This window comes from Ranitomeya variabilis, chromosome 4 (assembly GCF_051348905.1).
Source record: "Ranitomeya variabilis isolate aRanVar5 chromosome 4, aRanVar5.hap1, whole genome shotgun sequence".
In the NCBI taxonomy this organism is placed as follows: Eukaryota; Metazoa; Chordata; class Amphibia; order Anura; family Dendrobatidae; genus Ranitomeya; species Ranitomeya variabilis.
The window spans coordinates 443292763-443509992 of record NC_135235.1 but is presented as its reverse complement, the minus strand read 5'-3'; the positions used below and the strand labels follow the sequence as shown (position 1 = coordinate 443509992).

The window sequence follows — 217230 nt, the reverse complement described above, 5'->3', positions numbered from 1 at the left end:
AACATTATTTACAACATAAGACATGTAGAACCGGGATGTGTTTGGGGCACAGGTCAGTCTCTGTAACCCCTTACAGTAGCTCAGTATGTTCTGCTTCTGCCTGGGATATGTAGGGATCTGGGTTTCAGACCTTGGGAAGGCGGTTATAAAAAAGAAATTACACTTTTGTAATTGCTTATAATAAAAAATATTGTTTTATAGGAACACAAATCTGACTTTTTTTCATCTCAGAATACAGGTACAAAGGAATACACTGATGTATCCAATGTACTTGTATTTTCTGCTTATGGGTTCACTGCCTGCTATAGAGGTCAAGATTACTAAAATCTTCTATGTGTATTATTGTAAGCTGTGGCTCATTGGTAATGCTGCATACAAAGAAAAGAGAGTTTTCCACGTGGGGGACCCAATGCAAGTGAATAAATTAAATATAATTTATGCGCTGGGCTACGAGAAGCAGCCCCACCCTGCAGGAGGAGCTTCTGGAGCAATGAAGACCTCGGAGAGTAGTGATGGGCAGTCCGGCTCTTTTTGGTGATCTGGCTCTCTTTGCTCTGCTCACCAAGAAGAGCCGGCTCTTTTGGATCCTAATTGGATTCCTATTAAATATGTGTTCGCAGTATATGAACACATATTTAAAATGACGTGAATGTGGCCAAAACTCTGCCCACCCATGGCCGAAATCACGCCTACTTGCAGTCAGCGAATTAAATTGATAAGTGGGTGGAGTTTGGGTCAGGTGGGCGGAGATGCGTCAAACACCGGAATTTTACACCCAGTGAGAGCCATTTAGAGAATTCTAAACCGGACAGTTCCGGACAGTTCTCAAATGACCCATCATTATCGGAGACAAAGTGGGTCCCTGGTCAAAAGTTTAAAGTGGGGCCCCAAATGCTAATAAAGAGCACCAGCAGACAGAAACTTTTCTGTTGTATTTACAAACGCTAAGTTCAGGCCGCTAAACGAGCGTGATCGACAATATTAAAGTCATTTAATACTTGTTTCTCTGCCTCTTTAGGGTACCTGCACACATTCAGTAATTGGCAGCGCTTTGAATGCAGCACATGTCCGCTGCATTCAAAATGCTGCAGGCTATTGAAAACAGGTAAATCAGCATGTGTTCATTGAACCATGCGGATTCACTGCGTCCAATACATTGCATGGGTGAAATTTATCTTGCGGAGACAAATAAAGATAAATTGACATGCTGCTTCTGGAAAGAAACGCCGCATGTCCAATTCCGCGGTGAGCTGCAGGCGTCTGTGCATGCATAGTGGGCATGGGATTTCTTGAAATCCCACCACTATGCTGTAACATCTGGATGCTGCACAAGTATGCAGCTTCCAACCCTGCATCGTTTACTGACCGTCTGCACCTACCCTTACTCCGGCTGAGGAAGAATGATTGGTACAGATAGTCCTTGATACAGTATAAAGCAGGTCCCATATAGTACATATAGTAAAATGCACTCCCCATGGTCCTTCATAGAGTATAATGCAGCCCCTCAGAGTATACTGCAGCCCTCCTCAGAGTATACTGCAGCCCCCCTCAGAGTATACTGAAGCCCCCCTCATAGAGTATACTGCAACCCCCTCAGAGTATACTGCAGCCCCCCTTAGAGTGTATTGCAGCCCCCCTCAGAGTATACTGCAGCCCCCCTCATAGAGTAGACTGCAGCACCTCTCAGAGTATAATGCAGCCCCACACACAGTATAATGCAAGCCCCACCCCCACAAGGAATAATTCAGCCCCCCCACAAACACACTATAGTGCAGCCTCCACACAAAGCATAATGCAGCCCCCTTCACACACAGTATAATGCAGCCCCCACACACACAGTATAATGCAGCCCTCCCACACACAATATAACGCAGCCCCCTCAGAGTATAATGCAGCCCCACACACAGAATAATGCATGCCACACCCCCACACAGTATAATTCAGCCCCCCCACAAGCACACAAACAGTATAGTGCAGCCCCCGCACAAAGTCACAAAGTATAATGCAACCTACTTCACACACAGTATAATGCAGCCCCCCACACACAGTATAGTGAAGCTCCCTAAGAGTATAATGCAGCCTCACACACACAGTATAATGCAGCCCCCCAGAGTACAAAGCAGCCCCCTCAGGGTATAATGCAGCCCTACGCACAGTATAATGCAGCCCCCTACAAACAACACAGTATAATGCAGCCCCCACACATACAGTATAATGTAGCCCCAAAATAGTATAATGCAGCCCCCCACACACATACAGTATAGTGCAGTCCCCCCACACACACACAGTATAGCACAGCCCTGACACAGTACAGTGCAGACCCCACACACAATACAGTACAATGCAGCCCCCCACATACACAGTATAGTGCAGTCCCTCCACACACACTATCCTGCAGCAGACACAAACACTAAAATTCAGAAACGCACATTCACTATAATGCAGACACACACACACTATAATGCAGACACACACAATACTTACCTCTCTTCTCATTCCACTGCAGCTCTGACTTCTGTAGAGCATCTCAGAGTCTCATCAGCTCCACTGCTGAAACACGCTGAGCCACAGGCATTAGGGCAGTGATGGGAGAGGGAGCGTCACATGACGCTCTCTCCTCCATCACTGCTTTCAACTTTATCGGCATCTATGATGCTGATAAGTTGAATGTTTGGTGCAGGGAGGGGTGGAGCCAATACCTCTTACTCAGGGGCCCGATAGTGGCCACTGGCTGGGGGCCCCTGGAGGAGCGGTGGCCATAGGCGGCTGCCTGGTCTGCCTGCCCCTAACGCCGGCCCTGTCAGAGTGGTGAGTATAGAAGCCAGAGAACAGCTGAGACATGACGGGATAGTCCCACTGAATCTGGGATGGTTGGAAGCTATGATACAGGTTATAGACTGCTGAGGAGAGTGATACCGGTGCGCCTCATATCTGGTCTTGTTGTTCATAAATCATCTTTTATCACTTTATATAAGTCACCTCTTCAAGAGAGAGAGGACGCTGCCTGGAAGATAGCTCTGCCTCCAAAGCCTATTTTAAATAAAAGGGGGAGTTACCGGAGTGAGACATGTAACTAACACGGAGCAGGAGAAATGAAATTTATCTTCTTGCAAACCCATTTTTGCAGCTCTTGAGCACTGCTGTATTGTAACAATTTTGCAGCCCTGTCTGCCTGTGAGTTGGAAGCTGAAGCAGAGAGGAACCTGCAGATGTGTCAGTTATAGTCACACACAGCTCTGCAGGGAGATCAGGAGAGCAGAGAGCAACCATTACACATCACACTGACAACACTGGTAACCATTACATATCACACTGGTAACTCCCCTTCACGTAAAATAAGCTCTGGAGGCAGAGTTGTCTTCCAGGCACCATCCTCCCCAGATCCTGGAAGAGCTCATTTACAGAAAGTGCTAAAAGATGATTTCTCAACAACAAGGCATTGGATATGAGACATACAGGCATCACTCGCCTCAACATTCTATAACCTGTATGCTCAAATTAATAGTTTAGATAGGTGAAATATTGTGACAGATTCTCTTTAAAGGGGAATCTGTCACCCGCTTGGATGTATGTAACCTTTTAAAATGGGCATTCAGGTTATAGAATGGTTAAAATACTCATACCGGTATGTGGAGAATTCCTCTTTTATTTGTTTATGGTAATGAGTTCTTCCAGCCTCTGAGGCGTTCAGTGTCTGGAAGAAAAGTCTGACTCTGGTCTTCATTAATGTACCAGTCCCCTCTCATCGGCATCACAATGCACTGTGACATGTAGTGGTGGCCCCGAAATCTCACGCTGCGCCCTGCAATCATTTAAACATGACGTTTCCACCCTTCTATGAGCATTGGATTCTTATTTCTTCTACGCAGGTGCCGGCAGAAGAAAGGGGATGGTGATAGAAGCAGTGTGAGTGAAATCAGCGCTGACACCAGATGACAATTGGTTTGAGGGTGGTAATATAAGCTGTGGGGCGGCACTGCTGTCACTTACTCTGCTTCTATCACTGCCCTCAAACAAATAAGCTAAGTAGAGAATAATGATAGATATTTATAAAGGGCTTTAAAGATACCAGACCTCCTTTTTAAAGGGCCACTGTCACCCCCTCCAGCCGTTATAAACTAAAAGAGCCACCTTGTGCAGCAGTAATGCTGCAGTCTAACAAGGTGGCTCTTTTAGTTTTTCATTCCGTTATTCCCTCAATAAAGCGTTTTAAAATTTGCCCTAACTACCTGTCTGTAGACCTGGAGGCGGTCCGAAGCCTCCTCTGTGAATCTCCCAACGGCCGTCACTCTTCTCTTCTGGGGATGTGGTCGCCGCCCCCTGAGCGCTGTTTCTTCTTAAATCCGGCGCCTGCGCTGTGCGTGCCTGCCTGTGACAGGCGCAGTCTTCATTGTCCGTCATAGGTCAGATGCAGGGTGCCTGACTGCGCCTGTGCCGGCAGTGCGGCCACCCTGTTGCTGAATCCCCGCCCCGCACTGTGTTATTCATTATGCACAGTGCGGGGCTGGGGTTCCTGGGCATGCGCACTGCGCTGTTCAGACGCTCCCCCGGTCCCCCGCCTTCCAGCATTGCCGTAATATACAGGTTTCCTTGCCAGCGTTTGGAATGAAGCAGCCGCAAATAACAACGCTGGAAGGCGGGGGAGCTGGGGGAGCGTCTGAGCTGGGGGAGCGTCTGAACAGCGCAGTGCGCATGCACAGGAACCACCGCCCCGCACTGTGCATAATGAATAACACAGTGCGGGGCAGGGATTCAGCAACATGGTGGCCGCACTGCCCGCACAGGCGCAGTCAGGCACCCTGCATCTGACCTATGACGGACAATGACGACTGCGCCTGCCCCAGGCAGGCACGCACAGCGCAGGCGCCGGATTTAAGAAAAAACAGTGCTCAGCTGGCGGCGACCACATCCCCAGAAGAGAAGAGTGACGGCCGTTGGGAGATTCACAGAGGAGGCTTCGGACCGCCTCCAGGTCTGCAGACAGGTAGTTAGGGCAAATTATAAAACGCTTTATTGAGGGAATAAAAGAAGCAAAAACTAAAAGAGCCACCTTGTTAGACTGCAGCATTACTGCTGCACAAGGTGGCTCTTTTAGTTTATAACGGCTGGAGGGGGTGACAGTGGCCCTTTAAGTGCATAAAAAATAGAGGTGCATACCATTAAATACATGTTCCTGAGTTCTGCTAAACTTCCGAAAAGTAGAAGGAAAATTCCTACAATTTTGATAGCTCTTTCTAAGTATCAGTTGTTTAAACTGGCACTATTACAAATCAACACAATTTCCTCCTTCCGTTTTATAAAGTTCCCTAAAGTGAGCTCATGCAACCATGTGATCTTCAAAGTCAATTGTTTTATTTTAAAGCTTTGTATTTTAACAACTTTTAAAAGCTAATTTAACTAAAGTATTTGACTCCAGGTGACTGTTTCACAAGATATCAAGTGTCTGACTGGAAGGAAGGCTTTTGTGAATATATTACTAAATTTGTGCCAGGGTGTGATAATCTTGGACTTTACAACACATGTTCCCTTCTGACACAAGTATTGACACTAAGAAATCACCTCTGCGGAATATGGTACTTCTGTCACAATTTACATTTAAAACCAGTGATTCATCCAAGCAGCCAACAGAAAATGTTCAAGGGTTGTAGTTACTGGCTATGAAAATCACATTATCTAGCAAGTGATAACTTACCATAATGACCCACTAATAGGATACTATTTTCTAAATATAGAAAAAGGGCATACATAATTATTATGGGGCCCTATAGCAAGCATCTGTATACAATATAATGCCCACCGGGGTCAGACTGGGGTGTCTGAGGCCCAAAGCGGGAATGGACTCTAGGGGCCCACACCACAGCTATTTGCAAATACCTCTTAACCGTTATCCCCGATATAGCGGAGCGTCGACTGTAAAACACAGGTAGCTCCTGCACATCTACTGTGCGCCACCATAACTAGGATGTGCAATTACGGTAGTTTGCATTAAAGGGTTCTTTAACCTCTTTACCCCCAAAGGTGGATTGCACCTTCATGGCAAGGCCAATTTTTACAATTCTGACCACTGTCACTTTATGAGGTAATAACTCTAGAATGGTTCAATGGATTCTGGTGATTCTCAGACTGTTTTCTGTGACATATTGTACTTCATGATAGTCATAAAAACGTATTCAATATGACTTGCATTTGTGAAAAAAATGGAAATTTGGTGAAAATTTTCAAAATTTAGCAATTTTCAAACTTTGCATTTTCATGTCTTTAAATCACAGAGATATGTCACACAAAATAGTTAATAAATAACACTGCCTACAAGTCTACTTTATATCAGCACAATTTTGGAACCACATTTTTTTTAATAGGAAGTTATAAGGGTTAAAAGTTGAACAGCGATTTTTAATTTTTCCACAAAAATTTACAAAACCATTTTTTTTAGGAACCACATCACATTTGAAGTACTTTGAGTGGTCTATATGGCAGAAAATATTCAAAACACCATTATAAAAACTGCACCCCTAAAGTTGCTTAAAACCACATTCAAGAAGTTTATTAACCCTTCAGGTACTTCACAGGATATTTTGGAATGTGGGGAAAAAAATTAACATTTAACATTTTTTTTCACAAAAATGTACTTCAGATCCACATTTTTTTATTTTGACAAGGGTAACAGGCAAAAAAATAGACCCCAAAATTTGTTGTCTAATTTCTCCTGAGCATGCTGATACCCCATATGAGGGATGTCATGTCCTGTTTGGAGAGCCTTTGTTGTGCCTTAGCAGTGGAAACCCCCCAATACTTACCCCCTTTCGGAAACTAGACCCCTCAAGGAATGTATTTAAATGTGTGGTGAGCACCTTGAACCCCCAGGTGCTTCACAGAAGTTTATAACATTGAGCCGTGAAAATAATAAAATCACATTTCTCCCCAAAAAATGTTATTTTACCCCCAAATTTTAAAAGGGTAACAGGAGTAAATACACCATAGAATTTGTTGTGCAATTTCTACTGAGTACGCTGATACCCCATATGTGGGGGAATGCTACTTTTGGGGCAAAGTGCAAGGCTCAGAAGGGAAGAGATCAGATTTTGCTGGACTGGTTTGAGGGTGCCACGTCACATTGGCAGAGCCCCTGAGGTGCCAGAACAACAGAAACCCCCTATATGTGAATTCATTTTACAAACTACACTCCCCAATGAATTCACCTAGGTGTACAGTGATCATATTGACACCACCTGTGCCTCACAGAATTTTATAGCTTTGATCGATGAAGAAAGAATAAATTACATTTTTACCATTAAAATGTTGTTTTAGCCCCAAATTTTTAATTTCTTTAAGGGCTAATAGGATTTTTTTTTTACAACAAATTGAGGTCCATTTTTCCTGAGGGCACCAATACCTTACAAATAATAATATTCGGTATATACTCACCCTCGGACGCGCCCTGCTTCTTTCCGGCAGCCTTCCTTCCTAAGAATGAGCGCGTGAAGGACCTTAGATGACGTCGCGGCTTGTCCATGTGACCGCTCGCGACCAATCACAAGCCGCGACGTCACCGCAGGTCATTCACGCGCTCATTCTTAGGAAGGAAGCCTGCCGGTTAGTACCAGGGCGCATCCGAGGGTGAGTATATCAATATTTTTTATTTTGATTCTTTATTTAACACTTAAATATGGATTCCGATACCGATTCCCGATATCGCAAACATATCGGAACTCGGTATCGGAATTCCGATACCAGATTCAGAAGATCGCCGACCTCATGGCCGACCCCACACATGGGTCGGGTCGGGTTTCATGAAACCCGACTTTGCCAAAAGTCGGCGACTTCTGAAAATGGCCGACCTGTTTCGCTCAACCCTAATTATTACATCACATGTCAGAAAGGGGTCAATGCAAATAAGTTATCACCAATCCACAGGTTAGGTAGCTGATAACTTATGGATCGGTGGACTCTGAGCATTGAAAACTGCAACAATCGGAAGAATGGGAAACTTTTATCCGTGACAGGGCACTTTTATCCCCATTTTATTCCCATTCTAAAATCCTCTTTGGGGGTTTGCAGAAAAAGGCAAGTGCAGCCCTTTAGGAAATGAATAGATCAATGGTTGAGTTGTATATGCCACCTCACCTTGACCAGACTACATATTATCACCACATAGATCAAATATTATTACCACATAGTGGTAACTGAATAATACCACATACAGGGGATAATTACCGTCACGCCATTATCAGATCACATATTACCACCACATAGTGACCTAATAATACCTCATACAAGGAGTAAATACCAACATGCCATGACCAGACCACATATTACCACCACATAGCCACAGAATAATACCACATACAGGGGACAAAAACCGCCACATCATGGCCAGACCACATATTACCACCACATAGTGACCGAATAATACCACTTACAGGCAGGGCCGCCATCAGGGCCCGCACGGCAATAGTTAAAAGCCGACAGCCAATTTTTACGAATCTGCAACACAGGACTAAGAAACCACGGAAAAAAACAGTGTACTCGTCCAAACTAATGAAAGATGTAAACTTTATTAAATAAATATAACAGGTCTCAAACAACAGCAGAGGCTAAAATTGGCTTTTCACATATTTTTTCACATATTCACATATTATATCAGGAAACATACCTAATGAATGATGAGCGATGAGCCGTGCTATCTCCCACCCTCCCCGACACGCGTTTCGGATAAACCTTCCTCAAGGGGGCGTCCACACGACTCATCGCTCATCAGCCAATAGGTATATTACCTGATATAATATGCGAATGCACTGTTGATTTGTATTTGTCCACATCTGTGCACTGTTCCCTATACGTGTATAACATTTCTTTACATCTAATACATGGCGTTCTGTATTAGCCATGATGACATGCCTGATTGATTGGGTGTTTGTGCAGCTCCGCTCCCTGATTATGCAGTCTGCAGGTGTTTGCCAATTTTAGCCTCTGCTGTTGTTTGAGACCTGTTATACAGTATTTATTTAATAAAGTTTACATCTTTCATTAGTTTGAATGAGTACACAGTTTTTTTCCGTGGTTTCCTAGTCTAGTTAGTGTGTCCTGCACATCCAACAATTTGGGCTTCTACACTTATAGTATTGCTATTATGATGACCCATATTTTTAGAAGCTTTCTATGTTTTCTGTGTATCTACTCAACACAGGACTAAGGTAGAAGGGGGAAAACTGATCCTGCACTATGACTAGGCTGAAACCCTATGATGGAGTGGATGACCCATTCCTTGCGAATAGACCCATCGACGATCCTACGTTAATCTCAAACGAAGACCTATAAATAAGTGGAAGGGGTTCCCTAAAGAACTAAGGACTGGGTACAAAAACGGGTCACCTCCTAATAGAAAACAAAGAGAAGGCTGCAGAAACCAATAGAAAACAGAAACTAAGGCTAGCAGAACCAGAGATACCAGTACTGCACAAATAGCACACAAAGCAAAGCACCAAGCTAAAGCTCAAGCAGATAAACACTGTTGTCCAGCAAGGACTTGGAGGCAGGTGCTGGTTAATAAAGAGTGAAACAAACACCTGACCCAAGACAAACCCAGCTCCAGAGGAAAAAGACCAGCAGTCAGAACTCCACAAGAAAATGGCGGATAGTAACAAACTAAACAGATTCTAACACCAATCAGAGGCTGGCAGCTGACATCAGCGTGCACGTCGCTGGCGTATGATGTCATTGTCATTCACCGGGGAGTGTGCACTTGAACTGCGTGGAGGGAACTTCGCCGCAGGAGCGCAAGCAAGGTAATGAGAAAGTTTTTTTATTTTTATTGAATGCGGCAGGGATGCAGGATGGGAGACACAGGGGGAAGAATGGAGACACAGGTGGCAAGAATGGAGACACAGGGGGCAAGGATGGAGACACAAGGGGAAGAATGGAATCACGGGGCGAGATTGGAGACAAAGGGGGAAGAATGGAGGCACGGGGGGAAGAATGGAGACATGGGGGAAGAATGGAGACAGGGGCAAGAATGGAGACACAGGGGGCAAGAATGGAGACACGGGGCAAAAATGGAGACACAGGGGGCAAAAATGGAGACACAGGGGGCAAGAATGGAGACACAGGGGGCAGAATAGAGACACGGGGCAAGAATGGAGACACGGGGCAAGAATGGAGACACAGGGTGCAAGAATGGAGACACAGGAGGCAAGAATGGAGACATGGGGCAAGAATGGAGACAAAGGGGGCAAGAATGGAGACACAGGGGACAGAATAGAGACACAGGGGGCAAGAATGGAGACACGGGGGGAAGAATGGAGACACAGGGGGCAAGAATGGAGACACAGGGGGCAAGAATGGAGACAGAGGCAAGAATGGAGACACAGGGGGAAGAATGGAGAAACAGCGGGCAAGAATGGAGACACGGGGCAAGAATGGAGACACAGGGGGCAGAATAGAGACACAGGAGGCAGAATGGAGACACAGGGGGCAAGAATGGAGACACAGGGGGAATAATGGAGACACAGGGGGAATAATGGAGACACAGGGGGCAAGAATGGAGACAGGGGGCAAGAATGGAGACAGGGCAAGAATGGAGACACAGGGGGCAGAATAGAGACACAGGGGGCAGAATAGAGACACAGGGGGCAATAATGGAGACACAGGGGGGAGAATGGAGACACGGGGCAAGAATGGAGACACAGGGGACAACAATGGAGACACGGGGCAAGAATGGATACACAAGAGGCAAGAATGGAGACATGGGGCAAGAATGAAGATATGGGGCAAGAATGTGGGCACAGGGGGCAAGAATGGAGACACAGGGGGCAAGAATGGAGACACAGGATGCAAGAATCGAGACACGGGGGTAAGAATGGAAACACAGGGGGAAGGATGGAGACACAGTGGGCAGGATGGAGACACAAGGGGCAGGATCATGGGGCAGGATGGAGACAGATGGGGCAGGATCATGGGGCAGGATCATGATGCAGGATGGAGACAGATAGGGCAAGATCATGGGGCAGGATGGAGATAGATGGGGCAGGATGAAGACAGATAGGGCAGGATCATTGGGCAGGATGGAGACATATAGGGCAGGATCATGGGGCAGTATGGAAACACATGGTGCAGGATCATGGGGCAGCATGGAGACATGGGGCAGGATGGAGACACATGGTGCAGGATGGATACAATGGAGACAGATGGGGCAGGATCATGGGACAAATGGAGCAGGATCACAGGGCAGATGGGACAGGATCACGGGACACTACATGGGGGCAGAATACATACTGATGAGGACAGGATAGTAGAACATATGGCTGTAGACAGTAATGAGACAGACGGGGCCAGAATGGGGGACATTGTAACCATAGGGGATAATTAAGGGATATTATTACTGCAGTCATGTATTTATTTTATTTTTTGAGGATACTGTTTTAAATGGGGGGCGGTCCTGTTACTGTGCAGAGCGACACTATGTCGCTTTTTTTTCTTCATCTGGTGTAGTGTAGAAGTTGGGAAAAAATTAAGTAATGTGTTCTGCAAGTGGTGCTCTAGAAAACTGTGTTAATTCCTGTAGAGACGAGCCCTGGCTGGAAGCAGTGATGGCGGTCTGTGCTGAATGAAGATGATAAACAATGATGAAGGACTTCACCTAGAGACGTCACTGGTGAGTCAGTGTGTTACCTGTACACTGACACTATACACTGTATACTATATACAGTGGTGCTGTGTATAATGTCACCAGTGATCACTGTATTACCTTTACGCTGACACTATATACAGAGCTCCTGTGTATAATGTCATTGATCACTGTATAACCTGTACAATACATACAGCACTCGTGTGTTTAATGTCACTGGTGATCGCTGTATTACCTGTACACTGATACTGTATACAGAGCTCCTGTGTATAATGTCACCGGTAATCACTGTATTACCTGTACACCGACACTGCATACTAAGTACAGATCTCCTGTGTATAATGGCACTTATGGTGATATTAGTATTGTTTTTTTATTAATTGTCACGGCCACTCCTTCCGCTCATTCTTACCCGCTGCGGCGTGCTCCTCCTGCAGGCGTGCGTCCTCTCCTTCATTCTTCTCCGCTCCCTGGTTCTCGTCAGGTGCGCGTGCGCACCGCCCACTCCAGCACTTCCTCTTTCTGATTTACAGACGCTCTTTATCTCCTCTCTGTGATCCTGGAGGACAGTGACCCGGAAGTCCTCCAGCACTCCATGTATATAAGGCGTTTCCTTCCCCTGCTCCTTGCTTGTCTGTCATTTGTGCTTCTGTGACTCAGGTCCATCTTTGTCTTTGTACTGCCTGTTTTGAGTCTCCACTCTGTCCAGCCAGTTCAGCTTCTCTGTCTCTCCCAGGCTTCCTTGTCTCCTTGTCCAGTCCTCCCAGTGTCCTCTCCGTACTCTGTTAGTCTGGTGTCTCTGTCCTGTCCTGCTTCCTTTGTGTCTTCGCCTTCTGAGTGCTCCTTTGGTCTCACCTGTACCCAGCTCTTACCTCCTACTACCTGTCTCCGGGTTCCAGCTTCTGCGGCAATAGTCTCCCTTGGGTCTGCCCCTAACGCTCCCTGTATAGGGGGTGGTCTACCTGGTCAGCTCACCCTTGGGAGGTTCGTTGTCGTGGATCTACGGGTCCACCCCAGGTATTCCAAAAGATCTCACAATAGGACTGCACTCGGATGACACCTGAGTGCAGTCTGATTCTCATATTAATGATCAGCATTGTAGTATTCAGTCACTATGTGGTGGTGATATGTTGTCTGGCCATAGTGTGATGGTATTTGTTCCTTGTATGTGCTATTACTTGGTCACAATGTGGTGGTAATAAGTGCTCTGGACATGATTGTGGTTGTATTTGTTCCTTGTATGTGATATTATTCGGTCACTGTGGTGGTAATATGTGGTCTGAACATGGTATGGCGTTATTTGTTCCTTGTATGTGGTATTATAGGTCACTATATGGTGGTAATATGTTGTCTGGTGGTCATGGTGCAGTGGTATTTGTCCCTTGTATGTGATATTATTGGTAATTTTAGACATTGAAAAATAAATAAAAATATACCAAAATTGTATTGGATATTTTAACAAATGATTAATAGGATAGAGTAGAGTAGTGCTGGGCCAAAAGAATCTACCTTGTCATGGTGGCGGCTTAAAAATTCTTTTCGCCTCTGGGAATGTCCAAAACTTTCGATACTTAGGAAAGATGTGTCTTTACTATTGAATAAAATAAATGAGCCTCCCGTCAAAATTTCTCCCCAATTGGCTGTCCTTTTTCTGGAAGCTGATGACCTTCCTCAAAACTAGACAAGTTTTTTTACATATTTTTTCTGTTCTAAAAGCTTGTATTGCATCAAAGTGGAAATCGATGGATACTCCCTCTATTTCTGACATAATATTATGTTCTATCCTAACTCCTTTGAAATGTCCTTAGCTTTAAGGAATAACTCTCTACCGAAATATAATTCCAAAATGTCCTCTTGGAACGTAATTTTTTTCTCCAAGCAAGAAAAGCCTCTTTATTTGATGTCTTATTACTTTGCCAGAATACTTTTAATCTATACTTTATTTTATGTTGTTTTTGCACTTGGTATGTTAATTGTTGTTGTGCAACTATGTTAAGATGATCTTTATTTCCCTTCATTTTCCTTCTCACCTCTTCCTCCCTAACCCCTTTCCTCTTTTCCTTTGTTTGGATTCCTTCCTTTCCTTTCATTACTTTCCTGACACATTATCCCCTATACTGTAAAGATCCCCTAATAAAAAATAATTTTGAAAAAAAAAAAAAGAAAAATCTTTTCGCCAAAACAAAAGCTGCTGGCTATATGTGTGATCTGGTGATGGCAACTGTTAGGCCATGTTCACACAGTGCGTTTTTTACTGCAGAACCGCAGCGGTTTTGCCGCTGCGGTTCCGCAGCTGTTTTCCATGCAGGGTACAGTACATTGTACCCTATGGAAAACAGGAACCGCTGTGCACATGATCCTGAATTAAAAAAAAAAAGCCGCGCTGAATAGCTGCGGGAAAAAAGAAGGAGCATGTCACTTCTTTGCCCGAAACAGCAGCGGTTCTGCACCCATAGACCTCCATTGTGAGGTCAAACCCGCAGTAAAACCCGCAGATCAAAAATATATCTGCGGGTTTTATTGCGGTTTGTGGTGCAGAACCGCTGCAGCCGGAAGTGCGGGGAAGCCGGCGGAAGTGCGTGGGCGGAAGTGCTTGGGCGGAGAGACATGGAGGCGTACCGTCGCATGGGGATCGTGATTGATTTGGTATGTGTGTGTGTGTGTGTGTGTGTGTGTGCGTGTCCCCATGCGACGCTAGTGCCACCACTGTGCTAAGTCGCCGTATGGGACTACTACTCCCATCCGGTATTAGGATGGGAGAGTTGTCCCTGTGTCCGGCGACTTAGCACAGTTGTAAAGTTACACAAAACACCTACACACAGTACACATACATGACACACAGTACAGTACATACAACACATAACATAGAGTATATACTCACCAACAGCACACTTGTAGGCGAAGCCCTCGATCCTCCAGGAAAAAATCACAAAATAAAAAATCAAATTCATACTCCCTGTCCGCAGAATCCATAAAACGAGTGTCCCACGCCGATCCCCTGCTCTCCGGCGATACACTGCCAGGAGCGAAGCTCCTAGCAGTGTATCGCGTACTGTTCCGGAGTTCAATGACTCCGGCGTCTCGGTTAACAGAAGTACAGCTGCGTTGAACTTTCCCACGCAGCACTGCCGTTAAGCGAGAGTGCCGGGGTCAATGACCGCCGGTAAACTCGCTCGCGCATGCGCAGTGACACACCGACAGGAACTATGGCTCCTGTCAGTGTGTTGCTGCAGCCGTGGAGAGCAGACATATCTCTGGATGTGTCTGTTCTCCATGGAAAATCTTCGTGGGATACGTGGCACTTAAATACGTGGCAATTAAATACGTGACACGTGGCACTTATACGTGATACGTGTCACTTAAATACGTGGCACTGAAATACGTGATACGTGTCACTTAAATACGTGGCACTGAAATACGTGATACGTGGCACTTTGATACGTGGCACGTGTCACTTAAATACGTGGCACGTGGCACTGAAATACGTGATACGTGGCACTTTGATACGTGGCACGTGTCACTTAAATACGTGGCACTGAAATACGTGGCACTGAAATATGTGGCACTGAAATACGTGGCACTGAAATACGTGATACGTGGCACTTTGATACGTGGCACGTGTCACTTAACTACGTGGCACTGAAATACGTGATACGTGGCACTTTGATACGTGGCACGTGTCACTTAAATACATGGCACTGAAATACGTGGCACTGAAATATGTGGCACTGAAATACGTGGCACTGAAATACGTGATACGTGGCACTTTGATACGTGGCACGTGGCACTTAAATACGTGGCACGTGGCACTGAAATGCGTGATACGTGGCACTTTGATATGTGGCACTTAAATACGTGGCACGTGGCACTGAAATACGTGGTACGTGGCACTGAAATATGTGGCACGTGGCACGTGAAATACGTGGCACGTGAAATACGTGGCACGTGGCACTGAAATACGTGATACGTGGCACTGAAATACGTGATACGTGGCACTTTGATACGTGGCACTGAAATACGTGGCACTGAAATATGTGGCACTGAAATACGTGATACGTGGCAAAGAAATACGTGGCACTTAAATACGTGGCACTTAAATACGTGGCACTTAAATATGTGGCACTGAAATACGTGGCACTTAAATACGTGATACGTGGCACTTAAATACGTGGCACTTAGGCTATGTTCACATTTGCGTTGTGCGCCGCATGCGTCCTTTTTTTGATTGATTTTGGATGCAGCAAAAATGCAACTTGCTGCGTCCTCTGCGCCCGGATGCGTGCGCTGCAGTGACGCATGCGGCGCAAAACGCAAGTGCGACGCATGTCCATGCGCCCCCATGTTAAATATAGGGGCGCATGACGCATGCGGCGAACGACGCTGCGGCGCAGACCGCAAATGTGAACGTAGACTTAAATAGCTGGATAGAGCTGGATCCGCGGGCTGTGATCTGGCCTACGCTTAGCACTCTGCGGAGCGCTGTCATTCAAAACACGTCCACTCATTTTGGTGTTTAGTCCCTGCCTCTGTACAAATCCCTAGTTAGACCGCACATGGAGTACTGTGTCCAGTTTTGGGCACCGGTGCTCAGGAAGGATATAATGGAACTAGAGAGAGTACAAAGGAGGGCAACAAAGTTAATAAAGGGGATGGGAGAACTACAATACCCAGATAGATTAGCGAAATTAGGATTATTTAGTCTAGAAAAAAGACGACTGAGGGGCGATCTAATAACCATGTATAAGTATATAAGGGGACAATACAAATATCTCGCTGAGGATCTGTTTATACCAAGGAAGGTGACGGGCACAAGGGGGCATTCTTTGCGTCTGGAGGAGAGAAGGTTTTTCCACCAACATAGAAGAGGATTCTTTACTGTTAGGGCAGTGAGAATCTGGAATTGCTTGCCTGAGGAGGTGGTGATGGCGAACTCAGTCGAGGGGTTCAAGAGAGGCCTGGATGTCTTCCTGGAGCAGAACAATATTGTATCATACAATTATTAGGTTCTGTAGAAGGATGTAGATCAGGGGATTTATTATGATGGAATATAGGAATATAGGCTGAACTGGATGGACAAATGTCTTTTTTCGGCCTTACTTACTAACTATGTTAAAATGGAGGATGGAAGAAGAAAAGGGTTGGACAAGGAAATGACATCATTTCTTTTTTTTTTTCCCCCACTGCAGTTAAAGCTTTATTTGTGTCAAACACAGACAATCTGCAGAGAAAACTGCATAAAAAAACGCACTAAAAACCGCATCAAAAACCGCACCAAAAACGCACCTGCGTTTTCTGCCAAGAGCTGCGGTTTTTGTCCTGAAAAAAAGGATTGAAATCAGGATCGTGTGAACATACCCTTAGGGTAAGTCTCCACGTTCAGGATTGCATCAGGATTTGGTCAGGATTTTCCATCAGTTTTTGTAAGCCAAAACCAGGAGTGGGTGATAAATGCAGAAGTGGTGCATATGTTTCTATTATACTTTTCCTCTAATTGTTCCACTCCTGGTTTTGGCTTACAAATACTGATGTAAAATCCTGACCAAATCCTGATGCAATCCTGAACGTGGAAACATACCCTATGTGTGATTGGTGAGAAGTGGAGTTTTTCCAAGAGAGAGCGGTGGGGCTGTGGACAGTTTGAGGGGTGGAACCTGGATGGAGTCTCAAGGGGGCCCCCAAAAATGTTTCCAGTATGGGGCCCCGAAATTCCTAGTGGCAACCCTGTCCATGGCTCCTAAGGGTATGTCTCCACTTTCAGGATTGCATCAGTCTTTGGTCAGGATTTTATGCAAGTAAAATCCTGACCAAAACTGCACCTGAGGTCACTGGCAGGTCACCTGTGGTGTACCTGCGTGTTTTGCTCATAGTAGCAACATGCAGCGTTTTGAAAAAACGCACAACGCATGCGTTTTCGCGGCAAAAACGCATGCGTTTTTAAACGCATAGTGGAGTCTGGATTTCATAAAATCCCCTCCACTATGCTGTAACATCTGGACGCTGCGTTTTTGACGCAGCAGAAAAACGCAGCGTCAAAAACGCAGCGTTTCCTGAACATGGAAACATACCCTTACCAGCCTGAAAATACCAGTCCCCAGCTGTCTGTTTTAATCCCTTAGTGACAGAGCCAATTTGCTGCAGCTTAACCCTTTTACCCCCGAGGGTGGTTTGCATGTTAATGACCAACAATCAACGTATGTCTCCTTATAGTTCCAGGGCACTTCACTATAATGTCACAACTAATCTCACATACATCTATGTGGGAAGAAGAAGAAATCCCAAATAACATATAAAACCAATATTTATTGATAAATATCAACTGGGGACACCACCAGTACTAGGTAATATACTCGCCCGCATTGTTATGTCTTTCCACTTGTCCTTTAGAGGTGGTTGCTTTGGGTCACCGTTTATTTGATCAGCACTTTTTCTGACAGATTGGATAGGGGCCATTGTGCCATAAACTATTGTATTGTTATGGTTGGTAAATGTCGGCCATGCTTTATGACCATCTGATGTATAACTGCCTTGTTATGGACGCCATTTTTATGGTATATTTGTACATTTGATTGTATATATCTTTGTGGATATTTTTTGCAATATAGTAGAATTTGAATACTCCAGTACCTACTATTGAATAGTCAGGCACTGATTTACCTTATCGAGTATATATTTATATATATCCTAGTATTCTGGTGTCCCCTACGGTATTCTTTGCTTTTTATTATGTATTTTAATATTTATCAATAAGTATTGGTTTTATATGTTATTTGGGATCTCTTCTTCTTCCCACATAGATGTATGTGAGATTAGTTGTGACATGTTAATGACCGATGAGCCAATTTTTACAATTCTGAACACTGTCCCTTTGTGAGGTAATAACTCTGGAACTCTTCAATGTATCCCGGTGATTCTGACATTATTTTTTCGTGATATATTGTATTTCATGTTAGTGGTAAAATTTATTTGATATGACGATTATTTGTGAAATTTTACAAATTTAATTTTCATGCCCTTAAATCACAGAGATATGACACATAAAACACTTAATTAGTAACTTTTCCCACATGTCTCTTTTACATCAGCACAAGTTTCCTAGCTCTGGTGACCTGGATGTCGTCATGACGACATTGGGTCACCACGGCAATGGTTGGGAGCCCGCAGCACGCCGTGTGGTCTCCGATCCAAAGGCAGAGGGGCTGTCAGCCCCTGTGCCAGCTTTCGGAATGCTGCGATCATGTTTGGGAGTGCCGGGAGTGGTCTGTGACTGCTCCTGGCATGTAGTGCAGGTGCCAGCTGTCTGAATCAGCTGACACCCAGCGGTGATCGGCCACGCACCCCCGTGATCGCAGCTGGGTCAAATTGGCCCAGGTCTCATGGACGGAATATTACGTCTGATGTCAGAAAGGGATTAATGACCAAGCCAATTTTTATAATTCTGACCACTGTCACTTTATGTGGTTATACCTCTGGAACGCTTCAGTGGATCCCAGGGATTCTGATTCGTGACATATTGCACTTCATGATAGAGGTAACATTTCCTCGATATGACGTTTATTTATGAAAAAACAAATATGGCGAAAATTTTGCAATTTTCAAACTTTGAATTTTTATGCCCTTAAATCAGAGGGCGTGGTCACGCAAAATACTTAATAAATAACATTTCCTACATGTCTACTTTCCATCAGCACATTTTGGAAAAACATTTTTTTTGTTAGGAAGCTAAAAGGGTTAAAAGTTGTCCAGCAATTTCTCATTTTTCCAACAAAACTTTCACATTTGAAGTGACTTTGGGGGATCAATATAACAGAAAATACCTAAAAGTGACACCATTCTAAAAACTGTACCCCTCAAGGTGCGCAAAACCATATTCAAGAAATCTATTAACCCTTCAGATGCTTCATGAAAGCAAAAGCAATGTGGAAGGAAACAATTAACATTTCACTCTTTTTACAAAAAATTAACTTTGGAACTGTTTTTTTATTTTCACAAGGGATCAGGAGAAAATGGACCACAAAAATGTGTTGTGCAATTTCTCCTGAGTACACCGATACCCCAAATGTGGGGGAAAGCCACTGTTTGGATGCATGGAAGAGCTCCGAAGGGAGGGAGCACGGTTGTGAATTTGGTTTCTGGGCTCCCCCGGTGGTTTCTGGTGGTACTGCACTTATGTGCTTCATCTCCTCTGTTCACCTGTTTCCATCAGGATGTGGGAGTTGTCTATTTAGCCTTGCTCCTCAGTCATTTCTATGCCGGCCAACAATGTTACCAGAAGCCTTTCTGTTGCATGTTCCTGCTCCTAGACTACTATCAGCTAAGTTGGACTTGTAGTCCTAAGTTTGTTTTGCATTTTTGTTCCAGTTCTCTGTGATTGAATATTTCTGAGGCTGGAAGCTCTTGTGAGCTGAAATTGCCACTCTGGTGTCATGAGTTGATATTAGAGTCTTAAAGTAATTTCAGGATGGTGTTTTGAAAGGGTTTTCAGCTGACTGTGAAGTTCCCTTTTCTGTCTTCCTACTATCTAGTAAGCGGACCTCATTTTGCTAAACCTATCTTCATACTTCGTATGTCAATTTCCTCTGAAATCACCGACAATATATGTGGGGGCTACTGTCTGCCTTTTGGGGAAAATTTCTCTAGAGGTAAGCCAGGTCTGTATTTTCCTCTGCTAGGGTCAGTCAGTCCTCCGGCTGGCGCTGGGCGTCTAGGGATAAAACGTAGGCACGCTACCCGGCCACTGTTAGTTGTGCGGTAGGTTTAGCTCACAGTCAGCTCGAGTTCCCATCTTCCAAGAGCTAGTCCTTTTGTATGCTTTACTACGTTCTCTTGCCATTGAGAACCATGACAGTTTGGCCGGCCAAGGGTTAAAATAATTGGCAGAAGAAAGGAGAGAAAAGAAGTCTGCAGAGAATTTTTTTTTTTTTTTTTTTTCCTGAGTTTGCTCATTAGTTGATTCTCTAGCATCTCTGCTTACTGCAGCCTTCGTCTCTCTCTCCTTCTAATCCTTGAATGGTTCTGATTTCACCTGATTAATATGGATCCTCAGAGTTTAGCTACAGGTTTGGATAATCTCGCTGTGAAGGTTCAAAGTTTACAGGATTTTGTTATTCATGCTCCTATATCTGAACCTAGAATTCCTTTACCTGAATTTTTCTCCGGGGATAGATCTCGCTTCCAGAATTTCAAACATAATTGTAAATTATTTTTGTCTCTGAGATCTCGCTCCGCTGGAGATCCTGCACAGCAGGTCAGGATTGTAATTTCCTTGCTCCGGGGCGACCCTCAGGACTGGGCATTTGCTTTGGCACCAGGGGATCCTGCGTTGCTCAATGTGGATGCGTTTTTCCTGGCTTTGGGGTTGCTTTATGAGGAACCTCATTTAGAGATTCAGGCTGAAAAAGCCTTAATGGCCCTGTCTCAAGGGCAAGATGAGGCTGAAATATACTGCCAAAAATTTCGCAAGTGGTCTGTGCTTACTCAGTGGAATGAGTGCGCCCTGGCGGCGAATTTCAGAGAGGGTCTCTCTGATGCCATTAAGGATGTTATGGTGGGGTTCCCTGTGCCTACAGGTCTGAATGAGTCCATGACAATGGCTATTCAGATTGATCGGCGTTTGCGGGAGCGCAAACCTGTGCACCATTTGGCGGTGTCTACTGAGAAGGCGCCAGAGATTATGCAATGTGATAGAATTCTGTCCAGAAGCGAACGACAGAATTTTAGGCGAAAAAATGGGTTGTGCTTCTATTGTGGTGATTCAACTCATGTTATATCAGCATGCTCTAAACGTACTAAGAAGGTTGATAAGTCTGTTTCAATTGGCACTTTACAGTCTAAGTTTATTCTATCTGTGACCCTGATTTGCTCTTTATCGTCTATTACCGCGGACGCCTATGTCGATTCTGGCGCCGCTTTGAGTCTTATGGATTGGTCCTTTGCCAAACGCTGTGGGTTTAATTTAGAGCCTCTGGAAGTTCCTATACCTCTGAAGGGTATTGACTCCACGCCATTGGCTAGTAATAAACCACAATACTGGACACAAGTAACTATGCGTATCAATCCGGATCACCAGGAGATTATTCGCTTCCTTGTGTTGTATAATCTACATGATGTGTTGGTGCTTGGATTGCCATGGCTGCAATCTCATAACCCAGTCCTCGACTGGAAAGCAATGTCTGTGTTACGCTGGGGATGTCAGGGGACTCATGGGGACGTACCTTTGGTTTCCATTTCGTCATCTATTCCCTCTGAGATTCCGGAATTTTTATCTGATTATCGTGACGTTTTTGAGGAGCCTAAAATTGGTTCACTACCTCCGCACAGAGAGTGCGATTGTACTATAGATCTGATTCCGGGCAGTAAGTTTCCAAAGGGTCGTTTATTTAATCTATCTGTGCCTGAACATGCTGCTATGCGGGAATATATTAAGGAGTCCTTGGAAAAGGGACATATTCGTCCTTCGTCATCTCCCTTAGGAGCCGGTTTTTTCTTTGTATCTAAAAAAGATGGCTCTTTGAGGCCGTGTATTGATTATCGGCTTTTGAATAAAATCACGGTTAAATATCAGTATCCTTTGCCACTGCTTACTGATTTGTTTGCTCGAATAAAGGGGGCCAAGTGGTTCTCTAAGATTGATCTTCGTGGGGCGTATAATTTAGTGCGAATTAAGCAGGGGGATGAGTGGAAAACCGCATTTAATACGCCTGAGGGCCATTTTGAGTATTTAGTAATGCCTTTTGGTCTTTCAAATGCCCCTTCAGTCTTTCAGTCCTTTATGCATGACATTTTCCGTGAATATTTAGATAAATTTTTGATTGTGTATCTGGATGATATTTTGATTTTTTCGGATGACTGGGACTCTCATGTCCAACAGGTCAGGAGGGTTTTTCAGGTTTTGCGCTCTAATTCCTTGTGTGTAAAGGGTTCTAAGTGCGTTTTTGGGGTTCAAAAGATTTTGTTTTTGGGGTACATTTTTTCCCCCTCTTCCATTGAGATGGACCCTGTCAAGGTTCAGGCTATTTGTGATTGGACGCAACCCTCTTCTCTTAAGAGCCTTCAGAAGTTTTTGGGCTTTGCTAATTTTTATCGTCGATTTATAACTGGTTTTTCTGATGTCGCTAAACCGTTGACTGATTTGACTAAGAAGGGTGCTGATGTTGCTGAGTGGTCCCCTGCTGCTGTGGAGGCCTTTCGGGAGCTTAAGCGCCGCTTTTCTTCCGCCCCTGTATTGCGTCAGCCTGATGTTACTCTTCCTTTTCAGGTTGAGGTCGACGCTTCAGAAATCGGAGCTGGGGCGGTTTTGTCGCAGAAAAGTTCCGACTGCTCCGTGATGAGACCTTGTGCGTTCTTTTCTCGTAAGTTTTCGCCCGCTGAGCGAAATTATGATATTGGTAATCGGGAGCTCTTGGCTATGAAGTGGGCTTTTGAGGAGTGGCGTCATTGGCTTGAGGGGGCTAGACATCAGGTGGTGGTATTGACCGACCACAAGAATTTGATTTATCTTGAGTCCGCCAGGCGCCTGAATCCTAGACAGGCGCGCTGGTCGTTATTTTTCTCTCGGTTTAATTTTGTGGTTTCTTACCTACCGGGTTCTAAAAATGTGAAGGCGGATGCCCTTTCTAGGAGTTTTGAGCCTGATTCCCCTGGTAATTCTGAACCTACAGGTATCCTTAAGGATGGAGTGATATTATCTGCTGTTTCCCCAGATTTGCGACGGGTCTTGCAGGAGTTTCAGGCGGATAGACCTGATCGTTGCCCGCCTGGTAGATTGTTTGTTCCTGATGATTGGACCAGTAGAGTCATCTCGGAGGTCCATTCTTCTGCGTTAGCAGGTCATCCTGGAATCTTTGGTACCAGGGATTTGGTGGCTAGGTCCTTCTGGTGGCCTTCCCTGTCGCGAGATGTGCGAGGTTTTGTGCAGTCTTGTGATGTTTGTGCTCGGGCCAAGCCTTGTTGTTCTCGGGCTAGTGGATTGTTGTTATCCTTGCCTATTCCGAAGAGGCCTTGGACTCACATCTCCATGGATTTTATTTCTGATCTCCCTGTTTCTCAGAAGATGTCTGTCATCTGGGTGGTGTGTGACCGTTTCTCTAAGATGGTCCATTTGGTTCCCTTGCCTAAATTGCCTTCCTCATCCGAGCTGGTTCCTCTGTTTTTTCAAAATGTGGTGCGCTTGCATGGTATTCCGGAGAATATCGTTTCTGACAGGGGAACCCAATTCGTGTCTAGATTTTGGCGAGCGTTCTGTGCTAGGATGGGCATTGATTTGTCTTTTTCGTCTGCTTTCCACCCTCAGACTAATGGCCAGACCGAGCGAACTAATCAGACCTTGGAGACTTATTTGAGGTGTTTTGTGTCTGCGGATCAGGATGATTGGGTTGCCTTTTTGCCCTTGGCGGAGTTTGCCCTCAATAATCGGGCTAGTTCTGCCACCTTGGTTTCTCCTTTCTTCTGTAATTCGGGGTTTCATCCTCGTTTCTCTTCCGGTCAGGTGGAGTCTTCGGATTGTCCTGGAGTGGATGCTGTGGTGGAGAGGTTGCATCAGATTTGGGGGCATGTGGTGGACAATTTGAAGTTGTCCCAGGAGAAGACTCAGCATTTTGCCAACCGCCGTCGTCGTGTTGGTCCTCGTCTTTGTGTTGGGGACTTGGTGTGGTTATCTTCTCGTTTTGTCCCTATGAAGGTTTCTTCTCCTAAGTTTAAGCCTCGGTTCATCGGCCCGTACAGGATATTGGAGATTCTTAACCCTGTGTCCTTTCGTTTGGACCTCCCTGCATCTTTTTCTATTCATAATGTCTTCCATCAGTCATTGTTGCGCAGGTATGAGGTACCGGTTGTGCCTTCCGTTGAGCCTCCTGCTCCGGTGTTGGTTGAGGGTGAGTTGGAGTACATTGTCGAGAAGATCTTGGACTCCCGTGTTTCCAGACGGAGACTTCAGTATCTGGTCAAGTGGAAGGGCTACGGTCAGGAGGATAACTCTTGGGTGACAGCCTCTGATGTTCATGCCTCCGATTTGGTCCGTGCCTTTCATAGGGCTCATCCTGATCGCCCTGGTGGTTCTGGTGAGGGTTCGGTGCCCCCTCCTTGAGGGGGGGGTACTGTTGTGAATTTGGTTTCTGGGCTCCCCCGGTGGTTTCTGGTGGTACTGCACTTATGTGCTTCATCTCCTCTGTTCACCTGTTTCCATCAGGATGTGGGAGTTGTCTATTTAGCCTTGCTCCTCAGTCATTTCTATGCCGGCCAACAATGTTACCAGAAGCCTTTGTGTTGCATGTTCCTGCTCCTAGACTACTATCAGCTAAGTTGGACTTGTAGTCCTAAGTTTGTTTTGCATTTTTGTTCCAGTTCTCTGTGATTGAATATTTCTGAGGCTGGAAGCTCTTGTGAGCTGAAATTGCCACTCTGGTGTCATGAGTTGATATTAGAGTCTTAAAGTAATTTCAGGATGGTGTTTTGAAAGGGTTTTCAGCTCACTGTGAAGTTCCCTTTTCTGTCTTCCTACTATCTAGTAAGCGGACCTCATTTTGCTAAACCTATCTTCATACTTCGTATGTCAATTTCCTCTGAAATCACCGACAATATATGTGGGGGCTACTGTCTGCCTTTTGGGGAAAATTTCTCTAGAGGTAAGCCAGGTCTGTATTTTCCTCTGCTAGGGTCAGTCAGTCCTCCGGCTGGCGCTGGGCGTCTAGGGATAAAACGTAGGCACGCTACCCGGCCACTGTTAGTTGTGCGGTAGGTTTAGCTCACAGTCAGCTCGAGTTCCCATCTTCCAAGAGCTAGTCCTTTTGTATGCTTTACTACGTTCTCTTGCCATTGAGAACCATGACAGAGCACCTTTTGACTGTTTGAACGCAAAATTGGCTGAAATCAATGGTGGCGCCATTTCGTGTTTGGAAACCCCCTGATGTACCTAAACAGTGGAAACCTTCCAATTCTAACTACAACCCTAACCCCAACACACCAGTTACCCTAATCCCAACCTTAACCACAACCCTAACCACAATACACCCCTAACCCTAATCCCAACCCTAACCATAACCCTAACCCTAACACACCCCTAACACTAATCCCAATTTCTAACCCTAGCCCTAACCCTAGCCCTAACCCAAACCCTAGCCCTAATATTAACCCTAACCCTAACCCTACTCACTTTAGTCTATCTCATTTTAGCTCAACTCTAATCCTAATGGAGAAATGGAAATAAATTTATTTTTTTTATTTCATTATTTTTCCCTAACTAAGGGGGTGATAAAAGGGTGTTTTATTTACTATTTTTTTTTATTTTGATCACTGTGATAGTGTCTATCACAGTGATCAAAATGAACCAATAGGAAAATTTTCCTATTGTTGCCGGGTGCCAGACGGCAGATCTCGGCAGGCACACTGCGCATGTGCCTGCCATTTTCTCCCAGAAGAAGATGCCGGTGGCCTGGAGGACTTCATGGGGGATGCTGAAGGATCTAGAGACAACAGAGGTACCGGGCGTGATCGGGGGACCTTATTTCTCTCTCCTCTGATGTGCGATCACATCAGAGGAGAGAGAAATTAAATGGAAAATCAGACTTTATTTTTTTTTTGCGGTCGCCGTTATACCATCAATAACAGCGATCTGAATCATGTTCTGTGGGGTCTCGGCAACCCCCGGCAGCCGAGATCCCAGTGAAAATTCAACTCTGGAGGGCACTATACACGAAAACCTCAGCGGTATTAAAAAGTAGCACTGTGGTTTAAGTACCCTTAACTGCTGCCATTAGAAAGCATATCAGCTGTCGTTAAGGGGTTAACAATGCTGGTTGTCAAAAATGGGGGACTCCACTCAGTTTTTAAAATTATTTTTTAAAATAATTAAAAAATACAGCATGGGGACCCCACTATTCTTGATAATCAGCCTTGCAACGCTGATAGCTGAGGTTTGCAGCACGCAGCTGTCAGTTTTGCCTGGCTGGTTATCAAAAATACAGGGGAATGCACTCTGTTTTTTAATTTATTTATGGTGCTGGTAGTGGCTGATGAATACTCCCATCAGCCACCGCCTGCTCTCACTGTTATTAGTGGCAGCAGGTGTAGGCTGATGGGAGTAGTAGTCCCATCAGTCGCCGCCTGCTCTCATTGTTATCACTTGAATATAACTCTCATATCATTTTCCCCTGCTCGTACTGATTGCCAGCAGAGCAGGGGAGAATGATGAGAGCCATCTTCAGCACCCAGCGCCAGGGAATAGCACTAACTGTACTGCTGCTTCTCAGGCGCTGGTATGTGTCACACTGATGACATCCCTGTGTGTCATACGTATGCACGTATATGGGACGTTTTGTGTCCCATGCTGCTGTTAAAAAATGGACATATCAGAGTATTTTGCCCACAGACACACGGTCTGTGGAAATACACTGACATGCACATACCCATTGACATGAATGGATCTACGTGTGTAAGTGTCTCTGGTGCATGTGAAAACTGTCAGCACATGTACCGGGGACACGGACATGAGAAAGAGGCCTTAATCACATTCCAAAGAAATTCAAGCTGTCCTGCAGGCTCAGTGTGCATCAGTGTCAGCGTAAAATATCCATTGATATTTGAATGAAATGAAAAGCTATGGCAGGAGACCCAGTAGGGCTAGACTGCAGCTTGGTATAGTGTAGATGAGTAAGCCAAAATCCTTCTGAGAAAGCATCTTTTAGACATATCAGACCAAGGTAGAGATTTTGGTAAAGGACATAATTCTACTGTTAACCGAATATGGAATAAGGCCTACAAAGAAAAGAACACAGTATCTACACTCAAAATTGGTGTAGGTTCAAAGGCAAGGCATCATGAAATATGAAGATTACCAAAGGATTTTGGTTCGCAATGTAGTGCCCAGTGTCAGAAAGCTGGGTTTGTGTTCTAGGTCATGGGTCATCCACCAGAAAAATGACCGCACACATACTTCTGAAGTGACCAGCAATGAGTCCGGATCCCATTGAACACTGTGGAGAGATCTTAAAATTGCTGTTAGTAGAAGGCACCCTTCAAATATGAGAGACCTAAAGCAGTTTTCAAAAGAAGAGTAGTCTAAAATTCAAGTTGAGAGGTGTAAGAAGCTTGTTGATGGTGTGACAGGGCCACTGGCACGGTATATGAGGGGAGATGTGTGTCAAGAAGATTGCTTTCTTTCATGATCTAGAAACCCATAAGTTTCTCTTCAGCATGTTTGTTGCTGAAGGAGATAGTTAACCATGTTATGGGGCAGGTTTGTAGGTGAGTAGTTAAGAGATGGGTGGGACACCTACTCACCATATCTCCACCTCAAGGGTTTGTCAGGGATGTTAAATCTACAGCCACTGCTTTTTTTTCTCTATGTTGTGATTTGGAGAGGAGAGACTACAGATGTGGCTCCAGGTGGAGCTGCAGACACATGGTGGCAAACCCCTCATACATATTGACTTTGCTAAACATCATATTATTGTTTTGCCGTTATGCCAGAAAGGCCACGTTTACTTTGCTGAACCCTGCTATGGTTTATGCAGTTCCATAATAAACCAGCAGGTGTTTTACCACAAGAAGCATTCCTGTGACTACCTTTGGAAGCAGCTGAGGGAGTCAACCCCTCACACGTGGTGTTTTGAATGTGGGCAGCGCTCCAAGAACATGCATAGAGGCTGTGGACAACTGCATGGGCTGGGTAAAAATCTGCCATCCAGCACGAGACATCCGGCAGCATGGAGGAGCTTGTAAAGCATCTGGTCCAGGTTCAACATTAAAATATTCACTGAAAGAGGAAAAAGAAAATTAACAATATCACTGAGAGAGAAAAAACAGCCATACTTCAATATCAAGGAGGGGCATTAGTAATAGGCTGCTATACGGATAGAGGTGTATCTCATGTAATGGTGTGAACAACACCCTATGCAGACATGTGTTCAATTGGAATACTAGGCAGCTGCCCCACGGATGTTTGGTGGATTAGTAAGTGGCCTGTTTTCATTATTTTGCACCTGTGCTGCCCTTGCTTTTATCTTGGGGGACCCACTGCATCCTGTTTGTGCATTTGTGTCTGGACATGATATTGCAAGAATGGCTGTTTTTTCTCTTTCAGTGATATTATTTTCCAGGTTCAACAGCAGAAGAAGCTGGCCTGTCAACAGCAGGAAATGGTGCAACAGGAGACGAATAAACTATAGTCACAACAGCTCCAACAACAGCAGCAGCAGGTGGTGCTAACGCGGCAAATGGAACTCCTCACAGAGGCGGTTTGTGGGAGGCTGGCAGTCTCCTCCCCAACTCAAGGTAATGACTCATACGTCCGGAAAATGGTAAGACAAGCCATGCAAAAAAATACCCCGGGGATGATGTGGAAGCTTTTTTAAGAGGGTTGCTGATCCAGAGAAACTTCCGCCAGAGCAGTGGGTGGAGATGCTGGCGCCATATTTGTTGGGAGAACCTCAAAAGGCGTATTATGACTTAACCCTCCAAGATGTCACAGAATATGCCAAATTGAAAACTGAAATCTTGGTACATCTGGGAGTAATGATGTCCGATAGAGCTCAGCGAGTCCACTCACAATCCTGGACACATAGCCACCTGAACCAATGGACTGCAGCCTAGGCAGGCATTGCTCCTATTGTGCCTATGCAGCCTGCAGTGTGGACTGTCAACTCGGCAAGTGGCTGCAGGCATGTACCCTGTCTGTCAATGAGGTACTGGTTCATGTAGTTTTGCACTGTGTCTAGTGACCCTAATCAGTGCTATACTGCCCCACCAGTTAATCCCTAATAAGTTTGTGGGCATCTGCTGCATACACGGAGAAGCCAAGGACTACCCTGTAGACAGAGTGACCATGAGAACCTACTGTGGTACTAAGTCCCTTGGGGTTGGGGTAGGAAAAGACTTAATACAGCTGGGATTTTTTACTATTTTGGAACTTGTGGCAAAGTGGGCTTCACAGAGTGTCCCAGACACAAGCCAAGTCCCTCTCGAAGTGGCTCCATCAAAAGTAAAGATGGAAGAGTTTCCCCTATGTGTCCTTGCTGGACAGGAGGCTGAGACTGTGACAGAGGAGCCCATCATCCCTGAGTTAGAAGTGCCCAAAGACAACTTTGGGACTGCTCAACTTAGAGATCTTACATTAAGGGGGGTATTTGATAATATTATTGTATGTAGTGGGGTTGCTCAAGAGCCAGGGGCTGACACCAGGTTTCTACACTTTGCCGTCAATGGGGATTCATTGTATTGGTGACCAAACTGAGAGGAGGTGAGATAGTAGAGCAGCTGTTGGTTTCCGGATCCTACCAGCGAAGAGTTTTAGACATGGCCCATTTACATGTTTTGGGAGGACATCTGGGGGTAGAGAAAACTCAGGAGAAAGTAGTGCGGAGATTCTATTGGCCAGGATGTTACTGAGAGATCCTAAATTATTGTAAGTCCTGCTTCACCTGTCAGATAATCGCTCCTACTTCTCACTTCTGAAATCCCTAAGTCCCGTTTCCTGTGATAGAGGTCCCGTTTGAGAGGATTTCCATGAACTTAGTAGGTCCCCTAGTTAAGTTTGCATGGTGCCATCAGTACATCCTAGTGGTCATGGACTATGCAACCCAGTACCCTGAAGCGGTGTCACTAGGGAACTCTTTGGCGATGATTATCGCCCGAGAACTTGTCCATATCTTTGCTAGGACGAGCTTGCCAAACAAGGTTTTGATGGGCCAGAGAACCCTCTTCATGAGCAAAGTGATGAGGGTGCTGTGTAAAAAGCTCCAGATTGATCAGCTGCGAAACTCGGTTTATCATCTGCAGACCTATGGCCTGGGTGAAGTGCTTCAATAAGACCTTGAAGGCCATGCCCAAGAAGGTAGTTGAGAAGAACAGTCGAGACTGGGACAATCTGCTTCCATTTCTGCTCTTTTCAATCAGAGAAGTCCCTCATGCCTCCATTGGCTTCTCGCTGTTTGAGCTCCTGAAGCCACACCAAGTGTACCATGTGAACTTGCTTAAACCATGGCGAGATCGGGAATTGCTTAAAGCTCCTTATCTGGGGACCTATCCCGAAGCCAAAGTGGAGAAGGTCACCATTGCAGAGATGCTAACACCGGCCCAGAAGCAACAATATCGGGAACTACTCCAGCAGAACAGTGATCTGTTCTCAGAGTTGCCAGGGCATACACAGGTGGTAGAGCATGACGTGTTAACAGAGCCGCATGTAAAGGTGAACCTCAAGCTCTAAAGGATTCCTGAAGCACGCCGGGTGATAATAACAAAGGAGGTTAAGAGAATGCTAGAACTCAGTGTGATAGAGGAGTCAAAAAGTGGATGGTCGAGTTCCATCGTCTTCGAGCCGAAGTCCAACGGCAAGTGGCAATTTCATAATGACTACCGCAGGATGAATGAGGTGTCCAGTTTGGATGCATACCCGATGCCCCACGTAGACGAACCCATTGAGTGACTCGGGCCCGCTAGGTACATTACAACACTCGACCTGAAGAAGGGGTACTGGCAGATCCCCATGTCCCAGAGTGTCAAGGAGAAGATGGCCTTCTCAATGCCTGATGGGTGTTTCCAGTAAGTCAGAATGCCCTTTGGACTTCAGGGGGCCCCAGCTACCTTCCAGATGGCGATGGATCTTGGCTTCACATAAGAAGTATGCCGCAGCCTAAATGATTACATTGTCATCTTCAGCCCTGACTGGAGTTGTTATCTACCAAAGGTACGGGTGATCCTGGATGCGTTAACAAAATTTGGGTTCACCATAAATCTGAAAAAGTGTGCCATAGGGAAGGAAGAGGCTAACTACTTAGGCTACATCATTGGGAGAGGCTAAATCAAGCCACAGTTAAACAAGATCGAGGCACTTCAGAAGTGACTGCAACGGCTCTCTAAAAAGCAAGAGAGGGCGATTCTTAGAATTGTGGGGCATTACCTGCAGTTTCTCCCAAATGTCGCCATAATTGCCACATCATTATCGGATCTTCTTAAGGGCATCAAATTGACGATGGTGAAATGGACTGCTGACACAGAGGTCGTATTTCAGGAGCTTAAGCGGGCTCTGTGCAATCATCCGGTTCTGGTAGCACCAAACTTTAGCAAAGAATTCATGGTCCAGATGGATGCTTCAGAAATCGGGTTGGGAGCTGTACTGTCTCAGGAAATAAATGGAGAAGAGCATCCCATCCGGTACCTGAACCGAAAACTCTCTTCCTGCGAGAAAAACTATGCGATTGTTGAGAAGGAGTGCTTAGCCATAAAGTGGTCCATGGATACACTAAAATATTACCTACTAGGCCGAAAGTTCAAACTAGTGTCAGAGCATGCTCCCTCTGAGATGGTTAACCCCTTAATCCCATATGACGTACTATCCTGTCAAGGTGACCTGGGACTTAATTCCCAGTGACGGGATAGTACGTCATAGCCGATCGGCCGCGCTCACGGGGGGAGCGCGGCCGATCGCGGCCGGGTGTCAGCTACCTATCGCAGCTGACATCCGGCACTATGTGCCAGGAGTGGTCACGGACCGCCCCCGGCACATTAACCCCCGGAACACCGCGATCAAACATGATCGTGGTGTACCGGAGGTACAGGGAAGCATCGCGCAGGGAGGGGGCTCCCTGCGTGCTTCCCTGAGACGATCGGTACAAGGGAATGTACTCACCTTGTATCGAGCGTCTCCTCCCTGCAGGCCCCGGATCCAAAATGGCCGCGGGGCTGCATACGGGTCCTGCAGGGAGTACTTCCGGGTCCGGAGCAGGCTGCAGATGAAAGCTGCAGCCTGCAGCGATGTGAGTGAGAGCGCCGAACTGATAGAGTGCTATGCAAACTATCAGATCGGCGATCTGTGATGTCCCCCCCTGGGACAAAGTAAAAAAGTTAAATAAAAAAATTTCCACGAGTGTAAAAAAAAAAAAAAAAAAAAAAAAATTCCTAAATAAAGAAGAAAAAAAAAATATTATTCCCATAAATATATTTCTTTATCTAAAAAAAAAAATAAAAAAACAATAAAAGTACACATATTTAGTATCGCCGCATCCGTAACGACCCAACCTATAAAACTGTCCCACTAGTTAACCTCTTCAGTGAACACCGTAAGAAAAAAAAAAAAAACGAGCCAAAAAACAACGCTTTATTATCATACCGCCGAACAAAAAGTGAAATAACACGTGATCAAAAAGACGGATATAAATAACCATGGTACCGCTGAAAACGTCATCTTGTCCCGCAAAAAATGAGCCACCAAATAGCATCATAACCAAAAAAATAAAAAAGTTATAGTCCTCAGAATAAAGCGATGCCAAAATAATTATTTTTTCTATAAAATAGCTTTTATCGTATAAAAGCGCCAAAACATAAAAAAATGATATAAATGAGATATCACTGTAATCGTACTGACCCGACGAATAAAACTGCTTTATCAATTTTACCAAACGTGGAACGGTATAAACGCCTCCCCCAAAAGAAATTCATGAATAGCTGGTTTTTGGTCATTCTGCCTCACAAAAATCGGAATAAAAAGTGATCAAAAACTGTCACATGTCCGAAAATGTTACCAATAAAAACATCAACTCGTCCCGCAAAAAACAAGACCTCACATGACTCTGTGGACCAAAATACGGAAAAATTATAGGTCTCAAAATGTGGAGACGCAAAACTTTTTTGCTATAAAAAGCGTCTTTTAGTGTGTGACAGCTGCCAATCATAAAAATCCGATATAAAAAACGCTATAAAAGTAAATCAAACCCCCCTTCATCACCCCCTTAGTTAGGGAAAAATAATAAAATTAAAAAAATGTATTTATTTCCATTTTCCCATTAGGGCTAGGGTTAGGGCTAGGGTTAGGGTTAGGGCTAGGGTTAGGGCTAGGGCTAGGGTTAGGGCTAGGGTTAGGGTTAGGGCTAGGGTTAGGGTTAGGGCTAGGGCTAGGGTTAGGGCTAGCGTTAGGGCTAGGGTTAGGGTTAGGGTTAGGGCTAGGGTTGGGGCTAGGGTTGGAGCTAAAGTTAGGGTGGGGCTAAAGTTAGGGATAGGGTTGGGGCTAAAGTTAGGGTTGGGGCTAAAGTTAGGGTTGGGGATAAAGTTAGGGTTAGGGTTTGGATTACATTTACAGTTGGGATTAGAATTAGGGGTGTGTCAGGGTTAGGGGTGTGGTTAGGGTTACAGTTGGGATTAGGGTTAGGGGTGTGTTTGGATTAGTTTCAGGTAGAATTGGGGAGTTTCCACTGTTCAGGCACATCAGGGGCTCTCCAAACGCGACATGGCGTCCGATCTCAATTCCAGACAATTCTGCGTGGAAAAAGTAAAACAGTGCTCCTTCCCTTCCGAGCTCTCCCGTGCGCCCAAACAGGGGTTTACCCCAACATATGGGGCATCAGCGTACTCGGGACAAATTGGACAACAACTTTTGGGGTCCAAGTTGTCTTGTTATCTCTGAGAAAATAAAAATTTGGGGGGCTAAAAATCATTTTTGTGGGAAAAAAAAGGATTTTTTATTTTCACGGCACTGCGTTGTAAACTGTAGTGAAACACTTGGGGGTTCAAAGTTCTCACAACACATCTAGATAAGTTCCTTGGGAGGTCTAGTTTCCAATATGGGGTCACTTATGGGGGGTTTATACTGTTTGGGTACATCAGGGGCTCTGCAAATGCAACATGAAGCCTGCAGACCAATCCATCTAAGTCTGCATTCCAAATGGCGCTCCTTCCCTTCCAAGCTCTGCCATGCGCCCAAACAGTGGTTCCCTCCCACATATGGGGTATCAGCGTACTCAGAACAAATTGGACAACAACTTTTGGGGTCCAATTTATCCTGTTACCCTTGTGAAAATATAAAACTGGGGGCTAAAAAATCATTTTTCTGAAAAAAAAAAGAATTTTTAGTTTCACGGCTCTGCGTTATAAACTGTAGTGAAACACTTTTGGGGTTCAAAGCTCTCAAAACACATCTAGATAAGTTCCTCAGGAGGTCTAGTTTCCAATATGGGGTCACTTGTGGGGGGGTTGTACTGTTTGGGTACATCAGGGGCTCTGCAAATGCAACATGATGCCTGCAGACCAATCCATCTAAGTCTGCATTCCAAATGGCGCTCCTTCCCTTCCGAGCTCTGCCATGCGCCCAATCAGTGGTTCCCCCCACATATGGGGAATCAGCATACTCAGGACAAATTGGACAACAGCTTTTGGAGTCTAATTTATCCTGTTACCCTTGTGAAAATACAAAACTGGGGGCTAAAATATCATTTTTCTGAAAAAAAAAATTTTTATTTTCACGGCTCTGCGTTATAAACTGTAGTGAAACACTTGGGGGTTCAAAGCTCTCAAAACACATCAAGATAAGTTCCTTAAGGGGTCTACTTTCCAAAATTGTGTCATTTGTGGGGGTTTTAATGTTTAGGCACATCAGGGGCTCTCCAAACGCGACATGGTGTCCCATCTCAATTCCAGTCAATTTTGCATTGAAAAGTCAAATGGCGCTCCTTCCCTTCCGAGCTCTGCTATGCGCCCAAACAGTGGTTTACCCCCACATATTGGGTATCATTGTACTCAGGACAAATTGAACAACTTTTGTGGTCTAATTTCTTCTCTTACCCTTGGGAAAATAAAAAATTGGGGGCGAAAAGATCATTTTTGTGAAAAAATATGATTTTTTATTTTTACGGCTCTGCATTATAAACTTCTGTGAAGCACTTGTTGGGTCAAAGTTCTCACCACACATCTAGATAAGTTCCTTAAGGGGTCTACTTTCCAAAATGGTGTCACTTGTGGGGGGTTTCAATGTTTAGGCACATCAGGGGCTCTTCAAACGCAACATGGCATCCTATCTCAATTCCAGTCAATTTTGCATTGAAAAGTCAAATGGCGCTCCTTCCCTTCCGAGCTCTGCCATGCACCCAAACAATGGTTTACACCCACATATGGGGTATCAGCGTACTCAGGACAAATTGCACAACAATTTTTGGGGTCCAATTTCTTCTCTTACCCTTGGGAAAATAAAAAATTGGGGGCGAAAAGATCATTTTTGTGAAAAAATATGATTTTTTATTTTTACGGCTCTGCATTATAAACTTCTGTGAAGCACTTGTTGGGTCAAAGTGCTCACCACACATCTAGATAAGTTCCTTAAGGGGTCTACTTTCCAAAATGGTGTCACTTGTGGGGGATTTCAATGTTTAGGCACATCAGGGGCTCTCCAAACGCAACATGGCGTCCCATCTCAATTCCAGTCAATTTTGCATTGAAAAGTCAAATGGCGCTCCTTTGCTTCCGAGCTCTGTCATGTGCCCAAAAAGTGGTTTACCCCCACATATGGGGTATCGGCGTACTCAGGACAAATTGTACAACATCTTTTGGGGTCCATTTTCTCCTGTTACCCTTGGTAAAATAAAACAAATTGGAGCTGAAGTAAATTTTGTGTGAAAAAAAGTTAAATGTTCATTTTTATTTAAACATTCCAAAAATTCCTGTGAAACACCTGAAGGGTTAATAAACTTCTTGAATGTGGTTTTGAGCACCTTGAGGGGTGCAGTTTTTAGAATGGTGTCACACTTGGTTATTTTCTATCATATAGACCCCTCAAAATGACTTCAAATGAGATGTGGTCCCTAAAAAAAAAATGGTGTTGTAAAAATGAGAAATTGCTGGTCAACTTTTAACCCTTATAACTCCCTAACAAAAAAAAATGTTGGTTCCAAAATTGTGCTGATGTAAAGTAGACATGTGGAAAATGTTACTTATTAAGTATTTTGCGTGCCGTATCTCTGTGATTTAAGGGCATAAAAATTAAAAGTTGGAAAATTGTGAAATTTTCAAAATTTTTGCCAAATTTCCATTTTTTTCACAAATAAACACAAGTTATATCGAATAAATTTTACCACTAACATGAAGTACAATATCTCACGAGAAAACAGCGTCAGAATCGCCAAGATCCGTTGAAGCGTTCCAGAGTTATAACCTCATAAAGGGACAGTGGTCAGAATTGTAAAAATTGGCCCGGTCATTAACGTGCCAACCACCCTCGGGGCTTAAGGGTTTTAGAACAAAGAGGGGTAAGAATGCCTGGGTGACTAGGTGACTAGACCTTCAAGATTTCAATTTCCGCATAGAGCATAAACCAGTAAAGATATATGCAACGGGGATGCTCTCCCTCGAATCCTCTGTTTGGTGTTTAAAGGTGGCAAAACCCCTGGCTTCGGGCAGACGGGGGGAATGCGTGACATGGTCACTGGCACGGTATATGAGGAAGGGGAAATATGTGTCACGAAGATTGCTTTCTTCCATGATCTAGAAACCCATACATTTCTCTTCAGCATGCTTGGTGCTGAAGGAGTTAATCAGCCATGTTATGGGATGGGTTTGTAGGTGAGAAGGTAAGAGATGGGCGAGACGCCTACTCACCAAATCTCCACCTCAAGGGTATGGCTGGGATCAGGGCCGGACTGGCCATCGGGCACTTCTGGCAAATGCCAGAAGGTCTGGTTGCAGTAGTGGGCCGCTCGCCAGCGCCGACTTGCCCCCAGTGCCGACTCACCCCCCGCCAGCGCCGCCGCATTCAACTATACAGGCGTCTATGACGCCGGTACAGTTGAATGCAATGATGGAGGAGACAGCATCTGCTGTTGCTCCCTCTCCCATCATTCACCGCTCTGCCTCTGACACTGCGGGTGCGCGATGACGTCATATCATCGTGTACCTGCTGTGTGGCAGGCAGGCAGACTGCAGCTGCTGAGACCAGAGCCGGGAGCAGCGCGGGGAACGAGGAGAGGTGAGGAGAGTGTTTTTTTTTTTTTAAATATATCAATGAGTGATAACTGGATTTTGGGGCTATTGGGCGGGCTGTATTACATTCTATGGGGGCTGTGCTGTATTACATTCTAAGGGGGGGATTTATTACATTCTATTGGGGCTGGCTGCAGTACATTCTATGGGGGCTTGCTGCATTACATTCTATGGGAGGCTGGCTGCATTACATTCTATGGGGGGCTGGCTACGTTACATTCTATGAGGCTGCACAGAAGTATTGAAGCAAGCATATTATAGGTGTATATATATCTCTCTCTCAATGGCGTATCTCCTATATAGAACTGAATCAAATATGCAGAAAAGGACTAATAAGGATCAGCTGGAAAGATACACAACAACAAAACACAAGAACAGCCATAATGATCCTATATATATATAATTTTATTAGAACAACATTAAAATACCAACCATGAACAGGTAAAAAAGCATAGGAGAGATGACACCCAGGCCACGGCCGGGCCACAATCACAGGACCAGCTGTCCACACACGAACCAGGTCAACAGCAAAGGTACAGCAAAATACCTAATCATGTGTAGCGCACGCCAATTTGGATAACATGACCATGATTACTAATAGATATTGGTATCATACATGGTGCACTACTACAAACAATTGTCATATTAAAAATGTACATAGTATAGCTGCATAACCGGTATAATCACCGGACAGATCATGCAAAACATTAGCCCACAAAAGATGAAGGACTATGCTTACAATTAGATATTTATATTAAGGGCAATGCAATGCTGCAATTAGTTACCATGTACAAATGAGCATACCTAAGCTGCACGACCGGTGCGCGCACAGGGGGTCCTGAGGAAGGAGCGTTGCGGTAGCTCCGAAACGCGCGTTGGGGTTCGGCCCGGCTGTCCTGTGCGCGCACCGGTCGTGCAGCTTAGGTATGCTCATTTGTACATGGTAACTAATTGCAGCATTGCATTGCCCTTAATATAAATATCTAATTGTAAGCATAGTCCTTCATCTTTTGTGGGCTAATGTTTTGCATGATCTGTCCGGTGATTATACCGGTTATGCAGCTATACTATGTACATTTTTAATATGACAATTGTTTGTAGTAGTGCACCATGTATGATACCAATATCTATTAGTAATCATGGTCATGTTATCCAAATTGGCGTGCGCTACACATGATTAGGTATTTTGCTGTACCTTTGCTGTTGACCTGGTTCGTGTGTGGACAGCTGGTCCTGTGATTGTGGCCCGGCCGTGGCCTGGGTGTCATCTCTCCTATGCTTTTTTACCTGTTCATGGTTGGTATTTTAATGTTGTTCTAATAAAATTATATATATATAGGATCATTATGGCTGTTGTTCTTGTGTTTTGTTATTCTATGAGGCTGGCTGCATTACATTCTAGGGGGCTGTGCTGTATTACATTCTATGGGGGGATTTATTACATTCTATTGGGGCTGGCTGCATTACATTCTATGGGGACTGGCTGCATTACATTCTATGGGTGGCTGGCTGCTTTACATTCTATGGGGGCTGGCTGCATTACATTCTGTGGGGGGGTGGCTGCATTACATTCTATGGGGGCTGGCTGCATTACATTCTTTGGGGGCTGGCTGCATTACATTCTATGGGGGCTGGCTACATTACATTCTTTGGGGCTGGCTACATTACATTCTATGGGGGATAGCTGCATTACATTCTATGAAGGCTGTGCTGCATTAAATTCTATGGGGGCTGTGCTGTATTACATTCTATGGGGGTTGTGCTGTATTACATTCTATGGGGGCTGGATGCATTACATTCTATGGGGGCTGGCTGCATTACATTCTATGAGGCTGGCTGCATTACATTCTGTGGGGGCTGGCTGCATTACATTCTATGGGGGGCTGGCTGCATTACATTCTATGGGGGGCTGGCTGCATTACATTCTATGGGGGCTGGCTGCATTACATTCTATGGAGGCTGGCTGCATTACATTCTATGGGGTCTGGCTGCATTACATTCTATGGGGGCTGGCTGCATTACACTCTATGGGGGCTGTACTGTATTACATTCTATGTGGGCTGTGCTGTATTGCAGTCTTTGGGGGCTGGCTGCATTACATTCTATGGGGGGGCTGGCTACATTACATTCTTTGGGGGCTGGCTGCATTACATTCTATGGGGGATAACTGCATTACATTCTATGAAGGCTGTGCTGCATTAAATTCTATGGGGGCGGTGCTGTATTACATTCTATGGGGGTTGTGCTGTATTACATTCTGTGGGGGCTGGATGCATTACATTCTATGGGGGCTGGCTGCATTACATTCTATGGGGGCTGGCTGCATTACATTCTGTGGGGGCTGGCTGCATTACATTCTATGGGGGGCTGGCTGCATTACATTCTATGGAGGCTGGCTGCATTACATTCTATGGGGGCTGGCTGCATTACATTCTATGGGGGGCTGTATTACATTCTATATGGGAGGCCTGTATTACATTCTATGGGGGGCTGTATTACATTCTATGGGGGGTTATATTATATTCTCTGTGTGCTACATTATATTCTATGGGGGGCTGTATTATATTCTATGGGGAGTTGAGCTGTGTTACATTCTATGGGGGGCTGTATTACATTCTATTGGGTGCTGTATTATATTCTATGGAAGGGCTACATTATATTCTATGGGGGCTGCATTATGCTCTATGAGGGGGCTACCATATATTATATATGCAGGGGCTGCATTATGCTATATCGGGGCTGCATTATATTCTCTGGGGGGTTACATTATACTCAGGGGCTACAATATATTCTGTGGGGAGGCTGCATTATAGTCTGGGGTGGCATCATTATACTATATGTGGGCTGTGCATTATACTGTATCGAGGACTATGGGGAATCCATTATACTATATGAAGAACTATGGGGTGCATTATACTATGGGAAGTGAATTGTACTACATGGATGACAATGGCGGGGCATTATACTACACTCACCGGCCACTTTATTAGGTACACCATGCTAGTAACGGGTTGGACCCCCTTTTGCCTTCAGAACTGCCTCAATTCTTCGTGGCATAGATTCAACAAGGTGCTGGAAGCATTCCTCAGAGATTTTGGTCCATATTGACATGATGGCATCACACAGTTGCCGCAGATTTGTCGGCTGCACATCCCAAAGATGCTCCATACAAGGCAGGATGGATCCATGCTTTCATGTTGTTTACGCCAAATTCTGACCCTACCATCCGAATGTCGCAGCAGAAATCGAGACTCATCAGACCAAGCAACGTTTTTCCAATCTTCTACTGTCCAATTTCGATGAGCTTGTACAAATTGTAGCCTCAGTTTCCTGTTCTTAGCTGAAAGGAGTGGTACCCGATGTGGTCTTCTGCTGCTGTAGCCCATCTGCCTCAAAGTTCGACGCACTGTGCGTTCAGAGATGCTCTTAGGCCTACCTTGGTTGTAACGGGTGGCGATTTGAGTCACTGTTGCCTTTCTATCAGCTCGAACCAGTCTGCCCATTCTTCTCTGCCCTCTGGCATCAACAAGGCATTTCCGCCCACAGAACTGCCGCTCACTGGATTTTTTTTCTTTTTCGGACCATTCTCTGTAAACCCTAGAGATGGTTGTGCGTGAAAATCCCAGTAGATCAGCAGTTTCTGAAATACTCAGACCAGCCCTTCTGGCACCAACAACCATGCCATGTTCAAAGGCACTCAAATCACCTTTCTTCCCCATACTGATGCTCGGTTTGAACTGCAGAAGATTGTCTTGACCATGTCTACATGCCTAAATGCACTGAGTTGCCGCCATGTGATTGGCTGATTAGAAATTAAGTGTTAACAAGAAGTTGAACAGGTGTACCTAATAAAGTGGCCGGTGAGTGTATATAGAGCACTATGAGGAATGTATTACACTATTTGGAGGACTGAGGAGTGTATTATCCTATATGAAAGGACTGTGGTAGTAGATTATACTATATGGAGGACTGAGGAGTGTATTATACTATATGGAGGGATTGCAGCGTATTATAATATATGGAGGACTATGAGGAGTGTATTATACTATATGGAGGACTGAGGAGTGTATTATACTATATGGAGGACTGAGGAGTGTATTATACTATATGGAGGACTGAGGAGTATATTATACTACATGAAGGACTATGAGGAGTGTATTATACTATATGGAGGACTGAGGAGTGTATTATACTATATGGAGGACTATGTGGAGTGTATTATACTATATGGAGGACTAAGGAGTGTATTATACTATATGGAGGACTGAGGAGTGTATTATACTACATGAAGGACTATGAGGAGTGTATTATACTATATGGAGGAGTGTATTCTACTATAAGCAGGACTGAGGAGTGTATTATACTATATAGAGGACTGAGGTGCAGATTATAATATTTGGAGGACTATGGGGTGTATTATACTAAACAAGCAAAATGCTGCCTATTCATCGGGTAATTGGATTGTTTATGTGGGAACAGAAATCTTTGTTCTCAGCAGCACATCGCCGGTGTAAACTGTAGATGTGCTGCTGATAACTTGATACTATATGGGGACAGATTGATCTAATTGTGATTGTTTTGTTCCCTTCATTCTTTCTCAGTTGGTGTAAAGAGGCCGGGAAACAAGCGAAAGACTTCAGTATTGTCGATCACACTTGTTTAGTGGCCTGAGATCAGCACATGTAAATACAGCAGAAATGATTTGCAGGGAGACCAGGCAAGGATGATAACAGTTGTAGTTAGCACCTGGCGCCTGGGAATAGCGCTAACTCTACTGCTTTTCCCAGCCGCCAGAGCATTTAATTCTGGTATGTGTAATGATTTTTTGGGTTGATGTCAGCTGCGTAATGTAAGCTGCTATCAATCTCTTTTGTTAGTAATGGAGAGGTGTCTATCAGACATCCCCACTACTAGCCCAGACCTGGTGAGATCCAGCGACTCTGAAGAGCGGTGACGGTAGTAACAATACTGCTCTTTACAGTCACCGAGCTCAGCGCAAGACCCGGAATATCTGAAGAACGGTGACGTTATGGATGTCACCGCTCTTCAGAGTCACCGGGTCTCGTGCTGCGCAGCGGAACCAAAAGTGGCTGTAGGCAAAGTTTATGGAGCATCAGAATGAGGTTCCATAGCCTTTGGTCGTCTCAATCCCTTCATTATCTACGAGATCCAGTTATGTAGGTAAAGTAGCGGCTTTTCTTGGTACTGCAACTAAAAGCAATAAATAGGACTGAGCTTTAATGCTGGATACAGCTGTAATTATATGTTATATAGTCGTGTTACACTCCCCTCACTTCTTGCAACCTACAAGTGTACAAAGATATTATACAGTCACCATGTGACAAGTGGGCCTGTGTAACTTCAAATGCCAGGGCTGAATTTTAGTCCCAGTCCGGCCCTGGCTGGGATGTTAAATGTACAGCCACTGTGCTTTATCTCTGTGTTGTCATTTGGAGAGGAGAGACTCCAGATATGGCTCCAGGTGAAGCTGAAGACACATGGTGGTCAGAGCGGGCGAACCCCTCAGACATATGGACTTTGCTATACATTATTATACATTATCTTTTTGTTTTGCCTGCCAGAAAGGCCACGTTTGCTGAACCCTGCTATGGTTTATTCTGTTCCAAAATAAACCAGCAGGTGTTTTACCACAAGAAGTGTTCCTGTGTCTACATTTGGAAGCAGCTGAGTGAGTTAACCCCTCACAATGGTTATAGAAAGCAATTGATTGCAGTTGTTTATTCCAAAGGGTGCACAACCAAATATTAAGTTGAAGGTGCCAACAATTATGTCCAGCCCATTTTGGGGGTTTTGTGTGAAATTATGTCCAATTTGCCATTGTTTCTCTGTTTTTTTGCGTTGTTTCAATACACACAAAGGAAATAAACTTGTGTATAACAAAATGTGGAATTGCAATAATTTTCTGGAAGAAATATTTCCTTTTCTGGAACAATTTCAAGTGTGCCAACACTTTCGACCATGACTGTACTTCTGCAGCGCCCCAGAGTCCTGGTCGTTGCAGTACTGTGGCTCCACCACTATGGGGAGCTATGGTGCGTCTGATGGCACTGAAGGAGTTCATCTGACCAGGTATCACAGACACCAATACATTTCACAGCTGGGCCTCCGGGGGGAGCTAAGGGTTCTATTCATTAGGCCACTCCCCACCATAGTGGGTAAACTGGGGGTCAGGCAGGAAGTTAGACCAGAAAGCTGACTGGGTTGGAACCAGGCAACACCTTGTGGCAGAGGGTGTTGTGGGGGAAGATACAGTAGGGTCTCTGTCAGGGGTGGGATCCTGACAGAGGCTTGGCAACAAGAAAGAACGTAACGGGACCGTGCCTGCTCCGGGTAGCGGCAGTCCCCAAGAAAGGATTAGAAGCGAGATAGATTGTGCTGAATGAGAAACGAGATCACGCAAAGGAGAAATACCAGTAGGAGTCGTGCTGTAAGACCGAAGCAACATCCTACTGAGGCGCACTACCGGTGGCCGGAACGCCGAGGGAGTAGAATAATATTCAGCTTCAAGCAATACTCCAAACCGCGGCAGGACAGTCAGTCTAAGGCGGGCTGTCTAACACATATCACCTATGCAGTCTTGGGGGGCAACTTGTGGAGAGGGGCGACTCTAGGGTCCCGGAAGAGCTCCGAGCCTACCCGTCAAACGGGTGCCATCCCAACCAGAACATCAGGGAGGGACGGAGGATTAGCAGAACATCATCTAATCGAGTTGTGAGGGAACATCAGAAACAGACACAACAGTTGTGGGGTACTTTCCGTAAGCACAGCAGGGAAGGACCACAACACATAGCGCTAGTAGGAAGGCACCGATTTCCACCTGTGAAGAGAACTCTGGAGGTGCCATTGGACCGTCCGGACTTGCGCAGCCTGGTGAACCGTGTTCCGGACTGAGGACCCAGAGATCTTCAGTAAAGAGGTAAAGAGACTGCAACCTGGTGTCCTCGTTATTTACTGCACCGCACCACCACAGCATTCCCACCATCATCCACTCCTAGTAATCCCCTGTGCGCCCCACGGCAGGGTCACGAACCGGGGCCTAGCCGCCGTGACAACCCCAGAGCAGAGACTCAGAGGCCCGGTACCGGGTACCCCTCGGCCCTGCGGCAGTGGGGGCACTACAACTTGGCGTCACGAACAGGATCTACTTAAGCCTGAAGAATCAGGTCATGTGTGCCTTGGAACTGTGATTTATGGTGCTTGGACTGTACTTTATTGCAAGGACTGTGCTGCGCCATTTGCCGCCAAAATCCGCCGCCATTGCAGCGCTGAGGAGAGCGCAGGAAGAGAAGAGGGGCGTGAAGTGGGCGTAGGCCAGCTGGAGAGCACGAACAGCAATGGCCGCCCAGTCCAAATATTTCTGTGTCCTGAGGACGTGCCCGTCAACAGCTGAGGTCCGCCTCCTGATCCTGTTTGGAGGGTGGAGACCATGGAGACGGGGCCGCCCACGAAAGAGACCGCGGGAAGAAGACATTGGAGAGGAGACAAAGATGGCGACGCCGGAGGCACCGCGCGGGAATGGTCGAACCCGGAGAGAGGCTGGACAGCCCGAGGTGGCTCAGGATACGCCGTCACTGCGGGAGCTGACCCTGACGGAGCCAGCGATGGGCCGACCCCCCCGGCCGCCGTCGGAAGAGTGTATGGCCGCAGCCGAGGCCCGGCGGATCGCTGCCCGCCTGGAGGCCGATGCCCGTGTGACTGCTCGGCTGGGCCAGCCCACGGAGGTCTGCTTGTCTCCAATGTCCCCTGCTCCTCTCAACCCGGTCGCGGCTGAAGGTGCGCCGCAGACACCGGGCCTGAAGCTCATGCCTGAGGCCGAGCACCTGCGGCGCTTGATGGCTGCATGGCGAACCCGACCACAACCGGTAACCCAGGTTGACTTAACCACTGTCGAGGAGCCCCCCTTGTCCCACTGGGGTGTAGTGGTCTCCTTCAACCCCCGACATGGGCGCGGGGTTATCCAGGAGATCGGGGAGCCGCTACAAGTTCACGTGGACCGAGAGGAGGTGGAACCTTGCAGTGGAAGGTTTGATCGCGACCTGGAGCCGGGTGATGCCGTCACTTACACCAGGTGGAGGAGAGCAACCGGCGAAGCAGGCTGGATGGCGCGGGGCGTCCAGCAGTGCGTTGCGCTCCAGGCCGCCGCTGTAGCTCCCGAAGATAAACTTCCCGCCAAAAAGACAACGGAACCTGATCCTGTGGAGCAGCGAGGGACCCGGACCTACTGTGCACCGTGGGGGCGTGCTGGATCCTCGGTAAAAAGAATCTCCCGGCGAGGGATCCTGTCGTTGTTGGGGCGGGACCCGATCCTTGAACCAGCAGGACGACCCGTTGGTCTGGTGATGCCCGGGAGGAAACCATCTTCCTCCCCGAAAAACGAGTAAGCATAATGCTTTAAAGATGTACATAGTTTTTAATTGTTTGTCTCCCGATTTTTGCTGTTGAACCCGTCCAGGGTTAACTCTTAAGGGGATCCTTCTGTGGACCTGGGATCCCTATTGTTTTGTTTTCTTGTTTGTTTTCCAAGTTTTTGCACAAAGTTTACAGAACTGCTGAAATCATGAACAGTGCATGATCCGAACTTCTTGTATATAGTTTGCACCTTATTAAAGGCGCTCCCTACTGGTTTTACTTAAAGAAGGACTATTTGTGAAGATACCACACTGGAACCTTTGCTGAGTATGGACTGGTAGCTTGAGAAGGCGCGCTACCTCATAGAGACTTGGTCCCCTCTTAAAGGGGATGTTCATTTGTTGCGCTTAAACCGTGATATTGCTTTAAGATTGGAAGCAGTAATGTCTTGACCAAAGAAAGTGATGATAATGTTTACATGAGAAAGTTATATGTATTTAATTAGTTAATTGTGAAGAAAAGCTGATGATGTTCTCTGAGAAGGAAAGAGTGAAAGATAGAAGAAGGATGCAGTGAGCCCGTAGGGGTAGACGTGGTGTCCAGCATGCATGATAGAAAGAAAGATAATGAGAAGGCTTAATGTTCAATAGAAAATGCTTTGATAATGTTGAAAGATAGTTAGGATAGAAGGTAAACCCTGAGTCCTCATAGGAGTCATGTAGAGATGGCTCAGTGCTCTTAAACTGAAAGTAATGTTATGTTCTATACTGTGTATAGTAGTTGAAAAGGCAGTAGGCCCTGGCTGAACGGGGCGGTCCTGTAACAGAAAGGAGAGGCAGTAGGTCCTGCAGATCTAAAGAAGGGGAATGAAAAAGTTAAACTACCTTATAATGTGATTATAGGAAGGTCTTTAGTGGGTTCAGAGTGTATATCCTTAAAGGCAATGTTAAATTATTGTTCAACAATTTTGCACTTAGTAGAATACCCGGTTGGGTAACAGGAGTTATTTATAGCCTGTAATTTATAACGTTAACCATGTTTGTAACGTTCAAGTGTCCTTACCACCCATAAAGGGAAGCCTGTTCAAGTATACTTATTGTTATTGCACTCAACAAAACTGTATGTCTTTTTGCTAACTTGTATTGTTGTTTTCTTCCCAGTCCCGGAGTACTGTGTTTAACCAGGGGGGAGTGCAGCGCCCCAGAGTCCTGTTCGTTGCAGTACTGTGGCTCCGCCACTATGGGGAGCTATGGTGCGTCTGATGGCACTGAAGGAGTTCATCTGACCAGGTATCACAGACACCAATACATTTCACAGCTGGGCCTCCGGGGGGAGCTAAGGGTTCTATTCATTAGGCCACTCCCCACCATAGTGGGTAAACTGGGGGTCAGGCAGGAAGTTAGACCAGAAAGCTGACTGGGTTGGAACCAGGCAACACCTTGTGGCAGAGGGTGTTGTGGGGGAAGATACAGTAGGGTCTCTCTCAGGGGTGGGATCCTGACAGAGGCTTGGCAACAAGAAAGAAAGTAACGGGACCGTGCCTGCTCCGGGTAGCGGCAGTCCCCAAGAAAGGATTAGAAGCGAGATAGATTGTGCTGAGTGAGAAACGAGATCACGCAAAGGAGAAATACCAGTAGGAGTCGTGCTGTAAGACCGAAGCAACATCCTACTGAGGCGCACTACCGGTGGCCGGAACGCCGAGGGAGTAGAATAATATTCAGCTTCAAGCAATACTCCAAACCGCGGCAGGACAGTCAGTCGAAGGCGGGCTGTCTAACACATATCACCTATGCAGTCTTGGGGGGCAACTTGTGGAGAGGGGCGACTCTAGGGTCCCGGAAGAGCTCTGAGCCTACCCGTCAAACGGGTGCCGTCCCAACCAGAACATCAGGGAGGGACGGAGGATTAGCAGAACATCATCTAATCGAGTTGTGAGGGAACATCAGAAACAGACACAACAGTTGTGGGGTACTTTCCTTAAGCACAGCAGGGAAGGACCACAACACATAGCGCTAGTAGGAAGGCACCGATTTCCACCTGTGAAGAGAACTCTGGAGGTGCCATTGGACCGTCCGGACTTGCGCAGCCTGGTGAACCGTGTTCCGGACTGAGGACCCAGAGATCTTCAGTAAAGAGGTAAAGAGACTGCAACCTGGTGTCCTCGTTATTTACTGCACCGCACCACCACAGCATCCCCACCATCATCCACTCCTAGTAATCCCGTGCGCCCCACGGCAGGGTCACGGACCGGGGCCTAGCCGCCGTGACAACCCCAGAGCAGAGACTCAGAGGCCCGGTACCGGGTACCCCTCGGCCCTGCGGCAGTGGGGGTGCTACACTTCTTTTACTGTTTCTGCACAATACCTGTTCCATAGCTGTGCTCACCTTGCCAATTCTATAATACGTACCAGCCTGACATCATTTAAGACCTCTAAATGCCTTGCATCAGTTGTCTCCCTTATGATATTATGTCACTACTACGGATTAAATCCACACTGGTGTCGAATGGACAACTGTGAGAAAACAAAGTTTCTAAGTTTTTTAACATGGCTCCATAGAAATTAATTGATATAAATTGGTATTATACAGTATTTGTTCTTACAGTTTTTAGTGTTATATTTCATTTGTCATTTCTGAGCCCAACCCTCTAGTTTCTCTGGATCATTTTGCAGTATATTATACAGTTCTGATTCAATCACTACATAGAACAATAATATCAGAATTATCTTAAGGCAAGTCATAGATTTTTAAATTAACACCCAAAAGGTTATCAGAAAATAGCCTATTGTTTAAATCAGGTTTTTGTGTTACACATGTTTTTTTAAATGTTGGTTCTATTTTTTTCAGTATTATGTTCTTTAGTAAAATAAAAGAAAATTAGTAATCTTGCAATTTTCATACTGTCCATTGGGACTTTTTCAGACATACGTCCTGTTCTTTTAGGAAGAGTTCTCAGAAAAGCTTGTTATCAACACAGGCAGGATTACTGTCACAGGGATACCGGGACAGAGTGGGGTGAGACGATCGCAGCATCTGGTGTCACATACACCTGCGGTTAGAGTTGAGCGACTTTTACTTTTACTTTTTTTACTTTTACTTTTTTAGGATCGAGTCGGGTTGGGTGAAATCGGCCGATTATTGCGAAAAGTCAGGGATCCGACTGAAACACGAAACCCAATGCAAGTCAATGGGGAAGCAAAGTCGGCAGTGAGTAGAGGACAGGAAAACACCTACAGTGCCCATTTTAATGCCAAAAACATCAATTCTTGTTAGTTAAGCTTGTCAATCTTCATTTGCCTTATAATAATAGTTAGGCATTGAAAATTGGGGGTCATTTGGCTAAAGTTGTGGGGGGGGGGGGGTAGGGCTGGCTCAAGTTTTCCTTGGGCCCAGGAAACGCGGACTAAGTCACGGCGGTGGAGCAGGGAGAGGTAAGTATTTCAACTTTGCAAGTCCTGTGATCCTGAGCAAGCAGGGGGGGCACACTCGTTCGCATTGGCACTGACACAGGGCCCCTCAAAGTACGGCGGTGTGTTTGACAGCGGGGGCGCCTCCCACCGGCAGAGACACTTTTGCGTACTATGAGGGGGCCTGTGCCAGTGACATCACCAACGAGTATGCCCCCCCCCCCACCTGATGAAGGAACCTGCACTGTCATCTGCACCTTCCTCTTTGTCCCCGTGTAAGGTGGTATAGTATGCGGGAAGGGGAACCAGACTTTCAGCAGGGTCAGATACTGGCTGTGTAGAGTGCAAAGGGAATGTAGTGGTCTGGGTCAATGTACCAGCAGACTCATCTAGCAGTGGCTGGGCAATGGGCAGGATGAGGAGGAAACACAGATATAGGCCCAAAGAATAAAGTAGGCTAAATGCAGTTCAAAATTGGTAACAGGACTAAACAGGTGGCATTGCTTTGTTCAGTGGAGGAAAACTGTAATGAGTGGCAGACACAGTTAGTAGGCCCAAGTAATAAAGTGGGCCAAATGAAGTTCAAAATTGGTAACAGGAGTAAACAGGCGGCACTGCTTTGTTCAGTGGAGGAGAACAACAAGCAGCGGCAGACACGGTTAGTAGGCCCAACCAAACAAGTAGGCCAAATGCAGTTTAATATCTGATATAGCCTGAAAATTGAAGCTCAGCTGTGTTCAGTGGAGGAGAACACCAAGCAGCGGCATACACCGTTAGTAGGCCCAACCAAACAAGTTGGCCAAATGCAGTTTAAAGTTGGTTACAGGGGTACACAGGCAGCATTGGATAGTTCAGTGGAGGTCAACTGTAAGGAGTGGCGCAGACAGACTTAGTAGGCCTAAAATAAAAAAGTAGGCTCAATGCAGTTTAAAATTGCTTACAGGGGTACACAGGCGGCATTGGTTAGTTCAGTGGAGGTCAACTGTAAGGAGTGTCTGACACAGTTAGTAGGCCAAAATAATAAAGTGAGGTAAATGTCTGTCAAAACAATTTAAAAAAATAAACAGGTGGCATAGCTACGTACAGGGGTGGGCTCCTCTGCTGAGTAGCAGACAGTGGTAGTTGGCACAAAGTATTAAATGGTCTAAATGGAGGCCAGGGTCCCTGTATATTTAAACTATCATCTATCATGTCAACAAATTTGTATTGGCAGTGCCATTGAAGGATTTATCAGCACAGACTACACTGTGGTGGAGCAGGGAGAGGTAAGTATTGCAAGTGATAGAGCACTGTTCGACCTGGGGGTAACACTCTCTCATGGGCGGTGGTACTGGCACAGGGCCCCTCATATTACGACGGTGTGTCTGACGTTGGTTGCGCACCACCACCATCAGAGACACTCCATTGTACTATGAGGGACCCTGTGCCAGTGTCGTCACCCAAGAGTGGGAACACCCACCTGTCCAGGCAAACGGCACTCGCACAGGTGCTTGCACTAGGTGGTGACCACGGCCCTGTGGGGGGCGTCAGCCCATTTAGGGAGGTAAAAAAATTGCCTATGGTGGACATTCAGCAGCTGCAAATGGAGGAATTGGAGCAGTCAGTAAGAGGAGGCCAAAAGCAAGACATTTTTCAGGCAAGCTACGTGTCAGCAGGGGAAGGTGGGGCAAAATATTTAGAAATCCATGATTGGTTCATTTTAATGAAGGTTAGATCATCAACATTTTGGGTAGCCAGACGAGTCCTTTTTTCGGTCAGTATTGAACCAGCAGCACTGAACACTCTTTCTGATAGCACACTAGCAGCTGGGCAAGCAAGCTCCTGTAATGCATATTCTGCCAATTCAGGCCAGGTGTCTATTTTAGATGCCCAGTAATCAAAGGGGAATGATGTGTGAGGGAGGACATCGATAAGGGAGGAAAAATAGTTCGTAACCATACTGGACAAATGTTGTCTCCTGTCACTTTGAATTGATGCTGCAGTACCTGTCGTCTCTGCGGTCATTGTGAAATCACTCCACAACCTGGTCATAAAACCCCTCTGTCCAATGCCACTTCTGATTTGTGCACCTCTAACACCTCTGCCATGTTGCCCCCTGCAGCTCGTGTGAGAACCATCACCGCCGCTGTGTGCTGGGAATGCCTGAACAAAACGGTCTACAAGAGTTGCTTGTTTGGTAGCCAATATTTGCTCAAGGTTCTCATGTGGCATGATATTTTGTAATTTCCCTTTGTAGCGTGGATCCAGGAGGCAGACCAACCAGTAATCATCATCGGTCATCATTTTTATAATGCGGGGGTCCCTTTTTAGGATACGCAAGGCATAATCAGCCATGTGGGCCAATGTTCCAGGTGTCAATTCACTGCTTGTGCTGGGCTGAGGAGCACTTTCTTGCAAATTAACATCACTTGTCTCCCACAAAAACCCTGTACCTGACCTTGCAACGCCACCAGTTTCTATTGCCCCCTGAGAAGCATCCTCCTCCCATAAATATTCATCCCCATCATCGTCCTCCTCCTCCTCTTCGTCCGCCACCTCGTCCAGGAGAGTTCCCTGAGCAGACAATGGCTGACTGTCATTAAGGCTTTTCTCATCCTCGGCTGCAGACGCCTGATCCTTAATGTGCGTCAAACTTTGCATCAGCAGACGCATTAGTGGGATGCTCATGCTTATGATGGTGTCGTCTGCACTTACCAGCCATGTGCATTACTCAAAATACTGAAGGACTTGACAGAGGTCTTGTAGCTTCGACCACTGCACACCTGACAACTCCATGTCTGCCATCCAACTGCCTGCCCGTGTATGTGTATCCTCCCACAAATACATTACAGCACGCTTCTGTTCGCACAGCCTCTGAAGCATATGCAGTGTGGAGTTCCACCTTGTTGCAACGTCGATTATTAGGCGGTGCTGGGGAAGCTTCAGCGATCGCTGATGGTTCAGCATACGGCTGGAGTGTACGGGCGACCGGCGGATGTGCGAGCAAAGTCTTCGCACCTTGAGGAGCAGGGCTGGTAACCCCGGATAACTTTTCAGGAAGCACTGCACCACCAGGTTCAAGGTGTGAGCCAGGCAAGGTATGTGTTTCAGTTCTGAAAGGGCTATGGCAGCCATAAAATTCCTTCCGTTATCACTGACTACCTTGCCTGCCTCAAGATGTACACTGCCCAGCCATGACTGAGTTTCTTGCTGCAAGTACTCTGCCAGTACTTCCGCGGTGTGTCTGTTGTCGCCCAAACACTTCATTTCCAACACAGCCTGCTGACGCTTACCACTAGCTATTCCATAATGGGACATCTCGTGTGCAACACTGGCAGCTGTGGATGGAGTGGTAGGGCGACTGCGCTCTGTGGACGACCTTTCGCTTCTGGAGGAGGAGGAGGAGGGGTGTCGAATGCCTACTGCCAACTGTTTCCTAGACCGTAGGCTAGGCAGAACTGTCCCACTATGGCTGTCCCCTGTGGACCCTGCATCCACCACATTAACTCAGTGCGCAGTGATGGACACGTAACGTCCCTGGCCATGCCTACTGGTCCATGCATCTGTTGTGAGGTGCACCTTTCTACTGACTGATTGCCTGAGTGCATGGACAATGCGGTCTTTGACATGCTGGTGTAGGGCTGGGATGGCTTTTCTCACAAAAAAGTGTCGACTGGGTAGGTCATAGCGTGGTACTGCGTAGGCCATCAGGGCTTTGAAGCTTCACTTTCAACCAACCGGTAGGGCATCATCTCTAACGAGATTAGTCTAGCAATGTGGGCGTTCAAACCCTGTGTACGCGGATGAGAGGATGAGTACTTCCTTTTCCTAACGAGAGTCTCTTGTAGGGTGAGCTGGACTGGAGAGCTGCATATGGTGGAACTAGAAAACAATCAGTGTCATACCATGCTGCAAGCAGCAATGAAACTGACAAAAGCACACCATGAAAAGAGTATAACAATCAATTTTTATCCCATATACAAACACAAACAAAAAAAACTAAAAAACTGGACTATCTCAGATTGTGAGGGACTCACTAGGTTACTAATCACTTCCATCCACATGTACAAATTATATATTAGTAGCACAATAAAGTACATATATGTCTCAATAAATAACCCGCTCAATGTCTATCGCTCCTAAGAAGCCTAATGTGGGTGTAATGAGACAATACCTGCCATAGTATTAAGGCAAGGGGCTGAGGCTGCATGCATGCCACCTTACAGCAATTGCACCACACACAGCTAAAAAGCTTGCTGTACAACCTCAAACACCAATCATGCTTGCTATGAGCTGCTATTCAATGACAATAAATAACAATAAGTGGCAATAATATTGCTTACATAGGATGAGTGAAGAGTCCCGGTCCCTCCAACCCCGACGCGCGTTTCGTGAACACTTCTTCAGGGGGCGTGTCGGGGTAGAGGGAAGTCCGGTCTCTTAAGCTGCTAAAGAACCAATCAACAGGCCGCCTTAGATCACGCTGAACTCAGTGATCGTCATGGTTACCCGGCGCGCCAACCCATTCCCCGGCCACAGTAAATTAACTCTTCGTCCTCGGTCTGAGCGCTGTAACCATACACCGCGGCTTTCGCCGCTGACGCGCATGACAGTCAGCTCCAGCGACTGAAGATTTCAGAGTTTGCGGCCGGAACGAAATGAGACCGCGCGCACAACCTACACTTCAGTGAGTGCTGCAAACTGAAAATTTACAAAAACATAACTAAAGATTTAATTATAGCCACAGAGAAAATTTTTTATAAATGTGTAATCAATGTATACTTCTAAAAAGGCTAAAAATACATAATATTTCATAAGAAAATTGAACTGTCATAGAAATCATACCCAACATTTATTGACATATTATTTATCAGTGCCTGTTAATAAAGTGCTAATGTGCTTACAGTGTAACAATAATTAATATAGCAAACAATCATGTAACCTTTATAATACATACATATATATCATATATTATACTATAGAACAATAAACGTCAGTGCCTAAACTAAAGTGCATGCCTGTGTAACAAAATATATTATATATTTCCACTCACAAAATATCATATAACCTTTAAAATACATACATATATTAATATACAATCCCTAATTATCCCCCCTTGTAATAAACATTCCTATGAGACAATAATAAATCTCAGACGATTTGTAATATGTTCTGTTGATAGAAGCTTGTGGTCAGCAGCCTTATTTTCAGAGCAATAATAATAATTCTAAAGAGACTGAACAGAGAAAAAATTAGCATTAGTGGAAATATATAATATATTTTGTTACACAGGCATGCACTTTAGTTTAGGCACTGACGTTTATTGTTCTATAGTATAATATATGATATATATGTATGTATTATAAAGGTTACATGATTGTTTGCTATATTAATTATTGTTACACTGTAAGCACATTAGCACTTTATTAACAGGCACTGATAAATAATATGTCAATAAATGTTGGGTATGATTTCTATGACAGTTCAATTTTCTTATGAAATATTATGTATTTTTAGCCTTTTTAGAAGTATACATTGATTACACATTTATAAAAAATTTTCTCTGTGGCTATAATTAAATCTTTAGTTATGTTTTTGTAAATTTTCAGTTTGCAGCACTCACTGAAGTCTAGGTTGTGCGCGCGGTCTCATTTCGTTCCGGCCGCAAACTCTGAAATCTTCGGTCGCTGGAGCTGACTGTCATGCGCGTCAGCGGCGAAAGCCGCGGTGTATGGTTACAGCGCTCAGACCGAGGACGAAGAGTTAATTTACTGTGGCCGGGGAATGGGTTGGCGCGCCGGGTAACCATGACGATCACTGAGTTCAGCGTGATCTAAGGCGGCCTGTTGATTGGTTCTTTAGCAGCTTAAGAGACCGGACTTCCCTCTACCCCGACACGCCCCCTGAAGAAGTGTTCACGAAACGCGCGTCGGGGTTGGAGGGACCGGGACTCTTCACTCATCCTATGTAAGCAATATTATTGCCACTTATTGTTATTTATTGTCATTGAATAGCAGCTCATAGCAAGCATGATTGGTGTTTGAGGTTGTACAGCAAGCTTTTTAGCTGTGTGTGGTGCAATTGCTGTAAGGTGGCATGCATGCAGCCTCAGCCCCTTGCCTTAATACTATGGCAGGTATTGTCTCATTACACCCACATTAGGCTTCTTAGGAGCGATAGACATTGAGCGGGTTATTTATTGAGACATATATGTACTTTATTGTGCTACTAATATATAATTTGTACATGTGGATGGAAGTGATTAGTAACCTAGTGAGTCCCTCACAATCTGAGATAGTCCAGTTTTTTAGTTTTTTTGTTTGTGTTTGTATATGGGATAAAAATAAAAATTGATTGTTATACTCTTTTCATGGTGTGCTTTTGTCAGTTTCATTGCTGCTTGCAGCATGGTATGATACTGATTGTTTTCTAGTGTTTAGTTAGCACATATTTATTGTGGATCACATATTTGACTTCAACAATATGGTGGAACTAGCGGGGGTGGTGGTGGACATGGCAGATTGAGAGAGGGTTGGTGATGGTATTCTTGATGTTGGCCTACATGCAGTGTTTCCTCCCAAGAACCTGGTGATTCCCTCACTACCTTGGCCTTGCGACGATACCTCCATATTTGCTGCAGGTGGTGTCCTAAACGGTGGGCTTACAGTGAGGGAAGCAATGTAGCATTGCTGACTACCTTCATTCTGAGCGGGTGCACCAACGTTACGGGACGTTTGATAGTTAGTCCAGGCTTGCAAGTGCATGCTGGTTAAATGTCTACTCATGCACGTTGTATTTAAATTTAGGGCATTCTTCCCTCTGCTAAATGTCTTTGAGCATTTCTTACAGATAACTTTGCACTGATCATTCGGATCTTGGTTAAAAAATTGCCACACTGCACTCTTCCTACTATCGCATACCTTTTCAGGCATTGCACGCTGTGCTACTTTCAGCAGATGGCCACGCTGTCCTAAAACTGTTTTTGTTTTAGACACACGTTTTGGGCCTGATACGGGCCTGCCAGATGAAAGCTGTTGCGATGTTGATGCCTGCTGCGGATCATCCTCCTCCAGAGCTACTGCCAGCGGCACCCTGTTCCCCCAATGGCTGCCAATCTGGGTCAACAACTGGGTCATCTATCACCTCCTCTTCAATGTCCTGTGCACCATCCTCTGTGACACCGTGTAAGGTGCTATAGTGTTCGGGACGGGCACCATAGTCTCATCAGGGTCAGATTCTGGCTCAGTACACTGCGAGGGCAATGTAGTGATCTGAGTCAATGGAACAGCATAATAATCTAGCTGTGGCTGTGCATCTGTGCACTCCATGTCCGATTCATCTTGTAATGGGCTGTTAACTATTTCCCTTTCTAACCCTGGCACGGTATGTGTAAAGAGCTCCATGGAGTAAACTGTAGTGTCGCCTGCCGCATCCTTCAGTTTTGCTTTGGGTGAAGGACACAAGGAAGCGACTTGTTCCTGACCGGGAGCATCCACTGACGACTCGCTGCTTTTATATTTCGAACTTTCAGAAGAGGAGGCAAAAGAGCTAGAGGCTGAGTCAGCAATGAAAGCCAAAACTTGTTCCTGCTGCTCCGGCTTTAAAAGCGGTTTTCCTACTCCCAGATAAGGGAGCCTTCGAGGCCTTGTGTAGCCAGACGATGATGCTGTCTGAACAACTCGAGCCTTAGGTGCTATTTTGCTTTTCCCACTACCACCAGATGCTCCACCACCACCACCATCATTACCAGCTGGCAATGACCGCCCATGGCCTCTTCCACCAGACTTCCTCATTTTTGGGAAAATGTAACCAAACTAACAACCGTTATATGGTACTATAAAACAAGGTAGAAGGTGTATATAAACTTGTTGAGAATTTAAATCTCCCTTTTTTGTGTGGGAGACTGCTGCAAAAACCAGGCCCGCTGTATTATACTACACAATGTAAGTGGCAGAACGTGGCAGGCAGATATACGACAAACAGAACTGACGCAGATCCACTTAGGGGCAATTTAAATCTCCCTTTTTTGGGTGGGAGACTGCTGCAAAAAACCAGGCCCACTGTATTACACTACACAATGTAAGTGGCAGAACGTGGCAGGCAGATATACGACAAACAGAACTGACGCAGATCCACTTAGGGGCAATTTAAATCTTCCTTTATTATGTGGGAGACTGCTGCAAAAAACCAGGCCCACTGTATTACACTACACACTGTAAGTGGCAGAACGTGGCAGGCAGATATACGACACACAGAACTGACGCAGATCCACTTAGGGGTAATTTAAATCTCCTTTTTTTGGGTGGGAGACTGCTGCCAAAAACCAGGCCCACTGTATTACACTACACAATGTAAGTGGCAGAACGTGGCAGGCAGATATATACGACAAACAGAACTGACGCAGATCCACTTAGGGGCAATTTAAATCTCCCTTTATTATGTGGGAGACTGCTGCAAAAAACCAGGCCCACTGTATTACACTACACACTGTAAGTGGCAGAACGTGGCAGGCAGATATACGACAAACAGAACTGACGCAGATCCCCTTAGGGGCAATTTAAGTCTCCCTTTTTTGGGTGGGAGACTGCTGCGAAAACCAGGCCCACTGTATTACACTACACAATGTAAGTGGCAGAACGTGGCAGGCAGATATACGACAAACAGAACTGACGCAGATCCACTTAGGGGCAATTTAAATCTCCCTTTTTTGGGTGGGAGACTGCTGCAAAAAACCAGGCCCACTGTATTACACTACACACTGTAAGTGGCAGAACGTGGCAGGCAGATATATGACAAACAGAACTGACGCAGATCCACTTAGGGGCAATTTAAATCTCCTTTTTTGGGTGGGAGACTGCTGCAAAAAACCAGGCACACTGTATTACACTACACACTGTAAGTGGCAGAACGTGGCAGGCAGATATACCACAAACAGAACTGACGCAGATCCACTTAGGGGCAATTTAAATCTCCCTTTATTATGTGGGAGACTGCTGCAAAAAACCAGGCCCACTGTATTACACTACACACTGTAAGTGGCAGAATGTGGCAGGCAGATATACGACAAACAGAACTGACGCAGATCCACTTAGGGGCAATCTCCATTTTTTGGGTGGGAGACTGCTGCAAAAAAACAGGCCCACTGTATTACACTACACACTGTAAGTGGCAGAACGTGGCAGGCAGATATATATATATATATATATATATATATATATATATATATATATATATATATATATATATATATATAAAAAGGAACTGTACTACAATAACAATCTCCCTACAATGATCTCAGGACAAGTATAGCAGCAATAAAAAGGACTGCTGCACACAAAAGTGTTGACAAATAAACAATAGAACTGTGCAGAAAGGAGCAACAGGACTTTTGCTTTTAAAAAAGCAGTTGGTTTGCACAGCGGCGTACAAACAGCAATGCAGCTATTAGGGAGCCTTATAAGCTACAGAGCTGAAGCACAAAAATCTAGCCTCCACTGTCCCTGCAAAGAAAAGGTGGTGTTGGACAATAGAAATCACTACAGCACAAGCGGTTTGAGGGTTAATCTTTCCTCCCTAACAATATCCCTGCTTGTGACGAAGCTGCAGCAACCTCTCCCTATGCTCAGATCGGCAGAAGTAAGATGGCGGTCGGCATGCATGCCCCTTTATAGCCCCTGTGACGCCGCAGAAAGCAAGCCAATCACTGTCATGCCCTTCTCTAAGATGGTGGGGACCGAGACCTATGTCATCACGCTGCCCACACTCTGCGTCCTCCTTCTTTGGCTGAGAAATGGAGCTGAAAGTGTCATACGAAATGCGACTTTGGCGCGAAGATCGCCGACCTCATGGCCGATCACACAGTGGGATCGGGTCAGGTTTCACGAAATCCGACTTTCCCGAAAGTCGGCGATTTTTCAATTTGTCAGATCCGTTTCGCTCAACCCTACCTGCGGTAGTTAAGACAGCTTCACCGTTCTATTAGCAGTTCTGGCTTTCTTTGCTCTGATGCTGCAAGGGTTCAACTGCTTTAGTTGGAATCCTGGAGTTCTGTCTTGGGTTATATCAGCTGTTCAGAGTTTGTTACTCCAGGCAGGTTATAAGAACCCTCCTCTTTGTTTCTGACCATGCCAGTGATAGCTCTTTCTGTCTGGTTTGGTGTTGGATGAGTAGTTCGTGCTTCGAGTAGGCATTTGAAGAGTTGTTCTGGAGATTGCTGCGTAGAGTTGGTTTGCTTATCCTTATCCTCACCTATTTCGTTTCTCCTATCTATCCCTCCCCTGTGTTCCACTCTGTTGTTTTGTGAGTGTATTTGTATGATTGTAGTTTTCTTTTACCCTGTCTGTCTTCCCTTGTCTGTCTTGTAGTCCCAAAAACGTCTGCCTCACATCTCTCTCTTTGTGGGGGAGGGAACAGATAAGAGCTGAGATAGGAGCATAGCAAGATACCTGACCCAAGTGTCTCCATCTTCCAGGGTAATCTGGGAAACAGGGATAGACTAGGGTGTCCCTAGTTCGAGGGATTAGGGCTCACAGTCCACAATACACAACTGATAGCACAGGATCCACCAATTACAATAGGTGATAACATAGCTGAACCCGCTCCATCTCCCTTCACAATGACCTTTGCATAGTCTCATTAGGCATCTCAATACAAAAAGATCAAATCTGACCATTGTGGCTTTATACATGTGTTGTTTCCTAAAACTAGATTAAGTTAAGGTCTACAAAATCCTCAGCAGCAAGCATAAAAACTGAAAGAGTTCTATTTTTTTTATTTTTAATACAGAGTGGGAAATGTAAAAAAAAAAAATTGCCAACATCTATTAAAAAATAAATGTAACATGAAAACCTGATTTAAACAATAGATCACTTTCTGATGATAGCCTCCCTTTAAATTCTATTGTACAGTTATTTTGGTGGATTTCTTTCAACGTTTTTGTCCTGGTCGCTAAACCCTAGGGATCCCACTTGTATTGAGCTGTGAGGTAGCCGCAACTTATAGTAATTGTTGGTCGCACGCCCTGTATTGCTGACAAAGTTGATGCATAGTTCCAGCATTGGCCTTACTGGGTGAATCAGGGCTGAGAGTTGCTGAATAAATGGATGTCCATCCAGTATTTACAACTCAGGGAATTTGGGCATCTAGAGAGCTGGTTGCTCCCATGGTCCCATATAGGAATATCACTGCAACTCCACATATTTTGTAAAGCTGCATATTTACCTAATAATGTGGTTTTATTGAATCTGTTTCTTTTTACAGGTGATGTGTAGTTATAAACAAATCTAATAAAGTTGTATAATTAGCAAAACCTACTGCTGATCCTTAATAGACATCAATGGTCTGAAAACAGACTGCAATGTTCTAGACGATTCATAGTAATGCTGAGATGTCAGAGTAGCATACATAAAGATAGTAATCATAAAGATCCACACGGAAGTGAAATCAGAACACCGGTGTCACCATCTCACTTACACAATCAACTTGGCAACTCTCCCTTTCACATTCCTGTTTCATTCACCTTGCCAGTAGTTTATCTCCTGTCTATTACTGTCTGCAATTAAACAGATTAAGCTATGCATCAGTAATATTCTTATAAATTAAGAACGATTACACGTTAGCCAATTATGAGGCAGAATCGTGTGGCAATTGCAACCACAGGTGTGTGGTTTTGCAAACGCGTGTGACTGTCCTCGCACCCTTAGTCCTGATTTATCAAATAAATGGGGAAGATACGCTGGACAAAGGGAGTCTCCTCTAGACTTAGTTAATACCTTGAGAAGTTTGATATTTGAAACTGCATAAGGGTAATCCGTATGTAGGCGTAGGTGTGACCAGTAGCAGCGCCACTGCAGTGCGAAACGGCTGTCGTCCATTCCACTCCTGCTCCCATCCTCCCGACGCCGATATTTTAAAGTATTGTAATAAAGAAGTTTTTTAACTGGTGAGTGCCATCCGTTCTTTTCAATGTTTGTATCCATTGTGGCTATTTTCGTTGGAGTGGCACCCCGGCTCACGGAGCACTTACTGCTGTATACATGCTTGCAGCATCAGTTCATGCAATTACCTGTGCACTGAGTGGGGTTCCCCGCTGTGCGGATTAACACTTTGTTGGAGTAATTCGTATGTAGGACTTCACTTCACCGAATGGGATCGCTGTTTGTGAAAGTGTATTGAGTACCTTTTAATATTACCTCAAATCTTTGCAGGCTGGAAATCCGTAGTGATTTTTAAAGAGTGGTAAAGTTTTTCTTGTATGCACTATAATTTCAGGATTTAGAGAAATATTTTAGTCTTGGGATAACAATATAAACTTCAAAACTTGAAATTTCACTTAAATCAGGTGTAGAGTGTGTAGAGTCTGTAGAGCTGTGCAGAGCACTTGACTGGGAGTGAGTAAAAGCCCCCATACGCAATAGAAAAAAGTTCGCTGAACCCATTACTTTCAGTGGGATTGGCCCACCATTTGATTTAATTGCCTAATCAAATAATTGTCAGGGGAGATAAGCTGTTTCCAGAGTAACGAGGCAGCAACTTTCTTCACCTTTCTCATAAGTTGAGGGTGTTGAGATAGCTGTTGGCTGAATAGGCATTCGGCTGACAGCTAAATCATGCTTATGGCCAGCCATTCTGTCTGTGTTCCTTATGAGTGTTATTTGAGGGTAGATAAGAACATATCAATAGTGAGAAAAAAATAATTAGTTCTTATATTGGATTATTTGCAATGAATAGTTTGCTGCCATAAACTGAGATCTGAGACAATGTCAAGTAATGTTGAATGCTGATCACTTTGAATCAATTGCTCTGCGGCTAGGAGGTAATTGATGTTGGCAAAAGAGAAGTATGTGAAATTTTGGCCTTCCACCAATGTCTACCAGGCATTGTTACAGTGATATTCTGATTTAATATTTTTTTAAACTACCTGCCTTTGTACCAAAATATGAAAAGAAATGCTATTCTCTCCCCCAGTGTACCGCTTTGATGGTCTTTGGCAAGGAAGGGGGACCTCAAACTGTCCCTGGAACTGGGACCCTAACTATCCCTGTCACAGGGGTACGCTTGAAGGTAGAGAGGCCCGAGTCTCTGACCTTACTATGCTCCTGTTAAACCCTGATCTGTCCCCTCCCCCACACCATGATGCCTGGGACAGAAATATAAGGTAGACAAAACACAAAGACATAACAGGAATAACAGAAAGCAACAAACATACAATCACCAAATGTAAAGAGGTATATAGGAAGGATAAGAATGTACCAACCAAATAGGAATAGGACAAAGAGGAAACCATACACACAAAAACAGCTTTCAACAATCTCCAGTAGCAACAACAATCTCCTATTCAGCATAGCATCTCCAAGGAGCTAGGAAGCAAAGCTTTCACTGGCAAGGCAAAGGGGTTATTACCAGGTTTTATAGGGAGACATAATGGCCAGATCAGAAGCAGGTGAAATGGAGCTGCAAATTTCTGACCAGCAGCTCTTCAGCACCAAGGGAAACCATATCCATTTAATATGGGATACAAACACACAGGTTAAATGGAAGATCTGCAATTCATCATACATAGTGGTCTTCTAACCCTAGATCTCCCAGGAGGACGTGACACACAGCAATCCATTGCTGACCTTTCTGCAGGGCTTTCGGTATTTGTTCAAATGTTGATGGCACATAAGGCTACGTTCACATTAGCGGCGGGCGCCGCAGCGGCGGGCGCCGCAGCGGCGCCGCATGCGTCATGCGCCCCTATATTTAACATGGGGGCGCATGGACATGCGTCGCACTTGCGTTTTGCGCCGCATGCGTCGCTGCGGCGCCCACGTCCGGGCGCAGAGGACGCAGCGAGTTGCATTTTTGCTGCGTCCAAAATCAATTAAAAAAAGGACGCATGCGGCGCAAAACGCAGCGTTGTGCATGCGTTTTGCTGCGTTTTTGTTTGCGTTGTGTGCTGCGGCGCCGACGCTGCGGCGCACAACGCAAATGTGAACGTAGCCTAACCGCTGAGACCAAACAGTGCCCATGACAGTCACAAGCCATAATATTAATCGTGCTGCGCCGATTCTTTGGAATGCACTACCCAGGTTAATACGATTAATCCCCAATCCCCACAGTTTTAAGCGTGCCCTAAAAACTCATTTGTTCAGATTGGCCTACCGCCTCAATGCATTAACCTAACTATCCCTGTGTGGTCCATTAAAAAAAAAACAAAAAAACTTAAATCGTAATCAGGTTCCTCGCATCACGTTCTCATACACTTTATGCAGTTAATAGCCCTCTGTCTGTACTGCTACATACTTAGGCAGTTAACTGGTTCATGCAGCTTTACATGAACACCCGAGCCTTACACTATGGCTGGTCCGAATAACTAAAGCAATTGTTACCATCCACCTCTCATGTCTCCCCTTTTCCTCATAGGTTGTAAGCTTGCGAGCAGGGCCCTCATTCCTCCTGGTATCTGTTTTGAACTGTGATTTCTGTTACGCTGTAATGTCTATTGTCTGTACAAGTCCCCTCAATAATTTGTAAAGCGCTGCGGAATATGTTGGCGCTATATAAATAAAATTATTATTATTATTAATCAAATTATTGAGCACTAATGGAAGTCATAATCACAGTAATATAGCAAATGGCTTCTGAGTCTACTGACTTACTGTAACAGTCATGTACCATAGGCATGTAAGCAAAGACAGGTGGCGCTGAAACACTGGTCGAGAGAAGAGTTGAGTATTGTTACTTTCATTTTATTTTAGAACAATGGCAGCTAGTTTAAAAAAAACAAAACGATAAGCTGGATTCCTTTAATATCATTGGATTCCTTCTATCATATAATATTTTTGTAATATAAAAATTGTATCTTCATTTCCACCAGAGCATCACAGATAAACACATGAACAACCCAAAGCATTCTATGTAAATCAGAAATTATTAGGTGGGTCTCTTGTAGATTATCTGTGAGGCGGCTCTTCAATGGCAAACAATTTCAATCTTTTTGTTGGAAGAACACATTTCTGAGAATTATATTCGTAATAGTCCTAAACAATTGTAAGGCCAGGTGCAAACAACTCCCATATAGATGAGGGTGGAAAGAATGTGAAAGGTTCTGATTTGATGTTCAGATTCTAATATTGTGGGTAAGGGTTATCGTGTCGAAAGATCTAGTCATCATGTCCACAAAATCTGGTAACAATGATTATAAAATCTGGATATCAGGTCTATAGAATATGATTTACGGTAGTTTCTGTTTTATCAATTCTTTATTCTCAAACATGATGCATGTACTTTTACCGTTTTGGTTCTCGTATGCATGACACAAACGACTATGTACAGTGCCTTGCGAAAGTATTTGGCCCCCTGGAACTTTTTAATCTTTTCGCACATATCATGCTTCAAACATAAAGATACCAAATGTAAATTTTTGGTGAAGAATCAACAACAAGTGGAACACAATTGTGAAGTTGAACGAATGTATTGGTTATTTTACATTTTTGTGGAAATTCAAAAACTGAAAAGTGGGGCATGCAATATTATTCGGCCATTTTAACTTAATACTTTGTTGCGCCACCTTTTGCTGCGATTGTCTCTATAAGTTTGGTACATCGAGAGACTGAAATTTTTGCCACACCAAACATGTGGAAGAAGGTGATCTGGTCAGATGAAACTAAAATCGAACTTTTTGGCAACAATGCCAAACGACATCTTTGGCGTAAAGGCAACACAGCTCATCACCCAGAACATACCATCCCCACTGTCAAACATGGTGGTGGCAGCATGATGGTTTGGGCCTGCTTTTCTTCAGCAGGGACAGGGAAGATGGTTAAAATTGTTGGGAAGATGGATGGAGCCAAATAACCATTCTTGAAGAAAACCTGTTGGAGTCTTCAAAATACCTGACACTGGGACGGAGATTTGTCTTTCAACAAGACAATGATCCCAAACATAAAGCAAAATCTACAATGGAATGGTTCACAAATAAATGTATCCAGGTGTTAGAATGGCCAAATCAAAGTCCAGACCTCAATCCAATCGAGAATCTGTGGAAAGAGCTGAAAACTGCTGTTCACAAACGATCTCCATCAAACCTCACTGAGCTCGAGCTGTTTGCCAAGGAAGAATGGGCAAGAATTTCAGTCTCTCGATGTACAAAACTGATAGAGACATACCTCAAGCGACTTGCAGCTGTAATCGCAGCAAAAGGTGGCACAACAAAGTATTAAGTTAAAGGGGCCAAATAATATTGCACGCCCCACTTTTCAGTTTTTGAATTTCCACAAAAATGTAAAATAACCAATAAATTTCGTTCAACTTCACAATTGTGTTCCACTTGTTGATTCTTCACCAAAAATTTACATTTGGTATCTTTATGTTTGAAGCATGATATGTGGGAAAAGGTTGAAAAGTTATAGGGGGCCGAATACTTTCACAAGGCTCTGTACCGGTGTGACCATACAGGTAACCACTTATTACAGCAATTATTAAACATAAAAATGAGTCACCCGCCAGGGCTGTGGGGTACTCGGTACCAGGTCCTGCAGTTCACAGGGGGATGTCACGGTGGCTGCGACCTGGTCCATGGCCCTGGGCGCACATGTAAAAGGGAAAGGTCTTTAAAGGGATAAAGCTTATGTTTGTGGCACCACCTGTGGTATTCGGTCAGGGTAACCGACGCTGCTTTAAGGGCTCCGCTGGGATGATGTTATGGCAGCTAGATGGTATACCTTTCCACAGGTGAAGTATATCCCCAGGGCTTCCCGGTGTGTAGGTGGTGAATGGTGAATGGCGCAGTGAAGAACGAGGACACAAGGTTGCAGTCTCTTTACCTTTACTGAAGACTTCAGCATCCACAGTCCAGAGCACCAGATCACAGGGCAGGCAGAGTCCAGTTGGTTTGGAGGCAAGTCCAGGGTCCCCTTGTCCAGGTAGAATCAGTAGCCTTCCCTTGCACTGCAGTGGTGTAGTCCCTTACTGCCTATGGCTTCACATAAGAGTTTCACAGATGCGATGTTTCGCTCTCTCTGTCCCCCGTATATGATAGGACAAAACCCGTATGACTGGTGACTTGAGCCTGTTTATAGGGTCTCTTAGGTAACCCCACTCTGTGGGTATCACCGTGCCTCCTGGGTGTAGGTGCGGACAGGTAACTTGCAATTAGCTGTCTTGCCGGTCTCTGGAATAAGGCGTAGAGGTCCTTACTCCCTCGGTGTTCCAGCTACTGGGATTCTGCGCCTCAGAAGGAGGCAGCCTGTTCGGGGCTGGTCCCCTTCTGGTATCCTCTCCTTTGCTTCAACTTCCTTCACGTTCGCTGCAATACAATTCTGCCTTCCAATGTCTCTTTCTGGGAGCTCCAGCTCTTAGGGCATGCACAGCTCTGTGGACCCTCTGTCCTTCTCAGATGGCTGTCTGGAACTTTCTGACTGACTAACTTTCCCTACAAATAAATATAACTTCACTGCACACTCATGGTGATATTATGCTAATTAATTTCAAGTATTTATTACATGGAATAAATTGGGAGCAAAACAAGAATACAAAGTAGAAGTGATATAAACAAAGATGTTTCAGCTCTACCAGAGCCTTAATCACTTAATCGCTTTTCCAGAATAGTAACGTGCAGGGTAAAAAAAGGAAGGATTTTCCTGCTGTGCCCTGAAGTGGCTAGCAGTGTAACACTGCTCATGTGTTATGAATGGGTGATCCCCAGAGATTATATTAGTGTCTGGTGTTGTCTTGTTGTACAGCGATGCTCCTAGATAGGCGTGGGAGTCGGTTTGGAGGCAAGTCCAGAGTCCCCTTGTCCAGGTGGAAATCAGTAGCCGTCCCTTGCGCTGCAGTGGTGTAGTCCCTTACTGCCTATGGCTTCACATAAGGGTCTCACAGATGCGATGGTTCGCTCTCTCTGTCCCCCATATAGGATAGGACAAAACCCGTATGACTGGTGACTTGAGCCTGTTTATAGGGTCTCTTTGATAACCCGGCTCTGTGGGTGTCACCGTGCCTCCTGGGTGCAGGTGCGGACAGGTAACTTGCAAATAGCTGTCCTGGCTGGAATAGCTGGAATAAGGTGTAGAGGTCCTTACTCCCTCAGTGTTCCGGCTACCGAGATTCTGCACCTAAGAAGGAGGCAGCCTGTTCAGGGCTGGGCCCCTTCTGGTATCCTCTCCTTTGCTTTGACTTCCTTCACACTCGCTGCAATACAATTCTGCCTTCCAATGTCTCTTTCTGGGAGCTGCAGCTCTTAGGGCATGCACAGCTCCATGGACCCTCTGTCCTCCTCAGATGGCTGTCGGGAACTTTCTGACTGACTAACTTTCCCTACAGACTACCAGTTATATATATATGGGGAGTGACCAAATAAATAGGAGCAGAAGCTCCCCCTGGTGGCCTGGAGTGTGAATGTGTTGCATTTTTGTGATACCTGGATGCAGTTATCCTTTCTTGCCTCCAAACGTAGCGTCTCTCTCCCCGAGAGGAAAGCAATACCACTGCGACGACCAGGACCCCGGGGCGCCGCATAATCATTTATGGCTGCATCCGTTATCCTGCACTTTTACTGCTTCTGCACTATGTTCAGGCTCACATGTTATAGAAAAACACTGTATGCACTACGAGACGTGGTGCCTAAGTAGGGTCTCACACCATACATATAGAAGGAAATAAACTTAGGCACTCAACTTATACAGAGTTTTTTGTGATTTAATGTAGACATTAAATCACAAAAAAACTCTGCTTAAGTTGAGTGCCTAAGTTTATTTTCTTCTATATGTATGGTACAGGCTCACATGTTGACACTACATACACATGTATTAGTACTTTCTCACTGTAGATAGACTACCCACTGTGGTTGTACAGTCTATCACATCAATTGCATATTCACTTTATCTCTATCTCTTATTTAGTTTAACTTTACTCATGCAGTTTTTTACCTTTTTTTCTGTTTCACAATGGCTAGTCTAAGGGCATATGATATGCTGACATTCGCATTCATTCTTCTCTAAAAGGGGACACACATGCACTTTATTTCTTATGCTTATATCATCTTCATATATGTATCTTTGACGTCAGCTTGATAGATTTTACAAATTGTGTATACATTGTTTACAATTTTATGTACTTTAGTCTCTATTTATTCATGCATATAAGCATAATTTGTATAGTACATTTCCCACATATAATTTTTCATATATATATTTTTTTCTACCATATGTATATATATAGTTTTTTCTTTTCTTTTTTTCTTTCTATGGCATCTTTTGCCTCTATCATTTTCATCATTTTTCACTGCCGTGTCATTTATGCTTTTTGTCAGCTGTTATGTCCCATGAATGAGACATTTTACAGACTGTCCAGTACAGTTTACATGCTGTATTGCAGTCTCTCATATTGTTTATTGTTGCTATGTGTTCCTGTGTTTTGCATAGTTGATATCCTCCCTTTCCATGAAGTTTGTCCCTTTTGTCTCCCTGTCTCCTTCTGCTGGGTGTCATGTCACTTCCTTCTTCTTCTCCCTGTGTCTCTGTCTCCATCTTGGCTTCATTAGAGGCACATGTGCTTTCAGCTTGTCTGAAGAAAGTCTGTTTTACCTGCTGCTGTTTGTATGCATTCAACAAGAATTCTTAAAGAAATCAAAGTCTCTTCTGGATTCTTCATAACATGTGTGCCGGCAGCTGAGTTAAGCTATCTGCGACCGTTGCCAATTGTAAGTAAGGTGAAGAGATTCAGCATCTCATAGAGCCATATTTGCAGCCACATGCCCCGGGGACAGAATGGTAAAAAAGACTTACCAGATTAATCTGTAAAGCCACCCACAGCTTCTATAAAGCTACTGTCAGGACTCTGAACATTTTTTACCTTTTGTGCATTACTGCCCTTTTTCAAGATGGCGTCTTTGGTCTCATGTGCACTGTGTCTTCTGCTATAAAACTCCACCCCAGCCTTCAGTCTGTGCTAGAGTATTCTGCCTTGCATCCAGCTCCTGACCTCTGATTACTCCCTGGCTATACACCTGCTCCTGTGAACCTGTGTGGTGATCCTGCTACTCTGCTCTGAGTTCCTGCTGCATACACAAGTTTCCAGTAATCCTCCTTCATCTGCTGTTCATGTTTACTTCCATCTACATTTGCTGGTCATGTAAGCTGTTGCTGCTTTGCAATAACCTGAGACTATTAACCAGGCCTCCCTGGTTGAGCTAAGATATGATTTGAACTGCCTAATAAGCATATGTATCTGTGTTTGGACTAAGACAAGGATTTATTCGTGTCAAGTATCCTCAAGAATAACTGTGCTTCATAGACTTTCTGCTTGATTGCATTTTCCTCTGAAGTTTCCTATAGACTGCTAAGCTGCGTTTATTATTTGCACCAAGTGTTGTGGACTTGAGTTTCTCTCTGCACCTGTTTGAATCACCGTGTGATAATATAGACTTTACCACTTATAAAACTGTGTCCTGTAGTTGTCTTGTTCCACGCAGAGTCTCCTGAGTTATCCCCTATAATTATTACAGCTACAGAACTTCCTGCAGAGCATCCGCTCTCAGCATATAAGAGACTATACAGCTCCCCTTCTCCCTGTGAATCAGGATAGCTGAAGGAATGACTACACGGTCTCTGCCAGACCCATTGTTAGATGAAGAGTGCATAGAACTTGATCCACCATCTAGTAATAAGAAGGCTAGACATCCCACAAAGCCCACATGGAAAGTAAGGGAGAATCTAGAATCCAATAAACGTGATCTTCTCCGTGCTACAGCTGAGCTATGGCAAAAACTGCTGAGTCACAGAGACAGCCTGTCTCAGCCTGCTTCTCTCAAACAACCACCAGAGGGAACCCTTGCACAACTGTGTTCAGATTATCAACTGTATGCAGAAACAGCAGATCAGTAGATCTCCGCGATACAGAGACTTAACCTGTCAGTTCCCTGCAAAGAGCTGCAAGCTTTCCAACAACTTAACTCTGAGAGAGAAAGCATGGTTTGTGATATAAAAGCCAAGACAGAGGCAAGAATCGCACTAATAGCCGAAAAATTCATCTTGTATTTCCGGCTCAGCCAGAAAGTCAAAGCGATCATCTAAGTCACACTCTTCAAAATCCTCAGTCCTCAGCGAACAGCATGTAAGAGTATGTGCAGAAACTGAGGCCACTAAAATACAAGCTGCCCTCTCTCAAAATAAAACTGAGATGGAAATTGAGGCCCTAGAGAAGGAAAGAAAGGCAGAAATAGAGGCCCTAGAGAAGAAAGAAAAGGCAGAAATAGAGGCCCTAGAGAAGAAAAAAAAAAGGCAGAAATAGAGGCCCTAGAGAAGGAATGCGAACACGCCACAGCCATGGCAAAGTTAAAGGTCCTGGTACAAGCCATCAGTGGTAGCCAAAGAGACAGTGTCAGTTTAAGTGATTTTGATACTGAAGACCCACTTAAGCGTACTAGAGACTATGTACAAAGCCAATACAGCATTCTCCCTGCTCCTGCAACCCTTCCTAACCACACAGATGCTCCCCTGAGACAACAGGACACAGAGTGTTTACCCATATCCTGCACCCAAGGTTAGTACAATATGCTGCCAACCCTGCATCCTAATCCTCCTCTGTGCACCGGAATGCACCGGAAACCTGCACCTCACCAAACCTTATACACAGAAACATACGTGCAGGACAATATGCAGGCAAGTCACCGCACTTCGGTTAGTCACACAATTCCAGTCCCATGTGTGGCAGAAACTAAGCTCATTAAGCCAGTTAATGGACAGAACACCCACACTGCCCCATATGTTCCTGCATTCCCAGGTCAAAGCACAGACTGTATGAACAATGCTACCCAGCCAGCAACGGTCCTTCCAAAATCGGAGAATGCCGATAAGATGACTGGCTTTGCAAGGTACATGATTCTAACTAAGACCGATATTACAAAGTTTGACGATAAACCTGAGAACTACAGGGGTTGGAAGTTCACCTTTAAAACCACAATCAGTGACCTCAGCATCACCGTCGCTGAAGAGCTAGAACTGCTAGTCAGGTGGCTTGGACCACAATCCACAGATCGGGTGAGGAAACTTAAATTCGTCCACATCAGTAATCCTATTGCGGGTCTCACCGCTGCATGGAAGCGGCTAGAAAGAAGCTATGGCAGTCCTGAGGCCATAAAAAAAGCCCCGTTCAAGCGACTAGAGGATTTTCACAAGGTATCTAGTAAGGACAGTACAAGGTTCCAAGAGTTCCCTGACATTCTGTTAGAGCTTCCTCTGGCCAAAGCAGACCCGTACCTGCCTGGCCTCAGCTACCTGGACACTGGTCATGGGGTAACCCCAATAGTTTCCAAGCTGCTGTCCAATATCCAAAATAAGTGGGCCACGCTTGGATCAAAATACAAAAGGGAAAACCAAGTCTCCTTCCCTCCATTTTTCTACTTCTGCGAGTTCATCAAAAATATTGCAGAGTGTAAGACTGATCCAAGTTTTTTCTATAAAGAACACAGCAACCCTGTTTCATCTCCTAAACACGAGAGTCCACGTCTTAACTACAGGAACCGCTGAGCTCCAATGTCCATCAAGAAGACTGATGTTCTTCCCACACCTACAGTATCTCAAGATATAAGAGCAACAAAGGTGAGAAGGTTGAGAATCCTAATCGTATGTGTCCCATTCACAAGAAATCTCACCCCTTAAAGAAGAGCATCAGCTTCAGAAAGAAGCCCCTCCAGGAATGCAAAGAGCTGAAGAACTTTGGGATATATTACAGGTGCTGCACTTCTACTGAACACTTTGCTAAGGACTGTAAAATATCTATTAAGTGTTTGGAGTGTGACAGTGAGAAGCATGTGCAAGCGCTCCATCCATCCCAATCTAACACTGCACAGCTTACACCTTCCCCCACCACAAGGCAAGGCGGGAAGGATGCTGTTCAAACAGTGAGTTCTATCACAATATCTTCTTCATGCACAGAAGTATGCGGAGAAGGCCTCTGGGACCAGTTATGTGCGAAGATATACCTGGTGAATGTGTATCCCAAAAGTCGACCAGAGAAAACCGCAAGGGTGTATGTTATCCTGGACGATCAGAGCAACCGGTCACTTGCAAGGTCAGAACTCTTTGGTATGTTTGACTTAAAGGGAAACTCTCACCCCTACACCCTGGGCACCTGCAGCGGTGTTACGGAGGTCTCTGGGAGAAGAGCGAATGGACTCATGGTGTCTTCTCTTGAGAACAATGTGGAGATACCCTTACCCACGCTGGTCGAATGCAACCAGATACCATCCAACAGAGAGGAAATTCCAACTCCAAAGGCTGCACTCCATCACACTCATCTAAGGACTTTGGCAGGCAAGATACAGGCTCTCGACAACAGCGCAAACATTCTGATCTTGCTTGGCAGAGACATTCTGCGACTACACAAGGTACGTCAGCAAATCAACGGGCCACATGACGCTCCATTTGCTCAACACTTTGACCTAGGCTGGGTTATCATAGGCAATGTCTGTATAGGAAAGATGAAGAGATCCACGAGGATTTCCTCATTTAAGACTCACGTCCTACCAAATGGTCGCAGCGCTTACTTTCAACTATTCCCACATCATTACTGGGTGAAAGAGAAGATAAGTGATAACAAGTGGAAGAAAGAAACCTTTGACGACACAAACATATTCCTGTTCCACAATGATGACCTCAGGTCAACAGTGTTCAACTCTACAAAAGAAGACAACCAGCCAGCACCTGCAAGGGAAGACAAAGAGTTCATAAAAATTATGGAAAAGGAATCCACCTAAGACGATTCAAACAGCTGGGTAGCACCTTAACCTTTTCGTTCTCCAAGAACAAGGCTACCTGATAATCTGCAACAAGCAACGGCAAGGTTTTCATTCCTAAAACGCACCTTAAAGAGAAGGCCAGAGATGGAGAAAAATTTTGTCGACTTCATGCAGAATATCTTCGACAGAGGTCACGCAGAACCCGCACCCCCTCTAAAAGAAGGTGAAGAATGCTGGTATCTCCCATTCTTTGGTGTCTACTATCCTCGCAAACCCAACCAAATTAGAGTGGTGTTTGACTCCACTGCTAAGTATGAAGGCATCTCCCTATATAGCCTGCTCCTCACTGGGCCTAATCTAAACAACAGCCTTATAGGAGTACTGATTCGTTTCAGACAAGAACCTGTCGCAGTAATGGCCGACATTCAACAAATGTTTCATTGTTTTATCGTGAGAGAAGACAGCAGAAACTACCTCAGATTCCTATGGCACAAAGACAACAATGTCCACAACAAGGTCATAGACTACAAGATCATCTCCAACAGTAAAAAGGTAATGAAAGCATTTCCATCTGAGGATCATGCTGCTGGTGTAAGGGATCTTGTTTTGGGTTCTGACTTTCCTCCCATGCAACGAAGCCTCAGTCTGCTTTGGGATATTAAGCGGGACACATTCACTTTCCAGGTGTCAGCTTGTGATAAACCTTTCACTAAACGAGGAGTCCTATCTGTTGTGAACAGCATCTATGATCCTCTCGGGTTTATCGCACCCATCACCATTCAAGGCAAGATACTATTCAGACAGTTGACCGCCGAGAGTATAGATTGGGACACTCTACTACCATCCCAAAAACAACAAAGGTGGGAGGCGTGGAAGAAGTCTCTGAAGGTCTTAGATCATTTCCAAGTCCCACGTTGTTATTCCCCAGGCACCCTTTCAGCCACCATCAGAAGAGAAGTCCATATTTTCTCCGACGCTTCTACAGAGGCTATAGCTGCCGTAGCCCACCTGAAGACCTTGGAAGAAGGTAACAAGGTGCATTGTGGATTCATCCTCGGTAAGGCAAAACTAACCCTGAAACCTGCTCACTCTGTTCCAAGACTCGAACTTTGTGCCGCCGTTCTGGCAGTGGAGTTAGCTGAAGCTACAAAGGATGAAATGAACGTTGCTATTGATTCATTTACCTTCTACACAGACAGTAAAGTGGTACTTGGCTACATCTATAACCAAACAAAACAATTTTATGTCTATGTCAGCAATAGAGTAGAGCGTATCAGAAGCTTTTCTACCCCTGACCAGTGGTACTACGTCCCTACTGACATGAATCCAGCTGACTGAGGGACGAGACTCACCGCCGCGTCTAAACTCAGTGACAACATGGGGGCGTCACCTCCGAGGCTCTTGTACGAGGATTCCAGTTCAAGGGACTTCAACAACATTTACAAGCTGGTGGAACCAGAGTCTGACAAAGAGATCAGACCCATCATTTCTACTCACTACACTTCTGTGATGCCAAAATTGAAACTGAGATCTCTCCACTTTGAGCGCTTCTCAAAATGATCAGCTGTCATGCGGGCCATAGCTCATCTAATTCACATCACCCATTCCTTTGTCCGTAACAAGACATCAGAGTGTTGTGGCTGGCATATGTGTAGAGGACACCATACCGTTGCTGATATCAGACATGCCAAGCAATTCATCATCCAATGTGTGCAACAAGAAGAATATGTTCACGAGATTGACAGTATCACAAGGGGTCCTAGCCTGTCTAAGAACAGTTCTCTGTTTAAATTGAACCCAGTGATCACCACCCACCTTTAACAATCCGTGATGGTCGTATAGAGAAGTCTGACCTATGTGATAAGGAGCAGAATCCTATCATCATCCCGGATCGGCACTACATTGCTATGCTGTTGGTCCGTCACTATCATGAACGAGTGCAGCACCAAGGAAGACAGTTTACCGAAGGCGCTATAAGGTCTGCTGGCCTTTGGATCGTGGGGATGAAGAGATGTGTCTCCTCAGTGCTCCAGAAATTCATTAAATATCAAAAATTAGGAGGAAAACAAAAACATCAACAAATGGCAAATCTTCCAGCCGACCGGCTAAACAAAGAACAGCCATTCTCATACGTCGGCGTAGATGTTTTTGGCCCATGGTCGGTTGTTACAAGAAGGACCCGTGGTGGAGCTGCAAACAGTAAGCGGTGGGCAGTGCTGTTCACTTGTCTTAGCATCCAAGCAGTTCACATTGAGGTAATTGAATCCATGGATTCCTCTTGTTTTATCAATGCCCTCAGAAGATTCTTTTCTATCTGGGGACCCACCAAGCAGCTTAGATCTGACTGTGGCACTAACTTTGTGGGAGCATGCAAAGAACTACAGTTGGACAACTTTTTAACTGATAATGGGTGTACTTGAGTGTTCAACCCTCCACATTCCTTGCATATGGGAGGATCCTGGGAACGTATGACCGGCATTGCTCGAAGAATCCTAGATTCGATGTTACTGGATCACAAGTTACCCCTCACCCATGAAGTGTTGGTTACCTTCCTGGCCGAAGTGTCTGCCATGATAATAGCAAGACCATTGGTACCAGTAACATCTGACCCTGATGCACCAATGATCTTTATTCCTGCTACACTTCTTACTCAGAAGGTTGGAGCTGCCACAATCCTTCCAGGTAAGTTTGTAAACGGGGACATTTACAGACGTCAGTGAAAACAGGTACAACACCTGTCCAATGTCTTTTGGCACTGCTGGAAAACTGAATACCTGCACTTGCTTCAAAGCCATCACAAAAGGCAGACTGCAAAACCTAATCTCCAAGAGGGAGACCTCGTCCTCCTTAAAGATAAAGAAGCTCATCGCAACGACTGGCCAATGGGTCTTATCACCAAGGTTACACCAAGCAATGATGGGAAGATCCGTAAGGTAGAAGTCAAGGTTACGAAAGGCGGTTCAACTGGTATTTTCTTCCGTCCAGTCACTGAACTTGTGTTACTTTTACCAAAGGAGGAACTCACATGAAAGTCATTGTTTATGGACACAGCTCACGGCGGGGAGCCTACCGCCATATATTCCTCCAGGTATGTTGGAACATTTGAACATTTGAACTTTCTCCAGTGTATTGTTGGGTTGGTAGAAGTGTTTGCACGTTGCGGCTTCCCCAATCTGAAGATGGGTTTACGTTTGCACTCGGACTATCCCGCTTTTTCGGGCTTCATGCCTCCAACTGAAGATTGGACCATGCCAATTGGACTACAACTGTTGTTGTTGCTACTTGCATGCTTGTTTTCCTTTTTGTTTTTTAGGTCTACAGTGATATCCCCAGAGGACATCATAAGAATTATGAAATCTAAAGATTTCAGACAGGGAGTGTTATGTCCCATGAATGAGACATTTTACAGACTGTCCTGTACATTTTACATGCTGTATTGCAGTCTCTCATATTGTTTATTGTTGCTATGTGTTCCTGTGTTTTGCATAGCTGATATCCTCCCTTTCCATGAAGTTTGTCCCTTCTGTCTCCCTCTGCTGGGTGTCATGTCACTTCCTTCTTCTTCTCCCTGTGTCTCTGTCTTCATCTTGGCTTCATTAGAGGCACATGTGCTTTCAGCTTGTCTGAAGAAAGTCTTTTTTACCTGCTGCTGTTTGTATGCATTCAACAAGAATTCTTAAAGAAATCAAAGTCTCTTCTGGATTCTTCATAACATGTGTGCCGGCAGCTGAGTTAAGCTATCTGCGACCGTCGCCAATTGTAAGTAAGGTGAAGAGATTCAGCATCTCACAGAGCCATATTTACAGCCACAGGCCCCGGGGCCAAAATATCAGCATTAATTGGTCACCTGTGTATTTGGCAGGTACACACTTTATGTCGTTCGGTTATCCCTTTCTTTTTTTGTCTCAGTAAACTTTGTACTTTATTACTTATAATCATTGGTTTGCACCATTATTCATTTGACCATAAAGTTCATTTTTTCCTTCAGTATCACTATTTATGTTTCAGAATGGTCTGCCATTTATTCCATAAGCATGCATTTTAGTTTCATTGCTGGATATCTTGCAAGACACATGTTAATATTTCTAATGGCTTTGCTCAGTGTGTAATTTTTCCCATTATATACTTTGTGGAGCAATATATGGGACCATTATTCTGTATGGAGAAATATATGGAGCTATTATACTGCATGGAGCATTATATGGGCCTGTTATAGCGCCTTTATACTGTATGGAGCAATATACAGTTGTGCTCAAAAGTTAACATACCCAGGCAGAATTTTTGCTTTCTTGGTCTTTTTTTCAGAGAATATGAATGATAACACAAAAACACATGGTCAGTGGTTAGGTGAAGCCATTTATTGTCTAACTACTGTGTTTTCTCTTTTTAAATCATAATGACAAACCAAAACATCCAAAAGTTCTCATGCCCTGGTGATTTTGGCCTGATAACATGCACAGAAGTTGACACAAATGGGTTTGAATGGCTACTAAAGGTAGCATCCTCACCTGTGACCTGTTTGCTTCTAATCAGTGTGTGTGCATAACAGCTGAGTGAGTTTCTGGGATCCAGAGAGACTCTTGCATCTTTCATCCAGCCACTGACGTTTCTCGATTGTGAGTCATGTGGAAAGCAAAATAATTGTCACTGGATCTACGGGAAAAGTCAGTTGAACTGTATGAAATTGGTAAGGGATACAAAAAAGATATCCAAGGAATTGATAATTCCAGTCAGCAGCTTTCAAACTGTGAATAACAAATGGAAAATCAGGGGCTCTGGAAAAACAAAACCACAGTCAGATACACCAACAAAAATGTCATCCACAACTGCAGGGAAAATTGTTAGTGATGCAAAGAAAAACTCACAAATAACATCAGCTGAAATACAGGACTTTCTGAAAACTAGCGGTGTGGCTGTTTCAAGATGTACAATAAGGAGGCACTTGAAGAAAAATGGGCTGCATGGTCGAGTCAAAAGAAAAAGAAGAAGAAAGCCATTACTGTGCAAATGCCACAAAGTATCTCGCTTACAACACGCAAAACAGCACAGAGAAAAGCCTCAAAACTTCTGGAACAAGGTAATTTGGAGTGATGAGACCACAATTGAACTTTTTGGCCCCAACCATAAACGTTACATGTGGAGAGAGGTCAACAAGGCCTATGATGAAAGGCACACCATTCCTACTGTAAAGCACGGAGGTGGATCGCTGATGTTTTGACGATGTGTGAGCTACAAAGGCACAGGAGATTTGGTCAAAGTTGAAGGAAAGATGAATTCAGCACGTTATCAGCAAATACTGGAGACAAATTTGCGCTCATCACCCTGGAAGCTGCGCGTGGGACGTACTTGGATGTTCCAACATGACAATGATCCAAAACACAAGGCCAAGATGACCTGTCATTGGCTACATCAAAACAAAGTGAAGGTTCTGAATTGGCCATCTGTTTCCTGACCTAATTATCATTGAGTCACTCTTCGGAGATCTCAAGCACGCAGTTCATTCTAGACAGCCCAAGAATTTACAGGAACTGGAGGCTTTTTGCCAAGAACAGTGGGCAGCTTTACCATCTGAGAAAATAAATATCCTCATCCACAACTACCACAAAAGACGTGAAGCTGTCATTGATGTTAGAGGGGGCAATACATGGTATTAAGAAATGGGGTATGTGAACTTTTGATCAGGGTCAATTGGATGTTTTGGTTTGGGTTGTCAATACGATTTAAAAAGAGAAAATACAGTAGTATGACAATAAATGGCTTCACCCAACGACTATCTGTGAGTGGTGAAAAAGTTTTGGTGTTATCATTCATATTCTCTGAAAAATGGCCAAGGAAGTAAAAATTCTGCCGGGGTATGTAAAATTTGAGCCCAACTGTATGTTTGCATTATACTCCATGGAACATTATATAGGGCCATTATACAGTGTGGAGCATTATCTGTGCCCATTATACTGTGTGGAGCAATATATGGGGCACATTATACTGTATGGAACACTATACAAGGACAATTACATATCGTGTGGAGCAATATATGGGGCCATTACACTGTATGGCCCAATATATGAGATCATTATACTGTATGGAGCATTTTATGGGGCCTACTATGCTGTATGGAGCATTATATTGGACATATTATGCTGTATGGAGCATTATATTGGGCTCCTTATACTGTGTGGAGCATTATATGGGGTCCATTATACTGTACTGTATGGAGCATTACATGGGGCCCATTATACTGTACGGAACATTATATGGGCCTATTATACTGTATGACGCAATATATGGGGCTATGATATACGGAACATTATATGGGCCTATTATACTGTATGTAAAATTAAATGGGGCCCATTATACTGTATGAAGCAATATATGGGGCTATGATATACTGTATGGAGCACAATGTGGGGCCCATTATACTGTATGGGGCATTATATGGGGCACATTATACTGTATGGAGCATTATATGGGCCCATTATACTGTATGGAACAATATATGGGTCATTATACTGTATGGAGCATTATATGGGCCTATTATACTGTATGGAACAATATATGGGGCCATTATTCTGTATGGAGCAATATATGGAGCCCATTATACTGTATTGAGCAACATATTGGGTCCATTATACTGTGTGCACTAATATGTGGGGCCCATTATACTGTATGGAGAAATATTTGAGGCCCATTATACTGCATGGAGCATTATATGGTGACGTTATACTACATGGGGCCATAATTTACTGTATGGAGCAATATATAGGGGCATTGTAGTATATCGATTAATATATGGGGCCCATTATATGTATGGAGCACTATATTTGGCCATTATACTATATACACTATATATAGAGCTCCTGTATATAAAGTCACTGGTGGTCACTGTATTACCTGTACACTATATACAGAGCTCCTGTGTATAATGGCACTGGTCATCACTGTATTACCTGTACACTGACAATATATACAGAGGTCCTGTATATAATGTCACAGGTGATCACTGCATTACCTGTACCCTGACATTATATATAGAGCTCTTGTGTATAATGTCACTGGTGATCACTGTATTACCTTTACACTGAAACTATATACAGAGCTCCTGTGTGTAATTTCACCAGTGGTAATAACAGTGTCAATAGTATTGTGGTTTTTATTAATGATCATTATTGTAGTATTCAGTCAGTATTCAGTATTGAGTGTATTTATTTCCTGTATATGGCATTATTCAGCCACTATGTGGTGGTAATATGTGGTTTGGTCATGGTGTGGCAGTATTTATCCACTGTATGTGCTATTATTTGGTTACTATGTGGTGGTAATATGTGGTCTAGTCATGATGTGGTGGTATGTATCCCGTTTGTGGTATTATTTGGTCACTGTGTGGTAATAATATGCAGTCTGTTCATGGTGTGGCTGTATTTGTTCCCTGTATGTGGTATTATTGGTTTTGGTATAGTGGATTGTGCTTTGTATGGAGGTCACTTGTTCTCTCTGATATCAGTAAGGGGAAAATTCTTGATTTCAAATAGAGATTAATTATTTGGATGTTCAACCCCTCCCTGTCCTGTGACTATTACACAGTAACAAATATGCACTTACAGGGGTTCTACAGTCAAAACAAGTAATCATCTATCCTAAGGTCATGTTGACAAGTTCAGTATTTGGTCAGGATTTTGCATTAGTGTTTGTAAAAGAAAGCCAGCAAAAAAATGGGTCAAAGCCCACTAGAATATCTCTTACAATAAAGTGTGTAAGCAATAGAGAACGTGTTAAAAAATAACTTTTATTTAAATCATTAAAATAAAATAAAGCTACCCAAGGAGGGGAAGTGAGGGTAACAAGTGCAAATAGAATATCATAAAGGAAACTTCACTCATCTCATTATGAAAGTTGAACGTTGAATATACGGATATCTAAATGTGGTGAGGCATACAGCAGCAGATACCAACATATATATAATATCAGACAACAATATCCAGTTCTGTAAAATAGATCCATTCACTCTATCTCTACAAACAACATGCACAAGAAGTACAAAAAATACATAAAATGACAGTTCTTGCTGGGTATATTAGATAGAAATCACTTGACAGTGGTAAAAAAATCAGGATAGATAAAACACTAGTAGAACCACCATATGTCACAAAGTTGTATGTGTGAGTGCAGGCAGGGCCTGTTTTAGGCTGGTTTCACGCTTGCGTTTTGATCTGCAGCGTTTAAAAAAAAACCGCAGGTGGTGAAAAAACGCATGTAAACGCATGCAAACGCTGCGTTTTTTAGACGCATGAGTTTTTTCCTGCGTTTGCGTTTTTGAAACGCATGCTGAGAAGTGTGTGACAGCTGCCAATCATCAAAATCAACTAGAAAACCCACTATTAATAGAATTAGCTAGGGTTAGGGTTAGGGTTAGGGTTAGGATCCCTAGGGTTAGGGTTAGGATTCCTAGGGTTACTAGGGATCCTAACACTAACCCTAACCGTTACCCTAGGGATCCTAACCCTAACCCTAACCCTAAGGGTTAGGATCCCTAGGGTTAGGGTTAGGGTTAGGATCCCTAGGGTTACTAGGGATCCTAACCTTAGGGTTAGGGGTAGGGTTAGGATCCCTAGTAACCCAAGGGTTAGGGTTAGGGTTTTCTTGTTTTTTTTTGTGTTTTCTTGTGTTTTTCTATAAAAACGCATGCGTTTTTAACGCAAGCAAACGCATGTGCTTAAAAACGCATGCGTTTACATAGAACGCAATACATTTTTTGCCGCAAATAAACGCATGCGGTTTTTTGCGGCAAAAAAACGCCTCTAGAAATTACTACAGGTTGCATTTCTGCAACTAAACGCACGCGTCAAAAAACGCATGCGTTGCCGAAAACGCGTCAAAATGCATGCGTTTTTAATGTTAAGTATAGAAAAAAAACGCATGCGTTTTTTAGCGCTAAAACGCTGCAGATCAAAACGCAAGGCTGGTTTCACACTTGCGTTTTGATCTGCAGCATTTTTAAAAAAATATGCATGTGGTGAAAAAACGCATGTAAACGCGGCAAAACGCAGCGTTTTTTAGATGCATGCGTTTTTGCATGCAGAAAAAAAAAACGTGGCGTTTTGCGGCATTTACATGCGTTTTTTCCTGCGTTTGCGTTTTTTAAACGCATGCTGAGAAGTGTGTGACAGCTGCCAATCATCAAAATCAACTAGAAAACCCACTAAAAACAGAAATAGCTAGGGTTAGGGTTAGGGTTAGGATCCCTAGTAACCCTAGGGATCCTAACCCTAACCCTAGGGATCCTAACCCTAACCCTAGGGATCCTAACCCTAACCCTAACCCTAGGGATCCTAACCCTAACACTAACCCTAGGGATCCTAACCCTAACCCTAACCCTAAGGGTTAGGATCCTAACCCTAACCCTAAGGGTTAGGGTTAGGATCCCTAAGGTTAGGGTTAGGGTTAGGATCCCTAGGGTTACTAGGGATCCTAACCTTAGGGTTAGGGTTAGGATCTCTAGTAACCCTAGGGTTAGGGTTAGGGTTTTCTTGTTTTTTCTTGTGTTTAGGGTTAGGGTTAGGGTTAGGGTTTTCTTGTTTTTTCTTGTGTTTAGGGTTAGGGTTAGGGTTAGCGTTAGGGTTTTCTTGTTTTTTCTTGTGTTTTTCTATAAAAACACATGCGTTTTTAATGCAAGCAAACGCATGTGCTTAAAAACGCATGCGTTTACATAGACAGCAATGCATTTTTTTGCCGCGAATAAACGCATGCGTTTTTTAAAAACCGCATGCGTTTTTTAGCGCTAAAACACTGCCGATCAAAACGCAAGTGTGAAACCAGCCTTAGACAAAGTGGGGCCATGGGAAAAAGTTTAAAGTGGGGCCATAAGTTTCACATATTGCACCATCACATAAATATTTCAGTTGTATTTACATGAGTTCAGGTCATTAAACAAGTGTGATCGACAATATCGAAGTACGTTCGACGCTTGTTCCTGAGTTTCTTTAAACCGGCTGAGATAGAATGATGGGGACAGATAGTTCTCAATACAGTATAATGCAACTCCCATATAGTACATATAGCATAATGCACTCCTCATGATCCTAGATAGAGAACAATGCAACCCCCATAGGGTACAATGCAGCCCCCCATAGGGTAAAATGCAGCCCCCCATAGGGTGGAATGCAGCCCCCCCATAGGGTACAATGCAGTCCCCCAGAGGGTACAATGCAGCCCCTCGTAGGGAACGATGCAGCCCTCCATAGGCTACAATGCAGCCTCCTCAAAGTATAATGCAGCCACACACACACAGTATAATGCAGCCCTCTCAGAATATAATGCAGCCCCCTCAGAGTATAATTCAGCCCCCCACACACATAGTATAATGCAGCCCCCTCAGAGTATAATGCAGTCCCACACACACAGTATAATGCAGCCCCCTCAGAGTACAATGCAGCCCCACACACAGTATATTGTAGCCCCCTCAGAGTATAATGCAGACCAGCGCACACACAGTATAATGCAGCCCCCAGAGTATAATGCAGCCCCCCAGAGTACAATGTAGCCCTCTCAGAGTACAATGCAGCCCCAACACACAGTATGATGCAGCCACCTCAGAGTATAATGCAGCCAAACACACACACACACACACACACACACACACACACACACACACACACACACACACAGTGTAATGCAGCCCCCTCAGAGTACAATGTAGCCCCCCACAAAGTATAATGCAGCCCCCTCAGAGTATAATGCATCCCAACACACACACAGTATAATTTATACATATCAAAAATCCAACAGTGGAATTACCACCTCCAAATAATCATTACCTCTCATATCCACCATGCATATTGCGGGTAAAAAAAAGGCATAGGCAAATCAATGTACTATTTAAAAACATCAGTTTATTTAACATAAATATGAAAAAAACAAGGCAAGGAGATTTCACGAAAATTACTGAGGGTAAACCAGGTAAAAAAGGAGTATAGGGAATGGGAATAACAAATATTTAGTTGAAGCACTGCTGTATACAATATTACTCATTAACCCCTTACTGACATCGGACGGGATAGTACGTCCGATGTCCGCTCCCCTGCTTTGATGCAGGGCTCCGCGGTGAGCCCACATCAAAGCCGGGACATGTCAGCTGTTTTGAACAGCTGACATGTGCCTGCAATAGCGGCGGGTGAAATCGCGATTCACCCGCCGCTATTAACTAGTTAAATGCCGCTGTCAAACGCAGACATTTAACTACCGCATCCGGCCGGGCGGCTGGAAATGACGGCATCGCCGACCCCCGTCACATGATCGGAGGTCGGCGATGCTTCTCCATTGTAACCATAGAGGTCCTTGAGACCTCTATGGTTACTGATCGCCGGTAGCTGTGAGCGCCACCCTGTGGCCGGCGCTCACAGCACACCTGATTTTCTGCTACATAGCAGCGAACAGCAGATCGCTGCTATGTAGCAGAGGCGATCGTGCTGTGCCTGCTTCTAGCCTCCCATGGAGGCTATTGAAGCATGGCAAAAGTTAAAAAAAAAAGTTAAAAAAAATGTGAAAAAAATAAAAAAAATATAAAAGTTTAAATCACCCCCCTTTCGCCCCAATCAAAATAAATAAATAAAAAAAAATTCAAATCTACACATATTTGGTATCGCCATGTTCAGAATCGCCCGATCTATCAATAAAAAAAAGCATTAACCTGATCGCTAAACGGCGTAACGAGAAAAAAATCGAAACGCCAGAATTACGTTTTTTTGGTCGCCGCGACATTGCATTAAAATGCAATAACGGGCGATCAAAAGAACGTATCTGCACCGAATTGGAATCATTAAAAACGCCAGCTCGGCACGCAAAAAATAAGCCCTCAACCGACCCCAGATCATGAAAAGTGGAGACGCTACGAATATCGGAAAATGGCGCAATTTTTTTTTTTTTTTAGCAAAGTTTGGAATTTTTTTTCACCACTTAGGTAAATAACCTAAAGTAAAATAACCTAGTCATGTTAGGTGTCTATGAACTCCTAATGACCTGGAGAATCATAATGGCAGGTCAGTTTTAGCATTTAGTGAACCTAGCAAAAAAAAAACAAGCAAAAAACAAGTGTGGGATTGCACTTTTTTTGCAATTTCACCGCACTTGGAATTTTTTTCCCGTTTTCTAGTACACGCCATGGTAAAACCAATGATGTCGTTCAAAAGTACAACTCGTCCCGCAAAAAATAAGCCCTCACATGGCCAAATTGACAGAAAAATAAAAAAGTTATGGCTCTGGGAAGGAGGGGAGTGAAAAACGAACACGGAAAAACGAAAAATCCCACGGTCATGAAGGGGTTAAATAATACTTAAAGTGCATAGTGCTAAATCATTTATTATCATAACAGGTTATTAAGTAAAGTGTCTAGTGCAAAAGGTGCCTCAATGAACATTATTACCCATAACCCCATGTATCCTCTTACTTACATAAGTATTAGTCCTGTCCTGCATACCTCTCAGTCACCCTGACAGCACCGTTTCGCCATATTGGCTTCCTTAATTAGGGGCATGTGTGTATGCTGTATTACGTCCATCTATTTATCCCCCATGCACAGCTGATCTCAATGTCAGTGTTACCGGCCTATTTTTGCACATGCGCTGATCCGTGGATTTCCCTCAATGTAAATAGTGGCTTCCTGTTCTCCGCGCCTGGAACGCAAGTGTGAGATGCTATACGTCACTCTAATGAGCGCAGCAGGAAGTCACAGGGTTGTCCTAATCTGCGCATGCGTCAACCGGGCGCTGAGATACATCAATGAAAGAAATTGAAGTCAGAGGGGAAATATCGGTAGGAGGTATACGATGTTGGTTGATGATATGAAATCAACTAATACAATGTGCTGCTGAAACTAATTAATGAAATCAAAACAAAATAAGGCATAATATTAAAATGCTTATTAAAAACCTTGTGTATGGTGCTGTTATTTGATATATTTAAAGGGGAAGTGTGCCTAATTGTGTAAGAACGATATAACTAGGTGAAAGATATAATATGTCAGATAAATGCCTATTAAATCAACTCAAATAAACAAAATAGCCAAGATTAATAAGATTAATAAATTGATAATAAATTCTATATATAAATATCAATATATAAATATAATAAAATAAAATAAAATGATCACAAAAAAGTATTATTAATTCATAAATTCGTGAAACATTAAGTTAGTGACATTTACTACAAAAAATGACTAAATATACACATGATTTTATATATATCTAGTTAACACATTATACATTCCATAATGAATGTTAATTTAGCACAATGCTAAAATAAAATTCAATCAAATGAGAAAAATATGGGAAAAAAATATATATTATTTTTCCCTAAAACAATTATATAGATTACAAGAAAAAAAAAACACACGTTGCAAGTGAATCTAAATAAAAGGAAAAAAGAAGAAAAAGGAAAATTGGAGGCGACACAGATTTAACGGCGATTTCCTATAAGTTGCTGAAAAGACAGGACTCCCGAATTCGAAGTAGTGAGAAGTTCATGAAATCGATAATTAGTATTCAAGCATGGTGAATCCCATCCACAACATAGCAAAGAGAAAACACCTCCCATGATATGTCCTCACTGAACAATTAAATAAATGAATAAACAAAATAAACAATTAAAACCAACATAATACAACATACAAATACAAAGGCCGGGTTAAAAACAGGATAAGATGCGGAATTTTGAATAGGGACCCTATAATTACAGAAATGCATTAAAACCCAGAGTTTCATTAAGACCTTGCGGAGCCATGGTGCCTAATAAATAAATCCATCTTCTCTCTTTTTGTGCTAGGATTTTGCCAAGGTTTCCTCCCCTAAACCTAAACATACCTGGTCAATAGCTTGAACCTTCAGGCCAGTCAGATCACAATTATGGTGCAGTCTAAAGTGCCTTGGTAAGGTTTTAAGAGCATTAATATCTTCAATTGTAGCTGATTTTTCAATGTCCCTTATATGCTTTTTAGTTCTTATTCTTAATTCTTTATTCTCGTGTTACACACAGTATAATGCAGCCCCCGAGTGTAATGCAGCCACCAGAATACAATGCAGCCCACTCAGAGTACAATGCAGCCCCCACACACACAGTATAATGCAGCCCCCTCAGAGTATAATGCAGCCACAAAGGCTCCAAACAAATGCACTAGCAGGGCGCATCGGACCCGATTAATGATGGCAAAAACACAGGTGCAAAAAATACCGATGAAACAACCACTTTCAATCCAGTATTGGCTGTTTGGCATTAGTGCACAAAGAGATAAGCGATAATAGTCTGTATGTGGCATTGTTCACACAAGCAATGCCGAGCATCTGGTTTACAGCCTATTACTAACGCACGTACAGGCGGGCCGCCCAGTGCTACAAAATGCATACTGTGTGAATAGAGGCCTACAGTTTACAGAGCCATCTTGGTCCGACTGCGCCCTGCAAGATAAAGCGCAAAAAAAACCCCACATATCAATGTATGTAAGGTATTAGTTTACATTGGGGATTCAATACGTAAGTCGGCAACCCACGTCAAGGGTCCTTACATTTTTGCCGGTCCTAATGCTAAACATTGAGTAACAGCTCACAGACACAAAAAGAGGACTTAAAAATCCTCCAGAAAATTGAAGAAAATCACAGAGAAAAAAGCAGAGATGATTACCTGCTGAAGCCTAAAAACAAATGCACTAGCAGGGCGCATCGGACCCGATTAATGATGGCAAAAACACAGTCACATCCAAACATAGACTAAGTGTGAACAGGTGCTGAACCCAGAGTCACCAACTCTTATATAGTCAAGCAAATAAGGCAGCACACTGTAGCGCTGAAACATGCAAACATGAAACACGAAAATTGAACTGCATTACTGCACTAGAAATATGAAAAATGAGAGCGTTTAGCGCATAAAAATGACCAATTTTATGTGTACCTGGTAGCCACTTTACGGCATCTCTCTTATACCAGGTCCTACGGTTTCCTTTCCTCGCTGAGAATAAACGTCTCCATCTGAATGGGTACCTATGAAAACCTCTTCTTAGACTAGCATTCTCACTCTCTGTGGAGGGGTAATGAACCTGCTGTAATTAAAACACCTGTGACTAGGAGGCGGAGTGCTCGGTCAGAAGGCTAAACAATACATTTGAAAAAACTGACCGTCACATCCAAACATAGACTAAGTGTGAACAGGTGCTGAACCCAGAGTCACCAACTTTATATAGTCAAGCAAATAAGGCAGCACACTGTAGCGCTGAAACATGCAAACATGAAACCCGAAAATTGAACTGCATTACTGCACTAGAAATATGAAAAATGAGAGCGTTTAGCGCATAAAAATGGCCAATTTTATGTGTACCTGGTAGCCACTTTACGGCATCTCTCTTATACCAGGTCCTACGCTTTCCTTTCCTCGCTGAGAATAAACGTCTCCATCTGAATGGGTACCTATGAAAACCTCTTCTTAGACTAGCATTCTCACTCTCTGTGGAGGGGTAATGGACCTGCTGTAATTAAAACACCTGTGACTAGGAGGCGGAGTGCTCGGTCAGAAGGCTAAACAATACATTTGAAAAAACTGACCGTCACATCCAAACATAGACTAAGTGTGAACAGGTGCTGAACCCAGAGTCATCAACTCTTATATAGTCAAGCAAATAAGGCAGCACACTGTAGCGCTGAAATATGCAAACATGAAACACGAAAATAGTGGCCACGTGGTGTGCTGCTATTAGCTTCAACTTTTATAATAAGAGGAGTGAAGTCTCCTTTATGATATTGTATTTGCACTTGTTACCCTCACTTTCCCTCCTGTGTAGTTTTATTTTATTGAAATGATTTAAATAAAAGTTATCTTTTAACACTTTCTCTATTGCTGACACATTAGTATTTCTAAGCCAATACAAGGAATGGGTGATAAATGCAGAAGTGTTTCTATTATACTTTTCCTCTGATTGCCCCACTCCTGGTTTTGGCTTACAAATGCTGATGTTAAATGCTGACCAAATAATGAACTTGTGAATGTGGCCGAAGGATAAGTGATAAGTTATTGATTGTTGGCTGTCCGACTGCTGGGACCTGCACCGATCTGCAGAATTTGAACTGTTATCCCCATTAGTATGGTGCGGCATGTACGTCTTGACCACTGATCCATTCATTCCCTAAGTGGCTGCACTTGGCTTTTTTCCCTAATCATCATCATCATGATCCTATATCATCTATATATGATCATATATATGAATTGGTCACATTATTACTATGGGGGTCTGGCTACTATAAACAGATGTGTATAATCATGGGTCTGTAATTTTTAGGAGTGTATAAAAGGGCCCTAATTTTTAGAGGTCTTTATATACTTAAGGGAATCACCTGTAATTTTTGAGGAATCTGATTACAAAAACAAGTGTTTATAATTAATTGAAGATATTTAAAAGAGTACAGATAATAAAGCAGTTTTTCAGATCTCCATATTTTTCTAGGATGTAATTCTCATGGAGCTTTCAAACAATCATTGATTTTATTAAGACTTAAAAATCAGTTAGCCAATTTATGTTCTTACCCCCCTCCTTGTACTTGGATCTCGTACTTTGTGGATAATCAAGAAACCCCCACTAGGCAGGTATTACAGATTACAGTAATCGTCCAGGCTGTGGGTGCTGGTTTCACTAGTGACACTTTCCTTGGTACTGTGCTCTTAAATGCATACACGCAACACATCCTGTCACTGCTCTCCTGGGAGTGTCAATTATATAGAACCTGTTGGTCCACAACTACGTAGCTCTCAGCCCAAGTTACTTTTCGGGAACTTCTGCAGCTTCAAACACTCAGGAAGGGCTGGAATAATTGGCTCTCTCTCAGAATAAGTTAGCACTTCACAAACATACACTGCTCGCCACTGGTACTGACACTTTCATCTCTGACCTGCTGAAGGTAAGGACTTCATACTTGTCCTTCAACAATTTACCCTGATGGCACATATGCTCAAGTAATTACATAGTAAATCGATCATGTATAGATTTTTTTTAACTTTTTTTGAGTATAGTCATCTCATCCTCTGTTTAGGGTTTTACCTTATGACATCCATGTATCTAAAAAGTCACTTTTAAATATTTTTCATCTTAACAATGCATAATCATTAGTGTAAATGTACCATCACAACTTTACTCCAATCAATCTGGACTTAATATTCACTTCAGCTGATACAGTGTTTGAATAGCAGTTATTGTTGGAAATATATACTGGATATTTCTGAATTTGGTGATGGTTTGACCTTGTCCATTCTTCTAGTCCATTTCAGATCTTTTATATGCGATCTTCTAGCTGCCCTCAAAAGGTTACAAAATTTGCAGCCTGTTGGGTCTTTTTCATGTTCTGTACATATATTAGTTGGATTAAGGTGTGAATGGATTATTCTGTTTCTTGATGTGGTTCTCAAGATTATGAATAATCAAACAGATGGTATTAACTGTCCTATAACTTTTATATTAATATTAGCTTTGAGGTTCAGGCTATAAGTATGTTTTATGGTCTGGGACCCTTGGTGACCTTGTATTTCAGACAAGTAGCAGGAACATCTTTTAGGAACATGTACTTTGAATGGCTCTGATGTAGAAGTAAACCAAACCAGAAATAAGACTATAGGACCCAAGATATATGCATGTACTGTATATATACAGTTGCAATCAAAATTATTCATCTCCCATTGCAAATTAAGTTCAGAAGAATAATTTACATACTTGCCTTTGCTTTTTGTATCCTTTTTTTTGTTTGTGCAAGACAATAATCTCTTTTTTAAACTTTTTGGACCACTGTCTTCAACTATATACTTCCTTATAAGTACATTCTATGGACAAAAGTATTGAGAAATACTACTTACTCTCTGAATTCAGGTTTCTATCTCAGTCCCATTGCAATAGGTCTATAAAATAAACCACCTAGTCATGTAAATAGATAAACAAAATCATAGAAGTTGATTACAGTCTGAGCAATTACATTATAAATGCAATATCTACCAACAGGTTTATACCTGTATTTATAAACAGCAACTCTAAAACAGTTACATAAATTGCCCAAAATGATCAAAGCACCAATGGTAGGATAACAAGTGTATACAATAGTTAGTCTATAGCAAGCAATAGAAATGCTTATCCTTAAATATGTCCTCCTGTTGGAATGACATGAACCTGGAAGCACATTTTGGTGCAAACTTTCATCTAGCGTTAGTATGAATCAGAGTTACATGAACAGCCAGTTATCGGAGCAATCCTTCATCACTCCCTGAAATGGCCGTCACCATTCACCAACAGATGTAAACATTTATGGGTAAGCATTTCTATTGCACCATACGACTAACTAATGCGTACACTTCTTATCCAAAAATCAGTGGTTTGATAATTTTCCACATACGTTTACAGAGCTACTATTAATATTTACATTTGTAATGTTTAAGCCTTTTGGCTTCCCATTTAATTGCCCCGACTGTAATGCACCTCTACAATTTACAATTACATTTTTAAGCCAATTCAGTTGTTACCAGCCATCATCACATTTCAAACCATACAGGAACCACAGTACTGATTGATTATACATAGTATCATATATAAGCCTTTAAATCCAGATACCTTACAAGTGATTTCTTCTCTGAACAGAGCTGTTCTCCTTCCGTTTTTACTCCATCTGGTTCAGACATCAAAATGGCTTTTCACATCGACAGTTTGTCTCTACAGACTTTTGTATTCTCCAGTCATGTGTAGCAAATCCTGACTCAATGACCTTTAAAATAACTGTGGTATTTTAATACCCTCTGAAAAAGGTATATCTGCCCATGCTGTGCCCTTGAAAAAATGTTTGCCCCTCACTGTTTATCCTTTAAAAAACATTACCCTACACTGTTCCTCTTATTGTACATTTCTATAAAATATTGCCTCCTCACCTTTCCACCTCATGAACTACAATCACCACACCATCCCCATTTATGGACTGTAACCACCACACCATCCCTCTTATGAACTATAATTACCACACTAATCAAAAAAGAAGTCTAGCACTCATCTTCAGCAAATGTGGAATAGATTTATTTGTAGCACTTGAAACGTTTCAGTCCAAAGGGACTGTCATCAGTCACGTGCTAATGATAGCCAGTAGGGCTGTGTTCATGGGGAAAGAAACAGTACCCAATCAATGTACAAAGACGCCGCCACATTATAGGGCACAAAGGATAGGAGTAATATAACTTAGGCAGAGTGCTAGTATGGTGGGGCGATGACCACCTATAAAGTAAAACACCTGAGGATGATGGTAACAGGAGAAAGAGAGGCACGGCCTCCAGACACGGAATCCACCGCAAGTCACAGACTTGTATAAATTATATAAATTTATTTGCATTTTGCAGTGAGAAATAAGTATTTGATCCCTCTGGCAAACAAGACATAATAGTTGGTGGCAAAACCCTTGTTGGCAAGCACAGCAGTCAGACATTTTTTGTAGTTGATGAGATTTGCGCACAAGTCAAGAGGAATTTTGGCCCACTCCTCTTTGCAGAACATCTCTAAATCATTAACATTTTGAGGCTATCGCTTGGCAATTTGGAGCTTCAACTCCCTCCATAAGTTTTCTATGGGATTAAGGTCTGTAGACTGGCTAGGCCACTCTGTGACCTTAATGTGCTTCTTTTTGAGCCACTCCTTTGTTGCTTTGGCTGTAAGTTTTGAGTCATTGTCTTGCTGAAGACCCAGCCACGACCCGTTTTTAATTTCCTGGCGAAGGGAAGGAGGTTGTCACTCAGGATTTTACGGTACAAGACTCTATCCATTCTCCCATTGATGCAGTGAAGTAGTCCTGTGCCCTTAGCAGAGATACACCCCCAAAACATAATGTTTCCACCTCCATGCTTGACAGTGGGGACAGTGTTCTTAGGGTCATAGGCAGCATTTCTTTTCCTCCAAACACGGCGAGTTGAGTTAATGCCAAATACCTCAATTTTTGTCTCATCTGACAACAGCACATTCTCCCAATCACTCACAGAATCATCCAGGTGTTAATTAGCAAATTTCAGACAGGCCTGCACATGTGCCTTCTTGAGCAGGGGGACCTTGCGGGCACTGCAGGATTTTAAACCTTTATGGTGTAATGTTTTACCAATGGTTTTCTTGGTGACTGTGGTCCCAGCTGCTTTGAGATCATTATCAAGTTCCCCCTGTGTAGTTTAAGGATCATCTCTCACCTTTCTCATGATCAAGGATACCCCACGAAGTGAGATTTTGCATGGTACCCCAGATCGATTTCTATTCACAGTCACAGAAAATTTCTTTCATTTTCTTACTATTGTACCATCAGTTGTCTCCTTCTCACCCAGCATCTTACTCATGGTTTTGTAGCCCATTGCAACTTTGTGTAGGTCTATGATCTTGTCCCTGACATCCTTATAAAGCTCTTTGGTCTTGCCCATGTTGTAGAGGTTAGAGTCTGACTGATTAATTGAGTCTGTGGACAGGAGTCTTTTATAAAGGTGACTATGTAAGACAGCTGTCTAATGCAGGTAATGAGTTGATTAGGAGCATCTAACTGGTCTGTAGCAGCCAGAACCCTTAATGGTTGGTAGCAGACCAAACACTTATTTCTCACTGCAAAATGCAAATAAATGTATATAATTTATACAATGTGATTTCTGGATTTTATTTTTGATATTCTATCTCTCAATATTAAAATTAACCTACCCTTAAAATTATAGACTGTTCATGTCTTTGTCAGTAGGCAAACTTACAAAATCAGCAAGGGATCAAATACTTATTTCCCCCACTGTATCTGCCACTCTATCAGCTCTTATGAACTGTAAACACTAACACCATCCACCTATATCAACTATATCTGCCACAAAATCCATCACTATGAACCCTAACCTCTACACTGTAGCCACTTATTAACTATAACTGCCACACTGTCTGGCTTATGAACTATGATGCCACGTCATCTTTATGAACTATAACACCACATCTTATTAATTATTACAACTGCCACACCAACTTTGTTTGATGAACTATGGCTTAAATACTGTCTCTCCTACACATTGTTCCTTCCTTATTAACTATGGCCGCCACTTTATGCTGTCCTCCACTTCTCCACTGTTTATCCTCATGCAATCACTTTCATTAAACTATTTGTCTCTCACTAACTTCTTTCAATGCTGTCCTCATCTTCACATTGTCCCCGACTCTGAACCCTTTCCACAATTTACCCCTAATTACATGCCGCTCCCCACCATATTGTGCCTTCTCTTTATACTGTGCCATCACACTACCCCCACACTGGCCATTCTCTGTACTCTACTGCCTCGTCACACTGTGCCCTCAAACTGTCCTCCTCTGTTGCCTCCTCTCCATACTGTGACATCAGAGTGCTCTCGTCTCTCCATACTATGCCCTCATATTGTTCCCCTCATTATATCTCTCTTTATTTTGTACCTTCACAGTATCTGTCTCTGTATATCTACCCCAATCTACAGTAAGATATGAATACAAGTGAATGATTCAAATTCAATTTAACGCAGAAAGCAGGAAACCAAATTGGCACTCTGAGTTCTACCATTTGCCATTTAAACAACTGGTTTGAGCAAACCTGTGAGAGCTGGCCAAATCCAATCCCCATCTTCAGCATACCAAGATATTTTGAACAATTGTAAATTTTCAATTTTGTGATGACAGTTTGTGGAAGGCTCTTTTCTGCTCCCGCATAATTGTAATCCAGAGCATAAAGTAAATTCTCTTAAGGTATGGTTGGATGATGTTAGTTTGGAAGAACTTGAATGGCCCTCACAGAGATCTGATCTCAAACCCATCAAACACCTTTAGGATCAACTAGAACTGAGATTTAGAGCCAAGCCCTCTAGTCCAAAGTTAGTATCTGACCTCACAAATACTTGAGCTGTATGTTCTTAGGCTTGAGAAAGGCCAATTGTGGCTGAAACATTACTTTTTGTTTTCCAGTTTTAACTACCGTAATATGGAATAAAGTTCAAGTGTTTTTTTATTAAGAACCTGCTGTTTTGGTGACTTGGCTTCTCTGAATTTTCTAAGTAGTTTTTGGACCTGGTGGGAGACCCTGCTAAGCATAAGTTTGGTCAATGGTTCATATGAATCGAACATTGACCTCACAAATACTCTTCTGGATGAATGGGCAAAAATTCCTGCCAACGCCCTCCAAAATTCTAAAGTAAGCTTTCCGAGAAGATGAATAGGATATCATAATAATACTAGTAGGTGTAAGGTATTGGTGTCCTAATATTGTTTGTGAAATAATTTATATAGAAACAACACATATATCCTTCACGCTTAGTCAGTAGAATGGTCGGAGAAAAAAAAAAGGAAGGAGCCTTGTATACCCTTATTAATCCAGTAGAGGGTTTATTGCTTGAATTTGGAAATGATCAATGATAGATCAATTTGGTAGCGTTCATTTGGCATTTGATTGAGCATTACAATATGATATGATTCTTGAGTTAGGTTTTACTTAGTGAAAATATAAACCTTCCAGTACTACTGATTTAGATAGTATAATGTATTTACTGTCTTCTACAACCCTTTTTCTTTGTCAACATATTTGTAAAAATCAGTGGAGAGGAACTTACAAACATGATTGGCACTTTATGAATCACAAGAACAATTTAAAAATTTGGATGGTAAAATTAGTCAAAATTTTGTTGAACTAGAAGATATGATCATTACTTCCTTCGGGGCATAACATTAACAAAATGTGGTGTACTGTTATCCCAAAATCTTTTTTGAGGAACTTACATTAAATTGCAGAGAAAGGGTAGAAAACATGCTTGTTGTTGTTGAAAAAATGTTTGCTTGGGTGACACAGATACCATGGTATTCTTTCATCTCATTTTATCAGGTCACCCAGACTCCTTCCACAAGTCAACGAGTGATTGTTTGAATAGAAGCATAACACAATTCTAAACAATAGTAGACCAGAAAGAAATATAGGAAAGCTGGTAATAATCATCTTAGAGAAAAGATACCCTCAGAATTGGCAGAAATCTGTATTTAAATTTATCTAACTATACTTTATCAGAATCACAGACTGATTAATTTAGGACAATTCTAGGGATGAGTGAAATGTTCTTCTATTACAGAGTTTACAATGTGAATCTATGCATAGCAAAGATGAATTACTTTTGTCCTTCTCCTGGAGTAATCCTGATTTCTACTATGTGCCTATTTGGTCTTTAGCCATGAATGGATTTAAAAGGGACTGGTGGTGGAGGAATGGGTTAAATCGATTGTTACTGTCAGTACATGTAATTTCATTAGTAATCTAACTACATCTGAGAAATTAACTTTAGAGGAACTAGGGAACAATGAAGAACTTTTGATAAAGGAAGGAGACTACGGTGGTTTAGTGGCTATTTTGGATTCGGGTAAGTATTGGCTAACAATACTTACCATAAACTAAAATAGGTGCCCACTGCAGATTTCTCAGTGCACATTGGGAATCTACTTCATAGAGGTATGCTATTATCAAAAAAGTTACAGACTATCTGTTACCCCCAATACTGTCACATTTTTCATACTTATTCAAAAGTACACAATAATTTGTTTCTCACTTTCAGGCCTATAATTGTGGGGATAGAGTGCCTCAATGAACGTTTGGGGGCCTAGCTGAATCATTGTCTACAATTTTTGGTCCTCAAACACCCAGTTACTAACAGAATACTAAAAATGGTTTATATGTTATGGATAAGTTCCGTTGGTATGAAGATTATGAGTTTGACTCATAGTATTTTGTCAATGTATTCATCCATAACCCAGCTTTAGGCATCAAGCTTTTGAAATGTTACTTGGATACTTATAGTACTTAGAGTAATGAATTTAAGAGCTTCATTATGTTTACAGCCTACATAATTGCATTTAATTTATCAGGGAGTATTATTTGCAAGCAAAGGGTGCCTCAATAGAGGCAAAATACCCCTCTCATTTGAAAATATGTTTAAGGCGGCTTGGGAGGAATGTTTTTTGTTTAGTGCTGATAGTCCAACCATTGGTCATATCAAATGCAGGCAAGATTCATTAACAACTGCCCTTTAATTTGGCATGGAACTAAGAATGCCTTTTCAGATTTTGTCACATATACAGCTCTGGCAAAAGTTAAGAGACCACCATATCAAAACTCTGTCATGGGCAGCCCAATCTCCAGACCTGAACCTCATTGAAAACTTCTGAAATGTAATCAAGAGGATGATGGATAGTCACAAGCCATCAAAAAAAGAAGAACTGCTTAAATTTTTGCACCAAAAGCAGTGTGAAAGGCTGGTGGAAAGCATGCCAAGAAGCATGAAAGCTGTGATTAAAAATCATGGTTATTCCACAAAATATTGATTTCTGAACTCTTCCTGAGTTAAAACATTAGTATTGTTGTCTCTTAACCCCTTCCGGACATGCGCCGTACTAGTACTGCGCTGCCGGCACTGCATTAGTGCCAGCCGCAGTACTAGTACGGCGCCCCGATCACCGCGGTCTCACGCTGTATATGACAGCTGACACCCCGCAGCAATGCCCACGATCGGCGCTATCGCCGATCGCGGGCATTTAACCCCTCTGATGCCGCTGTCAATAGTGACAGCGGCATAGAGGGGGATCGCGCAGGGACGGGGGCTCCCTGCGCTCTCCCACCAGAGCAGCGCGATGAGATCGCGCTGCTCCGGTGACCTGGAAGGAGTCCCCGGATCCAAGATGGCCACGGGACTCCTTCCGGGTCATGAGATGCCCTAGCTTGCCGGCGCCTGCAGAGAGTTCCTAATAGCAGGCGCCGGCAAGCCTCTGCCCTTGCCTGTCACATCGGTGATCTGACAGAGTGCTGTGCACACTGTCAGATCACCGATCTGTGATATCCCCCCTGGGACAAAGTAAAAAAGTTAAAAAAAAAAATTCCACATGTGTAAAAAAAAAAAGAAAAAAAAAATTCCTAAATAAAGAAAAAAAAAAATTTCCCATAAATACATTTCTTTATCTAAATAAAAAAAAATCACACAATAAAAGTACACATATTTGGTATCGCCGCGTCCGTAACGACCTCACCTATAAAACTATATCACTAGTTAACCCCTTCAGTGAACACCGTAAAAAAAAAAAAAAAAAACGAGGCAAAAAACAACGCTTTATTCTCATATCGCCAAACAAAAAGTAGAATAACACGCGATCAAAAAGACGGATATAAATAACCATGGTACCGCTGAAAACGTAATCTTGTCCCGCCAAAAAAAAGCCACCATACAGCATCATTAGCAGAAAAATAAAAAAGTTATAGCTCTCAGAATAAAGCGATGCAAAAACAATTATTTTTTTATATAAAATAGTTTTTATTGTGTAAAAGCGCCAAAACATAAAAAAATTACATAAATGAGGTATCGCTGTAATCGTACTGACCCGAAGAATAAAACTGCTTTATCCTTTTTACCAAACGCGGAACGGTATAAACGCCCCCCCTAAAAGAATTTCAGGAATTGCTGGTTTTTGTTCATTCCACCTCCCAAAAATCGGAATAAAAAGCGATCAAAAAATGTCATGTGCCTGAAAATGGTACCAATAAAAACATCAACTCATCCTGCAAAAAACAAGATCTCACATGACTCTGTGGACCAAAATATGGAAAAATTATAGCTCTCAAAATGTGGTGATGCAAAAACTATTTTTTGCAATAAAAAGCGTCTTTTAGTGTGTGACGGCTGCCAACCATAAAAATCCGCTAAAAAACGCTATAAAAGTAAATCAAATCCCCCTTCATCACCCCCTTAGTTAGGGAAAAATAATAAAATTTTAAAAAATATATTTATTTCCATTTTCCTGTTAGGCTACTTTCACACTAGCGTCGGTACGGGGCTGTCGCGCTGCGTCGGCTCGACATACCGACGCATACTGTGCAAGCGCCGCACAACGGGGGCAGCGGATGCTGTTTTTCCACGCATCCGCTGCCCCATTGTCAGGTGCGGGGAGGTGGGGGCGGAGTTCCAGCCGCGCATGCGCGGTCGGAAATGGTGGACCGTCGGCACAAAAAAAGTTACATGTAACGTTTTTTGCTGCCGACGGTCCACCACAACACGACGCAACTGTCGCACTACGGTTGCGATGTGTGTCAATACGTCGCAATGCGTCGCTAATGTTAGTCTATGGGGAAAAAACGCATCCTGCAGATGACTTTGCAGGATGCGTTTTTTCGCCAAAACGACGCATTGCGACGTATGCAAAAAAACGCTAGTGTGAAAGTAGCGCTAGGGTTGGGACTAGGGTTAGGGCTAGGGTTGGGGTTAGGGCTAGGGTTAGGGCTGGGGTTAGGGTTGGGGTTAGGGTTTCAGTTAGGGTTTCAGTTAGAATTGGGGAGTTTTCACTGTTTAGGCACATCAGGGGCTCTCCAAACGCGACATGGCGTCCGATCTCAATTCCAGCCAATTCTGCTTTGAAAAACTAAAACAGTGCTCCTTCCCTTCTGAGTTCTCCTGTGCGCCCAAACAGTGCTTCCCCCCAACATATGGGGTATCAGCGTTCTCAGGACAAGTTGGACAACAACTTTTGGGGTCCAATTTGTCCTGTTACCCTTGGGAAAATAAAAACGTGGGGGCTAAAATATCATTTTCGTGGAAAAAAAAATATTTTTTATTTTCGCGGCTCTGCGTGATAAACTGTAGTGAAACACTAGTTGGTTCAAAGTTCTCACAACACATCTAGATAAGTTCCCTGGGGGGTCTAGTTTTCAATATGGGGTCACTTGTGGGGGGTTTCTACTGTTTGGGTACATCAGGGGCTTTGCAAATGCAACATGACACCTGCAGACCAATCCATCTAAGTCTGCAATTCAAACGGCGCTCCTTCCCTTCCGAGCTCTGCCGTGCGCCCAAACAGTGGTTCCCCCCCATATATGGGGTATCAGCGTACTCAGGACAAATTGGAAAACAACTTTTGTTGTCCAATTTCTCCTGTTACCCTTGGGAAAATAAAAACGTGGGGGCTAAAATATCATTTTCGTGGAAAAAAAATTTTTTTTATTTTCGCGGCTCTGCGTGATAAACTGTAGTGAAACACTAGTTGGTTCAAAGTTCTCACAACACATCTAGATAAGTTCCTCGGGGGGTCTAGTTTCCAATATGGGGTCACTTGTGGGGGGTTTCTACTGTTTAGGTACATCAGGGGCTCTGCAAATGCAACATGACACCTGCAGACCAATCCATCTAAGTCTGCATTTCAAACGGCGCTCCTTCCCTTCTGAGCTCTGCCGTGCGCCCAAACAGTGGTTCCCCCCAATGTATGGGGTATCAGCATACTCAGGACAAATTGGACAATAACTTTTGTTGTCCAATTTCTCCTGTTACCCTTGGGAAAATAAAAACGTAGAGGCTAAAATATCATTTTTGTGGAAAAAAAAATTTTTTTTATTTTCGCGGCTCTGCGTGATAAACTGTAGTGAAACACTAGTTGGTTCAAAGTTCTCACAACACATCTAGATAAGTTCCTCGGGGGGTCTAGTTTCCAATATGGGGTCACTTGTGGGGGGTTTCTACTGTTTAGGTACATCAGGGGCTCTGCAAATGCAACATGACACCTGCAGACCAATCCATCTAAGTCTGCATTTCAAACGGCGCTCCTTCCCTTCCGAGCTCTGCCGTGCGCCCAAACAGTGGTTCCCCCCAATGTATGGGGTATCAGCGTACTCAGGACAAATTGGACAATAACTTTTGTGGTCCAATTTCTCCTGTTACCCTTGGGAAAAAAAAATTGCGGGCTAAAACATCATTTTGTGGAAAGAAAAAATGATTTTTTAATTTTCACAGCGCTACATTCTAAACTTTAGTGAAATTATTGGGGGTTAAAAGTGCTCACCACACATCTAGATAAGTTCCTTAGGGGGTCTTCTTTCCAAAATGGTGTCACTTGTGGGGGTTTCCACTGTTTAGGCACGTCAGGGGCTCTCCAAACACGACATGGGTTCCGATCTCAATTCCAGCCAATTTTTGCATTGAAAAGTCAAATGGCGCTCCTTCCCTTCCGAGCTCTGCCATGTGCCCAAACAGTGGTTTATCCCCATATATGAAGTATCAGCGTACTCAGGACAAATTGCACAACAACTTTTGGGGTCCAATTTATCCTGTTACCCTTGGGAAAATAAAAAATTTGGGGCAAAAAGATCATTTTTTGTGAAAATTAATATGAATTTTTTTTTACGGCTCTACATTATAAACTTCTGTGAAGCACTTGGAGGTTCAAAGTGCTCACCACACATCTAGATTAGTTCCTTAGAGGGTCTACTTTCCAAAATGGTGTCACTTGTGGGGGTTTCCACTGTTTAGGCACGTCAGGGGCTCTCCAAACACGACATGGGTTCCAATCTCAATTCCAGCCAATTTTGCATTGAAAAGTCAAATGGCGCTCCTTCCCTTCCGAGCTCTGCCATGCGCCCAAACAGTGGTTTATCCCCATATATGAAATATCAGCGTACTCAGGACAAATTGCACAACAACTTTTGGGGTCCAATTTATCCTGTTACCCTTGGGAAAATAAAAAATTTGGGGCAAAAAGATCATTTTTTGTGAAAATTAATATGAATTTTTTTTTACGGCTCTACATTATAAACTTCTGTGAAGCACTTGGAGGTTCAAAGTGCTCACCACACATCTAGATTAGTTCCTTAGAGGGTCTACTTTCCAAAATGGTGTCACTTGTGGGGGTTTCCACTGTTTAGGCACATCAGGGGCTCTCCAATTGCGACATGGGTTCCGATCTCAATTCCAGCAAATCTTGCATTGAAAAGTCAAATGGCGCTCCTTCCCTTCTGAGCTCTGCCATGTGCCCAATCAATGGTTTACCCCAACATGTGGGGTATCGGCGTACTCAGGACAAATTGTACAACGACTTTTTTGGTCCAATTTCTCCTGTTACCCTTGGTAAAATAAAACAAATTGGATCTGAAGTAAACATTTTGTGAAAAAAAAGTTGAATGTTCAATTTTTTTTAAACATTCCAAAAATTCCTGTGAAGCACCTGAAGGGTTAATAAACTTTTTGAATGTGGTTTTGAGTACCTTGAGGGGTGCAGTTTTTAGAATGGTGTCACTTTTGGGCATTTTCTGTCATATAGACCCCTCAAAGTCACTTCAAGTGTGAGGTGGTCCGTAAAAAAAATGGTTTTGCAAATTTTGTTGCAAAAATGAGAAATCGCTGGTCAACTTTAAACCCTTATAACTCCCTAACAAAAAAAAATTATGTTTCCAAAATTGTGCTGATGTAAAGCAGACATGTGGGAAATGTTGTTTATTAACTATATTATGAGATATAACTCTCTAATTTAAGGGCATAAAAACTAAAAGTTTGAAAATTGCTAAATTTTCATAATTTTCGACAAATTTTTGTTTTTTTCACAAATAAATGCAAGTCATATCGAAGAAGTTTTACTGCTATCATGAAGTACAATATGTCACGAGAAAACAATGTCAGAATCACCAGGATCCGTTGAAGCGTTTTAGAGTTATGACCTCATAAAGTGACAGTGGTCAGAATTCTAAAAATTGGCCGTGTCACTTAGGTGAAAACAGGCTTTGGGGTGAAGGGGTTAATGATTATGAACTTGTTTTCTTTATTTGTTTTATTTTATTTATTTTATTATTTGAGGTCTGATAGCCCTGTTTTTTTTTTTTTTTTTTGACCATTTCTCCTTTTCAGAAAAAAAATACAAAATGTATTGCTTGGAAATTCGGAGACATGTTATCAGAAGTTTATGGAATAATTGAACAATTTACATTTTACAGAAAAATATACCTGTAAAGAGAAAAATCAGACAAACTGAACATTTTGCAGTGGTCTCTTAATTTTTGCCAGAGCTGTATATACGTAATTATGAATTAAAGATTCAATTCTGTATTTCTGTATTTGACAGACACCGGACTTCTTTCCTGGACATTGAATTGTAAAGTCAATTGTCAATTGTGGTATCTCAATACAGAAAAGAGGTGGCTGGAAATTTTTTTAGCCACATATTGTCATCCAAAGCATGTCAAATAAAGTATAAGTATAAGATTAAGAGTCCGTGAAGGCACAAACGATAGCACTTTTGAAGTAAACTCGGAAATACTTAGGAACGTCTAAGAGCATTGTTTGATCAAGCTAGAAATAGAGCATGAAATTTAATACAGAGTGATCTAATTAAAGAATAAACTCCTTATAGAGGTTTAAGTAAATCCAAACAGGATGTGACATTTGTGACTCCATAAATCAGACAGTTTCCTGAAGTGAAGTGTATCATGACTAAATCTTAGCCCATTTTGTAACAGTACGCGTAGTTAAGAGAAATTCTAAGTCCAGGTGTTTAAATAGTATCTAGGCGATCACCGACTTTAGGCTGAATAGACAATCTTGGTTGTCATGTACTGGCTTCTATAAATGTGACTACCATAAGTGTACAAATAGGGAAGGACTTAGTTTATTTTTCCAATAGTTGGGTGGTTCATGAAATAAATTGCCACAAGTTCTGGTCTCCGTTGTATAAGAAAGACATAGCTGAACTAGAGCGGGTGCAGAGAAGAGCGACCAAGGTTATTAGAGGACTGGGGGGTCTGCAATACCAAGATAGGTTATTACACTTGGGGCTATTTAGTTTGGAAAAACGAAGGCTAAAGGGTGACTTTATTTTAATGTATAAATATATGAGGGGACAGTACAAAGACCTTTCTGATGATCTTTTGAATCATAGACATGAGACAGGGACAAGGGGGCATCCTCTACATCTGGAGGAAAGAAGGTTTAAGCATAATAACAGATGCGGATTCTTTACTGTAAGAGCAGTGAGACTATGGAACTCGCTGCCGTACGATGTTGTAATGAGTGACTCTGCTAAAATTTAAGAGGGGACTGGATACCTTTCTTGAAAAGTATAATGTTACAGGTTATATACACTAGATTCCTTGATAGGGCGTTGATCCAGGGAACTAGTCTGATTGCAGTATGTGGAGTCGGGAAGGAATTTTTTTCCCCAATGTGGAGCTTACTCTTTGCCACATGGTTTTTTTTGCCTTCCTCTGGATCAACATGTTAGGGCATGTTAGGTTAGACTATGGGTTCAACTAGATGGACTTAAAGTTTTCCTTCAACCTTATTAACTATGTTATGTTACTATGTTACATGCATGGATCGCCCCTGTAGGGCAGTGGGGTACTCGGTACCGGGTCCTTCGGTTCTCAAGGGGGATATCACGGTGGCTGACCCGTTCCGTGGCCCTCGGGAGGTCCGTTGATAAAAGGGAAAGGTCTTTAAAGGGATATGTTCGTGACAACACCTGTGGTATTCGGTCAGTGACCGACGCTGCTTAGGGGTCCACTGGGGTGACGTTATGGCAGCTAGATGGTATACCTTCCCACAGGTGAAGTGAGTCCCCAGGGCTTCCCAGTGTGTAAGATGGTGGATGGTGAAAGGCGCAGTGAAGAACGAGGACACAAGGTTGCAGTCTCTTTACCTTTTTACTTAAGGCTTCAGCATCCACAGTACAGAGCACCAGATCACAGGGCAGGCAGAGTCCTGCCTGTTTGAAGACAAATCCAGAGTACCCTTATCCAGGTGGAAATCAGTAGCCTTCCTCTAGCACCTGGGTGTTGTTGTACCTTCCTGCTGAGCTTCTCGGTAAGGTCCTCACAACTGTTGTAGATGTTCTATATGTTATGTCTCTCTCTGTCCCCCAGATGGATAGGAACAAACCCGTATGACTGATGGCCTGAGGCTTTTTACAGGGACTCTATCACGCCCCGGCCCCCACAAGTTGCCACCGTGCCTCCTGGCTATAGGGCGGATCAGTAACTTGGAATTAGCTGTCCTGCCGGTTCCGGCTACCGGATCCTGCGCCTCAGAAGGAGACAGCCTGTATCAGGGCAGAACTCCTTCTGGTTTCCTTTCCTTTTGCTATGACTTCGTTTCTCACCCTCTACAATACAATTCGCTGTTCGTGTCCTTTCTTAGGATGCTGCCACATGTGGGGCAGGTAAAGCTCCGCGACCTTCTGTCTAGGCCTCTGACAGGATCCCACCCCTGTCAGGGACCAACTCTGTCAGCCACTACTAGATGTTCCTCATTCCTCTCTGTCTGCCTGACAGGAACTGACTAACTTCCTATCCAGACCACCAGTTTTACCTAATTGTGAAGAGTGCCCTAATAAATAGGAGCAAGGCTCCCACTGGTGAGCTGGAGTGTGACGTGTGTTGTATGGTGTGTGATAGCTGGTAAAGAGATCTCCTTTATTGCCTTCAAACGTAACATCACTCGCCCTGGTGGAAGAATGACATTACTGCAACGACCAGGACCCTGGGGCGCTGCATGTACAACGTGTAATTTAAAATATATGGATTTCACATTGAATGCTTTAAAGGTAGGTAAAGGTGAGAGTTATGCATGCAACCGTAATACTGTTAATGTTGCCATGTTCTCTCGCCATTTTGAGCAACAACACAATGGCAATAATTTATAATTTGAGGTTTAGCGGTATAGTAAAAGTATACTGCCCTGGACGTGTGTATGGCAGTATGGTAGTGTGGCTGAATGTTCAGCTGCGAGGGAAGGTGGCCCTGTGAGCGCTTGGTTCCACGTGGGTGGGCGGTGGAGAGAACTATGGGCATAAGAGCTCTGTATGAGCTGGATGTAGAATTGGTGCTTAATAAACCAAGACTGATTTGGTATCATAAAAAAACTCATTAATAAAAAGCTAGGATGCACCATATGACCACTGGGATATCGTGGTGCTGAACTAGATCTAGATGAAAAAGATCCTTTATTACACATGCATTCGAAGCTGGTTGCAGGGGGACGAGGGTAGCGCTGTGGACAATGACCATTTTGCAGATCTATTTTATGGGATGAGTGTCACTTTTTTCCTCTCATTGAAGACATTTGCATTATAGGTGCTTACATTGTTTTTCAGCTGATGTCCTGCTCTGCAGTGTGTGCTACTATGGTGTGTAGGTCAAGACGGCAACAGTAATATTAGCATGGTCACATAGTGAGGCACTTGTGGCTAGTGGCTCCTGGTTGCACAGTTGGTTGTGGCTTGTGGACTACTGGGGGTGTGTGGGTTTTGGTTTTCTCCTTGCAGCCAGACATCAGTTTGAATGGTCGCATATGTTTGACGCAGTGTTTGCCTGCTGATTGACAATCTGGAGTGGGTCCCCACCTTTTATTTGGTGGTCAGTGTTCATTTAATAGAGATTCCGTTAGACAGAGGCAGACATACCATTGGTGCATTCTGTGCAGCTGCACACGAACGTTCATTCAGTGGTAAGAAGTCCCACTTCTATCTCCATAACAGGTTGAAACCATTGATGTATAATTTGCATAAAGCTCACAAGATGTACAGAATAGTAAGGATGTACCATTTGAGGGATAAGAATTTTGGCTCATTTGATCATATCCTCACTCTGTTATTGACTAGACAGCATGAAAATATTACAGTGGCTTGCAAAAATATTCACCCTATTCAATATCTCACTGTTTTTTTGAGGGGTTGCATCAGTTCATGTAAAGAATATGCCTACAACAGTGAACATTTGTTTTTGATTTTTTTTATGAAGCAAATAACAAATAGGACAAAATTACTGAAAAATTCAGTGTGTAGAACTATTCACTCCCCTAAAGTCAGTACTTTGTCTAGCCTCCTTTTGAGGCAATTACAGCTGCAAGTCGCTTTGGATAAGTCTCTATGAGCTTTCCACATCTTGTCACTGGGTTTTTGTCCATTCCTCCAGGTAAATCTGCTCCAGCTCCTACAAATTATATGTTTTCCTCTGTTGAACAGCAATCTTTAAGTCTCACCACATATTCTCAACTGGATTATGGTCTGGGCTTTGACTGCTCCAAAACATTTACACGTTCCTCCTTAAACCACTCGAGTGTTGCTTTAGCAGTATGCTTTGGGTCATTGTCTTGTTGGAAGGAGAATCTCTGTCCCAGTATCAAATCACTGACCAACTGAAACAGGTTTTGCTCAAGAATATCCCTGTATTTTGCACCATCCATCTTCCCCTTGACTCAGACCATTTTCCCTGCCCATGCTGTCAAAAAACATTCCCACAACATGGTGCTGCCACCACCATGTTTCACTGTGGTGATTGTGTTCTTGGGGTGTTGAGTTGTGTTGGTTTGGCACAAGATATAGTGTTTACCTTGGTGGCCAAAAAGTGCAAATTTATTATTTTATTATTTATTAATTTGGTCTCATCTGACCACAGCACCTTCCTCCATACATTTGAAGAAACTCCAACATTTTTTTTGCAAACTCAAAATGAGCCTTACATTTTTTGTGTGTAAGTAAAAGCTTTTTTCTGCCGACTCTTTCATAAAGGCCACCTCTATGGAGTGTATGGCGTGTTGTGGTACCATGTTCTTTCCATTTGATGATAATAGACTTGATGGTGCTCTGATGATGGGGAACATCAGAGATTGGGATTTTTTTTTTATAAAACAGCCCTGACTTGTACTTTTCAACAACTTTGTCCCTGACTTGTTTGGAGATCTCCTTGGTCTTCATGGTGTTGTTTGGTTAGTGGTGCTTCTTTCTTAATGGTGTTGCAGCCTCTGTGGCCTTCCAGAAAAGGTGTATATATACTGACAAACCCTGTGATACTTTCTGTAGATTGCACTCATGTGTACTTCCTTTCACTAAACGTGACTTATGCAAGTAGTTGCTTGAAGCAGAAATTTTTAGAGGCTTCATCGTAAACAGGGTGAATACATCTACACATGGCAATTTTTAGTTATTCAATCCTATACATTTAATTTATGCCTACATTTTCAAATTTCACTTCACCAACTTAGACTATTTATAGCAGATGCATCACACACAAAGCGGATTACAAAAATATTTAAACACAGGTTGTAATGTAGCAAAATAAAAAGCCAAGGGAGGTGAATTCTTTCGCAAGCCACTGTATTCCTTAACAATGGAATAAAATCAGTTTGTTTTGCTGCTAAAATCTAAAAATGTTATCAATAGTGATGAGCGAGTGTACTCATTGCTCGGGTTTTCCTAAGCATGCTCGGGTGGTCTCTGGGTATTTGTAAGTGCTCAGAGATTTAGTTCTCGTTGCCTCAGCTGCATGATTTACAGCTGATAGAAAGCTTGAATACATGTGGGGATTCCCTAGCAACCAGGCAACCCCCACATGTACTCAGGCTGGCTAGTAGCCGTAAATCATGCAGCTGCGTCAACAAAAACTAAATCTCCGAGCAGTTACAAATACTCGGAGACCACCCGAGCGTGCTGGGGAAAACCCGAGCAACGAGTACACTCACTTATCAATAGTTATCAAGCATATATATTTCTTAATCTGCAAAAAATATCCATTGTTCATTGACATTTATACATGACTTTTGCATGTATGGTTTTAAAGGGGATCGATCACCGGATGAAAAGTGGGCAGTTTTTGCTCTTATCTTAATTCTGCTGCTGTTTTTTTTTTAAATCTGCTATTCTGTTCCAGAGAACGGATCCTCTGATAAATCCCTCTTTTATTTTTTTAAATTTGCCACATGATTCCAGAGTTATGAGCCTTTTTATTTAGTACAAATTTGATGGTCTTTATCATGGGGGTAGGGGTAATTATACAAAGCAGCTTAAAGACAAGCGTCTAAAGAATCTTGCTAACCATGCCCCTAAGTAAAAACCATAAAAATTTGCACTAAGTAAAAAAGGTCTATATCTCTGGAATCATTAGGTGAATTAATAAAAAACTTGGAATACTCAGAGAATCATCAGGAATAAAATAAGAGTAAAAACTGGCTACCTTGGACCTGATGACGGGCACTCCTTAACTGTATCCCACCCTCTTTGTGAATCATGTGTTTCAATATAACAGCATTGTAAAAGGGTATGGGGGAGTCTGGGAGTTTGCACTCAGCCGTGACTAAGGTTTAATTACTGAAATATGCTTGCGTGCTGAGAGGATCCTGTTCTGTTGTTATGTTTTTACTGCAACGTAGAAAAAGTGATGTTTTATTGGAAATTCCTTAATTGTTAGATCTTCGATGTTCTCCATTATAAGCAATCAGTGATAGAAGCTGAATCTTTCAGTTTCTTTGAATAAATGTAAGGATTCCAAAATCAAAAATTGATTTTCCAAAAGAAAAGTCTTCTAATGCAATATTAAGTGCTCTTTATGTAGTCATGAATAGTCACACTCTTTATGTCCAAGGAAAGATAACTTGATGCTTAAAGGGGTTGTTCACTACTAGGATTTATTGATCAAAATGTTTGGCTTCAATAAAATAATAAAGCCAATACTCCCCTCCCATGCCAATGCTGCTCCCGTGGTGTTGGCACTCACTCTCCCCAGGGCTCTTGTGCGGTGTTGTGACACGGGACGCTGGCGCCCAATCAGCACTGGCAAGCAAATAAGGCAGCACACTGCAGCGCTGAAACATGCAAACATGAAACACGAAAATTAAACTGCATTACTGTACTAGAAATATGAAAAATGAGAGAGTTTAGAGCATAAAAATGGCCAATTTTATGTGTACCTGGTAGCCACTTTACGGCATCTCTCTTATACCAGGTCCTACGCTTTCCTTTCCTCGCTGAGAATAAACGTCTCCATCTGAATGGGTACCTATGAAAAGCTCTTCTTAGACTAGCATTCTCTCTCTCTGTGGAGGGGTAATGGACCTGTTGCAATTAAAACACCTGTGGCTAGGAGGCGGAGTGCTCGGTCAGAAGGCTAAATAATACATTTGAAAAAACTGACCGTCACATCCAAACATAGACTAAGTGTGAACAGGTGCTGAACCTAGAGTTACCAACTCTTATACAGTCAAGCAAATAAGGCAGCACACTGCAGCGCTGAAACATGCAAACATGAAACACAAAAATTAAACTGCATTACTGCACTAGAAATATGAAAAATGAGAGCGTTTAGCGCATAAAAATGGCCAATTTTATGTGTACCTGGTAGCCACTTTACGGCATCTCTCTTATACCAGGTCCTACGCTTTCCTTTCCTCGTGACGGTCAGTTTTTTCAAATGTATTATTTAGCCTTCTGACCGAGCACTCTGCCTCCTAGCCACAGGTGTTTTAATTGCAACAGGTCCATTACCCCTCCACAGAGAGAGAGAATATTAGTCTAAGAAGAGGTTTTCATAGGTACCCATTCAGATGGAGACGTTTATTCCCAGCGAGGAAAGGAAAGCGTAGGACCTGGTATAAGAGAGATGCCGTAAAGTGGCTACCAGGTACACATAAAATTGGCCATTTTTATGCGCTAAACGCTTTCATTTTCATATTTCTACTGCAGTAATGCAGTTTAATTTTCGTGTTTCATGTCTGCATGTTTCAGCGCTGCAGTGTGCTGCCTTATTTGCTTGACTGTATAAGAGTTGGTGACTCTAGGTTCAGCACCTGTTCACACTTAGTCTATGTTTGGATGTGACGGTCAGTTTTTTCAAATGTATTATTTAGCCTTCTGACCAAGCACTCCGCCTCCTAGCCACAGGTGTTTTAATTGCAACAGGTCCATTACCCCTCCACAGAGAGAGAGAATGTTAGTCTAAGAAGAGGTTTTCATAGGTACCCATTCAGATGGAGACGTTTATTCTCAGCGAGGAAAGGAAAGCGTAGGACCTGGTATAAGAGAGATGCCGTAAAGTGGCTACCAGGTACACATAAAATTGGCCATTTTTATGTGCTAAACGCTCTCATTTTTCATATTTCTAGTGCAGTAATGCAGATTAATTTTCATGTTTCATGTTTGCATGTTTCAGCGCTGCAGTGTGCTGCCTTATTTGCTTGACTGTATAAGAGTTGGTGACTCTAGGCTCAGCACCTGTTCACACTTAGTCTATGTTTGGATGTGACGGTCAGTTTTTTCAAATGTATCAATCAGCACTGGCGTCACTGTCTCCGCCTTTGGGCACATCGAAAATAAGAGCCCGGACTTCCTCTTCATGTTTCATTTGTTCGAAGGTGGAAACAATGACACCAGCGCTGATTGGGCTCTGGCGTCAAGTGTCATAACAGCACGGGAGCCCCGTGAGAACTAATGCCGAAACCATGGGAATGGCGCAGGCACGGGAGGTGGTTATCGGCTTTACTATTTTATAGGGGTCAAGCATGAAGTATGGGAAGAAGTTGTCCAAGTAATAAACATCGTCCTTACTATGATCAGGTTACTGCTCACCTTCCACAACTCCTATGCACATATGTACATAGTAACATAGTTATTAAGGTTGAAGGAAGACTTTAAGTCCATCTAGATCAACCCATAGCCTAACCTAACATGCCCTAACATGTTGATCCAGAGGAAGGCAAAAAAAACCATGTGGCAAATACAATGTAATGAATGATATTTAAGAATCTGCAAATATCAGTTTCCCTGTCAACAAATGTTTTGAAATTGGGGTAGAGGTCAAGGAACTATGGCAAAAAGCCCCTGATACAGACACATTTATGTTCAGTTCAATATCTGCCAAAAGAGTTAACTGTTGCTTAAATGGTCATTCCTATCTTTATAAATGAATATTGTCGGATAGTGCTTGCAAATGCAAGCAAATTTTCAATTTACTGTGTACTAAAATTTTTAGCAGTCTTGGGAATACTAACACTTTTCTATTCTTTTGTTTACAGCTCAATGCCTTGGAGAAAGACCACCATTGCTAGACAGTGGAACATGAGCAGTACCTAGAAAATATTTTCTATTGAGCTCATTAGCACTGTTTTGAAGCTGGCTGGGGTTATAGGAGCGTAATGTTACCTCCAAATTTCAGCCAGTTTCAATGCAGTACTTAAAAGCTTGACAGCAGCAGTGGTCGGTGTCCTAGGCAATGAGCTGTGTCCAAAATAAAAGAAAATTGTTAATATCTGAAGAACAATCTGCAAATTTTAATAGCCAGTAAATTGCAAATGTGCTGTTTTTACAGGCATAATCTGACAGAATCAATATACATGAAGATGGGAATAACTTTTTAACCCCTTTCCGACATCGGACGTATATTTATGCTGATGTCAGACTCCCTCCCTTTGATGCGGGCTCCGGCGGTAAGCCCACATCTTTCCCAGCACATGTCAGCTGTTTTGAACAGCAGACATGTGCCCGGAAGAGCCGGGGGTGGAATCGCGATCCACCTGTGCCTATTAACCCATTAAATGCAGCTGTAAAACGCTGACAGCGGCATTTAACAAGCGTTTCCGGCTTCCTAAATGGTTGTCACTGCTGGCTTGCTGTGAGCGACGCCCAGTTGTCCATGCTCATAGCAAGTGAGTAATTCAGCTACATATAGACAAACTGATTAGTGCCTGTATGTAGCAGAGCCAATCGGGTTTTGGCAGCTTCATGGAGACTGTTGAAGCATGCCAAAAGTTTAAAAAAAGATGTTTTTAAAACTATATAAAAAATTTTTTTAAATGTTCAAATTACCCCCTTTTCGCTCCATTCGAAATAAAACAATAAAAAAATCAAACAAACGCATATTTGGTATCGTTCAGAATCGCCTGATCTATAAATAAAAAAGTCAGAAAACGCCATTAAGTTTTTTGTTCGCCGTGACATTGCATTAAAGTGCAATAGTTGGCGATCAAAAGATCGTATCTACACCAAAATAGTATCATTAAAAACGTCAGCTTGGGGCGCAAAAACAAGCCCTCACCCAAGCCGAGATCATGAAAAATAGAGACGCTACAGGTATTGGAAAAGTAACAATTTTTTTTTTTTTTTTTGCAAAGTTTGGAATTTTGTTTCGCCACTTAGATGAAACAGAACCTACACTTGTTTAGTGTCTATGATCATGTAATGAACTGGAGAATCATAATGGCAGGTCAGTTTTACCATTTAGTGAACCTACTAAAAAAGCCAAACAAAAATAAGTGTGGGATTGCTAGTTTTTTGCAATTTCACCGCACTTGGAAATTTTTTCCTGTTTTCTAGTACACGACATGGTAAAACCAATGGTGTCATTCAAAAGTCAACTTGCCTGGCAGAAAACAAGCCCTCACATGACCATATTGACAGAAAAATAAAAACATTAAGGCTCTGGGAAGAAGGGGAGTGAAAAACGAAAACGCAAAAACGAAAATACCTTCGGGATTAAGGGTCTAAATTTAAAACAACTATGGTGGTAGGGACTAGAGATGAGAGAATATTTCAATGTTTTCTCTGATTATGATAGCCGAATTTGCAATATTTGCCGATTTATTCATCAAATAGTTGCCGAAAATAGCCGAATGCCATTCAAGTCAATGGGAGGCAAAAACAAACACATGCACAACACCTTATAATGGCCCCAAAAACTGCCAAAACACACCAAAAGAGGGACAGACACCAGGAAAGTGGCCTCAATTTACCCACAGTACAAATTGTAGCATGGCACTTCAGCAATCAGCCAGGCATGAGGTATCGTGGTCCGGGACAGCATTTACAGCTTTCAATTGAACGTCAAAGTAAGACGAGGTGGGTGAAGGATTGGTGTAGGAAGGCTGTGCTGGGAGCCCTGATACACAGCTGAACCTGCTTTCATGCTGAGCCATACTCAGGTGGCACAAATATCAGTTTCATAGACTACCATTGTCAGAAAAATCAAGGGATAATAGAAACATGGGTAGTTGACTCTAATGAAGTGGATTCCTGATGGTCTCGGAGGCCTACTGCTGCAGGCAGCACACATGAAGGAGATCCAACCAGGAGTGTTCACATTTCCAAAAATTATTGGCAGACACCACAAAAGTGCCATCAATTTCAGCACAGTAGAAATAGTATAATAGGAACTGACAGGTCTTCCTTCCACTACACCCAACCCAACAGATGGACACCTACCCAGAGTTTTCAAATGTAAAAAATGAGAGCCTGACACCATGAAAGTGGCATAAATTTAGTGAGAGTAGAAATAGTATAATAGGGACTGACAGGTCTTCCTCTACTCCCAATCCATCATATGGACACCCAATGAGGAGTGTTACCATTTCCAAAAATTATTGGCAGATATTATCAAAGTGGCATCAATTTCACCACTGTAGAAATAGTATAATAGGGACTGACAGGTCTTCTACTACACCGAACACAGCAGATGGACACCCAATCAGGAGTTTTCAAATTAAAAAAGAGCCTGACACCACAGAAATGGCATAAATTTCACGAGAGTATAAATAGTATAATAGGGACTGACAGGTCTTCCACTACACCCAGTCCAACAGATGGACACCCAACCAGGAGTGTTTACATTTTCAAAAATTGTTGGCAGACACTACCAAAATGGCATCAATTTCACCACAGTAGAAATAGTATAATAGGAACCAACAGGTCTTCCACTACACTCAACCTAGGAGATGGACACATGACTAAGGGACATTCAGTAAATGCAAAAGACTGCAGGGTGTAGACCAAATTCTGACACTGTCTGCTGTATCTAGGACATTTAGGACTAGAGATGAGTGGCTTGATTCATGGGGCTTCGGTACAGCTTCCAGGTCATTGCTACCTGGTGGCTGGATGGGAACTCAGTGACTCTCTTACCTTCTGGCTTCCCCACCAGGGCTCGTGTGACATCACCCGTGCATCATACTCATCTCCAGCTGATACATATGGAGTTGTCTTTTTGTTCTTTCATTGATAGTCTTAGCAGACAGAACTTTGTCATGTTTATGTAAGCTTCACTATATGACTGCTGGATTTTTTGTGTCTGTAAGGCCAGGTTCACGCATTGCATAAATAATATGTTTCTTTTTTTATTTTTTGTAGGTGCCCACACCAAACTACACAATAACAATATTCTCTGGTTATTGTATTTTTTATGCACTTTCCTCCCCATTTGATGGTTCTTGGTGTAGATTTTAAGCAACGGTTTTATGTGCATTTCTTTAAGGCCAGGGTCAAACTTGGGAGTGTGATGCGAGAAACTCGCGCGAGTCTCTCTCATCAATACCCGGCACTGCCGCCGGCACTCGGATTGAGCATGCGGCTGCATGTGTTTCTAATCAGCTGCACGCTTGTTTTGTTAAGGTTCAATGAATTGTGATGAATAAATAAATGCTCACATGAAAATTGAATAAACAAAAAAGAATTTAATTAATGAAAGATAATAAATAAACAGACATTCAAATAGCACATAATCAATAAAGTCATACATTACATTAGTATGGTAGAAGTGAATCAGGCTTGTCTCTCTGTCCCATCTCTCTTCCATCTGTGTGTGTCCTCCCTCATCTCTTCCATCTGTGTGTGTCCCCCTGTCTCTGTTGCATCTCTTTTTATATGTTAAAACTGTCCTGCCAACTAATGTAAAAGCTTTTGATCTTTATCATGGTCCGTCAGTATGAAAACCCCTTAGGACAAATAGATAAAAACAAGTATCTATCTAACATATAATTAACATATATATGATACCCTCTCCTGAGAAAGATCTAATCAGGTAACTCTCATCTTTGAAATGCCAACAATCCTTTGTTAGTAGATAAACAAATTACTGGTCATTTACATTCCTTTGTTAGATTGACCATCTGGCTAAAGGTACACTTAACCTTCAATGACCTTCTGCGAACGCTATACAGTAAGGATATACTGAATATTATATAATGAACTGATTGAAACCATATCAATATCTCAATAATTAATATTAATTCATTGGAGTGTTGAAATCATTTAAAAATATAACATGCTACACATTCCACCCCTGGTTTCGACCACTTTAATTAATTATCCTACCACTAAACTATGCAAATTCTTCATAAACCATTTTAACATTGTTCCCTATATATTTATTTGTTTGCTACCAATAGAAAACCACTTTGGTACAAAAACAATGGACATAAAAAAAACCATTGGGCCAAACACAAAAAAAACAAAAACATTGGACCAACAGGTACTGGAATATCAAATGTCTTTGCAGAAATCTTCCTTTCTTCAGATCTTCTTAGACCACAAATCTAAATTGGTCTCTGGTGCAGGAAAAGCAAAAAAAAAACCCCTCATGAACGAAAACAAATATCATTAGACATCAAAAATGACAAAATTGTTCAAACACAATTCTCATGGAATGTTCCACAACTTTTATCTAAAAATCTTTAATTAGATTAGTCCATGAGGGAAAAAAGACATGGTATTGGAGGAGTGAAAGGGGCGGGTACAGTAGGGACTTGTCATCAGGTGTCCCACCTCTATCTTTCCAACCCCCTATCTCATTTGTCGCCACTCGCCACCCTCCTTGGTGGGGCTGTCTGCAACTTGCCTTTTCTCCTCAGGTCTTGCCGTCCTCTGAACAGGTCACTAGTAGAGATCCATTCTATCTCCTTTAAAGGGAACCTGTCACCCCGTTTTTTCCGTATGAGATAAAAATACTGTTAAATAGGGCCTGAGCTGTGCATTACAATAGTGTATTTTGTGGACCCCGATTAGCCACCTATGCTGCCGAAATACGTTACCAAAGTAGCCGTTTTCGCCTGTCAATCAGGCTGGTCTGGTCAGATGGGCGTGGTGTCTTCCCCCAGATCTTGCTTATTTTTCCGTTGGTGGCGTAGTGGTTTGCGCATGCCCAAGTCCAGAATCCACTGCACAGGGGAGGGAAAAGAGCGCGATCTGCGCTATTCCCCTGGTGATCGATGGGGGCGGCCATCTTTCTGTGGCCGCGCGTGCGCAGATGGAGCGCTCTGCTGCCCGGGTCTTCAGGAAAATGGCCGCGGGATGCCACGCGTGCGCAGATGGAGATCGCGGCGGCCATTTTCCTGAAGCAGAGATGCGAACATATGTATCTCACAAAGGATTGCGAGTTATACCACCTAAGCATGCGATTTCTCTCAGTCTCTGAACTCTGCCTGCAAGAGACACCCATCATGTTTGTGGTTTTAATTCAGTAGGAGAATCATACACTTGTGCCACAGAATCCCTCACCAAATGCGATAGAGAAAAATTCTCTGCAGTGTCCCTTGCACGTCTCATTTTTAGACGTACCATGGGATCAATGCAAATACTACCAATTCCTACTGCCTCAAGAGGGTTCAAAATTATCGTATCGGCACCCTGATCCCATGATCTGGGAATCCATGCTAACAAATGCTCTCCTGCTTGCTGCCTGTACCTGGTAGCTAATTCCACCAACTCCCTGCGGTATAATTCCTAGATTCCTCTGTCATTGCGGCTTTTGCCTCAACAGGTGCATTTCCTGCATCCATACTATCTCCCCTACGCTGTGTGACTTCTCTCCTAGTTTTTTTTATTACAATTGGTCTGGCATGCCTTTGTCCCTCATTTGTCTCACTTTCAGAGCCATCCCATTCTAGCCAATTAGACTATTTCTCATATGCAATCATGGTTCTAATCTGTGCAGTATGAATAGCTGACACTGGCTGCTTGTCCTCCTGTGCTTATTCTTATTCACGTTTTTTACCACATAAGCTTCAAAATTCCTTTGCATATCGTCATGCTGTTTCACTCGGTCTCTCAAGGCTGATTGCAAGCTGATCCTTTGCTCTATAGCTGTATGCAGTTATCAATCTCCTCCTGCAAACTTTGAAGTGCCTGGACACATACCCATCCAACGGCTGCTGCTGATTTCTGTTCCTTTGAATCATACCTTGAGAGATTAAATTTGGTAGCCACATCCTGGGGATTTGGTAAACGCTGTCCCTCTATATATTTATTACATTCCTGTGCCATCCGGGTCCACGGTCCTGATAGCACCCATTCTGGCAAAGATCTGACACTCTCAACTGCTTTCCTATTCTTAACAAACTTATTCAATTTTGCAAACATTTTTATTCAAAACAAATCCCACCGCTGCCACCACTTTGATACCCTCTCCTGAGATGGGACAGAGAGACAAGCCTTATTCACTTCTACCATACTAATGTAATGTATGACTTTATTGATTATGTGCTAATTGAGTGACTTTTTATTTATTATCTTTTATTAAGAAAATACATTTTTTTTTATTCAATTTTCATGTGAGCATTTATTTATTCGTCACAATTCCTTGAACCTTAACAAAACAACACTCCGGTCCGAGAGACGGCGGCAGTGCTGGTAATTGATGCAAGTTTCTTGCATCATACTCGCAAGTGTGACCCCGGCCTTAGAAACAAAGTGGCAAAACTGCACCTTTCAGCAGCGTCTACAGTCGCACAGTGGGCACAGTTTTCATGAAAACACATCCATGTAAAGAAAAAATACTGTTGCAATTTTAAGTGCAGCATCAAAGTTCTGTACTATTAAAAAGGCATTAAAAATTCCACTTCACATCCGCACTGAAAACACATCTAATAAGGTGGAAAATGCATAAAAGAAATGCAGCAAACATGTGATTGTCAGAGATTGTTATTGCATTGTGTGGTGTGGAAAAAAATCTAACTTTAATTTTTCCTCTACAATACAGGTACATACGACACTGCTATAAAAAGATGTACATTTGTATATCAGTATAATCTGCGAGTCGGCTTTAAGTATAGAAAATCTTCACATTCTCATTAATGTAGGCTGTGGCTCATTGCTTTATCTGTTGCCTGCAATGTTACTGGTTATAGGTTTGTTTCCTGAGATAACCAGATCTCAAAAAGAGAATATTACATTGTTGTGATTATTTTTCATTTTTTTTAGTAATCTTATGTGTAGAATAAAAACTAACAGTTATTTTCCCTGTAAAATACAGGTACATAGAAATACACTGGTATATACAGATGTACCTTTATGTGCCAGTATAATCTGCCTGTGGGTTCAGAACCTGTAGTTCAGTTCCAGTATAGAAAATACTCTCATCCCTGTCAATATAGGCTGAGCTTTTGCTGTTCCCTGCAACAATACAGGTTTTGGGTTCAATTCCCAGGGAGATCTCAACAAAAGAGAATTACATATTTAATGAATTGTAAGTGTATGCAGAGAGATATAGATTCCGGTCCTGCCATCCGAGAAGGAGCTATGGAGCAGTGACGACTAGTGTTGAGCATTCCGATACCGCAAGTATCGGGTATCGGCCGATACTTGCGGTATCGGAATTCCGATACCGAGATCCGATACTTTTGTGGTATCGGGAATCTGAATCTGAAGTTTCCAGTGTATGGTTCCCAGGGTCTGAAGGAGAGGAAACTCTCCTTCAGGCCCTGGGATCCATATGAATGTGTAAAATAAATCATTAAAATAAAAAATATTGATATACTCACCTGTCCGGAGGCCCCTGGACATCACCGCTGGTAACCGGCAGCCTTCTTTTTTTAAAATGAGCGCGTTCAGCACCTTCCATGACTAGTGTTGAGCATTCCGATACCGCAAGTATCGGGTATCGGCCGATATTTGCTGTATCGGAATTCCGATACCGAGATCCGATACTTTTGTGGTATCGGGTATCGGTATCGAAACAACATTAATGTAAAAATGTGTAAAAGAGAGAATTAAAATAAAAAATATTGCTATACTCATCTCTCCGACGCAGCCTGCACCTTACTGAGGGAAGCGGCAGCGTTCTTTCTTTAAAATTCGCGCTTTTCTTTCCTTACGTGAAGTCCCGGCTTTGTGATTGGTTGCGTCGCAGTCACATGGGCGACGCAACCAATCACAGCAAGCCGTGACGTAATTTCAGGTCCTTAAGGATTTTAAAATTACGTCCCGGCTTTGTGATTGGTTGCGTCGCAGTCACATGGGCGACGCAACCAATCACAAGCCGGGACGTCACGGGAGGCTGGACACGCGCGCATTTTAAAATGCGCGCTTGTCCAGCCTCCCGTGACGTCCCGGCTTGTGATTGGTTGCGTCGCGATCAACCAATCACAAGCCGGGACGTCACGGGAGGCTGGACACGCGCGCATTTTAAAATGCGCGCTTGTCCAACCTCCCGTGACGTCCCGGCTTGTGATTGGTTGCTTCGCGATCAACCAATCACAAGCCGGGAGGCTGGACACGCGCGCATTTTAAAATGCGCGCTTGTCCAACCTCCCGTGACGTCCCGGCTTGTGATTGGTTGCTTCGCGATCAACCAATCACAAGCCGGGAGGCTGGACACGCGCGCATTTTAAAATGCGCGCTTGTCCAACCTCCCGTGACGTCCCGGCTTGTGATTGGTTGCTTCGCGATCAACCAATCACAAGCCGGGAGGCTGGACACGCGCGCATTTTAAAATGCGCGCGTGTCCAGCCTCCCGGCTTGTGATTGGTTGACCGCGAAGCAACCAATCACAAGCCGGGACGTCACGGGAGGTTGGACAAGCGCGCATTTTAAAATGCGCGCGTGTCCAGCCTCCCGGCTTGTGATTGGTTGACCGCGAAGCAACCAATCACAAGCCGGGACGTCACGGGAGGTTGGACAAGCGCGCATTTTAAAATGCGCGCGTGTCCAGCCTCCCGGCTTGTGATGGGTTGATCGCGACGCAACCAATCACAAGCCGGGACGTCACGGGAGGCTGGACAAGCGCGCATTTTAAAATGCGCGCGTGTCCAGCCTCCCGTGACGTCACGGCTTGTGATTGGTTGCGTCGCCCATGTGACTGCGACGCAACCAATCACAAAGCCGGGACTTCACGTAAGGAAAGAAAAGCGCGAATTTTAAACAAAGAACGCTGCCGCTTCCCTCGGTAAGGTGCAGGCTGCGTCGGAGAGGTGAGTATAGCAATATTTTTTATTTTAATTCTCTCTTTTACACATTAATATGGATCCCAGGGCCTGAAGGAGAGTTTCCTCTCCTTCAGACCCTGAGAACCATCAGGAATACCGTCCGATACTTGAGTCCCATTGACTTGTATTGGTATCGGGTATCGGTATCGGATTGGATCCGATACTTTGCCGGTATCGGCCGATACTTTCCGATACCGATACTTTCAAGTATCGGACGGTATCGCTCAACACTATCCATGACGTCACGGCTTCTGATTGGTCGCGTGCCGCTCATGTGACCGCCACGCGACCAATCACAAGCCGCGACGTCATCCCTCAGGTCCTAAATTCCCTTCTAGGAATTTAGGACCTGAGGGATGACGTCACGGCTTGTGATTGGTCGCGTGAGCGGTCACATGGGCGGCCGCGACCAATCACAAGCCGTGACGTCATCTAAGGCCCTGAACGCGCTCATTCTTAAGAAGGAAGGCTGCCGGAAAGAAGCAGGGCGAGTCCGAGGGTGAGTATATACCTAATAGGAATATACTCACCCTCGGCTTCTTTCTGGCAGCCTTCCTTCCTAAGAATGAGCGCGTTCAGGGCCTTAGATGACGTCACGGCTTGTGATTGGTCGCGGCCGCCCATGTGACCGCCACGCGACCAATCACAAGCCGTGACGTAATTCTCAGGTCCTAAATTCCTAGAATTAGGAATTTAGGACCTGAGAATTACGTCACGGCTTGTGATTGGTCGCGTGGCGGTCACATGGGCGGCCGCGACCAATCAGAAGCCGTGACGTCATGGAAGGCCCTGAACGCGCTCATTTTAAGCAAAGAAGGCTGACGGTTACCAGCGGTAAGGTCCAGGCTGCGTCGGAGAGGTGAGTATATCAATATTTTTTATTTTAATTCTTTATTTTACACATTAATATGGATCCCAGGGCCTGAAGGAGAGTTTCCTCTCCTTCAGACCCTGGGAACCATCAGGGATACCTTCCGATACTTGAGTCCCATTGACTTGTATTGGTATCGGGTATCGGTATCGGATCAGATCCGATACTTTGCCGGTATCGGCCGATACTTTCCGATACCGATACTTTCAAGTATCGGACGGTATCGCTCAACACTAGTGACGACATCGCATTTCTCATTGTGTAATAATACATTTCTACTGAAATACGTGCCTTGTTTGGAAAAGTCTAAGTCAACATAGGTGTCTGCAGTCATATAAGCCACAATCCTCAACAGTATCCAACAGAGATAACAAATCTGATTTATAAAGTAGTATTAGTCAATGTTATTTAATACATAAAACACACAAATGAGATCCTACTTCTTCAGAACTTGTAAAGAACTAGCAGTGATCTGTCATCGGATTCATAGCATGAAACGCCTTCCTGGAAAAGCAACATAATAGCACAGTACATAATGGGGAGAATGTGTCAAGTACTATGTGTGAGGTAACGCGGGCTTATCCTTCATTATCATAGCACAACAGTTTTCTCATTGGCAAACACTTAAAGACAAGAGGTGCTGAATGGCAAACAATAACGATTTTTTTGGATGCTACATTGCCTTAACAGACAATGGACCACACGTGAGACAACATGATGCACGCAGCATTCATATTTCAAATATTAACCCCATTACATCTGTTATTAATTAAATTTCCAATTAACCCTGTTTAACACATATTAAACTGTATGAATCAGATAATCAATAGGCCACAAACTATATTATTATAATATGTATTTATCCCTGAGATGATTACATGCTGTCCAAATGCGAGTTTGTAGACCCATCTGTAAGTAATAAGTAAAGGATGATAAGAGCTGCGTAATATACTGAACTTATTCACCTCCACTAGATTTTTATAGGTGCGCTTAAATGACATAATATACCGCACAGGGTGGTGCTGAGTCGCTACAGCGGGGAAGCTATTTGACTCCATTGACACTACTTGTTTTTTAATTGCATGCCCAGGCAGAGGCTAGTAGAGGCAGAAAAATAACATTTCTACCGCCACCCCTTACCAACCATAAAATATATTAAAAATTAGAACTATTCGTAGAGGAGAGATAATCATAACATGCCTGATAGTAACGGGCGCATTTCTACAAGACTAGTGTCCAGTAATTTACCCACCACCTTAGGGCTCATACTCACTTGCGCGAAACTCGGATGAGTCTCGCACGGCAATACCCGGCACGGCAATACCCTCAGATCGGAGCGTGCGGCCGCATAGGAATACATGCAGCCGCACGCTCCGCTCCTCTGTGCCAGGTGCAGTGCTGGGTATTGCCGTGCGAGACTCATCTGAGTTTCGCACAAGTGAGTATGAGCCCTTAGGCTCCACTGCTGTCTTTTCCACAATTACTGATCCACGACTAGGCCAGCAAGTCTGACAGCTTCTTCACTAGCATTACGATAAAGCCTAATGGACTACCAGTATTATAATAAAATAACAATATATGCTATACTCACACTGTGGAGTGGCACCACTGTAACCCATATTGTGATCACCTTCTGAAAAAAAATCTTTCTTCAAGTGAGGGACATCAAGTGACTGTTGCAGCGAGTCAACACAAGTTTCGCACGTCTTGTTTCTTCTGGGGCATGGTGTCATTCTATGAATATTTAGATGTGTCATGTTACAGAGAACCTTTTTTCTGATAGAATAAAATTATTGAGCTTTGCACAGATGAGCTCACATTAGTTTTCTACTGGAGGCAGTGGTTTTCAATTATTCTGTTTGTGAAATACGAATCGGTGCTGGTGAAGACGGATGACTATCTTACATATAATAGTGATGTCGATCTGTTGGTGTTATGCCAGGTTTTGGACTAAACAACTTGGATAAACAAATACTTAGACTGTTCAGCTAAGTGCCCCATACTTTGTGTGTATGGTTGTTTTGGAAGTGTGACTGTCTCTTTGGACTGTGTTGTAGGCTATAAGCAATGTTTGGACATCACCTGCCATCTATATATTGCCATAATATTGATTATGCATCAGTATGAAGGAAGTCATTCAATGTCTCGGTTTTACAGCATATACCCCTTCTCCATCTGACTGGATGGAAGACCTATCATTATTATTAAGATAACTTAATCCCAGGCATGTGCACACCTTAGGCTTGCCAATCACCATCAAGTGACACCCGCTATGCTTATTATATTCACAGAGTAAGTGATCAGGATTCAATCTGATCAACCACCTATTTTTTCTCTACAAGTTAGTCAGTACGGTATGCTATTCCTCTTCTTATTATAATGCCCTTTACCTCTTTATACTGGAATATTCTGTGGCTCCACCTGCATTTATGAGATACCTAATCATCCCATTATGACCAAATCCTATCAATGTATATACTTCTGTTCTGTTTTTTTCTGTTGTTTTTTTTTGCCTTGTATGTCATAAGACGATCTGATTGGACATTTATGTTATTGCTATATTATGTTTATTTTATTTCTATAATTGTAGTAACTGAAGAAGGTCTCTTATGACCGAAACGTTTACTGGTACTACAAATAAATGTTGAGCTACATATACTTAAGTTAAGTGCCGGGTTCTCTTTATATTTATGTCACATGGTGTGGGAACCTACCTGTGCACCCTTCCAGTAGTGCTCATGTCGTATTTGTTCTTTAAACAATTCTGGACTGCCCATATGATGATGTCATGTGGTTGGATGCTTCTGCTTTTTTGGCAACATCTGAATTAATTAGAGACATACCTATGAATGTATTTGAATGCACACCTGAAACACACTGCTTCTTTGCGTAGCATCATGGGAAAGTCTCAAGAAATCAGCCAAGATATCAGGAAGAGAATTGTGGACTTGCACAAGTCTGGCTACCTGAAGGTGCCTCATTCATCTGTACAAACAATTATATGCAAGTACAAAGATGAAAATTAAGATGGAAATGTCCATCCGTCATACCGCTCAGGAAGGAGAAAGGTTCTGTGTCTCAGAGATGAACGTGCTTTGGTCTGACATGTGCATATCAACCCAAGGACAAAAGCAAAAGCTGGTAAGATGGTGTCATTATCAACAGTGAAAGGAATACTGTATCAGCATGGGCAGAAAGGCCACTCCACCAGGAAGAAGCCGTTACTCCAAGAGAAGCATAAAAAATTCAGATTAATGTTTGTAAATCTACATTGGAACAAAGATCTTAATTTTTGGAGACATGTCCTGTGATCTGATGAAATGAAAAATGAACTTTTTAGGCAATCGTTACATTTGGAGCAAAAAGGGAGAAGCTTGGAAGCCTAAGAACACCATACCTACTGTGAAACACAGAGGTGGCAGCATCATGTTGTGGGTTTGTTTTGCTGCAGGAGGGACTGGTGCACTTCACAAAATAGATAGCATCCTGAGAAATGATGATTATGTGGCATTACTGAAGCAACACATCTGCCAGGAAGTTAAACCTTGGGCGGAAATGGGTCTTCCAAATGGTCAATGACCCAAAGCAAACTGCCAAAATGGTAACAAAGTGGCTTAAGGATAACAAATAGTGATGAGCGAGTGTACTCATTGCTCGTGTTTTCCCAAGCATGCTCGGGTGGTCTCCGAGTATTTGTAATTTGAAGACTTAGTTTTTGTTGCCACAGCTGCATGATTTACGGCTACTAGCCAGCCTGAGTACATGTGGGGGTTGCCTGGTTGCAAGGGAATCCCCACATGTATTCAAGCTGTCTATCAGCTGTAAATCATGCAGCTGAGGCAACGAAAACTAAATCTCCGAGCACTTACAAATACTCAGAGATCACCCGAGCAGAGTACACTAGCTCATCACTAATAACAAAGTCAATTTTTTTCTACTTTTTACTTGCTTCAATAGTCTCCTTAGGGCTTCAGCCCTGCTCTGTGTAACAAAAATGCTCATCTTCTATGAGCACCAGCCACAGGGAGGCACTCATAGCAGTTCAGTAATGACAGCCACAGGGGTCTCCTGCAGACCCCAGGTTGTCAAGCTTACCCATCGGCGACCCTCAGTCATGTGACACGAGCACCGATTGGTGGAACTAAAAGGTGCTTCCATGTTAAATGCCAATGTTGGAATTTGATAGCGGCAATTAACAAGATAACTGCTGCATATGGATTGGACTTCATGTGTTGGAAAAGGTGTGGGTTCAGCACCGGAGTCTACACCAAAGAGGGGGAGGTGACCTATGATGGATATATCCATCATAGGTTGTTAAGGGGTTAATGGTGTTGCAGCCTTTGTGGCCTTTCGGAAAAGGTGTATATACTGACAGACCATGTGACACTTAGATTGTACACAGGTGGACTTCCTATCACTAAGCATGTGACTTATCAAGGTAATTGCTTGCACCAGATATTTTTTAGGGGCTTCATAGCAAAAGGGGTGAATACATATGCACATGCCAGTTTTTAGTTATTCAATCCCATACATTTAATTTATGCATATATTTTTATCTCTTCACTTCACCAACTTAGACTACTTGGTGCTGATGCATCACACACAAATCAGATTACAAAAATATTTGAACACAGGTTGTAATGTAACAAAATAGGTAAAAAGCCAAGAAGGGGGGATACAGCATCCTCTTAGGTCTACGATATCATTTTAGTAATTAATGTATGCAATTTGCATTGTGAACTCTGGTGACAGATCTGGTTTAACGAAACCCAAAAGGTAAAAAGTCATTTGAAAAGCAATTAAAAATACAAAAAAGATGATTTTTTTGTTTTGTAATTGCTTTCCATCACTTAGTTTTGTATTGTTTATGGTACAACACAGGTACAGACTTGGGCTGAAATTCAGTCCTGGCATTTGAAATCACACAGGCCCATGTTGTCCCCGTCCCCATGAACAAGATGGGAAATATTACTAATATTACCCTGGATGGAGGAAAGGAAGATTTTCTACAAGACCAATATTTCTAATGATTTCTGTGGCCTGCTGGGGTAAATGACTTAGTCAGTGACTTTGTGCTTCGTCACAACTCTTAATAGTATGAGTGTGTTGAGAACACTGATTCTGTTAACATAGCAGACAATGCAGCCCATGACCAGACAGGCCCTTCTGGCATTTGCCAGAATTGCCAGATGGCCAGTCCGGCCCTGGTACAACATCTTTCTTCTCAATTTAGATTCATGGTGGAAGTAAACTTCTGCTGACATGAACTCTTTGACAGTTATGACTTGAAAAGCATTTTTGGAAGTACAGCTTCTAAGGACATCAATGTGCGTTTCTCCATATTTATCCTAGGCAGGCCACCGGTTTGCTCCTTGGCTTCTGGAGTACAGGCCTGCTTTTCACACACCTCTAGAATAAGTTTCTCTGTCACTTGATGAGGTCTGTCCACACACACTCATACCTGTGGTGCCAAACACCATCTCCTTTATGGACTTTCTCCTTCCCCTATCATGCCTGTACATGTGGACATTGCAGCTATGCAGCTATGGCTAGGTTCACATTGTGTTCTGCGTCCGTTAAACGGACTACGTTACACCGCGGCATAACACGGTGTAATGTAGTCTGTTAACGCCGCCATCGAATGCAATGTCGGATGCATCGCTAGCGCACGCCCACAATGGGCATGCGCTAGCGATGTTCCGTCATTGAGTGACGGACCATGAGACGCGGGCTGCAGCGTTTCCGGGTCCGTCACCGCTAGCGCAGATAGAGCTAGCAGATGCTCTATCTGCGCTAGCGGGCAGCCATACTGGCACTTGCGTTAACAGCAGCCCATTAACGTATGTGTTGAATGGGCTGCTGTTAACACAATGTGAACCCAGCCTAAGGGAATCTTCCTGCTGACTGCTGCGACTCTTGAACCAAACCCCTACAAGCAGTCTATCTTAAGTGTAACCCCTGTGTACCTCAGTGTCTGCGGTTGTTTAGATAATTTCACTATTCATCTGCACAGTGCCTCCACATGAGTCTTGCTAGTAGGGTGGATAGTGGTGTTTCTTCTACCAGGAACACTCAGGTAACTGCAGCGCCCCAGAGTCCTGGTCGTTGCAGTACTGTGGCTCCGCCACTATGGGGAGCCATGGTGCGTTCGATGGCACTGAAGGAGTTCATCTGATCAGGTATCACAGACACCAATACATTTCACAGCAGGGCCTCCGGGGGGAGCTAAGGGTGCTATTCATTAGGCCACTCCCCACCATAGTGGGTAAACCGGGGGTCAGGCAGGAAGTTAGATCAGAAAGCTGACTGGATTGAACGAAGCAACACCTTGTGGCAGAGGGTGTTGTGGAGGAAGAGACAGTAGGGTCTCTGCCAGGGGTGGGATCCTGGCAGAGGCTTGGCATTGGAAAGAACGTAACGGGACCGTGCCTGCTCAGAATAGCGGCGGTGCCCTAAGAAAGGACTAGAAGCGAGATAGATTGTGCTGAGTGAGAAACGAGATCAAGCAATAGGAGAATTCCAGTAGGGGTCGTGCTGTAAGACCGAAGCAACACCCTACTGAGGCGCACTACCGGTGGCCGGAACGCCGAGGGAGTAGAATAACATTCAGCTTCAAGCAATACTCCAAACAGCGGCAGGACAGTCAGTTTAAGGCAGGCTGTCTAACACATATCACCTATGAAGTCTTGGGAGGCAATTGCGGGAGAGGGGCGTCTCTAGGGTCCCGGAAGAACTCCAGGCCTACCCGACAAACGGGTGCCGTTCTAACCGTAACATCAGGGAGGGACGGACGATTAGAAGAACATCATTTAATCGAGTTGTGAGGGAACTTAAGAAACAGACACAACAGTTGTGGGGTACTTTCCGTAAGCACAGCAGGGGAGGACTACAACACATAGCGCTAAGAAGGAAGGCACCGATTTCCACCTGTGAAGAGAACTCTGGAAGTGCCATTGGACAGGCCGGACTTGCGCAGCCTGGTGAACCGTATTCTGGACTGAGGACTCAGAGATCTCCAGTAAAGAGGTAAAGAGACTGCAACCTGGTGTCCTCGTTATTTACCGCGACCTGCACCCCACAACTGCACCGACATCCACACCGATCATTCACTGTGCGCCCCACGGCAGGGTCACGGACCGGGGCCTAGCCGCCGTGACAACCCCAGAAGCAGAGACTCAGAGGCCCGGTACCGGGTACCCCTCGGCCCTGCGGCAGTGGGGGCGCTACAAACTTGGCGTCACGAACAGGATCTACTTAAGCCTGAAGAATCAGGTCATGTGTGCCTAGAGACTGTGATTTGTTGTGCTTGAACTGTACTTTATTGCAAAGACTGTGTGCTACCATTGACCAAGAGAAGTTCCCGCCAAAAGCCGCCGCCATTGCTACTTCGGAGAAGAAGGAGGGCGTGCTATGGGAGGAGACTACCAGAATGGCGCGAGAAATGGATACCGCCCCCTGCGCTTCTGGCTGCAAAGAGATGACCTGCCCCAAAGCAGAGAACCGCCCCCTGACTTGCGACGGCGGGAACGAGGTGAAGAAGGAGCCCGACTTCGGAGAAATGGCGGAGCCAGTTGCATGCGTTGCCGCCGAATGCCCGATAGCGACGATGAGCAGCAAGTGCCCGAGCAACAGCGAGGTGATCCCGGCCTGCCCTTACCCATCAGAGGCGGACTCGCGTCCACCGCCGGTGAAGGAGCTGAACCTACCAAACCCGACCTCGGAACCAGCGGAGGAGGAGCCATGGAGAGCGAAGCCGCATCCGGAGGCTGCCGAGGAGGAACCGTGGTCCAGGCTGCAGCCGCCTCCAGTGTCCTTGTCAGCGGAACGGATCGACATCGGTGAAACCACATCGGGCGCAGGTATGAAAGACACCCCTGCCTCCATGCCCGATCCCGCTCCCGTGACCGACCCTCCCCGCAACAGTAACTCCTCGTTCACAATTGAGCGGGCGGTCCTCACCCCCAGCGCGATGGGGGAGTTGTTACCGCCATTACCAACTAAGTGGGGAGAGCCCATAGAAATGGACCCAAGTGGAGTGATGTTTCGGTGGGATACCCCCTGGGTCGAGCAGGATGGGGTTCCAGTGGACGGTCTCACTATTGCGATACTTACCTGGGACCAGTACAAGCAATGCGTGCTCCAGCACTGGGGGCAGCGCAACGAAGTTGAAAAACGGGAACTGCAAAGCAAGAAGTTGATATATGGTGGAATGGATGTGGTAAGACGAGGAATTGTGTCGGCCTTCCACCCCAAGAAAGGATGGGGCTCCATTTGGGAGTCGGGTCTACCTACTGGCATCTTCGTTGCTGGCTACGACGTGGAAACTCCCTGCTGTGATCGGGAAGGCGAGTCACTACGGGAGGGAGATCAGGTGACGTACACCCGTCACCAGAATGCGCAAGGATGGCGTGCCCGGAAGGTACAGCGATGTGAGTCTGAGAGAGTCTCACCTGTGGCCCCAACTACGGTTGGTCCAGAGTTGCCGGATCTTGTTACTGTCTCCACTGTGCGCTTTGTGGTAGCTCCCGAGCTTGCCCGCCGGGTTAATCTTCAAATCCAGACACCGAGTGACCTGGTGGCCCCTGCGGGGCTTGCCGCTGGAATCCGTGCCACCGTGGACGGGGCCCAGGAGCCAAGGCCACCTGAATAAGAATAAACCTCGGAAAAATGAAAATGTAAATAGTTCTCCTTTTAACTGTTTGTTTACTGTTTGCTGCTAAACCCGTCCAGGGTTAACTTTTTATGGATCCCTTAGTTGACCCGGGATCCTTATTGTTTATCTTTTCCAAGTCTGCACAAAAGTTGAAAGAACTGCTGTAATCATGGACTGTGCGTGATACAAACTTTCTTGTAAATAGTTTGCACCTTATTAAAGGCGCTTCCTACTGGTTTCATTTAAAGACTCTTTGCGAAGATACCGTTCTGGAACCTTTGCTGAACAAAGACTGGTAGGCTGAGAAGACGAGCTACCTCAGAAAGACTTGATCCTCTTTTAAAGGGGATGTCCAACAGCGTACTTACGAGAGATACTGTTTTAAGAACAGTAATGCCATGGTAATGTTGGAATGAGAAAAGTTGTATGTGTTTTAACTAGTTAAATGTGAAGAAATGCTGATGATGATGCTCTGGAAGAAATGTAACTGCTTTGCATACGGGAAAGTTATGTGTGTTCAATTTGTTTAAAATGTGAAACCTAGATAATGTTCTTTGAAAAAGAAAGATGCAGAAAGCCCGTAGGGGTAGATTTAGAGTTCTGCTTAAGTAAAAGTAAGAAAGTAATAATGAAGGTGAGGATAGAAGGTAAACCCTGAGTCCCCATAGAAAGTTAGAAATGTGTTACTAAGGACAGAAAGTGGACCCGTAGGGGTTAGTGAGTGAGTCCTAATAGGAGCCAAGTAGAGCCGGCTCCATGTTCTCTAATTGAAAGGAATGTTATGTCTATACCATGTATAGTAGAGAAAGGCAGTAGGCCCTGGCTGAACGGGGCGGTCCTGTAAAAGAAAGGAGAGGCAGTAGGTCTGGTGCCATAGGGACAGGCGGTCCTGCAGATTCAAAGTAGGAGAATGTAAAAGTTAAAATACCTTATAATGTGATTATAGGAAGGTCTTTAGCGGATTAAGAGTGTATATCCTTAAAGGCAAAGTTAAATTATTGGTCAATAATGTTTGCACTTAGTAGAATACCCGGTTGGGTAAGAAAAGCTAATTATAGCATGTTGCTATGATATTTAATTATGTTTGTAACGTTAAAGTGTCCTCACCTCCCATAAAGGGAAGCCTGTTCAAGTATACTTATTGTTTTGCACTCAACAAAATTGTATGTCTTTTTGCTAACTTGTATTGTTGTTTTCTTCCCAGTCCCGGAGTACTGTGTTTAACCAGGGGGGAGTGCAGCGCCCCAGAGTCCTGGTCGTTGCAGTACTGTGGCTCCGCCACTATGGGGAGCCATGGTGCGTTCGATGGCACTGAAGGAGTTCATCTGATCAGGTATCACAGACACCAATACATTTCACAGCAGGGCCTCCGGGGGGAGCTAAGGGTGCTATTCATTAGGCCACTCCCCACCATAGTGGGTAAACCGGGGGTCAGGCAGGAAGTTAGATCAGAAAGCTGACTGGATTGAACGAAGCAACACCTTGTGGCAGAGGGTGTTGTGGAGGAAGAGACAGTAGGGTCTCTGCCAGGGGTGGGATCCTGGCAGAGGCTTGGCATTGGAAAGAACGTAACGGGACCGTGCCTGCTCAGAATAGCGGCGGTGCCCTAAGAAAGGACTAGAAGCGAGATAGATTGTGCTGAGTGAGAAACGAGATCAAGCAATAGGAGAATTCCAGTAGGGGTCGTGCTGTAAGACCGAAGCAACACCCTACTGAGGCGCACTACCGGTGGCCGGAACGCCGAGGGAGTAGAATAACATTCAGCTTCAAGCAATACTCCAAACAGCGGCAGGACAGTCAGTTTAAGGCGGGCTGTCTAACACATATCACCTATGAAGTCTTGGGAGGCAATTGCGGGAGAGGGGCGTCTCTAGGGTCCCGGAAGAACTCCAGGCCTACCCGACAAACGGGTGCCGTTCTAACCGTAACATCAGGGAGGGACGGACGATTAGAAGAACATCATTTAATCGAGTTGTGAGGGAACTTAAGAAACAGACACAACAGTTGTGGGGTACTTTCCGTAAGCACAGCAGGGGAGGACTACAACACATAGCGCTAAGAAGGAAGGCACCGATTTCCACCTGTGAAGAGAACTCTGGAAGTGCCATTGGACCGGCCGGACTTGCGCAGCCTGGTGAACCGTATTCTGGACTGAGGACTCAGAGATCTCCAGTAAAGAGGTAAAGAGACTGCAACCTGGTGTCCTCGTTATTTACCGCGACCTGCACCCCACAACTGCACCGACATCCACACCGATCATTCACTGTGCGCCCCACGGCAGGGTCACGGACCGGGGCCTAGCCGCCGTGACAACCCCAGAAGCAGAGACTCAGAGGCCCGGTACCGGGTACCCCTCGGCCCTGCGGCAGTGGGGGCGCTACATAACCACTGACCAACACTCAATAAGTGGTAATGATGACACAATAAAGCTGGAGGTAGGTATAGAGAAAGGGAATGGCTTTTATTTGGTATAGCAACATTTATAATGGTTTTATTACCATATCAATAATTAGGCATAACTTGTCGGCCAGCTGTACAACACAATGAGTAAATGAGTGTAATGAGTAAAATGAAAAAAAAAAATTACTGAAAAGCAGATTCATTTTTGAAATAACAGTCATATAACAACTAGTATTCACAGCATAGGATTATTACTGTGCGGTTTAACACAAAAAATAAAAAATTGTCATACCAAACTTTCATACCATGTGCATGGGGCACACACTAGTAAAAACATATCTACTTAACTAGTTCCTTACTCTGAGGGCTAAGATCAGCTAAACAACAGCTCTGGTACCATTAGCCAGCTTAGATGGGGTGTATTTGTACAACATATGGGCTGGTCCACACAGAGTCTGAGATTAATGAGGGCACTAGCTGTCTAAAAAACTATGTGTTCCTCCTGGGTGTCACTCAGAGAGCACTCCTCCTTGGCAAAGCTCACAGAGAGCTCCTCATTGGTATCACTCACAGAGTGCTCCAACTTGAAGCTCACAGAACGCTCCTCCTTGATGAAGCTCACAGAGCGCTTCTCCTTGGTGTTGCTAACAGAGTGTTTCTTCTTGGAGTCACTGACAGAGCACTTCTCCTTGGTGCTGCTCACAGAGGTCCCCTTTGTGAATTATCAGTCAGTCAAACTAGTAATGACGTAGTTCTCCCTAAGCTGTAGTAGGAAAACTAAACTTGGTCTCAAAGGAGGTTTCCTATATCTGAGTACATGGCAGACAATCGTAGATGAGAGGACAGTCAGGCCACAATGTCTCTAGTAGCTCTCCTTATATGCAGTCACACTCTGTATCTGTCCTGACAGGCAGATGGCCGTAGCGGGGCTTTATAGTTATCTCTGACTCCAAGATGTCTTCATCATTTGCACTACCACTGACCACTCCGCCTTTCTCCATAAATTAATTTATTAATTCCTTAACTACGTCATACTGGGAATGGGATGTGATTGGCTGTTTTTTTTGTTCCATCACTAATTCATATTCTCAAATAATCTTCTTCTGTGATGGTGTGAGGAACCCTCTTTGCATCATCCCATCACTAACGGTAATTACATAAGCAATATATAAAAAATTGTGGAAATTAAAGTTGCAAAAGATGGAAATCAATGAGAAAAAAAATTAGCAAAAATATTAAAGAGAACATGGTTAAAGATTCATATTTGGCTAAATCTGGATTCATACCTATAAGGTCCTCGATGTAAAACATACACAGACTCATGGGAACATTAAATTGGGAGTGGAAGGTCACACTAGATCCTCTCACTAGATGCAGGAAGTCACTTCACAGGGTGGAGAGATCTCTCCCGTGAGCAATAAAAGAATGATATGAGGAAAATGTTATTGATATGGCTAAAATACTAAATACCAACCTAATTGTCCAGGTGCTTCATAAGTTGTGTAGATGTTGTGCTCAAGCTATAATATTAGACGTAATTATGTAGTGAAAAGTGTTTACTGCAATAAGTTATCTCGTGCCAACACGCCCATTGCGAAAGCTGGGATATAAATACATTCAGTATATATTAATAGGGCCACACCATAAAACTACCTCTTGAATCATCAAGACTAATATATAGCAGGTTTTACATGTATTTGCAATCCTTGATGTGTTGTTTTTATTATTCCGCTTACATAATTCAGAAAAGGATTACTGATGCGATTTTCATTTGCGTTTTCAAAATTGTAAATTTCCATTCCAGGTTTTGTTGGTCTTGTTGCTTCACAATCGGCTGATCATAATTTGTCCCCATATATGATCTGCTGTAATGTATAAAGGGACATGACAGCAATAGTTTATTCTCCCTGCAGCAGGGCCATATTTGCCACTAGGCACTTGAGGGCACATGCCTAGGGTGGCAGGATGTGGGGGGTGGCACCTGAGCAAGGTTTTTTTTGTTTTTTTTTAGTCTGGGGCGGCCCGCCCGCCCGCCCTTCTCAGTCTTCCGGCTGCTGTAGGGGTCTCTGATCATGCACTGTCACTGCTGTGGAGGGCGAGGCACAGGCACTGCTGAGCAGGAGTGAGGACCAGGGGAGCACCTATAATGAGGCAAGTTGAGCACTTTGCCTCACATGGTGGTGAGTCCCTTGCATTCAGATAACATGGTACCGACTCTCCCTGTAATCCCTGCTGTGTTGTGCCCGGTGCCCGGAAGGTGACTGTTACCGGGGCTGAGGCACAGCGGCGGCGCCCCGTCTCCCTGGGACACACATTGCTGAGACTTGCAGTTGCAGAGCAGTAAGTAAACATTTCCTGCCCTCCCGCGCTGCTGCTGCATGGCTCAATGGAGAATGGAGACATGGGGCAGAATGTGAGGTATGGGGCATGATGGGAGGCACAAGGTCAGGATGGGAGGCACGGGGTCAGGACGTGAGGCACGGGGGCAGGATATGAGGCACGGAGGTAGGATGTGAGGCACAGGGCATGATGGGAGACACGGAGGCAGGATGTGAGGCTTGGGGGCAGGATGGGAGACACAGGGGCAGGATGGGAGACACAGGGGCAGGATGGGAGACACGAGGGCAGGATGTGAGGCACAGGGGCAGGATGGGAGGCATGGGATTAGGATGGGAGGCATGGAACCAGGATGGGAGGCATGGGGTCAGGGTGGGAGGCATGGAGACAGGATGTGAGGTACGGGGGCATGATGGGAGACACGGGGGCAGGATGGGAAGCATGGGGGCAGGATGCCGACAGTGTCTGCATTAGCCATACTCACCAATGGGGGAGGCAGCACTAAAGGTGCCTAGGGCAGCATAAACTCTAAATACAGCCCTGCCCTGCAGTGCCATCATAGGTGAAATGAAACCTCACGTAGCGGTCATTTAAATTAATGGGCTTTGTGTATTAATTGGGCTACATTTACTCATCCTTGTGCAGTGTTGGTGTGCTGTCCAGTTTGTTCTCAGACAATGCACAGACCCATTGGGTATGTTCTATTCTGATCCTCAAAATTGGATCAGAATAGGACTTGCTATGAATGTCAGGAATTTCAGACTCGGATTTATGATTTTCAAGAATGTGTGAATAGATCCATGAAACTCTATTTGCTTGTGTGCCATCCAATATATATAATGGGGCAGCACTCTTACATTTCACATGGATCTGTGAATGTAGCTTTACGTCTATATTCTGGAGAAATAATGACACTCCTTGATCATGTTAAACTCCCTCTTATTAAAGGGGATATCCGGAACTTTACAAAAAAACAAAAAATGTACCTAAGCACTAACAGACAGGAAATTGTAACTTACCTACCTGTTGTGTCATTTGCCCCCGGCACAGAGCGGTTACAAATCTATCCGCCAGGTATTCAGCTGCATCTGCTGATGTGATGGGGGCGGACTTATGAGGTCATTCTGACCAACAGTTGGCTCCACCAGTTAGGCAGCAGGGATTCGGCTGGCAATCAGAATGACCTAGAAAGTCCCGCCCTCTCTACAGAGCAACACAGGAAAGGAAGCTTCTGCTCTGTAGATGTGACGTCAACCGCAGCTTCAAAATCCCCGACAGGAGCGGTGTGTGACCTCTGTGTTGTGGGGAATTACCTGCCTGTTAGTGTTTTGATATGTTTTTTGTTTTTTGTAAAGTCTAACTCTGAGTTCCCTAATAAGACAGTTCAACATACACAATCATTTTAGGATGAAAAGCTATATAACTGTTTATACATAAAAGCTAAATACTTCACAAAAGTACAATAGTAGCAAGTTTTAATATACCCTATGAAGTATATAAATCAACAGCAAAATATCTTTTTGTCCATTCACTGACTGCTTGCACGCATCTTGAAAATGGTAGGCAAATTAAACTCTATGGGTCAGATTCATTATTGCATTTGTATCTTTTAATGTCACATTTTTTCTTGGTTTTTCATTTGCAACATATTCTTTTAATTTGCGCCTATTTAAAAGGTAATTTATACTTGTTTGCCTGTTTTTCATGTTTGTCACTGTGGGTGACATTTTGGGGTTTCTAAATGTTTTCAGATGATTCCTCAATTGTGACTTCTGAAAAAGTCAGAAACTTTTAGTGCAAATGTACTCCTGTAACCCCTGAAGAGATTTTATGTACATCTGTAAATTTTGAGCAAATTTTGCAACATTTGAGTGGAACATTCAGTTTAGTTTTTGCACTAATAAAGTCGTAAAACAATATAAAGTGAAAAATAATGAGTATTTTTTATCTTTGCGCAAAATTCATGAACCATGTGGCTATTTTTAAGAATTTGGAGCAGAAAACATTAACAAATACCATGAAATAAAAAAGAAAAGAGACTTAAAAAAAATACACTAATGATAAATTGGGGCCTATGTTTTCATTTTACAATGATGAAGTTAAATTTAATTAGCATGTCTCGCCAACACACCTACATAATTCCTTCCACCCAAACAAAATACCATCTAATTGACTGCAATATTTACATCCAGGTGACGCAGATTAATCAAACAGTGAGGAAGTTGCTCATGATAAACTAATAGTTTACTATGAGGACACAAACTTTTGTAACTTTTATGCTTATCCGCAAGCCCGATACACATTAAATGGCTGTTGTGACAGTTGAATGCTTATTCTGCCAATCGTTCGGCTGACAGCCATCTCTCCTATACACAAGTACGATCGTTCGGCTGAGAGCTCCATTGTTCTCTATGAGAAAGCTGCCGACAGACATCTGCGCCGGTCGATTATCTCCAGGAGAACAAATTAATTGCCAGTCTGTAATTGGACATGTCCAATATTTTTCTCCCTCTACAATCAGTTCACCGCCACCCCAATACACATTACAGTCTCAACCAAATTCGTCACCATAGGCAAACGCGTCCATCATTAGTCTAATGTGTTTGTGGGGCTTAAGACTTTTGCAGATTACACTTTTCATCTGAGGTTGCAGTAATTTTAAAGCAAGAATAGAGCTGTATTCTACCACATTGTCACAACTTCACTACAGTTCTTTCATAGTTTTATTTCCTGTATACTAAATTTATCTTGTTATTTAGTAATATATTTCCTACTCCTTAATTGCTGCATGACTAACTAACAATGACTACAGTTCATTGGTCTGTTGTAAAATAGGGGAGTAATGATGTAACAGATGGTTCCTGACAAGCCATAGACTTTTCCTCCCAGCTTCAGCATGTATTCACTAGCATATGTTGCAAAGTTGAGCAAAGGCAGGTATTGAGTTGCGTTTTACAGTCGGGGTCTCACTTGCGAGTGCAATGCGAGTCTCTCGCCTCAATACCTGGCACTGCCACCGGCACTCGGGACTGGAGCATGCGGCTGCATAGAAATACATGCAACCGCACGCTCTGGTCCTGAGTGCCGGTGGCAGTGCCAGGTATTGATGCAAGAGACGCGTGCGAGTTTCTCGCATTGCACCCCCAAGTGTGACCCCAGCCTAATGGACGACATGTTGTCTGTGTTTGGAAAAATGTGCATTGCGATAGAGCAAAAGTTGTTTCATGTGTGCAATATACATATATATATATATTTTTTTACATTTTCAGGTCAAGGTCAAATGTTGTTGTTTTAGTGCAAGCTCTTGTTGTTGTTTTAGTGCAAGCTCTTGTTGTTGTCAACACATGCAGCATATAATCAGAGACACAAAACAGCAAGTATTATGTTGCAAGTAGAGGTGTAGGATTCTATTACCAAGTTAAAACCAATTGGAATGAAATAGGACAAGTTATGGCAGAGCAAGCTTCAATTTTGAAAAAAAATCAAAGGTATGAGATACAGGAAGGACTTTTAAACTTCTACTCGTGCCATATAACAGCTCCTTACTCTTTGGAATCTGTACAGCATCACAATACAGATGTGTATACAAGGCCTACAGTTATCTCAGTCCTAGGGGTCATGTTAGCACTGTTGGGGCCATAATCTGGAAATTAAAAAAAACATAATTTCACCATAAACCGTAAAAACCAGGTGCTCCCCCAAAAATTTCAGACCGAGGAATGAAAAGAATTATCATAAGAGTTGTCCAAGAGCCAAGGACCACCTGTGGAGAGCTACAGAAAGACCTGGAATCAGCAGGTACAATTGTTTCAAAGAAACCAATAAGTACTGCACTCAACCTCCATGGAATGTATATACGCTCACCATGCAAGACTCCATTGCTGAACATAAAGCATGTTCAAGTGAGTTTAAAGTTTGCTCAACAACATTTAGACAAGCCTGTGAAATACTGGGAGAATATAGTCTGGCCAGATGAGACCAAAATTGAACTCTTTGATTGCCATAATACACACCATGTTTGGAGGCAAAAAGGCACTGCATATTACCCCAAAACAAACATACCAACAGTGAAATTTGGAGGTGGGAACATCATAGTGTATGGCTGTTTTTCAGCATACGGCACTGGTAAACTTCACATAAATGAATGAAGGATGAATGGGCAAATGTACTGAGACTTTTTTTTATAAAAATCTGCCATCTACCAGGATGATGAAAATGAAATGAGAGTGGACATTTCAGCAAGACAATAATCCCAAACACACAGCCAAGGAAACTCACAATTTGTTTCAGAAACAGAAAATAAAGCTGGTAGAATGGCCCAGCCAATCACCAGACCTGAATCCAATAGAAAACTTATGGAAGGATTTAAAGGTCAGAGTTCATAGATGGAGGCCACGGAAAATCACAGCTGAGTAATGCATTCAACTAGTTCTTCCATACAGGAGGCATTTTGTAAACTGTCATCACCAACAAAGGCTTTTGTTACAGATAGGCGGACCCCTGGATATTTGAGTCCCGCTGGTTCGGACGAACAGTTAAAAAAACTTTGGGCTCAAGAACAGTACGCGGACCCATACCCAAACCCAGGCCCCATTCGTTTGAATGGGGTGCCCGAACATCCAGCTTTTACCACGCTGTCATGACGGACCGGCAAACACTGCTTCTGAACAATGGTAAAATCATTACCGCTAGTCAAACAGCCGCGGTTCCCACACTGTGAAATGACAGCGTGAGCCTGCAGCTGTGCTCAGAGGTATAAAGTTTACCTCTGGTCACTGGCGTCAGCTGATGGGACTACTATTCCCATCAGCCTACACCTGCTGCCGCTAATAACAGCGAGAACAGGAGCGGCTGATGGAAGTATTTATCAGCTGGCGCCTGCGCTCTAAATAAATAATTTTTAACAATGGCGTGGATTCCCCACTATTTTTGATAATCAGCCAGACAAAACTGACAGCTGTCAGCATTAGCAGGGCTGGTTATCAAGAATAGAGGGTTCCCCACACTGTTTTTTAAACTTAAATTTAATTACGTAAATAAAGAATTTTCAAGTACGGCGTGGGGTGCCCCCCATTTTTGACAACCAACCAAGCTAAAGCAGACAGCTGAGGGCTGGTATTCCCAGGCTAGTAAGGGACCATGGATATTGCCCCCAGCCTAAAAATAGCATCCCACAGCCGCCTAGAAAAGGCACATTTATTAGATGCGCCAATTCTGGTGCTTTGCCCACCTCTTCCCACTTGCCTGTAGTGGTGGCAAGATAGGTTCATATTTGTGGGGTTGATATCACATTTGTATTGTCTGGTGACATTTTTAACTTGCTGGTTGTCAAAAATGGGGGGACCCCATGCCATTTTTTAAATAATTTATTTGGACCCCTATATTCTTGATAACAAGCCTTGCTAACGCTGACAGCTGATGGTTGTAGCCCCCACCCATCAGTTTTGTCTGGCTGGTTATCAAAAATACAGGGGAACCCATGCGTTTTTTTTTTTAATTAAATTATTTATTCAGAGTGCATGTGCTGGCTAATGAATGCTCCCACCAACCACCGACTGCACTCACTGTTTTTAGCGGCAGCAGGCATAGGTTGATGAGAGCAGTAGTCCCATCAGCCAATGCCAGTGACCAGAGGTAAACTTTTTACCTATGATCATAGCTGCAAATTCACGCTGTCATTTGACAGCACGGGAACTGCGGTTGTCTGGCTGGCAGCAATTATTCTACCTCCGATCAGAAGCAGTGTTTGGCGCTCTGTCACACACATGACAGTGCGACAAACACCCGGTGTTCGGAGGGCTGAACCCAGACAGTAACACAGACTTCCTGGTGAAGTCTGTGTTTGGTGTCCGTGCCCGAACAGTAGGTGTTCTGTTCGGATGTCGAACTTTACTATTCGAGTTCATCCATCTCAAGCTTTTGAATAAAGTAGTAAATACATTTCAATAAGCATGTTCAGTACTTTTTCCCTGTATCATTTCTCATTATTACACATTACTTAATTTATGGACATCTACGGTTTGATTTATTTGCCTGTTACCAACATCTGGTGAGAATTTCATGTGAATAGCACCTTTAGAAATATATTTACTTTGAAAATTGGTATTGGGTTCAATTTTTATTTCACCTGCTGTATATTGACAACACAGACATTATCAAAAATATCAAAAACGTCATGCACTTTCTCCATCAAATACAATGTTGTATTTTTTTTAGGTGTGGCGGGAGGGTGAACAATGGCCAAGTTATGGCCAGTTGGCCACTAGTTTTCTGTGTTTCTTGCAATTCACTATCCACTGCCTGTTCTTAGGGCTGATTAGTCTATAGATACAGACAAGCAGGACGGATTACAGCAAGTGGTGGATGCTTCCGGCTCTTACAGACAGTGTGTTACAGGATCTACTACAGCACAAAGTCTCTCCACAGCACACAGTAGGAAAACCGCTGCACTTTTATCATGACTGGATTGGCCTTTCCTCTGTGTTTGTCTTATTTTCTTTTGTCTGCTATTCCCCCTGCTTTCCTCCTCCACACATTTGCTGTGTTTGGTACATCAATCTTCGCATGTCATCCACTTGCCTTCTTGTGTAATGTTTCACAGTGGCACATCTATTCTCCCCTTCTCTCTTCATTCCAGCCTTGTCTGCTATCACTGTCCGAATTTGTGTAGCACTTGCCATTTAAGCAGTGCATTGTGTGAACTAAGGGTACCGTCACACAGTCACATTTTGATCGCTACGACGGTACGATTCGTGACGTTCTAGCGATATCGTTACGATATCGCAGTGTCTGACACGCAGCAGCGATCAGGGATCCTGCTGAGAATCGTACGTCGTAGCAGATCGTTTGGAACTTTCTTTCGTCGCTTGATCACCCGCTGACATCGCTGGATCGTTGTGTGTGACAGCGATCCAGCGATGTGTTCGCTTGTAACCAGGGTAAACATCGGGTAACTAAGCGCAGGGCCGCGCTTAGTAACCCGATGTTTACCGTGGTTACCAGCGTAAACGTAAAAAAAAAACAAACAGTACATACTCACATTCCGGTGTCTGTCCTCCGGCGTCTCAGCTTCTCTGCAGTGTGAGCGCCGGCCAGCCAGAAAGCGAGCACAGCGGTGACGTCTGACGTCACCGCTGTGCTTTCCGGCTATGGCGCTTACACAGTGGAGAGAAGCAGAACGCCGGGGACAGACACCGGAATGTAAGTATGTACTGTTTGTTTTTTTTACGTTTACGCTGGTAACCAGGGTAAACATCGGGTTACTAAGCGCGGCCCTGCGCTTAGTTACCCGATGTTTACCCTGGTTACCCGGGGACTTCGGCATCGCTCCAGCGCCGTGATTGCAACGTGTGACCGCAGTCTACGATGCTGGAGCGATAATCATACGATCGCTGCGACGTCACGGATCGTGCCGTCGTAGCGATTAAAATGGTACTGTGTGACGGTACCCTAAGGGAAATAAGGTTGGAGCCCCCGCTGCTGGCAAACTCAGCCAGCACATTAGTGAGGGAACTGCAAGTATTTATGGCAGAGGATGCTGCTGGGGAGACATAAAAGCAACCAGGAGGCATAAAAGGTGATACAATAACATAAGTAACACGTGCTATACAGAATTATGCTTTTTTTTATATACATTTCCAAACAAATGACAGGTACACTTTAAAGAGAACCTGTCAGACAATCAACGCTACCCAGAACCACAGTAAGAATGAATCATAGTATGTCTACACAAGCCAGGTATATTATTCGTTGAATTGTGCTGGCTTTTCAGAGAACATATGCTTTGAAGATCTGGTCATAGCTCGAGACCAGACTAGTCTAGTTACACCCCAGCTGGCTATTCCCAGCCCTGATTGACAGGTCTCTCCCTTACAAGTAATTGATTCTACAGGGCCCACCCTTCTGCTACTCTATATAGACATTCTACCTATTCATACTTCAGCCTCATGTACATGTATGTGAGGCATAATACAATACACTGTGTTAGGCCGTCTTGACACGTCCGTTTTTTGTTTCCGTAAGTGGTCCATTTTTAAAGGTCAGCAAACACAGACACATGCACACCCATCACCCATTGTATTTAATGGTGGTACGCACATGTCAGGTTTTTCCCGTAGACGTCCCTTTTTTGTGCTGCACGGACAAAATGTATGTGGCACACGTGCACACAGATGACTCGCGAATAGCATCCATGTGTAACACATACCGGCGCCTGGGAAGAATTGGTACAATTTGCGCTGATCCCAGGCACCAAGTGCTGATGAAAGCTCTTATTATTGTTGCCTGGTCTCCGTGAGATTAGCCCGATCAGGCGACAATGGTGGGAATTGTATTCAGTACCCGCTGTGTACATCCTGTAAAATAATAGGAATAAAATTAAAAAAAATTGGGTGGGTTCCCGTGTAATTTTCATAACCAGAAGAGAGAAAGCCCACGCAGCTTCAGTGACGAACGGTAACATCATAGACGTTACCGCCGGTCACTGCCAGCTATTCCCACGGTCAGTTCACTGTGAGACTGCCAATGAACTGGGGTATCAATCATGATGTCACTGTTAGCACCGTGAGAATTTTCTCATGGTGCTAGTGATGATCTCATTGAAGTCACAGTGAACTGAGCATGGGAACAGCTGGCAGTGACAGGTGGTAACTAGTGATGAGTGAGTGTACTCGTTGCTCAGGTTTTCCCGAGCACGTCGGGTGGTCTCCGAGCATTTGTATGTGCTCGAAGATTTAGTTTTCCTTGCCGCAGCTGCATGATTTGTGGCTACTAGACAGATTGATTACATGTGGGGATTCCCTAGCAACCAGGCAACCCCCACATGTACTCAGGCTGGCTAGTAGCCGTAAATCATGCAGCTGTGGCAACAAAAACTAAATCTTCAAGCAGTTACAAATACTCGGAGACCACCCAAGCATGCTCAGGAAAACCCGAGCAACGAGTACACTCGCTCATCACTAGCGGTAACTTCTGTAATGTTACCGGTCGTCACTGAAGCTGAAACTTAGCTCAGTGTCTCCTAGATGTGAGGGTGAACAGATGCATCATGCCACCATTCATCAAGACATCCAGATGTAGCAGAGATGAATTATGGCATGGAACAAATGGATTATCTTCTTGTCGGACGGGTGAGGAATATGGTTGTTTACTATTTTAATTTTGACATTAACACATTGCATACACTAAATATACATTTACAATAAAGCTACTCCCATACAATCAATTTATAGAGGATACAACTGCTCCACACATAGCCAAATTTCCATCCCCCATATATAGTATATATAGCCAAGTGCTTCTCTCCACATATAGCATATATAGCTAAGTAATACTTCCAGACACATTGCATACAGTGTGTAGACAAGTCCACCTCCCCCACACATAACATATATAGCTAAGTAATCCTCCCCACATATAGAATACAGTATATAGACAGGTCTCCCTCCCCCACAAATAGCATACAGTATGAGTATATAAACAAGTCCCCCTCTCCCACACATAGCATAAATAGCAAAGTCCCCCTCCCTCACACATAGGATACAGTATATAAACAAGTCCCCCTCCCCACAAATAGCAAACAGTACGAGTATATAAACAAGTCCCACTCCCCCACACATAGCATATATAGCAAAGTCCCCCTCCCTCACACATAGCATACACTATATAAACAAGTCCCACTCCCCCACAAATAGCAAACAGTACGAGTATATAAACAAGTCCCACTCCCCCACACATAGCATATATAGCAAAGTCCCCCCCCCTCACACATAGCATACACTATATAAACAAGTCCCACTCCCCCACAAATAGCAAACAGTACGAGTATATAAACAAGTCCCACTCCCCCACACATAGCAGATATAGCGAAGTCCCCCTATCCCACATATAGAAAACAGTATGTAAACAAGTCCTCATCCCCCACGCGTAGCATATATAGCCAAGTCTCAAACATATATAGCATACAGGATATAGACAAGTCCCCTCCCCCACAAATAGCACATACTGCATATATAGCAAATCCCCATCTATCAAATTTGATACATATAGATCCACTACTCTATTACACATATCAAGTTCACATAAAATAATTTTTCCAAATGTAAGCTGCTTCTCCACACAGTCTTCAGAGCAAACTGGAGTCTTCTTAAAGGGGTTGTCCACTACTAAGACTCAACTCTCGCAGAGATTTTCTATGGATTCTGAAGAAAGCTTGACATTTTACATGATACCTAGATGCTAGACAAGAATTATTTTTTACTTGCATTACTCCATAATGCCTTACTACCATGCATTGGAGGTGTGCAGAACGGTGAGCTGAACTTAGACTACTTTGTATGTAATGTGTACACAAAAAATAACATATATTGCAACCACTCATAAGTAGGCATAACATGAAGCCTCTGAACCTCAATGGAAAAGCCATACTAGGTCCCCCACGTTTCATTTGCATAGTCACATATACAGCATATATTTAGCATTAGATACAAATCTTGAATTCATGTTCACGCTCTATGTTACTGCATTGTGATGCAGGGCTTTAAGGAGTCTGCGAATACAAACTTATTATTACTGGCTCACTATGATAATCACAAGTCCTTCTGAAAACTCATTAAATGTCATGTGTAATCTCCACAAGTTCCTTCCTCCTCAGCATTATGCACTCTACAGACTTCCCTGCCCGGTTTCATAAGCTGTCCAGAGCCATTACATGTTTGACCTGTCAAGACTGTACTTGTCTAGTGAGTGATCATTTCAATAGGTGTACTGAACTTTCAGGATTTTAACTTCCTAAGTTTAAATGTAAACTGCTGGGTTCTACAAAATAATATGCCATACAATGCAACCAGTGATAAAATGCATACTACATAGCTACAAACATAGTGCAGTTGAAAAATAGAAATGTGCATCAAGGCAAACAAGGGGAAAGAAGAGGATGATGAACGGTATATTTGAGACTCTTTTTACTAATCCAAACAATGGCAAAACAAATAAAACATAAGGCATAAGCAAATCAGCCATAAAGAGAAAAGTTTGATTCCTAATCACAGGTATTGAACAGATACAAGATTTCTATACAAAAGCATTTTTTGTCCTAAGATACCTCTGTAAACCGATGTGACCAGATCCTGTGATGACTATGCCGCAGATAGTACAAATGGAAAAAAATAGAGATGAATGAATTGATCTGATGCAAATCAAATTAAAGTTGAGTTTTATGAAATTTGCAGTTCCCTGCCTTGCAGTTATCATATCACATAGTATTGTGCAACCAAGTTGGATGGACTACCATAGTGTGAATAAAAGTTGAAGCAGGGAATACAGCAGCCATTTATGGATGATTTAGGATAGTGAGTGGATATCTGAGCTCACAGCTCAGGAATAGAAATAACAACAGAAAGCCCTAAAACTTTGGACAAATACAACTGACTCTAATATGTTATAGACTACATCACTGAAGAAGATAAGTGTAGTAGTCTGTGAATAATACAAAGATTCAATTGATAATGGGAGAGAGAGCAGAAGAGCTAATAACAGCAATGCCAGACAGTGTGATTCATCAGTGATTTTGGCGCTGGCATTTGATACATTTGAATTGTAATCACACATCTTCTTTCTTCATACTTAATCCACTTGAAAGCAGCAACAATCCACATCTAGTCTGAAATGGTGTGTTTACTGGTCATCATCACCTGTATTGAGGTTTTTAATTTTTTGTGCAATCCTTTTTGTGAAGGGGGAATAATTGTTTTTTATTTAAATATGAAAGAAAATTCCCCACAAAGCAGAGATTTAGCTGTGACTTTCTATCCCACAGTGTGCATGTCACAAACATTTTTTTATTTGCACATTTGTTTAAAGAGGTTGTCCACTACTTTTTCATGGATGACCTATCCTTAGGATCGACTGGGGTCCGGCCAGGAGTCCTCGCTTGTGGAGCTGGCCGGCTTCTGATAATAGCCATCGCTGGGTACTACTCATCTGCCTCCTATTGATTTAAATAGGAGGTGGATGTGTAGTATCAAGACTCGGCCACTACCAGAAGGTGAAGTATCTCCTCAAGTGAGTACTTCCGTCCAGCAGGAGCAGCCGCCAACAACAATATCAGCTGATCGGCAGAGGAGCCGGGTGTCGGACCCCAGCCAGTCAGACAATGATGACCTATCCTGAGGATAGGTAATCAATAGTGATGTGCGAACCCATGGAAGTTCAGATTAGGCAGATTCGGCTGAACTTCAGTTAAAAGTTCTGTTTGGGTCCCTACTTGACCCCGAATCCAAACCCAATACAAGTCAATGGGGACCCAAAATTTGATGCTGTAAAATGGTCATAGTAAGGGCTAGGGGCTCTAAGAATAAGCAAAATGGGGCTAAGTGCAGGACAATTGCCCTGCAAACAAATGTGGATAGAAAAATGACTTAAATTCCTTAAATTAGTTAGTAAACATTGAGTTAATTAGTTTACCCAACAGGCTGGATAGAATCAATAGAATGGTGTGAGGCTAGACAAACAAGAGTCCAAAATAAATTTAAGTCAATGTAGACTATTCTTATCAATGTCATGTGTAAATATCCATTCATTCATTGAAATCCACCCAGAGTTAAATATTAGTAAGTAAAGCATACATCTGTGAGCTGGTGTTATTTTTCTGGAAAGGGGTCAATATCCATAAAGGTTCCCAGCCTATTAATAGCAGCGAACAGCTGTCTGCGTAGCCTTTACTGGTTAATAAAAAGGGTTCCCCCATATTTTTAATAACCAGCTGAGGGAAAGCAGATAGCTGGGGGCTGGTGTTATTTTTCTGGGAAGGGGCCAATATCCATAAAAACTTCCAGCCTACTAATATCAGCTCAAAGCTGTCTGTCTAGCCTTTTCTGGTTATTAAAAAGGGGAGACCAAAAAATAATGATGTAAGTGCCTCCCTATTTTTAACAGCAAGCAAAAGCTAAAAAGACAGTTGCAGGCTGATCTTAATACGCTGATAAGGCCCCTCCTAGAATAATAACACCTGCCCTCAGCCCCCTCAGAAGTGACGCATCCATTAAATGCACCAATTATGGAGCTATTCCGAGTTGCCATGAATCATGATGCATTGGCAAGTGGGGAAATAGTTTATGGGGCTGATGTAAGCTTTGTAATGATAGCTAACATCAAGACCATAGGTTAGTAATGGAGTGGCGTCTATCGGACACCCCCATTACTAACACCATAGTCCAAAGTAATTAAGACACACACAGAGAAAAGTCAGTTAATTGTACAAACGTGGAAAGCAAGGGAGTCGGGGGGGAGCGTTAGATCACCATTGGAATGATGGATGCATGCAGTTCATTGTCCCGCATGGAACAGCCCAGGGTGCTGTTTGAAGACAAAGCAGGAAAGATAAATTCAGTGGGACCAAGTTGTAGACAGTGTATATATCATCCAGCAGCGCAGAAATTAGTCCTACTCGTTTTGGCTAAGGAAAGCCTTAGGGTACCGTCTCACATAACGATTTACCAACGATCACGACCAGCGATACGACCTGGCCGTGATCGTTGGTAAGTCGTTGTGTGGTCGCTGGGGAGCTGTCACACAGACCGCTCACCAGCGACCAACGATGCCGAGGTTCGCTGGTAACCAGGGTAAACATCGGGTTACTAAGCGCAGGGCCACGCTTAGTAACCCGATGTTTACCCTGGTTACCAGCGTAAAAGTAAAAAAAAAACAACCGTACATACTCACCATCTGATGTCCTTCAGGTCCCTTGCCATCTGCTTCCCGCTGTGACTGAGTGCCGCCGTAAAGTGAAAGCAGATCACAGCGGCGACGTCACCGCTGTGATCTGCTCTCACTTTCCGGCCGGCAGACAGTCAGAGCGGAAAGCAGACGGCAAGGGACCTGACGGACATCAGATGGTGAGTATATACGGTTTTTTTTTTTTACTTTTACGCTGGTAACCACGGTAAACATTGGGTTACTAAGCGCGGCCCTGTGCTTAGTAACCCGATGTTTACCCTGGTTACCAGCGAACGCATCGCTGGATCGCTGTCACACACAACGATCCAGCGATGACAGCGGGAGATCCAGCGACGAAAGAAAGTTTCAAACGATCTGCTACGACGTACGATTCTCAGCTGGGTGCCTGATCGCAGTAGCGTGTCAGACACTGCGAGATCGTAACGATATCGCTAGAACGTCACGAATCGTGCCGTCGTAGCGATAAAAATGCCACTGTGTGACGGTACCCTTACTTAAGACTTTAAGTATGAAGAAACAATGTTTACTTAAAAGACTTAAAGTATGAAGAAACAATGTTTACTTAAATGAAAGCACAGTACATAACAAAACATAATGATGTCAGGATCCCGATTCCACAGGGAATCTAGGAATCTAGGAAGGGTACACGTCTCAGACGTCAGATGATGGCAGGAGTCATCATGGGTTGATGCAGTCCAGGATCATCTGGCACGGGCATACTAGGATGGCCTCTCTCCCAGGCCACAGACGTAGCACAGGTTCAGCAGGAGAACGTCAGACACCAATCCCAGAAGGACATCGTCACAGGGTGGACCTGAGGACACAGGCAGGACATCAGGATGCAGGCAGGACATCAGGACACAGGCAGGACATCAGGACACAGGCAGGACATCAGGACACAGGCAGGACACCTTGGACAGACGTAAGACGAAGGTGGGAGTCATCACGGGTTGATGCAGTCCAGGATCATCTGGCACGGGCTTACTAGGACGGCCTATCTCAGGCCTCAGGTGTAGCACAGGCTCAGCAGGAGAGCATCAGACACTGATCCTGGAAGGATGTCATCACAGGGTGGACCTCAGGCCATCAGGACACAGGCAGGACTGTTGTGAATTCCGCTCTTGGGCTCCCTCCGGTGGTTGTAAGTAGCACTTTTGTGAGTTCTACTCTTGGGCTCCTGTTATGATCCCAATGGCAGGGGACCTCAGAGATTACAGCAAAGTCTGCAAAACATAAATACCAGCTCATAGGGAAGTGGTAACTAGGCTGACCATATACCTGATCCTAGCACAAAACACTAACAGCAGCCGGGGAACGTGCCTACGTTGATCCTAGACGTCTCGCACCAGCCGGAGAACTAACTAACCCTATCAGGGAAAATAAGACCTCTCTTGCCTCCAGAGAAAAGACCCCAAAGTAATACAAGCCCCCAACAAATAATAACGATGAGGTAAGAAGAAAAGACAAACGTAAGAATGAACTAGATTTAGCAAAGAGAGGCCCACTGACTAATAGCAGAATATAGTAAGAAGACTTATATGGTCAGCAAAAAACCCTGCAAAATATCCACGCTGAATATCCAAGAACCCCCAAACCGACTGACGGCGTGGGGGGAGAATATCAGCCCCCTAGAGCTTCCAGCGATAACAGGAATCACATTTTGTACAAGCTGGACAAAAATATGAACAATGCAAATGATCAAAAGTACGAAAGCAGGACTTAGCTTATCTTGCAAAGAACCAGGACCTGCAGACAGGAGCAAACAGAAGTGAACTGATTACAACGATGCCAGGCACTGGACTGAGAATCCAGGAAGTTTAAATAGCAACACCCCAAGCCTAACGAAGCAGGTGAGTACCAACCTGGGAAAGGACAATCCAAGTGCCAAACCACTAGTGACCACAAGAGGGAGCCAAGAAGTATAGTTCACAACAGGCTCCCTCCTGTGGTTTTGAGTGGTATAGCTGCTTCTTGGATTTAGCATCAGCAGCTGCTTCCACTGATCGTCTTTCTGGCTCGGCTATTTTAGTCTGACCTTACTCCTCAATCAATGCCAGTTGTCAATTGTTCCTGCTTGGAGTCACTGCTCTTTTGGATTTCCTTGACACTCTGACCAGTTCTGCAAAGATAAGTCCTTGCTTGTCCTTTTGCAGTCCACTTGTGGTGGACTTTATTGTTCAGCTCACTCTATGTTTTGCTTATTTGTCCAGCTTATCAGTATGGATCTATTCAGCTAAGCTGGAAGCTCTGGGCAGCAGATTTTGCCCTCCACACCTTTAGTCAGGTGTGGAGATTTTTGAATTTCTCTGCGGTGGACTTTTTCTAGTTTTTATTACTGACCGCACAGTGTTCTTTCCTGTACTATCTATCTAGCTAGAAGTGGCCTCCTTTGCTAAATCTTGTTTCATACTACGTATGTCATTTCCTTCTCCTCTCACAGTCATTATTTGTGGGGGGCTGTCCTATCCTTTGGGGATTTTCTCTGAGGCAAGATAGCTTTCCTGTTTCTACCTTTAGGGGTAGCTAGTTCTCCGGCTGTGATGAGGTGTCCAGGGAGTGACAGGAACATCCCACGGCTACTGCTAGTGTTGTGTTAAGATCAGGAACTGCGGTCTGTATAGTTACCACCTGCTCAGAGCTAGTCGCATGTCGCTCCTAAATCACCAGTCCATAACACAGGACATCAGGACACAGGCAGGACATCAGGACACAGGCAGGACATCAGGACATTGGACACTGGATAGACATCTGGGACACTGGCGCGGCAGCCCAGGTCATCGGCTGGGACACTGGCGTGGCAGCCCAGGGCATCAGGACATCGGACACAAGCTTGGACTCAGATGGCACAGGACCAGGTAGCGGTGGTCAACAGGTTCCTAGCTACGGCTGTCAGGCTCCGGGCAATGGATGTAGGAAGGAACTCAAGCGTGATGGTTCAAGCACCGCTGGACTGGGACTGGGCCAGATGGGGTTAGCACTGCATTGAAGGCTGGGCACAGCATAGTAAGAGCTCAGCAAGAACACCGGACTCCATCCTTAAAAGATGAGCCCTGAAAGTTCAGTCACTGGGTGCGGGGTGTCAGACACAAAAGGACTTCAGGAACATAACAGAGGACACAGTTCAGACAGGGTCAGATACTGGATATGCAGCCTCCAGGATAGGCGGGTCTGGGTACTCTGCCCCCAGATTAGGCGGAAAAACAAAACACAAAGGGATCAGGATATGCAGCCTCCAGAATAGGCAGATCTCGATACTCTGCCCACAGAGCAGGTGGAAAAAACAAGATACAAATGGATCTGGGTATTCTGCCCCCAGAGTAGGCAGGATCTGGGTACTCTGCCCCCAGAACAGGCGGTAAATAGGTATCAGCTCTCCCAGAACAGACTGCAGACAGAACGGGAGCTAGATACCTAACTCACAAGGCAAGGCACAGAAACACAATGCAATGCTCTGGCAACGCCTAGCAGAAAAGAGGAAGTTTATATAGGAGTTGCCCCTCAGCAATAGGCTGAGGAAGCAACACAGGTGCACACTCATACCCTAATAAAAGCAGGGTAGGTGTGGCCGTGCACACCCTAAGCACAAACAGAAACCATTACAGCACAGATAGCACAGGAACTGTGGCTTAGGGCACCTGGCAGTGACTGCTAGCCTGAACACACGTGGAAAGTCATGCGCCAGCTGCAAAGGACCTTGCAAGCTGCAGATAGCTTCCACAGTGGCAGCCAGGGACTGCACATGCGGGTGGTCATGCAGCAGGGCAAAGACATCACAGCACATGTACAGCTACATAGCAGTACAAGGAACTGAGCCGCATCCATACAGGTAATAGACTACAGTATCCCTGCAAGTTAGGGGGAGAGGAGCAAGGGTTAAAGCAGAGACATGCAAAAGTAACGCCAAAGAAACAAGGTATAAACCCAGCGGCGTTACAAAAGGCTAAACAGACAGATGTGGGCTGATCTTAATAGGCTGGGAAGAGGCCATGGATATTGGCCTCTTCCCAGTCTAAAAATACAATCTCCCAGCTGTCTGTTTTCTGTTTTGCTGGTTTTAAAAAGGAAGAGGACTGCACATTGTTTTTTTTAAATTATTATTTATTTATTTTATCTGTCCGGTCAACCACAGCCATGCCATTACTTGACATGGTTGTGATGGAGCTGGAAGTGTTCATAGCCTCAAAGTTTGCTGATTAGCTGCACTGCAGCCTTTCAACAAGCTTTATTAGACTTCTGGACCCAAACAGGAAACCGGACATACAATAACAAGTCCGTATTAAGGGTCCGGTACCATATACTAGAAGTCCTGTTCACTTATCCCTCTTGATCAATCAGAAAGTAGTGGACAACTGCTTTAAGAAGTCAAATGGTTCATCTGCACATGCCCCACCAATACAGCAGCCTATTGCTGGTGCTGGCTTTTTGGACGTGTGCCTAACTAGCATTTATTTTTAATTTTGGGAGGGGTCATCAATTTTGGTAAAAAATAGAAGAAAAATGTAGACAACCTTTTATTTCTAAAAATTGGTGTCATTGCCTGTTGTTGTTAAGTCTATGATCTTCACATACACCAAGATCTTTCTCTCCAAATGAATTTTTCAGTTTTTTCTCCTCTTAAGATATATATTATGGTGTTAGCAGATTATTAGATGTTTCTTTTTAACCATAACACAGTGCTACTTTATCATGCTGATTATACTCTAATAATATAATTTTCTTATTAGTCCCTTATGCAGTCTATTTGCAGCCTCTCAAATATTTGTTTACGCTAGATGTTTGGGCTTACAGTGCTATTGTTATTTCGCTATACTAATCTAATAATAGTACTGAAAATGCCATAATTAATACCCTGTCCATTAATTCCTGCATGGTACCCAAAATGTCACAGGGCTACGCCAATGCCAAAGTGCCACAGAGCTAATACAGTAATGTAAGTGCAGCATACTGTGTTTTATAAGACTTGTTGCTATGAACAGTATATTTACAGATTTGAATGTGGCATTAAATACCTGTGAGTATAATGGTCTTTTGAAACTTTGATTTCTATAGGCTTTCCTTTAAAGGGGCCATTGATATCAGGTAGAAATTGGACCACCAGCCACCTAAGCCAAATAATAGACTATAGATAGCAAAGTCTTCAAGAAAGTTTTAAATATAGCAAGCACAGCATTTAATTCAAAGTCAAGTTGTGAAATTGAACATCATAACTAGTTAGCAATTTGTTGTAATTGAAGCAGTAAGCCTGAGTGCCAACACCTGGAAAATTTCTATGCAGAAACTTTTCCAAAAATCTTTTCTTCCATTTTGAACCTGTATTTCATTTTTGCTTTGTATTTAAGAGCCAGGAATTAAAAAAAAAATTATATTTAAAGCGTACAGCTAATGATTCGCTTAAGATATGCACTTCATTATGTAAGTTACATTTTTTGCCCTGTAATTAAAACAGAAGTGCTCTGTGTCTCCTATCAGCTTCATTCACTTCAGGCTGCACACTCAAATCGTATTAATGTAAGGCATACTAAAAAGGAAGAGGATCTGTGACTCAACCTAAATGTGTGATTTTTTAGATTGGTGTAAATGATATTGTTCTCCTGAGTCTGTTGTTGTTTTTCTCTTTTGTTCCTGTACCTCTTCATTCCTAAGAGATGACCTTGTCTATCCTGTATGTAAACATATTCTTTTCAGCCAAATTTGACATGGTCCTCAAGAAAGACAACTTGGAGAGGCACAAGAACAAAAGAAAAACAATACCAGATTCAAAAGAACTGTATAATTTGCACAAGGGAAAAATTTATAATAACAGTGAAAAGTTTGGACAAACCTGTTCATGCAAAGGTTTTCTTTGCTCTTATTGGATTGTTCACATTGTTCATTCAGACCAAAGGTTGCAAAACCACAAAAAATCATATATGCAAACAAGCCATAAAGAAACATGTGTGAAAGAAACCAAAATGTGTGTTAAAACCTTAGTTTCCTCAAAGTACCCTAATTTTATTCAGATGGCAGCTTTACACTCCTTGCATTCTGACAAGCAGCTTCATCAGGTCGTCATCTGGAATGGCTTCAAACTAACAAGTTAGCCTCACCAAAAATTAAATTGTGGAATCACCACCATTCCGAGTGTGTAGAATCATTAGGTACATTTTCCAGAGATAGTGTTGCTGCACAGTTCCACACAATGCTGTGTGCTATTCCACTACTGTGCTAAACCAAAATATGCCAAGAACCACTCAACTAAGAAAAGCGAAAGGATAGTTCATCATTACTTTATGAGATGAAGGACAATCAATCCATAAAATTGCTAATGCTTTGAAGGTATCCTCAAGTGCAATCATGAAAACCATCAATTGCTATGATGAAACTGGCTCTCATGAGGACTACCACATGAAAGGACGACAAAGAATTAACTCTCCTGTTCAGGATAAGTTCATAAGACATGCCAGCATCAAAAACAGCAAATGCGAGAAGCAGGCCTTTATGACTGAATTGCTGCAAATAAGCCACTACTGAGGATCACAAACAAGAAGAGACTTTTTGCGCCAGGCAACACAAGGACTAAACATTAGATTGATGGAAATTTGTACTATGGTTTGATGAGTCAAAATTAGAATTTGTTTGTGCCAACAGTCATTTTTGGGAGGCGCAGATCAGATGGTTTCTACATTTGTGGTGCCCACCGTGAAGCATGGAGGAAGAGGTGTGATGGTGCGGAGGTGCTTTGCTGGTGACAATGTTGATGATTTATGTCAAATTCATGCCACAGTTACACAGTATGGCTACAACAGCATTCTGCAAAAACATATCATCCCATCTTGTTTGCACTTAGTGGGACCATCATTTGTCTTAAAACAGGACAATGAACTAAAACACACCTCTAGACTTTGTAAGGAATAAGTGACCACAATCATTTAACATCAGCCTATTTGAGATGATTTGAGATGAGTTTTACAGCAGAGCGAAGACAAACCAGCCAACAAGTGCTCAGCTCCTCTGGGAACTCCTTCTAGACTGTCGGAAGCCATTCTAGGTGAATACTTGATGAAGCTGCAGGAGAGAATGTCAAGGGTGAGTAAAGCGGTCATCATGGCTTGTTTCATATGTTTCTTTACTCCTTGTTTCCATATCTGTTCCTTCATTGCTTTGCTACCTTCAGTCTGAATCTACAATGCACACATCCCAATAACAACAAGGAAAACCATTGCATGAACAGATCTGACCAATCTTTTCACTGGTATTGTACATAAATCAATGTTGAACAACCATTCAAGGTCAGTAAAGCAGATTTGTTTTACCCCATAACATCTATCTGTGTTCTGCTAACATAGGCAGTCGCTTCTAGATATTGTTAAATGTGTAACGTATAGTTTTACGATACTAAAACCAATGCACTAGTATCTCGTAATTTAATATCCCCTCATTGAACATGGTGAAATCCAATTTAACAAGGGATAAAAAGATAAAATGGTCTTCCTCCCAACAATGTAATTATCAATCAAAGGCCAAAGGTCTATTTACATCATAAAAATGCCATCTATGGTTTACAAGGAAATACAGCTATGACATTCTATGTATCTAAAAGGAGCGGAGAGTTCTGACCTTTGACCTTTCCGAATTCTGCAAGGGATTTATTGAACATATTTGCATTTAAATGAGATGACTTGGGCTTTGTTAATTAAAACAGCTACAGCTGTTCCCGCAGAGTTAACCCTTAATGTTCACCCTTTACTGCGATGGAGCTTTGCCAGGATGGGTTTTGTATGTAGGGTGTCATGAGGTGAAATAGGAGAAACTTAAAATTAAGTTGGAATTAACCTTGCATAAATCCCTTTATAAGTTCATAGTAACTAAGATATGGAAACCCAACGTCATTGGCCAGTTCTGGAAATGCATTACTTAATTAAGAGACGTAGAAAAAGGGGTTTGTAGACTAAGGTTCTTTTTTTCCTTTTTTTCAGATCTGGTCAGTGAAAGATGGACATTTCAAAATCTGCCCAACAAGAAATGGAAGTGCCCCCGATTAGCCAAAGCCAGGAAGTAAAAGCTCCGAACTCAGGTTATGAGGACACATTGTCTCTTCCTCCAGCAGATGACAGAACTATGGGCAATTCAGTGGACCAGGCTGAAATTCCTGCCCAAAATCAGATCCAAGGCAACCATCAAGTTAGCCATCAGGCTCCCTCTGATATCTGGAAGAAAGGAGGCCGCTTGCTGTCTGCACTGCTGGCCATTAATGTTGGTCTGATTGCTTGTGTTCTTGTGAGCAGTGGCACCTTAGAAAAAGTCTCTGTTAAGGACACTGAAGTTCTTGCTTTTTTGGTCATTCTGATGCTGCTCTCCACCTTCTGGATGATATTCCAATTTTATTTCTCATGTCGGAAAAATGCAGTACTCTACAAAGACTCACATGCGGGCCCTGTCTGGTTAAGAGGTAATGTGAGAATAAAATCTAAAAATTATTTACAGTAAATGTATAGGATAGAAAATTCCTTTAAGGTTTTTCAAACTTAGCCTAGTCATCAGTCTATTCTTTAAATATCCTCTAGCAGAACAAACAATGATACTAAGAACCAACTAAAGCATAGTTGATAATAATAACATTAAATGTTACTGCTACATGGTACTTCGTCATATGATGGCATACCTCATACTGCAGCGCTGCATTTTATATGGCATCTCCTCCATTGAAAAAACTAATGCTCCAGGTCAGGGGCGGACATATCATTGGTGCAACCTCTTGCGACCAAGAGTTAAGGAGGCTCATTTCTATCTCCAAAGTAGGTGAAATTTGCATTTTGATAAGCTACAGGACTGTAAAGGGCCCAATAACGTTCATGCAGAGGGGCCCTTTTTGGTCTGTGTCCGCCAGTGCTCTAGGTTGATAACCTGAAGCATATTCCACATTAATTCTTCTGCTTTATCTGGTGAAATTTACCTATATATGATAACAGTGAAAATCTTTTATTACATGGCAGTTACTCCAATTAGTGAAAGGAGCCAAAAATCACAGCCATAGGGATCAGCTCCTATCCTCTCCTATATTCCTTTTATGGCGAACTTATACTAAGGATCCATATAAAAGTCGGTGACAATCCCTTTGAGGACAACCATAGGAATATATTAGTATTCAAGGGATGACTGATTTGGTTAGCAGGGTCCCATGAAAATTAGATTAATATGCTGTGAGAGCTAGCTGCAACTATTTATTTTCTTGCAATAATACTACAGGTAGAATGAAGTATTGCAATATGCATTAAATTCATTGGACTGTCAATGAAATGCATTAACATGTTGGGTCATTCATTTTTACTGCACTCCAGTATGGCTAATTAATAAGGGTCCAGAATTGAGACCCCCCACTTTAGTAACTCTGAATATTTTAAAAATTCAAAAAAAGATATTTAAATCTGCCAACCCCTTTATGCTGGTTTGACTATCACAGAAAGTCATAACATAAAGCTAGAAGATTCCATCATTTTTGGGGGGTTCAAACTCGGAGCACTTTCACCAATCTTTAGAATAAAGGGGACACTGTACTGTTTAACATTTCAGCTTTTTCAACATTTTCCTGTATTCAAACGTCATTCACTCAAAAGGACTCCAAAGACCGATCGTCAAACCAGCATTCAGACAAATACTTGTTCCTAATTATTAGCCTGTAGAAACATGTCGTCGATCACCAGTAAACGAGAAAACCCAGAAAATAAGTGGTTTCCTCATTCATTGGCTCTTCATGCCAGCATAAAATTTATTATTGGCAGCCCATCACTCCATGTACATAGGCAATGTTCTGCTGACACTGTGGGTCCATGTAAATAACTGCTGCACCACTTATGCTGTATGTAGTCAACCGGTGCTCATTAACTAGCCAAAATTGCCCAATGGGCTTTAGGCTATATTCACACATCCTTGTATATTTTTTATATCCATGTAAAATGTACTATTTTTCTCACGTGTCATTTATTCTGATTCCCTTTTGCCTCCATTTGGCATAAGTTTTTTTTCTCTCATTCATTTTTAACAATTGAAGCAGGTATAGTGCCTGAGCTTTTACCTATCTATATAATCTTAGCAATACATAGGTGAAAAATGTTATGACCTGTCCAACCCTGCCTCCTCCCACCCCTAAATTTTTGCACAACTTTCTGGTGTAAAAGCTTTGATAAATCGGCCACAGTGTCTTCTGATTTTGACAAATACCGTTAGACTTTTCTGAGTCTGATCCACAAAGCGGATGGGAATACAGCATGTTCTAAGTCTCGCAGCTGTTTTTAAAATGTATGTATAGATCAATGAAACTCTATGGATCAGTATATGGTCTAATGTGTGAATGTAGCTATAAGGTTTATTTTTAGAACAAGCACTTTAAAATTCAGTGATAACTTTTTGACCCATATGCTCTTAATATATTTAAAAAATAATTTGTAAAATAGTTGACTCCTTTCAACAAACTTAAATTACAAAATTATTTTACTTCCAATTCAATAAAGGTCATTAAGGTCTCTGTGTATTTCCTCCGGCAGGTGGCTTGGTGTTCTTTGGGATCTGCAGCCTGGTTCTTGATGTATTTAAGATTGGATATTATATTAGTTATATTGATTGTGAGTCTCCAATCAAACTCATCCATCCCATGGTGCAGAGCGCATTCATAATCCTTCAGGTAACAGCGCTCCATCTAGATGCAAATGGAATAATGTCTTCCTTGATTTCCCACAAATTCTATTTTAAACTTTAATCATTTTAAATTAAGTAATGAACAGTATTCATCTCTGCTTTTCAGACATATTTTCTCTGGGTCTCCAGCAAACACTGTGTACAGATTCATACCAACATTTCCAGGTGAGTCGATGAATAGATTATACAGTGTTGTTTAGAATTTTTATGAATTTCAAATAATCTTCCCCTTTATTGCCTTGATTGCCTTTTATGAGCTTACCTATGTAACCTGTTAGGGGTTCTTATCTGGTAAATGTAAAGACAAAAGAAAAAATCCAGCTCACCATAGTTGTAGTCCCTGGAGGCTCGGAGCACGGAAACACTGTGTCAAGGCGTGAGGAATGCAGGAAATAGAAAAAAATCCAGCTCAACGAGGTGGTGAAAAAGCAAAGTCTTGGTACTTTATTCACTTCATATCAAAAAATAGAGGATAAAACAACAGCACAATATAATTAAAAACACTATCTACGCGTTTCTGGTGACATAGCACCCTTAGTCATGACTAAGGGTGCTATGTCACCAGAAACGCGTAGATAGTGTTTTTAATTATATTGTGCTGTTGTTTTATCCTCTATTTTTTGATATGAAGTGAATAAAGTACCAAGACTTTGCTTTTTCACCACCTCGTTGAGCTGGATTTTTTTCTAGTTCTTATCTGGTGCCTTGCCCCTGTATCTGGATGCACTTCATGGTACGGTAGTTTCCCTCTTAGGGTATGTGCACACGTCCGGATTTCTTGCAGAAATTTCCTGAAGAAAACCGGAAATTTTCTGCAAGAAATCCTTTTTTTTTTTTTGCGTTTTTTTTCCATTTTTTTCGCGTTTTTTTTAGCATTCTGCAAGCGTAATTAGCTTGCAGAATGCTAAAGTTTTCCAAGCGATCTGTAGCATCGCTTGGAAAACTGACTGACAGGTTGGTCACACTTGTCAAACATACTGTTTGACAAGTGTGACCAACTTTTTACTATAGATGCAGCTTATGCAGCATCTATAGTAAAAGATAGAATGTTTAAAAATAATAAAAAAAATAAAAAAAATGGTTATACTCACCCAGACATCTCCTCAGCGGCATCCGTTCCTCTTCCTATAGCTGCTGTGCGCGCAGGACCTTCCATGACGTCGCGGTCATGTGAGCGGTCACGTGAACGGTCACATGACCGCTCACGACCAATCACAAGACAGTGACGTCATCACAGGTCCTTCACCGCAGACCAGCTATGAGAACCGAAGCGGCAGCATGCAGCGGTGAGGCGGGAAGACATCGAGGGTGAGTATAGGACTATTTTTTATTTTAATTCTTTTATTTTTGACCACTTATATGGTGCCCAGTGCGTGGAGGAGAGTCTCCTCTCCTCCACCCTGGGTACCACCCGCACATAATCTGCTTACTTCCCGCATGGTGTGCACAGCCCCGTGCGGGAAGTAAGCAGATCAATGGACTCCTAGGTGTGCGGAATCCCCGCAATTCCGCATTTTTAATGAACATGTTGCTTTTTTTTCCGCGATGCGATTTTTTCGCGGAAAAAATCGCAACATTTGCACAAAAAATGCGGAATACACTGTAAATAATGGGAGGCATATGTTAGCGTTTTTTTTGCGTTTTTATCACGTTTTTATAGTGAAAAAAACGCGAAAAATCCTGAACGTGTGCACATGGCCTTAGGCTATAAAAACGTGATAAAAACGCGAAAAAAACGCTAACATATGCCTCCCATTATTTACAGTGTATTCCGCATTTTTTGTGCAAATGTTGCGATTTTTTCCGCGAAAAAATCGCATCGCGGAAAAAAAAGCAACATGTTCATTAAAAATGCGGAATTGCGGGGATTCCGCACACCTAGGAGTCCACTGATCTGCTTACTTCCCGCACGGGGCTGTGCACACCATGCGGGAAGTAAGCAGATTATGTGCGGTTGGTACCCAGGGTGGAGGAGAGGAGACTCTCCTCCACGGACTGGGCACCATATAATTGGTCAAAAATAAAAGAATTAAAATAAAAAATAGTCCTATACTCACCCTCGATGTCTTCCCGCCTCACCGCTGCATGCTGCCGCTTCGGTTCTCATAGCTGGTGTGCGGTGAAGGACCTGTGATGACGTCACTGTCTTGTGATTGGTCGTGAGCGGTCATGTGACCGCTCACGTGACCGCTCACATGACCGCGACGTCATGGAAGGTCCTGCGCGCACAGCAGCTATAGGAAGAGGAACGGATGCCGCTGAGGAGATGTCTGGGTGAGTATAACCATTTTTTTAATTATTTTTAAACATTCTATCTTTTACTATAGATGCTGCATAAGCTGCATCTATAGTAAAAGGTTGGTCACACTTGTCAAACAGTATGTTTGACAAGTGTGACCAACCTGTCAGTCAGTTTTCCAAGCGATGCTACAGATCGCTTGGAAAACTTTAGCATTCTGCAAGCTAATTACGCTTGCAGAATGCTAAAAAAAAAACGCGAAAAAAACGGAAAAAAAACGCAAAAAAAAAAAATGCGGATTTCTTGCAGAAAATTTCCGGTTTTCTTCAAGAAATTTCTGCAAGAAATCCGGACGTGTGCACATACCCTAGGGATGGTGGAAGGGTGCAGGTAAATAGATGACAGTTCAATAACTTTGCTCACAATGAAGAAATGAGCTTGATGGTTACAAAGTATTGAAGAAACAGCTTGGTTTCAACCTCTGTAGATATTTTATTATAAACAATGGTGAGCTGTCACTTGCAACACTTTACTGACATAGACTGCTGACACCCTGTTCAGCAGCTCTTCCTCCTTTCTGCCACAGCCCCTGTGTAATTGTCAATGCAGTTTTTCACACAATGTGCTGGTCACAGCCTGTTGCTCAGTTCTCCACAGTCAGGTGTTCTTCCCTCTCCATACACACGCATCAGCCTTCATGATCCATCTAACTCCCCACTTAGACTGATGCTTGCTATCTAACATGTCTTTTTCTGCTGCTAAACAGCTCTCTTCTATCTGTATGCAATTGACTGTACATGTCTGACCTCTACTTGTGGGAAACAGGAATCTTTATGCTCTCTAATAATCAGTGCAGCAAATCAGCAAGCTTTTAAGCTGTGGTTACTTCCTGAGCTATCACAGCCATGCCAAGTATTGGCAAGTTTGTGATTGGCTGGCACACCACGTGACCCGGCCTGTATAAATGTGGCTCTATTCTGCTCTGATTAGAGTAGGGACAGTGTTAGGTTCTTTGTGTGTACTCTGCACCCATCTCTGTGGGAGTATTGTGCCAAAAAGCCTCTGTGTATAATCTGCATGTGTCTCTGTGAAGTACTCTGACAAAAAGCCTTTGTGTGTACACTGCACCCGACTCTGTGGGAGTACTGTGCCAAAAAGCCTCTGTTTGTGCACTCTGCAACTGTCTCTTTTGGAGTATTCTGCCAAACAGCCTGTGTGTATACTCTGCACCTGTCTCTGTGGGAACACTGTGGCAAAAAGCCTGTGTGTGCGTAGTCTGCACCCATCTCTGTGTGAGTACTCTGCCAAAAAGTCTGTGTGTTTACTATGCACATGTCTCTATGTGAGTACTCTGTCAAAAAGCCTTTGTGTGTGTACTCTGCATGAGTCTGTGTGAGTACTCTGCCAAAAAGCCTATGTGTATTTTCCACGCTTCTCTTTGTGAGTACTCTGCCAAAAAGTCTGTGTGCTTACCCTGCACACACCTCTGTGTGAGTACTTTGCCAAAAAGCCTGTGTGCATACTCTGCAAGCATCGCTGTGTGAGTACTCTGCCAAAAAGCCTGTGTATGTATTCTGCATGTGTTTTTATGAGTACTCTTTATCAAAAAGCCTATGTGTATTTTGCATGCATCTCTTTGTGAGTACTCTGCCAAAAAGTCTGTGTGTGTACACTGCGCGCATCTCTGTGTGAGTACTCTGCCAAAAAGTCTCTGTGTGTACTTTGCATGTGTCTCTGTGTAAGTACTCTGCAAAAAAGCCTGTGTGTTTTCTACAGGTGTCTTTGTGTGAGTACTCTGCAAAAAGGCCTGTGTGTACTTTGCACACATCTCTGTGTGAGTACTCTGCCAAAAAGTCTGAGTGTGTACTTTGCACATGTCCCTGTGTGAGTACACTGACAAAAAGCTAGTGTGTGTACTCTGCACATGTCTCCATGTGAGTACTCTGCCAAAAAGCCTCTGTGTGTACTCTGCACCCATCTCTGTGTGAGTACTCTGCACATGTCTTCATGTGAGTACTCTGCCAAAAAGCCTGTGTGTGTGTACTCTGCACGCATTTCTGTGTGACTACTTTGACAAAAAGCCTGTGTGTGCACTCTGCTTGTGTTTCTGTGTGAGTACTGTGCCAACAAGTCTGTGTGTGTACTCTGCACGTGTCTCTGTGTGACACTGACAAAAGGCTTCTATCTTTTCTCTACTGTGCACTTTTTTGAGGTGGAAAAAATGAGGAGAGTATCAAATAGGGGACATGGACATGGCTGTGATGCTGCTGTAGCTGCTGCTAGTTGTGGGGTAGCTGCTGCAGGGCAAGAACATGGTCAGCAGTGGCAATGACACCCCAAGTCATGCAGCAGTCACTTTTTACTTGTGAGATAGCTGTATTTTTCTACAGTATGCAGATCAGCAAGGAGGGCAGAGCTGAGTGAAAGATGATGTGGGGTCATAGACCCCACATGGAGTGAAGGCCATCTGTACAACATGTGCAGTTTGGAGGAGGAGGGGATGGCCATGTTGCCCCAGGTGCACAGAAAAAGAAGGAGCAGGATGCAAAAGCAAAGAACAAAGAAAAAAGATCATGCTATACAAAAACATACATTGTATAGCATGATCATTTTTCTTTGTTCTTTGCATATTCACCCTGCATGCTATAGGTGATCTTGAATCTATGTACCCTGGTCCTTCCATTGTATTAGGGTGCAAAAGCACAGCGGGTGGCCCTAGCCAGTATGTCAGCTGCTACTGCCCACTGCGTTGCTGAGCTCAGCACAGCAAAGCCAGCTCAAAAGAGCTCCCTGGCATGGCATTTCTCCAGGGAATGTGCTGATAACAAGTAATCGGTGGTTTGCACACTGTGCCGTCAGAGCCTGAAGTGAGGCATAAATCTTCTGAACCTCTTCCTCCCGCTACCAATCAACAGGGCCACCACCACAAAGAGAGGATGTGATAGCATCACCACCATCAGCAGTTTCACAGAGCATCTCCACACTGTCCCATGGAAGCGTTCAGCTGTTCATCCCTCAAACACTGCAGAGAAAGAGAAAGTACCTCCCTTCACACCCATGAGCCATGGTCCTTGTAAGGAAAACACATGTAAGAGGAGAGCCGGGGAATATGGATATCCCCCCGCCGTCACCAATCTGTGACGGTGCTTACGCAGTCGTAACTCTCTGGTGCCCCCCTTACCCTCAGGTCATTTGGGGAACTGCACCTAGGATAAGTAGTCGCCGGTGAGGCTGCCCTGTCACGTAATGGTTATCAGAGCACTCTGCAGTGAGGGGGTATATATATATCACCAGTCCCAGGCCGGGAATATATATGTATATATATATATATATATATATATATATATATATATACACTCACCGGCCACTTTATTAGGTACACCTGTCCAACTTCTTGTTAACACTTAATTTCTAATCAGCCAATCACATGGCGGCAACTCAGTGCATTTAGGCATGTAGACATGGTCAAGACAATCTCCTGCAGTTCAAACCGAGCATCAGTATGGGGAAGAAAGGTGATTTGAGTGCCTTTGAACGTGGCATGGTTGTTGGTGCCAGAAGGGCTGGTCTGAGTATTTCAGAAACTGCTGATCTACTGGGATTTTCACGCACAACCATCTCTAGGGTTTACAGAGAATGGTCCGAAAAAGAAAAAAAATCCAGTGAGCGGCAGTTCTGTGGGCGGAAATGCCTTGTTGATGCCAGAGGTCAGAGGAGAATGGGCAGACTGGTTCGAGCTGATAGAAAGGCAACAGTGACTCAAATCGCCACCCGTTACAACCAAGGTAGGCCTAAGAGCATCTCTGAACGCACAGTGCGTCAAACTTTGAGGCAGATGGGCTACAGCAGCAGAAGACCACACCGGGTACCACTCCTTTCAGCTAAGAACAGGAAACGGAGGCTACAATTTGTACAAGCTCATCGAAATTGGACAGTAGAAGATTGGAAAAACGTTGCTTGGTCTGATGAGTCTCGATTTCTGCTGCGACATTCGGATGGTAGGGTCAGAATTTGGCGTAAACAACATGAAAGCATGGATCCATCCTGCCTTGTATGGAGCATCTTTGGGATGTGCAGCCGACAAATCTGCGGCAACTGTGTGATGCCATCATGTCAATATGGACCAAAATCTCTGAGGAATGCTTCCAGCACCTTGCTGAATCTATGCCACGAAGAATTGAGGCAGTTCTGAAGGCAAAAGGGGGTCCAACCCGTTACTAGCATGGTGTACCTAATAAAGTGGCCGGTGAGTGTATATATATATTGTAGCGTTTCACCCGCTACGGGTCTAGGGGACACTCGCTTAGGTGCGGCGGATGACAATCAGGAGACACGTTTCCTTAAAAGTTCACAGGTTTATTGCTCCATAAACCACATTGCAACAGGAACAACAGGTAAACAGTCTTACGTAAGACAGGTGATTCCCCAATGTCCATAGTAGAGCTCCGCTCTCTCATGTCTGTGGGCTCACAGACCGTGCTATGTCCAGCACGTAGGCTCTCCAGCCTAAAGATGGTCTCTGTGTGTTGTTCAGGACGTCTGTCCCCACGTGGAACCGTCCAACACACAGGCCACTCTGCAGTGTCCAGCCAGGACACCTGGAAGTGTGTCCACCCTGACACACACTCACACACTCCCACCATGTGCTACACACACCTCTTTACATAGGTGCAACTGCAGCGCCCCAGAGTCCTGGTCGTTGCAGTACTGTGGCTCCGCCACTATGGGGAGCTACGGTGCGTCTGATGGCACTGAAGGAGTTCATCTGATCAGGTATCACAGACACCAATACATTTCACAGCTGGGCCTCCGGGGGGAGCTAAGGGTGCTATTCATTAGGCCACTCCCCACCATAGTGGGTAAACTGGGGGTCAGGCAGGAAGTTAGATCAGAAAGCTGACTGGATTGGACGAAGCAACACCTGGTGGCAGAGGGTGTTGTGGAGGAAGAGACAGTAGGGTCTCTGTCAGGGGTGGGATCCTGACAGAGGCTTGGCATTGGAAAGAACGTAACGGGTCCGCGCCAGCTCCGGGAAGCGGCGGGGCCCAAGAAAGGACTAAGAAGCGAGATAGATTGTGCTGAGTGAGAAACGAGATCAAGCGATAGGAGAATACCAGTAGGGGTCGTGCTGTAAGACCGGAGCAACACCCTACTGAGGCGCACTACCGGTGGCCGGAACGCCGAGGGAGTATCATAACATTCAGCTTCAAGCAATACTCTAAACAGCGGCAGGACAGTCAGTCTAAGGCGGGCTGTCTCAAACAAATCACCTATGAAGTCTTGGGGGGCACCTTGTGGAGAGGGGCGACTCTAGGGTCCCGGAAGAGCTCCGAGCCTACCCGTCAAACGGGTGCCGTCCCAACCAGAACAACAGGGAGGGACGGAGGATTAGAAGAACATCATTTAATCGAGTTGTGAGGGAACTTAAGAAACAGACACAACGGTTGTGGGGACTTTCCGTAAGCACAGCAGGGGAGGACCGCAACACATAGCGCTAGAAGGAAGGCACCGGTTTCCACCTGTGAAGTGAGCTCTGGAGGTGCCATCGGACCGGCCGGACTTGCGCAGCCGGGTGAACCGTATTCCGGACTGAGGACCCAGAGATCTTCAGTAAAGAGGTAAAGAGACTGCAACCTGGTGTCCTCGTTATTTACTGCACCGCATCACCACTAACATCATCCACACCTGTTATAGAACTGTGCGCCCCACGGCAGGGTCACGGACCGGGGCCTAGCCGCCGTGACAACCCCAGAGCAGAGACTCCGAGGCCCGGTACCGGGTACCCCTCGGCCCTGCGGCGGTGGGGGCGCTACAACTTGGCGTCACGAATAGGATCTACTTAAGCCTGAAGAATCAGGTCATGTGTGCCTTGGAACTGTAATTTGTTGTGCTTGGACTGTACTTTATTGAGAGACTGTGTGCTGTGCCATTTGCCGCCAAAATCCGCTGCCATTACAGCGCGGGAGGAAAAGAGGGGCGTGAAGTAGGCGTGGGCAAGCTGGAGAGCGCGAACAGCAATGGCCGCCCAGTCTAAATATTTCTGTGTCCTGAGGACGTGTCCGTCAACAGCTGAGGTCCGCCTCCTGATCCTGTTTGGAGGGTGGAGACCATGGAGACGGGGCCACCCACGAAAGAGACCGCGGGAAGAGGACATTGGAGAGAAGGCAAAAATGGCGACACCAGGAACCCCGCGTGGGACTGACCCGATCCGGCCTGAGGCTGCGCAACCCGACACAGCCCCAGAAGCACCGACGCTGCGGGGTCTGACCCTTACGGAACCACCGGTGGGCCGACCCCCTTTGCCGCTGTCTGAGGAGTGTGTGGCTGCAGCCGAGGCCCGACAGCTAGCCCGCCGGCTGGAGGCTGATGCCCGCATGCTTACTCGGCTAGGCCAGCCTACGGAGATCCGTTTGTCCCCAGTGTCCCCTGTTCCCTCCCGCCTGGCCGCGGCTGGAGGTACGCTACAGACGCCGGACCTGAAGATCTTGCCGGACGCCGAACATCTACGGCGTCTGATGGCAGCATGGCGGAGCCGGCCCCAGCCTGCAGCGCCGATTGACTTGGTCAGAGCTCCGGAGATCCCGCTGTCCCACTGGGGTGTAGTGGTCTCCTTCAACCCCCGATATGGACGCGGGGTTATCCAAGAAATCGGGGAGCCGCTACAAATTCACGTGGATCGGGAGGAGGTGGAGCCCTGCAGCGGAAGATTTCCCCGCGACCTGGAGCCAGGTGATGCGGTGACTTATACCAGATGGAGGAGGGCTACGGGAGAGGCTGGCTGGATGGCGCGAGGCGTACAGCGATGCATTGCCCTCCAGGCTGCTGCCGGAACACCGGAAGAAGATGATCCCGTGGGGAAAGCAGCAGAGCCCGGCCCCGCGGAACCTCGAGAAGCCCGGCCTCGCCGTGCCCCGGAGGAGCGTGTGCATCTGCCAGCGAGAAGGGCTTCCCGGCGAGGGATTTTATCGCTGCTGGGACCGGAACCGCTTCCTGGCTCACCAGTGCGATCCGTTGGCCTGGTGAGGCCAGATCGGAGACCACCACAGTAAGATTTTACTGTTCTTTCTTACTTGTAAATAGTTACTGTTTTACTGCTTTTATGTTGCTGCTAAAACCCGTTCAGGGTAAACTTTAAAAGGGATCCCTTTGTTGACCCGGGATCCCTATTGTTTTTGGTTATTTTCTATTTTTCTACGTTATTTAAAAAACTGCTGAAATCATGAACAGTGCATGATCCGAACTTCGTGTATATAGTTTGCACCTTATTAAAGGCGCTCCCTACTGGTTTTACTTAAAGAAGGACTCTTTGCGAATATACCGCACTGGAACCTTTGCTGAGTATGGACTGGTAGCTTGAGAAGATACGCTACCTCGCAGAGACTTGGTCCCCTCTTAAAGGGGATATTCATTTGCCGCACTTCAGTAGTAATATTGCTTAAGACAAGTAGCAATAATGTTGATGAGAGAAAAGTGATGATAATGTTTGTACGAGAAAGTTATATGTGTTCAACTGGTTAATTGTGAAGAAATGTTAAGGATGTTATCTGAGAAGAAAAAGGTGAAAGATAGAAGAAGGATGCAGTGGACCCGTAGGGATAGACGTGGTGTCCAGCATGCATGATAGAAAGAAAGAGAGAAAGATAATGAGAAGGCTTAATGTTCAATAGAAAATGTTTTGATAATGCTGATAGATAGTTAGGATAGAAGGTAAACCCTGAGTCCTCATAGGAGTCATGTAGAGATGACTTAGTGCTCTTAAACTGAAAGTAATGTTATGTTCTATACTGTGTATAGTAGTTGAAAAGGCAGTAGGCCCTGGCTGAACGGGGCGGTCCTGTAACAGAAAGGAGAGGCAGTAGGTCTGGTGCCGATAGGACAGGCGGTCCTGCAGATCCCAAAGTAGGAGAATGTAAAAGTTAAATTGCCTTATAATGTGATTATAGGAAGGTCTTTAGTGGATGCAGAGTGTATGTCCTTAAAGGCAACGTTAAATTATTGTTCAACAATTTTGTACTTAGTAGAATACCCGGTTGGGTAAGAGAAGCTAATTATAGCATGTTGCTATGATATTTAACCATGTTTGTAACGTTCAAGTGTCCGTACCTCCCATAAAGGGAAGCCTGTTCAAGTATACTTATTGTTATTGCACGCAACAAAAATTGTATGTCTTTTTGCTAACTTGTATTGTTGTTTTCTTCCCAGTCCCGGAGTACTGTGTTTAACCAGGGGGGAGTGCAGCGCCCCAGAGTCCTGGTCGTTGCAGTACTGTGGCTCCGCCACTATGGGGAGCTACGGTGCGTCTGATGGCACTGAAGGAGTTCATCTGATCAGGTATCACAGACACCAATACATTTCACAGCTGGGCCTCCGGGGGGAGCTAAGGGTGCTATTCATTAGGCCACTCCCCACCATAGTGGGTAAACTGGGGGTCAGGCAGGAAGTTAGATCAGAAAGCTGACTGGATTGGACGAAGCAACACCTGGTGGCAGAGGGTGTTGTGGAGGAAGAGACAGTAGGGTCTCTGTCAGGGGTGGGATCCTGACAGAGGCTTGGCATTGCAAAGAACGTAACGGGTCCGCGCCAGCTCCGGGAAGCGGCGGGGCCCAAGAAAGGACTAAGAAGCGAGATAGATTGTGCTGAGTGAGAAACGAGATCAAGCGATAGGAGAATACCAGTAGGGGTCGTGCTGTAAGACCGGAGCAACACCCTACTGAGGCGCACTACCGGTGGCCGGAACGCCAAGGGAGTATCATAACATTCAGCTTCAAGCAATACTCTAAACAGCGGCAGGACAGTCAGTCTAAGGCGGGCTGTCTCACACAAATCACCTATGAAGTCTTGGGGGGCACCTTGTGGAGAGGGGCGACTCTAGGGTCCCGGAAGAGCTCCGAGCCTACCCGTCAAACGGGTGCCGTCCCAACCAGAACAACAGGGAGGGACGGAGGATTAGAAGAACATCATTTAATCGAGTTGTGAGGGAACTTAAGAAACAGACACAACGGTTGTGGGGACTTTCCGTAAGCACAGCAGGGGAGGACCGCAACACATAGCGCTAGAAGGAAGGCACCGATTTCCACCTGTGAAGTGAGCTCTGGAGGTGCCATCGGACCGGCCGGACTTGCGCAGCCTGGTGAACCGTATTCCGGACTGAGGACCCAGAGATCTTCAGTAAAGAGGTAAAGAGACTGCAACCTGGTGTCCTCGTTATTTACTGCACCGCATCACCACTAACATCATCCACACCTGTTATAGAACTGTGCGCCCCACGGCAGGGTCACGGACTGGGGCCTAGCCGCTGTGACAACCCCAGAGCAGAGACTCCGAGGCCCGGTACCGGGTACCCCTCGGCCCTGCGGCGGTGGGGGCGCTACATAACCACACCCAGGTACCTGTCACATAGCCAGTCAGGTGAGCGTGACATCACCACAGGTCCTTACACACAAAACCATCTTACGTGTTCAGACACGCCTCTTTGGGAGGGTTTGTAGGTGACTGAACCCACCCATCTCTCCAATCACCTGGAAGCCTCCCAACGTAAACAAATCCCTCAGCAGTAGATCTGCTTGAACAAAACATACCCGGGCTTCCATCACAGGGCCCCCCACCTCTGCGATACATACCATCCATCAATCACATGACCAGTCGCTATGCCACATATTCCCCCCCCCTCTGCCTAAAGCCGTGGGGCTTGGCACTTTCTATTACCCGACCAGAGATCCTTCTCTGTCGTCCCTGACAGTCAAACCATCTGTCAAAGTCAGGGCCTGTTACTGAACCCTTTCGTCCGCATTCGTCAACCATTTCCATCACACCCTTTGATAAAGATGACCCCTTGTCATCTCGTCTGCTACAGGGTCTCCCACGTAAGTCACTCAGGGTAGCTACCCTCTTAGCTGTGACATCAGCTGTGGACAGCATCACTAACTGATTAGTTTCTGGGGACCAATTCACCTTACATGCCCCCACAGGCTTCTTGAACTCTTCATGCATAGACTCCCTGGCACAGGCCTCTCTTAGGTCCTCAGGTACGTCTATCATACATCTGAACAAGGAACTCTCCTTCTCTTCAGCTTTCAGAGCCAACTTCCTCTGAACATCACCAGCTTCCAGACGTATCCACCATCTCTTGCATGGCATGACCATTCCTTCCAATGACTTTCTTCTATTAGGCTCTCACACGGCACTCAGCAGCCTATCTCCAAAGCTCCTCTTGCTTTAACCCGGTTTCTACTTCAGGCCCCACTCCATTGGTGGCCTCTTCTTTACTGTACTCCCTTTTCCTTAGAGTCACAGTCACCCTCGTAATCTGTGTCACACCTCATAGAATGGCGAACCCCAAAGTCACACTCTTTCCGGGAGTCAGCTCCACACATTCTATCCATCACACCACTAACAGTCATATTGTGGCACACATTAGGTGACATCATGTCCGTAAGTTGGGACCCTCCACCATTTTCCTTGGTCACGCCTGACTTAGGACTGTCAACTATAGGGGGTGCATTCTCTGCATTAATTTTTATACACATCAATTCCACAGACACTTCACCCTTTTTCCACCAGTCCCACAGTGCTTCCAAATCCTGTCCTATTACCATAGGACACGGCAAGTTCGGGACTACAGCCACCTCATGGTATGTGGAAACATTAGCTGCGACAATGTAGAGAGTGGCTACCTGAAGACGTTTAGTGTCCCCAGGTGACACAGAACTTCCTGGAAGGGTTCCCAGCAAAGACACTTCTCTCCCCGGGTCTATCAACCCCCGCACACACTCTTTATCCAGCCAAAAAGGACACAGTTGTGACTCCTCACTGATTGCCGCCCCTTTTTGGCTCCGCCCCTTTTGGGCAAGTGCTCCGCTTTTTGACACCACCCCTGTTCGGGATACAGCCCCCTTTTGGGATTCCACCCCTTTTTGGGCTACTACCTCTGTTTGGGTTACCGCCCCTTTTTGGGACTCCGCCCCCTTTTGGGCAACCATCCCCGTTTGGGTCACTGCCCACTTTTATGGACACCACTCCTTTTAGGGACACCCCTCGTGGACTCCCCCACAGCACTCACAAGCCCCAACAGCTCGCAGCCCGCACCAGAATGTCTCTGGGCCTGCACTGGCCCTTTAAGAGTCTGCACAACCTGGAGCAGAAATAATGTTTTGGTTTTTTTTCAAAACTTCACCAGCTTCCAGCTGGCACCGCTACAGCTCCTGCTGCAGACACAAATCTCCGTCACCTCCGGGTGCCGATCACAAGCTGCTGCCACCGCCACTGCAGCTCCTGCTGCTGCGGAACCTCTCGCTGCAACTGCACTGCACGGCTCAACCCCAGACTTCGTGGACCCACCGATCCACAGCAAGCCGCTTGTCACCTTCGTGGACCTGCCGATCCACAGCAAACTTCGTAACCCCGCCGAGTTACCGCCAGACGCCTTCAGTCTTCGTGGCCCCGCCGAGCCACAGCAAGTTGATCAAAGACAAAAAAAAAAAGAAATACATGGACTCGCCGGTCCACAGCAAGCACCTGCACACGTTCTTTATAGAAAAACACAGTCTCTCACTGACCCCGGTCAGAACACCACAGACTCCGGTCTGTTACACACCCGGCTTTACAGCCCAAACACAATTTCTCACTGATCCCGACCAGCATAATACACGGTTTTCAGACCGTTACACACCCGGCTTTACAGGCCAAACACAATTTCTCACTGACCCCAGTCAGTATAATACATGGTTTTCAGACCATTACCTGTTGGCAACTTTTACGGGTTCCTGGACACCCCTCGGCCTCAGAGGTGCCCAGACGCAATGTCTCTCTCTCTCCAATCTGACCCCGGTCAGTACACCACGGATCTCCATCCGTTACCTGTCATTGCCACACAGGTTCCCGGATCCCTCTTCTCCTCAGAGGTATCCTTTTCCTTCCAATCTGACCCCGGTCAGTACACCATGGATCTCCATCCGTCACCTGTCATTGCCACACAGGTTCCCGGATCCCTCTTCTCCTCAGAGGTATCCCATAAACAGCAGTTCTCACTGACCCCGGTCAGTATTTACTCACGGTTGTCAAGACTGTCCACTCTTCTGGCTCAGACCAGCCAGCGCTGCAACCTGTGTTCCGTGGATCGTTGCCCGCATTCGAAACACCAATTGTAGCGTTTCACCCGCTACGGGTCTTGGGGACACTCGCTTAGGTGCGGCGGATGACACTCAGGAGACACGTTTCCTTAAAAGTTCACAGGTTAATTGCTCCATAAACCACATTGCAACAGGAACAACAGGTAAACAGTCTTACGTCATACAGGTGATTCCCCAATGTCCATAGTAGAGCTCTGCTCTCTCACATCTGTGGGCTCACAGACCGTGCTATGTCCAGCACGTAGGCTCTCCAGCCTAAAGATGGTCTCTGTGTGCTGTTCAGGACGTCTGTCCCCACGTGGAACCGTCCAACACACAGGCCACTCTGCAGTGTCCAGCCAGGACACCTGGAGGTGTGTCCACCCTGACACACACACATACACTCCCACCATGTGCTACACACACCTCTTTACATAGGTGTAACCACACCCAGGTACCTATCACATGACCAGTCACTATGCCACAATATATATATATACACCTCCAGTCCGTCACTGCCAGGATCCCCCAAAAACACCAGAATGGTATGCTGCCACCAGTTCCTCGTTAGATATAAGCCCGGTCTGTTAACAAGCTTATATCGAGTCAGAAACCAACCCCAGGTAGCATATAAGTACTAGCTGGACTCACGAGATAAAAGAGCAGCCCAAAATTAATTGATATTTTAATTGCCGAAAGGTGCACTAGATACTACAAATATATACAGAGTAATATACAGATGTTACAGCCAGAAGTACAGATAAAAGTAGAGTACAGGTTGGGGATAGCAGTTAGCTGTATGTGTCACGTAACCGTTTCTTATCACTTGTGGATGGAGGGAAGCTCTCGTATCCACAGGCACCTTCTTAGTTTCTGGTCTGTCTCCACATGTGACGTGACGTGGCTTCCATGGCAAAACAATGACAAAGGCTAAATGTGTTTAGCTAGCTTTTAATCCCTAGCTCGCCCCCTCCCATATTTGCCACCACCCCTTTGGGTTGGATTGAATTCTCCTCCCTTAACCTCCTAGCTGAAATAATTCCCAATATCTAGGATGGGTCATAACTTCCTAGCGGGAGGTCCAAACGGGACGACTGATGTCTCAATGGGTTCTTTGGGGTTGGACCGATACGGAGAGTCCAAACTTGGGTTGGCTAAGTGGTTCTGGAGAGCCAGTTTCAATAGCTCGGTATCCGGGACAGCTAGAGAATTATGAGACACTGGGGTGTGTGCAGAGGGCTCCCAGGGTTCTGGTGGTATATTAGACTTAACCCTGAGATGCAAAGTGCTCTCATAATTCATCTCTAGGTGTTGGTGCCTTAGTGTCTACACTTTCCCTTGATAGTTGATTAATGTAGGCCTCCTTGCACAAAAGGCAGCAAGGGTTCCCAGCTCTGCTCCTCCTTGCCATCATTAACATGTGACCTCTAATTCTCTGCCCATTTGGCAAAAGTTATGTTCTTTTGGGAATTTGTGTACTTAACCCAAGGGTGGGGGGCCACTACAGGAGTGGAGATAGATCTCTGGATAATCTATGGGGCCTGAATTAATAAATCCAAAATGGAGTCTTCCTCGTCCCTCACAGTCCTGAATGACAGAAATTAAAAATTCCTAGCCTTTGAAATACTGTCACTCCGGCTGATGGAGACAGTTTAATGAAACTGCTGGCAGTGGCTGGCCCACTGTACATTGTTCCCAGCCACCACTACTTTTGCAGGCATGTCATCCCTACACTTCTCACACATGGTGTGCACAAAATCAGATGTGCACTGCGCCTGCGCAACAACATCAATAGCAATATTAAAAAAAAACACCGATACGTGGACCAGTAAACACGGCCAGGGATGTTACATCATCTAACTGCCAACTGGGTAAATGTAGTGGTGGCTGGGCCTGAGGCGGAAGTGGTTCTGTTGCATGTCCTACCACCACTGAAGGTTGTTGTACATTTCTTTGTCCATGTCGCCTCCTCCTACTACTCTACTTCCTCCACCGCTCCCTCATCCGGTCAGTAGACAACCTGCACCACCAACTTCAGCACAGCAAGGGGTAATGACAACAGGTTATTCTGAAAATCATCAGTTTTGGGGAAAGATCCCATGCCATGCAAGAGCTATAGATGGGGATCAAACAACAGACAGAGCGGTTGGTGTCACTGAACTTCAGGCCCGCCTTGTGGTGTGCGATAATGGGTGAAATCTTGTAGCACCTCTGGGCTTAGCCGTTGATGCACATCCCTTGCCTGAAGCATATGCTGAATTTGATGGTGCAGAGCTTCCTTAAAAATTACCCCAATATATCAGTGCTGCTGCTAAAAGTGTGGGCCGTTCATGCAGCATGCATGGGTGAGTCGCTCTGCCGAAGAATGCCACTTCACCAGCAACGATTGAGCTTCCATGTGGGATGTGTGTGCCGTGTTGCGCTGCTTTGAGTTCTCCACCAACATGGCCAACGCTGATGTTGCGATCATCCACATTACTATCCCACTTCTATGCCTGCTTGAAAAATGATTCAGGAAAATTCCTTCAGGAGGAACAGGGACCATCCACGCCATCAACAGGCCAGTAGCCCACGCATGGCTATTAGGGTGAGTTCCTGTACCAACAGCGGCCAGGTAGACAACTGTCCAGCCAGGGAACAGTTTTGGAGGAGAAGGAAGATCTGTGTTCACCAAAGTGGCACTCAAACAAGCTTACTGGCATCACTGGAATGCTGGGGGGTTACAGAGGGCCCAGACAATACATCTCACCACCAAAGACAACTTAGTGTTGTGTCTGGGCAACCTGGCACACATGAGCCAATACATGGTACTGTGCCTGCCCAACAACCATCAAGTTGCCTGGATTGTTACCAGTGCTGATTAGTGGATGTCCACCCTGCTGGATCCCCGCTACAAGGACAACATACCATCCCTACTTCCGTCACTGAAGTGGGATCGGAAAATGCAGAAATAGAAGAGCACACTCATAGACGCACCATATGACAGAGGGGGCTCAGTGGGAGACCAAGGCAGAGGAGGAAGAGGAAGTCGCCATCGCAGCTGGGGCAGTGGTACCACCTCAGAAGAGAGGGTTAGCATGGCTGAGATGTGGAAAACCTTCCTCAGCACACAATAACATCCGGCACCACCATCTGATATGGTCCACATTAGCAGGAGACAGTGTTTCAATAACATGGTGGAAGAGAACGTGTCCATACGTCTCCATGTACTTATTAATGGGTCTGCCCAATTTAACTCCTGAGTCTCCAAATTGCACACATGGCCTGAGCTTGACCTTTACACCTTGAAGGCGCTGGCCTGCCCTGCGGTAAGTGTACTGTCGGAACATTTGTTTAGCACGACAGGTGGCCACAACATTGACAAGCTTGCATTCAATAAAAGTAACCAGGCGTGGATTCTACAGGACTTGTCCATACCTTTGGCTGAGTAAAGAAGTAGACCAGCTGCACCCAGCCATTGTTATACTTCACTGCAGGTTGCTCATTCTATTTGCCATTCCTAATGTTTTGGGGCCTCCCCAAATCTAAAAAATGTACCTCCTCTGTCTCTTCCACCTTCAACGCCACGTCCATCTCCACCTTCTCCTTAACCTCCTCTTCCACTTTGATCTCTGCATCCTGGTTCAAGATTGTTTTTTTTTTTTACTCCATGTTATTTTAAGTGATTTCCCTAAAAAGAAAAAAAAAGAAAACCAGTGTTGGCTACTTCAGTCTCTTCCACCTACACTGCCAAATCCACCTCCTCCTCCACTTGAACCTCCGCTTCCTTTTTCAAGATTGTTATTTTTTTTTTCTGTTATTTTAAGTCATTTCCCTTAACCCCTCCCCCCAAAAAGCAACAACACAAAAACAGTTTTGGCTACCTCCTGATCCGCCTCTTCTACCTAGAACGCCATGTCTATCTCCATTACCTCCTCCAATTGTACCACTGCATCCTGGTTCAAGATTGTTATTTTTTCTTATTCTGTTATTTTTAGGGATTTCTCTGAAAAAATACAAAAAATATCCCCCCCCCCCAAAAAAAAAACTCAGTGGGGGTTACCTCCTCCTCAGCCTATTCCACCTACACCATTTTAAGTCATTTCCCTAACAAAAAAACAGCGTTGGCTACCACCTCCTTCACCTCTTCCACCTACACTGCCACATCCACCTCCACCTCCTCCTCTGTTTGGACCTCAGTCTCCTGGTTCAAGATTATTATTTTAGTTGTAGTTATTCTATGTTATTTTAAGTCATTTACCTATCAACATTTGTTTGCAGGGCAATTGTCCTGCCCTTACACCCATTTTGCTCCCCCCCTTGCCCTTACTACCACCATTTTACATCACCGAAGGTTGAGTCTTCATTGATTTCTATTGGATTCCGGTTCGTGGTCAAGTTTGGGTCAGAACCAAACTTTGGCCGACAGTTCGTCTGAAACCGACAAATCCGAATATCCATGGGTCAGCTCATCCCTAATTTTGATCACACTGTATTAAGCCCTTTGACACAACACAGCAAACCTCTTTGTGGGTCCAAATCTTTAAAGGTGCGTCAACCAGCACCCATAGAGCCTTCAGGATTTGGAGAGTGTTCGTGTGAAAGAAAGGTCGAAAAATCACAACTGATTAATGCATGTGACTAGTTTCTCTATACAGGAGACATCTTTAAGTTGTCATCACCAACAAAGGCTTTTGTACGAAGTATTAAATAGATTAAAAAATTGGTAACATGTTTATGTCCCCGAAGACGGCATCTAGTTTTTATTTCTCCATTTTCATTTTTTCCTCTCCTTGTTCAAAAACTTTCTTCTTTACAATGTTTATCAATCATGTTAATTAATTTTTAATTTTGATAGACTGGCTTTTTTTTATGCAGTAATACCAAATTTTTTTTTATTATTCTTTTTACATCTGCCCTGTGTGGAGCGCACTCTACCTCTGTGCCTGCTCCAAAGTATCTGACACACTCCATGACGTACAGTATATATTCATCATAGGGCATGAAAGGGTTAATATTTGCCCATTTGAATATATATGATATTGGGTGAATCAAGGATGATAGCTGTGAATTGATTATAAAAATCTTAACATTTTCACATATCATCTTTAATGGTAGACTAGATGCTGGATAAACATTGTTTTTATGTGCCATGTTTGTTTTTTCTTTATCTCAAACTATGCCCCGTGTGGCTGAATGCTTGTCACAGGAAGTGAACAAATTGCAGCCCATTGCAAGAAGGGATAGGGATGACTGGCTGACGTTAAAATGGATCTGTACTTTCAAAAAACTTTGCATAAATCAATATAAGAAATTTTGCAATATATCATATCAGAGAAATCGGCTTCTTTCCCAGTTATCAGCAACATCTTCCTCCTAAACTTGTCATCCAGTCTTAAAAACCATCTCACATTGATCTTGAAAGATGGACTAACGGACTACAAGTGTCATGTCAAACACTATGGAGAGGGGAGGGGATAGGAGAAGTGAGGATCAGGGAGAGGAAAAAGGCAGATAGACAGAAACATTTTGCAAAGTTCTCTAACAAGTGTTTCTCCTCGCACCAGGACTTGATTCAGATCAAAACAGCTCAGCTCTGCTGTATAGTTTCCCCAATGTCCCTGCTGCTTGTCTCTGTGTGCTAAAAATGTAATTAAAAGAAGGGGTTGATCTCTGTGTGCTGTGCTGTGCATAACAGAAATCACAGCAGCTTGTTTCTTTCCCTCAGCTCCCAAATTAGAAGCAGAGCATGCAGTGTGGAAAATTGGTGAAAATTGACTATACAAATTATATATTGGCCAGAAATAGTTTAAATTCCAATGTACAGACACAAAACAGCCTAATCTGAAACGTTATTTGAAACTATGCTAACTTCTTAAGTCGTACTTATTTATAATACAATATTTCGTAATACCTTTTAAAATGTCTTTTAGTATTATACTAATGTGAAGTAAATATATTTTGACTCCTCAGGTATGGTCTGATGTTAGTGCTGATAACAAATCTCAGTATATGGATGGCTGCTGTGACTGATGAGTCTGTCCATGAGACGCGAAGCCTGGATATAGATTTGAAAGAGCAAACCAGTACAACTGGATACCATGATCATAGAGGTATAAAACAAGAATGTGGAGATAAAACAATCAGCACAAGTCTTTATCTTTGTATTAATATTTTCTGTACTTTTTTAGATGCAGGTGGAGCACATGGCCATACTTGCCGCTGCAGTAATCACTTGTGTCACATCTTCCAGACCGGATATTATTACCTCTACCCATTTAACATAGAATATAGCCTCTTCGCATCAGCTATGACATATGTTATGTGGAAAAACGTTGGCCGTGAGATGGATGACAACATGCCATGCCACCCTCGTATTAGCCCTTGTTTCTGCTTTAATAGTGTCTTTGTAGGACTCTTGCTTGGAGGAATAGTTTTTCTTGGTGGCATTGTGGCTCTTGTGACATACAAAGTACAAGTCAATATTCGAGATAAAAGCTACCAGGCCCATATTATGTTTTATTCATTCAATGTGGTTGTCCTCAGTATTATGTCTATGGGCTCACTCACAGGCTCTATTATTTACCGGTTTGATAAGAGGGACATGGATGGTCACAAGAATCCAACTCGCACTTTAGATGTGACTTTGCTTCTTGGAGCAGCACTTGGTCAATACTGTATTTCATATTACTCCATAGTAGCTATGGTGGCTACAACCCCTGGAGAGCTGCTAAATGCGTTGAATCTGATGTACTCATTGCTCATGATTGTGCAGCTTACATTGCAAAATACCTTTATAATTGAAGGACTGCATAGAGAACCTTTCAGAGATTCCCCTCTGGATCCACATAAAGAACTTGTTTACACCAACGAATCTGTTGCACCTAGCTTACCAGTGGAAACGTCTCCAGAGCCCCCAGTTCCGTTTGGAACAAATACCGAAAATAGTCAAATGCCAATGGAACATATACGCCCATGGAATTTAAAAAGAAGACTTGTCCAAGAAATTTCCCTTTTTCTGCTCCTATGTAACATTATAGTAAGTATTTATAACTTTTATACTGTATATAATACCTTTAAACTATTTTTCAGTACAATAGAAAAAAATGTACACCTCCATGCTTTTTGATGGCTGATGGGGCTCAAGTAGGTCAAAGGGCTTGTAATTATCATAATTTTATTGCTGCTCAAATTGAAAGTAAAGATGAGCAAATTAATTGAATGCATATCAAGTTTGTGTACAATTTTTGAGAATTCGCTGAATCTGGAAAATTGGAACAATTTGCGATTCGCTTTGCGCAAATAACCTAAAATATCCACCACCATTTTATACATTGCAGAATTTGGTATCACCCACAGAATGCTTACATGGCCTTGAATGCGCCTAGGGTTGTTTTTAGGCATGCAGTGTATCTAGCATTTTTTGTTAACTCCTGTTTTGGGTGTAGGGAATAATTGTGTTAAAAAACGCAAAAGAGAATTTTAAAAAATCCAAAACTTTAACTGTGCCACTCTCTATGCGGCCTATTTCCACTGCTGTTTTTTTAAGATGTACACAGCATTTTTGTGCAGTCATTTTTTGGAAGGAGGAACTGTGTTCTAAAGCAGTGACACTGACAACAGTTAATACTGGTATAGTAAAACATGTACTGTAAAAGAAAAAGTTTCAATTGCAATAGACCAGGTAACAAAAGAGGAAAAGAAAACATACTATAACATCTGGCAATAAGAGTGTGAGAACCACAAGCAGCTTCACTGATAGCGCCAATTGTCCTCCTTTGCTACCGGCAAATGTATTAGTGGGGAAGAAGCGAAGGACATCATGGCATATGTGGTCTGCCACAACATGGCACACAACTCATCTTAGTCACAGCAAGATAATGCTTCCTCTGACCGTGACACCATCAGATTAAATAACTCTTCTGCCTAGTTCTCTTCCACCATCATATAGGAGTTAAACTTTTAGATTGCAGGTTTTTAATTCCCGAACTACTAAGAAAAGAAAAAACATTCTCTCTCTCTGGACTTACCCTGAACACTGCACCAAACTTCAGCAGAAAGTGCTTCTGTTTGGGTTCGCCCATCTCTAGTTACCAGTTACCATTTCCCCATAGCCATAAATGTTGAGGTCACTTTGACATTGATAAGGTTGTGTTTGCTTTAGATAGTTTGACAAAGATTTGATTCAGTCCACAGATTATACACCTTTTTCAGGGCAAAACTTTGGTATAGATGGCAAATTTGAACTTCAAAAGCTTTGCTCATCTCTAATTAGAAGCTGGTAATAAGTTTATATCAGTATATATGTGTAAATATGTATTAATCATAATCTGTATCATTTATTTGGGTTTTACAGTTAGTCTTTAAAATGTTGTTGGCTGTCCATGATATGTGAACATATTATCCAAAAAAAAATTAAGTTTGTGTACAAGTTCTTGCCATCCGGTGGCAAAGGGAATGCCAATGAAAGAAGTGGGCAAGAGCCCTATACCAGCATGATCTGCCTTTTTATACACCAAAGTGCAATATGTTTATAGAGTATTTTCCCAGAATACGTCACTGAAAGGAAATTGAGCTAGATGAAAATGTCCACCATTTTGCTAAAAATCAAGAATTGATACCAATTTAAATACATTTACCTATGTAAAAACATTGTGCTCATACTGTTGTCTTATGTATCTCCGTTTTTTTTTCCCCTCAAAGCTCTGGTTACTGCCTGCGTTTGGTGCTCGACCACAGTTACGGAATGATTTAGAGTTGAAGTTCTATGGACCTACAGTATGGGCTATAATCACTAACATCAGCTTACCATTTGGCATTTTCTATCGTATGCATGGAGCTGCCAGCCTTTTGGAAGTGTTTCGAATGTCATAGAATATGCTGTATAAAGATCTGGAAATACAGAGGATAAAGCGGATTGAAGGACAGCACAATAGGAGGAAAAATGAAGAACTTGAGATGAGGAAAAACGGAATTCCCTCATTGTGTTCTAGCATCGAAAGACTTTTTTTATCTTTGTAATTATTTGTAGAAAATAATGAATGAAATACTATTGTGTAGTTTTTAATGAAGTGCGTGTGTCCTGATTTGTAATGCAAGGTTAGTCAGTAACAGACCATAATAATAATGGACTTGTATCCAATGTCCATAATAAGCAATAAATAAGTCTGTAACTTTTGGTAACCACTAACCACTTAAGCTCCTTGAAGGACACACCCGTCATGGAGTGTGTCAGGACCTTTGGAGCGGGCTCAGAAGGAGAGCCCGCTTCACATAGGTCAAATGTTGTCTATATTATAGAGCTGACATTTGCCTGTCTGCCTCACATCCGCTGATTGATGCTGTTAACCTCTGAAATGCTGCTGTCAATTGCTGACAGCGGCATTTAAGCACCATGACCCAATGTTAGTTCAGGTGGCAACCCACTTCCTTGAGACATGATCAAGGAGAGCAAATGGAATATTTGACAGGAGGGGCCGGCTGCACACCACAGTGTCTGTCATTTAATCTCCCCTGTGACGTGCATTCTATGTCTGGGCATCTTAGAAGACAGTGGTTTTTACTATATACAGCAATACTGCAGTAAATAGAAGAGACAATTAGACAATCGCAGGTTCAAGTCCCCTAAATGAACTGACAAATGAAGTAAAAAGTAAAGTAACAAAGTTTTTAAAAATGTTAAAAAATATAAAAATCACCACCCATTTCCACAATTAACAATAAAGAAATGTAAAAAAAAAATTAAACATACACATATTTGGTATCAACTTGTCCTGAAAAGTCAGATCTATCTCGATATAAAATTAATTAACCTGATCTTTAAAAACTATAAAGGGAAAAAAATTGGTTGATGCAAGTCCAGAGAAAATGCAAAAAGAAGCGATCAAAGCAGCGTATCTACCCAAAAATGGTATCAATAAAAGCATCAGGTCACCACACAAAAAATAGCTCCATCAACAAAAAAAAAATATGTTATGGGCTTTAGAAATGACAACTTAGGAAAATAAATTTTTTTTTACAAATTTCTGAAATTATTTTCTCTACTTAAATAAAAAAAAAAATGCCAGTTTGGTATCAATATAATCATACTGAGCTGGAGGATCATATTTCCAGGCCATTTTTACTGCAGCAGAAACGCTGAAAAAGTAAAATCCAAAAATCAATTGTGAAATTCCATTTGTATTTTTTTTCACGTTTTCCAGTACACTACAAGATAAAATCGATAGTGTTATACAAAAGTACAATTAGTCCCTCAAAAAACAATCCCTTATATGGCTTAGTCAGAATGGAAATAAAAAAAAATTACGGCTCATAGAAGAAGGAGAAGGAAAATAAAAAAGTTATGGCTCTTGAAAGAAGGAGATGGAAAAATGTAAGGGCAATAATGAAAATTAGCTCGGTCTTTAAAGTGTTAAAGAGTGACCATCATTTAAATTTTTAATTAATTAAGCAACATGTAATTATCGTATATACTCGAGTATAAGCCGACCCGAGTATAAGCCGACCTCCCCCTAATTTTGCCACAAAAAACTGGGAAAACTTATTGACTCGACTATAAGCCTAGGGTGTGAAATGCAGCAGCTACTGATAAATTTCAAAAATAAGAATAGATGCCAATAGAAGTAAAATTAATTGAGACATCGGTAGTTAAATGTTTTTGAATATCCATATTGAATCAGGAGCCCCATATAATGCTCCAAACAGTTCATGATGGGCCCCATAAGATGCTCCATAAAGTTAATGATGGGCCCCATAAGATGCTCCATACAAAAATATGCCCCATATAATGCTGCATAAAGTTTAATGAAGGCCCCATAATATGATCCATACAAAAATATGGATCACATATAGTTCTCCACAAAGGTTAATGATGGCCCCATAAGATGCTCCATATTAAAATATGCCCCTTATAAAACTGCACAAAGGTTAATGATGGTCGCATAAGATGCTCCACATTAATATATGCCCCATACAATGTTGCATAAAGGTTAATGATGGCCCCATAAGATGCTCCATATTAAAATATGCCCCATATAACTCTGCATAATGGTTAATGATGGCCCCACAAGATGCTCCATATTAAATTATGCCCCATATAATGCTGCACAAAGGATAATGATGGCCCTATAAGATGCTCCATATTAAAATATGCCCCATGTAAAGTTGCACAAAAGTTAATGATGGCCCCATAAGATGCTCCATATTAAAATATGTCCCATATAATGCTGCACAAAGGATAATGATAGCCCCATAAGATGCTCCATACAAAAATATGCCCCATATAATACTGCACAAAGGTTAATGATGGCCCCATAAGATGCTCCATATTAAAATATGCCCCATATAATGCTGCTGCTGCGATTAAAAAAGAAAAAAATAATAACATACTCACCTCTCGTCACTGCCCACTGCTCCTCAGCGTCGCTGGCTCTCTGCAGTGACTGTTCAGGCAGAGGACGTGCACTAACCACGTCATCGCTCCCTCTGACCTGAACATCACAGCCATAGGACCCAGAAGACACAACGCGGCGGTGCAACGGAACAGGTAAATATTGCCTGGCTCACCCTCCCCCAGTCCTACTCACCCTCCTGGCGCTGCATATCAGTCCCTGCATCTCGGGTTCCGGCATCTCGCTTCCTGTCTTCCTTTCTGTGCTGAGCAGTCAGTGATACCGCTCATTAAAGTAATGAATATGCGCTCCATGCCTATGGGAGTGGAGACGTGTGCATATTCATTACTTTAATGAGCGGTACCACGTGACCGCTCAGCACAGGAAGGAAGATAGGAAGAGAGATGCCGGCACCCGAGATGCAGGGACTGATATGCAGCGCCAGGAGGGTGAGTAGGACTGGGGAGGGTGAGCCATGCGATATTTACCTGTTCCGTTCCACCGCCGCGTTGTGTCTTCCGGGTCCTATGGCTGTGATGTTCAGGTCAGAGGGCGCGATGACGTGGTTAGTGCGCACCCTCTGCCTGAACAGTCATGGCAGAGAGCCAGCGACGCTGAAGAGCAGTGGGCAGTGAAGAGAGGTGAGTACGTTATTTTTTTTCTTTTTTAATGCAGGGACTGACATTCAGCGATGACACCAGGAGGGTGAGTATTAGTCTTCTGCTCCCCCCGCCGGCAATGACTCGTGCATAAGACGAGAGGGGCGTTTTCAGCACAAAAAATGTGCTGAAAATCTAGGCTTATACACGAGTACTTATGGTATATCTTTTCAGATAAATTGCCTTTGTTCTCCTCCTGGACTGATCTGTCACTCTCAGTTAATGGATAAAATCTGTATTCAGTGAAGACAGATATTCCCATTACTGAGGTAGGAGATGGCAGGTGATAGTTTTACAATTCTTTGGAGAGGAGGGAGTAGCTGGAGACAGACACAGACATGCTGCTGCAAGTTTCATAGAACATAAGGAGCACCAGCCACCATCTCCTATCTCAATAATGGCAAAATCTGTACCCACTGAAGACAGATTTTATGAGTGAATTGAGAATGAATAATTAGTTCAGGAAAATGAAGAAGTGGATTTCTCTGATAGCATACAGTATGTTACAAAAAATATTATTTTCATGTGTGTTATTGAATTATGAAATAGAAAAAACTGTTTTTTTAACAACATCTGGCAACAGAATTATAAATTATTAATTTCTATTTCTGAAATTTAAATAGAAAAGCAAACCCACAAATCAAACCTTGCACTCCTCATATTTTCTGAAACACATGCCTCTGATCATATAATCTTATACTAAGCGTAGCAACCCTTTTGCCAAATTTTCAATAATTTTTTGTCAAATACATTGTAGTGTCAGCAGATTATTATTATTATTATATTATTAATAATAATAATATTATTATTATTATTACTATTATTATTCTCGTTGAGGAAAAGGGTTCCAAGTAACTGTACAATTTATAAAAAAATTCTATAATTATTATTTAAAGCCTCTGCCACCATAGGACCTCAAGTAACAGTGAAAGCCACAGACCCAAATATAGTCACATACCAGTGACAGGCTAAGACCCCATTATACACCATAACAGTGACAGCCATATGTCTGCAAAGACAGTGACAACACTGTTGTATGACAGCCTTTTTGCTCACCTGAAGAGCGGCCTGTAAACGCCTCTGTCAAGACAATCTGTTAGTTACAGCTTCCAGCAATGGCAAGTTGCTTCATTACACCAAGAACATTCTCACATGTGCCACTTTAAGCTTCATGCTATGTACATTCATTTTATCCAGTGAGTAATGTGTGGTGCATTCTGTAATCTATGTCTTTTTCTAGCACTTGTCATATACTGTGAAGTTAACATGATGGAATCAAATATTGTTCATTGTAGTCTCTTGTTTGCCATCCACTGGTTGTGTGCTGGGAAACCCAGCACATGTGAGCATGATTGTGATTTTTAGATCTTTATGTGCCTATATGTAGCTACAGTATAATATAAAAATAATTTAATATTGTATATATTTTGGAATTTATGGGCACACAAATACATGTATAATTGATTTTGTGTGAACATAGTAAAATATTTTATATGACTTCCTCTTGACTGAGGCTGGTATTTTACAATAAAGCTTAAATAGCACTCATGCACTTTTTAATATTAAAAGTGAAGCTCTTTATTTATGTCTGCCAAATACATAAATAAGTCTGAACAACAATTTACCTTGTTAAGAACTGAAATCTCCAGCACATAAATACAATACCAGAACCACCATCATCAATCAGTACATGAATACAGCACCAAGACCACCATCAGCACATGAATATGTCATGAGAATAGTCATTAGTACATGAATACTCCACCAGAAACATCATCTGTACATGAATACTCCATCAGAACCATCATCAGTACAAGAACATAGCACCAGAACGGTCATCAGTACATGAATAAAGCACAAATTTGGTTACAGTAATTAATTGCGGTATCAGGTCTGTCTCCGCCCTATACAAATGTATAGCATTAATCTGTTTCCACATTATGTTTTTGAAAAGGTAAGGAAATGCTGTGATCTATTGTTACCAGCCGTCATTAGACTGCAGACCAGGGCCGGACTGGGACTAAAATTCAGCCCTGGCATTTGAAGGTACACAGGCCCACTTGTCGCATGGTGACTGTATAATATCTTTGTACACTTGTAGGATACAAGAAGTGAGGGGAGTGTAACACAACTATATAACAGAGCTGTGCCCAGTATTACAGCTCAGTCCTTTTTATTGCTCTTAGGTGCAGGATCGGGCAAAGCTGCTATTTTACACACAGAGCTGGGTCTCATAGATAATGAAGATGATGCTGCGCTCTACATAGTGCTGCTGCGGCATCTTCATATAGCTGATGGACAATGATGCTAAGAGTCATATACCCACTGAGCTAATATTTATATATTTATTTTACTCACTTATAAAGCACCATTAATTCCACAGCACTTTACAGATGTTATCTTTACTGCCCCCATTGGGGCTCATAATCTACATTCCCTATGAGTCATTGGAGTGTGGGAGAAAACCCACACAAACACGGGGAGAACATACAAACTCCTTGCAGATGTTGTCCTTGGTGGGATTTGAACTCAGGACCCCAAGTGCTGCAAAGCAACAGTGCTAACCACTAAGCCACCAAAAAATCTCTACAGAGGCCAAGATCGGTATTACCGCCATATCGTGACCATATACTGGTAGATATCAGCTCTGCAGAACATATAAGAGATCACAGTACAGTTATATACTCTGCTCAAAAAAAATAAAGGGAACACAAACAGAATATAACTCCAAGTAAATCAAACTTCTGTGAAATCAAACTGTCCACTTAGGAAGCAACACTGACAATCAATTTCACATGCTGTTGTGCAAATGGAATAGACAATAGATGGAAATTATTGGCAATTATCAAGACACACTCAATAAAGGAGTGGTTCTGCAGGTGTGGACCACAGACCACATCTCAGTACCAATGCTTTCTGGCTGATGTTTTCATCACTTTTGAATGTTGGTTTTGCTTTCACACTCGTGGTAGCATGAGACGGACTCTACAAACCACACAAGTGGCTCAGGTAGTGCAGCTCATCCAGGATGGCACATCAATGCAAGCTGTGGCAAGAAGGTTTGTTGTGTCTGTCAGCATAGTGTCCAGAGGCTGGAGACGCTGCCAGGAGACAGGCCAGTACACCAGGAGACATGGAGGAGGCCGTAGGAGGGCAACAACCCAGCAGCAGGACCGCTACCTCAGCTTTTGTGCAAGGAGGAACAGGAGGAGCACTGCCAGAGCCCTGCAAAATGACCTCCAGCAGGCCACAAATGTGCATGTGTCTGCAGAAACGGTTAGAAACTGACTCCATGAGGATGGTCTGAGTGCCCAACGTCCACAGATGGGGGTTGTGCTCACAGCCCCACACCGTGCAGGATGCTTGGCATTTGCCACATAACAACAGGATTGGCAAATTCACCACTGGCACCCTGTTCTCTTCACAGATGAAAGCAGGTTCACACTGAGCACATGTGACAGACATGACAGAGTCTGGAGATGCCGTGGAGAGCGATCTGCTACCTGCATCATCCTTTAGCATGACCGGTTTGACAGTGGGTCAGTAATGGTGCGGGGTGGCATTTCTTTGGAGGGCTGCACAGCCCTCCATGTGCTGGCCAGGGGTAGCCTGACTGCTATTAGGTACCGAGATGAGATCCTCAAACCTCTTGTGAGACCATATGCTGGTGCGGTTGGCCCTGGGTTCCTCCTAATGCAGGACAATGTCAGACCTCATGTGAATGGAGTGCGGGACAGTGGGTGGAGAGCGGGATGGCGAGTGCAGAGGGACGGCGAGTGGAGAGCGGGACGGCGAGTGGAGAGGGGCTGTGGATGGAGAGCGCCGGACGGCCATTGGAGAGCGGGGCTGCAGAGGGAGACAGTGGGAGGGCCAGTGGAGAGCGGGGCTGCTGAGGGGGAGAGCGGAGCTGTGGAGGGAGAATGTGGGACGGTTATTGTAGAGTGGGGCTGCAGAAGGAGAGAGCGTGACAGTGGATGGACAGCTGGCTGCGGAGGGAGACAGCGGGGCTGCGGAGCTGCTGCAGGAGAAAGCGGGATGGTGGGTGGAGAGCTGGGCTTTGGAGGGACAAAGCGTGACGGCGAGTGGAGCGCGGGGCTGCAGAGGGAGAGAGCGGGACGGCAGTTACTTGCTATGCCCGGGCAACGCCTGGCTCTTCAGCTAGTGTTATATATTAGACTATGTATATAGACATTAGGTCTTATATCATCACAGATTATCCTGTATATAAGATCAGATGTCTGTGCACACAGTATAGGATATGTCAGTAACATTCTCCTATACACTGTGTATACTAAGATATAGGCACTGACTGATCGCTCCTGGATCGGGCTGCAGGACATACGTGATATAATATGTGGTTGCTATATATATATATATATATATATATATATATATATATATATATTACACACACACACACACACACACACACACACAGTGTATGATGTCCTGCAGCCAGGCTCAGGAGTGATCAGCCTATGATCCTGTATACAGCTGTGAGTTATTGCTGCAGCTTGTTCTTACACACAGATCCGGCCACACTGGAGCTGATGACTCCACTGACAGTGCGACCAGATCTGTGTCAAGCTTCAAGCTGCGCAATAAATCTCACCTGCCTCAGCTGGACTGTAGATACCACAAGGCAAGATCCGACCTTGCCAGCGACCTCCAGCCCCGGCCCCCTGCTCTGCTGGCTGACCTCATCACAGAAGATCCTCTCATCCCGGCGGCTCGAGGGTGACGTCCAACCTTCCATCATGTGTGCCTGCAAACCTGGGATGGCCGACCGGCACTTGTACAACTCTATGGTACAGTACAGTGCCGGGAGGCCTAAAACTTCTGCACAGGGAACTGCACAGAGCCCCCTGCTTGTGTACATGATCACGCAGCAGAATTGAAATCAGCAGGGCCAAGTGGGGGCACAGAACAACAACCCCCCCCCCCCCGGTCCTGCAGGTTTCATCAGTGCAGCGTGATTCTGTGTGCACGGCAAGCTAATGCTGCCTGACGTGCACGCTGAAGAGAGAGGTGACTGAGCGGCCCATTAGAGGCACTGGCCCTTCTGGCATTTGCCAGAAGTGCCCAATGGCCAGTCCGGCCCTGCTGCAGACCATACATTAACCACAGTACTAATTAGATGAAATAGGTAACACAATATTTTATATGTTTTAGGCCCTGAAATTCTGAAATAGTCTGGGTCAAGAGAACCCCACCAATAACTCAAAAGGCTTGTTCAGGAGTGTAAAGAAAACCTATGACTTTCCATTGCATCTGTTCCCCACTGCGTATGTATTTAACTGTCTACTGGGCCTAAATCATATAAAATAAATCTCCAAAAAGTTTAGTTACTCTTGAAGGTGCATTTATAGCACAACCGATAATCTTGAACTAGTTATCTGCCTTTCCAAGCATATTGCCAATCACACAAAGTTTGCATAACTATTGTGATTTTTGGCAGTATATTGTCCTTTATCAGCATGACGTGCTACTGAGAGCAAAGGTATTCTATGCGCTCATACCTATCAAGATATCAATTCTTCTGTGCACATAAACATCCAGTGGGCCTGTCTACACAAGCAATTAAACTTCTGTTAATAGGCTTTGTATAGCCAATTGGCGGTTGTTTGGTATCCTCGACTGACCAGGGTAAATGCACTCTTAAGGCCCCGTCTCACATAGCGATTTACCAACGATCACGACCAGCGATACGACCTGGCCGTGATCGTTGGTAAGTCGCTGTGTGGTCGCTGGGGAGCTGTCACACAGACAGCTCTCTCCAGCGACCAACGATCAGGGGAACGACTTCGGCATCGTTGAAACTGTCTTCAACGATGCCGAAGTCCCCCTGCAGCACCCGGGTAACCAGGGTAAACATCGGGTTACTAAGCGCAGGGCCGCGCTTAGTAACCCGATGTTTACCCTGGTTACCAGCGTAAATGTAAAAAAAAAACAAACAGTACATACTCGCCTTTCGGTGTCCAGGTCCCTTGCCGTCTGCTTCCTGCTCTGACTGAGATCCGGCCGTACAGTGAGAAGTGAGAGCAGCGGTGACGTCACTGCTGTGCTCTCACTTCTCACTGTACGGCGGCTCAGTCAGAGCAGGAAGCAGACGGCAAGGGACCTGGACACCGAAAGGCGAGTATGTACTGTTTGTTTTTTTTGGTAACCAGGGTAAACATCGGGTTACTAAGCGCGGCCCTGCGCTTAGTAACCCGATGTTTACCCTGGTTACCAGTGAAGACATCGCTGGATCGGTGTCACACACACCGATTCAGCGATGTCAGCGGGGCCTCAACGACCAAAAAAAGGTCCAGGCCATTCTGACACGACCAGCGATCTCACAGCAGGGGCCTGATCGCTGGTACGTGTCACACATAGCGAGATCGCTATGGAGGTCGCTGTTGCGTCACAAAACTTGTGACTCAGCAGCGATCTCGCTAGCGATCTCGCTATGTGAGACGGGGCCTTTAGATCCAGGTATTTTATAGGTGACATATTCTCTGATTGGAAATCTTCTTGTCTGTTTCTTCTTCATCTGGTCCTGACGCCAGGGTAACTTTTCTTTGTACCAGCTCGTCTCTGCAGACTTGCCTCTTCTCTGTTTTTTTGCTGCACATCCCAACAGAGTGTACTTAAAAATAATAATGTGATTATTATTTCCCCTGAATAAAAAAAAAATAAAACTCGCAAAAGTTTAGTTGCTGTTTAAGATGTAACTAAAGCTGAAAGTTGTAAACTTAAAGGGAAGGTGCCACCAGTTTTCTTGTAGTTTGTTTTTTGTGGACTTAAGCTTAAAATAGTAATTAAATGTATTAATGCAATGTTTGCACTGTTTGCAAGCATTTCTATATGAAAAATATTATATATTTTCTTACAAATATATATTTACCACTAAGGGGAGCATTTTCCGTTTTAGATCTCAAGCAGCTATAGAAAGACTTACCAGTAGTGTTGAGCATTCCGATACCGCAAGTATCGGGTATCGGCCGATACTTGCGGTATCGGAATTCCGATACCGAGATCCGATACTTTTGTGGTATCGGGAATCGGAATCGGAAGTTCCCAGTGTATGGTTCCCAGGGTCTGAAGGAGAGGAAACTCTCCTTCAGGCCCTGGGATCCATATCCATGTAAAAAATAAAGAATTAAAATAAAAAATATTGATATACTCACCTCTCCGGAGGCCCCTGGACATCACCGCTGGTAACCGGCAGCCTGCTTTGCTTAAAATGAGCGCGTTCAGCACCTTCCATGACGTCACGGCTTCTGATTGGTCGTGTGCCGCTCATGTGACCGCCACGCAACCAATCAGAAGCCGTGACGTCATGGAAGGCCCTAAACGCGCTCATTTTAAGCAAAGAAGGCTGCCGGTTACCAGCGGTGATGTCCAGGGGCCTCCGGAGAGGTGAGTATATCAATATTTTTTATTTTAATTCTTTATTTTACACAGTAATATGGATCCCAGGGCCTGAAGGAGAGTTTTCTCTCCTTCAGACCCTGGGAACCATCAGGATACCTTCCGATACTTGGTGTCCCATTGACTTGTATTGATATCGGGTATCGGTATCGGCGATATCCGATACTTTTCTGGTATCGGCCGATACTATCCGATACCGATACTTTCAAGTATCGGACAGTATCGCTCAACACTACTTACCAGCTTTACTGATAGCAGCAAAATTGGGGCAGTAACTGCTGACATCACAATTTCCCTCCCCTTTTGAGTGGTCTTGCATCCCTGGGTCAGAATGAAGAGTAGCATCACAGGGCAGCGCCATTTTGTGTGTGACTGCCTTGTCATCTGCTATCACCATCAGTTACTGTCTCTCTCTCTCCCATCAGTGTCTCTCACCCAGATTACATGATTCTCTCACCCCCCCTCCACAATGTCTGGCCATTCACTGCAGACTTGCAGCTCCTTATCTTATCAAAATGAGGGATGAATCACAACTCCTGCTGAGCAGCTGACATCTCCTGTTCTGATAATGCTCATGGTACACTGTTCCTCCTTGATGTCTCTGCTATTCTGCCCATACTTTTCTCCTGCATTTTACTGTGTGATGCCCCAGGGTCCTGGTCATCACAGTGGCATTGCTTTCCTCATGGGGAAAGTGATGTCACACTTGGAAGCGATGAAAGATCTCTTTTATCAGGTAATCACATGCACATAACATATTCATACTCCATGCCAGAAGAGGGAGCTCTGAACCCGGCTTTAGGGGGAGCTGCTCTTGATATATATTCTGGCTGGAGGGAAAGGGAGTGAGCAGTCTGTCAGAGGACAGAGAAGAGAGCAGTCAGACCTTGAGTGTCAGAAAGACTGAAGGGGCCACATAGCCAGAGTTGCTGCAGCTCCTGGAGAAAGAGAACTGTTATGAACTGGTGGCCTAGGAGCAGCATGGACGAGCTCTGGAGTAGGTGGCCTCTATACTGACCGCAGACCCTGAACTTAACACATAAACTAGAAGTAGCCGTGGGATGTTCCTGTCACTCCCTAGACACCTCGTCACGACTGGAGGACTAATTACACCTAAAGAAAGAAACAGGAATACTATCCTACCTCAGAGAAAATTACCAAAGGAAAGGCAGCCCCCCACAAATATTGACTGTGAGAGGAGAGGGAAACTACAAACGCAGACTGAAAACAGAATTTAGCAAAGGAGGCCACGCTACCTAGAAAGAAAAGACAGGAAAGAGTACTGTGCGGTCAGTATAAAAAATACTACAAAATCCACCACAGAGAATACAAAAATCTCAACACCTAACTAAAGGCATGGAGGGTAACTCTGTGACTCCAGAGCTTCCAACTTGGCTGAGCAAATCTTAACACAGACAAAGCTGGACAAGAAAAAACATAGCAATTCACAGAACTATTAAGTCCACCGCATGTGGACTGCAAAAACAGAGCCAGGACTTATCTTTGATGATTTGGACAATCCAGAAGGAGAAACCAAGCAGAGATGTGGATCCCTAGAAAACAATGGACAACTGGCACTCAATAAAGGAAGGAGCCAGACTAAATAGCCCCGTCCAAAGCGGAAGCAGCTGATGACTGTTGTGAAGGACAAACAGCAGCACTACCACTTATAACCACCGGAGGGAGCCTAAGAGCAGAACCCACAACAGAATTCACAACAGAGAACTAAGAGGGAAAGGACAGTTTGTAGAAAGTGTGCAGGAGAGCAAAGCACAGGAGAGAGACACCAGGAGAGACAGCTGCAACTGGGCTACCTCCCTGGAAAGCGCAGATTCCGGTAGCCCGAAGAACGAGGTTGTGTCGGACACAACACAGCAGAAACTGGCAGGACAGCTGAACTGCACATTACCTGCCCACCCTAATACCCAGGAGACACAGTGGCGCATAGAGCCCAGGTCGTGATAGAGACCCTATAAAAAGGATCAAGCCACCTGTGATACGGGTTTGTGTCCCACCTTTATGGAGGACAAAGAGGAACTGTGAGGGCCTTATCAGAAGGGACTACCACACCACCGCACTTTGAGGAAGGCTTTCATCTCCACCTGGCAAAAGGGACTCTGGATTCGCTTCCAAGCCGGCCAGACCCTGCCTGTACCTGTGATCTGGTGCCCTGGACTGCGGTTGCCTGAAGCTACAGTTAACCAGGTAAAGAGATTGCAAACCTGTGTCCTTGTTCTTTACTGCACCATTCACCATCTCCACCTATACACCAGGAGCCCTGGGGACCTACTTCACCTGTGGGAAGTTATACCATCTAGCTGCCATACCATCACCCCAGAGGACCCCTTTAAGCAGCATCGATCCCTACTGACCAAATACCACAGATGGCGTCACGAACAAACTTTATTAAACCCTTAAAAGACCTTAACCTTCAATTGGGCGCCCAGGGCCACGGACCAGGTCGCAGTCACCGTGACATCCCCTTTAAGTACCGGACCCAGTACCGAGTACCCCATGGCTCTGGCAGGCAACTCAACTCCCCTCAGCCATCAATCTAAGATCTGTTCTGCTGGAAGCAGTACAGCATATGTTAGCAGATCTGAGGGCTCCATGAATATGGCAGCAGAACACTCCCACTACTGTGAATTGTGCAGCCCATAGAGACGTGTCCAGTTCCCAGCAGTGACAGTTCTATTACAATAGATAGGGTCGGCATCTGTCTGTTATCTCGTATGACCATGTGGTGCCGTATTATGACACTGAAAGTGTCGTGCTGCTACTATGAAAGCAAGATGTCAGCCCCCAGTGCCTTTTTTAAACTCCTATAACACACATAATATATTTCAAATGCATTCAAAACTTGGTTATAACATCATGTTATGCTACATTACATTGATTTATTAATGATCTACAAACGCGGTACCTTCCTTTAAAGCTTCATTACTCTTTAAATGTATTAACACTGGTCAATAATATTAGACCCCCAACAATCGCTCAAAGGCCTCTTAGAAGTACACAGCTCAGGGACAGACAGAAAGCCTATGTCTTATACTGCATTTGTACTCCACTGATTATTTGAGCTGCTCACTTTTACGAGATATCAGAGCGATTGGTGGGGGTTTCAGGGCCCGAACCTCCACCAGTTCAATTAGAATTAAAGGAGCTAAAGCATAATAAAAAAATCAAAAGTTGTTACTCTTTAAGGTGCATTTACATTGGCAGATAATCTTGAACTGATTGACCTATTTATACAGACTGCCAATCTCCTGATGCACAAGAAAAACGTTTGTTCATCCTGTGAAATTATTTTTAAGCTTGCTTAAATGAATCATTGTTCTCGTGTAAACAGGACATGTGCTGTCATGAACAGAGCTATTCTATGCGCTAAGAACCATCATATTAAGTGATCATTCTGTGCACGTGAAAGTGCAGTCAGCCTGCCTAAAAAAGCTCTTACACAACTGCTAATTGGCTTCATATTGCTGATCAGCGGGCGTTTAACCCCTTAACGACCGCCGATACGCCTTTTAAAGGTGGCAGTTAAGTGCACTTATTCCTCAGCGCCGCTTTTCAACGGTACTGAGAAATAAGAGTATAGCACCCCCCCAGAGTTGGAATTTCTCTGGGGTCTTACAGTAGCTACCCCCAGAGAACATGATTGGCTTTTACTGACCCCAGTGTTGCAATCACCGTTATTAACGGAATAACAGCGACCGCAAAAAAAAGTCAGATTTCCCACTTAATTTCTCTCTCCTCTGATGTGATCGCACATCAGAGGAGAGAGAAATGGAGTCCCCCAAGCCCCCCATGGTGCCTTATGTACCGGATCAGTAATCCCCCAGTCCTCCGGCCCCACTCCTTCCTCCGGCAGAAAGAAAATGGCGGGCACATGTGTAACAAGGGGCACAGGGGTGGTAGTCCGGACCGAGCTCACCTACTAAACACAGTCTGTAGGCACCCCGGCCCCTTGTACATGCATGCTGTCTGGGATGGATTCAGTCTTTTCCCCAAACAGAGTTACTTTCTCTCCTCAGGCCACAGCAGTCCAGGCAATTAAAAGTCCAGAGATGCAGCTGTATTCCAACAGGGAAAAAATTTAACTTTTAATAAACAGGAATGGAGTAGAATAACAGAAGAATACAGCACTGGATTCCTGGTCTCTCTCTGAAACGCTTCACTGCTGCACCCTTTGCAGCTGTAGCAGCCACAGATAGACAGTAGTCCACATGCCCGGATTACCCCTTCAGAAGCAGGGGTCCTTCCAGAGTCCTAGGGCCCGTGCTGTGATCTTCAGTCCTATGATCCTTGAGACCCCTCTGGAGTCCCTGGAGTCCTTTGAGTCCTTGGGACCCTCTTGAGTCCCTGGAGTCCTTTGAGTCCTTTGGACCCCTCTTGAGTCCTCTGCATCCAGGACAACAGACCTCTCCCATTCCGGAGGATCTGGCAGTGCCCCATCTGACAATTATGTCTGTCCTGGCCAGAGTCCCTGGCAGTTCTGGAGGAAAACAGAAGCTTCCTGTGGCCTCACTGCTGCTGCTGGCCAAGCCCCCTTGTTAACTATTACTGTACCTAGCTCTTAGGATATTTTAACGGAGCACACCACATTGGCATAAAAGACAGTTTGATCCCATAACATAACATAATACATTGCAAGGATAGAACATAGGGACATGGACAGTGCATTAGGGGAACCATACAGTAAGGAGGAGAGGGCACAACTGAGGGGACCGGCCACCTCCTTACACATGCACAGTGCGCCCACCAAGATCTGCCTGCCTGCACCCGGCAACCGATGAGAATTTTCTCATTGGCTGCTGGCTTTTGATTACTGTTGTGAAGGGACAGATTAAGAAAGATTCTCCATTTTGTGCTTTTTGACTCCATTTTCTTGTTGCTTAAAGATAAATTCTGTTATTTAATTAGTTAAAAGGTTATAGCTGCCATGAAGTAACTTTATCTTGTTGTTCATTATTTAACTAGGCTATGGTTTATAATTGGTAAAAAGACCTTGAGTCTTCTGACTCGAGCCAGATAATAGATTCAGGGGTGTATTGCTATACAAGACTGAGACACCTGTTAGTATGTGATTTCTATGCCAAGAAGATATGACCATATATGTAGTTTCCGGTTTTTCTGTATTCTCATGGGTTAAGTTTTTCCTGCATTCTTATAGGTTAAGAACTGTGAGTGTGTTCTTATGCTGATTGGTTGAAGTATAATTTCCATGACTATGAAAAGTGATATAGAATAAAACGGGGGCCAGAGATCTGCTCGATCCCCCATACAGAGGCACACGTCTCCGTCTGGTCATTTTCAGTTGCCGGCAACGCCCTGTAGATTAATTTGGAAATCACTGAGTTAACCGTGAAGGATCAATTTAGATCCTCCCTCAACAGTTGGCACCCGAAAACGTGGAGCCCCAAGCAGGAACGCCTCTGCCCCCCGGAGGACAACAAGACGAAGGACCCTCGGACCGGACACAGGCACTGGAAAATTGGGACTGATCATCCCCCACAACAACCACGGTAAGTTGGCAGTTATACTGTCCAGACTGACCGTTTGGTGTGGTTTTCCTGTGTTTGTTGCTGCAAAGAGGATCTGAGGTTTGTCCCCGATGGTGGGGTGATTTTTGGGTGGAATCATATAGAGGTGTAGTTCCATTGGCAGCCCAGTGCTCGAACTGTACCTCATAAGACACCCCGGATTGACCAGTGATGTAATTCTTTACAGTCAAAATATCCTGAATTCCTGATTACTGTTAGAATCAGGCGCGGTGAGGTGATCGAAGATTGGGTAGGATGCGTAACTCAGGAATTATATATTTATATATATCCAGAGGTGTCCGGAGGGAAAGTCTAAGACGCCCTCCTCCTTTCACTGAGTACTGCGTTTTTGGGTTGTCCCAGCGGGGGACAGAGAGACCCAGTGGAACAAAACCGTAAGGCCGTCGGTATTGTGCACAACTAAAGTAAGGATATTTAGCTCTAAAGGAGAATCAGTTTCCGTGGAAGGAAAAGAAGACTCTGAATTTGTGTGATGAATCTGATATTGTTAGCCCAAAGACAGGGAAAATATTCTCAATTATGGGTTTTTCTAAGGTGTTCTGGTATGTGAATTGTGTGATGAAGGTTTTGTAGAAATTAATTAAGTCTGAGAACTGCTGTATTCCATTTCTGTGTTTATCTCTAAGATACCCAATGGGAGGGGGGAGTCAAACAGCTGCGTTATTGCTTTCTCTGTGTTGAGGAATGCTGTGATTTTGCTTATCTCGACTGTGTGTCTGGTATGGAGGGGGCACTGTCATGAATCCCAATGGCTAGGGATAGCACAGGACAAGCAAAGTACAAATAAATAACGGACGAGCTCTAGGGTGATGGAACCTGGGCTGACCGCTGCCCTACGCCTGACAAACGCAACTAGAGATAGCCAGGGAGCGTGCCTACGTTGGTTCTAGACGCCACGCACCAGCCTAAGTGCTAACTAGCACTGCAGAGAACATAAAGACCTCACTTGCCTCCAGAGGAATGGACCCCAAACGATATAGTTGCCCCCCACATGTATTGACGGTGAAATGAGAGGAAGGCACACACATAGAGATGATATATATAGCTTTAGCAAATTGAGGCCCGCTGTAAACTAGAAAGCAGAACGATACAAAAGGGGACTGAGCGGTCAGCAAAAAACCCTAATCAAAAAAACCATCCTGAGATTACAAGAACCCATGTGCCAACTCATGGCACATGGGGAGAACCTCAGTCCACTAGAGCTACCAGCTAGCATAGAGACATAATAAGCAAGCTGGACAAAAAACCAAACAACTGAAAATCAGCACTTAGCTTATCCTGAAAGATCTGGGAGCAGGTAGGCAGGAACCAAACAGAGCACATCTGAATACATTGATAGCCGGCAAGGGAATGACAGAAAGGCCAGGTAAAATAGGAAACACCCAGCCTCTGATGGACAGGTGGAAACCAAAGGCCGCAACCCACCAAAGTCACCCAGTACCAGCAGTAACCACCAGAGGGAGCCCACAAACAGAATCCACAACAGTACCCCCCCTTGAGGAGGGGTCACCGAACCCTCACGAGAACCCCCAGGGCGATCAGGGTGAGCTCTATGGAAGAAGGCGCGGACCAAATCAGTCGCATGAACATCGGAGGCGACCACCCAGGAATTATCCTCCTGACCATAACCCTTCCACTTAACCAAATACTGGAGTTTGCGTCTGGAAACACGAGAATCCAAGATCTTCTCAACAACATACTCCAATTCTCCCTCCACCAGCACCGGAGCAGGAGGCTCAACCGAAGGAACAACGGGCACCTCATACCTCCGCAACAACGACCGATGGAACACATTATGAATAGCAAACGATGCTGGGAGATCCAAACGAAAAGATAAAGGGTTAAGAATCTCCGAGATCCTATAAGGACCGATGAACCGAGGCTTGAACTTAGGAGAAGAGACCTTCATAGGGACAAAACGAGAAGACAACCACACCAAATCCCCAACAAGAAGTCGGGGACCCATGCGGCGACGGCGATTAGCAAACTGCTGAGTCTTCTCCTGAGATAACTTCAAATTGTCCACCACCTGATTCCAAATCTGATGTAGCCTGTCCACCACCACGTCCACTCCAGGACAATCCGAAGACTCCACCTGACCAGAGGAAAAACGAGGATGAAACCCCGAATTACAAAAAAAAGGAGAGACCAACGTGGCAGAACTAGCCCGATTATTAAGAGCAAATTCGTCCAGTGGCAAAAAAGCAACCCAGTCATCTTGATCAGCAGAAACAAAACACCTCAAATAAGTTTCCAAGGTCTGATTAGTTCGCTCCGTCTGGCCATTCGTCTGAGGATGGAATGCAGACGAGAAAGACAAATCAATGCCCATCTTGGCACAAAACGTCCGCCAAAATCTAGACACAAACTGGGATCCCCTGTCAGAAACGATATTCTCCGGAATCCCATGCAAACGAACCACGTTCTGAAAAAATAAAGGGACCAACTCAGAGGAGGAGGGCAACTTAGGCAAGGGCACCAAATGAACCAACTTAGAAAAGCGGTCACACACAACCCAGATAACGGATATTTTCTGTGAAACCGGGAGATCAGAAATAAAATCCATGGAAATGTGCGTCCAAGGCCTCTTCGGGATGGGCAAGGATAACAACAACCCACTGGCCCGAGAACAGCAAGGCTTAGCTCGAGCACACACTTCACAAGACTGCACAAAGGTACGCACATCCCTAGACAAGGAAGGCCACCAAAAAGACCTGGCCACCAAGTCTCTAGTACCAAATATTCCAGGATGACCAGCCAACACAGAAGAATGGACCTCGGAGATGACTCTACTGGTCCAATCATCCGGAACAAACAGTCTTTCTGGTGGACAACGATCCGGTTTATCCACCTGAAACTCCTGCAATGCACGTCGCAAGTCTGGGGATACGGCGGACAATATTACCCCATCTCTAAGGATACCAGTAGGCCCAGAGTCTCCAGGAGAGTCAGGCACAAAACTCCTGGAAAGAGCATCTGCCTTCACATTCTTTGAACCTGGCAGGTATGAAACCACGAAATTGAAACGAGAAAAAAACAACGACCAATGAGCCTGTCTAGGATTCAAACGCCTGGCAGACTCAAGGTAAATGAGATTCTTGTGATCAGTCAAGACCACCACACGATGTTTAGCACCCTCAAGCCAATGACGCCACTCCTCAAATGCCCACTTCATGGCCAAAAGCTCCCGATTACCCACATCATAATTGCGCTCGGCGGGCGAGAATTTTCTAGAGAAGAATGCACATGGCTTCATCACCGAGCCATTAGAACTTCTCTGTGACAAAACCGCCCCCGCTCCAATCTCGGAAGCATCAACCTCAACCTGAAAAGGAAGTGAAACATCTGGTTGACACAACACAGGAGCAGAAGAAAACCGGCGCTTAAGTTCCCGAAAGGCCTCCACGGCCGCAGGAGACCAATCAGCAACATCAGCACCCTTTTTAGTCAAATCAGTCAAAGGTTTAACAATACTGGAAAAATTAGCAATGAACCGACGATAAAAATTAGCAAACCCCAAGAACTTCTGAAGGCTCTTAACAGATGTAGGTTGTGTCCAGTCACAAATAGCCTGAACCTTGACGGGATCCATCTCAATAGTAGAAGGAGAAAAAATGTACCCCAAAAAAGAAATCTTCTGGACTCCGAAGAGACACTTTGAGCCCTTCACAAACAGAGAATTGGCCCGCAGAACCTGAAACACCTTCCTGACCTGTAGAACATGAGACTCCCAGTCATCAGAAAACACCAAAATATCATCCAAATACACAATCATAAACTTATCCAGATATTCACGGAAAATATTGTGCATAAAGGACTGAAAGACTGACGGAGCATTGGAGAGTCCAAAAGGCATTACCAAATACTCAAAATGGCCCTCAGGCGTATTAAATGCGGTTTTCCACTCATCACCCTGTTTTATCCGCACCAGATTATACGCACCGCGAAGATCTATCTTAGTGAACCACCTAGCCCCCTTAATGCGAGCAAACAAATCAGTCAATAATGGCAATGGATACTGATATTTGACTGTAATCTTATTCAGAAGGCGATAATCTATACAAGGCCTCAGGGAACCATCTTTTTTTGCCACGAAAAAAAAACCTGCTCCCAGAGGGGACGAAGATGGACGAATATGTCCCTTTTCCAAGGACTCCTTAATATAATTCCGCATAGCAGTATGCTCTGGCAGTGACAGATTAAATAAACGACCCTTAGGGAACTTACTGCCAGGAATCAATTCTATAGCACAGTCACACTCTCTATGAGGAGGGAGCGAATTGAGCTTAGGCTCCTCAAAAACATCCCTATAGTCAGACAAAAACGCAGGGATCTCAGAAGGAGTAGATGAAGCGATTGAAATCGGAGGTGCATCATCATGAACCCCCTGACATCCCCAGCTTAACACAGACATTGTTTTCCAGTCCAAGACAGGATTATGAGTTTGTAACCATGGCAGACCAAGCACTAGTACATCATGTAAATTATACAGTACAAGAAAGCGAATCACCTCCTGATGAACGGGAGTCATGCGCATGGTCACTTGTGTCCAATACTGCGGTTTATTCATAGCCAATGGTGTAGAGTCAATTCCCTTCAGAGGAATAGGAACTTCCAGAGGCTCCAGACTAAAACCGCAGCGTTTAGCAAATGACCAATCCATAAGACTCAGGGCAGCGCCCGAATCCACATAGGCATCGACGGAAATGGAAGACAGTGAAAAAATCAGAGTCACAGACAAAATGAACTTAGGCTGCAGAGTACCAATGGCAAAAGATTTATCAACCCTTTTTGTGCGTTTAGAGCATGCTGATATAACATGAGCTGAATCACCACAATAAAAACACAATCCATTTTTCCGCCTATAATTTTGCCGTTCACTTCTGGACTGAATTCTATCACATTGCATAGTCTCAGGTGCCTGTTCAGAAGACACCGCCAACTGGTGCACGGGTTTGCGCTCCCGTAAACGCCGATCAATCTGAATGGCCATAGCCATAGACTCATTCAGACCTGTAGGCGTAGGGAACCTGTTATGACCCCAATGGCGAGGGTCTCAGAGGAACGTGGAAGTCTGCAGAATACAAAAATCCAGCTCATAGGGCAGTGGTAGCTGGGTTGACCATATATCTACTCCTAACGCCAACACTAGAAGTAGCCGGGGATCATTCCTACGTTGATTCTAGATGACACGCTCCAGCCGGAGAATCTAGCTACCCCTAGTAGAGGAAAACAAAAGACCTTTCTTGCCTCCAGAGAAGGGGACCCCAAAGCTGGATAGAAGCCCCCCACAAATAATAACGGTGAGGTAAGAGGAAATGACAAACACAGAAATGAACCAGGTTTAGCACAGAGAGGCCCGCTTACTGATAGCAGAATAAAGAAAGGTAACTTATATGGTCAACAAAAACCCTATCAAAATCCACACTGGAAATTCAAGAACCCCCGAACCGTCTAACGGTCCGGGGGGAGAACACCAGCCCCCTAGAGCTTCCAGCAAAGGTCAGGATATATATTTGGAACAAGCTGGACAAAAATACAAAACCAAAACAAAATAGCAAAAAGCAAAAAGCGGACTTAGCTGATATAACTGGAACCAGGATCAGTAGACAAGAGCACAGCAGACTAGCTCTGATAACTACGTTGCCAGGCATTGAACTGAAGGTCCAGGGAGCTTAAATAGCAACACCCTTAACTAACGACCCAGGTGCGGATAAAAGGAATGACAGAAAAACCAGAGTCAAAAAACTAGTAACCACTAGAGGGAGCAAAAAGTAAATTCACAACAGTACCCCCCCCATAGTGAGGGGTCACCGAACCCTCACCACGACCACCAGGGCGATCAGGATGAGCGGCATGAAAGGCACGAACTAAATCGGCCGCATGAACATCAGAGGCGACCACCCAGGAATTATCCTCCTGACCATAGCCCTTCCACTTGACCAGGTACTGAAGCCTCCGCCTGGAGAGGCGAGAATCCAAGATCTTCTCCACCACGTACTCCAACTCGCCCTCAACCAACACCGGAGCAGGAGGCTCAGCAGAAGGAACTATAGGCACAATGTACCGCCGCAACAAGGACCTATGAAATACATTGTGAATAGCAAACGACACAGGAAGATCCAGACGAAAAGATACAGGATTAAGGATTTCCAATATCTTGTAAGGCCCAATAAAACGAGGTTTAAATTTGGGAGAGGAGACCTTCATAGGAACAAAGCGGGAAGAAAGCCATACCAAATCCCCAACGCGTAGTCGGGGACCCACACCGCGGCGGCGGTTGGCAAAGCGCTGAGCCCTCTCCTGTGACAACTTCAAGTTGTCCACCACATGATTCCAGATCCGCTGCAACCTATCCACCACAGAATCCACCCCAGGACAGTCAGAAGGCTCCACATGACCCGAAGAAAAGCGAGGATGGAAACCAGAGTTGCAAAAAAAGGCGAAACCAAGGTGGCGGAACTAGCCCGATTATTAAGGGCAAACTCAGCCAACGGCAAGAATGTCACCCAATCGTCCTGATCAGCAGAGACAAAACACCTCAAATAAGCCTCCAAAGTCTGATTGGTTCGCTCCGTCTGTCCATTAGTCTGAGGATGGAAAGCAGACGAAAACGACAAATCAATGCCCATCCTACTACAAAAGGATCGCCAGAATCTGGAAACGAACTGGGATCCTCTGTCTGACACAATATTCTCAGGGATGCCGTGCAAACGAACCACGTTCTGGAAAAACACAGGAACCAGATCGGAAGAGGAAGGCAGCTTAGGCAAAGGAACCAAATGGACCATCTTTGAGAAGCGATCACATATCACCCAGATAACGGACATGCCCTGGGATAGCGGAAGATCAGAAATGAAATCCATGGAGATATGTGTCCAAGGTCTCTTCGGGACAGGCAAGGGCAAGAGCAAACCGCTGGCACGAGAACAGCAAGGCTTAGCTCGAGCACAAGTCCCACAGGACTGCACAAATGACCGCACATCCCTTGACAAGGAAGGCCACCAAAAGGACCTGGCCACCAGATCTCTGGTGCCAAAAATTCCCGGGTGACCTGCCAACACCGAGGAATGAACCTCGGAAATGACTCTGCTGGTCCACTTATCCGGGACAAACAGTCTGTCAGGTGGACAAGACTCAGGCCTATCAGCCTGAAATCTCTGCAACACACGTCGCAGATCCGGAGAAATAGCTGACAAGATAACTCCATCTTTAAGAATACCAACAGGATCAGCGACTCCAGGAGCATCAGGCACAAAGCTCCTAGAAAGAGCATCGGCCTTCACATTCTTTGAACCTGGTAAATACGAGACAACAAAATCAAAGCGGGAGAAAAACAATGACCAGCGGGCCTGTCTCGGATTAAGGCGTTTAGCAGACTCGAGATACATCAGATTTTTGTGATCAGTCAAGACCACCACACGATGCTTAGCACCCTCGAGCCAATGACGCCACTCCTCAAATGCCCATTTCATGGCCAACAACTCCCGATTGCCCACATCATAATTTCGCTCGGCAGGCGAAAACTTCCTAGAGAAAAAGGCACAAGGTTTCATAACAGAGCAACCAGGGCCTCTCTGCGACAAAACGGCCCCTGCTCCAATCTCTGAAGCATCCACCTCAACCTGAAAGGGAAGTGAGACATCGGGCTGGCACAAAACAGGCGCCGAAGTAAACCGGCGTTTCAACTCCTGGAAAGCCTCCACGGCAGCAGGAGCCCAGTTAGCTACATCGGAGCCCTTCTTGGTCATATCCGTCAAAGGTTTCACAATGCTAGAAAAATTAGCGATAAAACGACGGTAGAAGTTAGCGAAACCCAAGAACTTCTGTAGACTCTTAACTGACGAGGGCTGAGTCCAATCAAGAATAGCTCGGACCTTGACTGGGTCCATCTCCACAGCAGAAGGGGAAAAAATGAACCCCAAAAAGGGAACCTTCTGTACACCAAAGAGACACTTTGAGCCCTTGACAAACAAAGAATTTTCACGCAAAATTTTAAAGACCAACCTGACCTGCTCCACATGCGAATCCCAATTATCAGAAAAAACCAAAATATCATCCAGATAAACAATCAAAAATTTATCCAGATACTTCCGGAAAATGTCATGCATAAAGGACTGAAAAACTGAAGGCGCATTGGAGAGCCCAAAAGGCATCACCAAGTACTCAAAATGACCTTCGGGCGTATTGAATGCGGTTTTCCATTCATCACCTTGCTTAATGCGCACAAGGTTGTACGCACCACGAAGATCTATCTTGGTGAACCACTTGGCACCTTTAATCCGGGCAAACAAGTCAGACAACAGCGGTAAAGGATACTGAAATTTGACAGTGATCTTATTTAAAAGCCGATAATCAATACAAGGTCTCAAAGATCCGTCCTTTTTTGCCACAAAAAAGAATCCCGCACCAAGAGGGGAAGAAGACGGACGAATATGTCCTTTCTCTAGAGACTCCTTGATATATGAACGCATAGCGGTATGTTCAGGTACCGACAGATTAAACAGTCTTCCCTTAGGAAATTTACTGCCTGGGATCAAATCTATAGCACAGTCACAGTCCCTATGAGGAGGCAGTGCACTGGACTCAGACTCACTGAAGACATCCTGATAATCAGACAAATACTCCGGAACTTCCGAAGGCGTAGAAGAAGCAATAGACACAGGCAGGGAATCCCCATGAATACCACGACAGCCCCAACTTGAGACTGACATAGCCTTCCAGTCCAGGACTGGATTATGGGTCTGTAACCATGGCAGCCCTAAAACAACCAAATCATGCATTTTATGTAAAACCAGGAAACGTATCACCTCGCGGTGTTCAGGAGTCATGCACATGGTAACCTGTGTCCAATACTGCGGTTTATTTGCTGCCAATGGCGTAGCATCAATACCCCTAAGAGGAATAGGATTTTCTAATGGTTCAAGAGTAAAACCACAGTGCTTAGCAAATGACAGATCCATAAGACTCAGGGCAGCACCTGAATCTACAAACGCCATGACAGGAAAAGACGACAGTGAGCAAATCAAAGTTACAGACAGAATAAATTTAGGTTGCAAATTACCAACGGTGACAGGACTAACAACCTTAGCTATACGTTTAGAGCATGCTGAGATAACATGTGTAGAATCACCACAGTAGTAGCACAAGCCATTCCGGCGTCTATGAATTTTCCGCTCATTTCTAGTCAGGATTCTATCACATTGCATTAAATCAGGTGTCTGTTCAGACAACACCATGAGGGAATTTGCGGTTTTTCTATCACATTGCACCGAATTAGGTGTCTGTTCAGACAACACCATGAGGGAATTTGCGGTTTTGCGCTCCCGCAACCGCCGGTCAATTTGAATAGCCAGTGCCATAGTATCATTCAGACCTGTGGGAATGGGAAAACCCACCATAACATTCTTAATGGCTTCAGAAAGGCCATTTCTAAAATTAGCGGCCAGTGCACACTCGTTCCAATGTGTCAGCACGGACCATTTCCGAAATTTTTGGCAATACACTTCAGCCTCGTCCTGCCCCTGAGACATAGCCAGCAAGGCCTTTTCTGCCTGAATCTCAAGATTGGGTTCCTCATAAAGTAAACCGAGCGCCAGAAAAAACGCATCAAGATCAGCCAATGCCGGATCTCCTGGCGCCAGCGAAAAAGCCCAATCCTGAGGGTCGCCCCGTAAGAACGAAATAACAATTTTTACTTGCTGAGCAGAATCTCCAGATGAACAGGGTCTCAGGGACAAAAACAATTTACAATTATTCACGAAATTCCTAAACTTAAACCTGTCTCCGGAAAACAGTTCAGGAATCGGTATTTTAGGTTCTGACCTAGGATTTCTGATAACATAGTCTTGTATGCCCTGCACACGAGTAGCCAGCTGGTCCACACTTGTAATCAAGGTCTGGACATTCATGTCTGCAGCAAGCATAGCCACTCTGAGGTAAAGGGGAAGAAGAAAAAAAAAAAAAAAACTCAGAATCTTCTTTCTTATAATCCCTCTTCTGCAATGCATTAAACATTTAATACTGGCCTGGCAAACTGTTATGACCCCAATGGCGAGGGTCTCAGAGGAACGTGGAAGTCTGCAGAATACAAAAATCCAGCTCATAGGGCAGTGGTAACTGGGTTGACCATATATCTACTCCTAACGCCAACACTAGAAGTAGCCGGGGATCATTCCTACGTTGATTCTAGATGACACGCGCCAGCCGGAGAATCTAGCTACCCCTAGTAGAGGAAAACAAAGACCTTTCTTGCCTCCAGAGAAGGGGACCCCAAAGCTGGATAGAAGCCCCCCACAAATAATGACGGTGAGGTAAGAGGAAATGACAAACACAAAAATGAATCAGGTTTAGCACAGAGAGGCCCGCTTACTGATAGCAGAATAAAGAAAGGTAACTTATATGGTCAACAAAAACCCTATCAAAATCCACACTGGAAATTCAAGAACCCCCGAACCGTCTAACAGTCCGGGGGGAGAACACCAGCCCCCTAGAGCTTCCAGCAAAGGTCAGGATATAGATTTGGAACAAGCTGGACAAAAATACAAAACCAAAACAAATAGCAAAAAGCAAAAGGCAGACTTAGCTGATATAACTGGAACCAGGATCAGTAGACAAGAGCACAGCAGACTAGCTCAGATAACTACGTTGCCAGGCATTGAACTGAAGGTCCAGGGAGCTTATATAGCAACACCCCTAACTAACGACCCAGGTGCGGATAAAAGGAATGACAGAAAAACCAGAGTCAAAAAACTAGTAACCACAAGAGGGAGCAAAAAGCAAATTCACAACAGGAGCCCACCCCTGTACCTAGCTATGCCACCAGGTTATTTCTGAAAAAAATTTGGGCAGACATTTAACCTACTTTATTATTAGGGCCTACTCACTGTGTCAGCCACTCCTTACAATTGTCCTCCACTGAACCAACGCAACGCCGCCAGTTTAGTCCTGTTACCAATTTTAAATTGCTTTCAGCCTACTTACTTATTTGGGCCTAGTCACTGTGTCAGCCACTCCTTACAATTATCCTCCGCTGAACCAAGCAACGTCGCCTGGTTATTACTATTAACAATTTTGAACTGCATTTAGCCCACTTACTTATTTGGGCCTACTCACTGAGTCAGCCACTCCTTACAATTGTCCTCCGCTGAACCAAGCAACGCCGGCAGTTTAGTCCTGTTACCAATTTTGAACTGCTTTTAGCCTACTTACTTATTTGGGCCTACTCACTGTGTCAGCCACTCCTTACAATTGTCCTCCGCTGAACCAAGCAACGCCGCCTGGTTTTTCCTATTAACAATTTTGAACTGCATTTAGCCCACTTACTTATTTGGGCCTACTCACTGTGTCAGCCACTCCTTACAATTGTCCTCCGCTGAACCAAGCAATGCCGCCTGGTTATTCCTATTAACAATTTTGAACTGCATTTAGCCCACTTACTTATTTGGGCCTACTCACTGTGTCAGCCACTCCTTACAATTGTCCTCCGCTGAACCAAGCAACGCAGCCAGTTTAGTCTTGTTACCAATTTTGAACTGCTTTTAGCCTACTTACTTATTTGGGCCTACTCACTGTGTCAGCCACTCCTTACATTTGTCCTCCGCTGAACCAAGCAACGATGCCTGGTTTTTCCTATTAACAATTTTGAACTGCATTTAGCCCACTTAGTTATTTGGGCCTACTCACTGTGTCAGCCACTCCTTACAATTGTCCTCCGCTGAACCAAGCAATGCCGCCTGGTTATTCCTATTAACAATTTTGAACTGCATTTAGCCCACTTACTTATTTGGGCCTACTCACTGTGTCAGCCACTCCTTACAATTGTCCTCCGCTGAACCAAGCAACGCAGCCAGTTTAGTCTTGTTACCAATTTTGAACTGCTTTTACCCTACTTACTTATTTGGGCCTACTCACTGTGTCAGCTACTCCTTACAATTGTCCTCCGCTGAACAAAGCAACGCCGCCAGTTAAGTCCTTTTACCAGTTTTCACCTGCATTTAGCCTACTTATTTAGGCCTACTACTGTGTCTGCCTCCCATTACAGTTGTCCTCCACTGCGCAAAGCTATGCCGCCTGTTTAGTCCTTTTACCAGTTTTGAACTGCATTTAGCTTACTTATTTAGGCCTACTATCTGTGTCTGCCTCCCATTACAGTTGTCCTCCACTGCACAAAGCTATGCCGCCTATTTAGTCCTTTTACCAGTTTTGAAATGCATTTAGCTGTTGTGAATTTGGTTTCTGGGCTCCCCCGGTGGTCACTGGTGGTACTGAACTTGTGTGCTTCATCGCCTCTGTTCACCTGTTTCCATCAGGATGTGGGAGTTGTCTATTTAGCCTTGCTCCTCAGTCATTTCTATGCCGGCCAACAATGTTACCAGAAGCCTTTCTGTTGCATGTTCCTGCTCCTAGACTACTATCAGCTAAGTTGGACTTGTAGTCCTAAGTTTGTTTTGCATTTTTGTTCCAGTTCTCTGTGATTGTTACTTTCTGAGGCTGGAAGCTCTTGTGAACTGAAATTGCCACTCTGGTGTCATGAGTTGATATTAGAGTCTTAAAGTAATTTCAGGATGGTGTCTTGAAAGGGTTTTCAGCTGACTGTGAAGTTCCCTTTTCTGTCTTCCTACTATCTAGTAAGCGGACCTCAATTTGCTAAACCTATCTTCATACTTCGTATGTCAATTTCCTCTGAAATCACCGACAATATATGTGGGGGCTACTGTCTGCCTTTTGGGGAAAATTTCTCTAGAAGTAAGCCAGGTCTGTATTTTCCTCTGCTAGGGTCAGTCAGTTCTCCGGCTGGCGCTGGGCGTCTAGGGATAAAACGTAGGCACGCTACCCGGCCACTGTTATTTGTGCGGTAGGTTTAGCTCACAGTCAGCTCGAGTTCCCATCTTCCAAGAGCTAGTCCTTTTTGTATGCTTAACTACGTTCTCTTGCCATTGAGAACCATGACAGTTTGGCCGGCCAAGGGTTAAAATTATTGGCAGAAGAAAGGAGAGAAAAGAAGTCTGCAGAGAATTTTTTTTTTTTTTTTTTTTCCCTGAGTTTGCTCATTAGTTTATTCACTAGCATCTCTGCTTACTGCAGCCTTCGTCTCTCTCTCCTTCTAATCCTTGAATGGTTCTGATTTCACCTGATGAAAATGGATCCTCAGAGTTTAGCTACAGGTCTGAACAATCTCGCTATGAAGGTTCAAAGTGTACAGGATTTTGTAATTCATGCTCCTATATCTGAACCTAGAGTACCTTTGCCTGAATTTTTCTCCGGGGATAGATCTCGCTTCCAGAATTTCAAACATAATTGTAAATTATTTTTGTCTCTGAGATCTCGCTCCGCTGGAGATCCTGCACAGCAAGTCAGGATTGTAATATCCTTGCTCCGGGGCGACCCTCAGGATTGGGCATTTGCTTTGGCACCAGGGGATCCTGCGTTGCTCAATGTGGATGCGTTTTTCCTGGCTTTGGGGTTGCTTTATGAGGAACCTCATTTAGAGATTCAGGCTGAAAAAGCCTTGATGGCCCTGTCTCAAGGGCAAGATGAGGCTGAAATATACTGCCAAAAATTTCGTAAGTGGTCTGTGCTTACTCAGTGGAATGAGTGCGCCCTGGCGGCGAATTTCAGAGAGGGTCTCTCTGATGCCATTAAAATGTTATGGTGGGGTTCCCTGTGCCTGCAGGTCTGAATGAGTCCATGACAATGGCTATTCAGATTGATCGGCGTTTGCGGGAGCGCAAACCTGTGCACCATTTGGCGGTGTCTACTGAGAAGGCGCCAGAGATTATGCAATGTGATAGAATTCTGTCCAGAAGCGAACGACAGAATTTTAGGCGAAAAAATGGGTTATGTTCTATTGTGGCGATTCAACTCATGTTATATCAGCATGCTCTAAACGTACTAAGAAGGTTGATAAGTCTGTTTCAATTGGTACTTTACAGTCCAAGTTTATTCTATCTGTGACCCTGATTTGCTCTTTATCGTCTATTACCGCGGACGCCTATGTCGTCTCTGGCGCCGCTTTGAGTCTTATGGATTGGTCCTTTGCCAAACGCTGTGGGTTTAATTTAGAGCCTTTGGAAGTTCCTATACCTCTGAAGGGTATTGACTCCACGCCATTGGCTAGTAATAAACCACAATACTGGACACAAGTAACTATGCGTATTAATCCGGATCACCAGGAGATTATTCGCTTCCTTGTGTTGTATAATCTACATGATGTGTTGGTGCTTGGATTGCCATGGCTGCAATCTCATAACCCAGTCCTCGACTGGAAAGCAATGTCTGTGTTAAGCTGGGGATGTCAGGGGACTCATGGGGACGTACCTTTGGTTTCCATTTCATCATCTATTCCCTCTGAGATTCCGGAATTTTTATCTGATTATCGTGACGTTTTTGAGGAGCCTAAACTTGGTTCACTACCTCCGCACAGAGATTGCGATTGTACAATAGATCTGATTCCGGGCAGTAAGTTTCCAAAGGGTCGTTTATTTAATCTATGTGTGCCTGAACACGCTGCTATGCGGGAATATATTAAGGAGTCCTTGGAAAAGGGACATATTCGTCCTTCGTCATCTCCCTTAGGAGCCGGTTTTTTCTTTGTATCTAAAAAAGATGGCTCTTTGAGGCCGTGTATTGATTATCGGCTTTTGAATAAAATCACGGTTAAATATCAGTATCCTTTGCCACTGCTTACTGATTTGTTTGCTCGAATAAAGGGGGCCAAGTGGTTCTCTAAGATTGATCTTCGTGGGGCGTATAATTTAGTGCGAATTAAGCAGGGGGATGAGTGGAAAACCGCATTTAATACGCCTGAGGGCCATTTTGAGTATTTAGTAATGCCTTTTGGTCTTTCAAATGCCCCTTCAGTCTTTCAGTCTTTTATGCATGACATTTTCCGTGAATATTTGGATAAATTTATGATTGTGTATCTGGATGATATTTTGATTTTTTCGGACGACTGGGACTCTCATGTCCAACAGGTCAGGAGGGTTTTTCAGGTTTTGCGCTCTAATTCCTTGTGTGTAAAGGGTTCTAAGTGCGTCTTTGGGGTTCAAAAGATTTCGTTTTTGGGGTACATTTTTTCCCCCTCTTCCATTGAGATGGACCCTGTCAAGGTTCAGGCTATTTGTGATTGGACGCAACCCTCTTCTCTTAAGAGCCTTCAGAAGTTTTTGGGCTTTGCTAATTTTTATCGTCGATTTATAACTGGTTTTTCTGATGTTGCTAAACCGTTGACTGATTTGACTAAGAAGGGTGCTGATGTTGCTGATTGGTCCCCTGCTGCTGTGGAGGCCTTTCGGGAGCTTAAGCGCCGCTTTTCTTCCGCCCCTGTATTGCGTCAGCCTGATGTTACTCTTCCTTTTCAGGTTGAGGTCGACGCTTCAGAAATCGGAGCTGGGGCGGTTTTGTCGCAGAAAAGTTCCGACTGCTCCGTGATGAGACCTTGCGCGTTCTTTTCTCGTAAATTTTCGCCCGCTGAGCGAAATTATGATATTGGTAATCGGGAGCTCTTGGCTATGAAGTGGGCTTTTGAGGAGTGGCGTCATTGGCTTGAGGGGGCTAGACATCAGGTGGTGGTATTGACTGACCACAAGAATTTGATTTATCTTGAGTCTGCCAGGCGCCTGAATCCTAGACAGGCGCGCTGGTCGTTATTTTTCTCTCGGTTTAATTTTGTGGTTTCTTACCTACCGGGTTCTAAAAATGTGAAGGCGGATGCCCTTTCTAGGAGTTTTGAGCCTGATTCCCCTGGTAATTCTGAACCTACAGGTATCCTTAAGGATGGAGTGATATTATCTGCTGTTTCCCCAGACTTGCGACGGGTCTTGCAGGAGTTTCAGGCGGATAGACCTGATCGTTGCCCGCCTGGTAGAATGTTTGTTCCTGATGATTGGACCAGTAGAGTCATCTCGGAGGTCCATTCTTCTGCGTTAGCTGGTCATCCTGGAATCTTTGGTACCAGGGATTTGGTGGCTAGGTCCTTCTGGTGGCCTTCCCTGTCGCGAGATGTGCGAGGTTTTGTGCAGTCTTGTGATGTTTGTGCTCGGGCCAAGCCTTGTTGTTCTCGGGCTAGTGGATTGTTGTTATCTTTGCCTATTCCGAAGAGGCCTTGGACTCACATCTCCATGGATTTTATTTCCGATCTCCCTGTTTCTCAGAAGATGTCTGTCATCTGGGTGGTGTGTGACCGTTTCTCTAAGATGGTCCATTTGGTCCCCTTGCCTAAATTGCCTTCCTCATCCGAGCTGGTTCCTCTGTTTTTTCAAAATGTGGTTCGCTTGCATGGTATTCCGGAGAATATCGTGTCTGACAGGGGAACCCAATTCGTGTCTAGATTTTGGCGAGCGTTCTGTGCTAGGATGGGCATTGATTTGTCTTTTTCGTCTGCTTTCCATCCTCAGACTAATGGCCAGACCGAGCGAACTAATCAGACCTTGGAGACTTATTTGAGGTGTTTTGTGTCTGCGGATCAGGATGATTGGGTTGCCTTTTTGCCATTGGCGGAGTTTGCCCTCAATAATCGGGCTAGTTCTGCCACCTTGGTTTCTCCTTTCTTCTGTAATTCGGGGTTTCATCCTCGTTTCTCTTCCGGTCAGGTGGAGTCTTCGGATTGTCCTGGAGTGGATGCTGTGGTGGAGAGGTTGCATCAGATTTGGGGGCATGTGGTGGACAATTTGAAGTTGTCCCAGGAGAAGACTCAGCATTTTGCCAACCGCCGTCGTCGTGTTGGTCCTCGTCTTTGTGTTGGGGACTTGGTGTGGTTGTCTTCTCGTTTTGTCCCTATGAGGGTTTCTTCTCCTAAGTTTAAGCCTCGGTTCATCGGCCCGTACAAGATATTGGAGATTCTTAACCCTGTGTCCTTTCGTTTGGACCTCCCTGCATCTTTTTCTATTCATAATGTTTTCCATCGGTCATTGTTGCGCAGGTATGAGGTACCGGTTGTGCCTTCCGTTGAGCCTCCTGCTCCGGTGTTGGTTGAGGGTGAGTTGGAGTACGTTGTCGAGAAGATCTTGGACTCCCGTGTTTCCAGACGGAGACTTCAGTATCTGGTCAAGTGGAAGGGCTACGGTCAGGAGGATAATTCTTGGGTGACTGCCTCTGATGTTCATGCCTCCGATTTGGTCCGTGCGTTTCATAGGGCTCATCCTGATCGCCCTGGTGGTTCTGGTGAGGGTTCGGTGCCCCCTCCTTGAGGGGGGGGTACTGTTGTGAATTTGGTTTCTGGGCTCCCCCGGTGGTCACTGGTGGTACTGAACTTGTGTGCTTCATCGCCTCTGTTCACCTGTTTCCATCAGGATGTGGGAGTTGTCTATTTAGCCTTGCTCCTCAGTCATTTCTATGCCGGCCAACAATGTTACCAGAAGCCTTTCTGTTGCATGTTCCTGCTCCTAGACTACTATCAGCTAAGTTGGACTTGTAGTCCTAAGTTTGTTTTGCATTTTTGTTCCAGTTCTCTGTGATTGTTACTTTCTGAGGCTGGAAGCTCTTGTGAACTGAAATTGCCACTCTGGTGTCATGAGTTGATATTAGAGTCTTAAAGTAATTTCAGGATGGTGTCTTGAAAGGGTTTTCAGCTGACTGTGAAGTTCCCTTTTCTGTCTTCCTACTATCTAGTAAGCGGACCTCAATTTGCTAAACCTATCTTCATACTTCGTATGTCAATTTCCTCTGAAATCACCGACAATATATGTGGGGGCTACTGTCTGCCTTTTGGGGAAAATTTCTCTAGAGGTAAGCCAGGTCTGTATTTTCCTCTGCTAGGGTCAGTCAGTTCTCCGGCTGGCGCTGGGCGTCTAGGGATAAAACGTAGGCACGCTACCCGGCCACTGTTATTTGTGCGGTAGGTTTAGCTCACAGTCAGCTAGAGTTCCCATCTTCCAAGAGCTAGTCCTTTTTGTATGCTTAACTACGTTCTCTTGCCATTGAGAACCATGACATTTAGCCTACTTATTTAGGCCTACTAACTGTGCCTGCCTCCCATTACAGTTGTCCTCCACTGCACAAAGCTATGCCGCCTGTTTACTCCTTTTACCAGTTTTGAACTGCATTTAGCCCACTTAGTTATTTGGGCCTACTCACTGTGTCAGCCACTCCTTACAATTGTCCTCCGCTGAACCAAGCAACGCCGCCTGGTTATTCCTATTAACAATTTTGAACTGCATTTAGCCCACTTACTTATTTGGGCCTACTCACTGTGTCAGCCACTCCTTACAATTGTCCTCCGCTGAACCAAGCAACACCGTCCGTTTAGTCCTGTTACCAATTTTGAACTGCATTTAGCCTACTTTCTTATTTGGGCCTAGTAACTGTGTCAGCCACTCCTTACAGTTGTCCTCCGCTGAACCAAGCTATGCCGCCTGTGTACTCCTGTTACAAATTTTGAACTGCCTTCAGCCTAGTTACTTATTTGGGCCTAGTAACTGTATCAGCCAGTCCTTACAGTTGTCCTCCACTGAACAAAGCTATGCCGCCTGTGTACTCCTGTTACAAACTTTGAATTGCATTTAGCCTACTTTCTTATTTTAGGCCTACTACATGTGTCTGTCTGCGCCACTCCTTACAGTTATCCTCCACTGAACAAAGCTGCACCACCTGTGTACTCCTGTTACAAATTTTGAACTGCAATTAGCCTACTTACTTATTTGGGCCTAGTAAATGTGTCAGCCAGTCCTTACAGTTGTCCTCCACTGAACAAAGCTATGCCGCCTCTGTACTCCTGTTACAAATTTTGAACTGCATTTAGCCTAATTACTTATTTGGGCCTAGTAACTGTGTCAGCCAGTCCTTACAGTTGTCCTCCACTGAACAAAG

The 217230-nt window shown here is 44.1% G+C and overlaps 1 protein-coding gene and 1 long non-coding RNA gene across 3 annotated transcripts; one reads left to right on the top strand and one right to left on the bottom strand.

Moving 5' to 3' along the window:
* Nucleotides 1–89644: 89644 nt before the first annotated feature.
* Nucleotides 89645–185008, top strand: OTOP2 (otopetrin 2). 2 transcript variants are annotated; one of them, XM_077251490.1, is made up of 7 exons: nucleotides 89645–89751; nucleotides 156354–156826; nucleotides 158919–159055; nucleotides 159176–159234; nucleotides 179368–179507; nucleotides 179586–180433; nucleotides 182098–185008. In XM_077251490.1, exons 2-7 carry the CDS (start codon nucleotides 156370–156372, stop codon nucleotides 182266–182268), a joined length of 1812 nt encoding a protein of 603 aa, XP_077107605.1. In that variant the 5' UTR covers nucleotides 89645–89751; nucleotides 156354–156369; the 3' UTR covers nucleotides 182269–185008. The 2 variants fall into 2 exon arrangements, with proteins under 2 accessions (XP_077107605.1, XP_077107606.1); XM_077251491.1 differs by lacking the exon at nucleotides 89645–89751 and adding an exon at nucleotides 140987–141096.
* LOC143765137 (uncharacterized) lies at nucleotides 158937–191465 on the bottom strand. The gene is made up of 4 exons (XR_013213326.1): nucleotides 191408–191465; nucleotides 182204–182286; nucleotides 176953–177085; nucleotides 158937–159070 (listed from the first exon to the last, which is right to left on the bottom strand). It is a non-coding gene; the product is annotated as an uncharacterized LOC143765137 (long non-coding RNA).
* Nucleotides 191466–217230: the final 25765 nt, after the last annotated feature.

Coding starts and splice junctions, on each gene's coding strand:
- OTOP2 (XM_077251490.1), top strand. CDS start 156,370: ATGGACATTTCAAAATCTGCCCAACAAGAAATGGAAGTGCCCCCGATT. Junction 156,827..158,918: donor GGGCCCTGTCTGGTTAAGAG/GTAATGTGAGAA, acceptor TTCCTCCGGCAG/GTGGCTTGGTGTTCTTTGGG. Junction 179,508..179,585: donor TGGATACCATGATCATAGAG/GTATAAAACAAG, acceptor GTACTTTTTTAG/ATGCAGGTGGAGCACATGGC.